At 37.1% G+C, this 288,358-nt stretch overlaps 7 protein-coding genes, 4 long non-coding RNA genes and 2 gene segments (V, D, J or C); 5 read left to right on the top strand and 8 right to left on the bottom strand.

Moving 5' to 3' along the window:
- alk (ALK receptor tyrosine kinase) overlaps positions 1-9,986 on the bottom strand; it is a 394,553-nt gene extending 384,567 nt beyond the window's left edge. The window contains exon 1 of the mRNA XM_084393327.1: positions 8,384-9,986. Within this exon, the coding sequence (XP_084249453.1) occupies positions 8,384-9,104 (721 nt within the window). The 5' untranslated portion in view covers positions 9,105-9,986. The remainder of the gene's footprint in view (positions 1-8,383) is intronic.
- Positions 9,987-69,785: 59,799 nt separating this feature from the next.
- Positions 69,786-83,045, top strand: slc39a9 (solute carrier family 39 member 9). The gene is made up of 7 exons (XM_084394363.1): positions 69,786-70,376; positions 71,949-72,057; positions 73,103-73,303; positions 73,378-73,446; positions 74,255-74,340; positions 75,680-75,814; positions 81,114-83,045. The coding sequence occupies exons 1-7, from the start codon at positions 70,281-70,283 to the stop codon at positions 81,345-81,347; spliced, it is 930 nt and encodes a 309-aa protein (XP_084250489.1). The 5' UTR covers positions 69,786-70,280; the 3' UTR covers positions 81,348-83,045.
- An 888-nt stretch (positions 83,046-83,933) lies between these two features.
- Positions 83,934-97,001, top strand: plekhd1 (pleckstrin homology domain containing, family D (with coiled-coil domains) member 1). The gene is made up of 14 exons (XM_084393435.1): positions 83,934-83,948; positions 86,554-86,713; positions 87,309-87,402; positions 87,874-87,963; positions 88,539-88,615; positions 88,771-88,862; positions 88,968-89,020; positions 89,186-89,280; positions 89,516-89,609; positions 91,307-91,497; positions 93,154-93,286; positions 93,701-93,845; positions 94,041-94,184; positions 96,049-97,001. The coding sequence occupies exons 2-14, from the start codon at positions 86,562-86,564 to the stop codon at positions 96,207-96,209; spliced, it is 1,521 nt and encodes a 506-aa protein (XP_084249561.1). The 5' UTR covers positions 83,934-83,948; positions 86,554-86,561; the 3' UTR covers positions 96,210-97,001.
- A 140-nt stretch (positions 97,002-97,141) lies between these two features.
- ccdc177 (coiled-coil domain containing 177) lies at positions 97,142-103,400 on the bottom strand. The gene is made up of 3 exons (XM_084394013.1): positions 103,118-103,400; positions 99,127-102,259; positions 97,142-97,897 (listed from the first exon to the last, which is right to left on the bottom strand). The coding sequence occupies exon 2, from the start codon at positions 102,251-102,253 to the stop codon at positions 99,755-99,757; it is 2,499 nt and encodes an 832-aa protein (XP_084250139.1). The 5' UTR covers positions 102,254-102,259; positions 103,118-103,400; the 3' UTR covers positions 97,142-97,897; positions 99,127-99,754.
- Positions 103,401-106,173: 2,773 nt separating this feature from the next.
- LOC311280973 lies at positions 106,174-108,218 on the top strand. The gene is made up of 6 exons (XR_014625755.1): positions 106,174-106,270; positions 106,662-106,713; positions 106,909-106,973; positions 107,079-107,138; positions 107,222-107,319; positions 107,518-108,218. It is a non-coding gene; the product is annotated as an uncharacterized lncRNA (long non-coding RNA).
- Positions 108,219-119,037: 10,819 nt separating this feature from the next.
- smoc1 (SPARC related modular calcium binding 1) lies at positions 119,038-173,802 on the top strand. 9 transcript variants are annotated; one of them, XM_084393566.1, is made up of 15 exons: positions 119,038-119,432; positions 131,435-131,600; positions 135,410-135,499; positions 139,468-139,580; positions 140,013-140,112; positions 142,321-142,371; positions 143,540-143,587; positions 146,640-146,696; positions 146,814-146,894; positions 155,314-155,506; positions 156,803-156,885; positions 160,176-160,281; positions 161,267-161,511; positions 162,707-162,740; positions 171,953-173,802. In XM_084393566.1, the coding sequence occupies exons 1-15, from the start codon at positions 119,328-119,330 to the stop codon at positions 171,990-171,992; spliced, it is 1,512 nt and encodes a 503-aa protein (XP_084249692.1). In that variant the 5' UTR covers positions 119,038-119,327; the 3' UTR covers positions 171,993-173,802. The 9 variants fall into 9 exon arrangements, with proteins under 9 accessions (XP_084249692.1, XP_084249689.1, XP_084249687.1 ...); XM_084393563.1 differs by having other exon boundaries at positions 119,070-119,432; positions 146,640-146,690; XM_084393561.1 differs by having other exon boundaries at positions 119,070-119,432; positions 146,607-146,690.
- A 6,570-nt stretch (positions 173,803-180,372) lies between these two features.
- slc2a1c (solute carrier family 2 member 1c) lies at positions 180,373-186,763 on the top strand. The gene is made up of 11 exons (XM_084394227.1): positions 180,373-180,473; positions 181,479-181,516; positions 181,683-181,781; positions 182,359-182,519; positions 183,328-183,568; positions 183,688-183,850; positions 183,977-184,161; positions 185,005-185,109; positions 185,619-185,720; positions 185,800-186,003; positions 186,091-186,763. Exons 2-11 carry the CDS (start codon positions 181,502-181,504, stop codon positions 186,268-186,270), a joined length of 1,455 nt encoding a protein of 484 aa, XP_084250353.1. The 5' UTR covers positions 180,373-180,473; positions 181,479-181,501; the 3' UTR covers positions 186,271-186,763.
- A 5,842-nt stretch (positions 186,764-192,605) lies between these two features.
- LOC311280854 (T-cell receptor beta-2 chain C region-like) lies at positions 192,606-211,996 on the bottom strand. The segment is given in 6 exons: positions 211,769-211,996; positions 211,360-211,681; positions 196,078-196,124; positions 194,392-194,739; positions 194,005-194,108; positions 192,606-193,576 (listed from the first exon to the last, which is right to left on the bottom strand).
- LOC311280856 (T-cell receptor beta-2 chain C region-like) lies at positions 197,208-202,188 on the bottom strand. The segment is given in 5 exons: positions 199,752-202,188; positions 198,212-198,565; positions 198,071-198,088; positions 197,831-197,934; positions 197,208-197,634 (listed from the first exon to the last, which is right to left on the bottom strand).
- A 6,737-nt stretch (positions 211,997-218,733) lies between the features above and the next one.
- LOC311280858 lies at positions 218,734-219,446 on the bottom strand. Its single transcript, XR_014625742.1, has 2 exons — positions 219,379-219,446; positions 218,734-219,250 (listed from the first exon to the last, which is right to left on the bottom strand). It is a non-coding gene; the product is annotated as an uncharacterized lncRNA (long non-coding RNA).
- A 2,374-nt stretch (positions 219,447-221,820) lies between these two features.
- On the bottom strand, positions 221,821-223,751 carry LOC311280469. Its single transcript, XR_014625684.1, has 3 exons — positions 223,596-223,751; positions 222,510-223,477; positions 221,821-222,412 (listed from the first exon to the last, which is right to left on the bottom strand). It is a non-coding gene; the product is annotated as an uncharacterized lncRNA (long non-coding RNA).
- Positions 223,752-227,723: 3,972 nt separating this feature from the next.
- Positions 227,724-230,147, bottom strand: LOC311281372. The gene is made up of 4 exons (XR_014625790.1): positions 230,063-230,147; positions 229,267-229,949; positions 228,183-229,150; positions 227,724-228,082 (listed from the first exon to the last, which is right to left on the bottom strand). It is a non-coding gene; the product is annotated as an uncharacterized lncRNA (long non-coding RNA).
- A 3,968-nt stretch (positions 230,148-234,115) lies between these two features.
- On the bottom strand, positions 234,116-236,680 carry LOC311280855 (uncharacterized protein). The gene is made up of 4 exons (XM_084393330.1): positions 236,625-236,680; positions 236,238-236,524; positions 234,786-234,849; positions 234,116-234,688 (listed from the first exon to the last, which is right to left on the bottom strand). The coding sequence occupies exons 1-4, from the start codon at positions 236,671-236,673 to the stop codon at positions 234,297-234,299; spliced, it is 792 nt and encodes a 263-aa protein (XP_084249456.1). The 5' UTR covers positions 236,674-236,680; the 3' UTR covers positions 234,116-234,296.
- Positions 236,681-288,358: the final 51,678 nt, after the last annotated feature.

The raw sequence follows: 288,358 nt of genomic DNA, 5'->3' as shown, positions 1-288,358 counted from the left end.
GTAGAATAAAACTTAATATTGAGTTTGTGTTAACCACAGACCTTATTTCAGGCAATCAACCAAAACCCATTTAAAAAAAACATTGATTTTGGGACAATGGAGCCAGATGAGCTATAATGCTAACTGCTATTTCCAGGTTTTGGTCTACAAAACATCATCCCTCAGGACTCTATATAGTGAAGAATAACCCCAGAAGTCCCATTGCCCATGCCTAAGCTATATACATTTTGCCATCAGTGGAGGCCATTTGCAGATGGCCCTTCCGAGTGAACCAGTGCACATTAGCATTGGAGATAGATGGTGGCAGGTTAAAAGGGCAGCTCATTAAGATGCATAGATTTTTATCTATCTGCATGGCTAGCTGAGCCAAACATTGAAGTCCTTAAAGATGGATCCTTTTAAATTGAAAGCACCTATAACTGAATTTTTACACAGGCCCAATGTTCCTCTTGGAAACAGAATGGGAATTTGGTCAGTAAAATAAATGTAATATCAGAAGAAAAAAACTGTTTCATCAGCTTACTAGGTGCAGTCATGCAAAATATCTGTTTGTTGTGGCTATTGTGAGTGTTTCTTCAAGTTGAGAGAACATATTCACACTTCAGTTGAGGGTTCACAAGTACTATGTGTGGAATCAAATGAGTGAAAATAGTATCTGAGGGCCTTAGTGATCATCTTACACTGTTAGCTCCAAATTACTTGGTTCAAGTAAAAAATAATAATAATAAAAAAAAAAAAGCACTATAGGCGCTGTGGTTTGGTATTCAACTTCCGTTGCCAGTCTTGGAAAGCGCCTGAGGCAGTCTGAGGTCCTCGCCAATGATTTAGCTATACACATTAGAAACTTTTGTTGTGGACAAACTTTTTTGCAATTAAAATTAAGAAAACATTTCACAATACGCCTACAGTGACCTTGACACTCAAATACTGCTCCACATACTTTGGACTTTAAGATCAGTTTTTGACCAGTGAAACAGTGAAACAATGCCCTTGGTTGTAAACAGGTGCACCTCCAGTTCATTGATTATAGAAAATACATCAACAATGAACCCCTGTGTCATTTGACACCTTATTGATTTTCCCATGAGTGTTTGATTGATACAAGCTTGAAAAGTCAAGAGGCAATTGATTCTCACTTACTTCAGTGCAGTATCCTATTATTAGAGGATGCCTAGATGCTCCACGCGTGTCGAGAACTTGATCTCAATCTGGTGAGACGGCACAAACGACACACAAACGCCTACAAAGTAAAGCCTTTGACTGCACTGGAATTCAACGCCTTCTGTTAAACCATAAACCAAAAGCGTCCTTGAATGCAACATCAGTTTTCAAGCAACCCTGAAGAACTTCAACCAAATCCGAAAACAACATATCCTTAAAGGTGAGCAAGGCTCCTGTGAGAACACTAACCATGCTTCAAAGCAAAGTCTGCATTAAATCTCTGTGTGGGGGAGCAGGTGAGCATGAAGACATTGAAATCTATGACTTTCAAGTATGTTATTTAGATGACAATAGATCCAATTTTGGAGCAGGTCTGGGTGAAAAATTTGAAACATCTTAAAAAACAAAGTCTTAAATATATAACCTACGGCTACAGACTTCTATGCATAGTGAATATGCTAATCTCCCCAAATTGCTGTTTTGCTGTAATCTGCATAATTAGCACTGTTAGCTCAATTGATGTTGACATTGAGGGAAATAAAAACACACTGACAAAAATTGCATTCTCCTGATTGTTTTCATCAAGGCACCATTTTCTCTGTAAGTCTTTCATATGCACAGATAATAGGCTTATGTGTCTCAAACAAATCCTGGAACGCATGTCCTAAGCCATTCATGATGCTCAATGCTCAAAAGTCAAGGCCGCCTCTGAAATACTGGTCAAAATAAGCCTGCCAATACAATAGGCTAAAAGCTGCTATTAACCAAAATGTGGTGATGAGCATTTAAATAATCCTAGCTGCTCCACGCTAGTCCTGTGTAGGGATGGGAATAGAAAATCGTTTCCAATTCTGGAATCGGACACTTAAGGTCAGGAATCGGATGCTTGTTTCGATTCTGCTTATCAATTCATGTGTGCGCATTTTAATGTGGTTTTAAATCATTCAAGCGCAAGAAGACACAAAATAGAACTCAATTCGGCACTCTCATAGTGCACGGATACTGAATTGAGTTCTCTTTCGTGCCTTCTTGCATCTTGAACGGACAATTAGAGATTTGCGAAAGTTCAGAATGAGAGGGTTTTGCAGCTTAGAGTGATTAAATTGCCTTTTTGAACTGGGATAGAAGTTTTAAGATGTCAACAAAGCCTTTTTGCAATTGGAGAATCAAAAGTATTCTATTTTATTCTATTTCTCAAGACAGATTAAAGCTTCTGTGAGTAATTTCTGCATCGTTAGCGGCACCAAAAGGTTTCCAAAAAGGTATTGCATTGCTCGGACAAACACCCCAATCTCAGACCATTGGATGACCTAATGTTTCTGTCTCTGGCTGCTCAAAGAAACAGAGCAATGTTGAAAGTGCCACAGAACCACAGTGTTTACACTCTCTAGGGAAATCAATCTGTGAGAATGGCTTACTTAAGATGTCTCTGCACATTAAACTGAAATTGGAGAAAGTATTCTACCCTCCAAAAAAATTACAGACATAAACATTGTTGAGAAAGATTAGAGAATCCTTTCCTGGCTGTGTTCTTTCCAGTTTCAGAGATAAACTGTTCCAAGCAGGTGGATTATTGATCTGCTCAACTCGGAGAGAGAAGCACGCTGGTTAAAAGAGGTTTACCGGTAGGGGGCTAAAAACAATCCAGAACACCCTGTATGAGAATTGAGGTGACAATAAACTGGCATTAAGAGACAGCAAGCTGCATAAAGGATTTTATGTTTTATTTTTTAACCTCCCGAAATGTTGCTATTTGTGTTCCACAGAATAATAAAGAGTCAGTTATTACATATAGGTTTGGAATGACATGAAGGTAAGTGACTGATGACAAAAAGTTTCGATTTTTGGATGAACTGTTCCTTTAAACGAAGTCTACAACAAACTAACATTATAAAACAGAAAAAGAGGTAACTTTGCAACTACATGTCAACTAACTCTCATTAGAACATTAGTAGACTGTTGGTAGACTGTAAGGTTAGGGTTCGGGTTTGTAGAATAAGTTAACGTTGCAAATTTGCTTATAGTCAGTATAATGTCTGTTGGGGGAGCATCAAAATAAAGTGTTAGCAGATATTAAGCTGGCAGTCCAGCCCGATCTCACGGGAAAACGTACAAATTCTACGAGGTGGCTTATTCGTACGAATTCATACAACCTGACTCGTACGAATTAGTACGATTTTTGCAAAATCGTACATATTTTACGAATTGGCCAATTTGTATGAATTCATACGAATGACCTACAAATCGTACAAATTCGTACGAGTGAGGTCATACGAATTAGTACGAATTAACCAACTTTTTATCATTCGTACGAATTGGTCGTGAGATAGCGTTGGGCAGTCTACTAATACTCTAATGAGGGTTAGTTGACATGTAGTTGAAAAGTTACTCATAGTTAGAATGTGGACCATCAAAATAAAGTGTTACCAAAAAGATCGTCTATTGTGCATATTGATCTATATTCCTACTACTACTATAAATATTACAACATAGGCTTATCGGAGTGCCTCTACCTACATTTTTGCAAAACTCAAAACAATTTACCTATACATACAATTCACTGCTAGCCTGGGTGCCAGCCCGAACCCCGCCCACAACATTTTTTGGTCGGGAAGTTCGGTCTGGACTCGATCCATTGAGGAGTAATTATGCTCGGCTCCTAGAAGGCCGAGCCAATCAAATTGCCAGGGCGGGCTTTAATCGATGATGGACAGATGGTCTGCGGTTACGTCACCAAAGAGCGCTTGATTTGAATTAGTTTACAACAAAGACGACTGCAGCTGGAGAATTGAGATTTCACGAGTTCACATTTACAAATAAGTCAGATAGAATAAATGCGTAGGCTATATGAGATGTCATGAGTTCACACAAATAAGTAAGACAGAATAAATGCGTATATGACGTGCTGTCCGAGAGGGCTGTGGGCTCGGTAGCCATACTCCCCCCGTGTTCCTGGTTGTGAGAGAACAAGACAAGAGTGAGGATTCGGGGTGGTGGAGGGACCGAGGGATGCTGAAAAACTGTCAAGGAGTGTTAGGTAAGTTGACAGAGTGAATATGCTTCCGCGGTAACGTTAGACATGGTATTGTTTGATGACAAGTTGATATTGGATTGATTATTTGTACGTGCTCCTCCCGAACTTTGTTTATGAAACATCATGTGTAGATTCCGCCATCGCGTCTGTTATAGAAGATATCGACAGCGCATTCATTTTAAAAGAGGAACAGAGAGCCGCGCCCGCGACATTTTGTTGGTTGAAAATATGAATGAAGGACATGCGTCATTTACTCCGTTGCTCTGATTGGTTGTAGGTCTATCCAATTGAGTGCAGAGGTTTTTTTTTTCCTAGTTCGGTTGAGACACGCCCCATAATCAAATCTCTATGGAGCGGTATCAGACTCACATTCTGACTAGAATATGAGTATGACGAAGTCAGGCTAATTCACTGCAGTTTCCAGCAGAAATCAACACTAGGAAGTAAAACACCAACAACTTTTATTCCTTTTCAGCACAATTACAGGGGCAGATTATCGATTAATCAAGACTTTTTCTGCACGTTTCCTTGAACTCAAAACACTTTTACTTTGCAACACATTATCATCTCCATTTTGAATGGCTTTTCTGGTGTAGTGAATTCACCATTTGCGATGCAGAGCGCAAAATCCTTTGAAACATGTCACGATAAAAAAGCTCAAAGACTTGTAGAAGCAAGCTAAAATGGCGTGGTTGCTTTAGCAATGTGTTTTTGTCTCATGCTTTCTTTTGTTAACACTATCGGGTATGTTTAGGGTTTAGTGTAGGTGTATGTTATTTTCAAACGCAAATGAGCATTAGCCTTTTAGCGCCACTCACCAGTCATTTCATTTCTGAACTCCCACAATATGTACAACAACTAATGTAATAAAACGTTGACAGATTTTCTATAAAACTGAACGTAGCAACAACAACAAAAATTCCTTTGAGGCTGTGTTGAAGTATTAGTATTTGTTCCATGCTATTCACATACCACAGAAAGCAAGCTGAGGACAAATGAAGAACATGGAATGGTGTGCTTGTGAAGAGGAAATTTTGATTGCAACGAAGAATGCTGAGAGCAGAAGAGGACAGACAATGTCACAAAGCACCAGGCCTGAGGAGAGAGAGAAATCATAATGACTTTTCTGACCATCAGATGAGAAAGTCTCAGTGGCCTCTGGGAGTCTTGAAGGGTTAGACCTGACCACTCAGCAAAAGACAACAAGCCTTTGATACTTCTATTACAGATTATGTGATGTTCGTGGATCATACTTCATCTGCTCAAGACTTTACAGTGAAAGATTCAAATGTTGTACACATACATGCGTGTATGTTTGGAAAGACACTGAATGCAATCTATGTTTTGACCTTTAATGTATGCATAACTTTAGAGTTTGTATTTTTACGAATCATCTAAGAAGAGGTCGGAGCTGAAATTGCTGGAATTTCTGAGAAGGCATCGCCACAGGTGACCAAGTTCAATACTCAGACTCTCATTTACAAGTAAATGACCTTTTTAATGGCAAATTTATTTATAAATGGAATCTAGATGGAACTAATGAAAGTCATTTGCACTCTTTCTATTGATGAACTGAATTATCTTTAAAGCTCAACAAGTATGACACCTTACTGAAACACTGCCGAAATGGTGTTTAAAAAAATCACACAGAATAAAATAGAATAGTTCACTGTGTCAAATAAATGATAAATAAATTGATTTCATTATTACTACGATAAAAACAACCTATGAATTCCATGTGCATCTGTAAAGTTTTAGTGTTTATCTAAACAAAAACAAACAAAAAAGAGTATAGAACCAGACTTCATGATTACTAACGACATCACGGAGTACTATGGCATGATGTGATTTTAAATTCATTTGGGCATTACATAGTATCCTCTTTATGATGGTTTATTCAATATTTAAACCTGAAAAATATCACAGAAAAAGCAAGTTTATGTGATTTTGGCATGACTATAGTTCTTGTAATTTCATAAATAACTCAAGAGGCACTCAAGTCTCTGCGGCTACCGCATCTTCGCTGTAATCAAAGTATGATTGGTTTAGAAGATTCCAGACTGACTATAAAATTATTTATCCATGCACCACTTCAAAGGCACATAAGGTAACTGTGATTATGCGGAAAACAGCAGAGCATGTAGGAAAATAAATGCCACCATGGTTTCGTCACGGTGACACAACCATCTATCAGCCCACCGTCACCAGATCAGCACGCTCCGCACACTCGTTCACTCTCTCAGGACTACTGATTCAACGCACCCGCACCTCCTCATCAACCTGCACGATATATACCACACACAACCTGCACACCATTGTCTGGTCTCGTCCAACCAGACTCATCTCTTGCTACAACTCCCGTTACCAGCCTGAGACTTACCTGCCTGACTACCCGTCTTCGGATGCCCGTCTTCTGTCGTCTGATCCCGAGCCGTTGTGTGTGTTCAACCACCTGCACCTGTGATCATCTTATTCCACCCAGCTAAGTCACAGTGCAACTGCTTGAACTTCACATTCACCCTTCCATCGACCAGCGTTAGTTCCCTGCATCCTATTAATAAACTTTGTGTATATGATCACCTGTCTGTTCTCTTCTGTTGTGTGACAGGTTTCATCGACCCGCTTCTTAAAAGGGACATCTTTGACAGAGAGGGTTGACGATGGATGCCATAGAATATTTATTGCGGTTTTGAATGAGCAAAGAATGAATCAGCCTTGAGTAGCATTATTCACTGATGAAGGGTTTCAGAGATCTTTCGAATCACAATATGTGGGCTGCTTGAATACTTGAATCCTACAGAAAAATCCCCAAAAATGAGGAAGCTTTCAAGGGAGATGAATGAGAGATGTGAAAAGAATGTGTCAGAATCAAAGACAAAAGACTGTGTGAACAGAGTGTGACATAGGCAATATTAGGTAACTATACTACCTAGCCTTACCAGAAGTGCTATTTACACTCATAAAGCAAACAGTATCAAAGCTGTGGGAGTCAGCAAAAAAAACATCATAAAGTAAAGCAACCTATCTCTTGAGGTCTATGCACTTCATAGTTTTGAGTGTCTCTGAGAACATCCTCTCGCGGATTATTTAGGGAAAGAGGTGCCATAAACTGATTTATCAAGAATAATACTTCAAACATCATTGCAAATGTTTAATCAGAAAAACGTTGCTAATGCCACATTATGAGTGAAAGCCTGCTGTAGTGTTTCCCCAGTGGTCACTCTACTTCGGTCAACACTGAGATTCTCAACACAAAATTCCAATGAGAAAACAGATCAACAGTTTCGGATTTTACAGGAGGGATGGGGCAAGCCATTAAATGGGTTTTGCATCTGTCAGCTTATGCGATTTTTACCCCTTGTGCGTGCAGTGATGCTCTGTAGTCTTTAATGGTGTTGCAGTGCCACCCTTGTGAACAGCCAATGAATTACCAAGACTGATAGCATTGCAACAATACAATGGGGGAAGTGACAAATCTCAGCATAACCAAATCACAGTGGAAAACTTTTTTGCTGTACACAAACTTTTATCACTGTTGTGTCCTATGGAGGAGATAATGTACAGCAAAATTATCGCAAAAATAAACCCCAACAGGGTGATCAAGATAAGTTTTATGTACTATGATGACATCATCAGGCTTATTACACAGCTAATCAGCATATTTATAAATACATTGATGTGAAATATTGAATTGAGCTGAAATTACAGCATTGCATGGGAAATGGTCATTATTGAGAGTTATCTGACTGCATATTAACCAAGAACTGTGTAAAAATGAATAGAACTGCTTACTATTACAAGAACTGAGCACAAGTAAGAAATTAACTGTGCATTAAAAAATAAAATAAAATAAATTATAAATTGTTGAGGGGCCCCCTGGACCTGTGGGCCCCAAAACAGTTTCCACCTTTAACCTTAGCGATAGCTCTGCATGTAATTGCACTGCAAATTAAACTCGATAACACTTAATTTGACAGTGTCCTTGTAACACATGCTATAACTATAAATTATCTATAATTGCATGCAACTAACTCTAAATCAAACCCCAAACCTAACCAACGTAGCATGTTAATTAGTATTACTAATTACTAGTAAAATGTTTAATTGCAATGAAACATGGACACCTTAACATAAAGTATAACCTTAAACTCTATAAACAAGGCAATCATCGCAAAGTTGAATTCTTACCACTTGAAGCGATGTGAATGAAGAGGCGGGCGTCCGAAGCTCTGATGGCAGCGGAGTACTTGTCCTCTTTCCCCGGGACCTGCACTTTCCGCTCGGGCATGAGTCGGACCCTGAGCCGGCCTCCCTCCGCCCCCAGCCACCACTCCAAAATCCGCGTTAGGTCCATTTCCAGGAACACAACCGGCGCGTCCTCGTACACATGCAGTCCTCCACATCCCGTTTTAACCATCTCTTCTCCCACCTCCACCACAACTTGATTGGACTTTCGACTGGCGCTGGTCAAACCTAAATTCAAAACTTTCGGCACGGGACGCTTCTGTCGATACGGGAGCTGTCCAGTGCTGGATCTGTTGAGGTTCATCCCGGCCAACTTTACATCAACCAAACTGGCGATGGTTTTTTGCAACGGAACGCAGCGCATGAGCAAGTTCGCGCGCACCGTGTAACATCCATTAAACGACAGACAGTCTCCGTTAAGCGGGCGCTTTATAAACAGAGCCAAGTAGTAACGTAACAGCGACGGGACGGCGAAATCCACCGAGAGCGTCTTCCTCTTGATCCGAGAGGTGGAGGTCTGGTTGGAGTCCTTTCTGTCGGTGGCGTTGATGAACGCGGACGTGGGAAAAGTAGTAAGTGCGTCCGCGGTTCTCTGAGAAGCGCACTGCAGCTCGGAAAGAAATGCCGCAGACCAAAGAAAAAAGTAGAGTATCCGTGCGATCATGATTTTAAGCTAAAAAGATCCAATTTTCTTTCGGGTTCTGCTTCACTCCGGCACCCGCACGCTCTCCAAATGGGGTGCTGAAACGGGAGACGAATGGAGAGCTATTCGAGTCTGCATGTCTTCTCCTTGTGCATCAAGATGTGCTTGCTTTTATCAAAGCTCTTGAGGTTGCTATTTAATTCCCGCATATTAAAGAAGAATAATCCACAAAATAATTAATTTTAGGGTCATTAAATCGCACAAAAAAAGATTCGCCTCTTGTGGAGCTTCTTGGTATGCCTAACAAGTTCTCCAGGGCTGCTCAAAGGCTCCTTGTATCTGCATGCAATACCTCAGAGTCGTTCTGTCAGCAATCCTTTTTTTTTTTTTTTTTTTTTTTTAGCAGTCGTATAATAACAGATCCTTACACATTTAACATGTCCACTTTTCGATAATACAACATATTTACACGACAAACTGCGCGCGTTGAAATCAAACACAATCCATGGAATACCGTGTTTCTGCCTATCATAAACACAAGTTTATTTTTATCATACTGTGACTAAGAATACTTTCCGCTTTTTGGACGTGGTCGATCTAAATCGAGCGGGTCTTACCTGCGCAGCCAGTCAAAACGAGGGAGCCTTTTCAGCGCGAGCTGCTCATTTGAGGCTGCAAATGCCGCGCGCGCGCGAGCCCACTGTGCGCGTGCCACCCCGGCGCTCCGAATTTTTTTTTTTTTTTTTTTTTTTTTTTTGGGTTGTGAAACTCACTTCTGCGTCTCTTTATGACGTCACCAGCAGCAGGTCGTTAGACGCGAATATGAGCCCCTTAAAACTACCGTGATTGGTGTCGACACTCCTCACGGCACTCGAAACTCATTGAAATGACCGAGATGGCACCTCCTTATGGCGGCATTGAGCCGTAATTAGTTTTTAATGAATATCTGTGTATGACGAGCGTCGCCTCCCAATAATTTAGCTACTCAGATAATCATTCACAGCCTCTGTAATTATGCCATTCCACGTCACGGAGCGATTGGATCGAGCGCTTAGATGCGTCAAAACGGAGACGCACTTTTTTATGTAGCTTTCAAAAAAAAAAAAAAGATACATCTGTTATAATCAATTAAAGCCTAGTAGTACTGTAGCTATATTAAACACACCATTGGATCAAACAGGCATAATTGGTTTCTTTACATTTAACGGATCTCTGATCTCTGAAACTGACAGTTTGTCAAAATCCTGAAAAACTTTGGTTAACTTATGTGAGAATTGGACAACAACAAAATATTAGACATTGCTGATGTTTGTCAGATAGATAGATAGATAGATAGATAGATAGATAGATAGATAGATAGATAGATAGATAGATAGATAGATAGATAGATAGATAGATAGATAGATAGATAGATAGATAGATAGATGGGATAATGTGGAACATCAAGCTTTGCAAAAACCAGCGGATTTCATGCAAGCTTAATGATGGCATTAAAGCAAAAGAGAGGCATACCAACTAAAAAAGTCTAAAAATGTATCGGTATTTCTCGATTAAAATTGGTTGGTTTTCAGATAATATAATTTGTAATAATCAAAATCTTTTTTCTTTTTTTCAACAGTTTCAACATATTGTGAGAAGTCAGACTTTCAGATTAAATATTGAAATAGAATCTAAAACACATGGATGAAAGGACATTTATAACTATGTACATAAACCACTAATCAATTAAGCATTATAAAAGCATTATCTGTCCACGTTATTAAAGAAAGTTATGAAATCATTATCACTTGTCTCGCGATTCTGTTTTCCTCCGCTAGATGGGAGTATGTCGCGCTTATATGTCTGATCTGTGTCATCGTGACGAGCTCATTAATGCTCTCATTGCACTGGGATTTAAACATCCTGCCAGACGGGTGTTATCATTCCCGGAAATAGAGTGACTAATTGCGCGCTATATTCTAATTGTTATGCTATGAAAGAGACAATCCGTTTAATGGTAAGGTTGTTTAATTAAGACTAGGTTACTGTCGAGCATTGCATTGCTAAAATCAGATCTGACGTGTTGGGACTTGCAACTTTATATAACCAGTGCATCACAATTATGCGATAAAGATAGTGTCATGTCAGAGTCTAAAGGATTTACAGTCTTGGGTTCAATTCAATTGGAAATATTTAACTTTGAGGATCATTAAAACCTTTTCAGTATCAATTATAATAACGCATTAAAGCCAATTAAAGAATGACATTTTATGAAACCGGAATTCATAAAAACAGGCAGGAATGATTTGTTCACAAATCAGATTCTGATCTAGGGTTAGGGTTGACTCACTGACTCAGCCTGGTCGCAAGGGTAATTAGTGAATTGCAGCCTGTTTTCCACACAAAGTTGAGTTTGTATGACTTTAGAAGAGTGTGTGAGTTGAACTACTTTTTGACACTTTTATGGTGATTCTGAATCCTCTTTGAAGCTCGAAAGATATATTCTTCAAAATGACTCCTGTGTTTCACAGAAGAATGCAAGTCTTGCAGTTTTAGAAGATAAGGGTCAGAGTGTACATTTTATTATATGGGTAACACTTTTGTTTTGATGGTCCACTTTATACATTCTTCTAAGTCATTTTGCAACTACATGTAACTTTGCAACTACTACTACACTAATACTGGTAATTGACTTGTAGTTGCAAAGTTACATATAGTTAGTAGACTGTCTAAAGAAATAAAGTCATAAATAATGCCATTGAAATAAAATGTAACCCTTAAATCAGTTTTGTGCTTGCTTACATCTAAACACTCATCAAACTGTTTTTTGAAAATAATTACCAATTATGAAAACACTATATATATTTAAAGTCCCCCTGTAGTCAATAATTGTATCCCTTAAATTACATAAAAAAAAAGCTTATTTTTAGTATACCATGAATATGCAAATTAGTCCCGCCTCCACTGACACCAGCTCAGAGATTCACTGGCAAACTTACTGAGGTAAACGCTGCTCGATGCTGTCGCTCGGACACATCAGACACATATCGGTGATTAATATGATTAGCCTTTTGCTTGACTATGTTATCAAACAGCTAATAATGTGTTGCTAATGTTACACACACCATGTTCCCGTTCGCCACCTCAGAGTCAGACAGCTGACAATCATCAGAAACGCTTTGAACAACTCAGAATGTCAGTGTAGAAAGGCATATAGTTCATCATAACATGACATCGTAATAGACCCACTATACTGCTAAATCTACCAGATTTTTCACATCAACAGAAAAATAGACCGGTATTACCTGGCATCTCTGGAGACTCTCCTACTGGTTTGCTGTTAATGATATGCTAAAGCCCACCGGCACGTTGACCTGATTGGTTACAAGTTTGTGACGTCAGAAACTTCAAACCGCGTTTTTGAGACCGGTGTTGACTTATGAATTTGCACATGGTTAGTCTTAAAGCATATTAAAAACACCACATAGACATAAACAACATTAAGAACTTGATTTTCACCACAGGGGGGGACTTTAAGAAAGTTGCTTAGAGGTCATGCAAGGACGTTTCCCAAACAATCACATAACAACATAAAATAGTTTAGGGATAAAATCTCTTACCACGCTCGCTTGCTCAAGTCTTCATGCGGCGAGAACAGACAAGTAGGCCTACAGCAGTTATAATTTAACATTGCAATGCGGGATACCAAATGATATTTCATTTCACCGTGTCCTATTGTATTTCAGTGTCTATGCGTCCATCTCACTGGTTCATTGATTTCCATTACTCATAATATGCCCATGCCTGTGATGTTTCTCCTAAGAGCTGACACTTACTCCTTGATTTAACACCTGTGTGTGCGCATATGAATATACGGGCAGTTTTTCAATCATTTGAAACGCATTACCAAGTTGAGGTACATGAGCTTTCCATAAGCATACCGAATGCTTTATGACCCTGCCTGGGGCTTCTCTGTCTCACACACACTCATTCACTTCCATGTTTTAGTATCCGTCTTACTGAAGCAGAGGAGCTGTTGAATCCGAGCTAAGCATCCGTGCTGTGCCAAGGAAACGCTCTCTTTTTGCACTACCCTCTCTGGACCTACATCCACGGAAAATAAAGTCGGGTTGTTTTATTCATATGTGGGGGCCAGTGATAACAGATAGTGTGTTGTAGAAGGGGGATGAATCGGCTTCGTTAATATTCAGCACATCTTTCACAGTAAATCTGAGCTTCTACGCTGTACTCCGAATGAATGTACAAGCCTTTGAAATTGATGGCGAATTTTCATTCCATGCAGTAATGAAAAGAACAGTGCACAGTGAATTCTTCAGTGTTCTCATTAATGGGCAAAAGAGGTGGAATAAAACGTGCAAATGGCAGAAACCGTCTTGCTGTTGCGATGGCCATATCTTCCGAACCCTCTGCAGCTGTTCAAAGAATTTAAAAGAGATTTTAAACAAAATAGTTCTTAATTATAAAAAAAAACATGAGCATAAAATCTCCAGAATGCCATAAATGAACATCTACAAGTCTACATGGAATATTAAAGACCCCTTAGAATATCTAAAGACCCCATGAAATCTAAATGAAAGTTTTGTGGCTCATAGCTTTAAAGGGATAGTTCATGGCAGTTCAGAACTATTTTATGTATTGGTGAGTTTGAGGCTAATTTGTATAAATCTGTGAAATCTCATTTGTATGTTTTTGTACAATCTATACTCCATACAATTCATACGAAATCACAATGTAAAATAGTTACTTTTTCCCGTGAGATCATCATTTACTCATGCTGTTCCAAACCTCTATGACTTTTAGTGTTTTTTTTTTTTTTTTTTTTTTTCATACAATGAAATTCAGTTCTAACTTAGCAATATTCTCTCCAAACTGTTGGTTTACCAGTACTGAGTTCTGAGAATCAGACTACTACGCAATGAGAATGTAAAGTGCACTTACACTTTCATTATGAATTATATTCTAATAATGCACACAAAACTTTTATGATACCTCTTAAGACTTTTTGGTTACTTCTATTTTAATGAAAAGAGCAAAGTTGCATTTCTTTCTGTGATCCAAAAAAAGAGAGAGAAGGTATGGATTCGTAACGACATTTTAAATTATTCCTTTAATTAACTGACTTACGGTGATTGTTGTTACTCAAAATTTGTATTTGCAAATGTAAGATGTGGGCGTGGTTTTAGCAGGAATTCTCCCAGAGTGCACTAGTGCTAAGATTTCTGTAACATTGCATTAGAAAGACTCCATTTGAATGAACAGGCTGTATCGCCTCAGAATAAAAGTGCCTTCAGGTGTATCGGTTTCCAGGAGCCTGCGTGCTCCTATGGTAAAAAGATTTGTTTTATCAATGGCTCCTCTTGCAGTCCCCAAAACTCAAGAGTATTGTAGAGTGTAGGTGTTGTGATAAATTGCAGCAAAATATGCACTTACAAAAGGCTCCCCCCTAGCGCTCTATCATATCTGGAGAAGCCATAAATCAGGCTAGTTGCCAGTGTTCCACTTACAGTGCGATCTAGGTTTACCCGTTCTGTCCACCTCTCCGCTGTAGCACCTGAGGATGTTTGATTACTACAAAGTAAAAAGTTCTCCATTTGAACCGCCCTGTTTCTTCTTCGGTCCACATGTGTTGGGGGGGGGGGGGATTGAAAAGCAGTCCGGTGCTGCTCATGTCATGCATTTTGCATTGGCTGTGGGACGGCTCGATGCATCCCTATTCCCAACACATGCCATTTTTTTCCTCTAATGTTTGATGAATAAAATGCAAACTACATTTAAAAAAAAAAAAAAAAGACAGGCCTTTTATAAAAACCACAGAGGGTGTATGAGCTGTCTTTCAATGACTTTGTGGTGACTGAGGAAAAATCACCTCTGTCAGACACGCAGAGTGTCAAAATTAATTCGGACATGACAAGGAAGCTGTTGGCTTGCGGGTGGTGGATTCATTTTCTCTCCCTTCATTTAACCTTCTAGAACCTGCTCAATCTGCCCTCTTTCTAAAAAGGCCTAAAGCAGAATCCTAGAGGATCGTTGCGCGGCGAAATTTTGCTAGTGAAATCCAGTCACTCCAATTGGAATCAGTGTGATCGGGAGCTTAGCATGAGGGCGAACAATTTCCCCAGGCAGATTTTGCTCATTTTCAAGATAGTCACGTGAATTCACCACGTTGACCAACAGATAGCTTCTTGTTTTGGAAGTGACTTGAGCTGTGCTTTATTTATCGCTATGCTATTGATAAGCTAAGGGGACGTTTACACGACAACGATATGCTTAAAACGGAGAAGTTTTCCCTTTGAGTTTTCCGTGTACAGACTACATCATTGTAAAAACGATCCCCATTCACACGGATCCGCATAAACGACTAAAAAGGCAAAAAAGGCCATTAGATGGCGATGAAACACTATAGACTGAAACGCATGTGCATGACGTCATCGTCTTCAGAGATTCGCATTTTGTGTTCTTTACATGGAGACCGTTTTCAAAAACTTGCACTTCGAAACCCATTTTTTTCAGGCACCCAAACCGCCGTTGTGGTGTAAATAAATGGCCAAAACTCATTAAAAGGTTTACGGTTTTAGTTGAAAACAGTGTCGTGTGACTACTCGCAGAGTTCATTTCTAACCAGCTCCAACACAACTTCCTGAAGTGTCTAGTACTCCTTGGTTAGCTGGTTTAGATGTGTTTAATTAGGATTGGACCTAAACTTTGCTGGAAGGCAGCCCTCCAGGACTGGGATTTAACAAAGCTGCAGTATAGCATTAGCGTGTTTTGCTAAGCTAACACACCATACACTTTGCACTTGACCACTTTTCTACTCGTCTGATGTATTTCTGTTGTTTGGGTTGCTGGCTGCGATGGTAAACGCTTAATGGTAAACGGGTTGGGGAATTTATTATATATTTATTTGGAAAAATGCAACTATTTCAACCCCATATGTAAGTGGCTGTGTATAGTGACTCTTGTACATGCAGCAATTGCCTCCTTAGGAATAAAAATGGGTTGTTTAAAATCCTGCCTCCATTGGCAGCTCACTAGGATTTGGTACACTCCAGCCATCAGTGAAACATATGGAAGAGCTGCACTGGTTGTTAAAGAAGAAGATGAGTTTCTCACTCCTGTGGTTTTACAAGCCGACGCTTCAGCAGCAAATATGGAATATGTACCAATTTCATTAAAATCAGTTATCATTTTTATCTCCTCCCAAAGAGCTTGAAGTGACGCGTCTGAGGAACAATGTCAGAGCTGTGAATTGACTTTGGAACATCGCCTTCCCTCCAGATGTGTAAGTCACAGAGCCCTGAAACCACAGTTCATCATTCATATGAAAGAAGAACTGCATATTAGCATATTCAGTTTAAGATTTGATGTGATATGCATGTGAAGTCAGGCAAGTTATTATAAACTGATTCGAGCATGAGAGAATTGGAGACAACTCTCGATTAAAATTCTATCCATTTTGGGCAAAAACGGGATTTCCTGTTTGAATAATGATTAGGTTATGACAGGGCACGTTTAGAAAGCAAAATATCATTTGGCTTTGTATCTTCAGGGCAGAGGATGTTTGTTCCAATATATTCATGAAATAGATTTAATCATGATCTTAGGGTTTGGTGAGTTTAATATTGTGATCAAGATGATAACAACAGGTATTACAAACAACAGCGGCGTCCAAACCTATTCAACTGATGTGATTTCAAATATTTTGGTTGGTTTTTGTTAAAGAAAATGTATGCATTGTTAGACACAGTAACCATGCTTCCTCACTGGTTGCAGTTCTGCTGTCAGGTTTAATGCCCAGTAGTTGCCGCCTGAACAGTAAATAGGCTTTGTTGACATGTAAATATGGGATTCTGATGTAAGAATCCAGAGATTTTGGAACAAGAGAAGAAGTTGTCAGTTATTTAATGCTAAGGTCATGTGTTTGATTTCCAGGGGAAGCATGAACTGGTCAATTGACCTGAATTCAATGTAAATCATATGGATAAATGCATAAATGTCTGGTCATTCATGCGGGGGAAGAAATGTGTGAAGAAGCCCTGGTAAGATACACACAGGATAAATAAGTAAATACTAAGGATGGGACAAATGACAATCACAAGCTTTTCATCGAATATATCACATCAAAATCAAAATTCTGTCATCGTTTACTCATCCTCATGTCATTACAACCCTGTGTGACTTTATTTGTTTTGCAGAGAATGAAATAATGTTAATATTTCAATGCTCCACTTTAGACATACTAACTAGAACAAACTTTGCAACATGTCAGCTAGTAGTAGACTGTCTGCTTAATATATGCTAACACTTTATTGATGTTCCCCAACAGACATACTGACTATATGTCAACTTAACCCTAAACCTAACCTAACAGTCTACTAATACCCTAATGAGAGTTAGTTGACATGTACTGTAGTTGCAAAGATACTCACTGATAGTAGAATGTCTAAAGTGTAACTGTAAATGGGGTTCATTGTTGTTTTGGACACCATTAACTTTCACTGTAAGGACAGTTCATCAATATATTGTTTGTGTAAGTAAGTCATACATATTTGATTTTTGTGTGAACTGTCCCTTTTAATGTAAAAATCTACCCAGGTTTAATGACACGTGACAAAACAAACCACACAACAGGGGGTCTCCACATAAACACCAGACCAGACTTTATAACATCTGAACCACTGGTGCCTCCATCGGTCACCTCAACAAATCAAAGCAGACCTGTTCTGATCCCACAGTTCCTGGCACAGCCCATTAGATGTCTGCACAGGCATGGAGAATGGGCCAGAGTGGAGAAACCTCAATTAGTTTCCTGTTGACCTCTGAACGCTGCGTGATGACCTTTCCTATGAGCCCAACAGAATTATGCCATGGCCGGATTTCAGAATGATGTGATCTCAAGCATCACTGGGCAATTCAATTTCTTATATGGATTACCAAGACAAATGCGAACGTGTGGGAATTCTCTCACCTGTGTTGTCGATGAAAGCCATGACCAATATACTGAAAGAAAGTCAAGCATGACTGTGTTAGAAGGAAGGCAAGCATTAGATGTCTGATTGTGACTGTGTGTGTGTGTGTGTGGCATTTGAGGAACGATGATCAAATGTTGTTAAGGATAACTAAGGAGCTTTGAAACAGCTGTCAAAAATGGTTCACGCATAAATGTACAAAATTGGTACATGCATAAACAAGTGTGACAATTTTTTTCAGGCACATTTAACCTTTTCGAATCATGCCCATGATTATTTTTGTGTGAGTGTTCACATAGCAAGTGCCAAAACCTTTACCAAGTTTCGTACCATTCTGATGAAGTAAAAAAAAAAAAAAAAGTGTCAAAAATGGCCGTGCCATTTATTGTTTGAATAAAAAAAATGACAATTTCAAACTTTTTATTTGTTCTGTTTCCATTTTAATTTTAGTAATTTTGTGTTTTGTCTTTTCACATTTTGTTGTTGTTGTTGCTTGTTTTTTTTATGCCAATATAGTTTTTATTCTTGCATTATTACTTTTTTTTTTTTCGCTGTAGTTATTTTAGTTCTTATTCAAGTTTAACTGAGAAATGTTTGGAAACAAGCTGAAATAAAATTTCAAAAGTTTTTAAGGTTGTTTGTATTTTATTGTATTTCAGTTTATGTCATTCAAGTGACAAAAATGACTTTTTATTTCATGGTTTTATATTCAGATAACGAATGAGCCCCTGAGCTGAGACTTTGTTGAAAGACTGTCCACAGATGGTGTTGTTATGGCATTTACCAGAAGGGGCTAGCAGGGCTACGCTAACAAGCTAACCCTTGACCACCGGGGTTTTGAAAGAAATTTTTTTTGTCTTGAATCCTAGAACACAAAAACAGAGCACACACACATACACACATAATTCCTGCACGATCTGCACTGTTCCTCATGCACAAAATTGTTTTGCAGTTTAAATTACACAGAACCACTGAAATTTATATGTAAATCTCATTTGGAAAATGCCAAGCCACTCATTTGTATGAATAAGCGCTGCTTTCTTTCTTCTTTCCCACTCAGGCTTTAAATCCATTTGTAGCTTCATGGCATCCTCATCCTCTGCTTCCTGATAAGCAATGGTATGAGGCTTTATGAGTTTACAAACGGACAGTAATACAGAACGCCAGTGTCTATGTCGTGCGTATGCGAGTTTGCTATTCAATATCTGTCTTATGTCGCAGTCCTCTGATCTCCAAATAGCAACAAGACCAAAGCTCTGCTAACAAGAGCCGCACAGTATGCAGCACTATCAATACAGCTGAGACGTCTGAAATGAAATGGCCTTTATTTCGTGACCTTGTTTCAGCTAGTGTTACCAGATGAGACCATGCTAAAAATAATCATGTTTTTCCACATCATACTCTGTTTCTCCACATGTTGTGATTTAACCAAACATGTTCCTCGATTAGCATACGTTGCTGGTCCTGGAACAACATTCAAATGAAACAATCACAGGCTTAACCCCAATACTGTGTCCTTAAGTGATAATCCTACATTTTGTCATTTTCTTTGTCTCTGTTTCTGTGCATTTATTCCTTTAATAACTAAATGCCTTAGTCGCATTTAGCAGTTACATTAGTTAGTACATCAAGCGCTGAGATTTGCTATATAATATACATCGCTTTCCATTGTGATATATGTGACCCTGGACCACAAAACCAGTCACATGGGTACACTTTTCGAAACTGAGATTTATACATCATATGAAATCTGGATAAATAAGCTTTCCATTGATGTGTGGTTTGTTAGGATAGGACAATATTTGGCCGAGATACAACTATTTGAAATTCTGGAATCTGAGGATGCAAAAAAATCAAACCATTGAGAAAATCTCCTTTAAAGTTGTCCATTTATGTTCACGATTGTGCTGCATTCACTCACAAAAATAAATGTTTTATATATTTACAGTAGGAAATGTACAAAATATCTTCATGGACCATGATCTTTACTTAATATCCTAATGATTTTTGGCATAAAAGAAAAATCAATAATTTTGACGCACACAATGTATTGTTGGCTATTGCCACAAATATACCCGTGCGACTTGTGACTGGTTTTGTGGTCCAGGGTCACATATGTGGTTTACGTTTATGTGGTTCCACGTAATCTCTACTCAAATACTTCATGTATGATGAACTTAACTGATTTGAGTAAACTTAAACATGTCAAAACAACTTGTTTCAATCAAGTTTAGCCTAACTGAAATAACATGTTTGTAACCACTGGCCATGAGTTAGTTTAAAGTAAGACATTTTTAGCCCTCAACTTAAGCACATGCTCCACAATGGTAACCCCCAAAACACCAACATAACAGAAACTCTTTTATTACCAGCATAATGGAACATTAAACATTAACAAGCCTCCCCATTTGATCATCTTGGTTAAAAATTCATAAATTATAACTTTATTTAAACATTACTTGCCCTACAGCACCGCACAAAGCATAATAGGAAGTGAAAATATAGTTTCAGTAATGCTATTTTGACACAAATAAATCATTCATGTAGTCTCAACTTGAATGGAGTGGTTAAACTATTTTAAGTAAACTGAACAAGTAGCAAAATAAATGTTTTGACCTACTTAATTGAAACATGTTATTTCAAAATGAAAACATTGAGTTAACACAAAACGTAACAGTTTCAAGTCAGTTTAACTCAATGCAACAACAAACCGAACAGAAATAAAAAATGAATTGTTAAAGTAAAGTGCTCAGTACCAAATGTGTAGTAGAATGGAATATCCATCCATTAGGGGCGCAGGGATGCTGGAGTCTCTAAGTGTTGAAGTAACATCAGTCTCTGTAAAGGAGAGGGTTAAACCAAGCTCAGTCATTGAGGAAACATGATGAAATGCGAAGCCAATTCAGACTCAGTCAATCACTGAATGAAACAAAATATTCTACAGGTTTGTATGCTTTTGCAATACAGAGCACCCACTATCTTTGATGCATTTCAATCCGTGCTAGCATTAGAGATAATGCATCTATTACATCAAACGAAACACTCACGGGTTGACCAAATGAAATAGAGCCCACGCACACACTCAGACGCAATCCGAAGACTCTTATGGGCATTAAGGGAAGATAAATGCGATGGGGGTAATACAGTGACTCAGATGGCAGTAATAGGTTAAGTTGCCTCAGCAGAGGAAGCAGTTTTGGCATTAAGGTTAGCTAATTGTCACCCTCCCCATTCCATCCACGTCTCTTCCCAAAAGCTTTTCTAATATTCAGGCTTGTGCACAATTCAGAATTGAATTGAGAATGACTCCTTAATTCCAATTCAATTCTTGAATTTGAATTGAATTTGAATTGATGTCAAAAACAGGATCTAGAATTACAATTCGAATTTGAATTAAAGGAAGCAGAATTGCAATTCAATAAAAATTCAAAGAAATTCATATACATATTTTAAGTGAATTGTTTAACAATGAAGCTTTACGTCAGATATGATTGCATTATAAATGATATTAGTTTGAACTACTTGTACAGATTACATTAAAAGGATATGTTTTCCCCCAGCGATGAATGTTAAAAGCAATGTAAAAAAAAAAAACGAATTAAACAACATTGAGGGGGTAATTTATTTCAAGAATTTGATCAATATCTATTTTAGAACAAAATGTATTTTTGAGGAAATTTTTTTTGAGGAGTAAATAGTTACGTGAAATGAAATTTCTGTTAATAAATTACAAAATTAATGTAATTGTATTTAGTTGTATTACTGAGGTAAAATGTTTAATTCAATTAGTTAATCAACTTAAAACGAAATTGCTTTGCATTGATAAAGTTATCCAAATAAAGTAATCCAAACCACATTTATAATGGGTAACTAATAACAGTAATAAGCAAAAACATTTCCAAAATAACCTTCCTAACACTGAATGCATGTGAGACTCAACACATTCTTTCTGTTGTGTGACTGAGTGGAATTTCTTTGAATTGCCATGAATTTAATTCCACTTCCTGTCATTCCAATTCAAATTCAATTCAATGTCCTGTGGGGCGGAGTAAATTCAATTCAAATTCAAATTCATGAATTGAATGGAGGCCAATTCTCAAATTCTGAATTTTGCACAAGCCTGCTAATATTCTTTTCGTATTCCTCCTCATAAAGAAGCTTGCGTTTTTCATTAATGAGCGTGTTCAGTGTTTCTCTGTTTCTTTCTTCCTCGGTCACTGTGCTGTGTGTTTCAAGGACTCCCAGGAGATTGGAGTGTGGGGGTTGCAGGGACAGGAAACGAATTGAAACAGCTGGACTATAGTTGTATTTTATGATTCCTTGCTGCAAAAAAAAAAAAAAAAAAAAAAAACATGCTAGCAAACCGAGACAAAATAATTAGGGTTAATTTAATGTTTTATTTTAGTGTAATTAATATTTTAATCACACTGACTTGTGAATTTTCTCAGCATCAGAGCAATTCAAGTTTGAAGTATTACTGTACATAACAGCGGCATGTGGAGGTGTTCTACGAAAAGGAAGCAAAGCCTTCACTGTGTGTTTATTAATTTGTTTAATCCAATACAAATTGATGGTTCAGTTTCACTTTATTGACACATTTTCCAGGTTAAAAAAACAAAACAAAAAAACATTAACAATGTATTTATTAAAACCAAGTACATCTTGGTTACACTTTTATTTCAGTGGTCAACTTTAGACTTTCTACTACTTTGCAGCTATATGTCAACTAACTCTAAGATAGTGTTAGACTGTTAGGTTATGGTTAGGGTTCGGGTTAGTAGAATAAGTTGTAGATGCAAAGTTACAGTCCGTAGAATGTCTGTTGGAGAGCATCAAAATAAAGAGTTAGCAGATATTAAGATATTAATACTCTGATGAGGGTTAGTCAACAAGTAGTCGCAAAGTTACTTACAGTTAGTTACACTAATGTCTAAAGTGGACAATCTAAATTATGCATTTTTAAGCATTTCTACGTTAATAAAAATAAGAATGCAGTAAAAAATTTCAGATACTATTTATGCATTTTATTTGTGAATCCACATTCATTTATTATTTTTAATCATCTTTTTTTTTTCTTCGGATAATCAGTCATCAATAGGGTTGGGTATCATTGGAATTGTAGCGATTCCGATTCTGATTGATTCGCAGTTTCATTTCCAATATGAAGTCAAATATTTAGATGTCAAACGTTTTTATTCTGTCTTTTTGCAAAACATTCTGTTGCAGCATGAGCAAAATACAGCATCCGAAAAATAACCAACTAATAAACTAAACTAATATAAATTTCGATCATTATTATAGACAAGAATACAGTCAGTAATACAATAAGAACAAATAAAAAAAATTGCAATAACACAAATGAATACAACTGAAAGTTCAGAAATTGAAATCAAATGTAAAATAACACTGAGTAGTTGTCTTTTTTATAAATAAAATATAGATTAATCCTTATTAAAGTTACAAAAGTCAAGTCAAGATCAGTGTGAGATGTTCTTTTTCTTTTGTTGATTAACAGTAATGACACAGACGGCAGCAGGTTTATTAGCCTGCTGTCCCTTTAAGAGCAAATGGAAGGATCCAATATACTGTAACATGCCTTTTCTTTCTCAACCGTATAAGTTCACTTAATGGTGGGATCAGTAGTTTTTGAAATATGCTGTTTGGATGTTAGTCGGTCCGACACAACAACAAACGTGTAGCCAATCAGCAGGGGACGTATGACGGTGGAGAGAACGAGCAAGAGGGAGATTTGAACTGAAGAAAGACTGCAGAAATAGAGCTGAGACAGTAAAAAAGAGAAAAGCTCTGAAGAAATCACTGGAAATAAAGGGATATGTCTGGGCAAGAGCTTTAGGACCCGTGTTAATATTAGAAAAGCTGTCCAGCGCAGAAGAGAGTTAAGCGGGAAGGCCCGAAAACAGACGCGGAGGTTGCTTTGATTCGGGTCCACATGTGAGTAACGCTGGGTTTCAGTGTCATTGTTTGTCTGGAGCTGCTCTGCTGTTGGCGACTAACAACCAACTCTTGTTTGTAATTACTATTGTGTACTGCACATTCATTTTTTGTGCTTCCTTGTCATACGTTCATCATTCTGCGCTTTATTTTTCGTGAATCATTATTCTGTTGCGCTTCTGTATAAACAGACATCCACTCTTGGATTGCGTGCGTAACGGAGGACAGCTAGTGTGAGTCGCACAGACGACTGCTAGTGAATGCAACTCGCTTGCAGGGGGATGGGGGTTCGAGACCATAGACAGTATATAAACTGGACACAGCGACCCCATTGGATTCAACGGAGAAAAGTGAAGTCAATTAGAAGCACTCACTTCCTGATGGCTGAGCGTACTGCGCAGACTCAAACTGAGCTTGACGACGTAGATGTGACGTGGGCAACCCGTCTGTCTTCTAGTAGCTATGCCAAGAGAAATCTGAATCATTCCCTTCCGAAACTTGCAGAGACGGAGAGCGTGAGTAGGAGGTGTCCATGAGCTAGGAGCAGGAGAAACTTTTGCTAAGTATTCTGATTAATTATTTTGTCAATTAGCCTCCACGTTCCCCCGATTGCCCACGAGCTTCTCCTTCTGTCCATACGGTAATCTTTCTACTGCGCGACAGAGAGTCGCGTGGTTATGACGCAATTGTTAGCCTATTTTTACAAAATCTGCTTCTACAGGGCCATACCGTAAGATACAAGGTAATGGAGCCTTTTTATACATTTTCGTGTTTCTTTAGAAATAAATAATGGACAAATGGAGTCTTTAAATGCCTCAGATGTAAAGTTATTCGCTGTCAAAGTGACGCCAAAATGAATGGGAGTCAATGGAATGCTAACAGCAGGTGATGGTCTGCTAATCAATGGCGGCGCCCAAGGAAGCTTCAATATTTTACGAAACATTGGCCCCCTGTTCGAGACCGACTCGGAGCAGGGCTGTTAGGATTGGAGTGTGAGTTTTGGAGGCGGAGCAATGAAGAAGGGGTGTGTTTGTTTGGGTTGATTTCAAATATCAACACTGGCCAACAGCATATTTCAAAAACGACTTACCCCACCTTTAAGACATAACCGACTGTGTTTATGAGGATATTTTTACATAATTGTGTGTGTTGTTGTCCGTTCAAGCTCAAGAAGACACGAAAGAGAAGTAAATTCAGTATCCGCATACCGAATTGAATTCTATTTTGCATCTTCTGGTTTAAAACCACTTTAAAATGCTCAAATGGGAATCGATAAGCGGAATTATCGGAAGTATCCGATTCCTGACCTCAAGCATCTGATTCCAGAATTGGAATCGTTTTCGATTTCCAACCCTCGTCATCAAAGCTCAGTAAACACTGCACGATGGCTACAGACGGAGATGTACCTTTAATTTCACCAAGATTAGTGCTCACTAAAAAACAGTTAGATCACAGAATGTTATTTACAGTCACTTAAAATGTAATTGAACTTGACAAAAGGTGGTGATATATAAAGGGGTGAGATTTCTGTATTATTTGTATTTGTATTATTTGCTTTGTTTCGTTTTTGTACCGGGGAATATTTTCTCATTCAATGTGAGAAGCACTGCCTCCCTTGCCTATTTGGAGAGAAAACCCTGGCACCGTCAAAGTTGTTGGAAAACAGCGGCATGCAATTGCCAATTTGGCATATGTGTATATATACCAACAATTAAGAAATATTATGCGAGTCGTTATATGTGAATGTGTCCTGCATGGATAACCCAAAAGTCTTGGACAGATTGAGAAACTCAACTGCAACATAGTGAAAGCCTTATCTTTTTGGGGGGGACTTTAATATTTTTTTAATATTGCTTTTATTTTGGATTTATGCTACTGTGAAGCATTTAATTTGATTAATCAATTAATTACATTAACATTGTTTAATTGACAGCCTTAAAAAAATGGACAGAACAGAGGCAGATAGCAGGATGAGAAACAAATGGCTGTTTTTCCTTTTCCCACCTACAATGCAAATCTTTTTTTCATAATGGGCAAACAGAAAGGAGGGACAAAAGAAAGATGAAGGCGAAGATGGGAGGGGATAATTTATTTCATTTCTTTTCACCTGCTGGAGCTGAGTCACCGTTGATGCTGTAATACTTCTGCCAGATATTCATTCCCCTCAGGCCATATCATAATCCCATTTCCTTCTGTCCTGGTACTTCATCTTTCTCAATGTAAGTCATATGGTTTTATTGCTGGGAGCACCCCTACTCTCCAGCCCACTCTCTCACTCTTAATGTGTTCCAACATTGTTTCTTTGGTGGTTGTTGTTTTCTAGCTTTCCCGAGATTTTAGACACATACAGTATTGTACAATGGGGAACAACTGTTGCTGAAGAACAACTAGGCTAGCCTAGCATAAATGAAAAATGATCTCGGTGGAAAAGCATGCGTGTTATCTAGCCAACATTTCATTTGAAATTAGGCTTTTTGTTCCTCATAGCGCACAGGAATGTTTTGCTTTCACCCTGAAATGTTTCGTTAAATAGATGTTAATGCGTCCTATTGGGTGAAGTACATTCATCACCATAAACTCCTCTAGATATAGAGAAGAACTGCCAACAACAGAAATGTCTGACAACCTGGAAAAAAGTTTTTATTTTTCCTCATTCATTCATTCATATGTCTACTTTTTGGTTCATTAAAGGATTCAGTCTTCAGTCTGAGAGCCTGCTTTGCTCTGATTGGTCAATCACACCCCAATCTTCAAGTCCTCCTGGGAAGTTTGTATATGGGAAGTCATGTTTATGACGTCCGGTGCGTTCAAGTCACTTTCGTCGGAGCAAGATGGCGGTGTACCTTCTCTTTATACAGTATATATCAGACCTTCATTGCAATGGTGTTCCCTGATGGCAGTGGCCTCATTCAGCAGGACAATCCACCCTGCCAAACTGCAAAAATTGTTTAGCAAAAAAAACCCGCTATCTGTCAAATCACATGACTGACAGGACAACAAGGCAGCTGTCTTGTTTCAGACACTGTCACGGTTTGACTGAAAAGAAAAGCAATCAGCCACATGTGTTTTCTGTGATTTACATGACATTATACAAGTAAATAGTTGATACAACAATAAAAGACATGCCATAAAAAAAAAGAAAAAAAAAAGGTATATCTGTGCTAATCCATAATAGGCTGTTCAGAAATCACAGGAACAATTTTGGTAACACTTTATTTCGATAGTCCACTTTAGGCATTCTACTGACTATAAGTAACTTTGCAGCTACAAGTAAACTTATTCTACTAATCCGAAACCTAACACCTAACCCTACCAGTCTACTGACAGTCTACTACAGCCTACTAATACTCTGAGAGGTAGTTGACATGTAGTTGCAAATTTACTTTTAGTTAGGAGAATGTCTACTTTATCAAAATAAAGTTGAACCAATTCTTATTCTTATATATATATATATATATATATATATATATGTAGACTTTTTGATCTTTGGAAACTTAATTCTGCCTTAGAATAAAAACAAAACAAAAAATTATATAATAAAAATGAATGAATAAAACTAAATAAATAAATAAAAATAATTCACATTGAGATATAGTCAGAATTGCGAGAAAAGTAAAATCAAGTAAAGTCATAAGCAAGCAATAAGGTGATTTGGCATCTTATAAAATGTGTATATATATATATATATATATATATATATATATATATATATATATATATATATATATATATATATATATATATATATATATATATATATATATATTATACACTGTATGTATGTATGCATGTACTGTAGTTGGCTACTAAGTGCCATAAACACATCAGAATATGTTTCAAGTAATAAATACCTCTAACCTCATAAATTGCTTGAAATGTGTTTACAATATTAACACTAGGCCTACCTTGTAAAAATATGTTGCTTCCCAGATGTTGCATAAATTCAGTCAATCAGATTGGAACTGCCGATTTGAGCCTGCTCTTTTGAGTGTTGTGGTAAATAAATATACATCAAACATCATTGAACAGACTGTGTGCATGACTGACAGTCTGAGACTGACATTTGAAGGACTACTGTACTGTGGAATAGACTTTGACATTCACAAGGGTTTAGCATTTCCATATGTGACCCTGGACCACAAAACCAGTCACGTGGGTCAATTTTATGAAATTGAGATTTATACATTTACATTTACATTTAGTCATTTAGCAGACGCTTTTGTCCAAAGTGACTTACAAATTAGGACTAAATTAAGCGAGTCATCGTGAAGAGGCAAAAAGTGCTCAAACTATGAAGTTCAGGCATTGTTCAGAGTAGCATGAGCCCGATAAGCGAGGATTAAAGGAAGGATTATTTTTTATATATATATATTTATTTTTTTATGAGGTTAAATGCTCACGGAAGAGATGGGTTTTCAGTTGTCTTTTGAATGTTGCCAGGGATTCTGCATTCCGGATGAGGGTGGGGAGAGCATTCCACCAGCATGGAACTGTGAATGAGAATGTTCTGGAAAGTGATTTTGTGGCTCTCTGTGATGGAACCACGAGCCGTCGCTCGTTGACTGATCGTAGGTTTCTGGTAGGGATGTAGACTTGTAGGAGTGAGTGAAAGTAGGAGGGAGCTGAGCCTGTGGTAGATCTGTAAGCAAGCGTCAATGCCTTGAACTTGATGCGAGCAGCGAGTGGTAGCCAGTGTAGAAAGATGAACAGAGGAGTGACGTGGGCCTTTGGGCTCGTTGAAGACAAGACGAGCTGCAGCATTCTGAATCATTTGTAGAGGTTTAGTTGCACATGATGGGAGTCCAGCCAGAAGAGCATTGCAATAGTCAAGCCTAGAAATGACCAGGGCCTGGACGAGAAGTTGTGTTGCATGCTCAGTGAGGAAAGGCTTGATTTTCCTGATGTTGTGCAGTGCAAACCTGCATGATTGAGCTGTCTTTGAAATGTGATCTGTGAAGGTCAGCTGGTCATCCAATATTACTCCAAGATTTCTGACCGACCTTTATGGGGTGATTGATTGATGAATCTAGCTGGATAGTGAAGTCGTGTTGTAGAGATGGATTGGCAGGGAGGACGAGAAGCTCAGTCTTTGCCAGGTTGAGCTGCAGGTGATGTTCCTTCATCCATGCCGAGATGTCCGCCAGACAGCTTGAGATCCGTGGAGCTACTGTGGGATCATCTTGAAATGAGAGGAAGAGCTGTGTGTCATCAGCATAGCAGTGGTAAAAGAAATCATGTGCCTGTATGATGTGTCCCAGTGATGTGGTGTAGATGGAGAAGAGGAGGGGTCCAAGAACTGAACCCTGAGGAACCCCTGTGGTCAGTAGATGTGCTTTGGATACCTTGCCTCTCCATGCAACCCTGAAGGACCTACCTGCGAGATAGGATTCAAACCAGTGGAGGGAAGTTCCTGTGATGCCCATGAGAGGGTGGACATAACGATCTGATGATTCACAGTGTCGAGGGCAGCAGACAGATCCAGGAGAATGAGAACTGAAGATTTGGAAGCAGCTTTTGCAATCCGTAGGGCTTCTGTGACCGACAGTAATGCAGTCTCAGTTGAATGCCCTTTCTTGAAGCCGGATTGGTTGACATCCAGATGGTTGTTCAGAGACAAGAAGGATGTTACTTGGTTGAAAACAGGTCGTTCAAGTGTTTTCGCAATGAATGGTAGGAGAGAGACAGGTCTGTAATTCTCTACAAATGATGTGTTTAGTGTTGGTTTTTTAAGCAGTGGAGCTACCCGAGCCTGCTTGAATGCCAGTATGGAGGGATGAGTTGATGATGTATGTTAGTGCTGGTAGAAGTGTGGGAGAGATGGCTCTCCCACATATGGCTCTCCCATTATACATCATCTGAAAGCTGAATAAATAAACTTTCCATTGATGTGTGGTTTGTTAGAATAGGACAATATTTGGCTGAGATACAACTATTGAAAATCTGGAATCTGAGGGTGTAAAAAAATCGAAACATTGAGAAAATCTCCTTTAAAGTTGTCCATTTATGTTTGCTATTTTGCTGCATTCACTCACAAAAATACATGTTTTATATATTTACGGTAGGACATTTACAAAATATCTTCATGGAACATGATCTTTACTTAATATCCTAATGATATTTGGCATAAAAGAAAAATCGATCATTTTGACCCACACAATGTATTGTTGGCTATTGCCACAAATATACCCGTGCGACTTGTGACTGATTTTGTGATCCAGGGTCACATATGGTAGGCTGTATATTTTGGCAAAGCACAACATGAAAATATCCTTAAAGTTTTAAAGTTCCTGACAAATGACCATTTTGTAGATACATTATGAATTGAATCAGTGATTAGACTGAATGATTTGCCAATAGCAATTAGCCTTTCAATCCCCTAAAGATCTTTTAAATTAGAGGACCAATTTGTCCAGCTGCCAATACAGAAATATTCTTCTTTTATTGAGATGAAATAAAACACCATGCCAAACAGTGAAATAAACATTATTGATTTTACATTGCGCTGAAAAAAATGTATGCAGATTTTAAAATATTGTGTGTTTATTTTGGAGCAAACCTTTTCTCCTATAGGGTCGAAATATAAGTGCATGTTTATAGTTAAAAGTGGCCAACTAAAATTGTGTTTTTGAATGGTTTATAATGAGATGAAGGACAGTAAGCACATTGATTTCATCATCATTAGAAAGACTTTTCAGCTGCATGTCCACAGGAAAATGATATTGCTCAGAGCAATGCTCGAAGCATCTACCATCAATTCTGTGTTATTCTTAAAAATAAAGAAACAAACAGATGCAATAATCCAATAAACAACAGAGAGAACATCCAATTAGCAACGTTGACGCAAGACAAAGAACAGAAGCTAACTGAGGGTATAAAAACACAGCGGTAATGAGGTTCAGGTGAGACTATAATCAATTAGACAATGAAACATTGAATGACCATGGCAACCAAGGAAACAGGAACTAAACACAATGGTACTGAACACTAGCAAAGACAAAAGAATATCAAAGTAAAAGTCCATGAACCCAGACTTGCCCTGCATCTCAATGTCCATATTCTCCATACTAAACAGTATGTGAGATTAAAGTAAGTGTGTCCCAAAGCATATGTTGAAAAGAGTATGCCAGAAGTCCATGGATGGTCTACTATTTCCGGTGGATTTTCGAAGTGTGGATCCGTGCTCACTATAACACCAAATATTGCCCACAACCCATTGCGACCGAAGGTAAGAGAGGTTTAGATAAAGGGGCTTGAGTGACTATAACCAACATTTAAGCTGGTAAGAAATATTTATGTTATGTTATCCATGTTATATTTCATCTGCAAGAACAACGTGAACTTTTATAAAGATCGGTATTGAGATGAACTTTTAATAATAATAATAATAATAATAATAATAATAATTCATTACATTTATATAGCGCTTTTCTAGGTACTCAAAGCGCTTTACATGGAAGAGGGAATCTCCTCAACCACCACCAATGTGCATTATCCACCTGGATAATGCGACGGCAGCCATATTGCGCCAGAATGCCCACCACACACCAGCTTACAGGTGGAGAGGAGACAGTGATGAAGCCAATCAGTGTATATGGGGATGATAAGGAGGCCATGATGGACAGAGGCCAAGGGGCAAATTTGGCCAGGATGCCGGGGTTGCACCCCTACTCTTTTTCGAAGGACATCCTGGGATTTTTAATGACCACAGAGAGTCAGGACCTCGGTTTAACATCTCATCCGAAGGACGAAATGTCCAATGCAGTTTGTGTGTGTTTGTGTGTGTGTTTTAAATGCATCGTTATGCATGAATATGAGAAGGGTTCTCCGCATGAAAGACCCGCGACTGCAGATCAACGAGCTGCTGCATTTCTTTCCGATACAGTAGGAAATTAAATGAAATGTGGAGGATTTTATCTGTCAGTTTACGTGATAGGATGCGAACTAAGCAAAAGAGAGCAATCGTTAAAGACGCAATATTATGTCCCAAAGCTTGTCTACTCTTCTGCTACACATTCAAAAGTATGTACTTTTTCTTCACAAAAAGAGTACATACTTTTAGGGCATATAAAGTAAGCGAACTGAGATGCAGCTACAGAGATTACATGACAACCCTACTTAAATATCCTAATTTACTAAGGCTTAATCTAAGCCCTCACTCTTAAAAATAAAGGTTCTTTATTGGTTGTTATCACTGGCTCCATGAATAACTTTTAACATTCATAGAACATTTACATTGCAAAAAAGTTTCTTTATAGTGGAAAAAGGTGTTCAGATTATTAAAATGTTATTTATGCAAATGGTTTAATGCAAAATGGTTCTTTTAAGAACTGTTCACTGAAAGGTTCTTTGGAGAACCAAAAATGGTTGTGCCATGGCATTGCTGTAAAAAATAAATAAAAAAACATCCTTTTGGAACCTTTATTTTTAAAAGTGAGCTGTGTGTGAATTAAGCCAGGCCTTAGTTTTCATTTTTATCTCCCTTCGTATTGTCACGGACTACATTTCCCATGATCCTCCCTGGCACCTGATGCACATGTCACTCATCAGCACTCCAGTCACAACACAATATACCCCCAGCACACACACACACATTCTTGTACATCTATCTATATGAGGACATTCATTGACACAATGCAATCTCTAGCTGCTTACCCTAACTTTACCCATCAACCTACTCTTAACCCAATTATAACCTTATCCCTAAAACCAAGTCTTGACCCTCAAACAGGCCTTTAAAGGGCTCTCAGAAAGTGAGGACCGGCCAAAATGTCCTCACTTTACTCTCTTTGTCCTCAGTCCAATGGTGTAAAACTCAAACTGGTCCTCACAAAGATAGTTGTACAAGTACACACGCACGCACGCACAGACACACAGACACACACACACAGATGAGATGAGGAGCACAGAGGGGATCACCAGGAGAATACACAGAGACATAGAGATGACAAGGTGTTGACACAGAGATGACTTGGTGTGGATATCCAAGATACAGTGTTCAGGAAAGTCTCAAGTATCTTGGGTCCATAGGTCAAGATGAGGCCAGACACAAGCTGTGTCTGTGTGTTTTGTTTTGTGTGTGTGTGTGTGCGTGCGTGCGTGTGTGTGTCTGTGTCTGTGTCTGTGTCTGTGTCTGTGTCTGTGTCTGTGTGTGTGTGTGTGTGTGTGTGTGTGTCACTCTCCACCTGTGACAGATAAGAATCAAGTTATCCTTCAGTTTGGTCACTCCACGATCTGTCCTCAAAGTCACTGCTGACCTGCACTGCCTTGATCCTGCTGACCATTGTGTTCTCCAGTTCTGACTCTCTCGTTCCTGTGGATATCCTGACACTTATTAGATCAAATTTAAGTTTATTCCTGTTTTTAATTTAAACAGTCTCAAATAACATTACAGCAGGAGCAAGTAAAAAAAAAGAAAGAAAGTGAGCGAAATCGGATGAGAATTAAGTTGATGAAACCCTAATGCTTTCCAAAAGACTTCAGTTGGTGATTGACCAGGGAATTTTCTCCTGGATGGTTGGAAATTGTCTATTAATGCTCAGAGTAACTTCTAGTTAGTAGAATGTCTGAAGTCGATCATCGAAAGTGTAACCAAAATCTAATTTGTGGTTTTTATGTTGAGAAATGTAAAAATATTGAAATTAAATAAATAAATGTATCCATATAAAATAACTCAGCAAAACCCTTAATTAAAGTGTCTCTTTATTCTTTTAATTTCAGCTTTGCTGCTTTCATAACATATCAGAAAGGAAATATGCACCAGCACTGCTTAATTGGTCTCTTTAACAGTGAAAGTTGCATGCTGGTACAGGCTAATGTCTGGTCTGGCCAATGTCTGCGAACATCAGAAGTGCGACGATAATAAGTCTGCAGTAATGAATCTGTTTCCACTCGCTTGTTCACTGCGTGCCTGTTGCTATTAGCCACGAGGCTTCAAGAATAGAGATACGTTCAACACTTCCTCTGAAACTGCACTAAGGACCTCCTGATCCACAATTTCTTCCACATCACTGCATTTCAAATACTATTTTTGTCAGAACAGAGTCCACATGGAGTTTCTAGTTACTTTTACTTGGGGAAAAGTGGTGGATCTCATGTCCTTTAGTATTTGTTTTGACTTTGTGTGCCAACAATTTGAAGGTTTAAAGAAAGACCGACTCTAGTTGGAGGCAGAACTTCCTTACAGGAGAGACACACACACACACACATGCTTCTCAGCACTGGGTTTCACTAAATGTGCCACTTGCTCAGAAGATGAAAAATGTGGCCTTGATTTCCGTCTGTCAAATTAGGCTCGGGCGAGAGAGGGCAGAAGTAGGAGAGATAGAGAGAGAGAGATAAAATGCTTATGTCATGCTAAAGCATGAAAGTGTCCAGTGAGTCAAGCAACTAGACAGGGTCAAGGCCATCATCTTGTTATTTTGTCAAAACGGGTAAAAAATTAAGAGACAGTAAGCAAGCGCACAACAGAGAAGCATCAATATGCAACAAGGTCACCAGAATGTATTTTATGAAAATGAATTTCCTAGCGTAGCACTCTCGACCATTCATTATGTTCTCCTTCACACTGTAAATCAGACACTCTGAGCCACTTTCTATTAAAATTCACAAAGACCTTGTTGCGTCTCGCACTGCAATCATTTTCAATCAATTCTCCAACCAAGTAATGTCTCTCTTAAGTAAACCATTAGAGCTGCGCAATTATAATATTTCTTTTAATTCTTAAATGTTGGTTGTCTTGAAATTGGTTAACTGCTTGAGAATAATGAATGCATTTCTAAATGTTTGTTTTATTTTAATATTGAAAGTGCATTTTCTGTTTGAGTGACTGGAAGCGTTAAGAATGATTATTTGCTATGCTGAAAATGAGAATTTATCCTACTTAAATGTTTGCTTTTGCCAAAGTTTGCAGAAAACCAGCTTGACCTATGACCCATAGCTGCCTCCCTATGAATGTTTCTAAAGAGGTAAGACAGCAAAGATCATGTATAAGCAAATGTTTATTGTAATTATTAGCTCAATTATCTATACTTTTGGTAGATACTTTTATCTAAAGCACCTACATTTTTATCAACGAATGCATTCAAAATGATGCTGTGAAGGTGACACTTTGGAATAGAATACTTTCAACAGTGGTCCAATTAGTGGTATTTCTGAGTGTTTAAAATACAAACCGCTCTAAGAACACTTAGTGAAAGCAATTCAATCTAAAAAGGATTGTAATGAGGTGACCGAGACAATTGGCTAAGAGTCTAAGTACTTTTGCCAGCATTCATCCTTGACTTCCATTCATGTTTCTTTTATAGGCCTTAATGACACAATGCTTCACATTGAACCAGGCACGGCGTTATGGGTGGGCCTGACGGGCCTAGGCCCACCCACTTTTCAACAGGCCCACCCAAAACTTTTCATCTTAAAAAAAAAGGTTTAATATATTCTAATTTTGTCAAGAACTATACAGATAATTTGTGCTAAAATAGTCTAAATGTTTAGTTTTAAAAACAATTTTAAAAAGCTGGTTATGTCTATTTTGATGTTTCTGCGCAAATTCAGCAGACAGTGGTTCGGGTTTGTTCCGATCAGAACTCGTGAGTGGAGAGCGCATTTCTGAATATTCAGCTCTGCTCGCTCATTCTGCAGGGCCGCTCGCTCAACCCAGATGTCCTGTTGCCTGGTTCGAAAATATGTGGAATAGGGCTGCCTCCGACTTAAATTTTTTAGTGGACTAGTCGTTGTTCATTTAAGCCATTCGTGGACAAATCGCCCCTGTATATTATTTTAATTATGCTACTTAAATAGGCTATATAGCCTACACAGGATAATGATAGTTTACGTCAAGCGCACGACCGCACGCTTGCTAGCCACAAAGAACCACATGAATGTGTCTAAAATAGCAAGGAGACATTTAATTATTTATTAATAAACTGGTGTTTTATGTGTCGCTGCAAAGATGAAGTTGTCGACGCTGACTCGCCATGAACGCGAGAAAAATGCACATTTCATATGGATTTCATAATCAGAGAGCCTATTTCTTTTGGTTTTTAATATTTTCGTTTAAAAGTAGACATTTCAAGCTTTCTATAATAGATAGCCTATATTTCTGAAATCTGTGAGGCACAAGCTGAGTTTCGGCGCCCTTCGGTTCACGTGCAATGCAAGTGATCATGCCGGCGCCTTATTACATTGTCTGCTCTATATTTTTCTTCTTATTAATTAAATACAGGCAATTGATTGGTAAAACATTGATCAAAATTAAGATACAATTTATACAAAACGAAAATCTTTTAAAAAGAGTCTTTCTACTAAACAAAACTCAATGAAGTGGTCAAAATCATGTCTTACATGTCATGTCTCCAGACATATTTGCGCATCTCATGATGTATCATATCTTTCTCGGCGACCAGCGCCGTTGCTAGGATGGCGCCAGCGCCTCTGCCTCGCGAGTGGATGATAGCCCTGAAGACAATGGTACCTTTAGTGGTAGTATACCTTTAGTTAAGTTATACCTCAAGACTCAAGAGTCTTCGTAGTGCACTACGAGACAACGCCAGGTTTGATGCGTAATGGAGATTACAAAGCGCTCTTCTTTGGTCAGAACCATGGAGAGCGATCGCGGATAGGTCCGTCCTATGCACCGATACTTTTTACAATGCAACAAAATATTTAAAGAGCATCAAGCTATTAAAATCTATATTATACGAACAGATAATTTAACAGTATATTAGTCAGTAATTTTTATTAGGTTAAACAGTGATTGGATAACGTTTTTACCGGTAATTTAAGGCCCACCCACAATTGGTCTGGCCCATCCAAAACTGAAATCCTGGCGCCGTGCCTGCATTGAACAATACATTTGTTGAAGTATTTATCAGACTTTGTTAATATTGGTTAGCCTAATACAAATGCAACTGATCATTGGTAGTTCAAGTTAGCTCAGGTCCATTAAACAATGTTAACACAACTTTGCATGTGACAAAAGAAGTATGTCCGAATTCACAGTATATATAAAAAAAGTAGGCAAAAAGTACCTGGATGGCCTACTTCCAGCGAGATTCTGAAGTGTGCATACGATGGACGCTTTACTATCCCATGAGGCCACGGGAGAGGATTTGTGCATGGCAGTGAAGTTGAATAAATCAGCTCCATATCAGATTCTAGTGATAAAGGGCTTAGTGTGTTCCATTTAAATACATTTCAGGAGTTCAGCCAGTAATGGGCATTGTAAGCAATGATGTACATCAGAGTGAAAGTTAGCAAGGGAAGGGCATACAAATTTGACTCAAACGCAGCCCAGGAGTTGAAGACCTAAATAAAGCAAACCACGTAAATGTAGACGAGAACTGACCAGAGACTGAACACGGTGTGTGTGTGTAATGTATGTAGGCTATATATATATATATGACTAAATGAGTGAATTAACAAGGGACAGGTGTACACAATAGGTATGGTAACAAATGAGAACACAAACTAGGGCTGCGTTCAGCCCCGACAAAACGCTCCACAACGTTTTTTAAACAGAAACGGTGATGCGTTGAACACACTGTTCTGATGACGCAAGAGTTGCAACTATGGCAGCTGAGAAGGCCATTCTTTGTGTTCTGTGTGAAGAATTTTCTGAGCCTGATGAAGTCGGTATAAATATGTGTTTAATACTACAAAATATGCCCGATGTCAGAGTTACTGCACTTGCCGCCCAGAACAAAAGAGAACATCCCAATCGAGTGAAGGGATTGCTGAAACTGAAATGGAAGCACACATCTTACCTAATTCAGACTAAAACACATCTATTTAGCCTCACATACTGACTTTATTTGTAGTTCATACTGTTTTAATACCCTGTATTTTCTTTCTCATTTTTAGGAAAAGCACTTAATTACCATTGTTTATTTCTATACCAAATGTCATACACTTGCAATGAAGCTAAAAATATAAACAACTACATCATTATGTTGATAGCCTATATTTTTACAATAAAACTTACGACAAACATGTCTTCTAATATCCTCAGTTGTTGCGTATACCGAGCTGCATCGAACACATTTGTAAATTACTTTCCTTGAACCCATTGTGCGAGTTCACTTTAATGCGAGTGCTTTATATACATGTTGCTGCTGATTGGACTGCAGTTCTGACACACCCACCAAACAAGAGAAAACGTATCTCAAACCCCGTTGCACACTGGTGCGCGCCGTTTCCAGGAAACATGACGTTCAACCCGGAAACCGTAGCAAAACGTTGTGCACCGTTTTGAACTTGAACAATTAAAGTTGTTCTAGGTGAACACAGGAACTAGGAACACAAAAACCATAAAACTAAATGAAAGTACAAAATAAGAGTCCCGACACAATATAAGCCTGACAAATGCATGCTTTAGAATCTGTCCTGCCTATAAGACCTGAATTAGCTGTCTCACGTGTGTTTGTTGGTCACCATTTTTCCAAGGAAGACATGTTACTGGGTCAACATATTTTGTTGATCCTGGAACAACATTTCTGTCTGAAAAATGTAGTCCTAACCCTATCCCTACCCCTAAACCTAAACCTACCCATAACTCATCCCTAAAATCAGAGGGAAATGATGGGGGAATAAGAATAATGGAGAAGCCCCTAAACTTGGTTGTAAGCCTAAACAACATAAACTGTAAACTTGTCCCTCAAATCTGATTGATTGATTGGAATCTTGTTCCAGGAACATGTACTTTATTGTTAGTTCATCTTAACTAGTTATCATACACACACATTTGTAAAGTGTTACACAAACAACATTTCATTCTATAGTCTCATTTCAATGATTTGTATCAATGTCTTTGAATTATTTTTCTTTGGGGGCTTTTCTCAGCAAAAAATATACAGTAATATATATGATCAATATTTGATTAAATTGTCTGTGTGTATCATCTTTTCTTTTTTTTTTTTTTTTATCTAACTGAAATAATAAAACTGGCTTAGCACAGAGGTGAACCTGCATTAGCTCATCACATTTCTCATCAGTTACATAGCATTAAAAATTAATCTGCAGTCTGCGATCTAAGCTGGTCAGAATTTGCCCCACTTCATCTGCTTGAGTGGAAAGAGAGGTTTTGTAAGAGAGCAAGAGAGATCATACCGATTCCGTGGTGTCTAGCATATAATTTATTGGTTTCATAGGACCTTTAATTTAATTATAACATTGTATTCAAATTGTGAGTTCCGGCTTCATTTACCCATTGTACAACAACTAAATGGAAGTCACAAAATGAAATGGAACAAATCACTGCTTTTGTCTCTCATTCATTTTTTTAATCTCAGTTGGAAAAGAGGCAGTTTGATTGGATGGTGCCATTTATTTTACATAAAAATCCTTTATTTTTTCATTATAGGCTAAGGATCTTACACTCTCAGAAAAAAAGGTACAAAAGCTGTCACTGTGGCGGTACCTTTTCAAAAGGTACACCTTTGTACCTAAAGAGTGCATTTAAGTCCCTCAAAGGTACATATTAGTACCAAACGTGTACATATTAGTACCTAAATGGTACATATTAGAACCCTTTTGAAGGGTACTGTCCCAGTGACAGCTTTTGTACCTTTTTTTCTGAGAGTGAACGGTGGAAAGGGCCAAATATGTCACAATACTTTATATTTAGGCCAGATAGAGCTGATTCCTTCATATGCCATGCACATTACTTCATGAGAAAAGAATAAAACGTAGGTTTCTATTCATGTTTCCCACACATTATGGGAAGACAGTAGTGTAAATACAGTGCTAATAAAGAGTTAAGAAAACTGGGTGTTTCACTTATGAAAACTGATCACTTTGAAGATGGAAAGATTAAATACAATTAATTATAATAACACTTTTGCTGTGTAATTGAATCTAGTATCATTTTACATTCTGTTTAATGTAGAATTTACGTGAGATACTTATAAAATATTTACTTTTAGCCCATGCTCTCCAGAATTGTAGATGACGTGGACTTAAGATCTGCGGCTTTAGTAAGGAGAGAAAAAAATTAGAATTGAACAACATCAACCGTTTCTTAAAGCCTTAAAACATTATACACAGGCTATTAATTACAAAACCTTTGAGTTTTTAAATCATAAAGATGTGTGCAATCTTAATGTAATGGAATTTAGCAGAAATATTTCCATCCATTTAGGCTTGATAAAGAAATGTAGTCCCTCTAGCATGTCTTTGTCCTTCCCTTTGGACTTGTAAAATTCCCTGACTTGCTCTTCCATTTCTGAAATTAGCAGCAAACATGTGCCAGGACATATTTTCCTTATGTTTTCAGGACACCTCTGCCCTTTAGGCACTGGGTGAGAGAACTGGTACCAAGCAGTGGTGTAGCGGAGGCCAGTTAGTAAGATCTGTGTCAGTAAACCTCACTCCCCTGGCCTCAAGAGATGGTTTAGGATGAAACGATTCACAAGAATGAATCAAACTTTCCAAAGATCTACATGAGAGAAAGGACCGTTTCTGAAAAATCGATTCAAACAAATGGAATCGGACCAAAGACATATCAAACAGTTCACTCTTATTACTATGAATGGGGGAAACTGCAATGCGCAGTATGGCAGAATATGTCTAAGAGCCAATCAACTATTGGTAAAGTCAGTTGGTTTCTTTTTGTAAACACTACTGTTTTATTTTTAGGGTATGGTTTATGTAGGGGGTTCATTATTTTTAAATGCAACACAGCAATTACAACCACTGATACAACCAGCGTAATAAAACATTATTTTGTATAAAACTGAACATGCTTTTAGTCTCACTCACTGGAGATTTCACTTTGAAGTGATAGTATACAATTTTGCAGAAATGTCACCACATTTATGGGACAGGTCATATCAGATTTCATTTGCTGAGATGTGAAATATTTTACTGAAATGTGAGTGTGGCAAGCAGGTTTTTTTTTATTTTTTATATATAAAATGTACTACAAATCACCTTTACAAGTGCGACCCATGCCATTATGTGGCTTCGCCCCTGGTACCAATCTACAACTAATCTTGGGAGTTTATTAACTTAGACAATTTGTAACTGATTACCTCTGATTTTTTGGAGTTCTGCTTTTTTTAGGGTTAACAGTGGCACTTTACTAAGTGGACCTCAAAGAGGAAAAGTAATAATCAAATTAAATTAAAACTTTTCATAACCCCTTCTTGAATCACATTATATTTGAATGTGTAACAGTACTGACTCCATGTTTGGATTTGTATTGATATTGTAACTCGGACACAGAGTTTAGTTTATATATGCAATTGCCTGAAGGTCGCTCTGATAAAAAAAAGTATCTGGTAAACAACATAAAATGTTAGCGGGCACCCTCTGAAATAACGCAAATCTATAGTCCCAGGGGAATTGAACTGACATTTTAAACACCACAGGAACAATAGTGGATATCAAACTCTACAATGAAATTGAACCTGTCTTTCACAAGAAGAGGTAACATGCCTAAAAGTGCAATTCAAACCTTATATTAAATTGTGTTTCCTGTGAAGATGCTTTGCTCTGATGGGCACGATATACTGCCAAGTTGCCTTCTTCTTTTTCACCGTGCTCTGAGGTGCCTTAACTGTAATTGATCTGCGCATTACCAAGTTGCTTGATCTCTCCGGCTTAGACGTTTCTGTTTCAACCTTCTGTTGATTTCCTCTATTACCAGAGAAAATTACACTACTGGCGCTGGACTTCGAGCAACACCATTGAGCACCAAGAAAAGCACAATAAATCTTTAAAAATAAATATAAAAAGAACACATCATCACATCAGTTCTACAATAAATAAAGTATTAGCTAATGCAATAATGTGAGTGTTTGAAGTGGATGGATGATGTGGCACAGTGAAATCTGGGATATGGTCCGAAAGCCCTTTGTTCATACCAAGAACTTTTCTGTCATACAATGTGAAAAGCACCTCATGTTTCCCATATTATGCTCTCTCTCAACCCCACCTTCTTATTAGCCTGACTACGTCAGACTTCGTACTTCCGCTCAATTTCAGTTCGCTTCTGTACTCAGTCTGAGATAGCGACCTATCTCCCCGTTTTCCTCCGGCCTCAAAACAGCCGGCCAATCAACGAACAGAGGGCGGGCTGAGAGCCGTGACGTAGACGCTGATTGTACCGTGGATGCGTAGATTTACTTCACATAATCTGCAAAAGTCGTTCACAGCCATGTTCACTCCGGTATTTCGCTCGATGGTTTTGTTTTCGCATCATACATGTGTTTACAGTGGAAGTTCGATGCGGCTGAGCCGGCGCATAACACACGTCATAACCAAACGTTATGTGATTGGCTTATGGGTAACCAATGATTTTAAACTTCAGACAAGCGACAAGTGCCCCGCTCTCAATAGGGGAGAGCGGGGCACAACCTAACGCTTTTTGACTTTCTCTGTATGTGTAAATCTACTTAGGGTTTAGAGTATTTTATTTATTTTTCCCACAGTAATTTCCCACGTCTAGTACAATTATGTGGTTTTGTTTTATTAATACAGTGTATGCTTTTTTCTTGATATACCCCGAAAAGAATGGAAGTGAAATGTGACAACATGCCCCATAGGTACATTGTAACATGACAGCTTAAAATGCTATCTGATCAAAAAAAAAAAATAAACAAGACAAACTAAAATATTTACTCAATAAAATACAATTATTAACCTTTTCATATAAAATAATGGCATTTTTTAATAATTAAAAATAAAATAATTTTTGAGTTTGACAACAAACACACCGGAAAACACAGCTAATTCCAAGTTCAAAACAAAATAATAATTAATCATTTCTGAACATTGACTCTTAGTCTTTATTCACCTTTTTCTCATGTTTCTCAATATAATTCATAAAAGTATAGAATGGAATAGCATAGTTCTAATAGAGGGACAACATGCACAAATTGAGTGTAAGCATCAGTTCTGGCAGGCCAGGGCTGCGTTCAGCCCCGACAAAACGTTGCACAACGTTTTTTAAACAGAAACGGTGATGCGTTGAACACACTGTTCTGATGATGCAAGAGTTGCAACTATGGCAGCTGAGAAGGCCATTCTTTGTGTTCTTTGTGAAGAATTTTCTGAGCCTGATGAAGTCGGTATAAATATGTGTTTAATACTACAAAATATGCCCGATGTCAGAGTTACTGCACTTGCCACCCAGAACAAAAGAGAACATCCCAATCGAGTGAAGGGATTTGTGGAAACTGAAATGGAAGCACACATCTTACCTAATTCAGACTAAAACACATCTATTTAGCCTCACATACTGACTTTATTTGTAGTTCATACTGTTTTAATACCCTGTATTTTCTTTCTCATTTTTAGGAAAACTTAATTACCATTGTTTATTTCTATACCAAATGTCATACACTTGCAATGAAGCTAAAAATATAAACAACTACATCATTATGTTGATATCCTATATTTTTACAATAAAACTTACGACAAGCATGTCTTCTAATATCCTCAGTTGTTGCGTATACCGAGCTGCATCGAACACATTTGTAAATTACTTTCCTTGAACCCATTGTGCGAGTTCACTTTAATACCGCGTGCTTTACATACATGTTGCTTCTGATTGGACTGCAGTTCTGACACACCCACCAAACAAGAGAAAACGTAACCCCGTTGCACACCGGTGCACGCCGTTTCCAGGAAACATGACGTTCAACCCGGAAACCGTAGCAAAACGTTGCGCACCGTTTTGAACTTGAACGTGCCCCCGGTAGTCAAGATGCTGCTAACGCTATTGGCCAATAACACGGTCTCATCAGCTGAGATGCATCAGCTGTTTTGCATCAGCGCATCAGCTGTTCAACTCCCCTCGCTGCTAATGGCTACGCTAAAAACAGGGCGCCCTTTTTAAGCAGATTCAGTTCGCTCCTAACTGCTTGATGCTAGCTTCTCTGCAGCCCGCCACCTCCCCAGCTCCTCCTTGTCGTGTATAACGTGGCATTGCTTTTCTGTCATCGTTGCTGCTCTGTTCATATGGGGGAATAGTCAGCTCTCCCAGTCCTAAACTGTGTGAGCGTTCCCTAATGCTGCTGCTGTCCCTGAACAGAGCCATACCGCCAAATTTAATTCAGAATTATCAACTTGAATTGCAATTTATTCAATAAAAATGTCCTAAATCATTTTTATTGTCATGTATGTTCTTGACTTAATGGACCTGACAGAACTGGGATTTAAACCCTGCTAGTGTCTTCTGCTAGTTAGCGAAGCATTAAAGAACCATCTCAACTGTTAAATAACATATTGGAGATTAAAATAATATCAGATTTGTCTAATTTAAAATTAACACCAAAAATAGAGATGAAAAATTAACACAAGTAAGAAATTAACTTTTGCAATGGTTAAATAAATGTTCAGTGATATATTCCAAAGATTTCCGAATTTTGGCGCAAATTTTTCTCTATATAGTGTTGATATGGCAACTAAGTTTCGTCATGCTAGCATGCGTGGAAGTATTTAATGCAAGGCTGTTACCACTAGCCCCGTGTTAGGTTGTGATTCGCTCTCCCCTACCCTGTATCAATGACATCCGTGTCTGTGCAAAAAGCACCTTCACTCAGGTAGCCTGATCTGGAACCATTCCAGCGGTAAATAAGAATGTGCTAAATTCAGCCGAACCTGCTTGACGTGCGAGAACAAACCTCTTGCGGAAGCTCAAACGTGCTGCGTAACACGAGGACTCTTATGGATTAGTTTTACGATCTCTTTATAAACTTTTTGAAGGATTAAATTGGTAGTTGCGTAGACTGTCAATGGAGGGACAGAAATCTCTCCGATTTTATTAAATAAGATCTTCTTGTTCCGAAGATGAACGAAAGACTTACGGGTTTGAAACGACATTAGGGTGAGTAATTAATGACAGTCCCTTTAAGACAATGTAAATTTGATCAATACATAAATCATAAAAAGCATGCAGCATGCAAACATTTTACGATTTGTCTATATTTAAAGTAGAGGGACACACCGAGTCGGCTTCAAAGGGGACACCATCTGCCTGAACCACATTAATGAATGTGACTGTTCCATCCTTAGATATGTGGGGGGAAGCATGTTGACTCTCACACATTTCACAGTTCAATCTCTAATTCTCCTATCACTATTTGATGTATTTTATAGGAAGTGACTCTCTCATGACCAGTGTTCAATGACAAACAGCTGAGCTGCGCATTCAATTGCCCATTCAGTAAGCGAGAGTGATATTCATACAAGCTTCATCTGCACTTGTTTTGTTTGAAGACATGTCATTAGTCATTGGTGCCAGCGGTCAAACGAAAGGCCAAATGAAAACATGATTAGATTGCTTTGCGTTTTCATTACCATGAGATCAATGGGTTTTGTCTTTGTCTTAGCTGCGCACTGCACTGACAGACTATAAAGGTTATTGGAAGTATATGACTGTTTGGTAGCTTTCTTCATTGGTTTGCTTTTTCAGAATATTTATTTTATCGGAGTAGCTGCTGTGGCAACTCATTTCAATTAGTTTGTCCTTCATAACTTTGTGTAAAAACATTTAATTACTCAATTTTGAAATTGGCTCAAACTCTATTTACATTTGCATTTATTCATTTAGCATACGCTTTTATCCAAAGTGACTTACAAATGAGAACAATAGAAGCAGTTAAACTAACAGTAGGACAACAATATGCTATGACCCTTCTCAGTTTAATCTAACGCAGTACATGTACATTACTGTATTTTTTGTATTTATTTTTTGAATAAATAGAATAGAAGAGAAAGTGTTAGTATTACTGGTGAAAGTGCTGCCGAAAAAGATGCGTCTTCAGCCGTTTCTTGAAAATGGCTACGGACTCAGCAGCTCTGGTTGAGTTTGGCAGATCATTCCACCAGGAATGTAATTCTCTATTACATTCATCTCTATTGAGATGACTTGGGGTGAGGTCAAACCGTTTATTTTACACACCATTAAGCCATGGTCAGATGTGTTCATTTTAAAAGGCAATGATCTGTAAATGCAGCCATAAGATTCAGCAAATGGTCGTAGTTGCTGAAACTGAACCAGTCATTCACATCGGTGTAACTATAGTGTACACTATGTCCACTAACTTTGGTGGCATTTCTGATCTTTGTCGATTTGAAGTGAGCTGAAGACAGTTAAATCTAGTTCAACTCAGGCACAGGCTGATAGGACCTTTTACATGCAATCTGCAAGCAATCACAACATTGCTGCATGACACAAGCTGATTGGCCTCTGCTGATCCTGCAGCCAATAAGATGCTTGCTCAACATTTAAATAGTCTGGTTCAGTGTTTCTGTAAGCTAGTACTAGTTAACTGAACCCCTCGACCTCCCCCAGCTCCACCTGTCTAGATCTGCTACAGGATTTATGTAGGTCTATTTATGCAGCGGCATATCTCACATGCTCTCTATTAGCACTAAGAAGTCCACTTGCTCTGCTGCAGATTGCAATTATTTGATCAAAATCCTTGCTATAGGGACTCGCAGGATATAGGTAGGGAAATGTCTCTAGCACCTCTGTTAAATTCTACGCCCTTGACTGTAGTATTTATTTATATAGCCTACTGTGGCCTACATCATTTTAAACATAATTTGTCAAAAGTATTGTTGATTTAGTTAGGTGCAAAATGCATTTAAGTGGAAACAAATTTAGTGCACCTTTAAGCAGCTTTTTGCAGCAGCTATGACTGAGCTGAACTACCTGTCAGCAGATCAATACTGCACGTCAGGGATGACGGAGCGTATATGGCTACTCTCAGAAATCTTGTGTTTTCCTATTACATAAAGTGACCTGTTGACAGCCATTACACGAACACGAGCGTATGGGAATCCCACTTGCCTGCAGCCGATGCATCCAAAACATCCATTCACGGACAGTCACACTCAACCTAACCCACTCTGACAGGGCCAAGGAGCTGCATGGCAGTAATGCACTGCTGCTGTCTCTAAATGAATCAATTTAACAGGACAAACCGAATGTGTGTTTCACGGGGAGATCATTAATTCTCTCTGACAGACAATCTCAGATAAAAACACTGCAGCTGCCAATATTTTCTTTCTAAGTGAGGTCAGGCGTTTGGGATTGATGTCACACTGCGTTGCATAAGGATGCCAGTGGTGATTTAAAAAAAAAATAATAATAATAATTTCTGCTAAGTTAACATGCCATTAACCTACCCTGGCTTAGCTGGTTTATCTGGTGGCCACCTTAAATTAACTTTTAAAACCTGGTTACCTCAGGCTTTCAGGACTTTTATGTGTGGTTTAGTTGGTCAACTAGCATGGTTACACTGGTCAATAGGCACAGCTCCAACTTGATTAAAAAATATATATAGTAAAAAAAATATTATATCAAATATTTGTGTACATAAAATAATAAAATAATTAATAAATAATAAATATAATAAAACAATTTAGTTTTATTTTGACAAGGAATATCGATCTGAAACAAGATATATATTTTTTTGAGATGTAACAAAAGTAGTGCTGATTTTTAAAATGCTGCATTGGAACTTTTTAGTTTTGGTGGAGGCAGATCTGTGAGATTGTTAAGAAAGAAAAAAGGTGGGGTTTAAGCGGACGAAATGATTGAAGTCAACCGTTAGAATATTGTTTCAAAGGAAGATTGAGTTATCCAGCCTGATCTCATGAAATGCATCTATGTAGCACGAATTGTGTTTATCGTGCAATTTATACGTGAAAATGAGTTTTTATGTGCATATGATACGCAGTTTTCGCGTGCATGCATATGATACACACTTTATTGCGTGTAATTCACACGTAACCCACACCACTAATCCTACCCAAGGGGTTTACAGTGCGTATCATAGAAACTCATTTTCGGTGCGTATCATATTAACGTAAAATCTCATTTCCACGTATAAATTGAACGATAAACACAATGCGTGCTATAGATACGTATTTAATGTCAGTTAAAACGTACAAAGTAAAAATAAAAATAAATAAAAAAACATATGCATGGACAAACCGTAATTTAGAAATTTTCAATGAAATTTTAATTTTAATTGACATGGTGGTAGTTAATGATCAAATGATGGAGGAAAAACACTTTATTTTGACGGTCCACTTGAGACAGTCTACTATAAGTAACTTTGCAACTACATGTCAACTAACTCCCATTAGAAAAAAGGTGGGGTTTAAGTGGACGAAATGATTGAAGTCAACCGTTAGAATATTGTTTCAAAGTAAGACTGAGTTATCCAGCCTGATCTCATGAAATGCATCTCTGTAGCATGCATTGTGTTTGTCGTGCAATTTATACGTGAAAATGAGTTTGATACGTATTAAATACGACATTAGAGCAGTGGTTCTCAACTCCAGTCCTCGTGACCCACTGCTCTGCACATTTTGTATGTCTCTCTTATCTGACACACTCAGTTCAGTTCATGGAGTCTCTCCTAATGAGCTGATGATCTGGTTCAGGTGTGTTAAATAAGGGAGACATACAAAATGTGCAGAGCAGTGGGTCACGAGGACTGGAGGACTGGGTTACTGCATTAGAGTATTAGTAGACTGCCTGCTAACACTTTATTTTGATGCTCCCCAACAGACGTTCTACTGACTATAAGTAACTTAGTTTGTAACTAGTCCACTAACCTAACAGCCTAACCATCTACTACAGTCTACTAATACTCTAATAAGAGTTATACAACCCCAAATCAGAAAAAGTTGGGACACTGTACAAATTGTGAGTAAAAAAAGAATGGAATAATTTACAAATCTCATAAACTTATATTTTATTCACAATAGAATATAGATAACATATCAAATGTTGAAAGTGAGACATTTTGAAATGTCATGCCAAATATTGGCTCAGTTTGGATTTCATGAGAACTACACATTCCAAAAAAGTTGGGACAGGTAACAATAAGAGGCCGGAAAAGTTAAAGCTGCATTCAGTAACTTCGGGATTTCTTCGCTGTATTCTCGCTTTTTGCTCGCAGGTTTCTCTCTAGAGCTCCCCCCAAAGCTTCGGAATAGATATTTGACTATTTGATATTTGACACTGTTGTAAAAACTCGTTGGCTATTCTCAGACACCAGAGGCTAGTAGATCAACGACATTAAAGCAGATGGGACATTCTTTAAAACGTCTTCTTCATTCGGGTTCGAACAGCGTGAGGGAGCGCAATAATGACAGCATTTTAGCAGATTTCTTTTGGCCGTAAAGCAATTGTTTACATCGCGAGACCTGATATCACGCGAGACTTCCTAACGAGGCGGCCCGCCGGCTCAAAGTTGCAAGTGCGCATTTTCCGCTCAGGGGCACCAGGGGGGTGTGAAATGACCACCATTCAACCCGAAATAAGTAATATAACCATTCCAATGACTCCGAAGCTGTTCAGTTAAGGTAAAAAAAGTTACTTAGTTCACCTTTAAATGTACATTTAAGGAACAGCTGGAGGACCAATTTGCAACTTATTAGGTCAACTGGCAACATGATTGGGTATAAAAAGAGCCTCTCAGCGTGGCAGTGTCTCTCAGAAGTCAAGATGGGCAGAGGATCACCAATTCCCCCAATGCTGCGGCGAAAAATAGTGGAGCAATATCAGAAAGGAGTTTCTCAGAGAAAAATTGCAAAGAGTTTGAAGTTATCATCATCTACAGTGCATAATATCATCCAAAGATTCAGAGAATCTGGAACCATCTCTGTGCGTAAGGGTCAAGGCCGGAAAACCATACTGGATGCCAGTGATCTTCGGGCCCTTAGACGGCACTGCATCACATACAGGAATGTAATGGAAATCACAACATGGGCTCAGGAATACTTCCAGAAAACATTGTCGGCGAACACAATCCACCGTGCCATTCGCTGTTGCCAGCTAAAACTCTATAGGTCAAAAAAGAAGCCATATCTAAACAGGATCCAGAAGCGCAGGTGTTTTCTCTGGGCCAAGGCTCATTAAAAATGGACTGTGCCAAAGTGGAAACCTGTTCTGTGGTCAGACGAATCAAAATTTGAAGTTCTTTTTGGAAAACTGGGACGCCATGTCATCCAGACTAAAGAGGACAAGGACAACCCAAGTTGTTATCAGCGCTCAGCTCAGAAGCCTGCATCTCTGATGGTATGGGGTTGCATGAGTGCGTGTGGCATGGGCAGCTTACACATCTGGAAAGGCACCATCAATGCTGAAAGGTATATCCAAGTTCTAGAACAACATATCCTCCCATCCAGACGTCGTCTCTTTCAGGGAAGACCTTGCATTTTCCAACATGACAATGCCAGACCATATACTGCATCAATTGCAATATCATGGCTGCGTAGAAGTATCCGGGTACTGAAATGGCCAGCCTGCAGTCCAGATCTTTCACCCATAGAAAACATTTGGTGCATCATAAAGAGGAAGATGCAACAAAGAAGACCTAAGACAGTTGAGTAACTAGAAGCCTATATTAGACAAGAATGGGACAACATTCCTATTCCTAAACTTGAGCAACTTGTCTCCTCAGTCCCCAGACGTTTGCAGACTGTTATAAAAAGAAGAGGGGATGCCACACAGTGGTAAACATGGCCTTGTCCCAACTTTTTTGATGCCATGAAATTTAAAATCAACTTATTTTTCCCTTAAAATGATACATTTTCTCAGTTTAAACATTTGAATAAAATATTGAAATTTGAAACTTCCACATCATTGCATTCTGTTTTCATTCACAATTTGTACAGTGTCCCAACTTTTTCTGAGTTGGGGTTGTAGTTGACATGAAAATTCGGCAGGTGGATTTGTAGTGGTTGGTTAGATGTCAAGGATAAAGTTAAAAATGTTAGATGTTCCTAGTCTCCTTTAGCTCCCAGATATAAATGACTAAATAAGTTAATTCAATAATGGAAAAACTTTGAAGAATTATTCAACAGCCCCAATTTGTATGGAAACGTGAACTTGCAGGAGTACTCGTTTCAAGTAGGTATCTGGTTATTAAAAATCTAGCATCAGAAAGACAGTTAGCATATAAAAAATGTACAAGCCGTTATATAGATGACGTTAGAAGACTTAAAAACTGAAGCCCAAGGCTGCTCGGGTATTTTTTTATTTTTTTGCAGACCTCAAATCACATCCTGAAAGTTCCTGGCAGCGGTTCTTTCAACTTCCTTCCGGTAAGTGTTCCTGTAATGGGCTATCAATGATTTTGTAATATTGTAGAAAAGCTGTTGAAACGTCTCCTCTGGCAGTTTCTGGATGACGCTTGCCAAGTATAACATTATTGTTTGTAAGTGCCCCTCAAGTGGGTACATGACAAACCCAGTGTGCGCAATTCTAACAGATGAGAAAATGACTAACACCCCAATCCTCAAATGCGTCAGCTCAAATATTAATTTACGCCCCTCAAAAGTGCAAGAGCAAGTATTATTTATGGCTAATGGGGCCGAATTGCATGATTTTCATTTGCCAGTGCCGTTAGGATCTGTGTTATTAGTCACAGGATGCATCTTCTAAAGGCAATATGGCAAATGATTTCCTTTAATATCACTCTAAGTTCTATGAATATCCCTTTGTTCTTTAAAGATGAATATGATCTCCACTGAGAACACTTATTCATTTATTATGTGTAAAGGTTCTTAACAGACTTTGTTGTGCGTCAACGGAAATTGTAAATGACATGCAACATAAGGTACATTACTACAAGGGTGGTAGTGCTCTAGAAAGTGTGGGGAGGAGCACAGAAACACTTATAAGCTTTTCTCATTAATAGCATTTTAATTATGTGACATGGCGTTTGCTGATTTGCCCATTGAGTGAAAGTTTAAAATAACTTTAAATGATATATTAAAGGTGCAGTAAGCCATTTCTGAGAAACATGTTGATATCTGAAATCAACCCAAATAAACACACCCCTCCCTTCATTGCTCTGCCCCCAAAATGCACAAACACACAATGCAAGAGTGGATGTCTCTTTATCATAGCTGAGGCGAAGAAAAATAATGTAGTCCTGCTGTAGCTAAAATAATGTGGCACCATTTAGTGCATCACATGATATCAAGTAAGCCTGTGATATTATAAGTGAATGTGGTGAAAGGATTCACTGGTTTTGTTGGTGCTTTCTTGAGTCAATACTATTAATTCAATTTATTTATTTATTTATTTTTCATAGCATTGCATTGTTTCTTATTGGTCTCAAATGATAGCAGGATAGCAGCATTTTGTTTTGCATTAGTAATACGGTACATTTGGAAACAAATTGAATCCTCTGAGGATTTATGAAGGTGATGTTTTATCACCATTTCCGTTGTTATCAAATACGCTCTGATTTTTGACTCTCACAATTTATGTCAGCTGGGCCTTCAATTTAAGATATTGTATAACTGAAAGAAAAGCTATTTGCGGAAATAAGTAGTTTTCTTGTTTTGCTCTTCTTAATGCACTCTCAAATCATTTACTCGAGCCCTACAGGACAAATTTTACAGTCTTCTCTAAACAACACCACATCAGCTTAAATTGTTCAGAGTGTATAAATCCACATCAAGTCTAGAGTGGTTACATCGGAAATCATTTATATGTTTGGTAAAAGCATACAAGGTTTTTCTGATAAGCTCAAGATGGGATATATATATATATATATATATATATATATACTGGTGATAGCTCTTAGGATTGGATAGTTGTTTTAAAATATTATATATTTGATATCCACATAAAACAGTACAATATAGTTGTACACATGACATATTACACCGTATCTTTATTTATTTAACAAGAACTAGGCCAAAATGGAGAAGCCATGTGTGACAAACTAAGTACACCCTTACTGATTCCATATGTTGCCAGTTAACATAAATCAATTGACAATGAACCACGTTTTAGATTTGCTTTATTTTTCTCTATTAATTCAATCAATCGTTTACATTTTCTTTACTGTGATCTTCAATGATTTGAAATAACTGGTTCGACAAATAACGTGATAATTTAGTATCACTCAACCTCCAAAATTTTTAATGTTTACAACTCTCATGCCCCTCCCCCACTATCAACTAATACCCTCCCATCGAGTTCGTGAGGGTCAGTGCGTGTGCACCAGATTTTCTGTGAACGCGCCCGTCTCATCAGCATCGATCAACACCATGGAGTACTCATAAAGTAAATGGTTGATAAAGCACAATTAGCCTACCTGTCGAGAAGAAATGTTGCAAGCTCTGACCTCCTAGCTCTTGAGGTTAACCGAGGAATTGGAATCTTTTCCGCCATCACTCTTCGTTACTGCGCGAACTTCAGGCGTGTGCATGTGATTGTAACGTGCGCGAGGGGGGAGTGGGATCTGTGGCGTGCGCACGACCTGTGATTGACAGTCAGATCTCACCCCTTTCACTTTCGGGTGAAACAATACACTTTTAGAAGCAAACACGGTGGCACCCTACACAAACACAAAACCACTGTCAGCATTTTCTTCATGTGCATTCAAACACTATTTCACGAAAATCAAATATAAAATACACATGATATTATGCACGTCATTCACATAGGCTACATCATTTTATAGAGACTTCGTAATGCCTGTCACGTGCATTGACATAACACCTTCGATCATCTCGAACTCTAACCACAAAATATACATCTTACATACACAGTAGTGATGTTACATTTGACACTAAAGTTTTCATGAAGTGGTTTTACAACATATTTGGTTCCTGAAATATTTGGTTCTAATGGGTGGAGCTACCATGAATATTCACAAGACCACAGCGTGGGCGGGGCTACCAATACAAGCGAGTGGAAGCGTGAGCGCCTCAGATCGCGGTTGGTCCTAAACTACTCCTATAGATCATCTAAAAGTAGTATGTTCTGATCATGAAGAGACTATCAGAGAAATCACTAAGTGTTACTTAACTCGCCTCTGATTGTGAAGTTCTGTGCCCATCTAAGGAGGATATATTTTTATTTATTTAGAAACACCACGAGGAACCTTTCCAGATTTGTTGAATTCATTCAAGGTTTTAAACATTTCCTTATCTATATTGACAGCCAAAATGACAAATTCAACAAAGATGGGTTGGTTTATTTATATGAATTGTGGTTGAGTCTCGTTATTCTTTTAAAACATCACCATGGCTAATTGGATGTTGAATGCTTCACAAACTATATGTAATGAACCAATTATTTATTGGCCAAAGCTATGTACAATAGTAAATTGCATAGAAATGGAGGTCAGAAAAGAAGTTTCTCAGGTGTGGTGTGTCATGGACATATAATTAAAAAGTATTGCCATTTAAAGAAGAGCATAGAAACCATTTTTATAATATAAAACAATATACATCTATCGGATGTAATATACAGAACTAATGAAATATTTGCTATATTATTCAAATATGTCTTTATAAATATACCTTTCTTTAATTTGTTGGTATACCCATGCCTACACCAGTGTGTTTTTGTGTTCACTTGTTTACAAAAAGATTACATAAGAATGATAACATTACTATAACTGATTAATGGTTAGTCATTATTATCAATTAATTTGACCAACGTTCTAAAGCATTGCTAGAGAAAACAACTGTTAATGCATCTGAAGCTTAACATTTATGATAACCTTTGATAAAGTAAAGTTTGTGTATCAAAAAGATTTTCAGTTGAGTCAGTGTAAAGCAACATTCAAAGCATGCAATATGCAACTCCAAGTTCTTCTTGTTGTCTTGAGCTATCAGCCTATAATTTAAAGGCTATTTGAATAATATGCAGACAACTTTGCATTTCTCTAAGCATTCAGAATAAAAACACAAGAATATATTTGTAAATATTTATTTAAACAGCAATCATGCACATTTAAAAAGCTTAATCTTAGTCATTCATGAGAAACGAACAGTTCTGTATCATAGAATGTCAAAAACAACTAATAATCATTTCTGTTCCACTGGCTTGTATTGGTCGCCCCGCCCACGCTATGGTCTCGTGAATATTCATGGTAGCTCCACCCATTGGAACCAAATATTTCTGCAGACTGTAGTGCGGTGACGTCACGTATTTGCGTCACGTATGTTTTACCACGCATGCGCAAAGTATTGCAAAGTATCAAGTGCCTGATTGATTTAGTTTACCACTAAACGTTAATTAATGCATTGACTATAAAACATGTACTAACATGTTTAAGGTTGCTGTTATTCATGCATGAATCATTATGACTCCTGTCGTAGTTAAGGATCGTTCAACATTGGTTCATGTTCATGTTGAAGTAACTATTAATTCAAGCATTAGTACATGATTATTCATGCCCTGTTATTGTATAGTGTTACCGGACATTTAGACCATGGTTCCTGCGGTGGAAACACACCGAGTACCACCCCAAAGTCCCTTGTTCCTGGGGAAAGTTCCTGCGGTGGAAACACGGCTTAAGTAGCCTTTGATCAATGATCAATCAAATGCCTTTGATTAACTGATCATCAGCAAGTGTGATCAACTCTATAAAAGCCAAAGTTTGGGCATTTTGCTGAGCATTCAGGTGTGTGTTAACACAATGCCAAGGAGGAAAGACATCAGCAATGATCTTACAGAAGCAATTGTTGCTGCCATCAATCTGGGGAGGGATATACGGCCATTTCCAAACAATTTTAAGTCCATCATTCTAAAGTGAGGAAGATTATTCACAAGTGGAAAACATTCAAGACAGTTGCCAATCATCCCAGGAGTGGATGTCCCTTGCTTAGAATGCTTAGAGAAATCGCAAAACACCCAAGAACTACACCTCAGACTCTACAGGCCTCAGTTAACATGTTAAATGTTAAAGTTCATGACAGTACAGTTAGTAAAACACTGGCATGTTTAGAAGGGTTGCCAGGAGAAAGCCTCTTCTCTCTAAAAAGAACATGTCAGCATGACTTAGATTTGCAAAGTTGCATCTTACACGTGATTTATTTAGGCCCTGTCCCAAATGGCACACTTCATTTGCACTTGCAGTCTTGTGGACTTACAAAAGATTTACAATTGCAGCAGATTTCTACCCGACATGCAGTCAAAGGCTCGGTCCCAGATGGAACCCTAAGCCCTCACAATCTTCCTCTGAGTCCTCACTTTCGTGTGCGGGCTCGGCAAAAGTTTGCATCGAGGGCGCATATCGGCCGCGAAGTGGGGCACACAAGTACCCCTCTGAGACCTAAAATGACAAATGGGACACCCCATAGTCTCGTAGACTTTATAGACATGCACACACAGCGGCCATTGTAAGTCCAGACCTGAAATGCACATGTGTCATTTTGGACAGGGCCAAATGTAACACAGGGTTAAATGTAACACGGACCTTTTACATAGTTAGTCAGGGTCAAGCAGGTTGTGTTTCCGCTTATTTTCTCTCGCTGCCAGAAGACGGTCTCCCGCTGATTTGTGGAAAGTTTTGATAAGATTTCGTGAAGATACTGGACAAAGAGTGTTTTGACACCATGCAAGTAAATTTTTTTCATCATATGTTTTTTTCGGTTTCTGAGTTGGGTGTGTACGTCACCAAATCTAGCTTTATATGACCTTAATCACTGTCTTGTTCGCTAAAACATAGCACCATTTTGAAACATATCTGTCACGGTTCATGAATTCACTGTTTCCTTCTTGTCTCGTGTACTTGTTGTTATGCGTGGGTGGGTGTGTGCGAGTGGGCGTTACCTCTCTACTCAGAGTATCAGCGATCCAGCTGATCTCACTTGCCTCATCAGCTGCAGTCAAAACCTATTAATACTCATCGCACTTTTCTCTCTTTGTCAGATCGTTGTTTGATGTCTCCAGTGTATGTGTAACCAGTCCCAGTCGGAGTTTCAGTTCGTGTCGGAGTTTCCTGTTCCATATTCTACTGGTATTCGTTCGTCACCTGGATTTCATCACTGTTTCATCATCACGTCACCTCATCACCGGATTGCTGACCATCTTGTCCCTGCGTCACCAGCCTGCCTGAGGATCTGTACTTCTTCATACTACAAATAAAGAGTTTTTCTTGCATCTTTGCTTCCGTTTCATTGATCGCGACAATATCAGCAACTCCTAGCAACTGTTAGCTAGGCTTAAAATATTTTTTTACACAGCGGGTTAGTTGTAGCACAGTGTTACAACTAAGCCGCCCAGTGTACAACGATAATGAAATGAAAACAGGGAGCCACACAACTTTTCACTTTTTTGCCACATTTAACTTTTGTTGTACTTTCACAAACAATGTTGGAATTTAAAGTTTTTTTCACATTTGTTTACTATGCATTGATCACTTGTTTATTTATCAAAAAGCCTGTTTTTCATGCAATAAACCCTTTAAAATGTGATTTTAAGCTCATTTTTATTATTATTACTGTTGTTATTATTAATAATAAGTTTGCATGCAGCTGTCACACACAAATTGTCAGGGTGTGGTGTAGGCTGAAGAAGGCGAAGAGGCAAAAAGGCTCCAATATAAACTTTTGCTCACAATGTCACACAAAAGGTACAGACGGGCAGAAGGGTAACACCAGCAAACGACGTAACTGTGACTAGACGTGACTCAGACGACAGGCAGACAAGTCCAAAACAAAACAGAACACAACTGTGACACAAATATAATTCAATTGCAATTACAATATTTTATTTATTGATTTATGTATTGCAAAACTGTGCAGCCCTTTCCTATCCATGATATTGATCCATAAGGATGATTGGATGAGGGATGGATGTATGGATATCTATCTATACAGATGCACAAACAATATCAAACTATACAGATAAAATAGTACTGAATTATGTGTGACCCCTCTGTCTGTTAAAATTAACCCTGCATTTGGGGTAAGTTGTAACATTTGCACTTCTGTTAAGTGCAACTGTATACGAAAATGGTAGGTCCTAGAAAAAAACTTTTTTTTTCAGAGCAGAGCAGATTTGTAGCAGAGATGTGTAATTTGCTTGTGTAAAAAAAAAGGATTAATCTAACTTAGTTTTTTTTTTTTTTTTTTTTTGAATTGAGCCAAAACCAAAATATGTTAGATTGTGCCCCGCTCTCCCCTATTTATGCCCATCTCTGATGATAGACACCTGAAAACCAAAGTTATACTGGCATCAAACCTGCAGTTACTGTATGTCTTGATTTGTCACATCACTTGAACATAATTGCAAATGCTGGAAAGGGAAGATTTTCAATGAATAATTTAGTTGTTTTATTCCTCACACAAAGCTATCACATATCTTCAGAAGACTTGGGAAATCCTATCGTTTTATTTTATTTTATTTTATTTTATTTTTATGGTGCCTTTTTTGTTTGCATTACATTATTTATTGATTTATTTATTTATTTGCACTGAAGAAATAAAATCAGGTTTTGGGTGACCTATTTATTTTACTGTATGCACTACAGTTACAGCATCCTGCCTTACAAACAATGGTTTGTAGCATCATTAATCAGTTCCTTAGTCCCTGACACAAGCACAGATTTCATAGCAGCATCTTTACTATCATTCAGATTTGGTGGTTTTCTTTTGTCTTTGTATCATAGCAACTGCAAAGCATGACTTTATATTGATTCCTTTGGTTTTCAACATATTTGTACTGTCAACATGTTTCCGAGAACTCAAAAAACAGTGTTTTATTTTTCCTGTAATTTCTGCAGAACATGCTATCTTCTCCAAAATTCAGTGTTTTGAGTATCTTGTGTCGAGAGAGAAACACTTCTAGGTGAAACCTGTTAGACTGCACCTAACTTTCTCTATCTGACTCCAAAATAATATTACAAAATCTCTCTTGGAAACACCTTAGGGTAAAGGTATACAGGCAACTCTTTAGCTCAACAGCTGTTGCTCAAGGTTATTACCTGAGGAGTGAAAACAACAAGGCCCTTTGATTAATCCTGGGAAATCGGATCAAATAAAGAACATTTTTGAATTGAGTGCCAAATGAATCACAATGCTGCTAAGTATCTCTGGAGGGAACTGAATATAACATTCTGATACCTAAATGGTCCAACAAGACACAAAAATCTATCAGCAACAAACAATGACAAGCATTTTCAGCCGATGGGCCCACAAGACAAGTTCAGTTATCACAGGAACGGTGGAGGAACGAGGGAGAGCAAGGGACGGGTTTGATGAAACTGTCTGCTCATTAAAGAGAACAGGCATTAATCACCAGTCAGCGGTAACCCACAGGTCCGGACGTGGTTGGGACTCAGCGAGGCGTGGAGGTGTCCAGGCTCTGATTAGGAAGACGCCGGATGACGGGAGCGCAGGGGGGTTGTTGAGAGGCCGCTTCATTAATTGCAAATTATTTACATGCCAAAGTTCTTATCAGAAAATTTCAAGAGACGGCACGATCTGGATGATTCCATCCGGAATGACGACACACAGCTCAAGAAGGATTGGACTCTTTCTCTCCACAAATTTATGGTTTCTTGTATGTGGCCGTTTTGCCCTTCAGAAAGATGTTGCGAGGTGTGTTTGTGTGGCAGATTAGTGTGTTTATGGAATTGTTGCTGAGGTGTTTTGAGTGCATTGCTATATGTTTGTGTGGTTGTTAGGGCATTCCTGTAGCTTAAACAGTAGAGCATGCTGCTTCCAAAGCTAATGGGACATGGGTTCAGTAATAATTCAATAATATGACAAAGATGAAATCCATCCTCCTGCCTGGTGTCAGCCGTGTGCCGGAATATCCCACCGCGTCTCAGATCAGCCAGATGAAGAAAGCCGACTCGCTCTGAGAGGGCTGTCATGAAATGAACTATGGCGGCATCCAAAGGCCTTGCAGTGACAGGGGCTTTGATGCAAACCTGAAGAGACATGTGTGCATTATGCAGTGTCATGAAAAGATAGGATTCTTTTTTTTTTTTTTTTTTTTAGATAGGATCATATACAAGGCACTCAGGAAAGTGGCTTGGTCAAGAAATCTTAACATTAAATCATTTTATCATCTCTCTGAATAGAAAGGCTAATGGGACAGACTAATAACACTTCCCCTTAAGATATATTATGTTTATAAATAATTAAATATATAGTTTTTTTTTTTTTTTTTGCAAAAGGACAAAGAAGAAATCTGACCAATTATGCATCTTTTTTTTATAATTTATCTAAAACAAAAGGAGATGTTTAAAATAATGTTCACGCTCCACTTTGCATACTAGTGTAAGGGATCCACTGGAGGCAAGTAGTAGAGAACCCAAGTGCAGTTTATTAAAACAAAACAAGATTAGACATGGACATGGACATGGACATGGACATGGACATGGACATGGACATGGACATGGACATGGACATGGACATGGACATGGACATGGACATGGACATGGACATGGCTTCCCAACAGTGGATACATGAAACAATACTAGACAAAGACACATGGCAAACATGAGTGCTTAAATACACAGACTAATTACAAGACAAGGGACACCTGTGAGCAATGATCAGACAATTAACCAATGACAAGACAAATGGCAAGATCACATGACAAAAAGGGGATCACATGACAGACATGAAGCATGACATGAGACATGAACCAAAACCAAATCATGACAACTAGCTTTAAAGTGCCCTTATTATGCCATTTTAAAGGCTCCTGATTTGGTTTTGGAGTCTACAACAGGTTTACATGCATCAAAAGTCAAAAAAGTGTTTACATTGCACATCACCACATTTTTCGATGTCGGAAGCTACACACCCATTACCATAACTGAACTTCAGCTCAGTGCGGAGGCTTTCTAAAGCTCAGCGATTGTACACACTGTGATATCAATCCGAGCGTGAGTCCGATGATGACTAGTTAGTTATTCAACCCAAACCTCCATCGCAAGGACGACTCGAGCAGGACGTTTCTCAGTGATACGCTACTCATTCTGAGGTACATTATGGCTGTAATTCCTTACCATCAGCATTAACAAGTGTATATTCATCAACAAACCCATGTGTATATTTTTTATTTATTGCAGTGCACATGCATTAATCAGCCCACAGCATGAGTTAGCCAGAAACGTTCACAATATGAAACACAAAACTAAGTATTTTAAACACCCGGTAGAAAATATATACAACAATAATTATTCATAGTTACAGGTTGTGATTCTGAGGAGCAAGCTGGTCATAATAATTTGGGTACTGACCCGTCTTTCAAAAGCAAGCGTTTTGCGAATCCCGCGTTGAACTCCAAGATTTTGAGAAGAATCAGAAGCTTTACATGTCGGTCAGATGTTCTCTTGGCCATTGAAAGCTGCGATGGAGTCCAGACCTTCTGCCGTCAGTGTGAAGGTCTGGCTATGCGAGACTACAGCGTATGTGACTCTCATTGAATGATTTACCAAACGTTCTCGTAACTTAACTTGAGCTATTAGGATCTGACTGTCTGGAATTACGTATGGTCGGTGGGGAAACTCCTAAAATCCCTTGAGGGAAAAATGAAATCCTAAGCAGTTAATCCTGTCAGCAGCATTCAGGATAAGCATATTAGGATTCATTTTGGCATAGTAGAATAGACACTGCACTCTGTTTCGTAATTCCATGACTAAAGTCCGGCTTACATGTATCATTTTGTGAGGCTTTGGTCTAATGGTGCCCGTTCGCTAGTTTCTGATAAAGGTAAATATTAGATAGGCCTATGTTCCGACAGAGGAAGGGGTCAAAGTTAGATTGATGTTCCATCCCTAGGATGGTAGATGTCAGTCTTACGGTGGACTGTGGAAATATTTCATGGGGGTTATAAATTATGAAGCCACTCAAAACAAAGCACAGGCAGACTCGATCTGTGGTGTGGAGCATTTCACATGGCAGTCAGATGGAAGCTGAGCGGAATTATAATTTCTCTACATCTGATATATTTGTTTTGTTAAACGCAGTATCTTATTACACCAACAACATTTTGGCAACCATATTTTTTTTATACACTCTAGGATTATTTGCACCTTAAGAATAATAATATTTACTTTTTTTTTTCTTTTTTTTTTTTTAAGAAATATGAGTTGTACTTCCTGTGCTCGAGTCTTATTCAGTTTTGTGTAATGTTAGGTTTTGAACTTAAGTTTAACAGTTTTGAAATAATGATTATGCGTAAGGAAATATGTACAACTCTTATGAAAACATCATAGCATTATTTCAAAAGACAACTAGCAGCGTAGAAAGTGTGATCAGTTCATTGGTTTTATAATTCAAGTTTTGAAAATGTACCACTTAATTGTACCAAAATAGTTCCAAAACTAAATAAAAATATTTCAATGCTTCTCGTAAAGAACTCAAAAAGTTTACGAGCGAACGCAAAGTTTCTCAGGGAAATGCAAAACATTTGTGAGAGAACGCAAAAGCACATGAATGTTCCTCCCATCTCATATGTTTTCCATCACCGTGTCCCTTTAGTGGGTTCAACAGTAACCCTTGTGAGAAAAAAACTTTAGCATAAAATTACTAATATATAATACAGCCTACATTTATACTTGTGCAAACTAAATGTATTATTTTCAGACACTTAATTGCATGTTGTTTATTTGCAATTAAATGAAATTGTACATTTATATTAAATAATTTCATAATTACTTTATTGACTTTGAAATATGCTGTTTTATTTTGACATTATTATGAAGTGCACTCTGAAAAGTTCAGTTCATGAACTTTTCAGTAATATTATACTATCTACAAGTACAGGTTTTAAAAAAATTATGAAGTCATAATCACAAAGTCTGTTTCTGAATGAATGTATTTTTAAGCAACAAAAGGATCGTCCCGTTATATAGTCCAGACATGAGGAAATTGAACAATTTTGTTGACATCTTTTTGCCTCTGGGGTTTTTGATGAAAGAGCAATACAAGTTTCTCTCAAGAAGGGCTTCTCTTCCTGGGATTGTGTGAAGGCTGGATCCCCAAGCCAAGAGCGTGGCCTGATCCTCACCAGCACTCATAAATGTTTGACTGATAGTCAGTCGATTTTTTTTTTTTTTTTATATATATATATATATATATATATATATAAATATTATATATATGTGTGTGTGTGTGTGTGTGTGTGTCATTGCCATAATGCACAAATTATTAACATCACACACAAAAAAATTCATGAAAAAATGCTGCATTCATTTATATTATAAATAAATATTTTATGTATAAATATTTTATGTATTTGGATAACACTGGTATCAATCTCAGACAGGCTTGTTAAAAAGTTTACCAGGTCATCTTAGGTAAATGGAAAACCTACTTAAAGAGGTTGTTCCACATTATTAAGCAAGTCATATTTCTCATGGAGAGGAAGAAAGATCTTTCTGAAGATGAAAAGCATGCAATGTCTTGCAAAAGGCATGAAAACAACAAATATTTTGCGAAAACTGAATAGAGATTATCAAACTGTCAACTGAGTGATTTAGAGCACAGAAGAGCTCAGTCAGATGAAGGCTTATTCAGGATGTTGAGCAGCGAACGGGTATTTGAAGCTGCTGGAGTCTCAAGAACCTCTCCATGCTGGCAGATGTACATAAAGTTGCATTTCAGCCACCCCTAACCAACGCTCACAAATAAAAATATATACACTCACTGGCCAGTTTATTAGGTACACCTTTAAACACGTTAAAGCAACACTATGGAACTTTTCCTCTGCGTTCCCCCTACAGGTTGGAAACGGAATTGTCCATTACCGCTGTCGTAAATCATTTAGCCTACCGCAGCCTGCTGTCGCATTGCACTGTTTATCCAGCATGATGTTTATCCAGCTTTGGAATGAATGATTTCCACAGACAAGGTAGAGTATGATACATGATTTTATGAAAGTATGATGTATTGCGACATCAGAAACAAAGAAAAACTAAATAATGACTATTGTAACGCTTGCCGTAAAACAAGTCAAATTTGTAGTTTTCTTATGTCTCATTAGAACTACAGAAACGCGACCCGATCTGGCAATCTTACATAATGTGGTAAAAGCAGATAAAAGACCGCAAAGCGGAGGCATAAGTGCCTTTCACCCTGTTACGACTTGATGAACCACTGAAACGATTTTGGAAACATTATTTTAAGGTAAAAAATGTTACATAGTGTTGCTTTAACACAAATATCTAATCAGCCAATCACATGTCAGCAACTCAGTGCATTTAGGCAGGTTCGAGCTAATAGAAAGACAACAGTAACTCAAATAAGCACTTGTTACAGCCGAGGTCTGCAGAAGAGCATTTCTGAACACAAAACACGTTCAGCCTTGAAGCAGAAGAGCAGCAGAAGACACACCGGTGACACTCCTGTCCGCTGAGAGCTGAAACTGAAGCTACGGTTCACACTTGCTCACCAACATTGGACAATAGAAGATTGAAAAAGATTTGCCTGCAGGTCTGATGAGTCTCTATTTCTGCCGCACCATTCTGATGGTCAGAATTTGACGTAAACAACATGAAAGCATGGATCCATCCTGGCTCGTCTCAATGGTTCAGGCTGATGCTGGTGGTGTAATGGTGGATATTTTCTTGGCACACTTTGTGCCCCTTACCAATTGAGCATCGTTTAAACACCACAGTCTACCTGAGTTCATGTCCATCCCTTTATGACCACAGTGTTCCCATCATCTGATGGCTACTTCCAGCAGGATAACACACAATGTCACAAAACTCAAATCATCTCAACTGGTTTCTTCCACAGTCCAGATCCACAATAGTGCTCCTTTGGGATGTGCTGGAACGGGATATTCGCATCATTGATGTGCGTGTGCAGGATGAAATCAAGAAAATATGGACCAAAATATCTGAGGAATGTTTCCAGCACCTTGTTGAATCTATGCCGCGAAGAATTATATATACATTAAAACTGCAACAATATAGCACTTTAATGTCCCAAAAGTTGAATAGTTGATTATTTTACTATGAAATTTTTGAATAATGAAAAAAAAAAAAAAAAAAAAAATAGTATAGAAATCGCTATATAAATTGAATGACTGTCCTAGCTGTGTAATATAATATAGTAGATTAGAATAGAATAGAATAGAATTATTATTGAATAGCCATACAATTTATGATATTACATTTAAATTACAGATATTTTGTGGATGTTTGTTTTAAAGCTTTAAAGTATATTTTATATATCCAAAGAAGATAGTTTTGGAGTTTTTATACACTGATTCTATTCTATTCTATTCTATGAAATAATTCTGTAAATATCTGAATATGGAAACCACAAAAATCCACAACATATATGTATTTTAAACATATATATTCTATGCACTGTAAATGCACTGTTTTTACTTGAATAAAAATAGATCTTAAGGTTTTTAGGTTTTAGGTTTTTCAATAACATTGCTCTGTTTGTTCCAGTGTCCCATCCAATGATGTGAGTTAGTGAACCATAATATTTCCGCCACTCTCATTATTTGTGCAATTTAGATTGGTGACATTAGACACTTCACCTTTAAATAAACTGTTGTACTCTACCCGTCATTTAATAAGTCAGCTTGTTGTGGCCTATGCGCTTTGCTTTGTCTATAATTCTCAATGTAATAAAATAGCTTATTGGAATAATCACATTGGCCAAAGCTGATTGGGTCACGAGTACACAATGCAGGCATCGCAGAAGAAGACATTCAATTATTTTTAGAGACGGTCTAAATTTGATTGCATTGGCTTTATATTCCACACACTACACGAAATAGCAGTAACCCTCAGAAGTAATTTAGCTGGAACTAACGAGAGAGAGAGGGAGGACGCTCCTCACTTCAGCTAAAACAGCTTTGATGAACGACCGCTGTCCCACAGCGCACGTTGTCATTAGCCTGACACCAGATAGAAGTTAAGTCTTAAGAAAATGGAAAATTGATTTACCTCTTGCTTTGGAGCAAATTCAGACCTCCTGCATAAACGTTGCAAGAGACACTGGCTGAAAGAGACTTTTTTTTCCTCTTCATCTTGCAGAAGGAATGACAATTTCAGCAGATGTTGTCTAGGTAACAAGTCAGCATGCATTCGCTATATGAAATGGAATATGAGCATCCAATTGAAGATTTGGGGAATAAGTTGAATCTCTACAGCCGAACAAATAATTTAGTAAAGTTCTGTGTCTTTTATAAGCTTATTGGGTTTGAGAAATAGGTGCTGGAAAAAAGAACACTAAAAGTTGAGTGCATTAATGTTAAAATAAGGATGATTGATTCCTGAAGACAAAGAGATATACTGCAGGTCTTTTGCCCCCCAATATTGCATGTGCACAAACTTACTGTATTGAAATAGTGGTAATATTCTCCTCTTTGAGAGACACTTCTCTAGTAGTAATAAACATTGGAGATCGGGACTTGTTGTCCCAACTCCAGTGAACATTTCTGAGGTTGAGATTGTGACTCAAGGAAAGCTATTAAACATTTCACATTTTCACAATTATTGCATGGGGAACACACATACGGCGAGGTACTCTGTTATAAGAATATCTTGTTTTGATATATGAAATATTTAAGAGAAAAAACAACAACAACAAAGTAATTGTTATGGAATCACAGACTCAAGACAGGTTTTTAGTGGAGAAACTGAGATATTTTATAACAGCAATGAACAATAGGAAATGCAGGTACAAATCAGAGTTATTGCAGCATAGGGATGATGGATGGATGCGTTTACTGTCTTTGCAGGTGATGAAGGAGATCGTGGACCAGGGATGTACACACCTCGTATATAACACTGGTGGTGAGTAGGTAATCTTCAAACGAAAACAACACTGGAGGCACGATGGAGATGGGAACACACAGGAGAATCACAGAGTAACATCAGAGCGTTGGAACACTGGTAAGTTTTCTCATAAACGAGTCCGGACCATGGAATCCGAAAACTGAAAAATGCAGACTTCGGAGAACTTTCCAAGGTACGAAGGCATCAAGTCCGAATACAAAAATAGCTTCACTTCCAGTCTCATGAGATATCTTCATCTGATCGATTTTTGAAATCAGTATAGTAGATGTATCCTTCCCTGCCTTTGATATCCCACAATCCTGTGCTTTCCATTCTGTAACAGTTCAGCTAAAGAATAAAGATGGCATCCGAAACCATGAAGGACACCCTTTTTAATCTTGCTTATTTATTCGGAAAAACTTATTAAATCCAAAATGATATCTAGCCTCCCATTCATTAACAACTATATAAATTCACCACACTTTCTAGTCAGCTTGCTTACGATTCTGGAATTTCTGGTAGGCTAAATATGACTTGAGAGGGCGTTCATGTCCAATTTTTAACTAGGAAACTCGTATTTATGATCATTTTGATAACACCTGAATATTATATTATATTATATATCAAAAATGTCTTATTTGGAAAATTTAAATACTGTCTAAAGTATAAAACAACATATCTGTATTACATATTAAACATATTTCATAGCTTTTCAGTAATTGTCAAGAATACTCAGACACAAGAAGTTGAATACACACAATGGTAAGTTTATTGACACTGCAGGAACCATGGTAAGCAGATGAGCAATGGCAGCGATATAATATAATACAATAATTATTCTCAAAATATTATAATTTTAGGACAGAATTTGTAAGAAATCATTGTAATTTACAACCGTTTTGAACGAGGTGTTTGTAATGTTCAAAACCAGAGAAAACGCTATGCAGTTGGGCATTTGGCTCAAATTCTTATTGTTTCTGGATTCAACTTCATATGACAACTAGTGTCCCTTTTACATTTGAAATATCATTTTAGTCCTTACGCTATTTGTTCTATTTCTGTTCCTGTGGCTCAAACAGTATGGCACTAGCAGTGTCAGTGTCATGTGATCAATCCCAGGGAATACATGAACTTGGAAGCATGAAATATCTTGAAGTCGTTTTGAATAAATTTGTCTGACAAATGTATAAATGTATAATGCCAAGCCTCTGAAAAGGGTTCAGGCAACAAGTGAGCGATTACCAAACAATACAACAGTTCCATCTAGTGTTTGGTTTCAAGGGCTAAAAGGAGAGCTCATTTCCAGTGGATAATGTTGCTGCATTTTATTTGTACATGTATGCATGCATGTGCAGTCTCTTTAATGTTTAATGCTCCAAGGTCAGAAAAGATAATCGATTTCTACTGGCAAAATAGGTCTGGTCTATGTCAAGGTGTGTTTTAACTAATTTAACGGTTTAGATGCTAAGGGCGGAATCAAACAATGTTCAAGGACTTGGTATATAATTAAAATTAATTTTTAAATAGTTAGTGTAGTTAGCATTCCCCAAGCTGGAGGTCAAATGCTAATCGCTGAATGAGGTCTACTTTCTCATTAGCTATATATAAAAAAAGCATAATTCATCTTTAAACAATGTTGCATACCATTTTCAGAATAAGCAACAGAAATTCAAATTAAATTATGTAACGTTTTGCATTCTACCATTGCAGTTTTATTTAGAGTAGTGGTGACTTCAAAATTACTCTGGAAAGACTAAGAGTTATGGCTTTCTTGGTATTCCAAGTTTATATTTTGTGGATGATTTAAAAAAAAAAAACGGTCATATCTTAATTGCGAAATTTATTATCCAAACAACGAGAAATTACATTGAAAATACAATAAATGAAGTAGTAATTGTGAGAACAAAAGGCACATAAAATAAAATTACTTTTAAATTAATTAAAATACCAAAACACATAATGTGTTTAATAAATTGTAACGGTGACAACAATAGTGTGCAAAACCTGCAATAAGGCTTTCAGAAGGCAATATCAGTGCCTGGAATAAGTAACATTTTTCATTTCTTTGTTGATTTTACATCATGCCAACAGTCATTGGCTCACATTCAAGCACTCTTCAATCAATATCCATTTTACATTTGCACTGCAGTGTTTGGCACTTTGGGCCTTTCAGCTTGAAGTCCAGGGCAGTCAGAAGCCTGTGAGCATTAGACATCAACCATCACTATATTGTGAAGGAGAAGAGGTCAATTGAAGTGATATTTAATGTTTTCAGACCCGTTCTCTTATGAACCCTTAAATGTTTCTATCACCATGCTGCAGCATCCAAGTGCTTGTTAAGAACAGATACCAAGCACATTTCTAGCTACTTATATTTATTTTCTGTCCTCGGATTTTAGTTTTGCTTTTAATTATTTAATTTGATGGTATTTGTTAGTGAGCTTTGTTCAGATTATAATGTTTAGATTATATATAAATACAAAAATATTTTCTAATATTAACACGGGTCCTGAAGCTCTTGCCTGATCATAACCCTTCTTTTTCCAGTGATTTTTCCACTCTCTCTCTCCTCCCCCATCATGAATGGACACGCCCCCTACTGCTGATTGGCTACAAGAGTGTCGGATCCACTTTGTTTATTCTATTTACACAGCCACTATACAAACACAATGTTTTTTTCAGCACAGAACAGACATCCTTTTTTAGAACCACTTTTTTAGACATCGTCCATTTTACTCGTCTGCTTTTTTAAATCAGCAAAGCAGTGCATTTTATCAGACACTGTATTAACCATGGTTTATTTTTGCAGTTTTTTTCCATGTCTTTATGTATTTAAAAAAAAAAAAAAAAAAAAAAAACAATGGGGGCTGCGTCCAAAATAGCATACTTTCTTGTACTTTCTTGTTATTTTGAATAAGTAATTACTTCACGACTGCAAGTGTGTGTGTGCATTATGGATGTAATCCGGACATACTATACATTCTAAATAATAAATTACATTACAAAAAAAATAATAATAATAATAATAATTGTTCCAGGGGTAAATTGCAATTTACAATAAATCAAATTAAATAGGATAAGTGCTTCATGTGTCTTTTGATTTCAAAATTGAGTATACTCTGTGTTCTGTTGTTAATAATTGATAATAATTGATGAATTCAGAAGGAACTGTATACTAAGTTACTCTTATTATTTTGCCTGAACGATATGGGGGAAATAGTACATGTAGAATGCTAGTAACGTTAGTTAGCATACAGTCTGGCTGCGTTTTTATGACGTTGTTGGCGTATTTTGGAGAGGGGTGGGGGCTTTTGTTTTGACAGCGATGTGTCCCGGAAGTGCTTCTCTCAGACTGCCAACATCACACACTCGGCTAGTTAGCGACCAGTGTGGCGATACTGCGGAAAAGGTGGCAAACTAGAAAAATGTTGCCTGTTTAGGAACCAGCCTGTCATCAACCGCGGCCTGAGATCAGAGAAGCAGACCATGACAAGCGTTAACAAATCTGTTCATTTATGTGGTTATTCGCAGACTGATTGTCATGATTTTAGCCCTTGCTAAGCGTGACGTGATTCTGTGTGATTAAAGTTGAGATAATCGATCAGGTCAATGTACTAAGAGCTCCAAAACCGCCTTTACAGCAGATCAACAGTGGATGTTCGTTTTTAATCGTGTGATTTGTAAAGGTAGATGCAAACAACTTATTAGCTAACCGGCTAATACACTGACTGGCACCAAACATCGACCGATTGCACAGGATTTGTTGTTAAACTCCTGGATCTTCAGCAGAAATGGATGACTTCAGCTCCATCAGTCTGCTGTCTCTGTCTATGCTAGTCGGTTGTTATGTGGCTGGAACGATTCCCTTGGCTGTTAACTTCTCTGAGGTGAGCTTGGACCCGAGTTGTCCACGTCTACAGTAACGTTAGTTTATTTAGGACAGGTGTGCTCAATATTCAGTGTGTGAGTGTTCGGGGTGTTTGGTTCTCTGCAGAAGAAGATGTTTAAAAATGCAGACATCTGTAATGTGCGGTGCTGAGGTTCTCAGAAACAGGTTTGAGATTTGCATTGATCTTCCAAGGGCAAACGGTCTTATAAGCTTGAATGTTATATCAACCTAAAGTTTATATTGTGTAGACACGAGCTGTTTAACCTGCCACCCACGCGTGTTTTGTCTTAAAATGCAGTTCAGGTTGACTTTCTGGACAAGTTAATTTATGGTTTTATGATCCACTAAAATGTGTTGTTTTAGTTGCTAATACAGATAACTAAAAAGCGGGAGGCTGATTAAAATGCTTATGTGAGTTTATACAGTATAAATAGCAGTAGAATGTGCTCATACACTGAAAATATTATGTTTTTTTTTTTTTTTTCATATAATAATTTGCTACTATTACTTTAATAGGTACACTACTATTTAGAAGGGGTCGTTCACCCCCCCAAAAAAAATTCTGTCATTTACTCACACGCATGTCGTTCCAAAACCTTAAGACTTTCGTTCATCTTTGGAACACAACTGGAGATTTTTTTTTTGATGAAATATGAGAGTTTTCTGTCCCTCCATTGACGGCTACGCAACTACACTTTGACGCTTCAAAAAGTTCATAAAGAGATCGTGAAAGTAGTCCATTTAAATTGAGCGGTTTAGTCCAAATTTTCTGAAGAGACACGATTGCTTTATATGATGAACAGTTTTAATGTAGTCTTTTAGTCACACAAACATTCATCAACGAACATAAACAGAAGCTCAAACGTGCTGAGTAACACCAGAATGAACCTCATTGGTTCTTGCTGAAGCTCAAACGTGATGCGTAACACGAGAATGAACCTCATTGGTTCTCGCACGTCAAGCGAACATGCTTGAGCTTCTGTTTACCACAACTGCTGTGAGCTGATGAATGATATGAATAAAAGTCTACATTCAATCTGTTCATCATATAAAGCGATCGAGTGTCTTCAGAAAATTTAGACTAAACCGCTCAATGCATATGTATTAGTTTTACAATCTCTTTATGAATTTTTTCTAAGCGTCAAAGTAGTTGCGTAACTGCCAATGGAGATAAACCAAAGTCTTATGTGTTTCGAGCGACATGAGGGAGAGTAATTAATGATAGAATTTACATTTTTGGGTGAACTATCCCTTAAATATTTTCTGATGCTGATAATCTCAAAATGGCTAAATATTAGGTAATTTATCAGCATGACCATTACATTGCTCTTTCACTATTGAGATATATGGTGATTATAGCCTTTTTTGGACCCAGATGAAGTTTAGGTTCAAATGAAGTTTATAATTCAGAAATGTGATTGTACCTGCATGCCTCTTCTGATGGATATATTTTCATGATGTCCAGGTTATTGACATGAAGATGACCAATGTTAACCTCACTTAAATACATAAAGTAGAGCCTGTTGGTTAGTCATGCTTACTGACTCTGCGATTCCTGTCCTCTCTCCAGGAGAAGCTGAAGCTGGTGACGGTGTTGGGAGCTGGGCTGTTGTGTGGCACTGCACTGGCTGTCATTATTCCAGAGGGAGTTCATGCCCTCTATGAGGAAATGCTGGAAGGTGACATTCAAGTTCACACTTCAGTTAATGCATTGATTCCTTTTCTTAAAAATGCAGAATGAATATATATATATATATATATCTCTCAACGTTTTGGGCTGAGTTCTCCATGCGTAAATCCTAAACTGATATCTAGAAGTGTATGCGTGGTAGACATGCCACTTTAGATTGTAAAGCTACTAGCTACTCATAATTTAGAGTAGTTAAAATATAGTCAAGCTAATTGTTTTTTTTATTGCTTCACTTTAAACTACTAACAAAAAGTTTCTGGCTATTTTGTAGTTATTTATATTATTAAATGCATGTGATTATATACATTCTAATTTAATTAGGCCTGTATTATTTCTGGCACAAAACGGCAAGGATTTTTGAATTAATTAATTTTAAAGGGACTATATGTAAGAATTTGGACAGCATGTACAGCAGCACACCTTCTCCGACTTGTAGGTTGTCAATGGAAGCCTGTAGACTCATTTTTATGTGAAGGAACATCAAGAATGTTGGTAGCCAGACAGTTGACTGTAGCCATTGACTGCCATAGTTGGAAAAAAAAAATATTTTTGGGTGAACTATCACTTTAAAATATTGTAGCATTTAGCTGCACCACTAATTCAGTTAAATATAAAAATATTACAGTTAAATCCGGTCTCTAGTTCATAAACGCCAGAGGAGAACTGGCCCCCGACTGAGCCTGGGTTCTCCCAAGGTTTTTTTTTTTTCTCCATTAGGTCACTTGATGGAGTTTTTCGGTTCCTTGCCACTGTTGCCTTTGGCTTGCTCAGTTGGGGATATTTTGGGGATATTTAATTTTATCAATCAATAAATTCCACTAGAAACAAACCTTGTTGTATTATTTTAATTTAATACTGTGAAGCTGCTTTGATACAATCTGTATTGTGAAAAGCGCTATACAAATATACTTGACTTGACTTGATTCGCCATAGCTGTGGTTAAGTTAGTAGTTCCCAAACTCCTCATGTGTCCTCATCACTGATGTTATGTATGAACGACTTCTAAAGCTGTACCGGTTCCTGTTTTGGTGTAGGTGGGCACCACCATGGCCATGGGCAGGTGGAAGCAGAGGTTTCTGATCCGAAGGTTGCAGAAGGAGTGGTGGGACCCAGCAGTGAACACAGCCACAGTCACGAGCAGCTCCACGCTTATATCGGCGTCTCTCTGGTGCTGGGCTTCGTCTTCATGCTGTTGGTGGATCAGATCGGCAGTGCTCACATGCACAACAGTGATGGTCCGTGTTGACAAATTATGATGGTTTACACTGATGGCATAATGTGTCTGAAACCGTTCTCTCCACACTTTTAGATCCAGAAGCAGCGAGGACTGCTAGCTCTAAAGTCACCACTACGCTTGGCTTGGTCGTCCATGCTGCAGGTAAAACTGATTGAAAAAACTGGTAATGATACATCTTTGATTGAGATATCCAAATATGTTCTATGTAGTGTGTTATTTTGGTAGCTTCAGATTGTAATTTTGTCATATTTGTAATGCTGTACACTACCGGTCAAAAGTTTGGGAAAATTATGTGTTTTTTTTTTCATGTTTTAAAAATAACTTATTTATTTGTATGTATATATACATAATTATTTGAATAGATGTTATGCACTTCAAGGCTGCGTTTATTTGATAAAAAAAAAAAAAAAGATATATTCTGAAACATATGATAGTTTATATTAAATAACTGTTTTCTGGGTTTATATGCCATAACTCCAGTCTTGAGTAATATCTAATATGCTGATTTGGTTCTCAGTTGTTTGCAAACAGATTGGTGCTCAATTATTAATAATGGTTCTTGTTAATATCGATGTTGAAATCAGTTTTGGCTGCTTAATAATAAAGGATAAAAATAAAAATAATTATTTCTTGAGCAACAAATCAGCATATTATATTGATTTCTGAAGGATCATGTGACACTGAAGTAATGATGCTGAAAATTCACTGGAAAAAAATATATATTTCAAAATATTTTACAATAGAAAACAACTTTTAAATTGTAATAATATTTCACAATATTTCATTTTTTACTGTATTTAATCAAATAAATGCAGCCTTGGTGAGCGTAAGAGACTTCTTTCAAAAGCATGAAAAAATCTTAATTATTCCAATCTTTTGACCTGGAGTGTATATTCTGTGTTCTGTTAAATCTGACCAATAATCATATTTGATTTATCTGTTGGTCCAGCTGATGGTGTTGCTCTCGGAGCGGCTGCATCCACGTCTCAGACCAGCGTCCAGCTCATTGTATTTGTGGCCATTATGTTGCATAAGGTACAGTCAACCTTAATGAATTAATGCACTTCTACTCCAGCTTGTGTATTACTCTAGTGTTCTGGGAATATAGTTATGATAACTTGTTGGCGCTGTTTCTCATTTGTATCGATTCGTTTAGAAAGGCCTGCTGAATGACTAAATGTAAATGTTAGCGCCTTTCCAATTGTGTTTCCAAATGAATTCTCCAAATATTTCAGAACGTAAACACAATATATTATAAATGAGTAAAAGCAAAATAGTATGACAGCCCAGTCTTCAGTGTCACATGATCCTTCAGAAATCATTCTAATATGCTGATTTGGTGCAAAAGAAACATTTATTCTTATTATTATTTATAATTCTTTGATAAATTGAAGTTTCAAAAGAACACTATATGTGGAATAGATTTTAATTTTTTTTTGACAATGTTAAAGACTTTACTGTCATATTGATCAATTTAAAGGGGTGGCTGATTATGATTTCACTTTTCTAGCTTTAGTTAGTGTGTAATGTTGCTGTTTGAGCATAAACAACATCTGCAAAGTTACAATGCTCAAAGTTCAAAGCAAAGGGAGATATTTGCTTTTAAAGAAATCGTTTTTTAAGCACTGCAACAAACGGCTGGTAGAGACTACACGACATTCCTCCCGGGTTAGTGACATCACTAACCCTACAATTTACATAAGCCCCGCCCCCGGAACACGATTTATAGATTATCAAGACAGAATATGCTAATCAATGACTAGAAGATAACTACACATAAGCTACATAAATTCATCAACTAACCATTCAGAAATGTTGTCTACATGTTGTCACTTCTTCTTGAGTCTCTCCATCTTTCTGACTTCAGTTTGAACATAAAAGGCTAAAAGTTAAAAAAAATTCAGTGCATGTCTGTGTGAGGTAAAAGGACATGAGCTCTTGAAGCTCCGCCCCCTGTGCTGGGAGCATCAGCTCATTTGCATTTAAAGGGACAGACACAGAAACGGTGCGTTTTTGCTCGCCCTCAACAAGTGACAATTTTAACATGCTGTATACAAATATCTGTGGGGTATTTTGAGCTTACACTTCACATACACACTCTGGGGAGATCAAAGACTTATTTTACATCTTGTGAAAAGCGTATTATACGACCCCTTTAAAGCATCCTTGCTGAGTAAACTTTCAACAACAACAAAAAATCGTATTGACTGGCTATAAATCAATACAGCTATATTTTACATGATTTTTATTTATTTTTATGAACTGTGTAGCCTTATGAATGTGTTTCTTATGCATTGAAAATGCAAAAAAAAAAAAAATGTATACTGATTTAAATTTAAGTCTGTTTTCTATTATGCTATTTATTGTATTTCAGGCTCCTGCTGCATTTGGACTCGTCTCTTTCCTCATGCATGCGGGTTTAGAAAGAAATCGTATCCGGAAACATCTATTAGTCTTTGCCTTGGCTGCCCCTGTTTTGGCCATGCTCACCTACGTTGGACTCAGTCAGGTATGTTCAAGTATTAAAAAAAAGCAGTATTTGTAAGTCTTGTTAGTGTCAATTTGATAAAGACAATATCTGCATAACATTTGAACTAGGTTAAAACAAAGACTTTAGATATACAAAGACAGTGCACCCATATTACTATAAATGGGAGAATATGGTGGAATAAGTCCTACATTCTAAATAAAAGAGCCAATCGCCAGTTAGTAAAGTCATTGGCCGTTTCTCAATATGCGTCCTTGTGTTCTCGTACTACGTCATTATCAACCATTGAAGTTCAATTCCTATACTCAAGAACGGGCAGACAAATCGAAAGAATCGAACTGTTGGAAATCCCAAAAGACACTACTCTAGTTCACCCAAAAATGAAAATTCTGTCATCATTTACTCGCCCTCATGTTGTTCCAAATCTGTATGAGTTTCTCTCTTCTGTTGAACACAAAAGAAGATATTTTGTTGGAATGTTGGTAATCAGACAGTTGACTGTAGCCATTTCTTCCTAATATGGAAGTCAATGGTAGGGCTGGGTATCGTTCAAAAAATTTCGATACCAATACCGATACCGATACCTTGATTTCGATACCGGTTCCTGATCGATACTTTTTTCGATACCAATTTTATGAAATCCATTTTAACAAGATTACATAACACATTACCTCAGAAAAACTTTGGTTTTATTTTTTCAGTTTGACTCATGCTCCTTAGTCAGTGCACAAAGGAACAAAAAAAGCACAAAGGAACAAAATATTCCTTATACATATACATAAGGTACAAAATATTTTTTTTTATAAAGTGCTCATGCTCACCAAAGCTGAATTTATTTCATCAAAAATACAGTAAAACTTGTAATATTGTGGAATAGTATTACAATTTAAAATCTTATTTGAATATACATAGTTCCCACAGGCCAATTAATGTCACGTGACCTCCCCGGAGACGCCATCTTTGAGGGCAAAAGCTGCTGTGTTTACAATGTTTTACCATACTGTCTATGAGTTTTACAAGCAAATTTCGAATATTTCTTTCTATTTATAAAGTTACGAAAATCATGAAGAGACAAAGTGACAGAGATTATAAAGAGACTCTATTAACACAAGACAGAGAGAGGTACAATGCGAAAATTTCAGTCATAAATGGTGTGGATCCGTATGCGCTAACGAAGGAAGCACTGAGCACTGATTATGCAGCTTTGCCTCAGATACAGTATTATCATGTGTATCATTATCTGGTATTGGCAATGGCTAGGAGTTTTAATACATGTGAGCAATTCCGAGCCTGGAAATATGTGCATGAATATGAATATACACGGTATGAAAATAAATAAAACTCGCGTGCAAATTAATTAATGTAATGCGGAACTACTTTATACGCGGGTTCTTTAGTGACATAATCTGAGATTGCCGTGCTGGAATGTGTGTGTGTGTGTGTGTGTGTGTGTGTGTGAGAGAGAGAGTGAGAGAGTCGCGGGCGCGATCGAACAGTGGAAACAATGTTGTTTTTGTATGTTTTTAATATCTCGTCATTTTGTTCATACAGGACATAATTCAAACTGCAAAGTGTTAACTTATATTTGTGTACACTCGCAATAAAAAACAACAAATTCTTGCGTGTTTTGAGGGAGTTTCTTTCCTGTTTATCCTCGCCAGCCATAACCTCCGTCGTTGTTCTGACAAAAGCTTAGTCTTCTTACATTCACGAAGTCTAATGACGGGTATACTGTAAAATCCAAATTTAACTGAACCTCCGACACGATTTAAACATCCATTGACCCAGCAGGAGATCACCATTTTCACTTTTTATCACGAAATTAACTCGCTTCAGCTGCTTCTACTATTGTTCTGCCCGCAGAAATGGCGCCGGGTCGGCAAATGCTAAAAAACTAAATGTAACTGAACCTCCGGCACGATTGGAACATCCATTGACCCAGCAGCAGATGACCATTTTTACTTTTTAATCACAAAATTTCCGTTTCAGCTTCTTCTCATGTTCTGCATTGTAAGAATGTTGTGTTCTGCCCTCAGAAATGGCGCCGGGTCGGCAAATGCCCGTATGTTGTGACGTCATGTGGGAACTATGTATATTTCAAAATGTAATTTATTCCTGTGTTGTCAAAGCTGAAATATGAAAACCAGTTTTTGGAAGGTCATTTTTGATCACTTTAATGCATGCTTACTGAAAAAAAATTCTGACCAACACGTTTTTGAACGGCAGTGTACATTCAGTAGGTCATTATTGCAATATAAACACAGTCAGAGTGATCAACAAGGTATCTCTTCATTTACCAGTCGAAGACGCAGCAACTTTCTGCTCTTATGTTTACTCCGTGCACTGTCAAGGGCTTCATCATATCTGTCGCGGTACCGTCTTTGCAGCCATTATTTTACCACAAATACTGCATCGCGCGCTGTTGGCATCGAGCCTGGAGAAATGTAGCCACACTTTTGATCGACTTTTCCACATATTTAGGGTATTGTGAGTGTGTGTGCTTGCGTGTCATTGAGTATGTGCGCGAGTTTGTGTGTGTGTGCTCGCGTCTCATGAGAATGTGCGTGGACAGTTTGTGTGCGCGCGCGCGTCTCATAAGAGTATGTGCGGGAGAGTTCCGCGCGTCTCGTGTGTGTAGAGTTTGCGTGTATGTGCGTGAGCGAATTTAGGCGTGTCGTTGTGCATTTCATATGTATTTGTTTGAGCACTGACGTTGACGAGTTAACCCCTTAGGTATCGAAATCTGGTACCATTCAAGTCATTTTTCGATACTCGATAGTATCGAGGCAATTCGGTCGGTACCTAAAAAGTATCGAACTCGGTACCCAGCCCTAGTCAATGGCTACCATCAACTGTCTGGTTACCAACATTCTTCATTTTCATTTTCATTTTTGGGTGAACTATCGCTTCAATTCAGATTTCTGTTGCAAGCTCGCAAATATGTGACGGCAAGTAAACATTTGTCATTTTGTTTTGCTTAATATTAAAGGGATAGTTCACTTTGAAATTAAATTTTGGTATGTTTTAGCTTACCTCAAGGGCATCCAAGATGTAGGTGTCTTTTTTTTCGCAGTAGTTTCAATTTTGATATTTTTAGGTCAAACCGTTCTTGTCTGTCAGTCATTTAATGCAGGTCTATGGTCACTGTCTCAAAGAGCATGCACAGAGTCCAAATTAAAACAATTCCCCGTCGTCCAAATTAAACAATTCCCCATCGTAAGTACACATTCGTTCCAATGAACTGCCGTAGACAAGGCGACATCTAGTGTATATATCTATGCACCAGTCTGCGTACACGTCAGATCAGATCACTTGGACGTGGCTGTGTATAAGAGGTAAAAACGATATAAATACTGTTCGTTTTCTCACACAAACCTCTCGTTTCGTGTCTTGTACTCGTTTCGTGTCTTGTACTTGCACATCAATGTGTACTTACGATGGGGAATTGTTTAATTTGGACTCTGTGCTTGTGTTTGAGACAGTGACCATAGACCTGCATTAAATGACTGGCAGACAAGAACGGTTTGACCTAAAAATATCAAAATTGAAACTACTGTGGAAAAAAAGACACCTACATCTTGGATGCCCTTGAGGTAAGCTAAAACATACCAAAATTTAATTTCAAAGTGAACTATCCCTTTAACAAAGTGATAAAGACCTGGAGTGTTTTAATTTGTCAATGTTGAGATTCTTTTCAATATGCCGAGCACAAGTAACATTAAACACACATACTCGTTTTCAGAAAACCATGCAGTAAAATAAAACAACATAAAATATGTAAATAGTGACTATAGTAATATGAAATAAATGTTTAATAGGTTATTTTTAATTACAATTTGCCTCTAAAACAATTCAGACTCTTATTTAAATATGTGCTGAATTGGCAAATGTTTTTGTTTTTTTTGTATTTGTGCTAACATTTTTGTTTTATGTCTACTAATTACCCCATAATGGCACAATAACTAATAAAACTTCAGATGCTTCACCAGGGTTACATAACAACCATGGAGGCCCACGCTATGTTTTTCAGACTCGCCGCAGGCATCCCACATCCCATCGCCATGGGAACAGCTGAGGTGGCAGAGTGGAGATTACTCACCTCTTGCTCCCCTGCTGTGAAACGCCCCATTTCTCTTTCTTTAGGCAGCCTGGAAATCACTGAGATGTAGTGCCATTTATACCGCTGGGACGCCAACGATCATCCCTGTAACAATCATGAATATTTAATGTTCACCAAAAAACGTTTCCACCTCTCTGACTGTGTCCTAGATTCACCCTTTATCTAAAGGCCCTGATGTGCTTCGGGCGAAATCGAAGAAAACAAACTGCTGTGACGTTGTTTCGGACAAAATCAGGCCAAAACAAAGTTCCAAACTTTGGCAAGCTGTTTCGAACTCCCAAAACAAACTCTAAACGAAGTTCGTTTTGGCCTGATTTTGTTGAAAATGACGTCACACCAGCTTCGCTTGAAGTATCTCAGTGCCTTTATAGTAGAAAATGAAGTTGTACAAAGAGTCAGTCACTCGTTTAATACAGTAAAGCTGCTTGATTTTAAGCAATCTATTGTATAAAGTGTAGGGATGCACGATATGTTGGCCACCATATTGGTATCGTCCTTTTTTAATGTTATCATTATCGGCCCAATAAGAAATTTTGGTTGATATATTAATGCCGATAAATAATGTTTGATGTTAATGAACTAACCCTTCAGTTGAGACATGATTGATATCACTTAAAAAAATAAAAGTACAACGTGCAAGTCTGTCAAATAGGCTACATAAAATCATAATGAGAACATTATAATTATGTGCTTGGGACCTGGTTTTTAATGGTTAGACTTTTGTTTTTGTAATCAGGCTCTCAAAAATTATATAAAAATGTAGATTTGGATTTATCTGCCGATATATCGGTTATCAGCTTTCAAATAAAATTGCCAACGAAAATTTTCGTATCTGTGCATCCCTAATAAAGTGCTATGTAAATAAACGTGACGTGACTTTACTAGAGTGCCGAATTGCAGAGCTCGTGCAAACATCCACGTTGCTATGATCATATGCATTTCTTATGCTTTATTTAAAAAAATGCTTGCTGTTTTCACAATTTGGTTGTTTATTTTGTTGTTGAGAGGAAAGCGTGCAGCGCATATTTCCATATTCATCTAAACGTCGCTCTCATCAGTGTGGGCGGCATCGGATGTTTGTTAACCGTGTTTTTGCTGGTCACCTATTTCAAACTTCGTTTTACCTCTAAGCAAAGATCAAAAAAGAGCTTCGCCGTGAGTATATCGGGGCCTTAACACTTTTCCTCTTCTTTTATCCAGAGCAGTAAAGAGGCGCTATCTGACGTCAACGCCACCGGTGTGGCCATGCTGTTCTCCGCCGGCACCTTCCTGTACGTGGCTACGGTGCACGTCCTCCCGGAAGTGGGCGGCATGGGCGGCCACAGCCACTCGCCCGGGGCCAGCGCGGGGAAAGGACTGAGCAAAGTGGAGGTTGGAGCTCTGGTTCTCGGCTGTCTGATACCTCTAGTGCTGTCCATCGGACACCAGCACTAGTGTTCTTCACTTCAAGCCACAGGTCGGAAAAGTGCGAATTGAACTCTGAACAGCTTTGGCCAAACGACACCCTCACAGAAGTGGTTTGAATCATGCCTCTGTCAGTTTATTCAAGTCGGTGGTTGGAGTGAGCGCAGGAACTTTGCAGTCGGGAATGGGATTTGAGGACATCGGGAATGGGCTGCCCTGCTGCTCCACAAAACACTGTGACTGACAGCTTACGATGACCATACACAAATAAAAGCGATCCAAGTGTCCAGCTCTTCATTTAATTTTTTCTTTCTTCAGTGGTGCTTGTTTAAAAGAATCTGTTGTGGTTGGGTAGTCATGTTTGCTTTAAATTTGCTATTCTTTTGGTTTTTTAAATGGTCTTTTAAATGATGGAGTGGCACAGTTGTGCTCATTTACAAAAATTAAAGTTTTGATACTTTACAAACATATTAAAATTCATTAGCCCAGAGTAATTATTTTAAGTTTATTTACCCTCTTTTTTGCACAAATCATAATAATGAGATAACAGCATTCCATTAATATGATTAATATGGGAACATACACTGGGCTACTTGGTTACTGCTAAATTTAAACTAGTTTCATCATGTATATGGTTATTCGACAAATATGAAATAAGGTTCTTTTTCAAATGTCCAAAGGTTTAGCGGATGGACACATTGTTCTGTTGAGTTCAGTGCATGTACAGCATTATTATTTGACTATTATTGGATCCTGATTGGTTGTTTAATCCTGGAAAAAGGATCTCATTGGTCAGTCAGATGTTTTGTACTGTGATGCTTGCTCAGAGCAGAGCCTGTGTACTGTAAATATGTATTCTCTGTATAAATGACAAAAAAAAAAAAAGCCCCTGTTTGACACCATGAGTAGTTTTTAGCCTCATTTTAGCTTCTGTAATCGGTGGGAGAGAAAGATCGTTTTTAAATTAATGACATTAAAGGTCCATTTTTGTTCTTTGTCTTAACCGAAGGGAATTTGAGGTCAGTTGGGAAGGTTATATGGTGGATTTCTGGTTTGGCAACCTGAAGGTTTTGCACTTGATGAAGAAGTGATCCTTGAGCTGGAACGCTGCTGTGTTCATCACCAAGCTATTTTTAAGGTTGCCTCTGAAGCTTGAATGGGAAAGCATTAAGAGGTTAACTGGGACTCCAGCAACATCCTGGTCCTGGTTTACAAAGTGTTGCATTCTTGCTCTGAAAAATGATGTCTATGTGAAAGCTGTGTTTTAATGCATTTAGCTCTCTAGCGCCCTCATCTTACTGTAGTGCAAAAGTGCAGCATCAATCTCAAATTGTGGAAGATATACAGACGAAAGAGACTTCACGCTGATTTGTCGAAAGGACTCCTCTGAAAGGGAAAATGCGAATCTTACAATGACCTCCTGCTTGAGACTTGGCACGGATATGTAATTTAACTGAATGTTGATTGGTTGGTTAGGTGAAATTTTGTGCCATATTGACTGATTCTTCTCCGACAGCTCAGCTGTTGCAGAGTCTGGGTAGAAAGGGTGATTGTATTGGAATAGAGATTTTACAATGAAGCGGAACATGATGAGTTCAGTTTTGGGGCTTTTATGTGATCATTCCACAAGAGGAGTATGCCTTATTTTTCTCGCAATTGTTTAACTTAAAAATGGTTGCAAAAGTCTTTGTTCATGATTTGAATAAACTTATTTTCTTTTTTAATGGATGCAAGTCGTACTACGTACCTTATTTTGCCTGTCTAAGAACAAATTTGTAATTGCATTGAGAAATATTTTCACTTTGTGAATTAATAAAGCAAATAAATGAGCGATGAGTAATCATTTAAAAACCAGTTTTGCAATTTAATTCTCATTTATTTGTATAGTGCTTTTCACACAGTTACTGTCCGGTAACAGGCACACATTACGGATTTTGACAGCAATCTGGGACATTTTTCAACATTTTTAATTTCACATTCAAGTTCAGAAATATATATTACTCCAGTTTTGATTAGACTAATCAATTAGCTGAAACAAAATAATGTAATATATGAGTAATATTACTCAAGTAGGAGTGTGATATGGCTCTATATCAGCACGTCTGTGATTAGGCCATAAGCATTATAAGTTATATAAAGAAGTTTGCGTGATAGGTAATAAACACAAGCAAACAATTCAGTCAAAAGTACAAAAGCAGCATTAGCTAGTACAGGATTTAAGTGAAAGGTTATGCCCCTTTTTAAGTTTTATCTCAAAATACTCCATTGATCATTTATTACACCATGTTGTAAATGGCCATTTTTGAGTGGAAGGGAAAACATGTTGTTTTCGTGCATGTGTCTTTAAATGCAAATGAGCTGCTGCTCCCCACCACACTTTCCAGAAGTGGGCGGAGCCTTTACAGCTCGTGCTTCAGATACTCTTCCAAAAACTAACAAAGCATCTGTTTGGTTTTGATTATATTCTCTATTGCGGTCACTCTCACGTGACATTGCAACTCTTCATCATCATGAAAGTTTATTATCTGCATGCGTTTTAAAGCCATATCAGTCTAAACTTCTGATATGTGGTTTTCTGAGAGCACACATCCGAAGCACACACAGAAAGCTGGCTGTCAGGGGATGCCTCCTGTGAGTATTAAACTAGTTCTCTTTATTGGGCTTAAACTGTCAAAGCACCAAAATTCACAAACACACAGTGGGTTATGTCTGTGAACGTAAACAGCAAGTATAAAAGTTGCATGTGAATGTTAGGTCTTTATTAAAATGAAAGCAGCGTAATTTACAGTACCTACTATGCTGTTAACATGAATCAAACAACAAAGAAAAACAGAAAATCACTCACTGCTCTTTACTGAATAACTTATACCTTTATTAAGGATACATTTCTTACTTGAATCCTGCTGTTAAATGCTTTGGCGAGGAGATAAACATGGCTGATGGTGTACACCTCACTGAGGGCGGAGTTTATGCTAATAAGGCAGAGTCGCTAATAAGTATGCTAATAAGTTGTGGGCGGGGCCTAATATTTGTGACATCACAAAAACTAGAATCTACAAAAAGAATCTAGAATCTCTTGTTCTGAGACACTGTTTATGATTTATGGGGATTAACAAAGAGGTGTGGGTGGATTTTTACCATTATGGGTGGTTGTGTACACACACTGGCGACACACAAACAACACATTTCCAAATAGGCTCCATGTCTACATATAAACCACGTATTTGAGGTCTAAACAACTACTTTCTAGCCTAAAAAAACTCCTAAAACTACATTTCTTGACAATAACAGAAGTATTTTTAAAATTATAGTGGGTTTGTTCTTCTGCCATTGACGCTCGCTGTGAGAAATGCAGCCAGTATAGATCCGGCAGAAACAAGCGGAGTGATACAAATTGTGAAACGTTTTCTGTGTGATAGGCTATTAGTATAAAACATAGACTTGGATGTTCAAGTAATTTCAACTTAAATTACATTATAAATACACTTTAAAAAAGTACATTTCTTAACTTAATTTGATGAGCTAAATCAATGTAAAAACATATGTTGTCAACATATTGATCATATATTTTTTTTTACAGAATATCAAATGGGTGGAAAAGGCTCTCAGCCAATCAGATTCAAGAACCAGAACTGTTGTATAATATAATATAATATAACCTAACATAACATAATGTAATATAATATAATAAAAGATAAAATCCAAACAGTGAAAAATAATGTGAAAATAATTTATATCAATTATTACACAAATTACAACTCAAGTATACAAGTCATGCCTGTGTTGTGGCATAATTCCCATACATAATAATATTATAAGCATCTGCTAAATGCATACTTGTAGTGTGAATTGACATACAACACAATATAACAAAGTACAATATCCCACATATGCCTGCTTTACAGTCAATGTGATTTTTGCTTTACAAATTGAAATGATTCTCCGTGGTAATCGACACCATCTTTGACTTACATTTTAACTTGCTTTAAACCAGGAACATTCCTTTAAGATGTACAGTACTATGCAAATAACAAGGGTTAAGCTGTAAACCTTTAGTCCATGTGTAAAGTCACAGATTAAGTGTTATTAAATATAAATCCACTGCATATTAAAGCTGTGTTAACTGTCTAGGATACATAATCCCTGATCCATTAGCAAACTACATGCTCATACACATATGTTCAGTGGTGGATAAGATGAAACGCTGTAAACATGGCAGATTTACGAGCATATAGATCCATAATGTGTTTGATAAAGTTGTTTGAAAAAGGAATACATCTGTATTCATAACACTTGCACACACCAAATGGCTCTTTAGCCGATTAATCTGTCTGTGAAATTGGACAGATTGCTCTATTATGTAAGAAGAACAATGTCTAAAATCTCCTTTCCCCACCTGTCTAAGGTTATTTATGGTAAATATAAGAAAATGTGTCCCTGTGGACTTTTAGAAAATAAACTTGTTAAAACATATGTTAAAAATATTAAAAATAGTTTACTTCTCTTTCTAGTTTGTCCACCTGTCCAACAATGGATATACATTAATCAGCATATTATAATTATTTTTGAAGGATCATGTGACACTGAAGACTGGAGTAATGATGATAATGAAAATTAAGCTTTGATCACAGAGAAAACAGTTCTTTTAAACTGGGATATTTCCCAATATTACTGTTTTTTTTTATGTTATTAATCAAATAAATGCAGCCTTGGTCAGAATAAGAGACTTTTGAACGGCAGTGTGGGTGTGTGCGCGCGTGTGTGTGTGTGTGTGTGTGTGTGTGTGTGTGTGTGTGTGTGTGTGTGTGTGTATATATATATACTTATGACGTTGGAACTTATATATATAGTATATATATAACTTATATATATATATATAAGTTCCAACGTCATAAGTGAGATAATCCATAAAGTAATAGCATTTCCCTTCAAAATACTGCATTGACGTCCTTCAGATTAAAAAAAAAAAAACACTCTTTCCTAAAGCCTCTTGGTCTAACCCTCTCATATCTATTCCTCCCTCCCTCTCTGATTCTATTTCCACACTGTCCAGTACCAGCTGATGTCACTGTATTGGCAGATACATCATTCCACGTCGCTGAATGACCGGAGGGATATCATCACAGACTTTGCCTGATTCAGTGCGTCTCTATTGGAAAGTGTACATGCCACCATTTTAACTTCATTGACTTTTTTTTTTTTACCACACCTCCTCATCTCCCTCTTCCTGTGAAAGAGTCAGCTATGTTCTCCTCGTCCAAGCCCTCCCTACTCTCACCCTGGACCTCCATGGAGCAAGCTGACTCGGACGCTTTGGATATCAGCACTAAAGTGCAACTGCATGGGGTTCTGTGGAAGAGACCTTTCGGCAGGCCCTCGGCCAAGTGGTCCCGCAGGTATGCATACAAAAATATCCCCAACATTTTTTATTTTATTAGAAGATCTTTTTAGTGATCTTATTTTCATTATGTTTTCCTTTCCCTGCACAGAGATACACATTTTGTTAATCAGTTTTTGTTGTTCTGGTCAATAACAAAGTACATGTTATTATGAAATATATAATGTTATAATGATGCAAATGAAGAAGCTACGGTATGACTGAAATATGTTTAGTGTGGTGCCTTGTTATAGTGCACTTTAAAAGCTTTGCAGCTTAGACGATATCGAGTAACCCATCATTATAGCTTAGCTGAGATGCTTTAAATGTGCCTTTAAAGCTGAGTAAGTCAGATCTATGAGGACGCTCTGTGCTGCCGGTGGCTTTTTGTACTGCGTACATTAGGACTTATAAAGATCAATTCCAGGAAAGATCAATTCCAGTAAAATTACTGTTATATTTACAGTCATTTATGAATTTGTGGAGGAAGCAATGGACAGTTTTCAACAAGTGCTTAAAGGAGGAAATGTGTTCATTATGTGTTGCGTTAGCTGCGAGGTGATCATTGAATTTCTTGTTGCTGTTAATCGTGAATGTTTGTGCTTTCATAACAGATTCTTCATCATCAAGGATAGTTTTCTGTTGTACTATGCTGAAAACGAGAAAAAAAGCTTTGAGACCAATAAATATTTCAACATTCACCCTAAGGTACACCAACATCGCACATTATTTTAGTACACTGTAAAAAATTATATGATTAGTAAGTCATAAGTAAGTTGTAAGTTATGACAACATATGTTTTTACATTGCTTTAACTAACCAACTTTAGTTAAACAAGATTCAACTCTTTTTTTTTTTTTTTACGTCAGTTTAATGTCATTTAAGTCTAGCAACATCCAAGTTGATTGTACTTAAAAATTTAGGGCAGCAACATTTTTTTTTATTTTTACTATGCATTTTAAACTAATTAAATATAAATTATTATAAATTGAATTATATAATCATATAATTGCAAAAGGGTTGTTGAATATCAGCACAGCTGTTGGATGATTGCTTGCTTTTAAAAGGTTTTCTAACCAAGATAACATACAGAGTAACTTCAGAAAAATATGTGTTCTAATATATTTCTTACTAAAAGCATGATATGTATAATTGTTTGAACCTTTTCCTCCATGTCAGGGGGTGATTCCATTGGGTGGATGCATTGTTGAGCCAAGAGAAGACCAAAGCATGCCGTTTGCCGTGGTCATCAACCACGAGGACTTCACTGTAAACGCATTTTCTTCTTTTGTATTTTGCATAATTACACTGACAGGGGCTGTTCTGTTTTTTTTTTTTCAGAACAGATCTAGCGTTTTATATATATATATATATATATATATATATATATATATATATATATATATATATATATATATATATATATATGAAGAGTTCAGATGCAAAAGCCTCTAAGTGCCTTCTGAAATTTTCTTCTAGAATGATCATTTTTATCAAGCTTATTTAAGTTCAATAATTTCACTTAAATGGCAATGAAAATTACCTATTAATTAAGTGAAATTACTGAACTTAAATATACAAGCTTGATAAAAATGATCATTCTAGAAGAAAATTTCAGATGGCACTTAGAGGCTTTTGCATCTGAACTCTTCATATATATATATGGGAAAAGTCACTCAGTCACATATGCTGCATTTTTGTATTTAGTCTTTAGCCATAAATCGCAAATCTATTTTGGTGATTTAATTTTTTTTTTACCGTGTAAGAAATAATCACTAATAAATAATATATAAATAAAATAATAAATAAATGTCTGTATGAAATTTCTCCTTACCCTGATACAGGGAAACATTGTCCTGGCTGCGGAGTCGGAGTCAGAGCAGAGTCAGTGGGTGGAGATGCTACAAGAGTCGGGGAAAGTGTGAGGGACTTCTAACATCTCTGTGGAAAGATAAATGATTATATCATTACCATCACTAAAAAAAAAAAAAAAAACTCAGGGCATTTGAGCCTTTAGATGCTATAGATTATGACTTTAGTGTTACTTTTTTATCATTATTATGTATTCTCTTAAAGCACTTGGAAGAATGCTCAGTTGGGTGAGGCTATGATCGAGAGTCTTGAAGCTCAGGGGTTACAGCTAGCTAAGGAAAAGCAGGCATACCTGGGTATGGCCACAACTTTCATATATTATTTTATTTTATTTTATTTTATTTTATTATGTCAAATTCACAATACAATCTATTAAGGGTGATGTATTGTCTTTTTATTAGATAAGCTCATGGAGGAGACTGAGGAACTGTGCTTGCAAAGAGAAGAGAAGGCGGTTAGCTCACTATTTATGATGATTTACACCCACAAATATTTAGTTCTACATTTTTTTTTTTTTTTTTTACTATATTATGCCATATGTTTGTACACAGATACGTTTAGATATGCAGTCAATCATGACTGATGGATAACTATGTCTGTGTGTGTCTGTGTTTTGTAGGAGCTGGAGAGACTGAATCAATTGCTGGAAGAAGAAAAGCAGAAGTTTGAAGAAGTGGTTCAAGAGCTGAAAGTAGAACAAGAGCAAATTAAAATGTAAGACACCCCACCACATTTACTATTATAAACAGTTTTTACAAACATATTAACATTTTCGTTTATCCTTCTGTCATTCTTGCATCCATCCATCCATCCATCCATCCAAATGTGCCCAGCCATAAAAATGGGTCTTGAGAGCAATCCAATTTTAGAATAGATAAGATATTAAATGAATATGTTTATATTATTATGTCATTTAACCTGAACATTTTCTACTTCTCTGTATTGGTAGAGATATGGATGGTACTTCTCAGTGTCTGAAAGGAGTGGAAAATGAGAAAGAGGAGCTTCATAATCTTACCACACTTCTGCAGAAGTCTTTAGAGGTATATCCAAAAATAAAATATAATTTTAAGAAGAAAAAAAAAGTCCATATAGAAGTTAAGGGACAATGTACTGTCAGACGACTCATTACAAAATCACCCATAGACTTATCAGAACTCAGATGTGGACCATAAAAAAATAAATGAAGTTTAAAAATAATTATTTTGTGAGAAGAATGAGACCGCAGAGTCATACGAAAGATATTTAACTAGCACATTTTACAATGTATTTCCGGCTTATGTTTATCCATGAGGTGCGTCAAGTCAAGTCACCTTCAATACAGATTGTTTCAAAGCATCTTGATAAACAGGAAAATAACAGAATTAATAATGCAAACAGAATTCAATTCTGTTGTAAAGCATCTCCAAAAAAAGACAATAGTGTGATTATTCAGCTGAAGTCAGTTCAGTGTAGATTCAGTTCAGTGAATAACTGTGTTAAAGATTACCATGTAACTTTTTTTTTTTTTGTTCAAAATGAACAACATCTAAATAACGAGTCAATACATCATAAACCCTCCTTACAAATCGTGTCTTTGTCTTACCCTGATTCACTAAGATAAGCCTATTATAAGTGTTTATATATTAGACTGGGCAGAATTATTTTCGTGGGAAATTGTTTATATACGTCACTCGCCCGTGTGTGTCTCATCATAATCATAAATAGAGAAAAGTTGTTCCGGCTACTTGATAGACTATTCCATCAATGGTCCACACTCCAGCCCAGTAGGTGGCGGGAATGCACCTATTATTTGTTTGCCAACGGCCATAAAATCCCAAAAGAAGAGGAAGAAGATAGGCGTGCATGGTGTGGTTAGTTGTCACAACGAGCAAGAAAGGTTGAGATGAAGCCACTAAATCTCCAACCTCCGGAGAATCACCCGTTTTAAACAAACACGGAGACGAGAGTCTGCTGGCAAAAAGAGAACGCGACAGAGCTTGTAATAAAACATGAATCAACATTAGCTTGGCTTTTCGGAGATGCGAGAACTGAGGGATTTAAAATGTTGTAAAAGCGATGCGGAGATGATTGTCTTTTTATTACTCAACAGGAGAGTAAGGTACTTTATTGAACAGATAAATTGCCATATGTAGCTCTCTAACAGAGTTCATTGTAAATCATTATCTATTGTGAAGGGTCATTTCATTATGGTTGTTGTAGCGATGTCAAGTGTTTATTAATGTGTAAAGCTACAGTAACGTTTTCATCTAAACTGGTTATATATCAGACCTAGTAGTGAATGAACAACAGCATCAAATGTTGCACTTACATGCTCATATGGCATCATCTTTGAATTCCCATGTGTTCACCGGTGCTGCAAACCACAGTCATGTAGAGCTAAAGCACAACCAAAACAATGTTCTTCTGCAAAATGCATGCAGTTCTGTTTTTTAACCGCTAGAGTACCAAAAGTCCTTTAAGTTAACCAATTTATTGCCTCAATTTAGCTATAAGCAACTCTACAGTATAGTGTCGTTATTCACTTTGAGCCAATTCAGTGTTCAGTAACAGTGTTGATGATACAAAATTTGTCAGTTATGAAATGAAGTCAAATCAGCTTTAAAGCAGCTCTGCAGAAAGCGGTCCCATACAATATATTCTCACCCAATAGTGTCAGTGCAGAGAAATCAATAATATTAATGCATTTTAAGTGCCCTGATAAGGTCCATAACAAACATCTGACTCTGTCTGAATTCAGGAGTTATCCCAAGAGAAAAAGCGCACCCTCGAGCTGCTGCGAGAAAGAGGACAGGATGTGGCCGGAACAGGAAGTGATCGTCGGGCCTCTTTAGACTCCCATAATCCTGAGGTGCAGCTTCAGGGAAACCTGTGGCAGATCGAGGAGCAGATGAGCAGTCTGCTGAAAGAGAAAGAACAGGCAGAAGACAGGTGAATAACACATTTTCAAAAGAGTCTTTCCATGTACAAAGATTTCCTATACCTTTAACAAAAAAACCAAACAAAAAAAGATTTATTTGGAATGAAGCAGTGTTTATGTGCAGAGCCATCGTTTGTCCAGAAAGTGCATTAGAATAAATGGAACGTTGAGATCCTGACAGTGGAAATGTACATTGATCCCTAAATGATCCAGTCTATCGATCAGATGTGAATGAAGCACACAAGACAGAGAGTGGATTGACTAGCGGATATGAGTGACCTCAAAAGCAGGATATAAATAAATGTGACTCTGCTGTATGGTCCATTACGCATGATACAACAATTTAATAAATAACAACCTGATAAGATATCATTGATTTTTTTTTTACTTAGTTAAAAAAAAAATTAAGTCGTATTTCTGTTTGCTGTTGCTAACTCTTAGAAAATGTCAGATTTAATAAATATATCATTGAATTTATACTACTACTGTTTGCTGCAATATATATACTGTTATGATTCCTGTCTTATGTCCCCCTTGTCTTGTGTGGACTTTCGTCATTTCCTGTCCTGTACCATGTTTTGTAGTCCCTTGTAGTGTTTCTTGTTTATCAGGCTCCCCGGGTGTTTCTGATTAGCCACGCCCCCTTGTTATCTTGTTTAGCTTGTTAGTCTCTGTATTTAAACCCTGTGTCTTGTTTCAGTGTTTGTGGGTTCTTGATTTTGTAATGTTGTTTGTTCTGTTCCTGAGTCCTGTTCCATAGTCTATGTCTGGCAAGTTCTGAGTCTGTTTAATTAAAGCTGCTGCATGTGGATCCTGCTTCGTCCTTTGATTCAATCTACAGCGTTACATATACATTGTATGTACGATTATATTTGTCAAAAGTTTGAAAACATTATAATTTGTTAAAAAGAAATTGAAGAAAGTATCTTCTGCTCACCAAAGCTGCATTTATTTAATCAAAATACAGTAAAACTGTAATATTGTGAAATATTACTTCAATCTGAAATAACTGTTTTCTTTTTTTTATATATTTTAAAAATGCAAAGTTTTTACAGTGATGCAAAGCTGCATTTCAGCATCATCTCCAGTCTTCACTGTCACATGATCCTTCAGAAACCATTCTAATAAGCTGATGTTTCTCAAGAAACCTTTAATATTATTATCAATGTTGAAAACTTCTTCATCTACTGTCTACTGTGAAGGGTAATTTCGTTATGGCTGTGGTAGTGCTGTGCTGGAATTTATTTTCAAGTGTTTATTAACGGGTAAAGCTACAGTAATATCTTCAGCTAGTCAGCTTGAGATTCTTTCCATCTAAACTGGTTATACTGTATCTCTTAAGCCTAGAAGTGAGTGTTTTATGAGCATTAGGATAATCTCTCTCTCTCTTTTTAGTTATGAGAAAGAACCATATTCATATGCACAGTCGCGCAGAGCCGAAGTACAACCAAAACAATGTTCCTCCGCAAAATGAAAATGCATGCAGTTTTGTTTTTTACCACTAAAAGTTCGATAGTGTCCCTTTAAATTTTGATAAATAAATATACAAAAGAATATGATCAATAATTTATTCAGCACTTTTACACAAACTACACGCCAATGCTGGCTTTTCTAGTCCCTAGTGTTGGTGTCAGTGAGACGAGCCTTGTTTCTGTCGCCCCCTGCAGGCTGAAGGAGAATGAGATGCGAGCCAAAGTTCTGCAGGAGGAGAGGGAGTTTTATTCTTCTCAAGCTCAAGCTCTCCAGCAGTCTCTCACACAGCTCACAGCAGACAAACAGCACACCGAGGAAGAGCTGAAGGTGAACACTAATGTGCCCTGAAATTGTGGAGCACTATATATATATATATATATATATAAATATAAAAAATAAAACTTGCTGTAAATTTGGATGTGTAACAATTCTTCTAATTATAATTACAACAAAAATTCTAATTATTATATTAAGGTTGCATTGGATCTAACAGTATACATAATTGTTCAATTACATACAGCATTGTGTGTCACATTACCTCTTCTCCATCTTTGGATCATCTGCTCATCTTTTCTCACTTCTAAGTGATATAAAAATCTATTGAAATTCTATAAACGCCCATGTCTGCTCCTTCCTTCATACCTTTCACATCTGAAATGTATTTCCCTTACACTCGTCTTCATAATATACATTATATGTTGTTTGTGTGTATTTGTCCTATTGTGTGTGTGTGCGCATCAGGCGGAGATGGAGTCTCGTGTGGAACTGGAGCGTAGGCTGAAATTGGCTGAGGAAGCCCTGCAAGATCTAGAACAGGGTCTAAATGCAATAGAACGTACCCGCGAGAGGGAGGAAAAAATGAAAGGAGATGTCAGCCATCTCCGCAGTGAGTACTTTCCATCAGTCGTGTTCTACAGCATGAACAAATTAAAGTCCCTTGAAAACTAATATAAAGTGTGAACCACTTTTGAAAGCCCTTTCAATCCAGAATTACTTGAATTATTTTGTTATTTCCAAATATCTTTTAGTAAACGTTACTAAACTGCATAATAACTTAGAGTTGTGTATATTGTTCTCCCAGAGTTCTTTGAGGAATGTATCTGTGCTGCGGAGATCGAGGCCAAGTTACCATCCATTATGAAGAACGCAGTCTATCTGCATAAAGCTGCTGCCCGGCGCATCAAAAGTTGCCGTGTCCAGAGACGGGCCTCCAGACAGCACTGGTGTAAGTGTTACACGTACAGTACGTGCATGCATGCACACATGATCACATTATCACCTAAGTAGTTCCATTAGCCTCAACTCTATATTGAGGTAACGTATGCATCTATTACCAGAAACAGCACTCCAACTGAGTAACACTATAAACCTGGTTCCATTGAAGGAGATTTATTTTGTACATTTTTAAACATCCTTTGCATAATAGATTGTTTACATTTTTTCAAAACATATAATGAATTGTTTTTATAAATTTTCTTAACATGTTAGCCAATATAACTTTTTTTTTGGTAAAGTGTTATTTTATATATTTTGGGATACAACTATGTCTTCAGAAAAGTAACAGGGTTGTCAGTTCTGCAGTTTACTTTTGCAACGGGTATAGCCAATGTAGCAAATCCAATAAAGAGTTGTGTGAAACTCGATATTTATTAAATGGAGAGCGAGAACACAAACACACAACAACGTTAACTGTTGCACTGTGCACTAATCAAAAACACTGGAACAAATCAGAACTCAGGCAAATGCAATGACGAAGAAAACCATGGCTATAAACTAAACAGCGGTGACGTTTTTACAAAGCCAAGTTCTGCCATAACAAACCGTTTAGTGGAACTTATGACCGTAGTTGGCTAACAACGCTTTTGGAAACAAGACAATGAAACCGTAACAACTTTAACTTCACTTTTTAATAGGATTTTGTCATTACGGTTTTATTATTATTGGAGTTTGGAATTAGTTAGGGAAAAAATAATGTGTTAACAGGGTTTACCAGATATACACTGTTCAAAAGTTTGAGGGGTTTAAAGTTTGTTTTTTTTTGGGGGGGGGGGGGGGGGGGAATAAATGCTGTTTTTTTTTCTTCTTACTATTCATCAAAGAATCCTGAAATATATTGAGTTTCCATCTTTTATGGGGACTTTACATAGACGTAATGATTTTTATACTGTACAAACTGTGTATTCTATCACCTAACACTAACCCATCACAGAAAACTTTCTGCATTTTTACATGTTCAAAAACCCATGCTGTTGGAGACCAAAAAATGACATTTTGTCCCCATTTACCTAAAGTACACACACACACATAGGCATACCAAGGCTGTACACTTGTATATGTGGTTTACGGGAACTCTGCATAATGCGTAATAGTTTTTATACTGTACAAACTGTCTTGCATTAAACCTACCCATCACAGAAAACCTTCTGCATTTTTTTTTTTTAAGCCATTTGGGGAAGTGTCCTCATAAACCATGTTTACATTGTAATACCCATGTCATAAACCATATATACAAGAACACACATTGTTACAGTTGTTTTTACACACAATATGTGACCCTGGACCACAAAACCAGTCACATGGGTAATTATTTTTGTGTATGTACATGTATATGATGTATATATCATATGAAAGCTGAATAAATAAGATTTCCATTGACGTGTAAGGATAGGACAATATTTGGCCGAGATACAACTATTTGAAAATCTGGAATCTGAGGGTGCAAAAAAATCGAAACATTGAGAAAATCGCCTTTAAATTTGTCCATTTATGTTTGCGATTGTGCAACATTCACTCACAAAAGTAAATGTTTCATATATTTACAGTAGGAAATGTACAAAATATCTTCATGGAACATGATCTTTACTTAATATCCTAATGATTTTTGGCCTAAAAGAAAAATCTATAATTTTGACCCATATAATGTATTGTTGGCTATTGCCAAAAATATACCCGTGCGACATGTGACTGGTTTTGTGATCCAGGGTCACATATGAGAGAAACTAATGCCATGTGGAGTGGCCAAAATTACAATGGAAGTAAATAGCCTCCACCTCCTCATCATTTGCTCCACCCTCTTTCCCTATGTGCAGTGAAGCACTCTCAATCTTTCGCCTCCTCTCGCGGTGACGCCGCCTCCACCAGTCTGGAAGAGCTGAGGGAAACCGCCCGGCGTCTCACTTCAGACAGCTGTTTGAGACGAAGAGTCTACAAGATCATCACCCGCCAGGACACCGTTCAGTCTGAGGACTAACACGATTCTGACAGACAGAACGGCCTGGGACGGAGGGGAAACTAACGCCCTAATCTCTGCAGGGCGACCTCTGGTGAAAGTTTAACAAGTTGGGTTGTCATAATTTGGAAATATGTGTCCTTCAATTGTAAATTTATTACACTGTAGGATAATAGAACTTTGAAATGTCAAATGTTAGCTTTTAGTGAAAAGAAAATAACTATAGTCCAACAACACATAGCTTCTATGAAAAATATGCCCTTCAAATTAAAATCTATTTTAAGCCTAATGAGTAATGGTGAGCTATGATGCACTTGTCAAAACTGTAACTGAGAAAAATGGCTTCAAGCTTCTTCTTTTTAAGCTTCTCTGATTTTTTTTTTCAGTGTATTTTTCAGTGACCTTGGTTCTAGAATTATTTTTTTTAAAGTAGAGCTTTAAGCCGAACCAAACAAACCAGCTACTAGGAAAGAACTACAATCCCATGAAGCATTGCTAATGCTGTAAATTAGACTTTTAGGACCTCGAAAACAAGATTGTAATCCTAATAAATAAACAAAACAAAGAAATATGTATGTATGTGTGTATATATCACGATTCTCCTATTGGTGGAGAGTTCATGGCAGAATCATGGGTAATGTAGTTTTCCCCCAGGAACTACAGTTAAACATGATTATTTTCAGAGAAAGTTGAAATAGCGCAGGCTGGCGGCTTCAACGAAAGCATATTCCATTGATTCACAACCTTGTAGCTTACTGTAATTTGTCTTTAAAGGTTAACAAGTTATCATTAAAAATCAATTCTTATATGGAGAAAATGAATGGCATTTTTTACTTCCGGAACCTGAATTTTGCACATAAAGTGAATTCATTTAACATTGTTATGTTCATATACATAAAACAACTAATATATCATACATTGTTTAGATTTTTTTTTTTTTTTTTAATACAGAATGTTATTTTCAAAACTGAATAATTGGTTCTCAGATAAAGTATCACCCTGCATGTTCCTTTTTAATAAGCGACACATTTCTTTGCAGTAGGCTATGGAATGAGAAATAAAACATCTGCTGCCAACGGGAAACATATTTTCATTTACATAATTAAAAAAATGGTACTGAGACAAAAATATAACACCTTGATAAGATATACTTTTAGATTTAAAATAATAATGCTACAATCATCTTCAAGTCATATTTACTACAGCAAAACTGATATTCAAAAAATGTCAGTGTGAACAAATCAAGATCTGTATTATATCTAGCTTGCTTTCCAGATAGCCCTAAAAAGCTCTGTTATGGCTCGAGTATGAATTACTCTCTTTTGGTTATCATCATTAAAACTGAGATAGTTATGACTTATTAGCTACAATAATTAGGAATAATTGATTACTTAGTTATGATCCAGCACCACTACTTTGCTTCCATTTAAAATCAAGCCTGTTATACAATAATCTATACAAATGAAATGGTTTCTTCTGGCTTTTTATGCTATTAAAAGTGTTGTTGGTGAGCCATCTGGATATGCTGGAAGTGAAATGGCTTCAGTGTTTATTAAACCTTCCAATTACATCATGCCTAGCTGAGTCACTGCCAGAGAGGGAATAAGGGTCCATAATTAAAGTGAAATGTATTTTGCGGTCTCCTGGAGGTTATTTTTCACTGAATCAGGTCGCAGATGTCATCATCATCATCTTCTCCTCTCCCAAACCTGCATCAGAAGAGACAAACCAGATAACAGTCAATTAACAGAAGCTTTCTTATATCACATAACTAATAATTAAGCTGTAACACTTGCTTGGATCACAGATTTGGCATTATTTTAACAGAAGACCTGTTTCTTTGTAAAATTCTGCATTCATATAGTTTACAGAATGGATTTAGAGGAGATATATAAATATAATTTTTATTTGATTTTTATATTTTTTTATATAACAATGATAGTGTTTTGCAATTATCATACAAATAAATGAAATAATTATCTAAAGAGCCTGTATACAGAGGCACTGAAAAAAATTGCTAGCCCTAGAATACAGTTTTTGTCCAGGTTGTTGATTGCTGTACAGAACAAGAAATCCTGTGACAGATGGCTGTCGTGACAAACATCACTGTGGGTTAAGCTCTCATAGGAATTGAAATGCCGACTGCAGTGCTTTTCTCACAGATATCGACGCGAGCTCTCCTCCAATCATTTCCTCTAGATACGTACCAGGATGACATGGCATTTTTTAGTCAAATGTTTTCTGACTAGCGCCCTGTTTCTCACAAGTTCCCAATGTCACATTCAAAAGTGTGAATATGCCTAATTAACGTTGGAATGCAAATACCTAGCTATTATGTAATATGAGCTTGCATGCAATATGCATATTGCTTCAGTGCACTTTCATTTACATCACACAAGCAAATTATTTTAATGTAATGATAGTGGACCATGCGTTAACCATCAATGTGCAGACAATGTTCAAAATAACAAACTATCCTGCAATATGTAGTATGCATCCTGTGCATAGTATGCAAATTTTCTGTATGACCTGCTCCCAAAATGTGCAGTATAAAACAAAGCATACTGCACAGAACACCATATCCCACAATGCAATGCTCTCCACTTTCTCTGTTTTAGTTATCATATTTATTCCCAAGATTATGATTGGATGGTCCTCACAAAATGTGATGAGATCAATAATGTACCCCCCTCAGAAATATTTGATACTGATTGGTCAATTGTGTTCAGCGATCAATTATTTCTGAATAATGACCATTGATGGAGTTCAGTGATTGTGTTTTTGTTCATCATGTCAGGATTTAAATGTCTGGATGACTGTGCATTATTCCCATACATGATGCCTACTGCTTCACTATTTTTTACAGTGTATACTAACATGCCATATATACAGTAGTAAAGACGAATGAAGCTCATGAGGAAAAAATGATTGAACACACCTGAAGGAATGCAGGGGATGACAGTGTGGAACTGCTGACCAAAGACTCCTGTGCTTCATCAGCAGATACGCTGTGCTGAGATCATTCTTTGTCATGTCCTGACTCCGCATTTCGCCAGAGTTTGGTTTACACACATCAAGTCATGGATCACCCTGCAATGGCCTTGAGTCTGCCTCAAAAGATTTACTCTGGGACTCTGGGAGAAGCATCCCCTCCCCCTTTTCTTTCTCTTCTTCTAAGAAATAAAGCCACCCTTAGAAAGAAGCCATCACTGTTGCCATAGTGCCAAACGTCTTTGTAAACAATGAACTCTTTATATACAGCTCTCAAAGCAACATGGCTGCCAAGTTACAAAAAAAACAATCATGCCCCGACATATGATCATCCACACATAAGCACAAAGTTCTTCGATTAACATTTAAAATATATAAATACAGAAAAATATTTCTTTAGATGACATGATGAAAATGATCCAGCATCAGGAATAATGAATCTTTAGGTAAAACACTTGAGGGCATGACCATCAGTTCTGTTGCTGTAGTTTGGTGATGAGGCTAGCATGTAGGCTCAAGCACAACTTATTTCTAGACAGATGTGCATGGAAAGAGCAAATAAGTTGCACAGTTGCTCACTTCTCAACTAAATTTGCATTTAACTGAGCCTCCAGGGCCATCTTGTCGAAGGTGCGCATGTTTGTCTCTTCGCGAACACGATCTCGCACATGGAAAGATGCGCGGGCCACGGATCGGGCACTTTCCAACACTGCACGTTTTTCTCGGAAAATCTGTTCACTTTTTTCCAGTTTGCGCTCAATGGACTGCAACAATTCTAGCCGGCGCTGTTTCTCCTCTTCCTCGACACGTTGACGGTTGAGCCTCTGAAGTCGTTCTTTTTCCTGCCTGCTTTGCCCCGCACGTTGGGCCTTCTCCCGCGCCCGCACTTCGGCCACTTGAGCGGCTTGTTGTGCTCGTCTTTCAGCTTCCCGGGCCTTTGCCTCCATCTGTTCCTTCTGCTGTTGCTCACGCAGCTCGGCGGCCCGTCTTGCTTTCTGGATCTGCTTCTCTTCTCGCTTAGCTTTCTCCTTTAGCTCTTGCCCACGTTTTTCTTGTATCTGCTCATAGTTCTCCAAAGACCTATTTAGCTTCTCGTCGGCTGTTCTCCGAGCTTCTTCTCGCTCATCTGCTTCACGGCGTGCAATCTCTTGGATAAGAGCCGCATGGCGCCTCTTCTCGGCACGGTTGAGTCCACGACGCTCCTCTTGTGCTTGGTGCTCTCGCTCCTGCCGCTTCAGCTCAGCAATAGTCAGTTTCTCCTTGAGGAGCAGCTTCTCTTGCTCAAGAACAGCAGCTCGGTCCTCCTCCAGAGCTTTGAGGTTCTGTTCTTGTAACGACTTCTTGTGTTTCTCCTCACGAGCAGCCTGTTGCAGTTTCTGCAATCGGCTGCGTTCTTGTTGCTCAGCCAATTCCCTCCAACGCTCCTCACTTTCCACTGCTTGGCGAAGTTTGGCATCTGCAGCCTCTCGCTCCTGCTGGTTAAGCCAGCGCTGCCGGGTAGAAACTTGCGACTGCCATGCTCGTTGGCACTGCTGCACGGCCCTCTGTTTCTCCCGCTCTTCACGTTCCCGTCGAAGCTCCTCTAGCCGCTTCTCACTGTCCCATTGCAGGTGTGCTACGTAGCGTGTCTGGCTCATTATGTCCTCCTCTTGGTACCTGGCAAGCATTAACGCAGCAATCTTTCGGTCACGTTCTGGAACAGCTTTAAGTCCTCTGCGTTTCACCTCCTTCACGATGCGCTCCACTTTTTGCATAGTCTGTGGAGAGTGGCTAAGGTCTCCCAAGCTTAAACTGCGACCCATCAGAGAGTTAAAGGTAGCTAAAGTGCGGGCGTGAGGGCTTGATGTCTTAGCCCAGTGATCTCTTGCCCCTTCCCAGCTATAGGAAGAGGAAGCAGATTCAGAGGAGGTACATGTAGTAGTTGTGGTGTTCGTTGTTGAAGCAGTCGAAGAACAAAACGCGTCACGCCTTCGTTGCAAAGACTCCAGCGAGTGGCTTCTGCATCTAACCTTTGATTTGGAGATGATGTGTCCATTATGCTGTGCAAATGTACTTGAGATGCCATTGGCAGGACTTTGGACAGAAGATTTTGACACTGTTGGGGCAAGTGAAGTTGATGTCCTTGGAAAAGAAGGAGGTTTTTGTATTGATCTGGGGAAGGTATTTGGAGCCTTTGTAGGAGTACTAAAAGTTTTTTTTGTGGCCTGACCTCCTGGAGCTGACTGAATTGATCGTTGGATTATTGAAGGTTTTGAACCTTGAGGTTTTCCCCCAGATTCTACTTCAAGGGACTTGGGCTTTTTTGCAGACGTTCCTTTAGCAGTAGTAGCAGAGTTCACTGGATTGGCTTTTGAGAACGGAGGAGAGCTGGATGTGGACACTGTAGTAACCAGTCCTGATCCCGCTGTCATGCTTTTAGGATTAGATGTTGCAGATTGTTTTTTGGGTGCACCGCTGCAGGTAGGTGCTATTTTGTGGGCTTGATTTGTTAAACTATGATTATTATTAGCATTTACAGTTTCCTGTGACTTCTCTGAAGCCAGCGGACCACCATTATTGTTGAGAGCTGCCTGCAGATTTCGCCTCTTCTCCTCTCTGATAATCCGCTCTCTCTCCTCTCTACAGTGTCGGAGTTTAGCATGTCTATCCCTCTCATATATTTCAAACATTCCTGTGGCGACACGCATGCTGCGGCCGGGTGCCTCACGGGCAAAATCAGACAGTGGACGAGCCAGAAGTTCCACAGGTTTCACTCCACAACGTGCACATGCCTCGAGAGAGCGAGGGCTTGTCAGGACATACCGACTGCCTTCTGCTACTGGCGAGTCAAAATTGTAAAGGTCCAGATGTAGTTTTTGCTCTTCTGGTTGATTGTTTTGCTGCTGGCATGGTTCTTGAGAGCTCGGTACAGGATCAGTACTGGGCTCTGTCTGTGGACTGGAATCCACACTAACATCTGTCTCTCTATTATCACCTGGCTCAGGTAGACATGGTGCTTCAGAGGCTGCAGCTGGGCTTTCAAACTGGGTCCCTCTGAATTTACTCTGGTCATCTGGTTCCAATGGATCCACCATGGTTCACTTTACCAAAAAAAAAAAAAAAACATAAGGCAAAAATAATGAATTTTACAGTGTTTCAATGACAGCACTGGATAACCCACACACATATTTTCTAGAGTGGAATCACAGGGATTATTATGTTCTGTCTAGAGATCAAGGCTTAAGAGTGCTATCTAAGGTTGAGGGACGCCATAAAGCTTGCACATGCATGCATATTTTTTACGCTCTGCTTCTGTATGTGATGACGGTTCCTGCCTCAGGGTAATTAAATAAGGTTACATGCATGCTGGGCAATATTAAAGAACTCGTGCAGCTATTTTTGGAGTCTGTGATTCAGATGTAATCATGCATGCATGTAAAACCATTTCAATATGCCTCATGTCTGCTCTTTCTATCTATCTATCTATCTATCTATCTATCTATCTATCTATCTATCTATCTATCTATCTATCTATCTGCATCTAAACCTCATTAACACAGTTACTCATTTATAAACAGAATGGTCACAATTTTGTTATTTTTAAATGTCATATTGCATATTTTTTATGCATGCAAATGATGTCTTGTTTCGTGCACTCCTTCACATTAGTGACACGATAAACCTCGATAAACAGCCTAGTTTTATAGGCCCTAAAAAGACAGATGTTGTTTGTACAGTAAAGAAACGCTGACTTTAAAAGAAGACATGGGCTACCAAGCACAAATACAAGCAGCATCTCTCTTCACAGAAGGTTTCCAGAGCAGATGCTTTGATTTTACATACAGTGTGCGGGCGCAATAATATCTGATTACATGAATGCGCAAGAAATCAAGAAATCCACAAGGACACAGCGAACGACGATATAGCAAACACATCACGATAATAAACGCCAGTCTTACCGTTATCAGGGCACACTCATTCAGAGGGCATCGGGAGGCTGATATGTCCTCTCCTCCTCATCAAATGTGTTTTTGTGGTCGGTTCTCGTCTCGTTCTTTCCTTCAGCAGTCAGTCAGTCTCCACCTGCTGTTTGACACTCGCATCCTTGGCCGTGAAGCATCTGTGCTCCGCCTCCGCGTGACTGCGCTCTAAAGATATCGCAAATATTCAGCCCTTTGTCCCCACGGTTTGACCCTATGAACGGAGAATGGGCGATTCTGCGATGCTGTCATGATGAATGTGCTAAAGGATGGCCAGGCGTTATTGTATTTACGCATATCAGTGTTGTTGCTGTTTCTTTAAATTCGGACTTGAAATGGATTTATAATATAGCCTATCATGTTTCTGCAACATAAATAGTAATGCTAATAATAATACTTTTTATTATTATTAGCCTATTATTATTATTATTAAAGAATTCACAGGAATTCAGTGGGTTATTTTGGAGAAAAGGGGAAGTCTGTTTTTCATGCTGTAATAAGTACATGTATACACTAGAGGGCGCACTATCCACAAATATAATGTGGCTCTGATGAAATCAGCGCTGCTGCACAAAAGTGGCCAAATATCCTTTGTCTTAACTATGAACAGCATCGGCATTGTTTTATTATTTAAAACCTGACGTATATTTTGTGAAATGTTTTGCTTTAAAGTTTAATGCTGCTTGGTTAAATAGTTTATCTAATGCAATAGCATTTTTACATTTCTAAGTATGTCTTAATTGTTTAAACAGTTGGACACTGTATAAGATATTTACAGGGAGTTTCTTACTTTTTCTCTTTCATGGGTATAAATATCTTGGTCATACTTTACAATAAGATTTAATTTTGTAACATTTGTTAAGGCATTAACTTAAAACTAACAATGAGCAATATATATTTACAACGTTTATTAACATCCAATCTCTTTAATAGATAGAGGATGAGAGTCAGTGTTGAGCAGATGACACACTAACACCTGCTGGTCTTAGAGCTGGGGAAAACTGAGAAATCAAACAGAGATGGATGAAGTGAAGAAGATTAGTTGCACAGCTTTGTCAAAACAAACGGCCAAGTGTTTAACCATATACTTGTAAGACTGCCAGTAAAAACAACTTTCCACTCATACGCTTTCATGCAATTCATGAATGTCCATTATGTTATATAGCCTTAATAGTGTTGCCGTTATGTAAAAAACAGAAACTGCAATGGTAATGCAATGGCCTTTTGTATGTGAGGATGCACATTGAATGTTGTTGACAACTAGTAATATGAAGAGCAAATACGGTTTCACTTTATTTTGATGGTCCCTTTAACACGTTCTGTTGACTATAAGTAACGCTGCACCTCCATGCTACATGTCTACTAACTGTCATTAAAGTGTTAGTTAAGTATTAGTAGACTGGTAGGGTTAGGGTTAGATTAAGTTGACATGAAGTTGCAAAATTACTTATAGTCAGTAGAGTGTCTGTTGGAGGAGCATCACAATAAAGTGTTTGCAGATATTAAGCAGAGAGTCTACTTATGCTCCAGGGAAAGTTAGTTGACATATAGTTGCAAAGTTACTTATAGTCAACAGCACGTTCAAAAGGGACCATCAAAATAAAGTGTTACCGGAAATACTGTAAACAAAGCACCTATAGCATCATGTTATAAGTGGCCAACAATCAAACAACTAATCTAAAAAAATTGTGACACTAAATTAATAGGCCTATGTAATTAGCATGGGTAGAAAATTTATATGGATAGGTTTGTTACTGAAAATTGTATAATACTTTATCTACTCATTAAACAGCATTATGGTAAAAATGGAACAGTGTGGAAACAGCTTTCTTATCTATACAGTGTTTTGCTTCGGGTGTTCGGCGCAAAATACCCGGAACAGCCGTTTTCCCCTCCATTTGGTCTAAACCACTGTTTGTGGTCATCAGTTTGAAACGTTGACTACAAACACAGAGGTTTACTCGATTTTTCGTTGCGTTGTTCTCTTTGTATTTACGATTCTTTGCCGCCTTTGGCTGCTGCCTACAACGCACTGAATCCTTCACTGGAAACACAAGGTAACTCACTCCCTCTAAACGTTTTGAATTCTGTCACCCGGGAACAATACAAGTCGACACTATTATGACTAAAAGTTTGCTAAGAAGTGTTTCCTTCAAAAGGAAACAGTATTTGACTGTTAACAGGGCAGTATTTGACTCTGGTAATGCTGGGGCCACACCACAAGATATCCGGGCCGATTTCTCCCTTTCCGACAATCGGAAAAGTGAAGTCCTGATTATCTGTGGTGTGAGGTGTGTTAAGAGTGACCGAACGTGCTCGGAAGAACGTCCGAGCCGCCCCGAATCGTAAATATTTAACATGTTGAATATTTACGATCTGAAATCCTGATGTGTGGGGGGAACCCTGACGACAAAGGCTCTGTTGATTGTCAGGTGGAACGAAACAATATCCAATCAGAAAGCGAGCTGACAGAAGAGATCTTACAAGATTTTAAATATCTTTTGGTGTGGCTTCAGCATAAGTGTGACCATAGCAGTCTTGTGGGAGTGCAACGTTCACGCCATGTAGTAATTACACTGTTAGACTTTTCTGTAATTTCTACAGTTATTTACTTTAAATCCCCCAGTATTATACTGCTATTTCTCTTTACAGTAAATAACTGTGATTCCAATTGCATCATGGGAATTTTCTGTGACGTCTAACACCACATACAGAGACTTACTGTATTTTTTTATTTTGCTGTATACTACTGTATTTGACGTAATAACTGCCTCTCTGGCTGGCACCATTCCACCGTGCTTTTTATTTCCTAATTTTTGCCTTACACCACGTGTCTACAACGCTATAATAGCCAGAGGCTGTCTATATTGGACACATTGAAGCGACCGGACCTTTAAATGCAAACCTGTTTATCCCTTGTAAGAACTAGCGCGAGCGCTTGGACTTGTATCGGACTACGTCTGAAATATAACGGCCGCGGCGCATCACTACACTATCTGGGATTTGTCGTGTCGCGTCAGACAGACATCCAGTGAAGGTAATGGGGTCTGTCTTTTGTTGGATCGCGACGTTCGTGTCTGGCCCGGGGAAGAGACGGAATTCACTTCACCGAGAGAGAGATCAGCAAGCAAGGTAAAAAAAAACATTCTGTGTATGTTGACCATAGACTGGCTGTTGACAGGATTGTGCCCAGTTTAACGTATGTTATAACGTTTACGTTAGCCTAACGTTACTCGTCGTCAACATGGCGGTAACGAACTTTACCATGGTAAACTGAGCTAACGTTTCATTTTACACACCTTGTTATATTATTGAATTGTCGAGTTAAAATATGCCAACGAGCAACGCGTTTACATTAACAATAAATGTGAATAAACTAATGTGAAATTCTGTTTATAGCCTAATGTTGGCCTACTGATGAGAACCTTTATAGTTTTAGCATTAGTTTGCAAACTATACCATATTATAGTTTTTTTTTTTTTTTTATGGAATTTAATATTTACTTCCATTTTTGTGTTTAAAGGCAACTGCAACAAAGCGCCAATTCGCGCCAGTGACTTAGCAAGATTCCAGAGGTAAGTTAGGCCAGCCCATTTGTGATATATTTTGAGATAAGTTTGCTGAAATGATTAGCATACGCTATGTGAAAATGGCTTTTAAACCACTGGTGCAGACTAGGTAGCTTACAATATCTTATAAAATCTCTATAAAATTGGCTAACTTTATATCAAATAAGTGACCTTTGCATTATGTCTAACTTTATTACACAGCAAATGAACCAATCAGAAGATGGACCATTTTCTTTGTTCAGTCTCACCAGATTAAATGTATCCAGGTAAGCACTGCAGTAAAACTCTCACTAGGCTAATTCATTCAGACCAAATCTAGCATTCTAAACAACTTAAGTTTATATTTTTGCATTATTTTTATATTTTATTAGCCAGAAGACTCTACCATTGCAGTTCCACCTGACTAGGAAGGTCCTAATATCAGCGCACAGGTGAGTTAACTACTGTAGGAAGGAGAACAATCATCACACAGTGATTTCTTGCATGTATCTTACTGTGTATTTGTCTCAAACAGGTACTCCTTCACTGCAGACAAGCTGAAATGGGCTAAAATCATCTATTTCAGTCGTTCTTTCTATGGATCTCAGCATTTTTGGACAGAATTTAGGATTTGTAAGTATTAAAATTTAATCTGGCATAATTTAATTGAGTTCTTTTGTATGCTATTTATTGACAAAAGCTGTTTACAAATGTATATTCTTAAGTTTTTGTGAAAATAATAATAAAAATTAACAAAAAAGGAGGTTAAAAATAATGTGACACTAATATTCTCTCTCTCTCTCTCTCTCTCTCTCTCTCTCTCTCATATAGTTTTGGAAGCGGGATCTCCTCTGAAGGACTGAGTACATTTGTGTTTGTGGGCACGCATGCAGACCAGGGAACACTCTGATGTTGTCAATCAAGTTCTGAACAGGAACCAATCTTTGGAGAAGTTCATTTATTCACAAAGGTGGACAAAAACATTGTGTTGGCTTTTTAAAGATTATTTTGATGATGACTTTTACTCCTATGCTGTAGAAAAGATGGAGTAGACAGTCAGACATTGATAATAATAAGAAATGTTTCTTGAGCATCAAAGAGACTTCTTTCAAAAACATTACGACACTTAAATACTTCTTTTGGCCACCAGTGTACATGAATCCAACACATTTTTGGAAATAAGTGAAATTATTTTTAAGGTGGGGTTATGTGTCTTGTATTGTGAAAAGAACTGTGTTTTGTCCTGTTTTGGACATTTCCTTTTTGAATGCTTAAAAATGTATTTATATTCTGCAGTTTTATGAATGTAATGGTTGATATTTCATTATAATACTTGTATAAGCTAAACAACCAATGACTCTACATTCATTTAGTCAAATGCTAATGTTTTGTTTATGGTTTTATGTATGTTTTCAAAAATGTTTGCAGTGAAGGACAGCACATAATGTGTTAATTTAACACGTTTACACATCTTTGTGCTAACCTCTCTGACATATTTACTTTGTTAAAATCATTAACACAATGAATGAGTTAAAATTAATGAGTTAAAAATTGTCTCTAAACTCACCCATTAATGTGTAAAAATTTCACACATCATTTCCAGCATTGGCATGTTTATTTTGTGATATATATGAAATGTTTTAAATAAAAAAATGGTATTTTGTGATAACTTTGTCTAATTGGTTTGTATGAAAGTAGTACTTATGTAGGATAAAAATAAAATTAATCATATATCAAAATGATCAAATCTAATTTATATTTAGTACAAATAAAAATAATTACAGTAGTGTACTGATTAGCTTCGTTTTTACAGTAATGCACTGTACTGATTAGCTTCGTTTTTACAGTAATGCACTGTATTACACAAAACTGAAATACGGTTTGGTACTGTAACTCTTAATTACAGTAACTTACTGGCAACAGTGTTGCCAGTAAGTTACTGTAAAAAACCCTTGAAAAGTCTAACAGTGTACTTAGGCTCAAGATTAATCCATTTGGAGCTGTTCACGCAATGCCACTTAAAGGTAAGCCTGCAACCTTAGCTGAAAAAAAAAGTATACGCCTGCTAACACTGCGGTACGCATGGAAGGAGACAAGAGGCTTTTTTTTAATGGATGTCAATGGAGAAGAGGCTTCACTACACTGAATAAACTGCTTTTGTGAGGTTTTCGGCACTTTTCATTCATTTCTATGGTTTCCGCAAACAGTGATTGACTGCTGCACAACTATGAACGAAATTAAATGACGTCAATGCTGTAATGTGATTGGTTATCAAGGCACACGTGATCCAAGTTGGCCATTACGCATTCTCCAATGGTGGAGCCACGGGCCCTCATATCTCCCAATAAGACCATCTCTGGTTCACGTCCTCAGACTGGGAATTATGGTTTTCTATGGCAACAAACTGAATTATTAATCCAGGACTGAATGTAGGCTAATTGTTAAATAACAATTTAACAGTGATAATAATGTAGCTATCATTAGCCTAAAGTTTGATAATAATGTAGCTATCATTAGCCTAAAGTTTAGCTAAAACTTCAGCCGGTAGGGTTGGCAAATAACCAATTGCCAAATAAATCTGAATTTTTGGGGTAAATGGCGATGTATGGTATAATCTGAGTATTTAATTATTATTTTTCTATTTGAATAAAAAAAAAAAACTGTATTTAATTTATTTATTTTTTATATTTAATATCCTGATCAATATTGTCCTACAAACAATGTTCATATTGAAGGTTATAAAAACAAACATAGTGTAACCTTGCTGTCTATCTGCAGTCTATCCAAAAAAGGGGTCAAATCACATTACATTCTAACATTGCAACATTACAATCTAAAAACAAAATAATGCTTTTTAAAGAAGTAGTTAAATTTACTAAACTTAAAATAAATAAAAACAAAGCTAATATCATAAAAATACACATGTAGGTTTGAAATTCTCTAGCACATTTATGTTCACCAACAACAACAAATATTCAACCACAAATATTTTAGCTAAATATATTTATAATTTAGTGCTAATGTATATTTTAGTCAGAATAATTGCGCTCCTATTCTATTGCGCTCCGTCTGTTCGGCGCGCATGCACGCGGCGGCGCTCGTTCACGGAAGTTTAGCTTGCAGAAAGCTCGCCCACTCATGACAGCAAACTGGACTTTCTAACATTTAAAGATGGAGAATATGTCCGTGAAATGTAAGTTATGCACTGAGGAAATTATTGGATGTCACTTCAGCTTATGGCTAAATATTATTAGAGGTATATTTGTTTCCACCAATTGCTGCACAAGTGAAGTTTACCTATGATGATGAAAGCACATTAGTGCCAGCCCTCCCGGAACCCATAGAGCTGGTAAGTCCCGCCCATCCGTAAAACCCAGGGGGGCAGCGTTTCATATTATTTTGAAGCTTCCCCCGGGCGCCGCCATTGGCTAGCGGACCCCCACCTGCTGTTAGCATCCCATTGACTCCCATTCATTTTGGCGTCACTTTGACAGCGAATAACTTTACATCTGAGGCGTTTAAAGACTCCATTTGTCCATTATTTATTTCTAAAGAAACACGACAATGTATAAAAGGCTCCATTACCTTGTATCTTACGTTATGGCCCCGTAGAAGCAATTTTTGTAAAAATAGGCTAACGATTGTGTCATAACCACGCGACTCTCTGTCGCACAGTAGGAAATTCACAGACAACATATGTTCACATTCATGGAAAAATTCAAACGGGACCAGAAAATAATTATTTTCTCACATTCACTTGCATTGACGATTTTTCAACCTAGAGGTCCAGCGGGGTTAGCGGAAGGGGCGGGACTTACCAGCTCTATAGAGAATGCATTGCAGTGCCTGCAGTTTGAAAAAAAAAAAATCTTTGAATGTAAATCTATGGGAACACTCTGGGCGATTTTCGGCCATAGTGAAATCGCCCAAAAAGAGGCGGTACTCCACAGACCGTGACTTGGCACTGATTGGACTATATCCAGAGGCAGAACAACAGTGAGTGACTGCTAGCTTAACTCTGTGGTTGAATGAGATTGTGATTGAAAAAGTCCCTTTCACACTTTGGTGGTGCGTCGCCCGATCGCCCTAATGAAGAAACTGCCGCTGAATTACGGTAATTACAACATGGCGTGAACGCACCTTTGGACGGCGACATTCCCAGTGCATAATGGGTGTCAACGTTTCCCTACCTCGTTCAAAAGGGAAGTCAACAGAATTTTTCTGTTTTCTTTAGTCAGGTAGCACCGATTAAAAAAAAAAAAAAAGTCACCTTTCAACTGTACAGGCAACAAAGTTTTACTGAAGGCCATATTTTGCCAGCAGATGATGTACCCCTTTAACTGAAAGAAACCCTGACAGACTGGTTATGAGATTTATCCAACAAATTATGTTTTATTAACAAAGTTCGGAGAGAACACGTTCAAATTGCCTATCCAATCAGTACAAAAGGAGGCATTTAAATATATACACAGCCGACTTATTTGTTAGTGTGAACTCATGAATTGCAAATCATTGCATTATCAGTTGTGCTAAATTAAATTTAAAAACAAACAGGATGCGTTTTAATTGGCATCCGGAGCCACTTTTCATGGAAAAGGATTAGATAACTGGAGGGGGAGTCTGTGGTGGTGACCCACTAAACTTTTGACCCAGTGTAAGAACAGTGCGAGTTTAATTGGCCCCGTCCATGGACTCCGTCAGAAAAGCTGTGAGACCGGGGTGACATCAAGGAACGTGCAGGATGCCTTGTCATTTGAGGGCATGAGATCTGGTGTGGGGGGGGTTATGGGAGATATAGCCATTGCACAGTTCACTGTTCACAATGGTATGTGCTGGGGGTCACAGAGAGGTGAGTTGCATGGTATAGTGATGAAAATGGTTGGGGTTAGCGGATTGAGACGTAGCATATGGAAAGGTTTCTATGCCTTAATCAAGACACAACAGGGTTTTTTTTTTTTTTTCATCTGGATTGCATTTCAGTTATGAGCACTATTAGCTGATTGAATGACAGCTTCATGAACCATGATGTCATGTCTAAATCACTGCTAACATATAGTGGAATATAGAAACTTGACAGTGTAATGGTGAGTTTTTGTAGAATCCTCATGTTTAAACTTTAATTACACACGGTGCTGTAATCAAAATCGAATTGTAATTAAAGATCCAGTAAGTGATTTCTGAGAAACGCTGTTGAAAGTGGATCGGACTGAGAAGCACAATACACTTGTAGCCAATCAGCAGTAAGGGGCGTGTCCTCTCATGATGGGGGAGGAGAGAGAGTGAGATTTGAAGAAAGACTGTAGAAAGAGAGATGGCTGAGAGACATTACAAAAGAGAAAAGCTCAGAGGAATATCACTGGAAAAAGAAGGGTTATGATCAGGCAAGAGCTTTAGGACCCGCGTTAATATTAGAAAAGCTTTACAGTGCTGGAGAGACCTAAGCGGAAGAGCTGAAAACGGATGTGAGGTTGTGTTGTTTCTGCTCCATACGTGAGTAACATTGGTTTTGCTGTTTCACAGAACCGAGATATACTGGTGTTGTAATGTTAGCTCTAGTAACAGCACAGTTTTTAATGTGTCATTGTTCGTCTGGAGCTGCTGTGCTGCTGGCGACTAACAACTATCTCTTGCTTGTATATACTCTACTGTCTACTGTATATTTGTCATATTTGCTTTATTTTTCTCGAAGCATTATTTTGCTTTGCTTCAGCTATGATAAAAGACATCAAATCGTGTTTGTTTGGGTTAATATCCGTGTTTCTCAGAAATCGCTTACTGCACCTTTAATTTTACTCAAAGTCAGATTATTGGATTTTAGAACTGGTGCATTGTGGTTGGATAAAAAGGTTTGGTCTATATATGAAATTGTACACAGAATGAGACATATCTCTTTTATTTGGCAAACATATGAATTCTAAATCGCTTACACACAATTTCTCAAACTGTGGCTCCTTTTCTCTGAACTCTACACAAAACCACAAATGCAAAACATCACACATCTCTTGCAAAAGCAAATACTTCATTCAAAATTATTATAACTCTTATAACTCTTCTTAAAATTGTGTTTTTGTATAAAAACTGTACAAGCAAACCATCAAATGATTAGCCATACACGTCAAACTACACACGAATGTGAAAAATATTGTATTTTGCTTGTTCATTGTGCAGTGGAGCGTACAGGAGTTTGTCACACATACATGTATATGCACAAATACACTGTAGCCTATATACAGTATATGTGCACAATTGATGAACTTTACAGTTATTGAACTGAACTGAATCAACACTGAAGTGACTTCAGCTGCATGACACCATTGGCTTGTTAGAGCTGCTTTACAGCAGAATTTGAATTTGTTACTGTGAAGCTGCTTTATAGAAATAAAGGTGATGACTTATGAATATTCAGTATATATTTACAAAATAAACATAAATGCAAGGGTGAAAATGTGTTTGTTTCTCAAAACATTAAGTTTTGATTTCTAAGTGATCAAATTAGGTATATTTACACTTTAAATATAAATGCAAGGGACAAAAATAATATATTTGTTTCTCAAAACATTGAGTTTTGATTTCTTAGTGAACAAATATGTATAGTGTTTTCACACATGATCATTGGGTGTAGGTATAATCGGAAAATGAGTGTGCTATTTGAATGACAGTGTTTACCAAATGAAACACAAGAGCTGTTAGTTTTAAATGATGTGTCTAATGTAGGGAACGGTGTTGAGCATTCTGCAAAAAGTTTGATTTACAATTGCAAACTGAGTGAAAAGCATATAATGTGTTTTACAGACTTGATCTGAAGATTAGGTACATGAGTGAATGGCCTCAAGTCACACTTTTAGTGTGTAAAAACTGTACTACATAAGAGCATGATATCTTTCCTCATATGTCTTTTTTTCTGGATTAAAAGTAACCAGCGAAGCCCAGCCGTCCACACAGTGAACTGGAAGCTTATTGGGATTTTTAAGAGTTTTGATTTATCTTGAATGGCCATGCTCCCATCATTTATGCTGTTAGGTAGGCCTTTATTTTGTCTAATTGCCCAAGCTCTAAAGTATTTATACTCTATGCCATTCAAAAGTTTCAAAATGTATTAGGTATAGGTATAGGAAGCAATACTTTGTGGGCCCCAAACATGCAGAATGGACTACATCCAGCCTTGCGACCCAGCGTCCACCTGGCAGGCCTGTCCTTGCGAAGACCGGGACCTCTGAATGCCCCCAGTTCACATTTCTTGCTTGGTTTTGCCAACAGCAAAGGCCACGCTTTGCTGACATTTTGACAACTCTGCGCTCTCGACCCCTTGCTCCTTCCCCCCCTCCTCCATCGGGCTGGCACAGAGGGAACGAAGCCCCCCTCTCCGGTGGGGTGAAGGTCCCTGGGACCAAGCTGTTAATTCAATCAGGAGGGTGGTATGCTCAATTAGGCACTCATAAGGGCCCAGGAAGGGTCTGGGGCCCCAGCAGCCCTACCCCTGAGAGCCATTAATTGTGGATGACAGTGTGTAAACACTCGGGTGAATAGGCGGTGCAGGTGTTGGACACACCACTCGTTGGACACTGTCTCAATGGTTCTTTTCACACCCCGCTTTCCTCTGAACATTCTCTATTTCTGTCTCAATCCCTCTTACGTACTTATTACTCAGTAATAAAAAGTACTTATTACTCAGTACTTAATTGTGTAGTCACACTGCAACAAGGACACCTTTAAATAAAACATAATGCCCCCCTGAGGAGAACAGCTCATAAATCATACTAAATTATATTTTTTGAAAATAAAAAAATGCAAGGTTTTCTATGAGGGGTAGGTTTAGGGTTAGGGGATATAGAATATACAGTTTGTACAGTATAAAAATCATCATGTCTAAGTATCGTCCCCATGAAAAAAATGGAAACCCAACATGTGTGTGTGTGTGTGTGTGTGTGTGTGTGTGTGTGTTGAGAGGTATCCTTTAAAGAACACCCCATTGAAGGTGTAAAAAGTCAGTGACTGGACTGAACTCTTTGGCCAGGCCTGGGATCATGTGACTCCTCAAGATACGGGAGCTTGTGAAAACTGCAGCCAGTACATGTAAAAGACATGGAATTCCACAAATGAAAGCCAGATGAGGGACTTTAAAGTGAAAGGGCTCCGCATCTGACCTAACATTCTCTTGTTTGAAGTCCTCTCTCCGTCCATCTATTTTCTTCATTCTTCCACGATCAGGTCAAAAAGGCACTTGTGAGAAATATGGACGAAGATGTATTAAGCAATCCTCAGATCTGAAATGTCTTGTTATACGAATCCCTAAACTCACAATGCTTTATCTTAAAGTATTAAGTGACGAGGAATAAATACACACACACACACACACACACACACACACACACACACACACGGTGCTGGGTAGGTTACTTACTAATTGTAGTCAATTACAGATTTCAAATTACATGACAAAAATTGTTGTTATTAATGTAATTCAATTACATTACACATTTTAGACTACTTTTAAATGAGTAAATTATTAATTTATTACATTTAAAATCTCAGGGGGTACTTAAATATATATAAAGTCAATATAAAGTAAATATTTTTTAATATTGTATATAGGTTCGGCTGACAAAAAAACATAAATAATTGTGAATCCCAGCATCACATGTAAATACAAAATGACGTGATTCTGTGCATTTTGAAAAAAAAAAAAAACGTCCAAAAAGTATAGTAATAAATGATGCAATTAATAATACATGAATAAATGACTCACAGAGAGCAGTGCCGTAGATTACTTACAAATTGTAGTCTGCTACTAATTCCAAATTACCGTAATCCTTTACAGCACATTTTATGTAATATAATCAGACTACTTTTTGATTACTTTTGACCATACATTAAATTTATCATATTGATATAAAAATACAAAGAGAAATAAAATGTATGTCTTTCTTTGTTATCAACAACATGAAGTGCATTTAACATTACATTAGGTCAGGGTTTCTCAGACTGGGGTTCGTGATGAAACTGCAGAGGGTTTATGAGTATAATGAAAATCTATCATACAATTTATGAATAATTTTTAAATAATAAGACAAAAAGCCTTATAAAGACACATCAATACATTATTAAATTACTGAGTAATAATTCATATAATTAATTAATGTGTTCGTCAGGAGTTGATTATATGCAATGTTGCAAAAAACACAACAAAATGATTTCTGTAAATCCAGAGGTCAAATGCTGTGTGACCTCTCAGTTTTCTGTGTGATTTTATCCACCTGACGAGCGGCTGATCTGTATGTGAAATTCCAAAACTGCAAGACTTTCTGAATGTGTATATTATGAATCATTTATTACTATTGTGTGAATATGTAATCATGTAATCAATAAAAAAAATTAACTGTAGTCTGATTACGAGAATTTTAAAATGTAATATAATCTAATTACAAGTACTTAATTTGGTAACACTTTATTTTACAGTGTCCTTGTTACATATGTTACATGGACTTACCATAGTAATAACAGTAAATTATGCATAATTACATGCAACTAACCCTCAACCAAATCCTAATCCTACCCTAACCCAATAGTAAGTACATGTAGTTGCTTAATATTACTCAGTACGTAAATATATCTGAGAACACAGACACATGTAGGAACGTACAGCCTCTAATGAGATCTCAGTTCTTTCTCCATTGAGATTACACTGAGACGAAATGGAGACTTCTGCTTCTTTCTCTCCTGAGTAAAAGAACACAGTGTGCAGTTTCAGGACAGATTTTGCAATCTTTTTCCGTATGAACTTCAATATGTCTCATTAAACTCATCCAATAATAAATTATCTTAGTCATAACTATATGCACATTAATTGGATAAACTAGTTTAAGGTTACTTTGTTGCAGTGTAATTGCCTTTAAAAATACTTTTTTAAATAAAAGAAAGGGCTTTTTGGAAACACTTTGATTTACAGTGTCCTCGTTACACGTTACATCTACTTACTATAGTAATAACAGTAAATCATGCATAATACATGCAAATAACCCTGAACCAAACCCTAATCCTAGTCCTATAAGTACATAGTTAATTTAGATTACTCCATACTTACTTGTACAATTACACTGTAACATGAAAACCTTCAAATAAAGTGTCAACTTTTTTTGTGATAATCAGCATTGCGCAATTATGCCACTGTCAACTGAGCTTTACTTGAACAGAACATGGAATATTCCCTTAATATACACTTACTGAATGTCAACATTTTGGTCACCTGTCTATTTTATCTCTCCAAATGAATTTTAGAAGAAACAACATAGAATTTCTCCTTGCCTCTCCAAAACCATGCATTTCTGGAAAAAAAAAGTGCACACAGTAAAACATTTCATGGATTAATTAGACATCTGGCGAGGATCCGTACATCTTGAAGAAGACAATTGCTGTCAAAGACATTAGCTGAAGGAATCTCTCAGGACTGAAACTTTAACTTCTCTGAAAGCTGGCGAAACCACAATAAAGCTCGGTCCAGATGTCTAATTATAAAAGCTGTAAATGGGTTTAACAGCAGTTAGAAGCACACAATTTAAAGTACAAAGGTATTAAGGACACTTAACATGAAGCGGGCCTGTCATGCTTATCTAAGACATCATAATAACATAAGAGACCTCTCCTCTGTACTGATGTGTTGATGAAAGCCACGAAATGTGCATAGCCTGGTAATAATTGCGTTGGAGTCGGCAGGGTGCCCGCTGGTTTGGGCTGGCTGCTCTTGTCTACAGACACCTGCTAATTTTCTGTCGGCTTTGCTTGCTATAAACAGACAGTGAACCGCCATTGAGGATCTGTGGAAAGGGTCGGTGTGATAATTGGGCAGCACAGACCTTTTCAGCTTGTTCGCCCTTTCCTTTCTCTCTGCCCCTTGTCAAACATTTGTTTCAAGTCCAGCCAAGTGACAACAGCCGTCTGTGTTGGTCAACGTTTCTCCAACAACAACCTTTTTTTTTCACACGCCAGAAAGCGTCTTTGTTTTGTATGAGGACATGGTTAAAGGAAAGTGGATACAGGACATAAAGTGATCTCGTTAACATTCCATTAGACACTCCTGTCCCCCCTCGCCTCCCCCAGGGGAGCTTCACACAGTCCCGGACACACAGACGCGGTGCGGGACACGGCATAACCGAGATCCCAGTGGAAACCTAACGGCAGATCGAGGTTCATCCCACATCCATGATAGGAGAACCACACGGAGGCAGACCTGAGCAGACCTGAGCCCTGCTTGCCTGAGCTTCGCCTCTCTTTCTCTCCTTTTCTCCTTAAAATGCAAATGAATAGGGTAGAATTGAACTTTTGAGAAGCTGGGAGAATGGTCCAAATTGTATCATATATTTTTATTATATATTTAATCATTTTTAAGTATCTATCTATCTATCTATCTATCTATCTATCTATCTATCTATCTATCTATCTATCTATCTATCTATCTATCTATCTATCTATCTATCTATCTATCTATCTATCTATCTATCTACTTATTTAACATTATTAAATCCAACATATTATCTAGATAGATGGATGTATGGATGGATGGGTGGATGTATGTATGTATGTATGGATGTATGTATGTATGGATGGATAGATAGAGACAGATTGATGAGCAAACTACGAGCAAACATACTAATCTATCTATCTATCTATCTATCTATCTATCTATCTATCTATCTAGATAATGTTTTATTTAATAATTTTACTCTTCCTCTCTTTCTCACACACTTACACACATCTTATAAGAATTAATAAATAAAAAAAGGTAAAATGGGATGACACAATTATGCTAGCTAATAATCATGTCTTGAACAAATAATTATTAAAAACAAATAGTAGTAGCCTAAGGCATCAAAAAATAGTTTTCTTATGATACAATAATACAAAACAAAATATCCATAGAATATCAATATTTTAAACATAAAATGGGCTTTTATATTTTAATTGGGAATATTTAAACAACTCGTCAAAGCCATTGCCTTCACTAAATGAAGTCGCATTTATTGAAATAAGTAGGCTAATAACCATAAGAAGAAGAAGAAGATTAAACATTTGTGACAACCTGCGTCAATCTCCTTATATAAAATAATAATAATATAAATTATGAAATATTACATATAAAATATTACGCTTTATCTTTTACGCTAATTAAACAACCATAAAAAAGAAATAAGTTGCGTAGGACAGTTGTGTCAAAGAAAGTCGTAGAGTGCGTCATTACTCTTGCTGTAACCAAGTGGACTGATGATTAATCCGCGGACTTTTGCACCCCCCACCCCGTCGAACTGCGCTGTCATTGGACGATCCCGCTGTCAATCACGCCAACCAATCCCACCTCCTGAGGTTTTAAACGCGTCCCAAAGTGTAGACAAACTGTTCAACCTGTAGCTCTGGAAAGGACAGTACATCCCACGCAGTGGAAAGAGTGTATCACTACGACTATCTTCATCTTGTCTGCGTTCTCTCTGGCACTATGAAAACGCACACATGTGAAGGAGAAACCCGCTGAGGACGAATTTATCTGGGAACAAACTTTTTGGAATTTCCTGCAACTTTGGGACCTTCGCCAATTCTTAAGTTAATCTTGTCCGTAGGCTGTCAGTTGTCTTAATACTTCAACGTCAGACAGAATGTATTTGCACAATCGGGTCCTTTTTGTGTTTTTGTATTCCCACGCGCTACTGATGATGAGGTGCCTGCCACCAGCCTCAGCGCAGAAGTCCAGTGGTCCTCGGGTAAGTCCGTGCGTAACGCCGCACATTTACGCATTTGTCATTCTGATAACTTAAGTGCGTCATTCAAAGTTGTCAATGTGACGCATAAAGTGTTTATACTGCATCGATGTCAATGCATTATGCTAAAAATAATGATGCAATTCTATATTCTGATGCAATGTTTCTATGTATGAACATTTCTACAATGCCGTTAAATCAAAGTGCCCCAAATATATTCCACTGCATCCTACTCAGAATATGGGTTTGACCATTCTTCTTACTTGTTAGTGATATACATAACTATGTAATAGAATGCACAATAAACCACTGAAAATGTCACAGCATCTTTTTGCAGTGACACTGAGTTAAAGAATATTGCATTGCATCCTGGATACCAGGGCAACTCATTCTCTGTCCTTATTATTAGTATGATACATATTAGTTATTGGAAGGATTAAACATTCTAGAATGCGTAATAACCCAACATCAGAGCATCTTTTGGTGATTCAGCTGAATAGTTGGGTTTTGCTTGCTGAGGCACATTGTCAGTGAGACTTGAGTACACCCATTGACCTTTTGTCATAAAGGTCTTTTGCTTCCTGTGCACCCCTCTGTGCCCATAGAAAAGAGGACCGTTGCCTTTCCAATGCAGCATTTCATACCATTTCAACAAAGACAACTGTGTGGAGTATTTCTTTCTGTGGCTGAATCAGTTTGCTGACAAAATATTGAATAGTTGAGCTATATGATGTCTCGCAAAAAAATGCAAATTCATCTGTCAGGATTTCTACAAGTCAGTAAGTTTGTGTCAAGGTGATGATCTATTGACCCCTAACATCCTTTTTGTTTTAATAGTAGTAAAGTAAAAAAAAAAAAAAAAGAGAGACAATTATAGGATCTTACATGCGTGATTAATAACACTATCCGGTCGAGGCATGAAAACTTGCCCCAGAAATCGAATTGCCGCAGCATTCTTTTATGTCCTCAAGTATTTGAGCAATTCAGACAGAAGAATGGTTTGTCAAGATTGCCGCAGAGCTGTTGTGGTAAATGTCCATTCAGTTGTGCACTGAGACCATTGAGATTGACCATTGAGAATGAAAGTGAGAACAAATCAGAAAGAAAGCAGAAGAGAGAAATTTGTGGATGCTGCTGAGGTATTGTAATACTTGTGGTTGGAGGAGGTGGTCGGTATAAAAATCGGATGCGCACGAACGCACACACAAACACACACACACCCTGAGTTTCCATGTTTTATGGGGTCAGTCCATAGACGTAATGATTTTTATACTATCATTCTATATGATTTATAAACTTGTTTCCTCTTGGGGTCCAAAAAATGTCCCCATAAAATAGGGTATTCCAGGAACACACACACACCTAAAAACACACCACATGTGTCTATCTCCAAAAGTGAACAGAGTAAAGATTCATTTCTTTAAAAAAAAATTGCTTTGCTGTGAAGATTCTAATAGTACAAAAACATCACATTTTTTGTCTTCAGGAAATATTTTCCGAACCAGTTAATCTGCATGGAACACGCTGGACCTCACTGAGATATAAATAGGTTTTAAAAGTGGATCAAAATAAATTCCTTGGGATCATCGGCTGTATCTAACTCACATCACAGACATTTATAGCCCTGCATAATTTAATTCTTAATTATGGACGAGAAACCGTTATGCGTGATTACTGAAAGACATTCAATTGTGGTGCTCGTTCTTGAGGGCTGTTTGGAAGAATTGAGAAGCATTAATCTTTTTCATTAATGACTTCTTTCCTTTTAATATTTTTGCCATTTTTCTATACTTATGCAGCCACTTTCTCATTTTTCTTGCCATTAACACCCACAGACTTTTATCTCTTGTGATATAATATCTGCTTACTTATTTTATTTTTGGCAAGAACTCTACAGACTGAAATGTACTGTAATAGTAGCCATACAGAGCGTGTGTGTGAGTGTGTGATTTGTTTTGCTCAACAGCAGAAAACAGTACAGAAATATCTCCACAGTGCTAAAACATCCGTCATCATCCTCATCTAATCATTACAGGAGGCCAGAAAGGTTGCGTTAAAAAAGCTATTAAAAAAATCTGGAGTTAAACGCTTCAAAAGTTATACTCCCTTCTGTGCCTCATTTGTAAAAGCTTATCTCTGAATGCTGTCAGCTCCAAGAACCCAAAGTTTCATGAGGGCTTATGGCTGCTCAACCGGGCTGGAAGACGTATTTGGGCCAATAACAGGATCAAGCTCTTTCCTGAAAGCCAATTGGGTGATTGGGTTTATATATAAAAAAAAAGAAAAAAGAAAGAAAGAAAGGAAGTGTCCCTTGACAGTAGAGGGATTTTAGGTTTCCTTTTCCACATTTAACATGAATTTAGCACACTTTTCCAGTCACAGTTATTCAGAGCTCTTTGACCGAGCCAATTCTGACATGCCGCAGACTTAGAAGATAATATTTTCTGAGGATTTAATTCTGTCAACATGCAGTGATGCGTCTGAGCACAGTGAATATACCGACTTTTCAGTAGGCATTGGTCCATTTTAAGATCTTTGGGTTTAAGTATAATTTCTTTCTACTAGCATCACCAAATGGAATTGCATAAATAACCATATGAAATAATCCAAGTTTCCCCAACACTCCCCTCATCTGCCATTGGCTGGATAAACAGATAGTCCTGCCCCCAATCTCACATGATTGGTTGAGCCAGCATTGCTGTGTTTTCATAGATACACCACAATGAATCAACCGTATAGAGTTCTCATGCATATAAGGCTGGATCAAGTTTTTTAGCATCAAACAAATTACGCACTTAATATGTTCCTGTGCAAAGGTTACTAGAACTTTCACTGTTATTTACTTGTTAACAGTCTGACAAACATGATCCTCGTGGTAGCTTGACATTTAAAAAGACAACTCAGAAAAACAGAGTACCTCAATAGGAAACACATTGTCAGTGTAGTTTAATGGTGAATTAAAACACATTATTAGGATTACAAACGGTGATGAATTTGACTTTAGCGTTGGGTTGACACGAACAGGGTAGTTTTATTCTTATTCTTGTCACAAAACACAATGTGGAAGGCCAAATAACCTTATTTAAACTTAATTAAAAGCTAAATGATACAGATACAAATTATGATACTGAATATACAAGCTACTGAACACATAACATATTACTACATACTGGTGTGATGCATTTTTCTAACAGTACACACAGACTAAACCCGCATTGTACTGCATGTTACAACAGTAACAACAGCTTTCAACAGAACACTCACGAATCGTACGAGACCTCTTTAGAGCACTTTAATATTCCCTTCCCTTTGAAGTATGGACTTAATAGAGTGTGAACTTTTTCCAACATGACAAAAACATAGTCTAATCTGTTTTCATTCAGTAGTTCCATTAAAAGATACAACATAAGCATTCCCACACATTTTTTCAGAAATAGCTATCCACACAAACAAATCATCATGGCATTCTGGTTAAGCTGCCCTGTAAAAACCTACCCTAACATAACAGTGATTGAAAAATGGACACATGGAGGAAAGCGGTGTATACAACATACCTGCTCGAGTACATCACTGAAACCTTGTAAAGTCATGTAAAGAACAAACACAGCGAGGCGAGTGCGAGTTTCATGCCAAGACAACATTCTCCCAACGCCGCAGATGAGCGCCAAGCCCCCCCCCCCAACCCTCCCCTCCCCTCCCCTTCCCTTCTCTTCTCTCCGCTGTTTTATTGAAGCGGCCCACATCACACCCAATGACCCAGTGATGCAGGTGTTAGTGTCGTGTGTGTTTGTGGGTGAGAGAGAGAGAGAGAGAGTTTATTTTGGGGGTTGTGTATATGTGAAGTTCTTATCTGAATGTATTTCGAAAGAGTGTTTGTTATGTGTGTGTTGCACGAGTATTAACCAGGCATCTAATAGTCTAGAAAAGAAGTCAGTCATCAGGTCATTGTTTACCTTATATAACTCATGATACACTGTACAGCATCAGCGGGCTTCGCTGTTCAACACTCTGTTGACAGTCTATAAATGTCCGCGCGGCTGAGATGATGCGGATGGGAAAGGAAAGCTTGCAGATTTCAATTCAAACAACTTGTAATGTCATAAAAATCGTGCCAGACTTACTATAATTTCTAGTGTTATGTCTAGTATAATTTCTAGTGTAAAATTACGAACCTGACTCTCAATCTCTTCCATTCCAGATCCTCAAGCTTAGTGATTCAGGTAGTCAGGAATAGTAGTTTAGCCTTCAGTATCCTCCTTTTTTTTTATTCTAAACTCTTGTAATATATTTTATATCCAATTCTTATTCTCAACTCTTATTCGTATGCATGCTATTTTTAATTCCTATGCATCTGTTGTAATTATTATGATTATTTTAATTCCTTCTAAGCACTTTGAATTACCATTGTTTATGAAATGTGCTATATAAATAAACTTGCTTTGCTTTGCCTTGCCTATAATTTGGCAGAGGCTATGTGCACTAAGAGTGTGTTCACACTTGGCATGTTTGGTTTGATTAAAACAAATCCTGATGCGATTGCCCTGTTAGTGCGGTTCATTTGAATAAGTGTGAACGCTGCCATCTGAACCCTGGTGCACCAAACAAGCGGATTGAGACCGTCATTTTGACAAAAAATATAAAATCAAGTCAAATGTATTTGTCTAACGCTTTTCACAATACATATCGTTTTGATGAAGCTTTACAGAAAGTCGTGCTTTTATGTCTATAATGCCTTTACCATAGAGCAAATTTTACGGCTAGGCAATATGACGATATACAGTATGACAATGATACAAGTTTATCAGGCACATGTCTGAGCATTTAAGGCAATTAGGAGATTTAAATATTGGTCCGAATTGTTCTAAGTGAGAGGAAGCAATTCTCAAAAAGTAATTGTCAAAATATAATGGGTTGTTGCAGGTAAAAATTCTGAAGAGTCTGATGCTCGGGCACATGCCTGAATGTTCAATAGTAATTGAGAGATTTGCATAAGTTTTTTTTCTTCAATGAAGATACAACCAGTTGTCGTTATGGAAAAATAGGCAGTTGTCTGATGTGAGTTTAACATTTTCCAAATTTAATTAGCAGTCATTAAAGCGACAATGTTGAGAAATATAGGATATGGCTGTCATTTAATTTCGGAACATCTCTGATTTCAGGCCGAATTACTATATTGTGAGGTTGTCCCTTACGATGGTTGAAATTATTGTATATCAAAGGTATTGGCAAAGATATTGAAGGATGAATTGTGAATGAAAAGTTAGAAAAATGCAAAAATAGAGGGGAATGGATGCATGAGAATTTAGCATGCAAAATGAAAGATTCCAAGTGTAGTCCAGTGGAATAATTCATGTGGTATTATTTAATAAATTGAGAGGTCAGATGTCAAGACCTCAATGTCTATTTCTTTTTCACAATGTGAGGGCAGAATAAAAAGCAAAAAAGCTGGTAGCACTGCATTTTAAGGTGACATATTAACATGTTACAGGCACTTACTATAGTAGTAAGTAACAGTAAATGATGCATTGCAAGCAATGCTAGGTAGCAACTAATTATATGTAATCTGAATTACGTAATCAGATTAAAAAATAAATGATTGTAATATGGCAGTAAATTATTCAGAATTCATTGAATCACGTTAAAATAAAGCATAACCAAAAATCCAAAACACTACAAGAGATCTTTCTACATAAGTTCTTGTGAAGTCAGTCACATTAAAAATTACCAAGCGATACATAAGAGCCTGAAAAATTATACACAACCAAGTACGTCAAAGTGTTGACTAATGATTATTTCTTGCACAACCTTTGAGTTCAACCCCTAGTGTGTGTGTGTGTGTGTGTGCATCATGTTTCCAGACTCAATTACACTAGGCAGACAGCAGAGTTGGACAAGGACTGGAGCAGACAGAGAGAGAGAGAGATAGTGTGAGCAAGACAGAACTAGATAGTCGAGTAAAGAGAGAGGAAATGTGTGTGTGAGGGATAGAGAACAAGTTGGGAGACAGAGTCAGGGGACAAAAGGCTGTTCTCCCTGTGTGGGCCAAAAGCAGCGCTGTGTGCTTGATATACAGTGAGCGACAGCTGGGATTTGGATAAGGAAGGTTTTCTGACAGAGAGAATGTGTTCTGGGTCAGTGCTATGGCATTTTGCTGTGGAGAGATAGCAGTGGCTATCAGCATTTAATGATACGGCTTTCTTTGAGAAAATACCAGAGATTACCAGCCTCCCAGAGGCTTCAATTACAGACCGATAAAAGTAGTGTCTCTTTAAATTCACCGGACAGCCATTAGTCATGACATAGCAGGCTTCATCAACTGAAAAGCATGTCACAAATTCGCCATATTGGCACGCTGAAGCGGTATCTTCTCTTTGTGTGATTGTTGTGTGTCTGAAATCTGGATTGGCATTTTGAAGAAATTTGTGGATCCCAAGGATGTAGACGGTTTACAAACCAAAAGTATTCTTTTTTTTCCCCAATGAATGATACAAATGTGAAAACAAAGAGGGGTTTATGGCTAATGCTAATTCATACTTTCTATGTGGTTTCAGCAGTGGTCAATCAATCAGTTTCCCATGATGACTTCATTGATGTGTTGTATGGTTAGCTATTAGAGTTCAGAACATACAAGACCCAGAACAAAACCAGAACCCCTAGAACTCACTCCAAGACTAGAAACCCCAAATCATAAACTGGGATTAACCAAGAACCAGATCCATCCTTGTTGGTCCAAGAACCATACTGTCCATTTTAATGAACCCAGACCCAGAGAGTGGAATTCATAGTGAATAATTAATAGTGGCCCTGCATGTTTACACCTGGTATTAAGATGCGTTTTGGTCGATAGAATCACACATAGACGAGGGAGACACATTCCCGTTTACTCTTCAATCCATCTCCACTTCTGTCCTGATTTCTAGGGGAGTCTCGATGGGCAGGTAAATGTATGTGTTTTTTCAGATCTTTTGATCTAATGGACAAAATAAGCTATTTACATATGAACGCGACCGGAGACGATGGAAAAACACACGGAGAGAAGCAGCAGCTTTCGTTTCTGCTCTGAAAGCCGCAAGACCATCCGAACGCTGTAAGTGTGTGTTAGAAATCAGGAATGGTGAGAGAACATTGTGCTTGGTTTGTGAGCTTGACTGACGTGACCTGCCAGAACTAATGCCACATGATTTTTTCTTCAAATACAATTCAATTCACATTTATTTGTACAGAGCAGCTTTAGTGATCTGTTATCAGAGGTGACTGTGTCGAAGTTATGTGTTAGGCAGATACAATGAGCTCTTTGAAGTAATTATTACAAGTTGTGAGCATCATGATTACAATATCCAAAAGTCCAGAGTTTTGTGATCTTGGTAAAATACACAGGAACTAAACCATTTAGGGCCTAATAGGTCAGTAGCAATACTTTGTAATCGATGCGTAACTTAATAGGTAACCAGTGTAGAAGATAACAAAATTGGTGTTATATGAGCATATTTTCTTGACCTGCTCTAGCAGCTGCATTTTGGACTAATTGTAGCTAATTGTAATATACAAAAATTGCTGTCAAAGGCAATTTGCCTCAATCTTATCTGAATTTAATAGAAGAACATTACTAGTCATCTAACATTTTATATCATAGTCCTTCCTTCCTTCCGTTTTTTTTTTTTTTTTTGTGGGTGATCAGACAGTCAGTGAGATTCGCCAGAAGAACGACTGTTCCTTAGCCAAGTTGTATCATTAGAGTGACAAAGTAGGAAGTTGAGGAAGCAGATTTACAGTTAGCCTGGATTTAATTAGTGATCAGAGAAGAGGGATTATGATTGCAGATCTCCTTCGCATGAAATCTGACAGTCGTTACTGAATAATGCAAAGCTGTTTTAGGAGGGGATTTGAAGTTTGCATAACCAGTTTCTAACACTCTGCTTTTCAATTTTCATGCATGCACTAAAAGTGAAAGTCATTTTTTTTCTCTATTATTACATAAACATTGGTCATTACATATTTAAGTGTAACCTTATAAGTTGAAAATATGCTAAATATTGTTTGAAATTGAGTTCTAATTTGAAACATAACTCTCCCTTATTTTCTGTACCTTTTTGTGAGATGCCAGCTACATTTGGCTAGGCCCGCTAATTTTGTAGCAGCCAATCAGAAGTCGGCTTTTGTTCATCATTTTTGTTGTTATTCTTCCTAAAGGTAATGAGTGCTTCACACATTATAGAGAGTAGCTCTGGCACTCCTTGTGAAAACCACACACACACACACACACATTGAGAGAGAGAATGCCTGCCAAGAATAAAAATCCATCTGTGCAATGAGATTTCTCTGGTGTCTCCAGCTCGTCCAGAAATCTCCACTTTATTGTGAGGAGTCCAGGCAAAAGTTAAGAGTATCCTTGTTCTCAAAATAGAGTTCTAAGAAGAAACATTAGTCACAAACCCCAAACTGAAAAACAAGAAATTTTTTGGAGATCACTTGTAATTAGAAAAATGTGCTTGACAAATTGTTCAATCAACAAGAGGATTGTTTTTAACGATTTACATATGAGTTTAGTAGTGTCAGAGTAGGATTTATGGATTGCTGACTACTGAACCGATATTTCACTCTATAGGAAAGATTTGTACTGATTGAGAAACCTTTGCAATGCAATAATGAATTACGTACAGTGGCCCCAAAAGGCATTTAGGCACCTGCGCCACAACTAAATACAGTTATAAATTTATGAATATCACTGCATTAGTTGCAAAAACAAGGAATTTACTAAAAGATATAAGCAATATACTGTATGTATGTTAGGTTATAAATGGTAAAACAGACAAAACTGTTTAGGTATTTGGTTGTCGGGTATTAGTGGAACATGTTTGGTGAACGTTAGTTGTGACAGAACTTTTAGTATCAGTTGTTTGTTGATGCCATTCGGTTTTGTTATCTAATGCAATGCATTAGAAATGTGTGACTTAAATGGTTAGTTCACCCAAAAATGAAAATTCTGTCATCATTTATGTCATAAATGACACCCTAATGTCATTTTAAAACCCGTACACCCCATCTTTTTGATCTGAGAGCTTTCTGTCCCTCCATTGACAGCACGCAACTTACACTTTCAAGCCCTAGAAAGGTAGTAAAGACATCATTAAAGTAATCCATGTTCCTCCAGTTTGAATAAAGTGGTAAACTGTGTTTTTTGCACAAACAAAGCGCTCGCATCACTTCATAAAATTGTGGTGGTTAAACCACTGGAGTCACATGGATTACTTTAATGATGTCTTTACAGAAAGCTCTCAGAGAAAGCTCTTTTTTCATTAATAAAATCTTCATTTGTGTTCCGAAGTTGAACCAAAGTCTTACGGGTTTGAAACGATTTGAGGGTGAGTAATTAACTCAACACTACTAACCCAACACTAAGTATCCCAAAATCTACAAATACTTTCTGGGGACGTTATTGTAAAATGTGAGAATGGCAGATGTTTATGTTGTGTAGGCTTCTGTGCTCCTCTGAGTTCTGTGCTTAACTAAACTCCTGCCCACACAAACTGACCGAATGTGTGTGATTCATTTCACTTCCAGTTATACACTTAAACAGTCTGTTATACTTAGGCTCATATTTTACAGATAAACACATTTTCACAGACTTAGTCATATATCAGTATGCTTTCAATACGAGGTGATGCATAAATATGTCCTCTGTTCCATGTCAGTTGTGTATGTTGTTAACTTGTGTGAGATACACACTAACATGTGTGATACACACTAATATGTGTGAGATAACGCTTTTGGACACTTAATTGCATGTTAATTGCAATAAAATGAAAAATGTCATGTCTTTAAATATATTTGTAATTACACATTTGTAATGAAGGTGCAATTTAGTACATTTAAAAATATATTAACTTTAAATGTAATATCTTTAAATGTAATATTTCACACTACAGTTAAAATTATGATCATGTACTTTACATGAGCTTTAGTATGTTAGTCAGAACTTCAAAATAAGTGTACTTCTTTAAAGCACAGCAAAAATATATGACTTTCAAGTTCTGTCAACTACCTTTTTAGTCGTTTTCATGTCGTTTTTAGAGTTCAAATGACTGGGAATTCTGTAAAATATCTTATTTTTTAGTTTCACAGACAAAAGAAAATCATGCCGGTTTGTAACAACATGAGTGTGAGAAATGATGACAGTATCTTAGACTATAAAGAAGTGCACTGTAGGTCGTACAACTGGGTATTGTGTTACGCCTTGTCATAATGTAACCATACAGAACACATCACTGAAATATGCATGTGGTCAAGATGAACATGGTAATCAAAGTTTTCTGAGGGAGACTACAACTGTTTGGCTTTGCCTGTTGCTTTCTTTTAGTTTTCTTCACAGAAAATGGACAAATAGACAAAATCACCATCTGGACGTGTATTGAGTTGTAAATCTCCTTTAAAGCAGCTTGCTTTGGATGCAGCATTTATAGTGCTACTTAGTCTGGGCAGCTTTCTCTAGGAATATTTTGGCCTGTCTTAAAAAACACTAAATATTTTCTTAGGCATTTATTTTTAATGTGGCTATTTTAGATTATTTACCCAAGTGAGAATTAAAAAATATACAGTGTGATATGGACATACAGTATTAATATATAAGCACCATTTAGTACAGTAAAATATGTACTAAAAGGAGCCAGATTTCATAATGGCATACTCTCAGCTGAAAAAAATAAATAGATAAATGTCTGGTCTGTCTGTCATAAAGCACTCAGACGGATTCACTCCATGTCTATATTAGTGACATAATTTGGCTCTATATGCTTAATTGCTCAACTCAAGAGATTCAGTCCTGAGCAAAATTTTGTTGTCTGTGGTGTACTGTATGTATGTGTGTATGTGTGTGTGATCAGAAACGGTCAGCTCTGTTTAGTCAGATGGGTCTGGTTAAAATGGAAAATGTGCCCTGTGTTTCTGGCAAAAGCTACCCTTTTTCCAGTAGAAGTTCTCCAGTTTGTGTACCTGATGTGCTGTGAGACCACTGTCACTGCATGATGGTGCACAATCTATAGCAAATTTGTCTTGTACTGCTGTAGGGAGGCCAGCATATATCTACACTGAGTTAAGCTGGCTTTTCTTTCTCTCTCCCTCTAAACTGTTCAGACTCTTCTGGCCCTCTCAAAGATTGGGGGAATATGAAATTGTGGAAATTCAAGAATGATGTATATTTGAGGTGGCCTGTTACATGATAAATGCAGCTAAGGAAAAAGAAGTTAGGACACTGGTTTAGAGGGAATAGGATGTTGTTGTTTTTTCCAATTGGAGTGAGAAGAAGAAAATTACTTTTTTTTAATCAACATTTCTTTTAATAAAGTCAGTATGACATCAGAAATTAACCCGTTTACTTCATAACGCACATTCCTGGTCTTTAATGTTCATGATTCACGAGTGTCCATTATTCCGGGGATATAAAAAATGCCTCCATTCTGATATGGAATATTATTTAAAAATGTTTACCTAATCAATCAGTTACTAAGAATAAAATTAAGTCCGTCCCACTTGTAAATACATCACATTTTGGATGTAGAGTGAGTAGAGTAGAACTTGACTTCAAGCAAAAAATCAGTCTATGGAGGCAACAAAGGGCATGTGAGAAAACTGAATTAGATAGATAGATAGATAGATAGATAGATAGATAGATAGATAGATAGATAGATAGATAGATAGATAGATAGATAGATAGATAGATAGATAGATAGATAGATAGGTCTTGGTAATTATAAGTCACAACAGAAATCTTTATAAGGCTATGTGATATTTCAGCTGAGCTATTTTAAGATTCATGATTCATGGCAATTGCACCAAATGATCCTTCTACTAAAACCTGTGAAACTCATTGAACTGTTTTAAAGCTCAGCAGCTCTGTTTAATTTATTGCACAATCATTAAAGTCTAGTCAGGGTATTCTGTCAAGTGCTCCATTGCTTATTATATTGTCATGCCCTCACTGCTCTTTATATTTGTACATGTGTGTGCAGTGGCTTATAGGGGAAAGAGAGAGCCCATGTTCCCCTGCGTGCTCCAGGGGTCACGGCAAGCCTGTGTGTGGGTCAGACGGACGCAGTTATGATACCAACTGTGACCTGGAGAGGGCGAAATGCAAGGACCGCACTCTCACCCTCGCCCACAGGGGCCGATGCAAAGGTCAGTGGACATCAGAAACTTTTGTGTGATCATTTCTGAAAACCATTGAGGCATTTTGAATTGCATGTGAGGATTGTATCGTGTCAGTTTCACTTTATTTTGATGGTCCCTTTAACACATTCTGTTGACTATAAGTAACGTTTCACCTACATGTCTACAAACTGTCATTAGAACGTTAGTAAAGTATTAGTAGACTGGTATAGGGTTAGAATAAGTTGACATGTACTTGCAAAATTATGTTTTTGGAATGTTTATCATCACAATAAAGATTTGGCAGATATTAAGCAGACTGTCTACTAATACTCTAATGAGAGCTAGGTGGCATGTAGTTGAAAAGTTACTTATAGTCAACAGAATATTCAAAAGGACCATCAAAATAAAGTGTTACCAAAACGTCTGTTAACATAGTTATGGTGTACATGCACAGCATCCGAATTTTTTAATATCTTTAAAGCAAGACTAATTTACTTTAAAATTGCATAAAATGTTTCCTGACTTGTTTTCAGAATAGATCTGTTGCGTATATATTGTGTTTTCCCCTGTGACCTAGTTTTCCAATGTTGTCTGATTAGTCATTTAGTTAACCTGTCGTCTCATTAGTCATCTCGTTAGTCCCTGTGTATTTATACCTTGTGTTCTCCCTCAGTCTTTGTCCGTTCTTGTCTATGTTTTACGTGGTTGTGTTCGGATTTGATCATTAAATACTATTAACTTGGACTATTCCTGTCATGCGCTTCATTCAACACACACGTTCCCTGACAGAAGAACGGACCAATACAGGTTAATTTTTTGGGGGGTATTCCCCTTTTCGTTTTTTCAATTTGGATCTGCTTGCTTGTCCAGCTGCTCTGCCTGGAGCAGGGAGAACATCCGCTGGAAGAACACACTCTGGACTTTATCCAGCTTGTGTGTCAGACACACTACCTGCACTACTTGCTCTGTGTATTTTATCACACCAGCCTGAGCGAGCTGTCCAAGGCATGCATTCCAGCGGACAGTCCAAGGGAAAACTTTGTCGCATCCGTGGAGTGGGTGCTGGTGAACAACAACTCCCTGTTCCCCTTCGGCCCGGCTGAGGACGACACCAGCCCCTCTCCACATCCAGAGACCAGCCATTCATCACCGACGACCAGCACGATGGAGATATGAGAGCCCACTACTACGACATTGGACTTCAGCCTGCTGTGACTGACAAGACCGAACCTGAAGAGAGGACGGAAGTAGTCGTCACCCCGGAGCCTGAACCACAAAGGTGTGTCTGACCAGGTGCGTGAGCCCACTACATCATGTGCTGCTGAGGGAGTGTTAATGGAGTTCAAGAGCTAGGAGGAAAGCCCCACCCACAACCTCACTGCGGTGGATGGGATCGCTATGGTTGCTGGAACATTTTTTTGGACCATTGGATATGTTTGAGGAGGTAATTCCCCTGTTCCTCCTTTCCCCGCTGGTTCTGTCCAGCCCTGTATCTTCTGTGATCCCTCCCAGACTCCCTCTCCTGCTTCCTCTAACTGCCTGTTCCTCAGCCTAGTTTTCCCATGTTGTCTGATTAGTCATTTAGTTAACCTGTCGTCTCATTAATTATCTGGTTAGTCCCTGTGTATTTATACCTTGTGTTCTCCCTCATTCTCTGTCCGTTCTCGTCTGTTCTCGTCCACCTCCTCTGGTACCCTTCAGCCCCTCTTCATCTCCTGCACTGAAGTGTGTGGATCTGCTTTGGTTCTTCAGGCCACTAGCTCCGCCTAAAACAGAGGATCCCCTGGCTCCGTCTCCAGCCGCTGAACCCAACACTCCACAGCAGCCTGTCGATGCATCATCTCCGCATTGGCTCCACCACAAACCTTCTGCCTTACGACTCCACCGGGCTCCCTCGTCCCACAGGCTCTGCCTTGGTCAGACGTCGTCCTGCCTGCCCCTTTGATTCCGCCTGGCTCCACCTTTCCCCCAACTACGCCTTCATCCTCAGTTCCACCGGCTCCACCTCAGTCTTCAGGTTTCTGTGTTCCACCTCGGATGCTTGTCGCTCCGGCTCCAGCTCTGTCTCCAGTTCCAGCAGTGTCTTGTGGGCTCTTCGGCATGTCAGCTCCACCTGGGTCTCTGTCTCCATTGGTGTCTCCATCGGCTGTTCCCAGGGTGGCTCCTGTCAAGCCTCCACCATGGCTCCTCCCGCCTTCTCGTCATGGTTGGTCTCTGGACCAACATCTGGCTCCTCCTGCTCTGGGCTCCCTCTTGGCTCCTCCCACCCTCCACTCCCCCTTGGACTTTTTTGTTGGACTCTGTTTTGTTTCACCCCTTCCTTTGCCCTCCTCCAAAGCATCCGCCCTCCTTCCTCAATTGGACTGTTCTGTACGACGCGAGGACGTGCCTTTTCAGGAGGGGGCGTACTGTTGCTTGTATATTGTGTTTTCCCCTGTGACCTAGTTTTCTCATGTTGTTTGATTAGTCATTTAGTTCACCTGTCGTCCCATAGATGTCTCGTATCCGTTCTCGTCTATGTTTTACGTGGTTGGTTCTCCTATGTTTGGATTTGATCATTAAATACTATTCCTGTCGTGCACTTCATTTAACACACACATTCCCTGACAATATCAGCTTAAATCTTACAAACTTTAGTGAGGTTTAAAAGCCGGAAAAAAATTGCAAATAGGGTAAGGAAAGCAAACTTAGCTATATTATCTGATAACAAGCTTTATTGTCATATGCATTTTGAAAAATTAAGCAGTGGTGCTCATGCGTAATGCCAGATTTAATATTCTTTACCACTAGATTACTGAACCCTAATAAGTATAACATGTCCACTCAAGGCTAATCAAGGTTATGAACTCAAGTGCAATTTAATATTAATAAACTTAAAAACTTAGACCAAAAACCTCACCAAATGCAGAGTTATATATAAAGATGAATCTAGACAAGAGGGCTATTATGATAGACTTTAGTCAGGGTAGACACCATATTGAATTTTATGTGGATGTAAATGAGGCTGTGAGTGATAGACTTTTACAGTCTTTACAATGGCATGTACCGTATATAGGTCCTAAATCACGTCATTTTCACAACTGACAACTTTCACATTTGTTTTATGATGTTCTTGTCTATTGAAAGTTTTTGGAAAGATACTTTATCAGCTGAACAATATGTTGTTAAACAACAGTACAATCAATTGAACACGCTGTAATTGTATCCCTCACAGCCTTGTTTTTTCATTCCTGTCAAAAATGTAATATGGTGCTACCCTGACTAAGGTCTCACAAGAAATCTAATCCTAAAACAAGAAAAACCTGTGCTTCATCCGAAGTTGCATACTGACTGAGTAGGTACCTGTACCACATGATTAAATGATTTCTTCAAAAAAGTCTCTATAGTATGAATGTGTTTAGTACTATGAAAATTTAAACTGGACGTATACATCTGCCATGTTGGCATTGTCATGTGAACCAAGGCATCAATTGTGATGCTAATCTGGCATTCATGACTCTTTTCCTGTGGCCTCATTGTATAGTAAAGTGTCCATCAAAAATTGCTGACTCCAGTTTTATGTTTTATACTACTCTTTTGGCATATTATTTGGAGAAGTAGGCATATTCAAACGCAGTGCTGAAAACTGGTAATAAAGGAAACAGGAAATTGACAGATGAACAATGAACAAGGCAACAGGAACTAGGAACAAGAACTTCAAAACAAAAGCACGAAGCAAAATAAAAGACCAAATTCAAAAACATGAAGCTAGAACAAAACTAAACATACATGACAGCAAGCTAGACTGTTCCTTGAGTATTTGTGTTAAGTAACAAATATGTAAATGTGTTTTTCAGGTATTTCAAGTAAAAACTGGGTGAGGATTGATCAACCTTTTCCTGCGCCCACACTGGTTTCAGAGGTCAAAGAGCTGACAGCTATGAAAGGTATGAGCAATGAGATGAAAACCTATGAACAGTTTCACCGTTTGTATCAAACCCACTATAGTGCAAACCCACTATAGTGCAAACCCACTATAATTTTACAAATAGTACTGTTGTTGTGTCACGGAATGTAGTTTTATACGTTTTTAGGCTAAACTGTAGTTATTTAAACTTCACATATGTGGTTTATAAATAAAGATAGCCCCTATCTTAAACGTTTCTTCAATGTTTTCAGAGATGTGAGCTCCAGGCTGACAGCGGCCGTTCAACGCTCATGTACCCGCCGAGAACAGCCTTACCTCGGCCAGTTCTTCTGTAATTTGCCACTGGCTCTAATGTCTCTATAGTGGTTAAACATGAGATATAATTTGTTTTTTGGGGTAAATCTACTGGGCAATCTTTGGTCTCATTAATCTATTATTTGTTCCAGAGCAAATAATTTTGGCTGAGAGCAAAATTTGTTTGTTGGCGACAAGAGACTGTCTTTATGGGTAAATCAGTAGCAAAGACTTTTGTGTTGAAAGGGTCTGAAACAAGGCTGTATACATGGACATTAGTTTTAATAACACCTTGTAAGACGCAACCAAATTGACCAGCGTTGTCATGTAAAATCCCCATAACATTTGAAAGGATACTAAGACAAAGATATCGCTTTCCTTAGCGTATTATGAATATGAGATTGACCTGAAAAATTAATGCTGTATCAGATGCAGGTAATCACACTCACTCATTCGATTTCTCTCTCTCATAATACTCCTCTCTACATAATCATTTTAGCATATAGCTTATATAGCTTTAAAGTAGTTACATGATACTTTTACGTATAATAGCTTTTAACTTAAGTGAAGCAACTTAGCATTCCTTCGTTACTAGTTCTAAAGTGGCGTTTTCAAATTAGTAATGGAGGCTTGGGCTCATGTATTAAACAATCAACTTCAGAATTGAATGGAAGGAAGTAGTTACACACAAGACACTATTTTTTTTTCAAGTCACCTCGTCGTTGTTGTTTTTATTTATTTACACACTTGTGTCGTCAAACTGTTGTATAAATGCAGGATCGCACTCCTACTCGTGTTGTGATGGGAGAAATGAAGCTTTTCAAAGCTTTGAATCAATTTAACCAATCGCTTCGCAAAATGTTTCACTGTTTCGAAGTGTTTGAAATGCCACAAGCTGGTGAGCCCTGCTGGTCAGGACAGTGTAAATGCAACAAAAACTCAGGCCAAACATGCATAAAAACACCTTTTACAAACCCATTGCAAATGCTTTATTGAAAGTAAAATCTATCAAATGCAATTAATTAATCATCTAATAAGATTAAATATCAAGTTTCTGTATATAATATATGTTCTTTTATCAAGTTTCAGGGCTTGTTTTTTGTTTTTTGTTTTTTGTTTTTTCTTGGATGACTACGCTGAACAGGCCAATAAGAGAGTATTAACTACTATTATTCCTTTTAATTATGCTAATGACTAATTAAAATGTTTACAAATGTATAAAAGTGATCAGAGATCAGGTAAAACCCATAGACACTTGTTCAGTGGTTCGCCGCTGGGCAGCGATCTCAGTGAATCCGCATGATTCATGGGTTCACGGGTTCACGGGTTACAGAGATCATCGCCCCCCAGTGGTGAACCATTGAATTTTGGAAATTTCGAAACAATTATGACATAAGAAGCCTCATTTACTGAAATCAGGTGACTTTGGCAGTTTGATACACACCCCAAACCACTGGTTCGAAACAAAAGATTCGTAAAAGTTTTGAAGCTTGCAGTGTTTTTACCTACTTTAAGCTAAACACATTTAAAACTTCTGTGGCAGCTTTGGCTTCACCTTCCTCACCATTTGTTTTCAAACTGGGTTGCAGTTTTGTCTTAGTTTCAAGTGTTGGCACCAAAAAGGTGGCTGATCTCAAATGAACACATCTGTGTGCGTGTCAGAGAGAATATACAGTCCCTGGAGCATTAGAGCAAACTACCAAGGGAACGCGTATGCCCACTGGTATGCATGTAAGTTTTTGCAGGCCGTGTTCACATACTGAAAGGCAGATTGACTGTCTTTAAGTCACGGTCAGCCTGCATCATAAGTTTCTTAGACTGGACCGTGTTAAACTGTCAGTTAAAGGTGCATGATCGGTGTCATCACTGTTTTTTAGGAAAACACTAATTGGTGTCTATTAACAAACTCTCTTTAGATGTTTCAAATTGTGTACTGCTAAATAGAAACTTTGGTTAAAGTACCGTTATTTACTCAGCGTAAAGTTCATATACCTTACAAAGAAAAAACATCTTTAGCAAACTGAAATAGGAAATTGAAATTAAAAAACAAATGGACAGCCATGGACAGCCAAGACAGCCATTTACCAACAATAACACAAAAAAACGCATATTTTGTCCCATAGAAATTTACATAAATTCACTGAATTGTAAATATATTATATACATAATTAAGGCTTGTTTTGTCCTGATTTTTTTAGACATGTTCCTGGATCAACATCTAATTCTAACCATATCCCTACCCCTGAACCAATCCCTACCCATAATTTATCCCTAAAATCAGAGGGAAATGATAGGTGAATAACACTGATGTAAAAGCACCGGACTCTATAAGCCTAAGCGTGACATAAACTGTAAATTTGTCCCTCAAATCTGATTGGTTGATTGGAATGTTATTCCAGGATCAACAAAGATGTTGATCCAGGAACATGTTGCACTCGGTGAAATCATGTTCTGCATGTTGTAAAAACTAAAAAGGTCAGATTAACAACTGATGTTTTGAGGTTTGGTTGTTCTGTATATATCAGTATAATTCAACTCTTGTGTTATCTGGAGCTGACTGCAGCCCACCTGTCTCTTCCAGTCGATCGGTCACAGACTTCACAGATACAACAGGTGTTTCTCATTTTTGCATCTAGGATGATTTAAGAGCATCTGCTCACAGGCATGCGTAGGGCAGATTTGCAGTTTGTCTTTGTGTGCTTGCTGAACTTACATCTGTCCGGGCTCATATCTTCACGCAAGGATGGCATGGTTTTTAGCCTCCTCATTTTTGGATGCAGTCCAGCACTGAGGTCCAACTTGTAAGTGTTGTTTATTTGACTAGGATGACTAAATACTCTCTGTATTCATACAAAGTGCCTACATGTTGGAACACGACACTCAGCTTCGCCATTTCAAAACCTCACATTTTCCTTGTTTAGATGACGTTTCAAGATTAAGAATCTTCATGATGCATTTCTTACCACAAGTGATGAGATTTCTTTAGATGGTTGTCTAATGAGATGTCTTTTCCAATAATCCTATCTTCAGATATCCGCCTGTTAGTTGTTCTCAGGATTTCCATGGTCATGGAAATATCCAGCTATTTTTAAATTGTGGTTTTTAAGCCAGGAAAACTCATGAACAATTAATATCTTTAAAGGTTATGGAAATGGAATTGATTTATTTATTTTTTATCGTGAATATATATTTTTGTAGTTGCCCAGGACTAAAATAGAATTGCTCTTTGTGATTGAAATTTCCCCAAAAAACATTTTTTAAAGGCTCTTTCCTAATAATCATATCTTCAAAAATGCGCCTGTTAATTGTTTTTAGGATTTCCATAGTCATGGAAACATCAAGCAATTTGAAATGGTGATTTCCAGGCCTGGAAAACCAGAAAATGAGTAATACCTTTGAGTAATACCTTTAAAGATCATGGAAATGTCATGGAAATGACTTGGTTCTAAAATATAATTGCTGTTTTTCAGTGAAATTTCTATTTATTTATTTTTAATCCCTATCCAGTAATCATAAACAACTGGAAACGTCATTTACTCAGCCTTATACGTTATTCAATTTGTTAATTTCCTAGATAATATTTTTTTATAAAATCCCTGCAGAATCAAACCCATTGTGGCACTAGCTTTATGTAAGTTTAGCTGCAGTTGTACGTCAAGTGTGTAATTAGGCATGTTTGTTTCTGTATTACAGAAGCAGGCCAGACGAAATGTCGGACTGAGAGGATTCAGGCTCTGGAACAAGCCAAGAGGCCACAGGAATCCATTTTTATCCCAGAATGCAATGACGACGGAACATTTGCCCAGGTCCGACAGAGTCCCGGGCCAGTGCACTTAATATGTTGCTTCTGACATCGACAAATCCTAAAGCCTAAACCTATCTAGTGGACAAATTTGCCTTCTAACATCTTCCCCAGCCTTGATAGGATTCCAAAAAAATTGCACTTCCCTGTGTTTCTCATCAGCACGGCTGCTTTGGGAATCTGAATGGAAAGTGTACATTAAATCGCATTTATAGACTCGCAGCCTCTATTTCACCTGCGCCTTTGCTTTGTTAAACAGCGATCATCCAGTCCGCCTAAGCTTTTAATGCCTCATCGTTTATGAGAGTCGTTTTTCACTCTGAATAATTGTATTCCCCCAGCGCAAGCGCCGGGACGTTTCGTGCGGGTCGTCCAGGAGATACAAGAGCAGTTACTGGAATTTCCTCTCACCTCTCTCTGTCTGTATCTCCTCCAGGTCCAGTGTCACACCCTCACAGGATACTGCTGGTGCGTGACCACAGATGGCAAGCCAGTCAGCGGTTCCTCTGTCCAGAACAAAACGCCAGTGTGTTCAGGTACTGTATGTATGCAGATGTTATCTCTAGACTGTTTGCTTGGATTATTGCTTTGTGTTTAGGTCGTGCTGAAAAGCAGAACCGCTAAACCATCAGGTGCCTCGGTCAAGAAGCTGCGCCTGTAGTCCATCACTTTCAAAGCCATTAGACTTTGTTTGATTTAAATTGTGCTCTTTGTTTTGATGGAGTCAGCGTGATGTTAAACTCTAGCCACCGCTCTGTTTAGTTTACTTCTACTGTGTTTGTGCATGGAACTGAGAGGTGATGGATAATATCCTGGAGGACTTGCGCCGACTCCGAAAGTTCATCCATTTTTCTTTTCTCTACTTTAAGGTTTCTACATTTCTGCTCTTCTCTCTTTCTGTCTCTATCCAAATTCACACTCCATCAATCTCTGTCTTCATCTGTTTCATTCTCTACAATTTTTCCGTCTTCTCCATCATTGCTTTCTCGTTCTCTTTTTCATTGTATAACTGCTTTCAGTGGACAGTTGGAATGAGGGAGCTTTTCTCTTCGTAAATAAATGGGAACACTTTGCTCAAATGGCTCTGATTGTTCTGTTGGAGATAAGACCACCGACTCCTGCCAGAACTGGATTACGTTAGGATTGGAGCACCTGGTTCTATTTTTTTCTTGTGTCTTGACATTTTATGGTTACATGCTATCTCACGCTTACCTAACCCTGATGTAAAATGTCTACTAGCTTTCTGGATGGTCCTTTCAACCGTTGTCAGTTCAGTTCATCTGTAGCACATTGCAGAGACACCTGTGAAACCTTTGGGATTTTTAGCTTGTTCAATATAATTCATTATTTTATTGTTATTATTATGATGGGATGGTACAAAAACATACTTTTTACCTAAGTTACTTTACTTAATGCTGTTACCATTTCTGCACCACTAGAATTGAAAAATGCAATTACCAAACAAGTTTCCAAACAGATTTCCCACAAAACCCAGACAGCAACATAGTGTCGGCCCAGATCCTGGCCACATCTGGTAAATTTGTTTTATTGTTTTAATGAATAGGAAGTCCCGCCCTCAAACTTATGGCATTGGTTGAGTCGGTAGGTGTGTTCGACTTCATGTTGCGCTGCGTAGACTGATCGATCGACTCCACGCCACTGTTACAAATGCAAGAGCTATTCGAGAGCAGACTCATTCTGCACAGCTTCTCCAGAGCGGCTGGAAAACTCTTTTCATGTAATATTAATGTTATATTGTGACATGTTTATCAAAATAAAACTGATCAAATATATAGATCTTATAAGAGGCTTATTTTGAACTTTATTCTTATATATGCACGTGGTGTATTGAAAGTACTGAAAGTACGTTTTCAACACTGCAAGCGTCCGGTCGGTTAAATCCAGCCGAAATCGAACACTCTGTGACAGGCTGTGATTAGCATAGCATAGCATGCTACCATACTACTATCTGAAAATTGCCTTCCCTACCTTTAACCAAATTTTTTTTTTTTAATTCCACTTCATAACAATGGAACCAGAAGTGCTTAAATGCTAACTCATTTCTAGGTTTTGGCCTAAAAAAATACGCCATCCCTGCAACCTTCTGTATAACCAAAGATTTGTTACTTTTTTTTTTTTTCATGACATTTGATTATTCAACTCACAATGTTTTTCATTTTGTTTACTCTAGATTTGATTAAATTGTTGAGGAAATGTTTATATTTTTTGGGATGAGAACTGGAAGGCACTTGCTAGATGCTGTTAGGTAATGATAACACTTTAGCTCACAACTCTTTAGCATTACATCATTTACTGTTTCACACACTAGTTTTTGAAATTAATAAACTGTTCACAGTGTAAACTGTGCTTCAGTGCATCAGTGATTAAAAGGCTTACTTATAGTTGTCTCTGCACATTTAGCCGGAATAGTGGAAAGTATTTCTGTCCAGTAATTGTTTAATACGTTTCTAGGTTTTCTTCCTGCTGCTTGTTGTCCTGCATAAGATCCTGTAATTGTATTACTGTTTCTTTTTAAAAGTAAAGGATTCACATTTAGGTGCCAACCAGTGATTTAATTTTTATTTATTTTTTGCAATAACGTCACACTCCGATGTATTCTCGTCTCAAACTTGGTTCACTGTTCTATATTTCATGAATGCTCAAAAGATGGACCAGTCCTGTCCCAGAAATGAGTGAATCCCATGAATCACCACTTAAGTTAAATGTCTTGCACACGTTTGCAGGAAACTTCCGTGAATTTATGGGAACTCATGCTGGGACAAGTGGATTGTCAGGTAGTAAATTTCATTCCAAATCGCCCTTTTGTTCAAAGTTCTCTTTCTCTCCAGCATTGAAATTTTTTGACTGTCTAATCTTGAACTTATGCATGCCTTTAATCCTGAGCATTTGCACGTACTTGGATCAATGTGATTGATGATTGTTTGTGCATACAGTAACTATCCTCTCCTCAATGTATTTTATCTGTTTCGTGTCACATTAAACTGTGTTTTATGTATGGATATTAAATCCTGGAGATCTATCTAGCTGCAGAATTTATTTTCAACACTAATCAAACACGACAGAACAATCCTCACACTGATGTCTACACAGGAGACTTCAATCATGAAAAACAAACTGTAGTGCCATTCCAATCAGAATTGCTCAAAACAATTGCTTAAAATCTGGTGCGTTAGAACAAGGTTGGGAATATATTCTGCAGGAAGGTTTGTCTATAGTACCATTGTCAATAACAGTAAATAATAATAATAATAATAATAATGGTTGTAATAATTGTAACAATGGATAAATAAAATATTTATCTGTGTGCGTGCACGTGTGTGTGTGTGTGTGTGTGTGTGTGTGTGTGTGTGTGTGTGTGTGTGTGTGTGTGTGTGTGTGTGTGTGTGTGTGTGTGTGTGTGTGTGTGTGAGAGTGTGTGTGGTTCAGATATTCCCCACGTTATGGGGACAAAATGTCCCCACAAAGATGGCAATAATCAATATCCTTGTCCTTGTCCTTGTCCATTAAACGTGTGTGTGTGTGTGTGTGTGTGTGTACCCATACGTGTGCGTTCGTGTGCGTGCGTGTGTGTGTGTGTTATTTCTTTTTCGTATCCATAGTGAATGAACGCACCCAACACCTGGAATAATTTAAGGGATTGGCATTACATGAAACTTAATTTGTAGATAATAACATTTCAACATATTTAGAAGTGTGTGTGTGTGTGTGTGTGTTCTTTGGACTTTTTTTTTTTCTTGAGCTGATCACTGTTTCTCCCATTTGTGTAAGTTAGGATGTTACAGCTGTCACTTACATTTTGTATTCTTTTGTATCTGACTTTCCAAAGTGCATGCTGTGTTCCTACAAGTGCAGGTTAAACATATTTAACCTGTTCTCCCAAAGTGAGGTGGTTACTGTACTGCATTTCAAAAGTTGAGTAAACATTCTGCTCTCTCTTTAAAGGGTCAGTAACCGATAAGCCACCGGGACCTCCGAGCTCCGGCAGAAAAGGTGAGTTGAGATTCGCAGAAATGTGAGTGTGTGCACTTATGTATGAGAGATATTGAAAACTAACAAATCAGAAGGACGCCATACTGCAACGCCACTAAACTTTCTATTTTGTGTCTCCTTTTATTTATTTATGTACGATTAAATGTGTATCAGCACATTTAAATAGATGTCAAATGTGCCTCATATTTCTCTGACATGCTCATTTGGCCTGACTCTTTCTGTCAAGCTTTTACTTCAGACTTCAGTTTCTCGAAGGACCGTAAAGGATGAAAACCTATTCCAGTTGTTCTGTTTAACAGCCAGTGTAAGACCTTAGCACACATCAAAGACTGGGCTCTGTTACAGCAATGAAATCTCAAACAGCTAATATAGATGTTAAGAGCAGCAATGGCAGGCACCTACTTTTCTGGGGCCCTAACTCAGGAAAGCCAGATTGTCATTTACGGGCCCCGAGGGTGGCGTATAGGGGTTTGAGAGTGCGTTTAGGTTTGAACCACTGGGGTGGGAGATGGTTGTGCTGGGAATGTGTGGTAGGGTTTGGGAATGGAGTTTGCCTCTGTTTTTTCAGATCTTGTTTCACCTCTTCTGCACTGGGCTGCACTCAAGACAAAGTGCATGTGCACCAGATGTTTATGTCACCAGCAGGTGGAAGGTGGTTGTGTGCCACTGTACGTGAGTCTTTTGCACTCAGCCCTGTAGAGATCACTGTTGGGTTCCAGAAGTATAAATGCCATTCACACTCTTGATAGCATAATTGACATTAACACTTTTTAAGAAAGACCTACAATGAGCTCTGATGTTGTTGAAAATAAAGAGTCTATTCATTGTTGTGTTTTAGGCTTTAAAGCTTAAAAATCACATGTAGTCAACTTGGTAGTTAGTTAACGGGTAGCCTCCGCTAGTCTGTAAAAGTCTAGTCTTAGCCTCAGATGCCACGCCAAAGCCAATTGAAGGCAAGCCTGCAAACTTAGGCTAAAAGGCAAGAGGTCTTTTTAATGGATGTCAATGGAGGAGAGGCTTCACTATGCTGAATAAACCACTTTTGTGATGAAATAGCTTATCATTTACTTATCATTTACTAATCTTCAACATGTTTGCTCTTAAACATCTGTTTTGGATTGATCTATTTTTAGAGTTTACACCAATAAAAATTCAGTTTTATAAAAGAAGTCATGGTCAATTGCGCGACAGGTATGATTCGGTTTTCGGCACTTCTCATTTATTTCTATGGTATCCGCAAACAGTGATTGACTGTCGCACAACTATGAACGAAATTAAATGACGTCAAGGATGTAATGTGATTGGTTATCAAGGCACATGTGATCCAAGTTGTATGTTACGCTTTCTCCAATGTTAGAGCCACAAACTCTCATATCTCCCAATAATAAGACCATGGTCACGCCTATGGACCATTGATAGTAAATTGGAAAACACTTCAGGAGTTTTGAAGTCGTCATCTGATTGGTTGAATTCTACAAGATTCCGGGAGACGTGTGTGACACGTTCTTTACCAGTCCACCTGGAAACAAATCCGTCATGATGCCAAACCCCCTCATGGAAGAAGAAAGAAGTCGTGTTTACAACTGTGACAATGAGAGCTTATAGGGATCAACTAAACACTGGATTTTAAACAATTTGGAGACTGATTGTTGCCATTGTTGCAGTGAATTTCACAACGTTCTTCAATGAATGATTTATGGGTTGCATGTCGGTCTGTTATTGTAGGAATATTGACTTTATATCTTTTTACCCCCTAAACATGACACTGAATCAAACGAATTGTGATTGGTTGCTCTACATGTCAGTCAGACGGCCTCTGGGCGGTCCTTGGCCAACGGAAGCTGCTATGGAGTCCAGACCTTCTGCTGTCAGTCTGAAGGTTTGGCTTCACGAGACCAGTAAAAATCTGACTGTGGATAACTTTTTTTAACAGGCTAGTGGAGGCTAGCTAGGGCACTCGTAAGCTAGCTACAAAGCTTGCTACATACATAACATTATTTAATCTGCACAGCATTAAATGGATAGTTCTACCAAAAATGAAAATTCTATCATTTTCTGCCTCTTATGGTGTTCCAAACCTGCAATTCGGGTTTTTTCCCCACAAAACAGAAGATATTTTGAAACATTTCTCAGTGTTTGAACCATCCTGTAAAGCCTAAAACACAGTAGTGATTTGCAATTCTAAATTTGTGATCTGCCTTTTGTTTTTCAATCTTCAATTTGAATCAAATGCTTAAAATCATCTCATTTTTATTTATTTTTTTATTGGTCACTGTTGCTCTCAATGACACATTCTCTGACTCAGATGTTTAAAGCTCTTAAAGACAACAGACAACAAAACTAATTGGCTTTTAACAATTTATAGTTCATTTTATTACTACTGCCATTATCTTTCTAAATGACCCTTGTTTATATAAAACTAAGACAGCGAATGATAAAATTCACTTTCAGAACATGTACTTATTTTGCAGAGGGGATCACTGATTTTAAATGCAAACATGATGGACAGGGAAAATTACAATGTCACTTTGGCTGTAATTCAGTTCAGTGAACTACATGTATTCTTTGAACTGGTTTTCGCTGCCACCTTATTGTGGCTTTAGCACTGTGGCTTTGGCCCCTCCACTGCCAGGGCCTACAATGATGTGAGCCACAAGGAAATCAGCCAGAATGCAATAGAACATAAGTGGGTAAGTACTGTAGGACGTTTGACATTTCTCAATTACAATGACACTTTTGACTGAGTGTGTTAAATGATCTACAATTGCTTGTTTATACACAATTGTATTACTATTTATCTAAACAGTATGCATATGAAAGCTAATTTACTGAGATGTGTGTGTCTGCTCTTGAGTGGATGAATACTCTTATTTATCTGTGTTTTCTGACTTGTATTTTCTCTCTTTGTACCCTCTATCCCTCACCCACTTTGTTTTCTGTGCTAATGGCCGGGCCATGTGCAAATCCCAATCATTCAACAGTTGTGGAGAGTAGATTGTATTAACCTCAATAATGGTAGTCTCTTTCCGTTTCTTTCTCACCCTCAATCCAGATGATGGCTCCAAGCCCACACCAACCATGGAGACGCATGTTGTCCCAGAAGGTGAGGGTAAGTTTCGACCACATGCAAATACAAGCAACATGAGCACGAGTCTTGCATTTATGTATTTGACTGATATCAATTTGTTTAAAACATCAATTTTGTTTTTGTTTTTTATCACCACAGAGATTACAGCTCCAACATTGTGGATTAAGCAGCTGGTGTACAAAGAGAACAAACAGAACAGTTCAAACAGTAGGAAGTCAGGTGAGAATCTATCCATCCATCCATCCATCCATCCATCCATCCATCCATTCATCGTCTGTCTGATATATTCTGCTCTATCAATTTCAGTTGTCTCACAATGGTTAATAGCTGATTTGATTTCTTAAAGATATAAATGGAAAGAAAATCCTGTTAGTCCATTTCCCTCTTAAAACAGTAATGACCAAAAACACACAATTTCAAGCAGAGCTTTGTGTTGACACACACAAGACTGATGGCCAGCCTACACAGCTAGAAATATTTCAAAGCATCGTCATTGCAGCGTCCAAGTTGGTACATTCAAGCGCCCTTGATTGTGCAACATTTCTGTTCCAGTTTTAGATTTAATATTCAGCATGTCCAGGGAGGAGAAACCCAACACCGCTAGAATTATGGCGCCCCTCTTTCTCTGTTTGTCTCAGCTCTCCTCTGTGTAATTTGTTTAGCTTTCTGTGTCTCCTTTACAATTTCCTTCAAATGAGTCGAGCACCCTCTGGGCATGCTCAGTCAACTCCGTCAAGTTCTGTGAGGTTTTTGGGCAGTGCGGTTGAGAGGTAGGGATCTGAATTTTTGTGGCACAGGAGGAGAGCAGACTGAATGAGGGTGTGTGTGTGTGTGTACTTGTACAACTATCTTTGTGAGGACCAGTTTTAGACCATTGGACTGAGGACAAAGAGAGCCCTTTAAAGGCCTGTTTGAGGGTCAAGACTTGGTTTTAGGGATAAGGTTATAATTGGGTTAAGGGTAGGTTTAGGGTTCGGGTTCGGGTTAGGCACTTAGTTGTGATGGGTAAGGTTAGGGTAAGTGACTAGAGATTGCATTGTGTCAATGAAAGTCCTCATAAAGATAGATGTACAAGAATGTGTGTGTGTGTGTGTGTCGTATACGTCAAATTGTGTATGCAGTTCCAGTGGCGTTCCCTTGTTTATTGCCTGGGTGGCCTATAATTGGTAAACATTGAAAAATAATCAATTTATTTCACCAGAGAATAACTGACAAAATTTTGACAAAAGATATTCTGTGCTGAAGGAAACACTTACCTTGAGCAGACACGTTGTATATCTAATCTGACACGTCTTTGGAACGCTTCAGAGTCTCCTCCTGTGACCAATTAGCATCTGTTGCACATCAACACTATTCAACCCGAGTAGCAGATCCACGGTCATCACAGGGGTGCTATTGGTGCAGAAGTGACGGAGTTGGCATCAGGCTCCACCGTTGCTGCTCATGGGAGTGTGTGGGATCTGGAGTAAATTGAAACACTGAGATGTTGTTTTTGCTGCTAAAGTAAATCTCGAAGAAAGCCAAGTTTCCATCTCTCAGTGCATTGTGGGTGGTACGCATCAGTTCGATCTTTCACACATCAGCTCGTGCAGTTATAACAGTGAACATGCTCATCTGAGGTGAGGTAAATTGTGTGTTTCTTTGGTAATTGTGGTTGTGGTCCCCATGAAACAGAACAAGCATAATTATCATTGTGTCCCCTAAGATTTGGGGGTAGTAGTAGCATTACAGGTTTGGACTAGCTACTGTATACAAAGCTCCCTATACTGGTTTGAGTGCAGGTATAGATATTCGGCAAAAAAAAAAGGATATATAGAGTTACCGTGATACCGCAAACTCTAGAATAGCCTTTTAACCATGGTGACTGTACCAGCAATTTTGTCCTTTGTGCCTTAAAACTTATAGGGTCGCAATTTCCATAGACATTTTGGGACCACCACATGGCCTCAAACTACTACTTCTAATCCTTATGTATTGCTATTGTTATTTTGAACCCGACACAGTGTGAATTAAAATACTTATTAATATCATTTGAATGAACTGAGTAAATTCTGATAGTCAATCAGTTTCAGTGCTATATCAACTAAAAAGGGGAAAACATTTAGACATTTCTTTTTAATGTTCTGCACCAACCTTTTTGTATTTTGAAATGTTTCAGGCATGACTGTTATGGGTATTATATTATATTATATTATATTTAGTGCTGGGAAACGATTAATCGCATCCAAAATAAAAGTTTGTGTTTACATAATATATGTGTGTGTACGGGGTATAATTATGTTGTATATATAAATACACACATATGCATGTATATATTTAAGGAATATGTGATTATTCATATATAAAATATTTATATATAATACAAATTATGTATACATATATAAACAGTTTATACATGCAAATATTTTTTTAAATATATATTTGCATATGTGTATTTATATATATACAAAATAATTATACACAGTACACACATATTATGTAAACACAAAATTTTGGAAAAGATTAATCGTGATTGATCGTTGCCCACCACTAATTATATTATATTATATTATATTATATTATATTATATTATATTATATTATATTATATTATATTATATTATATTATATTATATTATATTATATTATATTATATTATATTATATTATATTATATTATATTTAAATTACTTAAGTTACCTGTGTTTTTTAATGTGGCCCTCAATAATACATGATACCAATCCTATGATTTTATATGAGCAAACCAACCAAACAGAAAGAAGAGGAAAGACTAAATTATTTTTCTGTTCTTAATCTATTTCTATTCTTATTTTATTTACAGCTTATTAAAATGTGGGCATGCAATTGGCTGATATTTTAATGAATAACAAACATTTAAATATAAAATGTAATTGATTTTCTTTTGCGTTCTACAGAGTTAAAACCATTAAACCACTGTATGACAGAAGTTCTGTATCTTGTTAAATAAAGTCAGTAGTCATAAGTCATGGGAACACTAATGAGGAATAATCCCAATTTCTCAGAATGACCCAATATGGTAAGTCACTTTGGATAAGATATAACCAGGATGTGTCACATGCCCAGGAAGTTATTAAGCGATCATTGGCTCATTCTCTGTGAAAAACAATATATTGTGTTTCTCGATATACATCCAGTCACCAAACCTAGCACTGGCCACGTGAAGGAAATAAAAATGAAGAGGTTAGAGTACTTCTGAGGATGAGGACATGTTTGACATGATTGTCTATAAACCTTTCCATTTAGCATATTAAAGTTTGAGGAGAACATGGTGCCCACCCCTCCTCTTCTGGCCTATCATGCCCTCTTCTGTTACGTTATGAGCTCAGAATGCATAGATCCAAGACTGGAGTGATTACTTTCCCCACAGCTGAAAACAATTGCAGGGACGGCATATGAAGAAAGAGATAGAAAGAGAGAGTGCGATATACGCATCTAAAACAGAAAGGGAGAGAGAGAGAACACTTTGTTTAAAGGAGGCTGATAAGTCTGAGTTTCAAGCTATTTTGTTTGGCCTGATCTTGGCACGATGAAACACATGAGGCTCTGATTTTCAGCCGTTATAGTGAGGAAATCAGCAGAGTTTACCTACAACATACCGCGCATAAACTAATCAATACCAGCCTGTAAACACTGAGAGAGAACAACAGCAAAGCATTCTGGGAGCAATGAGGTCTCACCTCGGCTGTATCTCACTTATGTCTGTTTGTTTAAACAGAACTCATGCAACTCACTTCTTGGAATAAAAAGGGACAGAGTGCATAAAAATGACTGCACTCTGAAAAGAGAGGAGGGTCAGATCAAGTTTTACGTGCAGATCTTAAAAAAAAATGAATGCATAACGAAAATGTGACGCAAATAGGATTAAATGGGATCTGAGACTGTCCATCCTTTTCTGTCCTGTTTTATTGTATTTTGGCGAGAGAGAGAAAAAAAAAAATTCTTTTGGGAATCCCATCTGCTTGGCGCCAGTATACCCTCGCTACAATAAACAGTGCTAAATAATTTAGATATGAAGGAACCTTGGCGGGAAGCGCAGGAGTCATGGACTCTGCCGTGAACACTTGAATGTGGATTGTGAGCCCATCTCTGGAAAAGAGGACGTATTAATGCTCTCCCCCGTTCCTTGTCTTCACAGTCAGGTTCCACTTAAAACACCCCAAGCCTTGTTCCCGATCGTGCCAACGCTGTCAGAACTTACCAGAACTGTTTGTAATGAAGACAAAAGCAAAAACAGCAGGATTTGGTTACACTGAACGGGCTTGTAGCTCATGGTTTTCATTTGGAGGCTCAGACGAACACTCTGAGTGGGCAGTGCTGTTCTCAGTTTAATTCTCTCACACTCCAGATCTTGTCCTTCCTCTGTACCACCCCTCACCCTCCGGCCAGGAATTTTATACTTTGGTACAGATTCATTTGGGAACCATTTAGTGGTCCTCCTCTTCAAGTAAAACTAGATTAGTCATTGTTCTGTGCTGCTCGAGTTCGCAATGCATAATTCCGTAATCTCGTCCCATTATTTCTACAAACAGAACGTTGGTAACGTGTCATTTTTTGCGCTATGAGTGGGGCAAGAATGATGTTTCCAATCATATTTCCCACACCACCATAGCGCCCCATATGCATCTGCCATTGTTTGGTCAAACAGGTAATCCCGCCCCAAAATCATTTAGGGTATGTTTACACGACAACGATGTACTAAAAATGGAAAAGTTTTTCCTTTGTGTTTTTCGCGTACATGCGACAATGTTGTCAAACCGATCCCTGTTCACAAGGATCCGTGAAATCGACAAAAAACGCTGTGTTATTCTGTCAGGCCAGAAGTTGGTGATGTCACTTTGTAAAGAAACATTACTCGCCTATAGACATTTCACGAGTTCACATCTACATATAATTATTACGGTAAAGGTTATGTGTATTTGGCGTGCTGTCCGGGTGGAGGGCTCCGAGCTCGAAATTTCTGCCCGAACCCAGAGTACTCCCCCCGTTGGTAAGAGTAGATGGAACTAGAAGTGAGGAGATGGGGTGGAGGTGGGATGCTGATAAACTGTCAAGGAACAGAGGTGGTTCTGCTGTTATTTATCTTGTCCTGAGTTGATTACTGATTGATCTTCACTTGTGCTAATTGGGTTAATTATCTGCACCTGCTCCTCCCGAACCTTGTTAATAAAACATCATGTAATACACATGCGTATGATGTCACTGTTTTCACAAATTTGTGTTTTGTAGTTCACATGGAGACGATAACAGTATAGTTTTCAAAAACGTGCACTTTGAAACCCGTTTTAAAAAGCATGTGTTATCAGGCCCCCAAAACGCCGTTGTCTTGTAAATGAACGTCCAACACGCATAAAAAGTTTTCCGTTTTTAGTTGAAAATGGTTTCGTGTAAACGGCCCCTTAATTGTAGTTAAGCCACAAGTTCATATCACTCAAATACATGCATACATTTCAATAATTAATACGGACTGTTGAAAGAAGAAAAAATAACTGACACAATGCTCCATTTATTTTATTTTTCACTTCCTGTTTATGTGAAGATTGTTATTTCCAACCCAGGCTTATTAAAATGTGTGCCTATGGCGACATTTCTGCAAAATTATATTATGTTGTTTCTTGCACATTTCTTGAAGTTTGTGGGGCTAAAAGTGCATTCAGATGAATGTAAATCTGGCAATGTTTTATTACATTGGCTGTTGTATGTATCGCGGTAGTTCTGAAATTAAATGTCCAGCGAGTAATGCTAAAATGTTAATGCTCTATCGCATTGGAAAATAGCGTACCACCTACCCTAAACCTAACTGATAGCATTAACAAAAGCAAACTTGACATAAAAACACATTTGCTGAAGCAACCATGCGATTTTAGCTTGCAACCATGCTCTCCGCATCGCAAGTGCAGCGCTAAACCAGGTGTTTACTACGTTAGAAAAGCTATATAAAGCTGGTTAATTGATGCATAACATCAAAATGTATTTGGTAATACAGTTTTGAGATGATAACATAGCACTTGAATGCAAAAGGAATGCAAAAATGAAGGTAGAGGTACATATTTCTAATGAGCCTAGGTTGGTTATTTGATATGTTAAGAAAAATGAATGATAAACAAACAGTAGTCTGGGAACTTACAATGTAGTTTTATTAAAAGACAAAACATTTTTTAAACTTAAAAATGTTAAATAACCTCAGAAAAAGAAAGAAAAATCCATTTAATAATGGTATCGTTGTGTGCGTGTGTGTGTCCTTTGTGTTGAACCCATTTATTTTGGGATTTTAATGTCTAACTTGTGTGATTAATTAGTTACATTTTGAATCAGTTCACAACCTTACTTTTAACATTACAAGAATGAAGAAACTGAAACGAGGAAGAAGAAAGGAAAGACTTGAGAGAGTTTTGTATAGCTTATGCATCTGCCCAATCTAATGATTAACAGCTTGAGTGTCCCGGGCTGTCGCGCTGAGGAAAACAGCGGTTCTGATAACTGTTCTTGCGGCACGATATTCACTAAACATCTGATTAAAAATGACATCAATCAGGAGTGTTAAAAAGCTCTTCAGCACCCTGCTAGCTGGATTAGCCTCAACATCTGCTGCTATTATACTTGGCCCGATGCACTACAAGTGAGCAGCGTACTAAATGGATTTCAACATAAATAGAGTTTTATGAGACAAGGTGTTAAAACATTTAAAAGAACATCTCTCAAGTGTCCATTGTGTTAATAAATACATGAAAATTAAATCCTAATGGCTCAGAAAAGAATAGGGGCAAAGATGCCCCTTGGAAGTGTTTAAGTCAATTCTGCCTCAATTCATTTTAACACAATTTTGGTGAAAGTTATATTGTAGCTGATCTCAGTTAAATCAAATTTTTGATTAGACAATTTGCATTATAAATGGACATTTACAGCACAGATCTTTCAGGACTTGAATTGGTTCAACTCACAGATACACTGAATTCATATATTGAATGAAAACATTTGCAACAGTGTTAATTAATGACGTTAACCATGTAAAGCCGCCTCTTAAAATCTGTTCAAATTAAAGGTGCGGTAAGCGATTTCTGAGAAACGCTGTTGAAAGTGGATCAGACCGAGCAGCACAAGGCACTTGTAGCCAATCAGCAGTAGGGGGCGTGTCTTCTCATGATGGGGGAGGAGAGAGAGTGAGATTTGAAGAAAGACTGTAGAAAGAGAGATGGCTGAGAGACATTACAAAAGAGAAAAGGTCAGAGGAATTTCACTGGAAAAAGAAGGGTTATGATCAGGCAAAAGCTTTAGGACCCACGTTAATATTAGAAAAGCTTTCCAGCGCTGTTTGTTTGTTATCTTAATGTTATCTTTCACAAAGCATTATTTTGCTTCACTTCAGTTATGATAAAGAGACATCCAATCTTATATTGTGTGTTTGTGCATTTTGGGGGCGGAGCAATGAAGGGAGGGGTGTTTGTTTGGGTTGATTGCAAATATCAACAGTGTTTCTCAGAAATCACTTACTGCACCTTTAAGGGAACATATGGTGAAAAGATTGATACAGTGGATGCATGACTCAAACTTGTGTTGCAAATGTTATGCTACCTATAGAAAATCTGGCCTAATTATTTGCATTGGTAAAACTTTATTCCGATGGTCCACTTTAGACATTCTACTAACTATAATTAATTTAAAACTTTATTCCGATGGTCCACTTTAGACATTCTACTAACTACAATTAACTTTGCAACTACATGTCAACTACCAGTCTTTAGAGTATTGGTAGACTGTCTGCTTAATATCTGCTAACACTTTATTTTGATGCTCCCCAACAGACTATAAGTAACTTTGCGAGAACATGTCTACTTATTCTACTAACCCTATCCTAACAGTCTACTAATACTCTAATGAGAGTTAGTTGACATGTGGTTGCAAAGTTGTTACATCAGTTCTACTTCAGTTAGTAGAATGTCTGAAGTGGACTATCGAAATAAAGTGTAACCTTTACATTTTAAAGGCATGTACAAATCATTTCTATTTCAAATAAATGCGATTATTCAAACTTTCTCTTTTAAACTTTCAAACTGACACTGTATCACTGTTTCTGCACTGCGTAAAGCAGCAAAAGATGAGTTTTGAATGCATTTTTATATAAACGCAGCCTTCGTGAACATATGAATCTTCTTTCAAAAATTATAAAAACATACTGATCCCAATCTTTTTCCGTCTTTGTACAGGGTACAGGAAGAGGGAATAAAGTTATAGGGAGTTAGAGACCTAAAATGGAAGGTTAAAAAGAGGCTGCATAATTCTCTACAGTGTTCGCAAGCTAAACAAATGGAAGCACTTTTAACAACAAAGAACTGGAAGTTCTTCCACTTTGAACAGTGGTTTTAAAAAGACTGCTAAGAAGACAAAGACATTCAAACTGAAAAGCTGGAATTGCATTAAGGATACCGCCTTTCTGAGAACTTTGACTGTTGCCATGCCTCATGCTTTCCATGTGGTGTCCCTGTTTGTACATTGTACTAGCTCACTATATATAGACTGTTGTATTGCTTTATTGCCATTGTTGAAGAATATTAAACCATACCTGAAGTGCACTACCTGATATGAGAGATTTCTGTGTATTGAGTGTGTTTCTCATGGTTTTAGAGAAAGTTCCCTCTTGTGACCAGGAGAGGCAGACGGCCCAGGATGAGGCTCGGCAGAATCCGCGGGAAGCCATCTTCATCCCTGACTGCGGCCTGCAGGGACTCTACAAACCAGTCCAGTGCCACCAGTCTACTGGTTACTGCTGGTGTGTGCTGGTGGACACTGGGAGACCCATACCTGGGACTTCTGCAAGGTAAGACAGAAACAAACTGTCTTATGACAAATTATGCAAGTGTGTCATTATCTGTGCTGTAACCCCATTATTTATACGACGTGTCTCTGGATGAGCTTGCATGCTCTAAACATCTCAAAATGCTAACAGAATGGCGACCATCCAATGCGACTGATTAGTTTAGTTGTGGAATGTTATGACAATCGATTTTCTCTCCAAACCACAGTCTTTATTTTTCCATGAGCAAAGCTGTCAGTGCTGAATTTTGTTTAGAAAGCACTCAAATTGAAAGCGTGACACGTCCTGATGTGTTTCTACCCATTATGAGCTGTGATTTATTTTCCACTTTTGGAGATGTGTAAATTGCTCTCTTTTCTTTTTTTTTTTTTCTTTTTTTTTGCCGTGGAAACATTGAGAAGGTTTAGCCAACTGGTTCTTGTTGAACGAAATTCACAATATGAATTCAGGCATGGAGCCCATGCTGCCTCTGAACCATGCTGAGATGGCATGATCCTTTGGATAGATGTTCTGGATGTTTCCGTTAAATCCTAGATTTCTGCAGTGTCATGCATTCTTATGTCTGTCTTACTAAAAACCAGTCAACCAAATTGGATCAAACAATGAAATCAAATACTCAGGGTTTGTCATTTCTTCATGTGTTTGGATAGCTGTGTTAACTGAGACAGGACTTGTATGGCTGCATTTTTTTTGTCCCATCTCTGAATCTACAGTGAAGGCCAAACTCTGCATTCTCTACGAACAAGAAAATGCGTGATGTTTGTCCATGATAATTTGGTTGCCAAGTCCTTATTTTTGTTTTCCGAGATGTTGTAGGCACATAGCTAAGCGTTTGCTAGGAAGTTTTGGGTGGCTGCCTACTGTCCCAAGTCAAAAGACTCCATAAAAGCCATGATATATTCACTGCGAAGTTCTTTTTCATTCTACACTTAGGGGTAAGTTCAAAATACCTTTGCAGCATTACTGAGAACTGTAATTCAGCTCTCCAGTCCAGTCAAGTCATGTCGTGTTTATTTATATAACACTTTATGCAATTGATTGTTTTAAAGCAAGCAGCTTTACAGTAGTAAACATGAAAAATGTCAATGTCGCTTTCAATTAGAATTACAACTTCAAGTTCTACTCTAAAGCAGCTCTCCAGTGTGTTCACGGTTTCACTCTCAGATGTCTGACTTCGACAGACTGAACTGAAGAAATGTGGCTCCACATAAGGCTTGTGTGGCTTTGTACAGATACTGATAATAGAGGAGAAGATGTATAAACATTGTAAAAGTGCCTCATGTTTGTGTTCTCCATCAGGTATAAAAAACCAGAATGTGACAGTGCGGCTCGTTCTCGAGACTCGGAGATGGAAGATCCTTTTAGAGACAGAGATCTGACAGGTGAGCAGAACAGTTGACATGAGGTGCAAATTATCCCAATTTGCATACGTATACACTGTTCTATGTTGTTTTGTAGTATAAATAATGCCAGGTTCAGACTACACAATATTTTTGTCAGATTGTGTGATTTTGACCCCTAAATTATTGTCATGTTGTGGTCAAGAAGCATGTCCGACTACATGTTGCTTCCAAACCAATCATCGTTTGTCGATGTGCGTGATGTCTTCAAGAAAGCGGGACTAGTCAATGACTTCCCGGAAACAAGAGCATAAACAAACAATGGTTGTACTTTATCTTAAAGCTAATTCCAGAACTCACGCCTCTGCTATCGTTCACCAGCATTTATCTTTTTTAGTTGTTGTCCATCAAGGAAACATCATAAATGCTGGAATATTGTTGCTCTAGCTCCACAAACCTTTCCTCCATTGCTCTCTTTCTCTCTTTCGTTTCGCCATGTTTTAAAGCTGTGTATGGAAGAACTTCTGTGCTCCTATTGGTCAACGTCACAGATGTGATGTAACATGCTAGTCTTTCTGTCAGGACGTTGCGAAGCATTGCAGGTGCGGCGTCAGTTGTCATCCGCTTTGACACTAAACGATTGATTCTTGCATCCCAAAGCCCAGTGTTGTTTACGAATCACCACAACACCCTAAGTCAAATGGATCATGCCAAAAGTGGGCTGATATTGTGTAGTCTGAACCTGGTATAAATGTCATACACTAGATGGTAGAGTACACAGTGTGAAGTATAAGTGCATAATGTATATTATGTCATTTGGGACACAACTATGGACTATGGACAAACAAACTGTTTTCTGTGAGTGTATGCACACAGGCGCCGCCGCTGTGTATTGTGCATTTTTTGCATTGAAGCGTTTAACTTTATGTGGCTTGAAAAAATCTATATGCTTCATATAGAGAGCTATAATTATATTGATCACACATTCTCTGTACGTTTGCCCTGTTTTTCCAAGTACAAAACTTTAAATTCATTGATGCCACTGTTCATTCTTGAAGTCTACTAGAACAGACTCACAATACTGGCGAGTTGTCCATGACACGGCATGGCGTTTGCCGTCCGGTGTGCGACGGCTTAACTGTCTTCATTAGTACATTACATGTCACTCCTTTTGTTTATATGTAGGCTACATAATTTCTAAAATAGTTGGATAGTTCCTGACTGGTTATACAGTGTACCAGTCATTTGTTAGCTTTATTAGCTATTAGCTTTGAGGTCATTAATAAGCTATAAGATAGTGTACTCCTCAAAGTCTATTTTCTCTTCTGGGACAATGGATCGAAATTATAAATTATTTATTGATTATTTTCCCAATCAGATGCTCTATAGAATAAGAATATCCTCCCCATGCAACTAACTAGCAAGTAGCGGCTAATGGCTATGATCCAGCTAAAGCCTATTGCTTTTTTTGTTTTATGCGCAACAATGCCTGATATTGCTATGGAAGCTTGTTTCCGCCACAGAATAAAACAACTGAAAAGATAATTGCGACTTTTTTTTCACAATTGCGACTTTATATCTTAATATCAGAAGTCAGCTACTGTATAAAGTCGCAATTGCATGTTATGGAGTCAGAATTGAGAGATTTAAACCCATAATTCTGACTTTTTTTTCGAAATTCTGACTTTTTTTCTTGCAATTGTGAGTTTATATCTTACCATTCTGACTTCTTTTCTCAGAATTATTAGATAAACTCGAACTTTTGAGTTATGACCAATTCTAAGACTTTATTACAAGCAATTTTGAGTTTATATCAGGCAATTCTGACTTTATAACTCCCAATTACAAGTTTATATCACACAGTTGTGAGATAAAAAGTCGCAATTACCTTTAGTATTTTTGTATTCAGTGGCGGAAAGAAGCTTCCATATATTGCTGATATGTTTATTTAAATGATTTCATTGTATATTTTCATTCTCCTTGACTATGCTTACAATAAATAAGAGTATGGTTTTCTTTTGGTTCTTGCTAATAATGTTTGACAAATGATTGCAAGAACATGCAGTACCACATGTTAGCATTTAAAGGTGGTTTTCCCTAAAAATATTAGGCTTTCGCTCGTTCCAGTTCTTTCCCTTTCATTTAGAATTTCATTGTAACTCCTTTATAATTCCCCATCTGGTAAGTTTACAGAGTAAAACATGGCTCCTGACTGGGTAACAGATGTGTGGAGTAGTTTATGACGGCGTGGACCACTGGGGAGGACAGCAGCGGGGGGCCGAGAGGTGCTGTCAGTGCCCAGGGGGACTTCAGTCAAATTATTTTTATGTACTCTACTTGAGTGCAACCTGGCACCAGAGCAAAGAGTTTTGGTTTCATCCTTTCAACACAGGAATGGGGGGAAGAACTTTTGGATAGATGTACTATAACTATTTCCACAGGCCAAATTCCACTACAAGGCCTACCTGTGGCATCATCATACTAGTGCAAACAAACAAACAAACTCATGGCTGATCTACATCAGGGCTTCCCACAAGCTGGCGTTATGAAGTAGGCCTATACATCTGCCGAATATAGTATGGGAAGTTTGACAAGATGAGTCTGATTCCATATGTTCTAATTTAACACTTGGGCTGAGAAGCACTGAGCCGGCACGTCATCACACTTGTCCAAACCTTACAGATACTAATTGGAGTCACCTGGTACTGTAAGCCACAGGGCCCCACCTCCCAAACTGCCCTGAACCAGCTAAATTAGAGTGAGGATGGCACGAGAAAACCAAAATGAACCAAAGTGAAAATGTAAACTGAGATTATTTTATTACATTCTTCTGTTTTAAGTCACCGTTTAAGAGACACAATTAAGGCCGAAACATTGACTCAAGTAGTGCACGCCATTGCAGCCGAGCATCTGGGACAGTTAAAAAAAAAAGCGCTACCCAAGGTGTTCAGCAATGTGTCGTAAAAGTTAACTGGGCTGCGGTGGTCTGCGAAAGTGCCCTCGTCACCTTGTCGATCTAGCTTATTTGCTACTTTACATTTCACACGTGCACTCAAGCATTTGCAAATGCTAACATCTTTTGTTTGGCATATTTTATCTTTGAATTGCTATAAGATGTTAAGCCTGATTATCAGCGTTGACATTTATGTTAGAACAACCGTATTGCATGATTTCGTGTTGTATATTTCATTGGGACAGCTTAATACTTTCCTCTCTAACTGTGAGCGTAATTGAAAAGGACGTTTTAATGTTAAAAATACCTCTTTTGTGTTCTGCTGTAAGACAAAATGAGAATGCTTGTGGTTATGTGGGACTCTCTTTAAATGTTACAGGGTGTCCAGAGGGAAAGAAAGTGGAATTCATAACCAGCCTGTTGGATGCCCTTACTACTGACATGGTGCAAGCTATCAACTCACCAACCCCCTCTGGTGGCGGGAGGTAAGAACTTAATAAAGTAATGCGTTATTCATAAATGCATCAGCATTTTAGTTAAAATAAATAAATAGAATACAGAATACATTTGTATCGATTTGAAAATAAAACTGAATTGTTATTAGAATAAAGTCATAAAATTAGGAGAAAATATTATGAGAAAAGGCATAATTATCAGAAAATGCTTTTTCAAATAAAATATTGCTACTATAGTGTTATGTGTTTATTTGCAAAACTTGATGAATAAATTAAATTTTTAGATCAAAGTCGTAAGGATTTGAGAATCACACTTTAGATTAGGGTCCAATTCTCACTATTAACTAACTATTAACTACCACTTTTGCCTCAATAAACTCCTAATTCCTGCGTATTAATAGTTAGTAAGGTAGTTGTTAAGTTTAGGTATTGGGTGATTAATGGATGTAGAATATGGTCATGCAGAATAAGGCATTAATATGTGCTTTATAAGTTCTAATAAACAGCCAATATCCTAGTAATATGCATAAGCAACTAGATACTAGTGAGAAATGGTCCCTAAAATAAAGTGTTACCCTATATGAGTATACACAGTATATTTAGTAGTAGTTCTTACTTGTGCAAAACGTCCCACCACAATGGTGGAGTTGGCCTGACAAATTTCCCAGAACTTCCCACGTCTCTCTGATATTCTAGTGCCTAGTGGCCAAGGATGATATGAGTTCAGAGTCTGAACACAATGTAAATCAATCAGTTTTATCATGTTTTAATTGCAGTTCTTTAAAAGAGGTTCCATTAATGTCCACATAGGACAAACAGTTCTGGATAAGTTGTGTTGATTTTAGAGTTTTGTATATAGAATACAATTCAAATAGTAAAATTGAATCTGCCAAAGTGTGATGCAGTCTGTATCATTTCATTAGCTTCTGGTGAAAAAGTTTAAATTGTGTAAATATGACTATTATGTGAAGTAATATACAGTACACTCCTCCAACTGGGATTGTTTGTGCTCCAGGTTTGTTGAGCCTGACCCAAGCCACACACTGGAGGAACGGGTGGTTCAATGGTACTTTGCCCAGCTGGATAATAATGGCAGTTACGATATCAACAAGAAGGAGATGAAGCCCTTCAAGCGCTACGTGAAGAAGAAAGCCAAACCCAAACGATGCGCCCGCAAGTTCACCGACTACTGCGACCTTAACAAGGACAAGACCATCTCTCTTCAAGAACTCAAAGGATGCCTAGGAGTCAATAAAGAGGGTGTGCAGCTTTTCTGAACGCATTTATGATATAAAAACGGATGATAAAGTGCTAAAACCACATTTGGCGAGGTTATTACGGAAGTTACTTAATTTCCCCTGGTACTTCCTGTTTCACTGAATACACAATGAACTTCCTACCAATTTGAAAAGTTGGATTCATTTGTATTCTGATGACATTGAACATATTGTAGGCTATACAAAGTTATATGCCATAAACATGTCATCTCTGTATGTTTGCAACAAAAAAAAATGATTGAAAAATTATTAAAAAAGTAGACATTGAGCACGTCCCAGCCGGGTTCATCACTTATTGGGTCCCCTGGAAATATTTCCGTTGTGTTCTGTTCTATTTGCAGCGCGTTTCTGTATTTGGTTGTGTTGTGAGTATTTGGAGCACACATGTGTTGTAAAACTGATGAAGATGTTTTCTTAATTTGCATGTGTTTTCTTCAGTTGCAGCGCGTTGAGCTCTCTCGGCCACCGTAACTTTGTCAAACAACATATCTCACAATGGGACTTTATATCTTGCAATGTAATATTATATCCTGCAAATTGAGACTTAAAGGGATAGTTCACCCTCAAATGAAAACGATTCTGTCTTCACTTACTCACCGTCATGAGTAAGTGACTAAATGAGTAAGAAACTGTATGAGTTTCTTTCTTCTGCTGATTCCAAAAAACTGATCAGCAGAATTAGTTCAACTTTCTTTTTAGTTCAACAGAAGAAATAATCTTCAGTAAATGATGACAGAATTTACATTTTTGGGTGAACTAACCCTTTAATTTCGAATAATTTTGATATTATGTCAATGACTTTTTAACTCCAATTGTGACTTTAAGTCTCACAGTTGTGATTTTATATCTCACATGTGAGTTTATAGCTCACAATGCTGCTTTATTTTTTTACTTTTTATCACAATTTGAGTTCATGCTAAAACCCCAAAAAGAACATGGGAGTAAACAAGGCTCAGGAAAGACAACCGAAAAGCATTCTTTATAACTCTTCTTTAGTGACTGCATAACATGAGTCAAATACTGGCACATACAGAGACATCTTTGTAAGATTCAGTAGTTACTGACTACAGGAAAAATGGTGGAAACATTGATAGTAGAAACACTTGTCTGGGAAAACATGTTACTCAGATCTTTTTCTTCCATTGAACTTACATCTGTCTTTCTTGTTCTGTTTGCAGGTAGCACTACAAGCAGCAGCAGTCAGGGGACAAGGCAAGGGACAAATTTGTTCAGTAAGGCCTGACTAATTGCTTTCGCACTAACATTTGCCTCAGCAGCTGCAGAGAGCAGAACTTATAATATATTAACAAAATGAATAGATAGCAAGCAATGTAGTGAACAATATAAACCTTGGCTTTTTACGATGGAGACGGCATGAATGATGCATCTTTATGGCCACCCACATTGTGTCTGCGTTTGTGTGTGCATGTATTCTTTGTGAGCTGGATTACTTTAATCAAAGTTTTTCATGGTAGTCATGGTGCTGTATATAATTGAGTCAGAAGTGAACTATTCTCAGATAATAATCAGGGTCTAAAAAAGAGTAGATAAAAAGAAAGTGACATCATTACTTTGAGTAATTTGGTGGAAAATTCAGATTCAACTCCTAGAGACTGTTGAGCTGTCATCTCAGTGAGGAAAATATGAACCTTTGCTCATAGGCACTTTTTTTTAAGCCAAACTTTTAGTTGACAAGAAAGTGCAAATGAAAATCACAACAAAAACAACATGGAAACTGTTGTAAAAAACCTTAGAAATAACATTACAGTAAGTACACTATTGTATAACACTATTTTTGTGAATTCATGCTTTAGCTGTTTAATGTCTGTGTTGTTGGTTGTTGTTACGGAAAGAGCATATTCACAATAGCAATGTTTCCATCCACCTACTATTATGCGCTTTTTGGGATATCACATAAAAAAAAAAAAACATCTGGACAGAAATGGCAAGAAGCGCATAAATTCAAAAAATGTGCATAAAAAAATGTATATGCTCATTTGTTTCGTAAAAAAAAAAAAAAATCCGATAAGAAAACATGCACATAAACTACGATGGAAACACATTTACCGAATAAATCGATGCGGATCAAAACAATCACGTGACTTTGCGTGATGGGACGGCATAACTGGACTACCCAGACAGCAACAAAGTGTTGGTCCAGATCCGGCCCACATCTGGCACACGTGGAATCCACACGTACCAGATGTGGGCCGGATCTGGGCCGCTTTGCACAGCATCTGAAATGGTGTTTTGGTTGTTCTGATATGCTTGAGTAAAGTCTGTCATCAAAGTGTTAATTACCTTCCAGAACTGTATTACACGACTGCGTTCCCGAACAGCAGGCGTCTGCCTTGAAACGCAAGATAACACATTAATGGCGCTTTTCCACTACACAGTACCGGCTCGACTCGGCTTTGTTTGGTTTTCCACTGTGTAAAAGTTGTACCTGTACCTGCTTCCAGGTACTTTTTTTTCGTACCACCTCCGGCGAGGTTCTAAGCGAGCTGAGGCGATACTAAAATGTGACGTGAAAACACGGCAGACTGTTGATTGGTCAGAGAGAATCGTCACTTTTCACTTCGTCATCATTGCACGCGCCAGACGGAGTATCCTGAATAAAAAACAGCAAAAACAAAACCATCCAAAAACAGCATACACTCGATTTCCTCCATTGTCCTGTTTGTGTGGGTAGCGGGTGTGTCTCGCGCATAGACAGTAAAATAAAGGTCTCGCGTAGAAGATTAAGTCACGGCAGTTTCCTGCGGCGTCGCTATGACGACCAGGTACTATTGTGGAGGTACTATCTGCAATGGAAAACGGAGCGAAAAGCGAGCCGAGCCGAGTCGAGTCGAGTCGAGTCGAGCTGGTACAGGTAATGGAAAAGCGCCATTAGTGCACTTATATGCGAAAATTATTATATAGAGTGGCTTCTCCTACTTTTTCCACCGGACAGTGACGAATTAGAATGCTAATTAACCAGCTAACAAAGTGCTTCTGTTTAGCAATGTTCATTGTTCTGCTTCAGCTCATGCAGCTCAAGTGAGCCAAATTTCCAGCATTATTGACTATGTGCAAAGCAAATTAAATAAGATGTGCGCAATGGTGTTGTGAGGTCATGTACCAGCTAAATTGTGGTGAACAGCCCTTGGGTTGGAACTTGGAAGCAACTACTTAACCTCAGATAACTAGGCCGGATGGCGCGGTATCCCACAGTCCACCTGATCCTCCACTGATCGAGTTAAAATAATGCTACATCCCATCATTAACTGCACCAGAAGTTCTGCTATTCCATCACTGGCCGAGAGACTTGCTACTTATGTTACTTATTACAAGAAGACATCCCGTCTAATAGCTTTTGTTGGACAAAAGTTGCAGGTTTGGAGTTACTCTCTTCTCCTCAAACACATCATTTGTTCTGCTTCATAGATAAGCAATGACAAGTGCATTAGTAGGTCTGTAAAATGTTTCCATCCTCATAAATCTAGTAGGAGAATACGATTTCCAAAATAACCACCAGGAGTCACTGGGTTTTTTAACTCTTTTCCGTTTTACATAAAACTTTTTTTTTTTTTTATATATATATAGTGCTGTCATGAATATGGCTGTATATTACCAGGTTATGAGAAGGAAAGTGTGGTTTTGATATCAATCCTGATGTGCTTCTCCATATCGGCCTCCTCTGGTTTGCGGTTCTCTAAAGTGGAACTTAAGGGGAGAAATTATTTATCCAAATGCTATAATTCAGTGTGTCCAGACCCACCTGTTTCTCTTTGCTAAATTACAGCGTGAGGTTTAATTCATTGGGCTCCTGTGTGTAGACGCTCAGAAGTCATGCGCAGCTTTATAACTGGTTTGAATAAGACTTTGTGGCACCATTTACTTCACATTTGATTAGTGGTAGTCTTCAGTGATATTTTCTTTAGAGCCAGAGAAAAAAACACGCTTATTTGGAAGCATGACTGTTTATTTGAAATGATGGCAACTGTAATAGCTCTGAGACCGAGACTGTCTCACTTGTGTTTTTTTTTTTACCGTTTTGGAGACTGAGACACAGAGCAGAAAGCAGAGACGTTCTGTCTCATAGCACGATGACAAGTCGCTCTCTCGCTCCTTTGCGCTCACTGTCTGACTTTTGCCAGCCATAATGTTTTGCTTGTAGTTAGGTGTTTAGCGTTTGATGACAGGCTCGCTAGCCCACTAGCACCGTTTCTCGCTAGCTCGCTCTCCGACCAGTGGGATTCCCTTGTTATTAGTCGCATAGCTGCTGTTTACCCTGGCTTGTGGGTTCTGGTAGCCTAGCAGAGACCCAACAAGGACCCAGCGAGGGCTGAGCTCATGTGTTTACCCTGGCGCTGCCCACTTCAACCTAAAAACAGTGGCCGGGAACGAGCAGAAACTCAGGCCCAGTGGACCGTGACTAGCACTGCCAAGATAAACAGCTGCTTGGTTTGGAGAGCTGAGGGGGCTTCTCCTGCCCACAGCCAAAGAGTTTGCTTTTCGACACCCCCCCCCCTCTCTCGTGTACACACTCGAGGGTTGATGAATTGGGCCAAGTTTCTCCTAAAAGACAGTTTTATGTCTTGTCGCTTAAGTGTACTGGAAGTAAAATTGATGAGTCTGATGTAGTCGGGATTTGGGACCGTGCACTGCCAAAATATGGCAGTGATGAGAGCCAATGGACATTTCCTTCATCTGGCTGTGGCTGTTTGACAGTGAATGTATGACATTTATTTAGTTACAATATTAGTTGCTGCAATCCAGACACCAGAATTATCTCTTTAAAATGCTGCTGATGCTCCTTACTTCACTGTGAACCTGGATATATGGTTATAACCTGGGCCATTTGCAGGGTTTTATAAATACAGAGGTGCCAAAATGTAGGTTTTCTTAACCCTCTGGTGCTCCTCAAGTGGTGTTCAAAAATTACCTTTTTTTTTCAATGTAATGAATGTACTATATTTTATTTTGATAGTGTTTTTTTTTTATTGAAAAAAAAAAAAGATTTAGGGGATTTGTTTGGGACTAAATTATATTTATGTAGTTATAATCCATTTATTACCTGTTAACCATTTTTTGAGCATGACATTTCAAAATTCAACTGTTTTAAATCTCGAATGCTTTGGAGCACAGACTTAAGTTTGGACTCTTCAGATTATTGCTGAAGTAAAAAAAAAAAAAAAAAAAAAAAAAGTTAACTTAAAAAAACATTATAGCGGTTTAAGTTTATTATGAAAAATGCACAAAAATGTTTTCAGTTTTTATATGAGAAATATATTTTCCAAAACATGTTTTACTCTACACCTGTGAGAAAACCAAAGCCATAAATCTAAACAAGTCATGTTCCTATTTTAAAGTTGATATGTCAAAAAATGAGCTTTTAGTAAGATTTTGTTTGGGCGCAGTACCAAACGTTTCCACTGTGTGAAAATTGTTTCCCATTCATTTCCAATGTGGTACAAGTGTGACGCGCGTTTTCAGGGCCATTTAACCTTTTTGAATCAAGGTTGTGTGCGTGATCGTGTGCGTTCACATAGCAAGTGCCAAAACCTTTACCAAGTTTCATATCATTCCGATGAAGGAAACAATAAAATAAAAACTAGAATATAAAAATTTTCAGTCGAAACCAAAGAGCACCACAAATTAATTTACTGAAGGCTACCAGAAAACCTAGCTTATTAAATTAACTGACAATATGTGCTCATTCAATATTAATCGTATGTCTAATACGTTGAAAATGGCTCCTTGAATGTGTGTTGTGTTTGTCACCTTGACAATTATGAATTACATTACATGAATCACATTACAATTAACACATACACATTAATCGCAATCAAGTAGGACTGTATATTTTCAGTTCAAAATGGCAAAATTAGTTATTTAATTAATTAAACTGTTTACTAGTTTAAATCCCTGATTAATTCTGTCCGTCGTTTAACATGTCTTTCATAAAACAGCTGTCAAATATTAAATATTTAGTTTAGCTATACTTACATCTTATCCCATACTGTCAACTGAAGCTTCGCTCTGGAATTCGTGTTCAGCAGCCCACCTACATTTATTTGATTAGTAATCTTAAACATTGACATTGATGAGCACTATTAGCTTAGAACTATGACAGATTTATTCAAATATGCATTAAAGTTAAGTAAATGATAATAAATATGTAAAATAATGCCTATTGGGATTTATTGGATGGGAGGCGGTATACAAAGTTCTTTTATCAAGATGAAGTGTTGTTGAATATGCTTTTCACTATCAAACCATCTATCATACAGGCATTCTTTTCTTTGTATGTAAGAAACTCAGAACTAAATGCACTAATTATTAGTCTCTAATGCGCGGCTTAGCTTTTATGTTTCTGTTGGAAATTAAGAGGGCTGTTAAAACAGGGGTGGGCCATCCTTCCAGGCTAATTGTTTAAGGAGAAATATCACTATATGGGACTCACCTGCTCTGCACATTTCTACAGATTCTACCAGTGCATTGTAACACTTATTTTGGTACTTCCTCTCATTAATGCAGTTTATAGTGTTTTAGCAGCATATTTGAGATAGCATGCATGCCTCTTAACTGTTTTTGAGCTCTAAGTGCTAAAAATGGCCAGTTGCTCTTGGATGGACTAAAAGTAGATGTCAGACTGAAGGAGTTTTAGTGAGCTGGAAAATACGTCAGTTTGTTTGCTTTAATTTTGACAGCAGACGTGAGACTCAGCTCGCTCTCGACTCTTATTTCTTGCGTTAGAAAGAGACTTTGTTTGTACGTGCCATTAGCCTTGTGAAAAAGACGCGTCTGACGCAATCTGGCTGGAAGAATGTTGCAGACACACTGATTTGTTGCATCTTAGTCATTTGTGATAATTATGGATGACATCATGGTGATGTTTTCTATGGAGTATGCAAAAAAAAGGAAGCAGACTACTTGCTCACTTGGGAAATTTGGCGCTGTCTGGGAGTGAATCGCCCTCGCTTTTTTTATTATTATTCCTTTTCAGTAGCTTTTTGTATACAAGCACAAGTCTAGCTTGAGTTTATTGTATGTTCAGATTATATAGCATTTGCTTTTAAATTTCCTGTTTTTGCAGTGCCCAATATTTTTTTATAACTAGGGTTGTGATCCAGAAGGTCTGAGAGTATGTAAAAAAAAAAATCTGATTTTGATTTTAAGGACATTTTTTTGTTGACGAGTTCTAAACACTATTGGTATTGCATTGGGTTTCCACTTAATGCCCAATATAAAGTCTTCAAAGTCCTTAAGCAAGACAAGTTGAGAACCACTATATATTCTGTATCAACACCTGATTTTGCAGAATACTAGTGGTACCCCTCTAAATGTTGAACAGATCATGCACAATATACGTTTTGAATCAGCATCAGTGATACCTTGATGCACACCTTTTCTGCCACAAGGCAGTATCCTCCCCTTCCAGGTCTCCAATGTAAGGCCTATAATCAGAGATCAGCAGTCAGGTAAAGCAGCTCTCAGACACACTGGATCTGGTTTCCCCGGCCTTTATCAGATGAGGGGGACGGGGGTGAGCAGGGAGAGGCTTTGTGTCCTTAATGGCACAGTCATTTCATCACTTTACCGCTCTGAAAGAGTAGAGGCCAAAGTGGACCCTTTTTCTGGTGCCTGTTAATTACCGAAGGGAATTGGGCTTTTGAGAAGAATGAGTATGCAGACACTGAGAGCTAAAAGAATTCTCCACGCTAACAGACAAACAAGACATACTCTCAAATTCGCCTCAAAACCGCCCCCGCAACTATGTTTAATAGGTATGTTTGCTGTGGTATATTTATAATTCAGTATAACATGTTTCTGTCAGTGTTGGGAAACTATCTTAAAAATGTAGCTTATAAAACAGCAAGCTAAGTATAATTTAAATGGTTCAGCCACAGTTAAATAAACTCTTTTGAAAAAGTATCTATTCTACAAGCTAATAGCTAAAGACATTGAAGCTAAGGGGGTGATTCTAGCAATCAGGGTGAGAACAATGAGTGATCCTATAGCTAAGCTAGTCAATTCTGCAGGGACTCGAAATAGTTACAAAATAGTTTGTATTGATTAATTTACATGTGCGAACCAATTGACTAGAATGAATCAGACAAACTTTCCAGAGAAAGGACCGCATGTAGCGTGTAAAACCTCACTTCAGTTCACTTTAAAGCTATAGCGCAAGACTTTAAAAAGTAATGTAGGTATTCTTATGCTTCTGAAAAAGTGAAAAGTGCATTATGGAACTGTGGCCTCTCTATCACCATCAGTGGTTGAAAATACATCTGTGGTTTTTCATATGACAGGTCTGTCATTCTACTCCAAGACCCCGTGACATTAAATAGAAAGTCCAACAAGATGAAACATTTCTTGAAGTAAGTTTCATACGTCACACTATAATAGCCGGACCTTCTTTTCTTTACTTACTGTACAGACATGATGTAAGCATTCAAGGACAGATGACATAAATCTGTAATTTCCTGCCAAATCCAGCTCAAAATGTAAATCATTATTGTAGGCTTAACGTAGAGAATCGGGGTACACACAAAAAGCCAAACGTCCTCCGCTGTACACCTTTAAATTTAGCAGAGACACTTTTAGTCAGGTAATCCCAAGGTTGTGGTTTCAACTAAAGCTAAAAGTATGCTTTGGTTTTTCCGTTCGCTAGGGTATGTGTACAGTGCACGTGATGTAAATGTCATCATCAGCGTAAGTACGTGTATACTGCATGCATGCAGCCCTTTTTTCTTTTTTTTTCTTTTTTTTTTTCCGAATAAGTCTTGAATTGTTTTGCATTAATTAGGTGGTCTGCAAGGTGGCAACACTGGCAGGCCATGTTTTACAGTTGAAAAGGGATGGAGCTGTCTGTGTGTTACAATGCAGCAGCGCATTAGAACGGTGGTTAACTTACGTGTACAACAAGTTGTTTGAAACTTTTTGTACATCCAGTATAATCAAACATATCTTGTGGAGCGCTCTCGGAGTATGCATTTATTTGTAATATTAACTGTTGGAAATGGAGCGTAAAAGTGGAATTCAAAGATTTCTTATCCTGCTGCGCCCTCTATAGGCCATGATCAGCAGCTAGTCGACCTCAAGCTTACTGCATTAAAGTCAACTAGTCTGTGCAATCTCTAATTGGCAGTAGTACTTCCTGTACTTGCAGCAATAACAGCAGCAGCAACACATCTATTCCACCAAAACCAAATATATCAACATTGTCACATCCATTACCATGCCAGTCACTCCGAGAGTTGTCATGACAGAACTATAGTTTAACTGAGTAAATCTTTTTATCAGTCATAAGTTCTGGAAAGGCAATGCACTCGGCTGTATGCATACTGTACGCTACTGTAAGCATTCGTGTAAAAACTGAAGTATACTTTAGGCTTAAGTTTGTGCAAGTAATAAATTCAGCATAGGTGATAAAACAGGTCTGTTCCTTTTGGGTGTCCACCTGCATTTCCCCACCCCCAAATGCCTGCTGTTGACCTCACACATACACACACACACACACACACATCTGATGGACTCTCCAGGGCCCGGGACCCCCCTCCGCCTGTCAGTCCCTTCCCCCATGGGGTAGGGGAGGGGGTTCTTCACTGGAACTCTTGTACTCCCTTCTACAGCGGCCATCTGCAAGCAATCTGTCTGTGTTACCCATCTCCCAAGTTCCTCTCTGATTGATAGCCCCAAAAGGAGTCCTATGGCCCAAACTGTGGACACCAAATGTCCCTGTTCCCAATGCCATCATGATCCAATTACTCGCCACATCAGTCCGTTATGGTTTACTGTACCGTACATGGCGTGAACTAAATACCCTCTCTGTCGCATGTTGGGTTACTTTTTATACTGAGAAGCAGCAATTTGCATGAATCACCAATGATTTGTGGGCTAATGTCAAACGTCCCAGCCTCAAAGGCAAAATGGATAAGTGAGAGAATTTAAGACAAGGAGGTAGCAGTAGAGAAAGAATTGCACATCAGCCGCAGGGGAAGTGTCTGTTTCCCAATGACTTTGGAAAGAGAACAAACACGGCCTCTTATCCTTCCAACAACATAACGATTCTCGCGTAAGCACAACATAATTTGAAGGAAGCCAGTGCATCTTTGGAGCTGACATTGAACATATCATCTTGAATGCATTTGGTGCATCTGGAGATGTTCTGCTCGCAGACAAAGCCTACACATCCAACCATGTTGTTTGCCCCATATCTCTCTTCCTATTTGTCATGTGCGTGTGTGAGATCGCAGACAAGATCTAGGGTGCATGTATGTGCGCATATGTGAACGTGTGCATGCATGAGCGCAGATAATCTCAAGAATGCTGCCGTCTTGTCACGCTATGGCTGTGTTTTGGCGCATCTGCAGGCCAGCAAGCTGAGCGCAAACACCTCGCCGCTCACCTGTCTCACCACACTGTCTGTTTTCCAGTAGGTCGTCTGGTCTGAAGACAGAAAGTTCCAGAAGATGAGGCAGTAGCACGAAGCACAGTGGGAAGGCATCTGTTCACTGCTGGAAGAGTACAACGAAGGATTCTGAGAAATTATTAAGAGGTTCCTCAAGAAAAAAAATTATATCATGGAGCCAAAATATTTGCACTTTCTCCTCCCATTGTTAGGCATTTTATAATGTCATTTGTTTGTGTTGTAAACGTTTTATTAATATGACTTAAAGATTGGCAAAAACTTATGTCAGAGAACACAGACTGTAAGTGTTGAACAATTATCTGCTACCGTCCACATTTTCAGCACATCCACACTCACTGCTAATCCAGACAGTATTATGTAGTTGTTTTTGAATGTGTCATTTTTGAATGTCAATTCAAAAATAGAACAAAAAGCAAGCATTCCATTTTGAAACAAGCTTGTCTTTAAATGTCTTCTGTTTTCTGTTGTTTATGAAAATCTCCATTCAACCAATATGTTTGCTCCTTTGGTCACCTTGGCAACGGAACTAATGGAGCATTAGTGAAAAAGAAGTGGAGTGAATTATTTTCTGTCAACAAACATTAGCTACGGTCTCTCAGTCTTGCACCTCAGGACACTAGTAATGTACACCCAACCATCACCTGAGAATTAGCAGTAAATTCTACATGGTTTGTTCAGAAGTCAAAGGTCAAAAACACTATCACGCAAAATTAGTTGTGTAAATGTCACGAAACACTTAGCTTAGCTTTGCTTTCTTCAAATGGATTATTCAGTAAGTATGGTGTGTCTCACATACTGAACAACTGGTGTTGCTTTTTCACAATGTTTTATCATATCTTGAACATTACATACAACATTAGATAGTACCGGGTTTTCCAATTGCTATAGACTGATAAATGCACGCAACTGGCCTAGTTTAGGATCCATATTTATAATATCCTTTCATAAGAAATACTTGAGTGTAACATTTTTCCATATATCAGTTCTTGGCATACACTAACAGACAATACCCTAGGTAATACCATGTTTTTTTTTGTTGGTTTTTTTACATGTTCCATGGTATTCCTTGAAAAAATTACAATGTAATCATTCAGTACCACTGTATTTTTATTTTTTACCATGGTATTTCCACAGTTTTTTTTTTTTTTTCACATTTTCTTCTCTGGCTAGAAGAGGATTTTCTAAATCTGGAGGTTCATGTAGCTCTTACTATAAATGGAGTGTGTTCGAAAGCAATTTTTTTCTCAGCCAATGTAATCAGTTGTGTAGTAGTTATGTTGCAGCAACGAATACGAGAAAAGGGTAATTGATTAAATAAGAAATAAATAGATGTATTTACATTGACTCAAAATAACATTCTATGTCATCTTTTACTGGGCTTTGGAAATGATCATTTCTTGTCCATTCCAAAAGCGATACTTTCGACGTCTTGCAAGAAAACAATAAAAATAGAGATATATAAATATATTTACCCCTTATTTCTTTTCGATAACTTTCTACTTTAGGAAAGATGTGTTTGTTTTGTTTGTGTGCGTGCGTGCGTGCGTGTGTGTGTGTGTGTGTTACATGTACTTGGAAGCCATTACTTTGGCTTAAAAATTAAAATAGTCAAGTTGTAAATATTTACATATGTGCTTTTTTGGGCTTTTCTCCAATTCAATCTTAAAACATTGTTTAGCAAACTCTGAAACAATGTAAACATCAATTAGATTATATCTTAGAGTAAATAATTGTAAGTAGACTGTTTTGCTCTCATCATGTCTGTTTTTTATTTTGTTTTTTTTCGAAGTCTGTTCAACACAATGTAAAAAATGACAGCCAGTGACAATACACATTTAAAAAATTCTAACTGTGTCCATTTGTTGGTGTTTTTTTTTATTTATTTTTTTTTTTTTATCTGATAATGTACATCTTTTGCTTATTGGAGTTTAAATCATATATTACCTTGTGAAAAAGACATACACTTTAGCATACTTTTAAAATGAAGTACATTTAAATTATATTAACTTTATCATATAACACTACAGTCATGTTACTAATCAAGTACTTCACATGTGTTTTAATATGTTAGTCAACACATCATAATAAGAGTTGCACTTTATTTTACAGTACGTGTACTTACATGTACTTACCTTAGAGTAAGTTGTCATTTTTCACAAGGCTTTGTCCTAAACTTTAATTTGATGAAATTAACCTCTTATTTACTTTTAAATTATTTTAAAAAGCAATTTTTTATATAAGAATTTAAATCTTGTTTTTTTCTCTCTCTCTCTTTCATCAGTTCAGGATGTATTAACCAGAATTTTCAATGTCAAGTGTGTTTTAAGCAGGCCTGAAGGTTTAATGGTTCACATTCAGTCATCATTCTGAAACGGGGTATGTCAATAGTAGTCCTGGGAGAACTGAGTTTTTGAATAGAGAAGTAAACACACCCTTGTTCACAGCTGCCGCCCATTTTCTCTTTTACGCCCACCTGAAACGCAGGTCTGTGCGTCCCATGAAGTACTTCCAGACCTCAGCTGAGGCCTCGTCACAATTTAAATGTTTCAAATCGTTTGAGCTGTAATCACGGCCAATCAAACGAGGCAGCCAATCTGGAGAGAGGCAAAGATTACTGTTAATATCACAGATAGACAGAAGGTGCCTCAAAAGAAAGGTATTTAGAATGGGAATGGGCCTAAACCAGTCGCCCAACCACCGAATTGGCCTAAACCATCGCCATTCGAAGGTCCACTGCAAAGAAAAGGCCACATGTTCAGAATTGTACGGAATGGCGATGAAAGCGAGAAGTTCTATAAAAGAGGCAACTCCCTGTTCCCAGGTGCACAACTGATCAGATGTCTGCTGATATCGAACAAGGACAGATCCAAAGAGGATGTGAGATCATTGTTGAAATGCAGTAGAGCATTGAGGCACCAAAGTTTGATCTTCCCTTGGAAGCAGAAGCACACACACACAAGGAGATAAGTTCTTGAAGACGAGGGTGGTGTCAGAGGTGGGGTCAAGGATTTTGGTGATAGCGGGGGTGGAGAAATGAAATAAGGGTTGTAAAGCAGCTGGGATGCATGTGTCTAACACGGACACATGTGGCATTTGACTTTCAGTGTGAAGTTCAAAAGAATTTTCTAATGACGCAGCTGCTTAGGGATGTGTACATGAAAGAGTGTGTGTGTGTGTGGGTGCTTTGCGGAGGAGGATAATAGATTTCCATTGTTCTTAAGAAACCTATTGACTATTGAAACCAAAAAAAACATTGGAATTACTTAGAAATGCTGTTAATTAACTTCAGTCATACTTTATTCATTACAATATCAATTAAGTGTTCATTTATTACCATCGAGTTCACATAATGAAGGAAAAAAGTACATAATTATGTACTGAAAGTAGCCATTTAGAAGACAACTATCCATAGAATCCTACAGTACATTTATTACAGGTTATGGTCCCTTATGGAATCAAATCAGCAACCTTCAGATTACACCACTTTATACTTTAACGTATGACATTTTTTGGTTGTAAAACATATACACTACACTGATTTTTGTTATTTTTTTTATTTAAAAAATGGCTGTATATATCATTTCCTCTTAAATTATATTAAAATGACAATTTTAAATGTTTTTATATGTTGGTTTGACTTATTGATCATATAATTTTTTTTACAATGTGCCTTGTGAAGGGACAAAAATGACTTGATTTCATAGAATCATTTATGCAAGATGTTAGGTTTAAAACAATAGCCTAATAGCTTATAAGATTAGCCTATTTTTTTATTAAAACAAAGCATAACTTTAGACGTTCTACTATAAGTAACTTTGCAACATGTCAACTAACTCTCATTAGAGTATTAATAGACTGTTTGCTTATTATCTGCTAACTCTTTATTATGATGCTCCTCAGACATTCTGCTATACGTATCTTTGCAAATACATGCCAACTTATACTATACTGACCCAAACCTAACAGTCTACTAATATTCTAATGAGATTTAGTTGACATGTAGTTGTATTTATAGTTAGTAGAATGTTTAAAGTGGACGACTGAAATAAAGATTTAGAGACAAGGAACATTTAATAAAACCAACAACATTATTGAATTCTTTGCAAATATTTTAGGTGTATATTGAGTGTATATTATATGGGTTTGGACAAAATCCAGAATTTAAATCTCCTTTTAAATTAATGAATTAGAATCAAATTGGCCACAAGCCATAAGTTGAATTAGAATGACAGAAACACAAGAGGAACATTAGAATTGTATTAGTCCAGTGTTTTTTTTTTTTTGTTGGCTGATTATGCCTATTTAGTTGCAAAATGCATGTTATTTGAAGACTTTTTGGGTAAATTAGACCATCTGTTCTTTGAAAGAGTGTTCTTTCTTTCATAATAAGCTGAAAGTCTGATAGAAAAATAAAGTTAAAGAGGTTTCAGCAGTCTAGTGTGAGCTACGAAAACAGTTTTTTACTGTATTTCAATGGACTAAAGAAAAATAACCAGATTTGATTAAAAGAAATGGACCGGTATAATGCGTTTTATGCAATATTTTGAAGGAGTCAGTCCAAATGTTTTGATTCACTAGTGTGAAATAAGGATCTTACATAAGCAGTTCCACACATGTGCAAAACTCTGTAAGCCATTATAAAGCACATTAGAGCTCGTGGAGGGGAGTCATTTAGACAATGATGCACTTAATAGTTAAAGCAAAATACCTTGTGAAATTAGAAAGGGGCATGTTAGGTCTAGCAGTGTGAAACATTTGTGTGTAACACACTGCTGTCTGTCTGTCTGGAGCAGCACCTGCCTAACAGGCCATGCTCTCCAGGGTCAGGGGTCACCTGCCAGGAGGCCTAAGACTGAGGTCAAAGGTCATATCCCAGACAGGCGTGATGTGTGATTGAGAACACAGCTGGGCTAATCAGGGCAGGTGTCTGTCCTTTTTTATCCTTCATCTTGAGCTACGCATCCGAATGGAACAGTACTGCTTACTGTGTATGGATGGATGGATGGATGGATGGATGGATGGATGGATGGATGGATGGATGGATGGATGGATTCATCGCACTGGAAATGGAGTTCAAGTTAAACATTATTTGTATAAATTCATCTTGCACCTTTTGTGCTATAGACATGATACATGATATAATGAAAACTTATAAACAAACTTTTTTTTTTTCCTGGCGTCCGATAAAACAGGTGGAAAAGTCAGAGCTATACTGTAGCCTTGTGGTCAGGTGCAGCAGCAGCATCCATGACCTGAGTTCCAGTCCGGCGTCCCCATAAAATATATATATATATATATATTTATAAAATCTTATTTAGTTTTGGTGTACTAGAATAACTAAAAATAAAAATAAACAAAATGATCTGTTTGTGATGGAGAGCTAATTTAACACATTTAATACACGCTCGTTTGGGATTTACACTCTTTTGGATTCAGTTTTGGAACATCTGTATTTTATTATATTTTGGATTGGAAGAAACTTCTGATTGTCTCAAATTTTACTGCAATGGATAAACAATTTTATCAGCACTGCCAGTTTGTAAAAAAATGGAAAATGTTTTCTGCTGATGAATTTCAGTAATTTCTGTAGTTAAAAAAAAAGAAGAAAAAAAAAGGATTGTGTATAGGCCAGATGTTTTTGATCACATAATCCACTCTCATTGCAAATCACTAACTTTAGTCCAGCTTCATTCTAAATACAATGAGTAGTGCTACAAACTCTAAATTAAAGAATTTTTATTTACTTTATTTTTAGTTCTTATGTTGATGATCATAAACAAGAAAAGCTCATTTATGAAATGTACTTTATGGTTAAAGATGGAATTATTAAAATTGAATAACAGCAACTTTACTGTAGATCTGTGGCAGTATTTATAGAAGGGCAAGTCATTCTGTGTGAACGTAGGCCCCCTGTTGGGGGACAATTGAAAAAACATGCGTCCAATTTTACTTTTGGCCTCTGATAGGAGAATGAAAGTCAAAGTAACATTGAGTTAAAATATCCACTTTCTCAAAACGCCTTGAAATGAAATCAGTGAAGCAGTTAAATTAGAATTTTATTTCAAGCAATCTAAGCACAATGAAACAGGAGAGCAGCCGGATGACGTGGTTTCTGCGCTAACAGCAGTGAGTCACATGCTTCGCTGAGGTTTACCTGGAACTCAGCACCCCTGAGGGCACACAGAGGGCACTCTGACTTTATAGTGTTTTCACCCACTTTTATTGTCCTGCTGTTTCTGCCCACTTGTGATGTGGTCTGTGCGCAGGAATGCCTCTTCACCTCTCTTCATTATCCCACTGTGTTTGGCCTCCCCTTTTTATTCTCTTGGATTGGTTGCTCATAATTATGAAGTACCCTGGGAATTCTTCGCCTCCCAATTGGCTTCATTTCCTCAGTGCATATGAAGTGTACAGTAAATCATGATCTGAAGTCTTAATGAGTAGATAAATCTGGCTACAGATGAAGCAGCCCACATGTTCAACTCCAATTGGTTTGTTCTCTATATGGCAGGTTTTTTTTCACACTATAAGGATTCCTTGTCTCAGATTGAACACTTAAGTATAATTTAGGAAAAGATAAATGAGTGATGTGTAGGAGTCTAGATGGAGATATATTACTCATGCATTACAGCACATGGGGATTTTAACTTTTGCAAATGCAAATTTGAAACGTGTTTGGGGTGCTTCTGTTCTTTTATTATACAAGGAGTCTTGAATGTATGTTACTACTCATTATTAAGATTTACCTTTTTTTTTTTTATTTATCAAATAAATAATCTAAAACTGCAGGAGCGCACGGAGGCGGCATTCTCAAAGTCCATGTCCAGATGGCTATTTCACTATTTGACCCCTCAGAGTTAAATGTAGCCAAAGAACAGCCAGACAAGATATTAATGGGTTTCTGGCCAAAAAAAGCTGATGTATTGCATGTTATTGAGTCATGATGGATGTATATATTGAATCATGTATATATACTGTAGTTGTACCATCTGACATGGAAAGTGTAACCTGCCTTTCACTCTGCCACAAGGATCAGTTGGGGTCGTCTGGATGATGCCTTATAATGTTTACTGTTATTACCTGTTATGTCAATTCATAATATGGTTTCAGTTGTGCCACCCTGACATACAAGTTTTTCAGTTATCTCAACAGCTTTAAAACTACTGATATTTATCAAATTTGTTTATATGAAAGGTTTTAAACCTAAAATGATGCCATATAGTATTTCTAATTGTTTATTGTTAAGACACGATTTTAAATCGTTTCTTAGTCTGTTTATTTGTTCGGAAAGTTGCACCACCTGACATTTTGGGGGTTTAAGATAACAAAAAATGTAAAATGATTTTAATATTTTAATGTTTTAATAATAATGTATATATATTACTGATTAAAGTGGTATATGTCAAGAATTGATCAAATTTATCAAACAGGTAATGCAGAAGTTCATCTGCCTAGAACAGCAACAAATAAAAATTGAGAGATGAATCAAAATGAATGGGCACTGTTGACAGAACATATTGAATTTCAAACATTAATTTGGCAAAATTTTGTTTTGCACTTCAACAGTACAAAAATTGTCATTGTTCAACAGTGAAATGAAAACAACTTTGAAACATTTGCATACATTGCAAATGAAGCGGTTCAAACACTCACACATTAACTGAACTAAACCCTAAAGGTTGTGAATTGTTGCATGCTCATGTGAAATGCATGAGACCTATACGCACTCACTCATAGACGCACAATAATACTTATGCAATAATCATACAGCTCTGCTGACTGTGTTACAGTGGTTGAAGCAAAGTCTGACACTACAAAAAAAAAAATTCTACCTCAATATAGACAATACATAGACAACTAATATAGTTTGTCTGTCAATTACATATCAAACAATATTGCTGTGCATAAATACTGACTTTATTTATGCTGTAGTTGTTTTACGGATGTCATGAGGTTAGTTATATGTTGTGTGATGATGTTAGCTCATCTTTTTTACTTAATGGTTGTCACCATTATTGAGATTTTTGTCTATGTATGTTTTAGCAAACCTGATGTATTGATAAAACACCAGATGTGTAAATCAAATGTGTTTTGAGGCAAAATATATCTTATGCTGGCCTGGTCAAAAGGCCCAGAGCTCCATGAGCAGTGAAGGTTCATTGCTGCAATTCCATCAGACTCAGCTCAAATTCACCAGGCCGGTGTGACTTCATTGCGGCTCTCAGGGGTCCCAGAGACGGTGGTGTGAGTCTCGGTATGTGCAGGGGTGTGAGGGACGGCTCACCGTAGGTGGAAGGGGGAGGAAAAAGAGAAGGGTGTGGGGGGTTTCAGAGACAGTTTGGGATAGATGGATGCCATTCTGCAGAACGCCGGTCACCTGTGCTTCAGTGAGGTGTAATTTCATGGATGAAGTCAAGACATACACAAGAGGTGCCAGGGAACAGTGAGGACATTTTTGAGCCACTGTCAGCCATTTCTGAGCAGAGCTGTTGGCATCCGTAACCGATCCCGACTGTTACGCGCCGGTAAGCGATATGTTATTTTGTTATTGAAGAGAACTTGTCAGCACAAATACTTCATATACTTTTTTGGGGGGAATAAAAACATCAACTCTGTATGTTATAAAATGAAGTGATATTAGACATTTGAATAGTTGGAACTGCTAACTCCACAGTGCTTCTGATGCTCATGTTACACTGTGAAAAAAAACCTTATTAGAGTAGATTTTACAAGTCTTTCTACTTCAAAATTTCTTTTTTTATATAAGTTATACAAGATTCAACTTATTTTCTAAGTCAGTTTAATGTAATTTAAGTTGAAATTACTTCAACATCCAAGTTGACTGTACTTAATTTAAGGCAGCAACTTTTCTTACAGTGAATGCTTTACTTGCAGATTTGTGATATTTACTAGCCATTTTGATCGAAAATTGTTTCTACACACTTTTTTTTTCTATGCACACATCACATGATGGGTGTAAGTAGTCCACTTTAGGTAAGTTAACGGAACCCATGTGCAATTTATTTAATCCAAACATGAACAAAATAAACAAACGCTTGGCCAGACACATAAAACTCCCCAAATAGTGGTTACACGAACAAAGCTAGACAAGATACAATGGAAACATGAGGGCTATTTATACAACAAGACTAATGACTAACAAGAAACACCTGTGAGCAATAAAGACGATCGACCATTCAAAACATACGACAAGGGAAGCACAAGATATGATCACATGAGGGCAAGGAATCACATGACATGGAACCAGGAAGCATGACAGTGAGAATTACAAAATAAAAGACATGAGACATGAAAGTGATAACAAAACCCAAAACCAACCCTGACAATGGCAATGAATGAACTTAAAAATCATTCAATAAATATTGCATTATATTTCAGCTAAGCAACCACTTGAGCATCTTTAAATGTTGGACCATTTTCATTAGTAATTTGTTTTCACTTCATAATGCAATTCAAGAAACTCATGCAAAATTCAGTGTAAAAATACATTTTCACCCCCTTCATTTTAGGCGGTGAGATTCATTCAAGGCCGATGACTTTTAAGGAGGTTAGTGCATATCAGTAACTCATTCATTTCACCCTTTATAATAAACTGTAAGCAAGATTAGTTGTATTATACAGTCTATGTACCTGGATATATAGTTCGAGCACTACCAAGAATGCCTTGTATGTGTTTGCCCTGTTGAATCAATAAACCTCATCCTTGGCCTCAGAATCAGCTGACCGTCCCGCTGCTGACCTCCATCGTGGCAGCGGTGCTCGGCTCCCTCCAGATAGGATACCACACAGGCAACATCAATGCCCCTGCCCGAGTGAGTAGAGTTGACTTTGGGGGCCAGCCGCTGGTTAGCATGGTTTCTCAGTTTACATACAAACTTCTCAGGGCCCTCATAAAACACTGAATAAACTTTACCAAGACACAGAATATTTCTCTTCAGCCAGCGTTGGATTTGGATCGCTCCATATTTGCGCACAGGTAGCTATGATGTCTAGCTTGTGTTGATTTATCGTCTGTGTGTGGATATAGTCCAGTTCCCTCCGGTCGCTTTTTCATTATGAAAACATTGGGACTGGTCTCAAGATATTAGTCATGTCTTTCAAGCAGGTGAAATTCAGAGTAAAGTATTAAAATTACAGGCTGCTCTGAGTTTTGGTCAGTGTTAGCATTACGTATGCTGTTTGCTTGTTGATGTATTATGAAGTGTCTGAAATGAAAGTATTGACTATGCCAAATGTTTATACTTAGTGTGTTCATGCAACAGTTTTGCTGAATCAACAATGACTGTGGGACTTTACTGTGTATCATGCAAGTGTGTGTGTGAGAGCATGTAGCAAGTTGTGGTACATGTACTGTATCTTATTTACATCCTTTTGGTTTTCTTCATTGAGGTCATTGAGGAGTTTTTCAACTCAACATGGAGATCCAGACACAATCAGTCAATACCAGAGCACAGTCTCACATTCCTGTGGTCCCTCTCTGTTAGTATTAAGGACTTTGGAGCACTGCTTGGTTCACTTGGGGTCAAAGGTCTTGCTGACACTTTTGGGAGGTGAGAAAACTTGTGCTTCAAGAATAAATAAAAAAAGCCATTTGTGCCTGAATATTTATGTATGTAAGTGTATGTATGTATTTATTTGGATCAAATATTGCAGACATATAGCATTAGGGTTAGTAATGATAAACATCCATACATCCCATTCCATCCATCAGTGAAGAACCCATTGCATTTCTCTTTACAAACATCTTTCTGCTACCATTATGTTTAAAAATATAAAATTCACTTCATGACTCTACAATGTTCACAATTTGTACTTTTGGTTGAACTTTATTTTGATACTCCACTTCAGATATTGTACTAACTATAAGTAACTTTGCAACTGCCTGTCAACTAACTCTCATTTATTTGCAACTACATGTCAACTAACTCATTAGAGTATTAGTAGACTGTTGAGTTAGGGTTATTTAGTAGAATGAGTTGACATGTAATAAATATATAGTCAGTAGAATGTCTGTTTTGGGGAGCATCACAATAAAGTGTTAGCAGATATTAAGCATACAGTCTACTAATACTCTAATGAGAGTTAGTTGACACATGCCTGCAAAGGTACTTGCAGTTAGCAGAATGTATAAAGTGGACTATCAAAATAAAATTTTAAAAGTCATTTCTGTGAATTTTTGTTCCGTAACCCAAATGAAATTCAGAGTGTGAACACATGAAATAGCTAAGTGAGATAGCTACTGATAAAGATAAATTATATTATTGTTAAAGATCAAGTATATTATTAATTGGCCCACCCACAGTGGTAAAGTATGTGAATGCTATTTTGAAATAATTATATCAATACATTTCCTTGCAGGCGTAATGCAATTCTGATAGTGAATGCTTTATCGGTGGTGGGTGCCTGTCTGATGTTCATGAGCAAAGCCACAGCGTCATTTGAAGTGCTTATCGTGGGCCGGCTGATCTTTGGTTTGTTCTGCGGCCTGGTGATGAGTCTGAACCCGCTGTACATCCAGGGTGTCTCGCCCACAAACCTCCGCGGTGCCTTTGCAACGCTGAACCAGGTCTCCTTCGCCTCAGGCATTCTGCTGGGAATGGTGAGACACACCTGCTCCCATTCCGTTTCCAGCTTTGCCCTTAAAAGTTACGTGAATCGTAAATACAGGCCTGGATCTCATCAATGCATGCCTGATGGTTTGCTCTGTGTATATCTCAGGTGGTGGGCTTGGAAACGGTATTGGGTACAGAGAAATACTGGTCCCTGATGTTGTCTCTGTCCCTTATTCCTGCAACGCTCCAGTATATAATCCTTCCTTTTTGCCCTAAAAGCCCCCGCTACCTCTTCATCAACATGGGCAAAGAAAAAGAAGCAGAGGCGGGTGAGTTAGTGACAGTTCCGTTGGGACAGAATGTTGACTCATGACTCACTTAGAACAGAAGTAAACATGTTGAACCTAGTGTGAAGAGAAGTTTGATCCAGCATCCTCCTTTCTTTCTTTTGTCAGCCCTGAGAAAACTTCGGGGAAATCCAGAGATGGTGATGAAAGAAATGGAGGAGATGAGAGAGGAAGCAGCCCATAGTGAAACAGGAGTGACTGTGAGAGAATTCCTCAAGAAGCGGCGCTACAGACAGCCGATAATACTTGTGCTCATCATAAACCTGGGCAGCCAGTTATCTGGATTCAATGCGGTTGGTGTTCCAATTGAACAATCATTCCTTTGCCTGAATGTACATCACTGCAATATCTGATTTAAACATGATCATATTTCATTTTTCTAGGCAACACTTTGAGTTATGATTCATGATTTATTTAACTTTTTTTTTTTTATTCCTCTTTCCATATCTCCATGAATCTAATGGTGATGGCAAATTCAATAGATGGGGCTGAAAATATTTCAAGGCTTGAATTACACACTATTTTTGTATCTGATTTAGTTGACACTTTTTGAGTATTAGCAAAATTCCCTTGTACTTGAACATTTTTCTAGTCCTGTTACCCATTTTGTCCAATGTCACTAGAACAAGTGATGTATTCCATATTGTAGCCAATTCCGGTAACACTTTATTTTGATGGTCCCTTTTGAACATGCTGTTGACTATAAGTAACTTTGCAACTATATGTCAACTAACTTTCACTGGAGTATAAGTAGACTGTCTGCTTAATATCTTAAAACACTTTATTGTGACGCTCCTCTAACAGACACTCTACTGACTATAAGTAATTTTGCAACTACATGTCAACTTAATCTAACCCTAACCCTACCAGTCTATTAATACTTAACTTACACTCTAATGAGAGTTAGTAGACATGTAGGTGCAACGTTACTTATAGTCAACAGAATGTGTTAAAGGGACCATCAAAATAAAGTGAAACCCCAATTCCACTAAAGTTCTTTTCATCAAGAATCTAATCTCAAATTAGAACGAGCTGAATGTGCTTATAATGTTTTTTCACATGGATTCTCCAAAGGGTTTGCAAGCAAAGTAAAATTGCCCAGAATAACTATTCCTCATGTCTTACTTTTCTTCCAGATCATAAATTATTCTACAAAAATGTTTGCCCAGTCCAATTTTGATGAAGCCAAATATCTGACACTAGGGGTTGGGGCCGTCAATGTGGCATTCACCATAGTAGCAGTGAGTATTCCTTACATGATCTACAAATTCAGTCTGCTGTTATTGGTGATTACTGTAATTAGTTCAAATAATCCTTATTTTATTGTCAGCATTGTTTATCTTTTACTGGCTTATATAGTTTTAGCTGTTCATGTCAAGTCACATTTATTTATATAGTGCTTCATACAATATATATTAAAGCAGCTTCACATTAATAAACAGGAAAATAACAGTGTTAATGTTGTAAAATTCATCAGTTATGAAACAAAATCAATTTCAGCTTTAAAGCAGCTCTATCGAGGACAAGTGGAAATAAAGAGAATCAAACTAAAAGTCTTTGAAAATGAAACCAACACACTGACATAACATGACATTGAATATTAATTGTCTTTTAAATCATTTGATCACGAGATTGTTCATTACATGAAACCTGCTAGTCCTAGAAAAAGTTTATTTGGCCCTTTAAAAGACTTTAAAGGTGAAATATTTAAATAAAAGATTTGTAATATTTTTTTTCCCCTTCTGCAAAGTTCTTTTTGGTGGAGAGAGCGGGACGCAGGAAGTTGTTGCTTGCTGGATTTCTGTCACTAGCGCTCTGCAATCTATTTATGACCATCACATATTCCATAATGGTGAGATTCATTATGTTTCCAAACACCAGAGATGAATCAAAATTCTTGACTTTTACTCGTCTCTCTTCTCAATCCTCAGACCGTGGTTCCAGAGATTCGTAATATTCAGGTGCTGGTGGTTTTCTTCCTGATCTCAGCTTATGAAGTGGGGCCTGGGCCAATCTCTTGGTTCATTGCCGCTGAGCTTTTTGACCAGTCGGCTCGTCCCATTGCCATGGCCTTCACTAGTATGCTTAACTGGGGAGGGAAGTTTGTACTAGCACTGCTCTTTCCACCTCTCCTGGTATGTGCATCTCTTATTTTCAGCACACAAGATCTGTATTGCACATTTATATAATAGTTTACTTCAACAACTGAACCTTGTTTGCAGAAAATGTGTGGGGCGTACGTCTACCTCCTCTTCATGTGTATGGCCTTGCTCGCCTTCACCTACACCATGTTTCGTCTTCCTGAGACCAAGGGACGCACTTTTGATGACATTGCGGCTGAGTTTCGCGGGGCCGAAGGCATTCCACTACATGACAAGACCACATTTAACACTTTTACCTGATCACTTTAAGCTTTTGGGTTATCGGGACCAGTAAACAGTGATCAACTCAAATGCAACTGGTGTGTTTCTGCAACATATTGATATGGTATATCAAGGGTTCTGCGTAGAATATCTAATCAGGAGATGTTAACCAACAACATATTTTCTAAAACACTAAGACGTTTTAAGACAAAACATAAACTTTATACGTTTTTATCGCACTGTGAAATCTCAAAACTCTCTGGTTTGTGCACTCGTGCCAGACATCTACGTGGTAATCCAAGTTTACCAAACAATCTGACTGATGATATCGACGGGTATAATAGCAGCAAAACTACTTGATAAATATTTGTTAGGAAATCCCTGTAAACTGTTTTCGATTTATATGCATCCCCTGAGATATTTGCAATGTGTTTCACTGCAGTCCACAATTTTTTCCCATTTAAACGTTGACAGAACATGTGAATATGATTGTAAACATGAAATAAAAGATTGAGCATTTCAGCATTTTGTTCCAAATTACCGAGAAATGCTACACATTGTTTTAATTTACCTCTCTCATATTTGTCCTTTCTTTCTTTCTTTCTTTCTTTCTTTCTTTCTTTCTTTCTTTCTTTCTTTCTTTCTTTCTTTCTTTCTTTATTTCTTTCTTTCTTTCTTTCTTTCTTTCTTTCTTTGAACTTTCTTTAAATCGGAAACATCCAGAAACCCCACTAACTGAAAAGGTGAAGACATGACATTGTGGACATCTTGTGAACTCAAAGAAAGAAAGAAAAAAGCTCGCTCTCTTGTTGCATGTTGTCATAACAAGCTAATTACAAGATTACAAGAACAGAGAGAATTTCTCGTTAGCAGAACCCATTAAAAACAAATATTAGAACAAACACGGGCTTCACTGTAGAACAATGAAATGCACTCGAAAGAAGCCACAGAGTTTTACAGCTCAATTAAGTAGAGCTGTAAAATATAGCAGCATTTCTTAACAGTCCCTCATAGTCCAATAATGAGAAGCGTTTGAAACTGTCAGCTTTCGTGAGGAGATCCAGTCACTTAGTCATGTGAAGCATGTGCTTGTTATACCTAATCACTTTCCATGAAAATAAGCAGCAAACCGCCAGAGATATTTAATCTAATGTAAACTGCCAGTTAAACAACACTGATCAAAAAACTATGGGTCGCTCAGAGGCCAGACCTTTGAATTTTGGCTTGCACCTGAAATGTCAAGTATACTATATTCTTAAGATAAATAGCAAAAAATTTAAGCAAACAGATTACAAAAAGAAATGAATAAATCAAACAGATTGATGAGACTAGTATCTGGACACTCTCTGCTTGACAATCATCAATCGAACATGTTTTCTGCTTCAAATATTTTACTTGATGTTTTGTTTATTAAACTGTTCACAATCATTCTGTGTTCAGTCATTATTATAGCTGTGTGCTATTTGACTTTTCCCTACAAAATATTTTCCTTACAGCAGAACACACCTGTCATTTTAAATGAAAACAATAGGGGGAGCTCATGACCTATTGTATATTGTTGAACAGCAAATTTAGTGTCCCATTATAATAGATTCTTATCTACAACAGAGTCCAACATAATCTGGACAAATTTAATGTTGATACTTTGTGAATGGCGCATTTTCACAACACTTGTACTTTGGTACAAGCAAGTTTTAGATTTCTCATTGAGTCTGCTAAAAAACAGAGAACAGACTCAGTCGTGGTGATGTCACATCCTGTGTCTCTCCATTAAAGCATGTATGATTTCCTTCTATTTCTGGCATTTCTAGTCCAGCCAGAGAACTAACATGTTTATGCTAATAATCATTAAACTGATAATTCTGCAACATATTTCAGGTAGGATGTCATTAACTTCCTATATCATTGTTTTGGACTTAACTGAAAAAAAAAAAAAAAAAAATTGAACTAATTTATTAATATTTTTCAGAAGCCAATGATGTTACACAGACTCCAATATTATGGGCTTCACAGGGTAAATCTGCACAAATGAACTGCAGTCATACTAAGAGTGCTTCCTATTACTGCATGTACTGGTTCCGACAACGGCAGGGAGAGACAATGAGACTCATTGCGTTCACAATGACAAACAACAATCCAGACTTTGGTGAATTTTCTACAGATAAATACTCGGCTGATAAGACTGTAGCTGAACGTGGATCTTTCACAGTGAGCAAGCTGGAGCCTGACGACAGTGGTGTGTATTTCTGTGCAGTGAGTGAGCACAGTGACACAGACTTGCTCTGCTGCTGTACAAAAACCTATTACAAGATGACAAACGTCATAACTTCTTTAACTTCATAACATACCATAAAACGACACTGCAGTGTATAAACCACAAAGAACTGTATTATGTATGCGACCAGCCAACAAATAATGTGACTTTCTAGGAAAATAAATCTAAGTGCATACATACATTTGCTTTTATCCGAAGAGATTTATTAATGAGGAACATCACAAGCTATTTACACAGCAAGTTCATGAAACCAAGCTCAGTCCTGGAGGGCCACTGTCCTGCAGTTCAGCTCTAGTCCCAATTAAACACTCCAGAATCAGCTGTTCAAGCTCTTACTAGGCATTTTCACTTCCAGGCTGGTGTGTTGAGGCAAGTTGGAGCTGAACTCTCAGGACAGTGGCCCTCCAGGACCGAGTTTGGACACCCCTGTCATAAAGCAAGTCAATAAATCGATCAAAAAGAAATATGTAATTGAAAATCATCTATATGAAATAATAAGCACTAATGGTAATATGCAATTTGTGTAATACGTGACTAAAGGTCAATTTAGCAGAGTCTTTGCCTTCATACATTTGAGCTGCAATAAGACATGAATCCAGCAGATGGCACTAACATATAACATTACCAATATTATGGACTTGCGGCTCACAGAAATCAGATTGCTGTAACATCTCAGTTAGTTACAGGAAACATAGTGTCACGTGATTTTTTTTTTTTTTTTTTTTTTTTTTTTGTAACCTCATGGATCTAGTTCTATCCAGTCCTAATACTTATTCCTGTCCAGGCCACTGATATAGTTAACACCAGCCTTGTTTAGTGTTCAGTGTTAACTATCTATTATGGGTATAATCAAACATTATGATTATTGCTTACATGATGTTTAGACATCAACATTTTTTGTTATTTAGTTGTCATTATACTAAGGCTTCTATGTTCTGCTGAGAAGTAGTAGGCGTAGAGTAGAGGCTTCTGGCATGGGTTTTTTTTTCTTTCTTTTTTTCTGCAGACTGTACAAGAAAAAGCTTGTCACACCTAGTTGGAAAAGTTCATTGTAGCAAATTAGATGGCAGTTAACTACAAGTAATATTCAAGCAGTTAACTACAAATGATATGTTTGTGTAATCTTGCAATTACCATCTGTTCTCCACATTATTTGTGAAACTGAGTTCTGAAATAAATACAAAACCAATGGCTAAACAATGTTTAATTAATCTGAATTTTAGATATTTAATGGGATGAGGTAAAGGGGATGCATCAGAACATGTCATTGTTAAAGTTACTAATGCAACTATATATTACAGTGCAGCTTAATAATTGGTTTTGCAATATTCATGCATTTATCTCTGAATTACTTATCTCACTGAATTAATAACCACATATCTAAGTTTAGCAAAATACTGAGTTACTAATATCAAAAAAATAATAATTTAACAGAGCCAATCAAACACTACGCAATTTAAAATATAGAAAATGCACTGCTGTTATTGCTCAGACCTCATTAGATGGCTATTCTTTAATGTATACTAAGATGCCCTAAATTCAATCTTACTCTATTCACCTTGTTTTTTTTTTTGGTAGTGAGTAAGTGTGCAAGTAACACACTCAACTCCTTAATGAGTATTAAAAAAAAAAGTCACTCAAAGTGATTGTCACTTTGTATAGAAAAGGTACATACAAAGTGACTTACAGTATCGTACACTTTATACATGAACATCCCCCTTGACCAACCTGGGGTTCAGTATCATTCTCAAGTCAAGTGCTGACAGTCGATGGATTTCCCCTAGATCAACCTAGATCTTTATCCACTAAACTACAGCACCCAACCTCGCCTCTAGAGGCACACCGTGTTTATTTAAGCCTCAAGACTTTGCTAAGTTCAGCTCTTCATGATGCATTTGCATTTTGCCATCTTTTTTGTATCATTACAATGGCCTGCCACTATGTGTAAGCTGTTGATTTGCTGTTGAACCAGCTTTACAAATGTTTTAAATCTTAAATTACTCATTCCAATTCTTTTTATCTCAGGTATTCAGGTAAACCAAAACCCATTGGAGCTTATTCGTCAACCAGGTGTACCTCTTGAAGTCACCTGCTCCATCACAGGCAATGATAACCCAAACCTGTACTGGTACCGTTGGACCCCAACAGACGGTTTCAAGCTGATGTTCACTTCTTTGGGTAAAGGACAGGTGGATCCAGAAAGCGTGGGGGATTTTTCGTCTAACAGACCAGATTCTCTTCAGATACTGCTGGAGTCCAAGAGTGTAACCCAAGTTGGTTCTGCTGTTTGGTATTGTGCAGCCAGTCCCCACAGTATGACAGACTATAGTGAAAGCTGTACAAAAACTCTAACGCCCTGTATGTTTACACCTGGTATTAGAATGGTTTTGGTCGATCAGATCATATAGACATTGGAGACACATTCCCTTTTACACCTGGTGTTTCAATCCATCTCTTGTGTCCATTTTCAACCACTTCTGTCCTGATTTAATCAAGGGGAGTCAATGGTCGGGTAAATGTAAGGTTTTTTCATACTTTTGATCTAATGGATGAAATAAGCTCACTCAATTTACATATGAACGCTACCGGAGATGGAAAAACATACGGAGAGCATCAGCTTTAGTTTCTGCTCTGACATCCGCAAGACCAGCCGAACGCTGTGAGTGTGTGTTAGAAATCAGGAATGGTGAGAGAACATTTTGCTTGGTACGTTTGTTGTCTTCAAAATAAACTTGGGTCTCCAGCCGACAAAGCTGGCTAATTTACACATTAGGTCAGTAAGCGGAGAGTAGATGGTCTTTTGTGGCTGTTCGAACACATTCGACCACATGAGCGTTCACACTACGAAAGCAATCCGGTCGAATGCGTTTTCAACTACCTCTTGAAGTGGTCGAAAGTGGACAAGCTCAAAACGTTTCAGATCCTGTTTACACCTGTATTTAACGTCATCCACTTGTGATCTGAACGACCATCTTAATACCAGAAAACCACTTTTTGAGTTAATTTGAAGGTAATGTGAGGCCTTGTCTTAAACTGCTTGATTGAAAGAGGTCACACATCCCTATTTTTTTCTTTCAGCTTTATTATGATGCTCCACAACAGTCATCCTACTGACTATTAGTAAATTTGCAACTATGTCAACTTATTCTACTAACCCTAACCCTAAAGTACACTAACAGTCTACTAATACTCTAATGAGAGTTAGTTGACAAAGAGGTGACATATTCTTTCTTTCTTTTTTTATCATCTACAGTAAAATGTAACTCTTGTGTTGAGATTCACTTCACTGTTTTTATATTTGGGGTCCCAGAGACCCAAATTATTTCATTTTAACCGTATTAACTTATTTTCTCTTCAAATTCATTAAAAATGTTTCTCCAACCTAACTAAAACCCATTTGAATTATATCATTGAAGCATTAACCCTCTTAATGTAGGCTTAGACTTTACTGTAAAAATTACGGTAATCAAACCCAAATATGCAACTGGCAGCTGTGTACATCAATGAAAAAATCTAGCTTGTAAAAATATTACGCATTTTATTATGTATATAATTAATTGGAAATGTAATTTTTTTTACACATTTAAATAAAACTTTACTAAAAGACTTTCTAAATCACTGGTGTTTTCAAAAAAACATTTTAATGTGTTAGGCTTCATTTTACTCAGACTGAGCAAATGATTCATGATGCATGAGTTAAACATCATGTTCCAGAAAAACAATACAGATGTGTGGGTGTGTGGTGCAGACTGTTGATACAATACCCTGCAAACATGCTCCTCGAATGAATCAGCTCTGCACCAGTTTCCAACAGCTCTTCTCTTTTTGATTGGTTTAGTCTGCAGACGTGTATGAGCTTTGAGGCTTGTGTGCAGCAGCAGGTGTGTGAAAGATGCAGGACTGATCATGAACATCTCGAGAACGCTCTGACCACATCCTCCACAACACCTTCACACTGCTCGAGAAGAGCTGACACCACATCCTGCTTTCAACTCCAGCAACCTGATGCTTAAACTCATCTAGACACCATTCAAACTACAATCATTCATCTGAGGTGTATTCACACTCTCAAATAAGAGTAAAAAACAATCATATTTTTGGTAACACTTTATTTCGATGGCCCACTTTAGACATTTTACTAACTATAAGTAACTTTGCAAATACATGTCAACTTCCAGTCATTAGAGTATTAGTAGACTGTCTGCTTAATATCTGCTAACACTTTATTTTGATGCTCCTCAACACTGATTATGAGCAACTTTGCAACTACGTCATGTACTTATTCTACTAACCCGAACCCTAACACCCTCTAATGAGAGTTAGTTGACATGTAGTTGCAAAGTTACTTATAGTTATTAGACTGTCTAAAGTTGAGCATCGAAATAAAGTGTAACCATATTTTTTTTTTTTTGTTGTTGCTGTTATTTTCAGTTGCAGTCATTGTTCTCAGTACTTTTGATGTGCCTTGTTCCAGGAATTATAGAAAAAGCTTTAGAGCTCACATTATGAGAAATGTCGAGGGCACGAGTCATATAAAGTCTTATTTTCTTATTGCCGTGGAAGATTCTTACATAACTGAAATAACAACCCACACTTTCCAAAAGCACATATTTTCCACTGCACAAAACATATGCAAATATCCTCTGTTTCTCATAAAATCAAAGGTCTAAATGTTAAATACAGGATGTTTTAGTCATCGCAGAAAGTGGAGTCTAAAACTTCCATTACATTCTGCCTAATATGTTTCTCATTCTTAGTTGTTCATTCCTGATTAATGTTTCAGGCTAACTAGTCGCTTATGCATTCAACTATTGCGGTACATGTGCGTAACAAGCAAAAACGTGTCCAGGAAGGTATTTGTAAAAATGTATTATTCAAAATTAGAAAAATAAAATCATATGTGTGATTTGAAGTCATACAAAACTACATGAATCTAGTCAAATGTAAAATACACAGAAATCTTACACATTTCGTAAATAATAAAGAAAGACACTTCTGGCCTCTCAAGGAGAACGTTTGTGGACACGATCATGGTCAGTCCTCTGGTGATGGTTTCATCTTCACTGAAAACTGTAGGGAAATAAATTCATATTAACTTAAGGGATCATAACGTATCTGTCTTTCGTTTACACAACACAGTTGTCAACTAAAAACTAAAAACTTAACATGAGTTTTGGCCTTTCATTTACACGACAACAGGGTTTAGGGGGCCTGAAAATGCAAACTTTTGAAAACGTCTTTCAAAGTGCACGTTTTTGAAAACTATACCGTTATCATTTCTGTGTAAACTACAAAAATGCGAATTTGTGAAATCATGCACATTACATGTTCAGTCTATAAGCGCAGAGTTTTTCTTTGGTCTGACAGCAGAACACAGCGTTTGCGATCATTTTCGCGGATCCGTGTTGTCGTGTAAACGTACCCTAAGTCATATATATCTTTATGCTCTAAATACATATTTGATGTGTGAGATGTGCATTATGTTTATCAGGGATTACCTTGAGTTTCCACACTACACCAGACACGATCAGCGCATACAGCAGGCTCTTGCAGAGGAACACGATGTAGCCAAAGCAAAGCAGTTTCAATCCCTTTGGCTTCTCTAAAAGCACCAATACACAAACATGTCTGATATATCACTTGAAGTCAGGAATGCAATGACTGTCAAATTAGACAATTCAATATTGTCAATAATCTATGTTTGTCTCATACAGGCCTGAAAAAGATCTCACTGCAATCTCATTAGATAAAGCTATCAAACAAAGTGGCATCTGCGAAGAAATTATGCTAAATATTTCACAAAACCTTCCTTGCAATTTTGCAATTATATCCAAGCATTACAGTCTAATAATCTGTCTATATAGATTTGGTGCATTTTCACAAACCTTTTTGACCATTTATGGTGTTTGTGACATTGACATAATCTTCTCCGTTGTAGAATCGAACAGTACAGGTGAAATTACTGCTGGGATCCATCCAGTCGTTTTTAGAAACTTTCATTCTGCTGCTGATATGGTACAGTAATGTCCCATTTCCCTGTTGGGCTGTGGAGTCAGTTGACACACTGTCCTCTCTCTCTTTGCCGTTCACTTCCCAGGTCAAACTCACATGATCGGGATAAAAGCCCGTCGCCACACACACTAACGTTACATTTGAATCTGTCTCTTTCTGGGAACAGATTTCTCTTGGAGATGGTGGTAGGATCTTGACTTTAGGTAGAGTGATGTTTGTAGCTTGAGAAGGAGAGCGCAGTGTTAGGAAGTTTGATTATACTTTATTTTAAGGTGTCTGTTACAGTGTAATACATTTACTGAGTAATAATAATCAACTACATGTACCTATAGGGTTAGGATTTGGTTTTGGTTTAGGGTTCACTCTCAGAAAAAAAGGTACAAAAGCTGTCACTGTGGCGGTACCTTTACAAAAGGTACGCCTTTGTACCTAAAGAGTGCATATAAGTCCATCAAAGGTACATATTGGTACCAAACGTGTACATATTAGTACCTAAATGGTAAATATTAGTACCTAAATGGTACATATTAGAACCCTTTTGAAGGGTACTGTCCCAGTGACAGCTTTTGTACCTTTTTTTCTGAGAGTGTTAGTTGCATGTAATTGTGCACAGTTTATAGTAATTACTATAGCAGCTCCATGTAACGTGTAACAAGGACACTAAAATAAAGTGTTACCAGTATTAAAGTGTTATAAAGTGTTTATTATACAACAATTACTATGTTATTACTCCTGTCATTATTAAATGGCTCAATGAAATGCTTGATTTTAATTGATCATTCGCAGCATGGTCATTTCGGTAACACTTTATTTTACAGTGTCCTTGTTACATATGTTACATGTACTTACCATAGTAATAACAGTAAATTATGCATAATTACATGCAACTAACCCTCAACCAAATCCTAATCCTATCCTAACCCTAGTAAGTACATGTAGTTGCTTAATTATATAAATGTAACCATCATTTATTTTATTTTATTTTATTTTATTTTTTTGTACAATGATTTTTCATGGCAACACACTGATGCTACTTCCGTGTATTTTGTGATTTATGCTAATACAGTATGTGGATGAAATACTGTAACCGTCCCAAAGGAAAATGCACATAGCAATTTACGTAATCTAGCTGCTTTGTTTAAACATACATTTAAATGTTTAGATGATTTCATTTGTATACTGTTTTCAATAGTTGTATGCTTTTAACACCTGTAGTTTATTGTAAATCCTTTTATTTTTACATTTATGTAGATAGTTACAGTATTATTTCAGCGGAAATGTTCCCCAATTTACTCATTGAAAATAGATAGGAAATTAATATATTATTAATAATAAAAACACTGATCATTCTTAAGTTAATGATTAAATAAACATTTTAAATAAATAAAATAAAATCATTTCTAGTGGCCTATATGGTCCATGCTTCTTTTGCCAACCTATTTTTCAATTGCATGCCATGTACATTATGACCCATTTTACTGCATTTCACAAATCAAACAAGTGCATTTATTGATATGTCTGCTGAAGTACTATTTCAGAGTTTAAAAATTCAAACTTACCCAGAACCGTCAGTTTAGTCCCTTCTCCAAATTCTAGTTTCGCGTAGCTAGTACACGATGATTTATCTCGTTACCTAAACCTCAACAACTCAGCTAATAATGGGCAATGGTACACTGTTTTCGGGGCCCCTTTTCAGTTTGAGACCATGAAAGCCATAGTGGCCTCCCAGCTGTTACTCAGAGGCCTCATGTGAGCTAAAGGTATAGACTGAAATGTAGTTTGTCAACTAATTAAAACTAATGAAAATGTACAGTGGCTGGATGTATATAGGTGAATGTCACTGCATTGGATACAATATCAAACCAAATAACATCTGCAGGGAAATGATGCTAGAATTTTTTTTAGAAGTAACTTTGCTGTTCTTATCATTTTTGTATTTATTTTTTGCAATTAATTAAAAAGTTTTGGTGGATATGAAGTCAGTTGCACTCAAGTTCACACAGGTTCACACAGCAGAGTAACCACAGGTGTAGTTCATCATATTAACTGAGAACATGTTCTATTTATGTTTGACAGTCATTGTGTGGGATGTATAGGATGTACAGATTGAGGAAAAACCTTCATAAAGTGTTCGGGTGCAAGTCTGCGGCATTCATAAACTGAAAATATAGATTTTAAATCACATTTATTAAGTTGGAGTCTAAACTGGAAATAAATAATAATACAAATGTGCTATGTGCTTTTCATTACTTTCATTTTCATTCAGATGATTCTCCTTCAGATAATGAAGCTTAAAGAAGCTAGAACATGTTTCTTCAAGGTTGGAGTCGAAGTGGGATCACTAAAGGTTATGTATTGCTAATAACAATGTTTAATGCCCAGTAACAGTGTATTCACTATGGAGGTATTCTCATAGACCACATACTGTAGGCTACAGGATATAAACAACCACTTATATCTTTGTTACCATTGATTCAAAGTAGTTGGGAGATCAGTGTAGTAAGTCCTATAAAGGTTATTGACTACAGAGGGACTTTTCAAGGTATATACAATTTATTTGTGTTTCCTGGGAATCAAACCTATGACCTTGGCTTTACTAGTGCCATCTACTCTACCAGTTTGACTACAGCAAAACAATAAAATAAAAATGCAATGTGCCTATAAAATAAATGAGAATTTTCTTTGGGGATAATATCCATGCATCATAGATTTTATTTGTATTATGTATAGGCTATAATACAAATTAAAATAAAAACAAAATACATTAAATCTCAATGTGTAAAATAATGAATTACTTTTTACTTCTGTTAAGTCTATTTTTCTAGTATAGTAGTATGCTATTGCTATCAAATTATTACTAAATAGCAAGGAAACAAGCAAAACCAAAAAAAATATCAAAACAGTAACACAACTAGATTTTACGATTAATCTGATCTTAAGCAACTTCACACTTGATAAATATTCAGAAAAGAGCCGAAAGAGAGAAATAAAAACTAGAGAGGATCTTCAGTCATATATACAGCATCTCTTCTCCTGGATGAAGTAAATGGAGAGAGTTTTCTTGGGTAACTTCATCAAACCAGACATGATCAGTTCTTTCACTTTCTATGTGAACCCTGTAAAACAAATATCACATAAATATTAAGACATTCAGAGAAAAAATATATATATCTGTCTGTCTGTCAGTCTGTAGTAACAATTAGTAACAAATACACTTGTAACCAAACACAACAAGTTGCTTATGATGTTAACATCCTTCCAATTCTTATGTTTGAAATTATTAAAACTAAATACAAGTTTAATCAGCCTTACCTTTCTCCATACAAACACAAAGATGACAAGGCCATACAGTCCACTCTTAGCAATGACCACGCCATATGAGAGCTTACACCACTGTGATGAATTTACATAGTTCTCTGGAGATGAAGAGAACAAATTATAACATATTATATTTCTATATAGCATTACTGATCAACTTTTGACCTCTGACCCTAATTCCTAATATTCATCACTTGCACATAGTCATACAAATAGAAAAGAGTATATCCTTACCTCGGGTAAAACCACCCCCTGCAATTAGATGATAAATAATTAGAAGACCCAAATATTAAAATATGTAAACATATTGTATTCACAGTCAGCATTTTATTTTTATTTCCTTTTTTTATCTATATATATATCTCTATTGCATACCTTCAATTCCAAAGACCTTATTTTTATTGACAACTTCAAAATGTCCTGTTTCATTGTGGAACTTCAATTTGCATCTGAATTCGGTTTTTTCATTGCTCCATTCTTTTTTAGTGACTTTAAGTCTGCTGGATATGGAGAACAGTTTTGTTGATTCGTTTCGGGTGGCATAAGTGTCTGTCGCTACTCCTTTGTCTCTTTCTACGCCTGCAACCATCCATGTTATGCTGACATGGTCTGGGTAGAAGTCCGTGGCCAAACACACAAGAGTGACCGTCTTCTTACAGAGCTCCTTGTCAGAGGGTTTTATAATTGTGACATTTATGTCCCCTCGTTTACTGACGTTCATTTTAGGATCTGTAAAATAACATTATAAGCATATGACAGTCAGAAATGCATAATTGATTCATATTTACATTAACAATTTTGAATCTGAAGAACTATTCAGTTTTATGAAGTTAACTTTATTATTATAATTATTATATTTAAGGTGTCCTTGTACAGTGTAATTATACGCTAAGTACAGAGTTATAATAATTAGCTACATGTACTTACTATAGGATTAGGTTTTGGTTTAGGGTTAGTTGCATGTAATTATGCATAATCTATAGTTATTATTATAGAAACTACATGTAACGTGTAACAAGGACACTGTAAAATAAAGTGGGTTACACTTTATTTTATTTTAAGGTGTCATCGTTACAGTGAAATTATATATTTATCCTAAGTACTGAGTAATATTAAGCAACTACATGTACTTACTATAGGGTTAGGTTGAGGGTTAGTTGCATGTAATTATGCATCATTTACTATTATTACTATGGTACGTACATGTAACATATGTAACAAGGACACCATTAAAATAAAGTGTTACCATAAAGTGTTACCGGGAAGTGTCAACAGTGTAATTATGAATGTAATTACAGAAATATAAGTACTGAAATTATGTACAGATGTAATTGCATGCAGGATTTATAATAATATATGTAATGCAACCATGTATGTATAAGTGCATTGTATCAAATGATTAATTTAAATGATCAAAAATACAGTTAAAGACACTTAATATAAAGTGGGACCCAAAATTCGGCAAGAACATTAAGTAAAAAAAAAAAAAAGCACTTTTTGTGGCTAATGTTACCATATTACATTCTCAACTCCGTGTATTGTACTGCAAGGAAGCTAGTAAATAACAAGGTTGCATTTCTACAGTTTATGTGCTCAATTGCTTCTTCAACAGGAAAACCACAGACAACTTTACATGAAACTGATGTATCTGCACTCGCCAGCTCACAGTTATATGCAGCTCATATCTTACTTGATAGAGCATACAGAATAGCAACAGTAATACAGGTTTATAAGAAACACTGATTCATATAGTGCACAACAACAAGAGTTTCCATTGAACAGCTAGGTGCAACACTCAGATCTAGAGAAACTGTATATACATCATCTATATATCCAGTTGTTGGCACTGGCTACTCTGACAATGCAAAGCACTTCACAATTATCCCAAACGAACTCAAAAAATGTACTTTCTTACCTAGAACAGTGAGTTTGGTCCCCTGGCCAAAGTATGCAGGTCTGTTGTTCACACTGCTCAACAGCTACAGTAAAACTCTTCCTATCACTTTAACCTGACTGCATTCTATGCATTTATATAACACTCAATAAAGATTTTAAACACTGCTGTAGACCAATAACATTGATTTTCAATACGCAATAAATATATATCAAAACTTTTCAGAAAAACAACAAGCTTCCATATCACCAAATTAAACATTATGAAGGATTTGAGTTAGGCAAATAGCTTGTCTAAAGGCAGTTTATCATCTAAAACTGTGATTCTGGTGCCTCAGACTCAGCACTGCTTTTAGCACAGAATATTCTCAGAAGAAGAACAGTGACGACTTTCAACTCTTCTAATTCATATCAACACTCCTAATTCACTAATCTCATTACACTAATTATTTTAACCAACACATTCACAGAACACATTTATAAACTGATGGTAAAATACCAAGAGACAAGCAAACAAAAAGATATATTCTTACCTAAAACCGTAAGTTTGGTGCCTTTGCCAAAGTATGCAGGGCTGTTATAGTTCACACTGATTCTAAGCTGCAGTTAAAACCTCAGCTATAGAGATCATGCAACATCGACACTTTATCTAACTATATTCTTTTCTCCAGTTTTTCTAATTAACATCATCATTTTAGATATACTACTAAAATCATTTAAGTTATTAAAGATCAGAATGTTCAGTTTACTCACCTAGAACTGTAAGTTTTGTGCCATTGCCAAAGTATGCAGGATTGGTATTGGTCACACTGATTTTATGCTACTGTTAAAACCTCAGCTATAGAGATCATGCAACATCGACACTTTATCTAACTATATTCTTTTCTCCAGTTTTTCTAATTAACATCATCATTTTAGATATACTACTAAAATCATTTAAGTTCTTAAAGATCAGAATGTTCAGTTTACTCACCTAGAACTGTAAGTTTTGTGCCATTGCCAAAGTATGCAGGATTGGTATTGGTCACACTGATTTTATGCTACTGTTAAAACCTCAGCTATAGAGATCATGCAACATCGACACTTTATCTAACTATATTCTTTTCTCCAGTTTTTCTAATTAACATCATCATTTTAGATATACTACTAAAATCATTTAAGTTCTGAAAGATCAGAATGTTCAGTTTACTCACCTAGAACTGTAAGTTTTGTGCCATTGCCAAAGTATGCAGGATTGGCATTGTTCACACTGATTTTATGCTACTGTTAAAACCTCAGCTATGGTGTAGATTATGTGAACATTGCCACTTATCCCACTGTTTATTTATTTATTCTTAAAGATGAGTTAACTAGTCCAATTCTTCTAATTCACCATCATTTTAGATATCCTGATCAAAACCCTTTTAAATAGCAAAATACCCAATTTACTCACCTAGAACTGTTAGTTTAGTGCCACTGCCAAAGTATGCAGGACTGAGATTGTTCACAATGATTCCAAGCTACAGTTAAAACCTCAGCTACTGTATAGAGATCATGTGTACATTGACACTTATCCCACTATATCTAACTTCATTTTTAAAGACTATAGATGCATGTGAATACCAAAATTAGATATTATATTAGATTGTAAATATCACACATGATACTTAATTTACTCACCTAGAACTGTTAGTTTAGTGCCTTTGCCAAAGTATGCAGGGCTGCGATTGTTCACACTGATTCTAAGCTACAGTTAAAACTTCAACTTTAGTGCAGAGCATGTGAACATTGCCACTCATCCCAGTATCATCTAACTACATTTTTAAAGAACTGGAATAGGTTCTTCTCATTCATGAGGACAAATAACTTATTTGTATATCAGACGTTCTAGAAATCACACTTAATGCTCAAATTACTCACCTAAAACCGTAAGTTTAGTCCCACTGCCAAAGTATGCAGGATATCCAGAGTTCACACTGATTCTATGCAACAGTTAAAACCTAAGCTACAGTTATAAACAGTGCTACTTATCCCACTATGTCTAACCTAATTTTAAAGACATAATTAGATTCTCGAGAACTGCCAGTTCATTCAATACCAATTCATCAATATGGCAATTTGTAAATGAAATAGCATAGAATTATGTTTCTTACCCAGTACAGTTAACTTTGTTCCATTGCCGAAATAAGCCTGACCACCACCAGTGTCACAGCACACATGTGCACTAACAAATTTACCCAAGACACCAAATGCTAAAGCCCTAGCACCTGTTTTTACTAAAACGCCCTGCGAATATCATTACAATATATACTATAGAACAGATACTTACAGTAATTTACAATATAGTCATTTATACATTCGAGATATATAAAACAATGTCATTTTGAAAACTCTCAAAAAATAACATCCTTTTAGACCTTAACATCACATAGGCTGGATATGTTCCTAAATATGCTTGTAAGTTCATAAAGAAAGATTAAGCAAATTACTCACCTAGGACTGTAAGTTTAGTACCTTCGCCAAAGTGTGCTTCACCCATGTTCACACTGATTCTATGCAACTGTTAATACCTCAGATAGTCAAAATCATAAATTATGCTACTTACCTCAATACATCTAACTTCATTTTAAAGAAGGATTATCTCAAGATTACTGAGAAGTATTCCAAGTCAATTAATTCCAATTTAATATCATTTTAGACAACACATTACCTTCCATTTGACACAAGTCCATTGTGCTGTACTGTTTAGCATTGACATGTCAATGGCAATCAATGAAGTAGAATGAATTTTTTTTGAATATTCTTACCCAGAACAGTTAGCTTTGTTCCACTGCCGAAGTAAGCTTGATAACCACCAGTGTCACAGCACTCATGAGCACTAACAAATTTACACCAAGACACCAAACGCTAAAGCCCTAGCACCTGTTTTTACTAAAATGCCCTGTGAATATCATTACATATACTATAGAACAGATACTTATAGTAATTTACCATATAGTCATTTATACATTCGAGACATATAAAACAAAAGCTCTCAAAAAATAACATCCTTTTAGACCTTAACATCACATAGGCTGGATTTGTTACTAAATATGCTTTTAAGTTCATAAAGAAAGATTAAGCAAATTACTCACCTAGGACTGTAAGTTTAGTACCTTCGCCAAAGTGTGCTTCACTACCCATGTTCACACTGATTCTATGCAACTGTTAATACCTCAGATATTCAAAATCATAAATTACGCTACTTACCTCAATACATCTAACTTCATTTTAAAGAAGGATTATCTCAAGATGACTGAGAAGTATTCCAATTCAATTAATTCCAATTTAATATCAATTTTGATAACACATTACCTTCCATTTGACACAAGTCCATTATGCTTTACTGTTTAGCACTGACATGTCAATGGCAATCAATGAAGTAGAATGACATTTTTTTGAATATTCTTACCCAGAACAGTTAGCTTTGTTCCACTGCCGAAGTAAGCTGGATAACTACCAGAGTCACAGCACTCATGTGCACTAACAAATTCACTCAGGGCGGCAAATGCAAGTTCAGTTTTAACTTAAATGCCTCATGAATGCAACTCGACTACATCAATCAAATTTACTCCAATTACTTAGTGTGCTCATGTAAGTCATTTCATAAATATAATACACGAACAGCATAACTTAGGAGATTCATTGGATATCAAAGTCAGTAAATACCTAAACATCACATAGCTTAATTTCTGTAATATCTTGATAAGTTGTTACATATCACACAGAATACTGAAATTACTCACCTAGGACTGTAAGTTTAGTGCCATTACCAAAGTATGCAGGATCGCCAGTGTTCACACTGATACTAAGCTGCAGTTAAAACCTCAAGCTATCAAGACTTTGCCACTCGTATTATCCGAGATAATTATAAAAATAGATTTTTCTTACCTAACACAGTTAACTTTGTTCCATTGCCAAAGTAAGCCTGAGAAGCACCAGAGTCACAGTGCACATGTGCACTAACAAATTTACTCAAGACGCCAAAGCAAATGCTATGTCTATGTCATTCAAGCAATGTTATTTTGAAGATTCTGCATAGTGTACTGAATAAATAACATTTCTTTAGGCCTGAACATCAAGATACTTGACTTACCTAGAACTGTAAGTTTAGTGCCTTTTCCAAAGTATGCAGGGTCGGTGTATGATCACACTGATTCTATGCTACAGATGAAACCTCCTCAAGCTATTTCTTACATATTTAACTTTTTTTTTTTTTTCAGTAATTGGAGAACACCAACACTTCTCAGAATGATATAACAATTGACAATAAAATGTCTACGCATACTGTCTAAAACTAAAGAGTGTTCAGAAAATGCAACAAGCCTACTTTGTTTGTTGAGCTACAAGGCATTTCTAATATTTACAGTACAACATTTTTGCAAATGTCAGCTTTTAGTTTTATGTCTTACCAAGAACTGTTAACTTTGTTCCATTGCCGAAGAAAGCTTGTCGACCTCCACCAGAGTCACAGCACACATGTGCAATAATAAAATTACTCAAGACTTTGTGGACTTAAGTCTAATCATCGAGGCTTCAGAAATGCTGCTAAGCCATTATATCTACGCTGGGGAAGATGTTTTTTTACTAATTTGACCTATTTTACAAATGATAAAATTACACAATGTTTCTTGAAGCCTAATGTCATCAGAGACATTTTTCTTAGTTTTCTTGCAATGTTACAGCAAGCTATGCAAAATTATGTCAAAATATTTCTTACCTAGTACTGTGAGTTTGGTGCCATAACCAAAGTATGCAGGGTTGTAGTTGTTCACACTGATTCTACGCTACAGATAAAACCTCCACTACTCTTAATACCATCCACAAGCTGTCACTAATTCCACAATAAAGAGCAAATTAACAATGAAGAGTTGTGGGTCAGGAAGAACCCTCAAAATGCATTAACTCTGATATATAGTAGAATTGACCAATGTCTCCATACAAATGTAATCTGCAGTTTTGAATAGAAGCCTTACATTTGATTAAGCTCTATAATTTAAATAGTATAAGGTGTGTTTCTTACCCAGTACAGTTAACTTTGTTCCTTCACCAAAATAAGCCTGAGCAGTAGAAGACACAGCACACGTATGCACTAATAAAATGTCTAGGATATGTGCCAGGTCTGGACATTGATCAATAGACTTTTTTCCAAAAGAATTATCCTCAAACTTCAGTACCTACTAATACTAATCCAACAAATTCAGTCAAAAATGTCTCACCTGTTACTGTAAGTTTAGTTCCACTGCCAAAGTGTGCAGGACTGTACTGATTACACTGATGTCTAGCGACGGTAAAAAACTCCACTAAAGATTTTATGACTACATCCAACTGACACTGGCTTTAAGGAACGACTTAAACAATAGAACACGATTAATAAAAAATGATACAAACAAACTGTCTAACAATATTTAGCAAATCTTGGTCACAAACAAATTCAAGCAGTCATAAGACACAATGAAGACATTACTTTGGCAACTATTTGTGATGTTTTGATACTTTTTGCACATTACACTTAGTATTTCTGGAAGATTTAAAGTTATAATCATTGTTTTTCTTACCTAAAACAGTAAGTTTGGTGCCGTTTCCAAAATATGCTGGCTGGTTTGAGCACAGAGTATCAAGACCGTATCACTAACTTCTAACTTACGAAATCTTACTCCACTATATTATGCAATTCCCATTGGTAATTATATGTGTCCAAGGCATTATTTGCATTGTCTTTTACATGTACTTACCTAGAACAGTCAATCTTGTCCCTTCGCCAAAGATAGCGGGGCTGGATCCAAAGCACAGCATGCAGGCTCACTAAAATTACTTTGACTGCATAACCCTTACATTTACTAAACTTATATGTGGTTCTTTTTGATTGTATTGTGATATATTTGTGCTCCCTGTTTTCCTACATGACATATTTTATATTTTCAATCATGTTAGTTTAAATTAGCAACTTATAAGACAGTTGCACAGCATATTTGTAAAAGTTTCCAATTGAAGCTGAAGTAGAACGGTACTTACCAAGAACAGTTAATTTGGTGCCGCCACCAAAATAGGCTTGATAATTGGCACAGCATACGTATGTCATGTCAAAAACAGTCTTAAATTCAATCATACTGTATTTTACACAAATTGTCAACATAGACTTACCTGACAATCATCAGCCACTTATATATAACTGTCTAATATTCCCATGTAGGCCTACATATTAGCATAATTAAAAGTGTTTCTTACCAACAACTGTTAATTTTGTTCCATCTCCAAAGTGAGCTTGATAAGCATTGCACAGTGAGATGGTATGCACAAATTTACGACACAAACTATGTTATGAATAATTAAAGCGTTCTTGGATGGGCCTCTTCCCTACTGCTGTCATAGTTAAGTCATTATAAATATATGAAAGGACAATATTAGTCTATTGAACACTGGTCCGTAAGAGCATTTAAACAATTAAATCAAGCAAACTTACCTAAAACGGTCAGTTTTGTTCCATTTCCAAAGTATGCTTGTGAGCCAGTGGCACATTGTAAACGAGTGCTCCGAAATTTGCATTAGAATTCCTCTTTTTCCATGGTCATATAAACGTCCATTAATTCCATAACAGATATCTCCCAGAAGGCTGTTCAATGTAAAAGCATGTAAATCTGAAATATATATTTCAGGAAAAATATCAAATTATCCAATCAAGTCCAACCTCAAGAACATGTACATGTATTTACCGCCAATAAAATGTGATCAATTTCATAAAAATGTGGGAATCACTCAAAATAGTATTGCTCCTTCTGTCCTAGATATCTATTATATTTAATGTTGAAATCCAATAGAAATCTGTACAATGTTTGTATTCTCTGTCGCTGTCTAATTGACTGTACGTGGCGGGAGGTTTTTGTACAGCGGCTCTATGGGATTGTATCACCGTGGCCCCCTGTCCCCACGGTGCTAAAACATTATACAAAAACAAAATATTCTCTTGCTCTCTTTCCCCCCACTCTCCCCCCGTCCCCCATTTTATCTTTATTTCTCATCATTCTCTTGCACATGTTCTTTTTTTATGTCTATCTGTATAAAGTCTATGTTGCTATTTCTGTGATTACTGAGAATTTGGGCAGGTGCAGATTCCTCCACCTAAAAATGTCTCAATGACAGTTTGCCGACCCCTCCCACATCCTCATGTAACAATCATCAGAGTGTGGGAACAATACAAGAACTGGATCTGTTCAATGATGTGAGTCTGTAAGGCACTTCGCTAACACTTTACAATAACATTGTAAGAAGTGGTAACCTGCAACTGATACCTTAAAGAGCTACTTTTTTACTTTATTCAACTCATAAAAATCTATTTTGTTTGCATATATTAATTTAGGTTGATATAAAAAAAAAAAAAATTTGACTTGAGTTAAACCAGTGAATTTAGATGTTATTATTTTTTTGTTACCTTTTTTCCCCCTTTTTTTTCTTTTTTCTAATTGTTTAACATTAGTTGACTAAATTAGTTACAGTAGCATGAACTAAAAATGTAAATTTTATCAATCTTAATCTTAGTTGATGTTAATCTCAACTTTCACTTACAGTATTCATTACTAAAGTCATAAGTTTTCCTGAACTAACATGAAATAAAAATTAACTCCTGTATTTTTATACAAAGGGAGGGATAAAGGGAGGGATGGAGGGAGGGATGGAGGGATGGAGGGAGGGATGGATGGAGGGAAGGAGGGATGGATGGAGGAAAGAAGGGATGGAGGGAGGGAGGGAGGGAGGGAGGGAGGGAGGGGTGGATGGATGGATGGATGGATGGATGGATGGATGGATGGATGGATGGATGGATGGATGGATGGATGGATGAATGGATGAATGGATGGATGGATGGAGGGAGGGAGGGGTGGATGGATGGAGGGAGCGGTGGGTGGATGGATGGATGGATGGATGGATGGATGGATGGATGGATGGAGGGATGGAGGGAGGGAGGGAGGGGTGGAGGGGTGGAGGGGTGGATAGATAGATAGATAGATAGATAGATAGATAGATAGATAGATAGATAGATAGATAGATAGATAGATAGATAGATAGATAGATAGATAGATAGATAGATAGATACTGTGACAAATGTATTTCTCATTGTTAGTTCATGCTATTTAATGCATTAAATAAAGAGATTTTAAATATCTCAGTCTTTCTAAATATTACCTACAGCATCCTTTAAAAAATGACAAATATTGTATTTTATTGACTTTTTCTCTCAGTGGTAAGTAACAGAATTCTTACAGCTTAAAATAATATAATAAATAATGATTTCTTTATCCAATCTGGCAATATAAGAAACATACTAAACAAATGAGAAGCAAAGCAAGAGCAACATTTAAACATCTTTATTTCTGATGATTACATAATCAGAGATTACAGTGGCGAATGTGAAAATACATAAAGATGATCACGTCATCTGCTGCTGTGAAATACAGTATAAAAACAGTCCTAAAGTTACTCATATCATCCTGCAGAGGTCAGCATATGATCTTTAATCCAGACGATGATTCATTCATATTAAACTGTGCCCCTCTTCTGAAAGTTTGTGTTAATGGAAGAATAACACATGAAGAGCACACGGCTATATGGATTAAAAGACAAGAAATATTTAATGAATTATATATGCATCTGTTTTGTATGGGTTATGAATACATGTGCAGATCCAGAGATAAGACTGTAAATGATTTATCTAATGATTTCCAAAGCCAAGCTGTTGGGGGGCTTGTGTGATCAAGAGCTCCCCTATAGCCTAGACAAGTCACCTTCACTTTAACAACATGGATTGTTTAAAAGCAGCTTTACAGTGATAATAGGAAATTACCGTAACAGATTGTTTAGGCTTTACAACAGCTCTAGGATAAAGTTATTGTCCAGCTAAAGTTAGTTTTGATTGATTGATTCACTTCCGTTGCGAAGATCATATTAACTTAGGAGCCGCTAACACGACGCCGTTCTAATGGGAAAACCCTTAACACGCTCCAGCCGTCCATCCTCCCATCCGCACAAAACAGTGCCTGGTGTCTCGAGAACGCACTCCCTGAAATAGGTTTGAAGGTGCAAACGATTATCCGTTATCTCTGCGCAAACCTTAAAAATGCAAACCCGTGAAAACGCAGACGTCGCGCACAGCCACGTGAACCGGAATTATCCCGACAACATTTTATCTGTTCTGACTGAGGTAAAGGGAAGGAGGCCTTCACAGGGGAGAGACTGGTTGACACTTCAGGACTGCGTTGTCGTCGTGTCCAGGCGAAGGTCCTTCATCAGATCTGGATACGGCCTGGATCCAGCGGACTGCAGTAAACCTCGGGATAAACAGAGAGACTAATACCAGCGTAGACGCCATTCTTCTTATGATGTAACGAGTACATCAGGATTTATGGGAAGTGTTCCCGGTTCCGGCTGACCTGATCTATGCAGCCTAACATTGAATTATAGAAGTCTATAATGTGTTATGTGTATGCTAGGCCAAAGAGATGTGTTTTCAGTCTAGATTTGAACTGACAGAGTGTGTCTGTAGCCTATGACATTTTATCAATGAAATAGCAAAAAATCATTTTTATAAAATATATTAATTTGAAATAAGAAAAGAAAAAAGAAAAAACATTGAAAAATCTGTAAATATAATTGTGAACCCAAAAAGATACCATCTAATTGTATGAAGTTACTATGAATCTGAACAGCTTTCCGAGAGAATGAAAATTTAGTCCGTGGATAAGCACTGGGATTTTTTTTTATCGTTTGTCTGTGTGTGTATTAGGCTGTAGTGACAGGGAATTTTTTTGTTGTATTTCTGATGTTTCTATTTCTGTAGGTTACATTTTTTGCTCAAGTAGATGGCACCAAATTACCGTCTTTTTGAGCAATTAATTCTATTGAATCATTACTAATATATATATATATATATAAAACAGATTCATTCTGTTTATTGGAGCATTGAGCAACTCATAGGACACACTATTTTAATAGTATTTTAATGTTTTGTATTTTAATTACTTTCCAAAAGAGGAAAACAGAGAGATGAATTATAGCAGCCATGATATAAAGATGTCATCAAGATTCAATTTAATGCCAAATGTTATAAATGTACATTTTTTAACAATAAAAATATTTTTAACAATAGATTAAAGATAGGTAGGCCTACACTATGTACATTTAAAATTAAAAAAAAAAATTAATAATGAATACATCATCAAATCCTCTTCCGAAACGTGTTCATGTCTTACCCCGATTTACTATGGTAAGCCTATAGTATTTATATTTTAGACCTGACGGGATGATTTTCGCGGGAAAGGGTGCACACACGTCACTCGCCCCTGGTTGCTTCGTCATATCCGTAAACAATGAAAAGTTGCTCAAGGCTTGTATGGTGTCGTTCGATAGTTGTCACGAGCGAGAAAGCTTGACATGGAGCAACTAAATCATGCATGAACCTCCGAGGAATTGCCCGTTTTAAACAATAGAGAAAACGACAAGAGAACAGGATAAAACGAGGATCAACATTAGCTAGGCTTTTCGGAGATGGGAGAACTGAGGGATTTGAAATGTTGTAGCCTAAAAGCGATGCGGAGGCCGGAGATGATGCTGACTGTTTTTATAACTCAACAGGTGAGTAAGGTATTTTATTGAACAGATACATTGCCATATGTAGCTCTCTGACAGAGTTCATTGTAAAGCATTATCTATTGTACAGGTTCGCTTCATTATGGTTGTAGCGCTGTGCTGGAATTTATTAGCAAGAAGGAAGTGTGTTTATTAATGAGTGTAGCAACAGTAATGTATAGTCAGCTTGAGATCATTTCCATCTAAACTGGTTATATCTCTTAGTAGTGCATGTTTTATTTAATGTTTGTATAAAAAAATATATATATATATGATTATTATTATTATTTTTTTTTTTTTTATGAGAAAACCATATTCATCCGTACAGTAGAGCTGAAGCACAACTAAAACAAGTTATTCCGCAAAATGAATGCAGTTTTGTTTTTTAACCTCTAGAGGGCCAAAGGTTACGTGTACATTTACTGTAAGGTAGATAGATATTTGTTAATAACTGTGTGGACATTTAACACAATAAGCACTAAGCAGTGCAACAGACATGTATCATTCAATTTAGAGCTTTCTAATTTAACTTAAATTCATAATAAATATTTTATATTAGCACACATGCATATAGCCTAAGTAAAGATATGGTAATTTATATTATATTTATTTATGAGTATTTTATGCATTATTCCTCAAACTCCTCTGTTTGAAAGAGCTTAGCATAAATTTCAAAATGAAGTGACAAACAGGTTTGTGGGTATATTTTTATTTATAAGTATGCATGAATAAATTTAGTGCAGATATTAAAATTGACAACTACTTTTCAGGATTTACATTAACATTCAGTTTAACTAATATATTCACAATTTTCATGCAATATTAATAAATCTTTTTTGATTTTATATAATTATTATTCCCATTTGCCATATGATTAGTGAGATCAAAGATAGGATATCCCACACCAACCTTTATTATCATTTTTTTTTCTCTCTCTCTGATCACTGTGGCTCAGATTGGGGTTATTGTTCAGGTGCTTGGTTAAGTTAAGGTACTGTGTAATGCTAGAGGCACAGAAATAAATGCCTGAGTCCTCCTCTACTAGATCCTTGATCTCCAGCGAAGATTCTTTAATCTGGGGACGTTGCATTGTGTATTTGGTGTCTTTGAAAGGGGCAACTATTTCTACTGAATCTTTTCCCAGAGAAAAAGCAGCAAGGGACAGTTCACCTTGACTTCTCTGTCTGTACCAATACATATAATAAAAGCTGCCATCATCATGGTTACATTTGAGAATAACCGTTTGATTCCGTTGGGCAAACAGTTGAGTTTTACCAACTTGATCATTCTGAGTGATGGTTATCGCTGCTAATGACTCTGTGGAGTAGAAAACAATTGATTATATCAACTTGCATAACAACAATAATATTCCTACATAAATGTTTGACTACAGGATAAACTTACTAATAACTAGCAGGAAAATAAACCCCAAACACAGCAGTCCCATGACACAAAAGAAGAGAATCAACCCCTTGCTGTCTCTCACCCCTTCTAGATTTGACTGCACTAGTGAGTCTATGAACAAAAGGAACAGGAAATGACATATGAAAGCCTTGCATATGTGGTATACATGAAACTTTGTTACCTGATCTTACCTTTTTCATTATTTCCCTTTTTTCTAACCTATAATGATGTCTGATTAAGTCCTATTAAACTATAGTTTTTGACTTGAATTATTTGATTACCACTTACAAACAAAAGCACCAACTGGTAAAGATTAATATTATTAATATTAAGGATTATTAAGAGTAGATTTACCACTTTGCAAAATGGTGAAGCAATAGTTTCATGTCTTCAACCATCAACCTTTGAAAGTAATTACATATTCACACATCATTATTCTAACTGATATAGATGAATGTTTCATTTTTCCCCCCTGTTCTCGGCTCAGTGTTGGAGTTGTGGTTGTTGTTTAGCGGTGCAGCTGTAGTATGATACTGTGTGCTTGTGGCACAATAATAAAGAGCCGAGTCTTCAGTCTCTAGTTTCATAATCTCCAGTGTGGACGTCTTTATTTCAGGACGGGTTGCTTTATACTTAGAAGCTGTAAATGGTGCTTCATTCTCCACCATATTTTGGCCAGCAGAAAATATCAGTAAGGTCAAACCCACATCCACCTTTGTCTGCTTGTACCAGTACAATCTGTAGTGGTCGAGATTATCATGTTCACATGTTAATGTCACAGTAGAATTGCTGGCAAAGATGTCTGGCTGTTGACGGATCTCTCCATTGGATTTATCTGGAAAACAGGATTGTAGATAAAGATTAAGATGTCTGCTATCATGTTGTTGGTGACCCTTGTGAAAAAGAAGTGCACTTTGTTGTACTGAATGTGCACTTGTAGTGTACTTAAAATATTAAAAAGTATATATATATATTTTTTTAAATACTTCTAGATAATATACACTGAAAAAAATCGGTGTATTTACTTTGAAACAATTATCACTCAGACATTGTGAGTAAATTCTACAAATAATTGTAAAGAAACAGCAAGTAACATTTTAATTAAATATCACATTTTAAAGTGGCTAAACAATCAAATGTTACAAATATTTAAATACATTACAAGTTTCAAAAGAAATTACATTAAAATATTATTCAGTTCACCAATAATGCTTGTCAGTACACTGTAAACCATATTTCAGAAACAGTAAAAGCAATTGTGAAATGTACTTGCATACTAATTAAGAATGTAAAAAAGCACCCTAAAGTTCAACTAATTGCATTTAATATAAATTTAAACTATAAAACATTTTCATTTAATTTCAAATAACATGCAATTAATAATTGTTTGAAAACTTTAAATTCACTTCACAAAACTATATAAAATATATTATTTCTTTTAATGTTCTTTAAAAGTATGCTAAGGTGTACTACTTCAGAAGGAAATTTCTAAATATATAAAAAATCTAAATCCAATAGCCTTACAGACAGTCAGCAGTAACGTGAAAATAAGCCAGCTGAGCTCCATTCTGTCCCGTGAATGAATGAGTTGTTCTCAGTGGTGCTGTGACTTACTTCCTGTATAATTATGGGTCTGCAGTATGGCAGATGTTAATCTCCTGTGAAAAGAAAAGCACATGCGCCAACAACACATCTTCAGCGCTCATGAGCTACCCCCCAAGCTACTCATAATTTCTAGTAAAAAAAATAAATAAAAATTTTTTTATATATACATACATATTTAAAGTACAATACCCTGCCATTTTTCAGAGAAGTAGACTCCAAGTTTCTAAAAACGTGGCTAATAATAAATGTAGCTATTAAGAGGTAAAATCAATAAAGATCTCAGTGTATTGAACAGAGGGGATATATTTATGCTAAATTCTAATACATCCTGAGTTGAAAATATGATGAAAAGCAGCATTGTCCCCCTGAAGTCAATCATTTTATCCTTTAACACTCATCTTTGATCACCAAAATTACATATTTAAAAGTTTTTTTCCTGTGAAAGCAATGTTTCATGCCTTAAACTAGCTTGAATGTAACTCTACATCTATGCTTCATTTAGTATATGTGGAACTATGAATATGCAAATTAGCCCCCGCCTCCACTCACTAATCCTCCACACCTGATCCACTCTGTCAACTTTAGTAAACGCTGCACGATGGCAAGTAGAAATACTGGTTTAATTCAGCCAAATATGTTTGAACCAGAAACTGATCCAGAAGAAGTGGAAAAGTGAATTATACAGGCTCGAATACAAGTCGATAATGTATCAGAATGGTAATGCATTTTATGTATTGCTCTAAACAACATCAGACACATAACAGTAATTAATATGATTAGCCTTTTGCTTGACTATGTTATCAAACAGCTAATAATGTGTTGCTAATGTTACACACACCATGTTCCCGTTCGCCACCTCAGAGTCAGACAGCTGACAATCATCAGAAACGCTTTGAACAACTCAGAAAGTCAGTGGAGAAAAGCATTTAGTTCATCATAACATTGGAATATACATAATTAACACGCTATATTGCTAAATGTACCAGATTTTTCATATCAACAGAAAAATATACCTGGATGAACTGGCTTCTCTTGAGACTCCTGCAGCATAGTAATGATATGCTAAAGCCCGCCCCCCTCATGATGTGATTGGTTACAAGGTAGTTTGTGATGTAAGTAACACTGGCGATTTCAAACCACGTGTTTTTTTTTCGTTTGTTTTTTCACTGTAGTTTTAGGAGAAAATACTCGGCATGGAATGTCTTAAAGTATATTAGAAACGCCACATAGACGTAAACAACATTAAAAACTTGATAAGTAAATATTAATCTTCAAAAACAAAAGGGACTTCTAATTTAAAATGATGTTTTACATGAACCATTCAAAAGAACATTCACTAAACTGGCTTTCACGAGTTCACTGCCCATCCAGTCTTAAAAGAAATAAAGGTAACAAATTTGGCTCATCTTCCTTTAAAGGGAGCAGACTCAAACTCTGAGCTGATCTGCAGACTATGAAATTTGATAATATTAGGTAAATTGGAATAGAGGATTTGGGCTCGAAAAGGAATGTTAGAAGAATTGTCACTGGGTACTAGTGGCTGCTTATATGAGCTAGGGCTGTCACTTTACGTTCGAAAATCGATTGCACAATCGATCGGACCAACCGACACAAGTTTCGGAAATGAAAATAGGGAATCGATTTTAGCGTCCTTCTCTCGGAGCGCGTCCAGCTCGTCACGATACGTCCGCTAGTCACACAGCAACTGCAGGCTTTGACAAACACAGCAAATTATACTTCTGCATAATGTGTCTCTTTTTACTACAAAAATTCAGACAGTCTCATGCATACAGATACAGATTCGGGTCACGGTCTACAAGCGCCTACGTAGGCGAAATTTGTTTGACGTTTCTAACCGTAAACACAGCCATGTTGAAGACTGCAGTAATGCTTTTCATTGATGTTATGGCAGTCCACTCTGCTTATTGTTTTTCGAGAATGTTGCACTCCTGTTTGTCATTGTGCACAAAATTTTACGCTATTATAAATCATCAGAAATATTGCTGACTTGTGCGTCTCAAGCGCCCTCTTCACATTCGTCCTAATGCCTGTTAGTCAAAAATCGAATAGGATTTTTTCACAAAATTGACAGCCCTAATATGAGCTTATGATGATTGGCAGGACTGAAAGATCAGCCTCCTTCCAAACTTATGTTTAGAGCTTCACTACATGATTGACAACTCAAAGTAGCCTGTTACTCCAATGAAAATTTGGCGCAAAATGTCCTGTGTTAGCTTTTCTTTTCTTTAGTAGCTCCCCAACACCGCAGCCAATGGATTACAGAATTGTCCATGTCTTATAACCACAACGGCTTTCAACCAGGATATCCTCAGAGCAAAGTTTCTCCTAGACCAGGTGTCAATTATATATCAAGCTTCTTGTTAGAGTGTGCTCAGTTCTGGCTTCACTGTGTCTCGCAGCACAGTAATATGTGCCACTGTCCTCCTGTGCAGTGAGGTTCGAAACAATCAGGCTGAACAAGTTGTCCTCAGTTTTTAGAATGGCTTTAAAGTTCCGTGTCGCTTTTTCATACTCTTTTATAATATATTCTACAGGTTGTCCATAGTGGACTTGCCTGTACCAAAGCATAGTGTAACTACTCATGCTCACTCCTGCTGCCATGCTGCAGTCTATAGTCACTTCAGCTCCTGGTAGCGCTGATATGAAACGTGTCGACTGAAGCACGGTGTGAGCCGACGTCTGACCTACAGAAATACAAACATGTTAGATGACTAAATAACTCTGAACCGGCACTTATTTTAATGAATAATGTCATGCATAGTTGTCTAGCATGTGCTCAGCAAGTTGTTTGTCTTGAATACATAAAAAAAGTTGTCCATACTGTGTAAATATCCATATTGCAGATATGACACTCACTTTGACAGATAATAAGGAGCCATTTCAGTAGAAGTATTGGGATGCGGCTGTTCCTCATCTCTCAGTAGATTGAGCCAAGATCAAGTGGAAATGTAAGTTGCAAATAGTAACAGACTCTAAGAGGAGGGGCTGTGCTTTGTAGATCATGATTTGTGGCCATTGTTCAAAAAAAAATTTACAAAACTGAAAAAATAATTATGTTAGGAGAGACATAAATGAAAATCACAAGTAGGGGAAAGCGGGGCACAACGTAATACTTTTTGATTTTCTCAGTTTGTGTAAGTACACTTGCCGTTCAGAGTATGGTATCATGGGATCCCATAACTTTGCCTTTCTCATTTTGTTATCTTTACTTGTAAAAATACAGAATATTTAAATTCTGTTTGTGTGTGCAGCATTTACTGCATTGTACACTGTAAAAAATGTGTAACACTCCCAAATCAAAAATTTCAATTGACCGATAACATCTACATTTTTCAATTGGCCCAAGTGAAATTCTGTAAATTCAAAAATTAAATGTACAGATTTTCACTTGGGCCAATTGAAAAATTTAGATGTTATCAGTCAATTGAAATTTTTGATTTGGGAGTGTTACAAATTTTTTACAGTGTACATTTCATCAATCAAAAAATCTTATGTTAAGATGTTGTGAGAAATTGTGTAACATTGCAGAATAATTGTATACTACAAATCACCCAGAAGAATTCTCAATCTAATGCTTAAGACAAATGTGTGTACCATAGAAGCTTCACATATAATATTGAAAATATCTGAATTTCTTCATTGAATACTCATAAAATGTCATCTTAACTTCATCTAAGTTACAATTAAAGATATAGTCTGATTAAATTAATAACATGCATCTACTTTTCAGAATTGTATTGAAGACATTGAGTGATCATTGACCAGGTAGGCTGAAAAAAAGTATGCAAAACTCTGTGTTACGACTTCTCCAAAAGCTAACTGGATTAATTTTAGGAGATGAGACTATATTAAGGCATGCCTCATATAAGCCAAAAAATGCACAAGACTTTGTTCAGAAGAAAAAGGTGCACTTATAGGTATAGTGATAGTTTACAAGTCAAATACTTGTAGCACATTTTATAGATTATGAAAGTACATTTTGAAGAATACTCTGTTAACTACTAGTTTAGTAGTTTTATACTGCAAGTACTTTAAGTTTTCTTTAAGTGAACATAGCATCATGCTTATATTTTACTATTTATATTTTTGCACTTTAAGTATACTACTATGTTCCTATTAGGTATTCTTTTTTTTATACTTGAAATATACCTTTAACTGTACTTTAACTCTAGCCATTTTAAAAACATTTTATTCTAGCTTCAAAAAGTGTTTTTATCAACACTTGAATGTAAGTTTCATTAAAAAAGCAACATTTTAAACAAAAAGCTGGGAAAATCGCATGATCAAAATACAGATGGAGTCCATCAACACCCCCAACGCTTCACAGTCGTTAACCCTTCCTGGGTCGACATTTTATTCAGGGACGTTTTGATTAATATGCTGTTTAATGTTTAAGGATTGCGTTATTTTACATTTACGTAAGCAATCTTCTAGCCTATCACTTGTTGTTTCTTCTTCTTCACCTGTGCTTTGATCTGGAGATTCTGTACTATCACAGAAGTGTAATAGCACCCCCTACCATATAACAGTGAACTGATAGCCTGAAATTTCAGTCAATGGTGGGGAAAGAGTAAAGTAGATATGAAGAACATTACTATGTACACTACAAGTGGACTAGCCTACACAAAAATTCAGATACTTTTTTTCTTTATAAATCAATATTTTCAAACAATGTAAGTTTATAAGACCAATTGTAAAACTATGATAAAAAAAAAAGTATTGAATAGGCTACTCAATCAAAAGAGTAAACGCAACTACAAGCCAAGTATACTTAGAATACTTAATTACACTTAAGAATATCTCGGTCAAAAGATTGGGTACAAGTATAGGCCAAATATACTTAGACTTTTCTGTCAGTAAAGTCAAGTATACTTCAGTGCAATTTTAAGTATATTTCTGAGAAGTACATAAAAAGTAGACTAAAAGTATACTTTCTTATTTTTAGTTTAAAAGAAGTATACTAAAAGCACACTTGAATAAACTTCTTTTTCGTAAGGGTGGTTTAAAAAAAAAAAAAAAAAAAGGAAAATATGTGTTTTCCTGACTTTTAAGCCAATTGAGATGCAGTGGCATAACCTAAAGAAGACTGTTATATCAAGAAGACCCAAAAATATTGATAAGCTAAAACAGGTTTGTGAGGAGGGATGGTCCAAAATTAGTGAATAACAGTCTTGTAACGCAGTAATCTGCTGTATCCTCCACAATCTAGCACTCATCTGGCTTCAAGGTCAAAAACTGTGCCTTCAGATTGATGATTTAATTTCTTCAATAAATCGGACACTAAAATAACACAGAAGGCATGAGCATGTGCAAATAAACAGCACTAACAGCAGACACAATTCATTTCTTAGTGAATTTTCCATTGCTTACTTCTCACCTGAAAGGAAGCTCATTTAGTACTGGCAGTTAGTCAAGGTTTGTGTAACACACCTGATAGTGGTTCACCACTTACATCAGAATCAAATCTCAATCTTTTACAGTAACATAAAACTGAAAAAAACATATCTTAATATAGAGGTAGAGGGTTTTTCTGTTAGCAATAATTGATTTTGCAGCACTGTGTACTTGCAGCACAATAATAAAGAGCCGAGTCTGACGGAGTGAGTTCTGAGATGGTTAGAGATCCTATCGCTGTGTCCTGTCTAGTTTGTGTAAATCGCTCTGTGAATCCAGGCTCAGAGTTTGCGGGAGATCCTGAGTAACCGTAGCCGATTAGATCTAGAGACATGTTCTGTTGTCGATACCATAACATAACAACTAAGGTACTGTCATCATGCTTGCAGTTGATGTCTGCCTTGCCATTTTGATTGGCAATCAAATGTGGAGACTGTTCAAACTGTACACAATCTGCAGTCCCTGTGGAGAAAATATTAGTAAAGTTAGAAAAAACTTTTTTAGTTTTTAGAACTTTTTTCTGAAAAAAAATCAACATTCTGTCAAAATTGATTAAATAAATTGTGTATTATATTACTTTAAAAACATACTTAAAAATATGATGAGAAAAATGCCCAGCCTAAAAGCAACCCCATACATCTCTGAAGTACAGTGTTACAGAGAATGAAAGTGTTCTAGAGATACTTAGAGACATTAGAGAGAGAGGAAAGATTGTAATATCCTGTATTGTAACTGTCACTTCCCAGTTTTTTATAAACCCGTGTTACATCTCCCCCTGTTGGCCCACAGTTCTTTGTTTAAATGCTCATGTATTCCAATCATTTTCATGTGTTTAAGTCTATTATTATCTATAATTATGGCACAATATACTGTGTGTCTAATAACCCCACCCCTCAACAGAGGAATAAAACACATTGTGAATGATCACCAATGGCATCATTAAAATATAGTGCATGAATTAAGAGTCACTTTGGTAAATGTTGATAGCAGAATGACTTGACTATAATCTGTGACTATCTATTATTGTGATGGTTAAAAAGCATTGTTTCTCAACCAGGGGGCCTCAGTAAGTTTCCAAGGGGTCCCCAGGATGACATCAAATTGAAACTTATAAAGCTTAATATAAATTTAAAGCTACTGGAATCACAAAAATTAATCACTTCCAGTTTCTGTTCATGAAAAAGTTATTTTAAAATGAAAAATATTTTAGTTTGTATGAGGGTGGGCCTTCAAATATTGTGATGGACAATGGCTGTCTTCGAGTCAAAAGATTGAGAACCACTGGTTTAAGTAAGGGATAATTATCTCAAAATAACCCCCGACAGGATCATGAAGAGAACCACCGGCTGGATGTACATTATCCCGCTTATTACACGACTACTTGACACATAAGTAAATAATTAGACACAAAATATTGATCTGTGTTGAAATATTTGATTAGCTCTTCAAACGCAAAGCTTCTGCGGAGAGAGCAGTTGCAGCGCGGCAAGTTCAATCTAAACGGACATTTAAGAGATATGAGTCATTCATATCTCTTATTACACAGCATTTCTCCACATAAATAATTATGGGGATAAGAGATATTGATTTCAGATGAAACTGTTTTATAATCGTACCTGTTTGTATATCATAATCCAACAGTGTACAAAACATCAGTGACAAAATGGCAGCAGCTGCCATTGTATGAAACGAGAGAGCAAGTCCACGATACTGGATTAAATAACTGTCCACAAAATATTGATTCGACTGAGTTTTAATATTTTATTAGCTCACCAAACACACAACTTCCACGAAGAAAAAACGTTCCTATCAGGCTCATAGCACTGACTTCAGTGACTCGGATTAGCCTGCGTTATGACCAACGGATGACGCTATTGACCAATCAGAATCAAGTATTCCACAGAGCCGTGTAATAAAGTAAATTATACATAGCTCTGTGGAATACTTGATTCTGATTGGTCAATTGTGACATTCTGAGGTATGTTATTCCCCGATTCCAGTCGTCAAAAGCAACGCTGAACGACATACCGCCCATCCGTGCATGTCTTTCAAGTTTCTCGTATCACACGGTGGACTCGCTCTTGCTTGTGGTGAAAAGCTGTGTAATAAGTGGTATGACTACTTCATCCCTTTAAATGTTTATCTAGTTTGAAATTGTTCAGTTGTCTTGGCTAAAAGTTGCTTGCTAGCAACTGTTTTCTTTGCAGAAGCTTTGCGTTTAGTGAGCTAGTTAAATATAAAAAAAAAACATAATATATATATTGTCTCCAATTATTTACTTATGTCATGTGGGGAAATAGCCGTGTAATCCGTGGGATAATCAACATCCAGCCAGTTATTATCGCAGAATAAATCCCTTCAGGGTGATAAAAGATCCCTGATCATCATGAAGGGGTTTATTCTGCGATAATAACTGGCTGGATGTACATTATCGCTTCGTTGCATAACATATGTTTTGGTTTCCTGTGTGCTTGAGTTTTAGTTGAGCATTAGTTTTAGTCTGTGGCACTGTGCATACTGACAGCACAGTAATAAACAGCAGAGTCTGATAGACTGAGTTCAGAGATTTCCAGAGATCCATTAAATGTATTTGTTCTTTTCAATTTAAACCGCTCTCCAAATCCATCCTCTCTGGTTGGGTCACTTGTACCATAGCTGTAGCCGATTAGAGCCATTGCTGTATTCTTTTGTTGATACCATAGCATAGTTAGCATGCTACTGTCATTATGACTACACTCCATCTCGGTTTTGTCATTTTCGTTGGCAAATAAGGACGTCACCTTCTGTTGAACATTCACACATCTAGCCTTCCCTATGAAAAGAAAAGTCAGGCTTTAAGAAACATTCCGCTTCAAATTAACCAAATTCAACTTCAAACATCGATGTATTGATAAAACAATATTGATTCCTATCTCAAATGAATTCTTACCGATGTAAAAGAAGAAAAATATGCACAGTCCATATGCAGCTCTTAACATCCTTCTAAACTAGGGTTCCTAAAACTCATACAGCAAAAATAATGTGACAAGACTGAGTGTATGATTCTTTAGTAAAGATAGAAAGAGTGGTAAACCTATATATTAAAATAAACAGTAACATCTCCCCCTACTGACTGTATAACATCAATGAGACCTTGGTGTGAAGGTGTTATTGGTGGAAGGGAGGAGTATAACGTCATCAATACAAGTGTATATGTGAGTTTTCAGGCACTACTGACTTGTCTGTAAAGATATGGGTTCATTTATTTGTGGTTGAGGCAGGTGTGATTGCCTTTGCCATCCAAAGAGTTTTTTGTCATATAGTTTATTGTCTTTTATTCACTGTGTAAACTAGCAGCACACAGATACACAGCATCAATCCCCTCCTTAACATCCACAGTCAGGGTCCATTTCTTTGTCTCTGTACCCGACACGTTAAAGCCAGTTTCAAAACCCTTCTCATTAGAAGGAGAATTAAAATTGTTGCTTCCAACAAGCACTGGCCCTTCACCTTTTATATGCCTGTACCAGTATTTGTAGTCATAGTCTGTATCATTCTGGTAACAGTGCATTTCAACTGAAGAGCCTGGATGGCTGGATATGTACTTCGGCCATTGAGTGATCAGAACACTGTCACTGAAGTCAGCTGGAAATACAAAGATATGTTATCAAAATCAAGACATGTTCATTAAAAATCTACATTTGGTTAAAACCAAGGGAATCACTGTAAGTTAAAGTAATACCTTTAAGACAAAGCAAAGTGAATAGGAGAAGAAAAGACTCCATTTAGAGATGGTTTTCGTGATTTATTCTCTGATGTTCAGTTAATCATGTTCAGTGGATCTTTATTTAAGACACACCCCTTTGTTGCTTAGCCATTGGTGGAAAAAGGATGACACTATTCTTCTTTTCCAGAAGCTCTTGCCCTCATAGTCAGCTGTTTTCTGAACCAGAATCCTAGAATTGAACTTTCCGAGAGACTGAATACAAGTGCTCGACATAGACAGCAACTCGGCCAAAATAGTGCTTGATTCACACTGGACACCAGTGTAGTTTGACATTAGCATGTTGCAAAGATGATCCTGAAAAGATAATCCTGTAAAAACATAATATGAAGATAATTCTATAAAAGAGTGAGTCATTGAATCTTTCATTTAACTGAGTTGTACAACATTTTTATTTATTCAGGAATTAAACAAGTCACTGGCTAAATTGGAAATACTATTAGCATACTGTATACTCATACTATTTATCCCATATATTTATATCGCAGTCACAAAATGTGGTGTTTTTCCAGAAAATCAACATGGCTATGATTACCTGCGGCACAAGACCGTGAGTGTGTGTGTGTTTCCTGTAAGTTTAGTGGTTTGGTTTTTAGTCAGGCAGGTAATAAAGACTACAGCACTGTGCATACTGACAGCACAGTAATAAACAGCAGAGTCTGATAGACTGAGTTCAGAGATTTCCAGAGATCCATTAAATGTATTTGTTCTTTTCAATTTAAACCGCTCTCCAAATCCATCCTCTTTGGTTGGGTCACTTGTACCATAGCTGTAGCCGATTAGAGCCATTGCTGTATTCTTCTGTTGATACCATAGCATAGTTAGCATACTACTGTCATCATGACTACACTCCATCTCGGTTTTGTCATTTTCGTTGGCAAATAAGGATGTCACCTTCTGTTGAACATTCACACATCTAGCCTTCCCTATGAAAAGAAAAGTCAGGCTTTAAGAAACATTCTGCTTCAAATTAACCAAATTCAACTTCAAACATCGATGTATTGATAAAAAAAATATTGATTCCTATCTCAAATGAATTCTTACCCATGTAAAAGAAGAAAAATATGCACAGTCCATATGCAGCTCTTAACATCCTTCTAAACTAGGGTTCCTAAAACTCATACAGCAAAAATAATGTGACAAGACAGAGTGTATGAGACTTTAGTAAAGATAGAAAGAGTGGTAAACCTCTGTATTAAAATAAACAGTTACGTCTCCCCCTACTGACTGTATAACATCAATGAGACCTTGGTGTGAAGGTGTTATTGGTGGAAGGGAGGAGTATAACGTCATCAATACAAGTGTATATGTGAGTTTTCAGGCACTACTGACTTGTCTGTAAAGATATGGGTTCATTTATTTGTGGTTGAGGCAGGTGTGATTGCCTTTGCCATCCAAAGAGTTTTTTGTCATATAGTTTATTGTCTTTTATTCACTGTGTAAACTAGCAGCACACAGATACACAGCATCAATCCCCTCCTTAACATCCACAGTCAGGGTCCATTTCTTTTTCTCTGTGCCCGACACTCTAAAGCCAGTTTCAAAACCCTTCTCATTAGAAGGAGAATTAAAATTGTTGCTTCCAACAAGCACTGGCCCTTCACCTTTTATATGCATGTACCAGTATTTGTAGTTATAGTCTGTATCATTCTGGTAACAGTGCATTTCAACTGAAGAGCCTGGAAGGCTGGATATGTACTTCGGCCATTGAGTGATCAGAACACTGTCACTGAAGTCAACTGGAAATAAAAAGATATATTATCAAAATCAAGATATGTTGTTCATTACAAATCTACATTTGGTTAAAACCAAGTGAATCACTGTAAGTTAAAGTAATACCTTTAAGACAAAGCAAAGTGAATAGGAGAAGAAAAGACTCCATTTAGAGATGGTTTTCGTGAATTATTCTCTGATGTTCAGTTAACTACAGAGACAAACATTTGTGGATCTTTAAGACACACCCCTTTGTTGCTTAGCCATTGGTGGAAAAAGGATGACACTATTCTTCTTTTCCAGAAGCTCTTGCCCTCTTAGTCAGCTGTTTTCTGAACCAGAATCCTAGAATTGAACTTTCCGAGAGACTGAATACAAGTGCTCGACATAGACAGCAACTCGGCCAAAATAGTGCTTGATTCACACTGGACACCAGTGTAGTTTGACATTAGCATGTTGCAAAGATTATACTGAAAAGATAATCCTGTAAATAGATAATGTAAAGATAATACTGTAAAAGAGTGAGTCATTGAATCTTTTATTTAACTGAGTTGTACAACATTTTTATTTATTCTGGAATTAAACAAGTCACTGGCTAAATTGGAAATACTATTAGCATACTGTATACTCATACTATTTATCCCATATATTTATATCGCAGTCACAAAATGTGGTGTTTTTCCAGAAAATCAACATGGCTATGATTACCTGCGGCACAAGACCGTGTGTGTGTGTGTGTGTGTGTGTATTTCCTGTATGTTTAGTGGTTTGGTTTTTAGTCAGGCAGGTAATAAAGACTACAGCACTGTGCATACTGACAGCACAGTAATAAACAGCAGAGTCTGATAGACTGAGTTCAGAGATTTCCAGAGATCCATGCAGTGTATTTGTTCTTTTCAATTTAAACCGCTCTCCAAATCCATCCTCTCTGGTTGGGTCACTTGTACCATAGCTGTAGCCGATTAGAGCCATTGCTGTATTCTTCTGTTGATACCATAGCATAATTAGCATGCTACTGTCATTATGACTACACTCCATCTCGGTTTTGTCATTTTTTTGGGCAAATAAGGACGTCACCTTCTGTTGAACATTCACACATCTAGCCTTCCCTATGAAAAGAAAAGTCAGGCTTTAAGAAACATTCCGCTTCAAATTAACCAAATTCAACTTCAAACATCGATGTATTGATAAAAAAAAAATATTGATTCCTATCTCAAATGAATTCTTACCCATGTAAAAGAAGAAAAATATGCACAGTCCATATGCAGCTCTTAACATCCTTCTAAACTAGGGTTCCTAAAACTCATACAGCAAAAATAATGTGACAAGACAGAGTGTATGAGACTTTAGTAAAGATAGAAAGAGTGGTAAACCTCTGTATTAAAATAAACAGTTACGTCTCCCCCTACTGACTGTATAACATCAATGAGACCTTGGTGTGAAGGTGTTATTGGTGGAAGGGAGGAGTATAACGTCATCAATACAAGTGTATATGTGAGTTTTCAGGCACTACTGACTTGTCTGTAAAGATATGGGTTCATTTATTTGTGGTTGAGGCAGGTGTGATTGCCTTTGCCATCCAAAGAGTTTTTTGTCGTATAGTTTATTGTCTTTTATTCACTGTGTAAACTAGCAGCACACAGATACACAGCATCAATCCCCTCCTTAACATCCACAGTCAGGGTCCATTTCTTTGTCTCTGTGGCCGACACGTTAAAGCCAGTTTCAAAACCCTTCTCATTAGAAGGAGAATTAAAATTGTTGCTTCCAACAAGCACTGGCCCTTCACCTTTTACATGCATGTACCAGTATTTGTAGTTATATTCTGTATCATTCTGGTAACAGTGCATTTCAACTGAAGAGCCTGGAAGGCTGGATATGTACTTCGGCCATTGAGTGATCAGAACACTGTCACTGAAGTCAACTGGAAATAAAAAGATATATTATCAAAATCAAGATATGTTGTTCATTACAAATCTACATTTGGTTAAAACCAAGTGAATCACTGTAAGTTAAAGTAATACCTTTAAGACAAAGCAAAGTGAATAGGAGAAGAAAAGACTCCATTTAGAGATGGTTTTCGTGAATTATTCTCTGATGTTCAGTTAACTACAGAGACAAACATTTGTGGATCTTTAAGACACACCCCTTTGTTGCTTAGACATTGGTGGAAAAAGGATGACACTATTCTTCTTTTCCAGAAGCTCTTGCCCTCTTAGTCAGCTGTTTTCTGAACCAGAATCCTAGAATTGAACTTTCCGAGAGACTGAATACAAGTGCTCGACATAGACAGCAACTCGGCCAAAATAGTGCTTGATTCACACTGGACACCAGTGTAGTTTGACATTAGCATGTTGCAAAGATTATACTGAAAATATAATCCTGTAAATAGATAATGTAAAGATAATTCTGTAAAAGAGTGAGTCATTGAATCTTTCATTTAACTGAGTTGTACAACATTTTTATTTATTCAGGAATTAAACAAGTCACTTGCTAAATTGGAAATACTATTAGCATACTGTATACTCATACTATTTATCCCATATATTTATATCGCAGTCACAAAATGTGGTGTTTTTCCAGAAAATCAACATGGCTATGATTACCTGCGGCACAAGACCGTGTGTGTGTGTGTGTGTGTGTGTATTTCCTGTATGTTTAGTGGTTTGGTTTTTAGTCAGGCAGGTAATAAAGACTACAGCACTGTGCATACTGACAGCACAGTAATAAACAGCAGAGTCTGATAGACTGAGTTCAGAGATTTCCAGAGATCCATTCAGTGTATTTGTTCTTTTCAATTTAAACCGCTCTCCAAATCCATCCTCTTTGGTTGGGTCACTTGTACCATAGCTGTAGCCGATTAGAGCCATTGCTGTATTCTTCTGTTGGTACCATATCATATTTTGCATGTTACTGTCATCATGACTACACTCCATCTCGGTTTTGTCATTTTTTTTGGCAAATAAGGACGTCACCTTCTGTTGAACATTCACACATCTAGCCTTCCCTATGAAAAGAAAAGTCAGGCTTTAAGAAACATTCTGCTTCAAATTAACCAAATTCAACTTCAAACATCGATGTATTGATAAAAAAAATATTGATTCCTATCTCAAATGAATTCTTACCCATGTAAAAGAAGAAAAATATGCACAGTCCATATGCAGCTCTTAACATCCTTCTAAACTAGGGTTCCTAAAACTCATACAGCAAAAATAATGTGACAAGACAGAGTGTATGAGTCTTTAGTAAAGATAGAAAGAGTGGTAAACCTCTGTATTAAAATAAACAGTAACATCTCCCCCTACTGACTGTATAACATCAATGAGACCTTGGTGTGAAGGTGTTATTGGTGGAAGGGAGGAGTATAACGTCATCAATACAAGTGTATGTGAGTTTTCAGGCACTACTGACTTGTCTGTAAAGATATGGGTTCATTTATTTGTGGTTGAGGCAGGTGTGATTGCCTTTGCCATCCAAAGAGTTTTTTGTCATATAGTTTATTGTCTTTTATTCACTGTGTAAACTAGCAGCACACAGATACACAGCATCAATCCCCTCCTTAACATCCACAGTCAGGGTCCATTTCTTTGTCTCTGTACCCGACACTCTAAAGCCAGTTTCAAAACCCTTCTCATTAGAAGGAGAATTAAAATTGTTGCTTCCAACAAGCACTGGCCCTTCACCTTTTACATGCATGTACCAGTATTTGTAGTTATAGTCTGTATCATTCTGGTAACAGTGCATTTCAACTGAAGAGCCTGGAAGGCTGGATATGTACTTCGGCCATTGAGTGATCAGAACACTGTCACTGAAGTCAGCTGGAAATACAAAGATATATTATCAAAATCAAGATATGTTGTTCATTACAAATCTACATTTGGTTAAAACCAAGTGAATCACTGTAAGTTAAAGTAATACCTTTAAGACAAAGCAAAGTGAATAGGAGAAGAAAAGACTCCATTTAGAGATGGTTTTCGTGATTTATTCTCTGATGTTTAGTTAACTACAGAGACAAACATTTGTGGATCTTTAAGACACACCCCTTTGTTGCTTAGCCATTGGTGGAAAAAGGATGACACTATTCTTCTTTTCCAGAAGCTCTTGCCCTCTTAGTCAGCTGTTTTCTGACCCAGAATCCTAGAATTGAACTTTCCGAGAGACTGAATACAAGTGCTCGACATAGACAGCAACTCGGCCAAAATAGTGCTTGATTCACACTGGACACCAGTGTAGTTTGACATTAGCATGTTGCAAAGATTATACTGAAAATATAATCCTGTAAATAGATAATGTAAAGATAATACTGTAAAAGAGTGAGTCATTGAATCTTTCATTTAACTGAGTTGTACAAAATTTGTATTTATCCAGGAATTAAACAAGTCACTTGGAAATACTATTAGCATACTGTATACTCATACTATTTCTCCCATATATTTATATCGCAGTCACAAAATGTGGTGTTTTTCCAGAAAATCAACATGGCTATGATTACCTGTGGCACAAGACCGTGAGTGTGTGTGTGTTTCCTGTAAGTTTAGTGGTTTGGTTTTTAGTCAGGCAGGTAATAAAGACTACAGCACTGTGCATACTGACAGCACAGTAATAAACAGCAGAGTCTGATAGACTGAGTTCAGAGATTTCCAGAGATCCATTCAGTGTACCTGTTCTTTTCAATTTAAACCGCTCTCCAAATCCATCCTCTCTGGTTGGGTCACTTGTAGCACTAAAGCTTAATGCTATTAAGACCATGGCTGTATCCTTTTGCTGATACCATAACATATTTGGCTTGGTAATGTCATCATAAGTACACTTTATCTCTGCTATACTGTTCTTGCTGGCTAATATTGGTGTCAGGTTCTGCTGAACGTTCACACATCTCCCCTTCCCTGTGGGGAAAAAAAAGATTTAGATTTAGAGATTTTCTACTTCAAAGCAGAGGACAATAACAAACATGATAAAGAATTATAATTACTGATCATTTTGCTAACGAAGAACACCTTACCTATGTACAATAAGAAAAATATGCACAGTCCATATGCAGCTTCAGACATCCTTCTAAAACAGGATTAGGAAAAACTCATAAACACAGCAAAGATTAAGTGACGAGAGACAGTGTGTGAGACTTGACTAAAAGAGAGCGGGAAAAAACTCTACTGTAAATAAACAGTCACATCTCCCTCTACTGACTGTATCACAATGATGTAAAAGTGTTTTTGGGGGAGGAGGAGTATAACGTCATCAATACAAGTGTATATGAGAGTTCTCAGGCACTACTGACTTGTCTGTAAAGATATGGGTTCATTTATTTGTGGTTGAGGCAGGTGTGATTGCCTTTGCCATCCAAAGAGTTTTTTGTCGTATAGTTTATTGTCTTTTATTCACTGTGGTAACTAGCAGCACACAGATACACAGCATCAATCCCCTCCTTAACATCCACAGTCAGGGTCCATTTCTTTTTCTCTGTGCCCGACACTTTAAAGCCAGATTCAAAACCCTTCTCATTAGAAGGAGAGTTAACAATGTAGCTTCCAACAAGCACTGGCCCTTCACCTTTTATATGCCTGTACCAGTATTTGTAGTCATAGTTTGTGTCATTCTGGTAACAGTGCATTTCAACTGAAGAGCCTGGAAGGCTGGATATGTACTTCGGCCATTGAGTGATCAGAACACTGTCACTGAAGTCAGCTGGAAATACAAAGATATATTATCAAAATCAAGATATGTTGTTCATTAAAAATCTGCATTTGATCAAAAGCACAAACCTCACTCTGTTCATATTTTAAGTTATAGTTTAATACCTTTAAGACAAAGAAATGTGAATAGAAGTAGAAAGGAGTCCATTTAGAGATGCTATCCGTGAAATATGATGTCCTCTGATGTTCCGTTAATGACACAAAGACAAAAAAAAGAAAAAAACTATTGTTCTTTCTTTAAGACACACCCCTTTGTTTCTACTGTAAGTCATTGGTGGGGAAAAAATGACACTTGTTCTGTTCCATAACCTCTTGTCTATGCAGCTGCCTTCTGTAAAATGACTGATTTCAAATGAAGAAACAGCAGATACCAGTGGAGTTCAACATTAGCATGTTGCAAAGCTATGCTGTAATAAGAATAAAAAGAGCAGAGACACAAATATGGACTCTTAATATATGTATATATACATCTATGTATGTGTATAAATATAGACAGACAGACAGACAGACAGACAGACATACATACATATTACAATTTACAAAAGTTTGAAATTATTAAGGTATATTTTAATGTTTTTTTTTTTTTTTTTTTTGGCTGGGAATTTTACATAAAGTTATTAATGTCCTTTCTGCAGTTTTCCATCCATGAAACTGCAAGGCAATTTCTGGCAGTTGAGTTCATTTGCAATTTCGATTGGTTCATTTAAAAATATAAACTGTATATATTAGGGCTGCAACAACTATGTGGAATAACATTGTTTAAAATAATGGATTAAAATTCATTTTTAATTTAAAAAGATTTTTTTTTAATGTATCATTTTTATATTTTTTATCCAATTAATCGAAAACATAATCAACAGATTAAACAATTATCAAAATAATCGTTAGTTGCAGCCTGTCCCGGTCATAGAGAATTGAAACAGGAGATTGAACAAAATAGTACTTTGATAAGAGACTGGAATCCTCAGATAACAGATAACTTCAACTCGTCTAATATAGACGATGACCGACATCAAACTGAACCAAACAGATACAAATATTCTAGCATAATACTCTTACTGTTTCTCCCATATACAGTTTTTATACGGCACAAATAGTAAGAGTAGCGTGCTATTCCAAATTCAATTAAAGCTACTGTCTTTGAGTGAATCATTGAATTATTCACTCAACCAATTAGTTCATTCTTGAACGCCACTACTGAGTGTTGCTTGGAGATGGCCAGAGCAACTGAACATTGTGCTGTCGCTTTGATTGAAACGTTTTTCATTGACGGAGCAAGAACAAGTGAAGTAGCCATAACAATTGTGTCAAAAATGTAAGTGTTACAATAGATGTTGCAGCAGAGACGAAACAGGATCTAAGTACAGCAGTCTTTATTTACAAAGAAATTCAAATCTTCATCATACGGATTCTCAGGATCAGGAACAAGAACCAGATCGGGAACAGAACAGCCAACAAAATGCAACGTTAAGAACTGACAAGGAGCAAGACAGAACACAGGTTTTAAATAGACAGAACTGAAGAGCAAATTAACAAGACACACCTGAACTGAACTAACAATCAATCAAAAACTATAGAAACAAACAGGCGGGCGGGCGGGCGGGCGGGGGGGGGGGGGGGGGGGGGGGGGGTGGTGGAAGACAGAACTGAACTAATTGACAGATTAACCAACCACAGACAAGAACAGAAATCAAAACAAACTGACATCTTCACAGTAAGTGACTTCGTGTTTGTTGTAATGTTGTAAAAAAGCAATATCACTCGTGTTTTTTATCTGGAAATCCACAAGGCTGTGATTACCCAAGACTGCAAGAGTGTCTTCTGTGATATATTACTATTTACTAACTACTCCTAATGATATGTTGCATCCAATTTATGTATTTATTGTCTCAATTTTTCTCGACTGTCCACTATCTTGGCTCAGTTGTTTCACTGAGATTGTTGCAGTGCACTCTAGTATTGCGTTATCTTTGAAGGATACGCTACCTGATATGATAGCGCTTCATATTACAGCTCTATTTGTGTCTCCTATTAAACACTGAGAGAAAGCTCAATCATCTTTTTTAATGTAGAAATGAAACCCTGCAACACATCTTTTGAATAGAAACCCAAATGTATACTTTGTATGAATTCAGATGTTGTATTGTATTGTGTGAGTGTGAGTGTGTGTATTTCCTGTATGTTTAGTGGTTTGGTTTTTAGTCAGGCAGGTAATAAAGACTACACCACTGTGCATACTGACAGCACAGTAATAAACAGCAGAGTCTGATAGACTGAGTTCAGAGATTTCCAGAGATCCATTCAGTGTACCTGCTCTTTTAAATTTAAACCGCTCTCCAAATCCATCCTCATTGGTTGGGTCACTTGTAGCACCATAGCTTAACGCTATTAAGACCATGGCTGTATCCTTTTGCTGATACCAATACATGTATAACATGTTATTGTCATCATGACTACACTTTATCTCTGCTTTATTATTCTGGTTGGCTAATATTGGTGTCAGGTTCTGCTGAACTTTCACACATTTCCCCTTCCCTGTAAAAAAAAAAAAAAAAAAAATGTCTAAGCAAAAGACAATAACAAAGATGATTAAAGAAGAATAGTACTTGATCGTATTGCTGGCACACACACAAAAAAAAAAAACCATCTTACCAATATACAAGAAGAAAAATATGCACAAACTATAGAAAACTCTAAACATTCTTCTAAAGCAGGGTTAGAAAAACTCAAGCACACTTGCACTGGTCAAACCCAGCCAAAAAAATATGATGAGAGAGTGTGTGAGACTTTACTAAAGATAAGAGAGGAATCTTCTACATTTATAAAACAATGCACATCTCCCCCTACTGACTGTATCAAAGAGGTCTTATTGTGAAGGTGGTTTTTGGGGGAGGAGGAGTATAACGTCATCAATACACTTGTACTGTATATGAGAGTTCTCAGGCACTACTGACTTGTCTGTAAAGATATGGGTTCATTTATTTGTGGTTGAGGCAGGTGTGATTGCAGGTTGCCATCCAAAGAGTTTTTTGTCGTATAGTTTATTGTCTTTTATTCACTGTGTAAACTAGCAGCACACAGATACACAGCATCAATCCCCTCCTTAACATCCACAGTCAGGGTCCATTTCTTTTTCTCTGTGCCCGACACTTTAAAGGCAGTTTCAAAACCCTTCTCAAGAGAATCAGCAGTCCCGACGATGCTTCCAACAAGCACTGGCCCTTCACCTTTTATATGCCTGTACCAGTATTTGTAGTCATAGTCTGTGTCATTCTGGTAACAGTGCATTTCAACTGAAGAGCCTGGAAGGCTGGATATGTACTTCGGCCATTGAGTGATCAGAACACTGTCACTGAAGTCAGCTGGAAATACAATAATGGATCAGGTTTGTCATCCCATAAAAGTCTACATCAGAAAACCATACATATCTTACATTGATATAACAGTTTAATACCTTTGAGAAAAAGCAGTGACATGGATAGAAGAAGAAACATCGCCATTTAAATTTTCCTCTGCGATCTGTTCTCTGGTCCTCTGTTATACTATACACTACTTGACAAACTAGATATTTTTAAGCCACGCCCCTTTGTTACACCATGCTTGTGTTCAAATGGAATATAACTGGGTGAATCTAATATGAAATAAAAAAAAGATTAAAATAATTTCTTGTTGGACTTTTTTCCTCACGATTGCGGGTTTATATCTCGCAATACTGACTAGTTTTCTCAGAATTGTGAGACATAAACCCGTATGAGTCCAATTCTGATGGGGGAAAAAAGACTGACGTTTTTAACTTTATATCACACAATTCTAGGCAAGGCAAGTTTATTTATAGCATTTCATACACTATGACAATTCAAAGTGCTTTAAATAAAGGAATTAAAATAATCACAAAATTAAAAGCGAGGGAAATTAAAACAGTTCTAAAAGAAATGAAAGGAGATATATGATACAGTTCTAAAATTAATTAAAAGAGTAAAAAGTCAGAATTGCGAGTTTAGGCCTACATCTCGCAATTCTTCTCAGAATTGCATGATATAAACTTGCAGTTGTGAGTTATAAAGTCAGAATTGCGAGATATAAACTTTATAACTCACAATTGCAAGTTAATAATTGTGAGATGTAGGCCTAAACTCGCAATAGCGAGGATAAAAAGTCAGATATGTGAAATATTCACAATTGCCTTTTTTATTTTTATTCCATGGCAGAAACAAGCTTCCATACTTTTCTTCACAGTTTTTATGAGATTCACTCAATTATAGCTGCCAGTAATCAGCCTCTTTTAGAATTTCAGCTCTGCTATAAGCCTTTTTATCAGATTATAAACTATACAGTCATTTTAAAACCAAAATACCACAGATATGGCTCCATTTCCTGTTTTAATGCGTAGGTTTTTAGTCAGGCAAGTGATTGAGGATATAACACTGTGTCTTTTAGCAGCACAGTAATAGACAGCAGAATCTGAAAAACTCAAGTTGGAGATTAACAAAGCTCCAGTCACGGTGTTCTTCCTGGTCAGCTTGAATCTGTTTGGGAGTCCGGATTCATAGCTTGGCTCAGCCATATCATAGCCATAACCGATGAGGGCCAGCGATTTGCTGTCATGAAGTTGTTGATACCATAACATGACATCTAAGTTGTTATCGTCGTGAGTACAGGAGATCACTGCCTTCTCTTCTTGCTTTTTGACGAGAGACAAAGGCTGATCAAACCGAACACAGTCTGACAGACCTGTATGAAGAAAATGAAATTAAGTTATCTTTTTCTTAGAAAGTGAGTTTTTTTTAAAAGAGAATGAATTGTGTAAAATAATTCAAGAACATCATACGTGCATATAAGATGATAAAAATGGCTAGTCTATAAGCAACACGGCACATCCTTTTATCATGAAGCTGTGGAGAGAGTAAGATTTAGCAGCAAGTACACATTAGCAGCATCTCTACTGTAAGTTTATTGACTTGAATTACACCTCCCCCTACCGTCTGCTACACCCCAAAGCTCTGGAGGTATGGATAAGCAGATGTACAATACCACAGATTGTACACTTAGACAATATAGCAATGCTTATTAAAACAACAATATTTTTTAGAAATCTTCTTGGTGTATAAAATAAATAACAAAGAAAAATAAAATATTAAGTTTTGTGTCTTTTGAATTGAACCTTATTTCTAGTTAATATGTTAGAAAAAAGTGAGCATGATTGACTGATACTTAATCGTGTGTGCATCATTTTAATAAATGTGCACTTGTACTTCAAATTCTAAAAGTGTAGTTTTTAAAACACTGTACTTTTTAGATAATATAATATTAATTGAATAAAAGCCACTTAAGTGTACTTTAAAGTTGGCATGCAATTAAAAGGTTTTTGTGATTTTTAGTATGAATATGTTAGCCTTAAGGTTATCTATAAGCTAGTGTGCTCAAAACAATGACAAAATTCACATTTAGAAGATACAAGCGTTCAAAAATTTGTCTCCTTACTTCTGTCAAAATGGACCAACGATTTTGATGACAGCACTCTGCACTTCAGCTTCTCGTCAAATTTTCTGTCCAATCAAATGCCCCCTGGAATCTAAAGCGTCCCGCCCTCCTTAAATAGACGTTTAAGCTGCAGCTTAAATCGGTCAAATGGGTAAGATGGGTAACTACATGTCATCTTATTCTACAAACCCAAACCCTAACCTTACAGTAAAGTCTACTAATAGAGTTAGTTGACATGTTGTTGCAAAGTTATTATGGTTAGTAGAGTGTCTAAAGTGGAGCATCGAAATAAAGTGTAGTATAAAACGTTTCAATAGAAATTACATTTAAGTATGTTTTAGTTTACCATAAATGCTTGTTAGTGTTACACAGCAACAAATATTTCAAAGACAATATAATTATGAAATTATATATAAAGATGTCAGAAAAGCACTCTTAAATTCAACTAATTGTGTTTAATTTAAACTATAATACATTTTCATTCAATATCAATTAACATGCAATTAAGTGACTCAAAAAAATTATTCTATATATATATAGAAGATTTAACATCAACAGCCTTGAAGATCTGTGATGAACTGAGTGAATTATATATTGGATATTTGTTTTCATATAGCCACATACATAAATACTAATTATGAGATTATGAATGCTAAAATTAATTATGAAAAACCAATCATAATAGAATTAGCTACTTTACGGCTATGAATACGGTTCATTTGGGACTGCTCTGAGCCTCTGTGAGAAGGGGAGGCATTTTGTTGTACACCGCAGAGTCTTGTCGAACTGTGTCACTCACTGCACAGAAATACACTGCACTGTCTTCTGAGATAACACTGGAGAGCTGAAGTGTTGCTTGGGTTTTTGAGTCTCCATGAATAAGAAAGCGATCATAGCCCTTCTCGGAATTGAAATTTGTTTGGTAAAGGTACCCAAGAAGTTTGAAGGAATGTTCTTGTGTTGGTTGTTGGTACCAGTAAAGGTAGTTATAGTTGCTGTAAGTGTGGCTGCAGCTGATGTTCACAGACTCTCCCAGATGACTTATCATGACAGCAGGCTGAGTAACGGATGCACCCAGAGAAATGTCTAAACACATGTCGATGCCATCAAATGTCAAACGAATCAATATTTTTTTACTTCATTTGTATTTATAAAAATTATTCATTAAGAAGAGTGCAAAAGTTACCTGTGAACCAGAACAGCTCATAGAGGGAAATTAAGATAAGCATCATCATTCTTGCTTGGAATAAATGTCCGATTGTGATGCAGACTCTGAAACTAAAGCATTTAGGAAACACGTGACTTCTTCTCATCTGTGATTGGACATTCGTGGCTTAAGTCCCACCCTGTCAGTGAGATTCTCATAGGATTTAAGCTAAAATGTTTTACTTATTCTAAGGTCAAGATGTACTGTAGGTCAGTTACAAACTTAATGTGTACATATGGCGCACAGTAATATGCATGAATTCAAATGTTCAGACAGCTATCAAATTAAACCATTTCTGAGTAATATCTTTAATGCAATACTATTATTGCCATTTATTTAAATATAGATAGATTTACGGAGCCTTAAATTAATTTGCCGTTATTACAGTAAATATAAATACAATATGTAGAATGCAAAAAGTAGTTGTTTTCCTTCCATGACTCAATGGTTTTTGTCTTTTAAATTTTTTTTCAACTTTAGTCTGGTTGTTTTGATTTATTACATTCAAGATACGTGCACACTGAAACATTACACCAATTTTTATAGTGCCCTCTGTTTGTAAACTTTTTTTTATTGCCAGCTTTGCCATGAAAAAAAAAAAAGCCACCAGGTGTCTTTTTTTTTTCCAATTCATACAGGTGCAAAGTGTACAGTTGTACAGTTTTTTGTCAGTGGTTGTTATGAATTGTACGGCTGTGCGCACTAGCTGCACAGAAATACACTGCGCTGTCCTCAGATACAGATATGCTGGAGATGAGCAGGAATGCATTCTTTTTTGCATGTCCTGATACTGTAAATCTGGATTTGAATTTGTCCTCTGTAGAATTAGCTTCATAACTGAGCATTCCAATAAGTTCTAAAGAACCACTATTGATTTTCTGCTGATACCAGAACAGGTATGGATAGTTGTTGTCACCATGATGACAAGAAAGCTTTGCCTCTTTCTCCGCCGTCTGTAGAAGATGTTTGGGAGACTGCTGAATGACAAGAGAACAGACCACACACACTACAATAGGGTGAGGAGAGCTTACAGTGCGTATAAAATAAAGAACTTGGATTGCATTGCACTGGAAATGCTTACCTGTTAACCATAATGTAGTAATAATGGTAGCTCTGATCATGCTGATAACATTCAACCAAGCAACAAAGTAAAAAACATTAAATTCACAATGCAGTTTGACTCTCTGAACTGTTTCCTCTGCAGTCATAAATGTAACAACTATCTGATATCTTGAGGCTGAGACTTCAGAAAGCAACCACTAAAACGCTAGATGTTCGGTGTTTGCTTATTGGTCCAAGTCAAAAGAGCCCACCCACAAGTGTCTGATATTTTAGTCATTATAAAGCTGTGGCTCTTCCTCCAATGCAAGTAAGTGGGATTTTTCTCATCTTGCTTCATCTTCTGTATGCAATAATTCTGAGTTTGATCATTTAAGGAAAGTAATAGCACACCTCTATGCAAAAAGCTCCACAATTAGAGGCATTGTCATGTCTGTAGTACAAATGGCTCAGGATGAGTTAAACGCCTAATTTTTAATACTGAGAATATGTTCAAATTCAAGTGCATTACTTTTTTTTCTTTTTTTTTTTTTGAACAAATTTAGGTTTAACAAACAAGAACAGAAAAACGGAGAACAGAGCTCAGCACAATATAGGTCTGGACAGTATACATCTAGACGATATATACAGGACATATGACACAATACAAATAAAAATGATTAATCTATAGCGACGCCATTCAATATAGATGCAACAGTAGAGTTGGTAAAACGAAGATAGGGAGTCCAAATATTTAAGAAACGTCCTTTTGTGGAATGAAGAAGGCAGGTTAGGTATTCCAAAGGAAAGAGCTCCATGATGAGTTTATGCCAGGATGTTTTAGAAGGAGGTTTGTCGCTAATCCACGACAGGAAGATGTTCTTGCGTGCAGCATAGGTGAGAATATCATATAGTCTGCCTGAACCAGGACTGATTTTACTGTCTCTATATCCCAAGAGTAGCGAGACAGGATCACAGGTCAAAACAGTTCCAAAAATAGCGCTCATATCTTCCAGAACATCTTGCCAGTATGACTGAATTTTAGGACAGTACCAAACACAATGTGTATATGTGCCCAACGCAGTTTTGCATTTAAGACAATCAGGAGAGGTATGAGGATACATTCTATGTCTTTTGCTAGGAGATATTTGCAATCTGTGAATAATTTTAAACTGTAACAACCTGGCGCGATTACAGACAGATATCCGTTTTGTTTGATTACAGATGACATCCCATTTCTCCTTATCAATAGCTACACCCAATTCAGTTTGCCATGTTAGTGCTGCGTCTGAGACTGCCAGTATGACAGATGTCTGGTTAAGCACATGATAAAAAGAAGTGATCACCTTCTTAACTGGACATTTGAGTAGTAATTTTTCTATTAGAGATAAAGAGGCTTCAGAAGCAAATGTAGTTTTTTTGAATATAAAATCTCGCACTTGGAGATATCTAAAAAAATGAGAGCCAGGGAGGTTATATTTAGCCTGAATTTGTTCAAATGAGGATAAGGAGGATCCCACAAACAAATCACACATCTTTTTAATTCCTTGGCGTGTCCAGATATCATAACCTGTATCTGTCATGCCTGGTTCAAAGTCAGGGTTTCCTTGCACTGGGGAAAGCAAAGGAGTCAGTAAAGATCTTCCCTCCAACTTACGCACTGCAAACCATGCTTTAAAAGTATTAACAACTATAGGGTTGTTATTGCACAAAGTCCTTACAGACTTTATATTCTTACAGGATAAAAGACCGAGCAATGAGCAGTGAGTATGAAACTTTTCTAGACATAACCAGACAGAGGTGGCATCCTCCTTTACCCATTCGGCTACAAACCTCAAATGTGATGCCAGTTGATACAATCTGAAGTTAGGCACATCCACCCCCCCTTTTGACGTAGGTAACTGTAACTTGGAGAATTTAAGCCTGGGTTTTCTTTTATTCCAAATAAATTCACTCAACCAGCTGTTAAGTAGTTTCAGTACTTTGTTTGAAAGTAGTAAGGGGATCATCTGTAAGGGGTAGAGTAATCTAGGAAGAACGTTCATCTTAATAAGAGATACCCTACCAAGCAAAGATAAGGGAAGAGAGCACCACCTTTGTAAATCTCTTTTTATGACATCTAGTAGAGGAGTGTAGTTAGCCTTAAACATTTGGTGAAACATAGGGGTGATATGGATACCGAGATACACAAAACCAGACAGGGACCAACGAAATGGAAAAGGTACAAGGGAATTAGTCCTTCCTCTGAGAGCCCCCAGAGGCATCGCAAGAGATTTAGAAAAGTTTATTTTGTAACCCGAAAATATTCCAAATTGGCGAATTAGTTTGATGAGACGGGAAATAGTTGAGGCTGGTTCTGATATATATAATAAAATATCATCCGCGTATAGAGAAATTTTATGCTGAGTGTCGCCAGCGCTAATTCCTTTTATTGATAAATCTTGCCTGACGGCCGCGGCCAGGGGCTCAATCGCCAGGGCAAAGAAGGAGGGGCTGAGAGGACAGCCTTGGCGTGTCGAGCGGTAAAGTGAGAAATTTTTAGACCTACAGCCATTAGTGATAACTGAAGCTAAAGGGTTATTATACAGCAAACCAATCCACCTTATAAATGTCTCTCCTAAATTAAACTTATGTAAAATATGATGCAAATAAGGCCACTCAACACGGTCAAAGGCCTTTTCCGCATCAAGTGAAATGATTAGACTTTCGATATTCTGAATTTGACATATATTAATAATATTTAAGAGTCTTCTTACATTGTGGCTAGAACTTCTTCCCTTGATAAACCCCGTCTGGTTTTCCTTGACTATGACAGGCAAAACTTTTTCGAGTCGGAGCGCTAGTATCTTAGAAAGTAACTTAAGATCCTGGTTTAACAAAGCGATAGGCCTGTAATTAAAGTGCATTACTTTCTAAGTCTTTATGTATTAATTCAATTCTGTTTCAGTTCACAGAAAGAGGTCAATCCAGTTCTGTCTCTATATAAAGTATTATAGAGATGTAATATGCAAAATGTTTATGATATTGCTGGCAGAAGTTGGCTTCTAACACGGCTGGTCTTCAGATAGACATCCAACTTTACAATAAATTGGGTTCCACTTTATATTAGGTGTCTTTAACTAACATTTAAATTAATAATTTGATACAATGCACTTGTGTACATACATGTTTTTACATTGTATTATATTGCCTGCATGTAATTTCAGCTGTAATTAATTTCTGTAATTACTTCTATAATTCCAGTGTTGACCTTTACTTACATGTTAACCCATCCTTAAATCTAACCATACCACCAAACCTGTCCCTAACCTTACCCGTATGGCCGTATCCCACCTCAAAACTTCTCATCACATATCGAGAGCAATGCACAAGCCTGTGATGAAGGCCATTATGCTGCTGTTCTCCATTAAACCCCTCATTTAAACAGATGCATACTGAAACATCATATTTTCATTAGTGCCCTCTATTTGTAAATGTTATTATTACCAGTTTTGGCATGAAGATGCAAACAGGTGCAAAGTCAGTTTTTTGCCAGCGATTATAACACATTGTACGGCTGTGTATACTAGCTGCACAGAAATACACTGCGCTGTCCTCAACAGATCTGCTGGAGATGAGCAGGAATGCTTCTTTTGTAGCATGTCCTGATACTGTAAATCTGGATTTGAATTTGTCCTCTGTAGAAGGATTTTCAAATCTGAGCATTCCAATAAGTTCTAAAGAACCACTATTGATTTTCTGCTGATACCAGTACAGGATTGTGTAGCTGGAGTCACCATGATGACAAGAAAGATTTGTCTTCTTTTCCTCCACCGTCTGTAGAAGATGTTTGGGAGACTGCTGAATGACAAGAGAACAGACCACACACACTACAATAGGGTGAGGAGAGCTTACAGTGCGTATAAAATAAAGAACTTGGATTGCATTGCACTGGAAATGCTTACCTGTTAACCATAATGTAGTAATAATGGTAGCTCTGATCATGCTGATAACATTCAACCAAGCAACAAAGTAAAAAACATTAAATTCACAATGCAGTTTGACTCTCTAAATTGTTTCCTCTGCAGTCATAAATGTAACAACTATCAGATATCTTGAGGCCGAGACCTCAGAAAGCAACCACTAAAACGCTAGATGTTCGGTGTTTGCTTATTGGTCCAAGTCAAAAGAGCCCACCCACAAGTGTCTGATATTTTAGTCATTATACAGCTGTGGCTCTTCCTCCAATGCAAGTAAGTGGGATTTTTCTCATCTTGCTTCATCTTCTGTATGCAATAATTCTGAGTTTGATCATTTAAGGAAAGTAATAGCACACCTCTATATGCAAAAAGCTCCACAATTTGAGGCATTGTCATGTCTGTAGTACAAGCTGCACAGGATGAGTTAAACGCCTAATTTAATACTTAGAATATGCTCAAATTCAAGTATATTCTAAGTCTTTAATGTATTAATTCAATCGTGTTTCAGTTGACAAACAAATGTCAATCCAGTTCTGTCTCTATATAAAGTATTATAGAGATGTAATATGTGAAATGTTTATGATAATGCTGGCGGAAGTTGGCTTCTAACACGGCTGGTCTTCAGATAAACATCAAACTTTACAATAAATTTGGCCACACTTTATATTAGGTGTCTTTAACTACTATTAACTAACATTTAAATTAATCGGTTGATACAATGCACTTGTGTTCATACATGTTTTTACATTTACATTTGTACATGTATTATAAGTTCAGCTGTAATTAATTTCTGTAATTACTTCTATAATTCCAATATTGACCCTTCATTTACATGTTAACCCATCCTTAAACCTAACCATAACACCAAACCTGTCCCTAACCTTACCCATATCCCACCTCAAAACTTCTCATCACATATCAAGAGCAATGCACAAGCCTGTGATGAAGGCCATTATGCTGCTGTTCTCCATTAAACCCCTCATTTAAACAGATGCATACTGAAACATCATATTTTCATTAGTGCCCTCTATTTGTAAATGTTATTATTACCAGTTTTGGCTTGAAGATGCAAACAGGTGCAAAGTCAGTTTTTTGCCAGCGATTATAACACATTGTATGGCTGTGCACACTAGCTGCACAGAAATACACTGCGCTGTCCTCAGATACAGATATGCTGGAGATGAGCAGGAATGCATCTTTTGTAGCATGTCCTGATATTGTAAATCTGGATTTGAATTTGTCCTCTGTAGAAGCTGATCCAAAATTGAGCATTCCAATAAGTTCTAAAGAACCACTATTGATTTTCTGCTGATACCAGTACAGGTATGGATAGCTGGAGTCACCATGATGACAAGAAAGATTTGCCTCTTTCTCCTCCACCGTCTGTAGAAGATGTTTGGGAGACTGCTGAATGACAAGAGAACAGACCACACACACTACAATAGGGTGAGGAGAGCTTACAGTGCGTATAAAATAAAGAACTTGGATTGCATTACACTGGCAATGCTTACCTGTTAACCATAATGTAGTAATAATGGTAGCTCTGATCATGCTGATAACATTCAACCAAGCAATAGAAGAAATAAATTCACAGTGTAATGGTTGCTTCTCTAAATTGTTTCCTCTGCAGTCATAAATGTAACAACTATCTGATATCTTGAGGCTGAGACTGTTTTTACTTCAGAAATCAACCACTAAAACGCTAGATGTTCAGTGTTTGCTTATTGGTCCAAGTCAAAAGAGCCCACCCACAAGTGATCTTTTAGTCATTATACAGCTGTGGATCCTCCTTCAGTGCAATTAAATGGATCTTCCTTCATCTTCTATAGATATGTTCTGTATCTATAGATATGTAGATTATGTGAAATGTTTATGATTAATGCAGGCAGGGGTTGGCTGCTAACACGGCTGGTCTTCAGATAAACATCAAACCTTATGATAAATTATAGTTAGCGACTACTTGCACTTAGTGTAAATAGTTATTTATGCTATTTATACTTAGTGCAAATAGTGGCTGATACTGTTTGCTCTTAAGTTTACTGTAGTATATTATAAAACAGTATCCAAAAATAACAACATATTCCATGTTAATGATTATATTTATTAAACTCATTAATGGATGCTGCTTTATTGGGACATTACTTGTCCCTGTCCTCACAGCCCCCTACACCATAACCGTTAAACACTTTATTTCCACTATTAAATATCCCTTAGGTGCTTTATTTCCATTTTTCAAATATTTTCTTAATTTTTATTTAAAATTGAAGTCTCTCAGAGATGATATGCAATGGGAAAAGGGAGAAGAATGAGTTTGGGAAAAGGCGACCTCTGCCAACTAGACGGGCTATTTGCACTTGATACCGTGCTGATGACCTGGGTCTGTGGTGGAGTAGTGAGTTTGATGTGATTAAACTCGAGGTTCTGTGAGGTGAGGACTGGATCGACTCCATCCCTAGAGCTTACGAACAAATGGGTTTTTGTGGTGCAGACTGATGGGGCAGTGAACCTGAGGTTACCCCATGAGTCAGTCCTACAGCTCCTGGTGTCTGATTTTAGGGAAAAATCAGGTCCATCGGAGACATCCAATAGATTTCTTAGGCGCGCTGAAAGAACACCACAGACAGTGAAATCACCATGGGAAAATCTCAGAGTAGAATGGAGTTGTGAAAAATATGATACAGAAGTTTATCTATTTTATAACTGTATCATATATCTCTTTTAATTTCTTTTACAACTGTTTTAATTTTCCTTGCTTTTATTTTGTGATTATTTTAATTATTTTCTGTAAAGCAATTTGAATTTAGCCTGGTTCTACCAGACTCTCGTACATTTCATTTGTACAGAGAGTCTGGCCTCGCTCCATTGAGAAACGTTTACTTCCTTGAAGGCGGGTTCTCTGTTAAAGTTCAAAACTATTGGATCTGCCCAGAGTCACTCAGGATCTGCCATAACCAATCGCTAACGTGTGGTCGTCCGAATGATCAGAGGATTATGTTTAGAATAAGATGTCTGTCTTTTATAAAGTTTATAAAGCGACGAGAATACTTTTTGTGCAAAAAAAAAAAAAAAAGACTTTATTCCACTATTCATTTCCTTCTCTCTGTTCCTCGAGTCTTGATAAAACAGCGCGTCTGTGTGTTTTGTACGTCACACGTAGGCTCACTATTGGCCGACGCTAGTCATGTGTGTGATCACATCAACGTCATCGTTCTCAGCCACTCCCTCTATTCGCTGATTGGTCCTACAAAAAATTTGGTTCTGGAAACCTAAGAATATACAGCAGTCCCAGACGTAGTACTGAAGGAAAATGAAATTGAGCGGAAGTACGTAGGAGGGCGGAGCCAGGCTAATTTGAATTGCCATGAACCATGATGTATGTAATGTGCTATATAAATAAACTTGCCTTGCCTTGATAGACACTCCATAAATTATCATGTTTTTTGAACAGTGATGAAAATGGATTAAAAATGACCAGCATTTGTATGCATTCTTTCTTTCTTAATGTGTTGCCTTTTTTCCTACATTTGATGGCAGGAAAGTACGAGAAGAAAGAGATGGAACTGGACTGGAACATGTCCCAGTTTGGTCTTGAACCTCGATCCCAATGACCAAAACTGTTGATCGTATGTTGAGAGCAATGCACAAGCCTGTGATGAAGGCCATTATGCTGCTGTTCTCCATTTAAACAGATGCATACTGAAACATCATATTTTCATTGGTGCCCTCTATTTGTAAATGTTATTATTACCAGTTTTGGCATGAAGATGCAAACAGGTGCAAAGTCAGTTTTTTGCCAGCGATTATAACACATTGTACGGCTGTGCGCACTAGCTGCACAGAAATACACTGCGCTGTCCTCAACAGATATGTTGGAGATGAGCAGGAATGCATCTTTTGTAGCTTGTCCTGATACTGTAAATCTGGATTTGAATTTGTCCTCTGTAGAAGCTGATCCAAAATTGAGCATTCCAATAAGTTCTAAAGAACCACTATTGCTTTTCTGCTGATACCAGAACAGGATTATATAGTTGTTGTCACCATGATGACAAGAAAGATTTGCCTTTTTCTCCTCCACCGTCTGTAGAAGATGTTTGGGAGACTGCTGAATGACAAGAGAACAGACCACACACACTACAATAGGGTGAGGAGAGCTTACAGTGCGTATAAAATAAAGAACTTAGACTGCATTACACTGGAAATGCTTACCTGTTAACCATAATGTAGTAATAATGGTTGCTCTGATCATGCTGATAACATTCAACCAAGCAATAGAAGAAATAAATTCACAGTGTAATGGTTGCTTCTCTAAATTGTTTCCTCTGTAGTCATAAATGTAACAACTATCTGATATCTTGAGGCTGAGACTGTTTTTACTTCAGAAATCAACCACTAAAACGCTAGATGTTCTGTGTTTGCTTATTGGTCCAAGTCAAAAGAGCCCACCCACAAGTGTCTGATATTTTAGTCATTATAAAGCTGTGGCTCTTCCTCCAATGCAAGTAAGTGGGATTTTTCTCATCTTGCTTCATCTTCTGTATGCAATAATTCTGAGTTTAATCATTTAAGGAAAGTAATAGCACACCTCTATGCAAAAAGCTCCACAATTTGAGGCATTGTCATGTCTGTAGTACAAATGGCTCAGGATGAGTTAAACGCCTAATTTTTAATACTGAGAATATGCTCAAATTCAAGTGCATTACTTTCTAAGTCTTTATGTATTAATTCAATTCTGTTTCAGTTCACAGACAAAGGTCAATCCAGTTCTGTCTCTATATAAAGTATTATAGAGATGTAATATGCAAAATGTTTATGATAATGCTGGCGGAAGTTGGCTTCTAACACGGCTGGTCTTCAGATAAACATCCAACTTTACAATAAATTGGGTTCCACTTAATATTAGGTGTCTTTAACTAACATTTAAATTAATAATTTGATACAATGCACTTGTGTACATACATGTTTTTACATTGTATTATATTGCCTGCATATAATTTCAGCTGTAATTAATTTCTGTAATTACTTCTATAATTCCAGTGTTGACCTTTACTTACATGTTAACCCATCCTTAAACCTAACCATACCACCAAACCTGTCCCTAACCTTACCCGTATGGCCGTATCCCACCTCAAAACTTCTCATCACAGTTCAAGAGCAATGCACAAGCCTGTGATGAAGGCCAATATGCTGCTGATCTCCATTAAACCCCTCATTTAAACAGATGCATACTGAGACATCATATTTTCATTAGTGCCCTCTATTTGTAAATGTTATTATTACCAGTTTTGGCATGAAGATGCAAACAGGTGCAAAGTCAGTTTTTTGCCAGCGATTATAACACATTGTACGGCTGTGTATACTAGCTGCACAGAAATACACTGCGCTGTCCTCAGCAGATCTGCTGGAGATGAGCAGGAATGCTTCTTTTGTAGCATGTCCTGATATTGTAAATCTGGATTTGAATTTATCCTCTGTAGAAGCTGATCCATAGGTGAGCATTCCAATAAGTTCTAAAGAACCACTATTGATTTTCTGCTGATACCAGTACAGGAATGTGTAGCTGGTGTCACCATGATGACAAGAAAGATTTGTCTTATTTTCCTCCACCGTCTGTAGAAGATGTTTGGGAGACTGCTGAATGACAAGAGAACAGACCACACACACTACAATAGGGTGAGGAGAGCTTGCAGTGCGTATAAAATAAAGAACTTGGATTGCATTGCACTGGAAATGCTTACCTGTTAGCCATAATGTAGTAATAATGGTTAAAATGGTAGCTCTGATCATGCTGATAACATTCAACCAAGAAACAAAGTAAAAAATATTAAATTCACAATGCAGTTTTCCTCTCTGAAATGTTTCCTCTGCAGTCATAAATGTAACAACTATCAGATATCTTGAGGCCGAGACCTCAGAAAGCAACCACTAAAACGCTAGATGTTCGGTGTTTGCTTATTGGTCCAAGTCAAAAGAGCCCACCCACAAGTGTCTGATATTTTAGTCATTATAAAGCTGTGGCTCTTCCTCCAATGCAAGTAAGTGGGATTTTTCTCATTTTGCTTCATCTTCTGTATGCAATAATTCTGAGTTTGATCATTTAAAGAAAGTAATAGCACACCTCTATATGCAAAAAGTTCCACAATTTGAGGCATTGTCATGTCTGTAGTACAAGCTGCACAGGATGAGTTAAACGCCTAATTTAATACTTAGAATATGCTCAAATTCAAGTATATTCTAAGTCTTTAATGTATTAATTCAATTGTGTTTCAGTTCACAGACAAAGGTCAATCCAGTTCTGTCTCTATATAAAGTATTATAGAGATGTAAACTATGTGAAATGTTTATGATTAATGCTGGCAGAAGTTGGCTTCTAACACGGCTGGTCTTCAGATAAACATCAAACTTTACAATAAATTTGGTCCCACTTTATATTAGGTGTCTTTAACTACTATTAACTAACATTTAAATTAATCGGTTGATACAATGCACTTGTGTTCATACATGTTTTTACATTTACATTTGTACATGTATTGTAAGTTCAGCTGTAATTAATTTCTGTAATTACTTCTATAATTCCAATATTGACCCTTCATTTACATGTTAACCCATCCTTAAACCTAACCATAACACCAAACCTGTCCCTAACCTTACCCGTATCCCACCTCAAAACTTCTCATCACATATCGAGAGCAATGCACAAGCCTGTGATGAAGGCCATTATGCTGCTGTTCTCCATTAAACCCCTCATTTAAACAGATGCATACTGAAACATCATATTTTCATTAGTGCCCTCTGTTTGTAAATGTTATTATTACCAGTTTTGGCATGAAGATGCAAACAGGTGCAAAGTCAGTTTTTTGCCAGCGATTATAACACATTGTACGGCTGTGTATACTAGCTGCACAGAAATACACTGCGCTGTCCTCAGATACAGATATGCTGGAGATGAGCAGGAATGCATCTTTTGTAGCTTGTCCTGATATTGTAAATCTGGATTTGAATTTGTCCTCTGTAGAAGCTGATCCATAGAGCATTCCAATAAGTTCTAAAGAACCACTATTGATTTTCTGCTGATACCAGTACAGGTATGGATAGCTGTTGTCACCATGATGACAAGAAAGATTTGCCTCTTTCTCCTCCACCGTCTGTAGAAGATGTTTGGGAGACTGCTGAATGACAAGAGAACAGACCACACACACTACAATAGGGTGAGGAGAGCTTACAGTGCGTATAAAATAAAGAACTTGGATTGCATTACACTGGAAATGCTTACCTGTTAACCATAATGTAGTAATAATGGTAGCTCTGATCATGCTGATAACATTCAACCAAGCAATAGAAGAAATAAATTCACAGTGTAATGGTTGCTTCTCTAAATTGTTTCCTCTGCAGTCATAAATGTAACAACTATCTGATATATTGAGGCCGAGACTTCAGAAATCAACCACTAAAACGCTAGATGTTCGGTGTTTGCTTATTGGTCCAAGTCAAAAGAGCCCACCCACAAGTGATCTTTTAGTCATTATATAGCTGTGGATCCTCCTTCAGTGCAATTAAATGGATCTTCCTTCATCTTCTATAGATATGTTCTGTATCTATAGATATGTAGATTATGTGAAATGTTTATGATTAATGCAGGCAGGGGTTGGCTGCTAACACGGCTGGTCTTCAGATAAACATCAAACCTTATGATAAATTATAGTTAGTGGCTACTTGCACAAGTAAAAATAGCTGTATTTTCTTTGCACTAAGTGTAAATAGTTATTTATGCTATTTATACTTAGTGCAAATAGTGGCTGATACTGTTTGCTCCTAAGTTTATTATAGTATATTATAAAACAGTATGCAATAAAAACAACATATTCCATGTTCATGATTATATTTATCAAACTCATTAATGGATGCTGCTTTATTGGGACATTACTTGTCCCTGTCCTCACAGCCCTCTACACCATAACCGTTAAACACTTTATTTCCACTATTAAATATCCCTTAGGTGCTTTATTTCCATTTTTCAAATATTTTCTTAATTTTTATTTAAAATCAAAGTCTCTCAGAGATGATATGTAATGGGAAAAAGGAGAAGAATGAGTTCGGAAAAGGCGACCTCTGCCAACTAGGCGGGCTATTTGCACTTGATACCGTGCTGATGACCTGGGTCTGTGGTGGAGTAGTGAGTTTGATGTGATTAAACTCGAGGTTCTGTGAGGTGAGGACTGGATCGACTCCATCCCTAGAGCTTACGAACAAATGGGTTTCTGTGGTGCGGACTGGATCAACTCCTAGAGCTTACGAACAAATGGGTTTTTGTGGTGCGGACTGGTGGGAAAGTGAACCCGAGGTTACCCCGTGAGTCAGTCCAGCTCCTGCTGTCCGATTTTAGGGAAAAATCGGGTCTATTGGAGACATCCAATAGATTTCTTAGGCGCACTGAAAGAACACCACAGACAGTGAAATCACCATGGGAAAATCTCAGAGTAAAACTGGGAGTTGTGAAAAATATGATACACCGGTGTTTTGCCAGATGAGAAGTTTATCTATGTGTCATCTTTTTATTCTCTTAATTTCTTTTACAACTGTTTTAATTTTCCTTGCTTTTATTTTGTGATTATTTTAATTATTTTCTGTAAAGCACTTTGAATTGCCATGGTGTATGAAATGTGCTATATAAATAAACTTGCCTTGCCTTGATAGACACTCCATAAATTATAATATGTTTTTTGAACAGTGATGAAAATGGATTAAAAATGACCAGCATATGTATGCATTCTTTCTTTCTTAATGTGTTGCCTTTTTTCCTACATTTGATGGCAGGAAAGTACGAGAAGAAAGAGATGGAACTGGACTGGAACATGTCCCAGTTTGGTCTTGAACCTCGATCCCAATGACCAAAACTGTTGATCGTATGTTGAGAGCAATGCCCAATACTGTGATGAAGGCCATTATGCTGCTGTTCTCCATTAAACCCCTCATTTAAACAGATGCATACTGAAACATCATATTTTCATTAGTGCCCTCTATTTGTAAATGTTATTATTACCAGTTTTTGCTTGAAGATGCAAACAGGTGCAAAGTCAGTTTTTTGCCAGCGATTATAACACATTGTACGGCTGTGTATACTAGCTGCACAGAAATACACTGCGCTGTCCTCATCAGATATGCTGGAGATGAGCAGGAATGCTTCTTTTGTAGCATGTCCTGATACTGTAAATCTGGATTTGAATTTGTCCTCTGCAGAAGCTGATCCGTAGGTGAGCATTCCAATAAGTTCTAAAGAACCATTATTGATTTTCTGCTGATACCAGTACAGGTATTGATAGTTGGTGTCACCGTGATGACAAGAAAGATTTGCCTCTTTCTCCGCCGTCTGTAGAAGATGTTTGGGAGACTGCTGAATGACAAGAGAACAGACCACACACACTACAATAGGGTGAGGAGAGCTTACAGTGCGTATAAAATAAAGAACTTGGATTGCATTGCACTGGAAATGCTTACCTGTTAACCATAATGTAGTAATAATGGTTAAAATGGTAGCTCTGATCATGCTGATAACATTCAACCAAGCAACAAAGTAAAAAAACATTAAATTCACAATGCAGTTTTCCTCTCTGAACTGTTTCCTCTGCAGTCATAAATGTAACAACTATCAGATATCTTGAGGCCGAGACCTCAGAAAGCAACCACTAAAATGCTAGATGTTCGGTGTTTGCTTATTGGTCCAAGTCAAAAGAGCCCACCCACAAGTGTCTGATATTTTAGTCATTATAAAGCTGTGGCTCTTCCTCCAATGCAAGTAAGTGGGATTTTTCTCATCTTGCTTCATCTTCTGTATGCAATAATTCTGAGTTTGATCATTTAAGGAAAGTAATAGCACACCTCTATATGCAAAAAGTTCCACAATTTGAGGCATTGTCATGTCTGTAGTACAAGCTGTACAGGATGAGTTAAACGCCTAATTTAATACTTAGAATATGCTCAAATTCAAGTATATTCTAAGTCTTTAATGTATTAATTCAATCGTGTTTCAGTTCACAGACAAATGTCAATCCAGTTCTGTCTCTATATAAAGTATTATAGAGATGTAATATGTGGAATGTTTATGATTAATGCTGGCAGAAGTTGGCTTCTAACACGGCTGGTCTTCAGATAAACATCAAACTTTACAATAAATTTGGTCCCACTTTATATTAGGTGTCTTTAACTACTATTAACTAACATTTAAATTAATCGGTTGATACAATGCACTTGTGTACATCCTAGTTTTTACATTTACATTTGTACATGTATTATAAGTTCAGCTGTAATTAATTTCTGTAATTACTTCTATAATTCCAATATTGACCCTTCATTTACATGTTAACCCATCCTTAAACCTAACCATAACACCAAACCTGTCCCTAACCTTACCCATATCCCACCTCAAAACTTCTCATCACATATCGAGAGCAATGCACAAGCCTGTGATGAAGGCCATTATGCTGCTGTTCTCCATTAAACCCCTCATTTAAACAGATGCATACTGAAACATCATATTTTCATTAGTGCCCTCTATTTGTAAATGTTATTATTACCAGTTTTGGCTTGAAGATGCAAACAGGTGCAAAGTCAGTTTTTTGCCAGTGATTATAACACATTGTACGGCTGTGCACACTAGCTGCACAGAAATACACTGCGCTGTCCTCAGATACAGATCTGCTGGAGATGAGCAGGAATGCTTCTTTTGTAGCTTGTCCTGATACTGTAAATCTGGATTTGAATTTGTCCTCTGTAGAAGCTGATCCATAGTTGAGCATTCCAATAAGTTCTAAAGAACCACTATTGCTTTTCTGCTGATACCAATACAGGAATGTGTAGCTGGTGTCACCATGATGACAAGAAAGATTTGCCTCTTTCTCCTCCGCCGTCTGTAGAAGATGTTTGGGAGACTGCTGAATGACAGGAGAACAGACCACACACACTACAATAGGGTGAGGAGAGCTTACAGTGCGTATAAAATAAAGAACTTAGACTGCATTACACTGGAAATGCTTACCTGTTAACCATAATGTAGTAATAATGGTTGCTCTGATCATGCTGATAACATTCGACCAAGCAATAGAAGAAATAAATTCACAGTGTAATGGTTGCTTCTCTAAATTGTTTCCTCTGCAGTCATAAATGTAACAACTATCTGATATCTTGAGGCTGAGACTGTTTTTACTTCAGAAATCAACCACTAAAACGCTAGATGTTCGGTGTTTGCTTATTGGTCCAAGTCAAAAGAGTCCACCCACAAGTGATCTTTTAGTCATTATACAGGTGTGGATCCTCCTTCAGTGCAAGTAAATGGATCTTCCTTCATTTTCTATATGCAAATATTATATATGTGCTGTATCTATAGAGATGTAGAGTATGTGGAATGTTTATGATTAATGTAGGAGTTGGCTGGTCTTCAGATAAACATCTAACTTTTTCCAATAAATTTTAGGCAGCAGCTTACACTAAGTAAAAATAGCTGTATTTTCTTTGCACTAAGTGTAAATAGTTATTAGATGATATTTATACTTAGTACAAATAGTGACTGATACTGTTTGCTCATCAAACAGTATGCAATAATAACACACATTCTGTGTTAATGATTATGTTTATTAAACTCATAAACAGATGCTGCTTTATTGGGACATTATTTGTCAACGGCAACACTTGATCCATTAAAACTAACGCTTTATCTTCTATTCTATATCTGTTATCTTTAAAAAAAAAAAAATGAAAAAAAAAAAAACAGTACACGTACTGCGTTAGATTAAAATGGGAAGGGTCATAACATATAACATATTCTGGCATATTGTTGTCATATTGTTAGTTTAACTGCTTCTATTGTTCTCATTTGTAAGTCGCAAAAGCGTCTGCTAAATGAATTAATGTAAATGTAAATGTCCCTGTCCCTACACCATAGCCATTAAACACTTTATTTCCACTGTGACATATCCCTTAGGTGCTTTATTTCCATTTTTCAAATATTTTCTTAATTATTTAAAATCAAAGTCTCTCAGAGATGATATGTGATGGGGAAAGGGAGCATTTGAACTTGAGTTGGTCGCTTCAAAAGTTAACACCACTGCTCTGGTTATCAGCAGGATTTCTTTTGTAATTTCGTCTGCTGCAAAGTTTGTGTAATTACCTGTGTGTAAATACAAGGCTGGCTAATTGCACTTGATAGACACTCCATAAATGATAATATGGTTTTTGAACAGTGATGAAAATGGATTTAAAAATGACCAGCATATGTATGCATTCTTTCTTTCTTAGTTTATTGCCTATTTGCCTTCATTTGATGCCAGGAAAGTATGAGAAGAAAGAGATGGAACTGGACTGGAACATGTCCCAGTTTGGTCTTGAACCTCGATCCCAATTACCCAAACCGCACATTGTATGTTGAGAGCAATGCACAATACTGTGATGAAGGCCATTATGCTGCTGTTCTCCATTAAACCCCTCATTTAAACAGATGCATACTGAAACGTCATATTTTCATTAGTGCCCTCTATTTGTGAATGTTATTATTACCAGTTTTGGCATGAAGATGCAAACAGGTGCAAAGTCAGTTTTTTGCCAGCGATTATAACACATTGTATGGCTGTGCGCACTAGCTGCACAGAAATACACTGCGCTGTCCTCAGATACAGATATGCTGGAGATGAGCAGGAATGCTTCTTTTGTAGCATGTCCTGATATTGTAAATCTGGATTTGAATTTGTCCTCTGTAGAAGGATTTTCAAATCTGAGCATTCCAATAAGTTCTAAAGAACCACTATTGATTTTCTGCTGATACCAGAACAGGTATGTGTAGCTGGTGTCACCATGATGACAAGAAAGATTTGCCTCTTTCTCCTCCACCATCTGTAGAAGATGTTTGGGAGACTGCTGAATGACAGGAGAACAGACCACACACACTACAATAGGGTGAGGAGAGCTTACAGTGCGTATAAAATAAAGAACTTGGATTGCATTACACTGGAAATGCTTACCTGTTAACCATAATGTAGTAATAATGGTAGCTCTGATCATGCTGATAACATTCAACCAAGAAACAAAGTAAAAAAATATTAAATTCACAATGCAGTTTTCCTCTCTGAACTGTTTCCTCTGCAGTCATAAATGTAACAACTATCAGATATCTTGAGGCCGAGACCTCAGAAAGCAACCACTAAAATGCTAGATGTTCGGTGTTTGCTTATTGGTCCAAGTCAAAAGAGCCCACCCACAAGTGTCTGATATTTTAGTCATTATAAAGCTGTGGCTCTTCCTCCAATGCAAGTGGGATTTTTTTCATCTTGCTTCATCTTCTGTATGCAATAATTCTGAGTTTGATCATTTAAGGAAAGTAATAGCACACCTCTATGCAAAAAGCTCCACAATTAGAAGTATTGTCATGTCTGTAGTACAAGCTGTACAGAATGAGTTAAACGCCTAATTTTAATACTTAGAATATGCTCAAATTAAATTGTATTGTAAGTCTTTAATGTATTAATTCAATCGTGTTTCAGTTCATAGACAAATGTCAATCCAGTTCTGTCTCTAAAGTATTATAGAGATGTAAACTATGTGAAATGTTTATGATTAATACTGGCGGAAGTTGGCTTCTAACACGACTGGTCTTCAGATAAACATCAAACTTTACAATAAATTTGGTCCCACTTTATATTAGGTGTCTTTAACTACTATTAACTAACATTTAAATTAATCGGTTGATACAATGCACTTGTGTTCATACATGTTTTTACATTTACATTTGTACATGTATTGTAAGTTCAGCTGTAATTAATTTCTGTAATTACTTCTATAATTCCAATATTGACCCTTCATTTACATGTTAACCCATCCTTAAACCTAACCATACCACCGAACCTGTCCCTAACCTTACCCGTATCCCACCTCAAAACTTCTCATCACATATCGAGAGCAATGCACAAGCCTGTGATGAAGGCCATTATGCTGCTGTTCTCCATTAAACCCCTCATTTAAACAGATGCATACTGAAACATCATATTTTCATTAGTGCCCTCTATTTGTAAATGTTATTATTACCAGTTTTGGCATGAAGATGCAAACAGGTGCAAAGTCAGTTTTTTGCCAGCGATTATAACACATTGTACGGCTGTGTATACTAGCTGCACAGAAATACACTGCGCTGTCCTCAGATACAGATATGCTGGAGATGAGCAGGAATGCATCTTTTGTAGCTTGTCCTGATATTGTAAATCTGGATTTGAATTTATCCTCTGCAGAAGCTGATCCATAGTTGAGCATTCCAATAAGTTCTAAAGAACCACTATTGATTTTCTGCTGATACCAGTACAGGATTGGATAGCTGTTGTCACCGTGATGACAAGAAAGATTTGCCTCTTTCTCCTCCCCCGTCTGTAGAAGATGTTTGGGAGACTGCTGAATGACAAGAGAACAGACCACACACACTACAATAGGGTGAGGAGAGCTTACAGTGCGTATAAAATAAAGAACTTAGACTGCATTACACTGGAAATGCTTACCTGTTAACCATAATGTAGTAATAATGGTTGCTCTGATCATGCTGATAACATTCAACCAAGCAATAGAAGAAATAAATTCACAGTGTAATGGTTGCTTCTCTAAATTGTTTCCTCTGCAGTCATAAATGTAACAACTATCTGATATCTTGAGGCTGAGACTGTTTTTACTTCAGAAATCAACCACTAAAACGCTAGATGTTCAGTGTTTGCTTATTGGTCCAAGTCAAAAGAGCCCACCCACAAGTGATCTTTTAGTCATTATACAGCTGTGGATCCTCCTTCAGTGCAATTAAATGGATCTTCCTTCATCTTTTATAGATATGTTCTGTATCTATAGATATGTAGATTATGTGAAATGTTTATGATTAATGCAGGCAGGGGTTGGCTGCTAACACGGCTGGTCTTCAGATAAACATCAAACCTTATGATAAATTATAGTTAGCGACTACTTGCACTTAGTGTAAATAGTTATTTATGCTATTTATACTTAGTGCAAATACACTGTAAAAAATTAAACCGTGATTTTTACGGTAAAAAACCGGCAGCTGTGGTTGCCAGAACTTTTACCGTCAAAAATACGGTAGCAACGTTATTGGTTTTACAGACTTAACTTAAAATTTACAGTAATAAACCGTATTTTATTATCTGATATAATGTGAATTTACCATCCTATTGAACTATTAATATCTGTTTTGTACCATTGTAATACATTGATAACCACCAATCACAGCAGTGATGAGAGTCACATGATCAATCAAAGCTCATCACAAGCAGCTCTTCCACAAGAAAGTTAATATTAATTTATAAAAGCTGCATAGTGTCATTCACACAAACATTAAACACCATCATGGTAACACATGAAATTTAAAAAATGCAATAAACATTAATTTACAACATTAAATGTAACATAAAACCCTAATGTACATAACTGATTAGAAAAAAATGAAAAAAAAAAAAACTATGAAGAAACAGTTATTTCAACAAAAATACATCAAATGTGAAGTGTCACACAGGGAATTGTGGGAGTGCCAATTTACGTTTTTTCACTGTAAATTATACAATGAGTTGTTCTTTTTCACTTTCAAAAACTGTAAATTTAACGGTATTTTACAGCAAAATTACATTAAATGTACCGTTAGATCTATCACAGTTATTTACCGTATATAGTACGGAAACTTTCTGTTAACCAATTAACAGTTTTTCACCGTAGCATTTTTACAGTCTTTTACCGTTAAAATTACGATCATTTTTTACAGTGTAGTGGCTGATACTGTTTGCTCTTAAGTTTACTGTAGTATATTATAAAACAGTATCCAATAATAACAACATATTCCATGTTAATGATTATATTTATTAAACTCATTAATGGATGCTGCTTTATTGGGACATTACTTGTCCCTGTCCTCACAGCCCTCTACACCATAACCGTTAAACACTTTATTTCCACTATTAAATATCCCTTAGGTGCTTTATTTCCATTTTTCAAATATTTTCTTAATTTTTATTTAAAATTGAAGTCTCTCAGAGATGATATGCAATGGGAAAAGGGAGAAGAATGAGTTTGGGAAAAGGCGACCTCTGCCAACTAGACGGGCTATTTGCACTTGATACCGTGCTGATGACCTGGGTCTGTGGTGGAGTAGTGAGTTTGATGTGATTAAACTCGAGGTTCTGTGAGGTGAGGACTGGATCGACTCCATCCCTAGAGCTTACGAACAAATGGGTTTTTGTGGTGCAGACTGATGGGGCAGTGAACCTGAGGTTACCCCGTGAGTCAGTCCTACAGCTCCTCCTGTCCGAATTTAGGGAAAAATCAGGTCCATCGGAGACATCCAATAGATTTCTTAGGCGCGCTGAAAGAACACCACAGACAGTGAAATCACCATGGGAAAATCTCAGAGTAGAATGGAGTTGTGAAAAATATGATACAGAAGTTTATCTATTTTATAACTGTATCATATATCTCTTTTAATTTCTTTTACAACTGTTTTAATTTTCCTTGCTTTTATTTTGTGATTATTTTAATTATTTTCTGTAAAGCAATTTGAATTTAGCCTGGTTCTACCAGACTCTCGTACATTTCATTTGTACAGAGAGTCTGGCCTCGCTCCATTGAGAAACGTTTACTTCCTTGAAGGCGGGTTCTCTGTTAAAGTTCAAAACTATTGGATCTGCCCAGAGTCACTCAGGATCTGCCATAACCAATCGCTAACGTGTGGTCGTCCGAATGATCAGAGGATTATGTTTAGAATAAGATGTCTGTCTTTTATAAAGTTTATAAAGCGACGAGAATACTTTTTGTGCGAAAAAAAAAAAAAAAGACTTTATTCCACTATTCATTTCCTTCTCTCTGTTCCTCGAGTCTTGATAAAACAGCGCGTCTGTGTGTTTTGTACGTCACACGTAGGCTCACTATTGGCCGACGCTAGTCATGTGTGTGATCACATCAACGTCATCGTTCTCAGCCACTCCCTCTATTCGCTGATTGGTCCTACAAAAAATTTGGTTCTGGAAACCTAAGAATATACAGCAGTCCCAGACGTAGTACTGAAGGAAAATGAAATTGAGCGGAAGTACGTAGGAGGGCGGAGCCAGGCTAATTTGAATTGCCATGATGTATGTAATGTGCTATATAAATAAACTTGCCTTGCCTTGATAGACACTCCATAAATTATCATGTTTTTTGAACAGTGATGAAAATGGATTAAAAATGACCAGCATATGTATGCATTCTTTCTTTCTTAATGTGTTGCCTTTTTTCCTACATTTGATGGCAGGAAAGTACGAGAAGAAAGAGATGGAACTGGACTGGAACATGTCCCAGTTTGGTCTTGAACCTCGATCCCAATGACCAAAACTGTTGATCGTATGTTGAGAGCAATGCCCAATACTGTGATGAAGGCCATTATGCTGCTGTTCTCCATTAAACCCCTCATTTAAACAGATGCATACTGAAACATCATATTTTCATTAGTGCCCTCTATTTGTTAATGTTATTATTACCAGTTTTGGCTTGAAGATGCAAACAGGTGCAAAGTCAGTTTTTTGCCAGCGATTATAACACATTGTACGGCTGTGTATACTAGCTGCACAGAAATACACTGCGCTGTCCTCATCAGATATGCTGGAGATGAGCAGGAATGCTTCTTTTGTAGCATGTCCTGATATTGTAAATCTGGATTTGAATTTGTCCTCTGTAGAATTTGATCCATATCTGAGCATTCCAATAAGTTCTAAAGAACCACTATTGCTTTTCTGCTGATACCAGAACAGGTATGTGTAGCTGGAGTCACCATGATGACAAGAAAGATTTGCCTCTTTCTCCTCCACCGTCTGTAGAAGATGTTTGGGAGACTGCTGAATGACAAGAGAACAGACCACACACACTACAATAGGGTGAGGAGAGCTTACAGTGCGTATAAAATAAAGAACTTGGACTGCATTGCACTGGAAATGCTTACCTGTTAACCATAATGTAGTAATAATGGTAGCTCTGATCATGCTGATAACATTCAACCAAGCAACAAAGTAAAAAACATTAAATTCACAATGCAGTTTTCCTCTCTGAACTGTTTCCTCTGCAGTCATAAATGTAACAACTATCAGATATCTTGAGGCCGAGACCTCAGAAAGCAACCACTAAAACGCTAGATGTTCGGTGTTTGCTTATTGGTCCAAGTCAAAAGAGCCCACCCACAAGTGTCTGATATTTTAGTCATTATAAAGCTGTGGCTCTTCCTCCAATGCAAGTAAGTGGGATTTTTCTCATCTTGCTTCATCTTCTGTATGCAATAATTCTGAGTTTGATCATTTAAGGAAAGTAATAGCACACCTCTATATGCAAAAAGTTCCACAATTTGATGCATTGTCATGTCTGTAGTACAAGCTGTACAGGATGAGTTAAACGCCTAATTTAATACTGAGAATATGCTCAAATTCAAGTATATTCTAAGTCTTTAATGTATTAATTCAATCGTGTTTCAGTTCACAGACAAATGTCAATCCAGTTCTGTCTCTATATAAAGTATTATAGAGATGTAAACTATGTGAAATGTTTATGATTAATACTGGCGGAAGTTGGCTTCTAACACGGCTGGTCTTCAGATAAACATCAAACTTTACAATAAATTTGGTCCCACTTTATATTAGGTGTCTTTAACTACTATTAACTAACATTTAAATTAATCGGTTGATACAATGCACTTGTGTTCATACATGTTTTTACATTTACATTTGTACATGTATTATAAGTTCAGCTGTAATTAATTGCTGTAATTACTTCTATAATTCCAATATTGACCCTTCATTTACATGTTAACCCTTCATTTACATGTTAACCCATCCTTAAATCTAACCATACCACCAAACCTGTCCCTAACCTTACCCGTATCCCACCTCAAAACTTCTCATCACATATCGAGAGCAATGCACAAGCCTGTGATGAAGGCCATTATGCTGCTGTTCTCCATTAAACCCCTCATTTAAACAGATGCATACTGAAACGTCATATTTTCATTAGTGCCCTCTATTTGTAAATGTTATTATTACCAGTTTTGGCATGAAGATGCAAACAGGTGCAAAGTCAGTTTTTTGCCAGTGATTATAACACATTGTACGGCTGTGCACACTAGCTGCACAGAAATACACTGCGCTGTCCTCAGATACAGATATGCTGGAGATGAGCAGGAATGCTTCTTTTGTAGCATGTCCTGATATTGTAAATCTGGATTTGAATTTGTCCTCTGTAGAAGCTGATCCAAAATTGAGCATTCCAATAAGTTCTAAAGAACCACTATTGCTTTTCTGCTGATACCAGAACAGGTATGGATAGCTGTTGTCACCATGATGACAAGAAAGATTTGCCTCTTTCTCCTCCACCGTCTGTAGATGTTTGGGAGACTGCTGAATGACAGGAGAACAGACCACACACACTACAATAGGGTGAGGAGAGCATAGCACTGCATTTACATTAAATAATTTAGACTGCATTGCAGTGGGAATCCTTACCTGTCAACCAGAAAAGAGTGATTATAGTTAAAATGATTGCTTTGATCATGCTGATAACATTCAACCAAGCAACAGAAGAATACAATCACAGTGCCTCTCTAAATATACGATTCGTCCGCAGTCATAAGAGTACAGCTATCTCGTATCTTGAGGCCGAGACTGTTGTTCACCTCATTTGACTGCGCTGTCAGTCCAGGTGCATGTGTGTCATGTGATGGGGGGAGGGTTTTTTGAGTGCAGTCTCGTATAAACTTGAAGCACTGTGCATCACTCACTGCACAGAGATACACAGCGCTGTGCTCAGCTTTCACAGACGGCACCAGCAGATTCGCCTCTTTCTCTGCATCTCCGGTTATCGTGAAACCCTTTCTGTCAACCAAAGGTTGTTTGAAGGAAATGAGGCCAAGATGCTCGAGACTTTGCCCGTTTGTCTGCTGGTACCAGAAGATTTTGTCATAGCTTTTGTCATTGTGTCTGCAGGTGATGTTCATGCTTTCTCCAATGACTAAGAAAAGGTTGATAGGTGTCTGTGTGATTTTTAAAGCCATAGACAGCCCTGTAAGGACAGTAGAGAGACAGTTAGACAGGTTAAACTGCAGTGACGCGATAGATAATATTCACAAGTAGTATCACACGCCTCACCAATACAACACTGAAGAAGGAAACATTTGACTGGAAATTCACTCATGTTGAATTCTGGTTTAAATGTGAACTCATGAGTGAGCTAGCCTGGTTTAATGGATACGCTGGTGGAGCCTGTTTATGCGGTTCACATCTGTGTGTTTTTACATCATCTGCCCCCTGGTGGATATATGGACCTTGAGACCCAGTGGATGTGACTACACAGAAATGGTCTGTCAAAAAATGTGCATTGAGAATTATTCACTGGAGTGTAACAGCTAGGTCCAGCTTTGTAACCTTTTACATTTGACATGTTAAAAATAAATATTGGTCACAACACATATAGGGTACAACGGGGCTAAAGGCACATGCTAAGAAAAATGTTGCAAAAAAAAAAAGGGGGTTTTATTGAACATTTATTATGATAAATATTTATTTTAATAAATAAAATAATTCATTTTTGTTCAGTAAATATACTATCATTAAAATATGTTCATTTCAAAAATACAGAAACAAAATTATTTAAAAAAGTAAAGATTCTGAAAGCATTGGATGAGATCCCATAATGATTTAATATATATTTACAGTAATAATATATATTTAATAAAGCAATAAATATATTTTACTCTATGATATTATTAATATCATATTTTTAAATACGATGGTTTCATTATTAAGGTGGATACCCAACTTAATATATGATATTTACCATCCGAATCTAACCATGTCATGTCAACAAATGGAAAAGTCAGCGGGCTGGTCATTATCATGTTAATTATTGTGCCTTTCACCCCAACAGCAGAGGCGTCTTTTACCCTGAATACCACACTTTTACATGTTTTTCCGTTATTGAAGAACTGTTGCTTTAATTACCTTGAACAACACTGAAAAACATTAAGATCGTAGTCTCAAAATATAGACAATAATTTTATCGATTCTCATTTGCAACATAAAGACACTGATTATTCAATCCAATTAGCGCAGAATCAACTTTGCGTTGATGTCCGCAATCGCGTCAAGGATCAGCCAAATTTCCACGTGCATCAAAAGTGCTGAGCTGAATTTTTGTGCCATCTAATGGTTTGCCAGTCCAATGCGCCTTTTACCCCGGTGCGCTTTCAGCCCTGTTGTACCCTAACCTCTTAACATAAAGAACGAGTGACACTGTGATGTAATGTCTAGGAGATTCATGATAAGGTTTTTGTACAGAAGTGCAGGAAACCCACAGCACCGTGTTCTCTTGCAGCACAGTAATAGATGGCACTGTCATTTAAGGAAAGGCTATTCAGTGTCAAATCGCTGTTACTTGCACCATTTCCTGATAGCTTGATTTTCTCCTTGAAAACTGGTTCTGCGTTGACATTTGTTCTGTAAAGATACCCCATGAGCTGCATTTCTCCATTAAGAGGCTGCTTGTACCAGAGGATGACATTGAAGCTTGAACTGTTGTGAGAACAGTGAAGACTCACTGATTCTGTGTTGGTTTTGGGCAGTAGGTCAGAAGGGGTCTGTGTGATAATAGAGTTCTCGGAGAAGCCTGTTAAGAGAAAGAAGCATTTACAGTAACAATACTGTTCATTAATGAACGATAAATCTGATGTAACTCCAGATCCGGATAAATACTGTTTAAATACATTGCATTACCTGTAAAAAAGAGCAACAAGATAGCAGTGTTAATCAGATGTCTAATCATGTTGTACCTAAAGACAAATGATGAAATAGCACAAACCAACCCATTCTTAAACCTTTTTGTTTTTTTCATGTCAGAAAGGAAGCCATCGTAACTTTATCAGTAAGAAAACTGTTTCTGCCCTCTGGTGTGCGAAATATGCTATCAAACAAAACAAGTGTTTTGGTTACACTTTATTTTAAGGTGTCCTTGTTACAGTGTAACTATGAAATTATGTACAGAGTTATATTAATTAACATGTACTTACTATAGGGTTAGATGCATGTAAATTTGCATTTACTGTTATAACGACTGTAAGTATATATGTACAATATGTAACAATGTCATTGTAAAATAGTGTTACCTTTCTTCTGTTAGTCTTGCACTTTATTTTACAGTCCTGTTTCGCATTATCACATACTATGTACTTGTTGTAGTAATGACACTAAGTAATAACTAGGTACTAACCCTGAACCCCTAAACCTTATATTAACTCAAGTTACCTTGCATGACTGAGTACTTTTGTGGGTAAGGACACTCTAAGTACACGTAAGTGCACATACTGTCAAATAAACCCTGTTTTCTAACAGTAAAATAAACCAATTGAAAAGGAAAGTTTAACACTTCAAATGCTGGTTTGACAGATTTTGCCTAGACGATAACAATGGAAAAGGGCCAGATTTACTAAACAGGGTAAATTAGCATGAGAGCACAATCCCATAAAAGCACCGATGGGATGGAAAGTTCTGCACGGGATCTATTGACGACGAACACGTTAAAGAACACAGACACAGCCGGATCATTTCCAGAGTGACCAGCACAATCTACCAAGAGCAGCGCAAATTAGCGTCTGGTTTAAGACTTGCTGTTTTATGGCTGGTAAATAATGGTGCAAATACCAGTAAATCTACTTTTGCAAACCTTAATAAATCACTTTGATTCCTTTAAATACTGTGAAAGGTCTTAATAAAGGCCTTAATAAATATGAAAGGTCAGCTGCAAAAATAATGTGGATGTGTGTGTTAATGTGTTCATGGTGGTTACTAGGTCATTTAATAGTGCATATGTGACCCTGGACTACAAAACCAGTCACATGGGTCAATTTTTTTGAAATTGAGATGTATACATCATCTGAAAGCTGAATAAATAAGCTTTCCATTTCCAATATTTGGCCGAGATACAACTATTTGAAAATCTGGAATCTGAGGGTGCAAAAAAATCAAATCATTGAAAAAAATCTCCTTTAAAGTTGTGCATTTCTGTTCGCGATTGTGCCGCATTCACTCACAAAAATAAATGTTTTATATATTTACAATAGGAAATTTACTAAATATCTTCATGGAACATGATCTTTACTTAATATCCTAATGATTTTTGGCATAAAAGATAAATCGATAATTTTGACCTATACAATGTATTGTTGGCTAAATACTCGTGCGACTTGTGACTGGTTTTGTGATCCAGGGTCACATATTATAATTCTATCTATAGACAGACATCTTTAATAGGTTAATCACATCTGAGCACTAAACAAAACAATATGTTGCTTTTCAAAAACCTAGTTATGGTGATTCTGAGCTGGGAGAAATAAAATGTTTATTTTATCATGTATCATGTACCAAATCCTGTGACAGCTGTGCAGACCTGTGTCATGCGATTATTAAATGTGGGTTTTTGTTTAATGGAAAGGGAGGAAACACCACTGTGGTAATACGCAGCACAGTAGTATACGGCACTGTCTTCAGCTGTTCTCAGCTGGATGAGATGAAGTGTGGAGTGTGTTTTACCGTGACCGCTCACATTAAAATGCTTCTCAAATGGTTTCTCAACAGTTCTTTGCTCAAAGTACATATAACCAATGAGTTTCAGCTCCGTGTCTGACTGTGAACGCTGGTACCACAGTAAAGTGTCATAGTCAGTTATTTGATGACGGCAGGTCATTTCAGCCGGTCTTTCAGGACTCCAAAAAATGTCAGGAGGAGTTTGATCAACCTTACTAGAAAACACAATACCTGTGAAGCCATGAAGACAAATGCTTCACTTTCAGCGTAAACAGTGTAAAATTAACACACATATTTAAAGATAACAGTAAAGTTCAGTAGGATATAAATGTAAAGGACCAAACATCTTATAGTATTACCTATTAAACAAATCACGGTGGTTGAAGAAACAAGAGATCCTGTCATGTTGTATGTATGTCAAAGACCAGATATGAGTGCACATAAAAGTAAGGAGGAGATTCAGCATGTGACATTTTAAAGTGGATTATTCCATACTGCAGTGGGTGATGGGTAATGTGCACCTCCTACAAACAACGTCTGTCACAGCGCTCTGTCCATAAAGAGCAGTGAACATAAAAGCATTAAATTGGTGCTCCTCATTAGTGAAGTTTGAATTTGCTCCAAACATAGTGACATAAGTGTATAATCATGTGTAATAATGCATAATGTAGTATAATTTAGTGATATTTCATCACTGAATTTCAGGCTCAGAGTACCTTCTCACGACAATGATGTATTAAAAACGGAAAAGGTTTTACTTTTGTGTTTTGTGCGCACAGACAACAATGTCAAAATGATCCCCGTTCACACGGATCCGTGAAAACGACAAAAAAAAACGCTGTATTCTGCTGTCAGGCCAGTAGATGGCGATGTCACTTTGTAAAGAAACAAGCCTAGGTTAGCACGTTCACAAATTTGCCTTTTTGTAGTTTACACAGAGACGTTGTCGTTTTCAAAAACGCATGTTTTCAAAGGTTTGCATTTTCAGGCCCCTAAAACACTTGTTGTGTAAATGAAAGGGCAAAGTGCATAATTAAAAAAAAAAAAAATTTAGTTGAAACCGTAGTGTGTACGGCCCTATCAGTTTGAAGTGCATATCAGGCTGCAACTTGCTTGACACTTGTTATATGTTAATATTTTTATATTAATACATATTTTTATTTTTATTTATATAATAAAAAATATTTAGAATGTGTGTGAAATGTTTCCTGATATTTAACTTAATACAACTACTGACATTATGAAGCAGCCTAGCAACCCCTGATTTAGATTTTTTTTATAATTTAATTAATCAGAATATTTATTTTGATTAAATAATTTGATATAATTTTAACAAATTTAGTTGTATTACTTTAATTCAGGTCATTTAATTTTTAAAATGTTTTTTCCACATATTATATAATGTTGTTCAGTGAGTGAGAAATAATTAACACTTAACAGTTAACACTTTATTTGGATGGTCCACTTTAGACATTCTACTAACTATAAGTAACTTTGCAACTATGTCAACTAAATCTCATTGACTGTCTGCTTAATATCTGCTAACTCTTTATTTTGATGCGCCCAGACAGACATTCTACTCACTATAAGTAACTTTGCAACTACATGTCAACTTATTCTACTAACCCTATCCTAACAGTCTACCAATACTCTAATGAGACTTTAGTTGATATGTAGTTGCAAAGTCATTGTTGGTAGAATATCCTAAGTAAACCATCGAAATGAAATGAAACCTATTTTAAAAATAAACTCATTTTAATAGTAAATAGTAAATTGTTTAATTCATTTTTTAAATCTAATATTCAGGGCTTTCACTAATAGGGTGAAAGGTGGGAACGATTCAAGATGAAGCCCACAAACCTTCCAGTAGGACTGAAGAAGGATCCAATAAAATCCCACAAATTATGAAACGATGAAGTAGTTGATAACCAGCTTACTCAAGATACCTATATGAATTCTGAATTCAAGACACCTATTGACTCCCATAAAAAGACAATCGTCATTATTTATCTTATCGTTTAGAATCTCCAATGAACCTCCTGCTCAGACACTCCAGTAATAAGCACAAGGATATGTTGTGAGATGTGTAGTGATGAGCAGAAGAGTGTGAGCCGAGCTGGTCTGTGCAGGTGTTGTAAACCCAGAGGAAGGTAATTGTAAAGAGGGCTGAACTCCTGCAGCACTGTGTGATACTGGCAGCGCAGTAATACATGCCCGTGACTTGGGCTTGTTTGCTGCATTTTATATGAAGTGAAGCATTGTTTTCACCATCACCTGATACATTAAAGGCATTTGTAAATGGATCCTCAGTCTTTGGTGTTTTATAGTACATATAAGCCACAAGTTTCAGTTGTGTGTCTCCACCAGAGCGCTGATACCATAATATGGTGTCGTAGCTCTTGATGGAATGACTGCATGTCAGTTCAACCCGACTGTCAGGATAACTCAACACTGAAGCTGGAGACTGATCCACGTCTTTACACACAGCCGGGACTGTACAGAGAGAAACACTCGATCGTTACAGAAAAGTTTCAAAATCAATTCATGTATTATTCTTTTTTTTCTTACATTTTCAAATTGAAACCTGAAACTAAAAACTGATATAAATATGACACCTGTTAGCAAAAGCGCTGTCACAATTTGGATGGAGAGGCGAGACATCATGTTGAGTCCTCGACTGCACTGAGATGCACTGAGCTCATTTCTTGTAGACAGGAAATGACATCACAAACCACCACACAGACGGCTGCCATCATTTAGGGTTTTTTCTTTTTGTTCACATTATATAGGTGTCGCTGTCTACAATGAACTTGCATTAAAAATAATTGTTAGATACAGTGTATTTTATGCCAAAAATCATTAGGATATTAAGTAAAGATCATGTTCCATGAAGATAGTTTGTACATTTCCTACCGTAAATATATCAAACATTTATTTTTGTGAGTGAATGCAACACAATCGCGAACATAAATGGACAACTTTAAAGGAGATTTTCTCAATGTTTCGATTTTTTTTTTTTTTTTTCACCATCAGATTCCAGATTTTAAAATAGTTGTATCTCGACCAAGTTAAGTATTGTCATATCCTAACAAAACATACATCAATGGAAAGCTTATTTATTCAGCTTTCAGATGATGTGTACATCTCAATTTCACAAAATGTATCGATGTGACTGGTTTTGTCGTCCAGGGTCACATATACACAATAAATGCATTGTATCAAATGATTTGTTTATTCCATTTTAGCTTATTGTGTTCAGTGATGTTTTCTAGAACTTGCTTGCGTGGTTTCATGCAGGTGTACCATGATGCGTTGAAGATAAGAGAACAGTTTTTGTCATGGAAGAGAGGATTTTTGTGACATTGTGCATACGACGCTGCACAGAAATACTCTGCACTGTCCTTGTCTGGTCTTGCTTCAAGAATCTTTAAAGTAACGTTTTTTTCTCCATTTCCACTTAAACTGAAATAACCCTTATACGATTCCTCAAATTCTTTTATGTTGCTATATCGTGCATAACCGATGAGTTTCAGGCTAGAATCTCCATGTGACCTCTTATACCACAGTATTGTGTCATAGTTAGTAATTTTATGTCTGCAGGTCAGCTCTACAGACTCCTTGGGTTCACACAGCACATCTGAAGGGGACTGATGCACCTTCTCACAGATCAGGCAACCTGACAAGCCAATCAAATATTGTTAGGCACAAATACTCATGCAGTTTGATGTCATTGTAGCCTTTATATAATAATCTGCAATTGTATTTATAATTTCAGTAAAATCAATATACCTGTAAACCAGCTCAGGAAGATGATGATTTTAAATACAAATCTAATCATGTTGGATGATGCTCATGCCATGGAAGACTACTGAGGTCTTCAGTAAAGCAGCAGGACTAGACACAGGAAGTGATGTCATGTTGAAATGAATAGGCAGGACTATTTTTCTCATTAGAATAAAAAGTATAACGCATGAATCAAATCAACCAGTTTCAAGATGAAACATTATTGGTTAGGATAAATAAAAAAAGATATGTTTGTATTAACTACTGTTCTTCTGAAACATTTGAATGACCTGATTGAGTCAGAAAAGTCTTAATTCATTCAAATCAATATTTATACAAATCAATATTTTTAAATGTATTGCAAAATGTTCATATTTAGTACAAATATATAAGTAGTTTGAGTGTGGCTTAACTGCACCATTTGCAAATTCATCAGAAAACGATGTTGTTGTTGCTGAGCTATTTGCAAATTCCGCTTCTGCCACCGTGACTCTGATTGGTGACAACTCTCTCCGGGTCAGCGGCAGCGCCAACGCAGATTTGAAGTTGCGATATGATTTTGTCAGAGGTTTAACAGACAGATGAATTGGAAGATCTCGTGGGGGTTTGAATCGAGATCACAGTCTTTTAAAGATAAATCGTGCATCTCTACTGTCTTATCGCTCTCTCAGCATATGAGAAGTGCGAGAGCTTTTCAGTCTCGCGCCGCTTCCACGCGTCCACTTGGAACATTACGACACTCAACACTCATAGATAACAACACATTTCATTCTGTTGGAATGAAAGTGGCCGACTTCTGTCAACCTCGTCTATAAGCAAGGAAAAAAAAAAAGCGATTTAATTCTGTAATAAAAAAAAATATTTTAAAATCGTAAAGAAATCGCGATAGCTAGGTGAATCGATTTTTTTTCTCCCAGCCCTACTGAATAGTAATTGTCTTTTAATCCCTAACTGAGCAAGCCAAAGGCGACGAAGAACCAAAACTCTATCAGGTGACAGTATAGCGGAGGAAAAAACCTTGGTAGAAACCAGACTCAGTCAGGGCCTTAAAGGAACTTTTATAAAGGCCAATTTATACAGGTCAACGCTGACAGTCACCAGATTACAGCACGACTCTTCTCTGAACACATATCAGTGAAAACAAGCTCAAACAGAAGCCAACAGAACACAGGGGTAATCAGTATTATGTGCTTGAACTGTTACTGAAAGATGCACAAAAGATGATGGGCTTTTTGTAGGGCTTATGGGGGCCGTGGAGCACTGTGTGCACTTGCTGCACAGAAATACACTGCGCTTTCATTCAGCATGAGCTCTGAGATTGTCAGGTTCACAGAACTCTTGGCATCTCCCTTCAGATCATATTTTTTGTCTGCTGCATTCTCCAGATTGGGGGTCGAATGAAAGGAATATCCAATAATGTGCATGTTTTGCCCACGCTGGTAGTACCACAGTATGGTGTTGTAGCTGGAGATACTGTGGGAACAGGAGAGAGTTCAGGACGCTCCAGAACTCACAATGACTGCAGCAGGCTTTTGATCAACACCGCTCAACGAATGGCCTAATAAACAGATGGAAATAAAATCACAATTTTACTGCATTGTGCATTGAAGAAAAAGACTTCACCAAGAGTACACAGAAAGTTGTGTCCAAAAAGAAGCATTTAAATTCACTTACCAAAATGCCAACAGAGCAAATATGAGAATAGAACTGGATTTCTCATCATTATCAAGTTCTTACAGGGTTCTTAGAACCACAGGCTACTTATAGGTTATCAAAACTTATATAGAGAGAAAAAATACTTAGGCCTATAAGTTATCAAAACAGCGTAGCTTTTTTTTATCCGTCTTACTCCATGTGTTGCAAATTCATCTGCATTTGAATCTGAACCTCTTTCACAGGTCGGATGTTCCTCCTCTTGAGTGGATGTGTTGTGAAACAGCGCCACCTGTTGAAAGACGGCATAACACTGTTCATCAAGCCAAGGCTTTGAATGTTTGTTCAGTGCTTTATAGTTTGTTTGCTGGATTATAGAGTTTGGGTAGTTATGACATCCTTTTGTATATTTATTTTTGAAGATTTATTCTTCACTGTGAATCACTTGACATCAAAAGCAAAGCTTCAGAAACTGAATTGTTTGATATAAAACAGGCAGTCTGAAATGAATACCACAGAAGCAGGTGTGGATTCAGACAGTAGTTTTAATTTTTTTTAATCACAGAATCAAAGAGATGTTTTTGTAATGAACTGCAGGGATCTGAAACACTGTGTAATATGCAGCACAGAAATACACTGCACTGTCATTAGGTGAGAGACTCATAATGGTCAAAGATCCATTGCTATTTCCATTCCCAGACATCTCTATTTTGTTTGTGAAATCTGTTTCTTTTGTTGGTGTTGTTGAGAATAAATATCCCATCAGTGTGAACCCTTGGTCCTGGCTTTGTCTGTACCAGTTGATTTGATTGTAACTGGGCACACTGTGTAAACACTGCAGTCTCGCGGTTCCTTCTGGTCTCCTGATCACGTCAGGTGGAGACTGTTTGACTTCATAACTATGAGAAAAGCCTGTAAACAAAGAAAAAAATCTGATAAAAAAATAAAATGAAGTGTTTTACTACAAGGATCTGGTTAACAATACAATCTTACCAGAGAGACTGATTAGTGTAACAGTAATTATGCTGAAAACTCTCATGTTGATATTCAGTTGTGGAGAGATGACTCTAAACAGTCATGAGTGATTGTTTCTCTGACACTGTAATCTCATGAAGCCTTCAGAAGGTCTGGACTCCATCACTGCTTTCATTGGCCGAGGGCCGCTCAGAGGCCGTCTGACTGACATGTAGAGCAACCAATCACAGTTCGTTTTGTCCAGCGTCATGTTTAGGTGTATAAGAAATGTAAAGCCGTTGTCCCTACAATAACAGACCGGTGTGTAAAACTCTTGAATGTCTTTTAAAGAGTCTATGCCGTGAATTTTACATACTTGACATATTTTGAAAATCCAGCACTCATTTTCACAGTTGTAAATACTGCTTTTTTCCCCATGAGGGGGTTTGGTGTCTCACGTGGTGTGTCACTACTGTTTTTCACCTAATGTATAGTAAGGAAGTATGCTATTTTCACCTAATATATAGTAAGGAAGTATGCTATTTTCGATGCAGCCCGTGACTGCAGTATGATATATGACCTCATTGCACTCCCATAAAAACAAATGATAAATATGTCTTTATTTTAAATATGTCTAGTATAGTCTCCTACTGGTTTTGATAATGCAACAGTGGTATTTTTTAACTGTTGGAATGTTGCACAAAAGTTTTTTTTATTCATAAACTAACAATTAAGTCAAAACAATGCAATATAGTGATTCGATATTTTGATTGTACCAGTAAAAATTAGCACACTTTTGAAGGTCACATGGATGAAGTGGATGAAATGGATGAACAGTGCTTATACCTTTTTGTGAACCATAATTTTGTCCATTTGTAATAAAATAAAATAATATTATTACACATTATATATTATATATGATATATATTACTTAAATTAAACAAACTAAATATTACTGAAATTAAATTAAGCATAATTTGACTGTAAAGATGTATATAAATCATTTTCACAGAATAAAAAAAGTATTTGTCTTTAACTCTAGATTTTCATAGTTTTTAAAATGTAATTTGCTATTTTTTCTAATGGGCTTTCATATGGTACTGAACATTTGTCAAGGTACAGTAGACAAGTAGACAAAAAAAATCTATACATAAAATGTATCTAAAATGCTGAAGGTTTGGTAAAAGGCTCCCCATGCTGTTTTAATGTGGCCTGCATATAACAAAAACAATTATTTTTTTTATTTTATTTTAAATCACTTCCTCGAATGTACTGTAAATTGTCAATAGTTTAACAGAAGGCCCTTCTACAGTTTTGGTTTGTGGTAATAAATAACAGATGGTTTTTGTATGAAGACTGAATGATCTCTAACACTGTGCTTTACTGGCAGCACAATAATACATTACAGAAGTCCCAGATACATTCAGCTTGAATTCAAGAGTTGAGTCTTTTGCACCGTCTCCTGTAATATTGAACTGATTTGTGTATTTACTTTCAGTGGTTGGATTTGTGTAACGTACATATCCAATGAGATTTAGTGCAGTATCACCCTTCATCTGCTCATACCATAATATCGTGTCATAGCTTGATATAGTGTGAGAACAGGAGAGTGTAACCCGTTCATGAGTTTTAACCAGCAGATCTTTCTGTGTTTGATTAACTTTGTCACTCAGTGATTCCCCTGTTTGAAAGAGACAGAAAAGTGCATTAAAAACAATGAGGAAGTCTAGAGCCATATGAAAATACATAAATGAATGATTCTGTACCTGAGATCAAGAATGGCAGTGCTGTGAAATAAATGAAACACACTGTAAATGTCATGTTGAAGCTTCAGTGCTGGAGCTCTCAGTGATGCACAGAGTAAAACACACATTACACACTCTCTCAGTGTTCTCTGAGAAACAGAAACCTGTCCCACTTCCTCTGATAAATATGTCTTTATATCAGGTTGAAAGGAGACTCCTACTGGTCTTGATAGTAATACAACAGTGTTTTTTTTAATAGCTGGAATGTTGCACTAAAGTTTTTTATTCATGTGTACTAACAATTAGGTAAAAATAATGCAATATAGTGATTAGATATTTCGATTGTACCAGTAAAAATTAGCACACTTTTGAAAGTCACATGAATGAAGCCAAACAGTTTATTTTTTATTTATTTTATTTTATTTTATTTTACTTTTCATTAGAACATCTAATCAGTTGTTTAAATCAAACAAGTTTATGTAATGTTTGGATTAGATATGTGAATTAAAATGGCTTTGATGTTTAATTTGTAAAAGCAGTGTCCAACAGTGCTTAATTTAGAATTTTATATATTATTACAATAATAATACTGGTGAAATCACACCTTTATACCTGACTTACATTCAATTTAACTGATAACTGATGAACTTTAATTTCACTGTAAAATGTATATTCTCACAAAATGTTTTTTAAAAAATATTGAAATAGTGTTAAAATAAATCTTTCACTCTAGATTTTCAGGTAACACTTTATAATAACTGCACGCTATTAATCATTAGTTAAGCATTAGTAAACAGTTAATTCATCATTTATAAAGCATTAATAGACATTAATAAGCAGTTTATAAATACAGCTATAAATGCTTTATTATTGATTTATAAGCATATCTATAATGTGTTTAATAATTGTATTTTCATACTTTATTAATGATCAATTTATGATTTCTAAATGAAGTATTGCATTATTTACAAACCAGTTATTTAGGAGTTGTCAGTGATTCATAAGATCACTTAGAAAGTGTAAGTAAATGATTAACAAACTGTTTAAATACATATTATTTTTCAGACATATAGTAATATTTACTTAGTGTGTTAATAAATGGTTTATTAACATGTATTTTTACTGTAATTCATGGTTAATTCAGGTAGTTATAAAGCATTTAGTAGTGGTCAGTTAACTATTTTTGTGAGCTCATCTAAAGTGAGGACTAGTTATGCCTTGCAAAGCATTTATAAAGGAGATTTAAAGGCTGTTAAATATGTTTATGTTCTGTATCACTGTGTTGTGTTTGTTTCCTTTTTCTGTTTAGAAGATTATTGAGCCTTTAAATCTCCTTTATAAATGCTTTATAAGACATAACCAGTCCTCACTTTAGATGAGCTCACAAAAATAGTGAACTGACCACTACTAAATGCTTTATAACTACCTGAATCTACTACATTTACTTACACTTTCTAACTGATCTTATTAATCAATGACAAACACCTAGTTTGTAAATTATGGTAAATAATGTAACTGGTTTGTAAATAATGCAATACTTCATTTAGAAATGATAAATTGTTCATTAATAAAGTATGAAAATACAATTATTAAACACATTATAGATATGCTTATAAATCAAGAATAAAGCATTTATAGCTGTATTTATCAACTTCTTATTAATGTCTATTATATAAATAACTGTTTACTAATGCTTAACTAATGATTAATATAGCATGCAGTTATTATAAAGTGTTACTGAGTTTCAGTTTTAAAAATGTTGATTTGCTATTTTTCTAATGGGCTTTTAAATTGCAGTACTGAACATTTGTGAGGGTATAACAAAAATAATTTATACATAAAATGTATCTTAAAATGCTGAAGGTTTGGCAAAACATTCCCCATTTAATGTGGCCTGCATATAACCAAAATAAAACAAAATTATATTTGGTATGTTTTTTTATTCACCCCCCTGAAATGTATAAAATTGTCAATAGTTTAACAGAAGGCCCTTCTACAGTTTTGGTTTGTGGTAATAAATAACAGATGGTTTTTGTATGAAGACTGAATGATCTCTAACACTGTGCTTTACTGGCAGCACAATAATACATTACAGAAGTCCCAGATACATTCAGCTTGAATTCAAGAGTTGAGTCTTTTGCACCGTCTCCTGTAATATTGAACTGATTTGTGTATTTACTTTCAATGGTTGGATTTGTGTAACGTACATATCCAATGAGATTTAGAGCAGTATCACCCTTCATCTGCTCATACCATAATATCATGTTATAGCTTGATATAGTGTGAGAGCAGGAGAGTGTAACCGGTTCATGAGTTTTAACCAGCAGATCTTTCTGTGTTTGATTAACTTTGTCACTCAGTGATTCCCCTGTTTGAAAGAGACAGAAAAGTGCATTGGAAGTTAGTGTGAGTCTAAGTTTAAAGCCATATGAAAATACATAAATGAATGATTCTGTACCTGAGATCAGGAATGGCAGTGCTGTGAAATAAATGAAACACACTGTAAATGTCATGTTGAAGCTTCAGTGCTGGAGCTCTCAGTGATGCACAGAGTAAAACACACATTACACACTCTCTCAGTGTTCTCTGAGAAACAGAAACCTGTCCCACTTCCTCTGATAAATATGTATTTATATCAGGTTGAAAGGAGACTCCTACTGGTCTTGATAGTAATTGCACCAATGAGGTACATACGGCCATGTTAAATATTTAGATCTTTTATTGAAGTTTATTATTAGGTTTAAGGGTTGAAAATATTTGCTTTTATTTGCACACAAATGCAATGTCTATTATGCAACATGTGTTTTGTACTGTAATCATATACAGTGAGATCACTACATGCTTGATAAAAGTATTCAATAAACCAGGATTCAGACAATATTTTAATATATCATTACAAAAAGTCTGACAGAACCCTCTAAATGCACACAATAAGATGGTCGGTATGCAACAGCAAGGTTCCTGGACTAGGTGGGAGAACACAGAGCAGCGAAAGATCACCTGGGCAGAGTTGTGGAGCTCTGAACTACTGCGCATCAAGTTCCTCATCAGTTTGGTGTATGATTTTATACCTAGCCCATCCAACCTACACGCTGGGGCTTGGTAGGCTCACCAGCATGCCAACTGTGCCAAAGGAGTGGAGCAAACTGGAGCATATCCTCAGCTGCTGTCCAAAGGCTTTAGGGGATGGGCGGTATCACTGGCGACATGACTAGGTCCTCAGGACTCTGGCAGATACAATCACCACGCTGGGGAGAAGCTGGGGAGAAGGCACATCAGCAGCCACGCTCACCAGGTGGGCTCCTCGCCAATGCAAGAGACTGGCATCTTCAAGTGGACCTGGGAAGGCAGCTCAAGTTCCCGAATCACATTACGGCCACTTCACTCCGCCCGGACGTGGTGATAACATCGGAGTCGACCAGGCAGGTGGTCATAGTAGAGCTCACTGTCCCCTGGGAAGACAGATTGGAGGAGGCAAATGAGCGCAAGAGAGCCAATTATGCGAAGCTGGAGGAGGAGTGCAGGAGCGACGGCTGGAAAGCACGCAGTGAGCCAGTGGAGGTCGGTTGCTGGGGCTTTGCTGGACAGTTGTTGCTCTGAACTCTCAAACTCCTTGGAGTTAAAGGACAACTGTGCAGGCGAGCCATGAAGAACATCTCTGAGGCTGCCGAAAAAGCCTCACGATGGCTGTGGATCCGGAGGGGGGATCCATGGAGTAGCACGCCACTTGGACACAGGCCGGGGACTGATCACCCCGGGCAGGGTTGCCCGGGCGAGGGTGTCTGTTGATTAAAGACTCGAAACACCTGTTGACCCCGGGCTCATCACTGATGACGTGTCCAAGTAGCACCAGAAGGTGTATGTTAGAACAATACTCTCTTTTTACGCGTCGCGCCGCGCTACGGGGGGGAGAACACTATGTAAACATGAATCCATGTCTGCGTTTGTGATCGTAGAAACGACGACAACGAGTATGAAAACGTACTTGCAGGCTGTGAGTCAGAAGCAGCAGAATGTACTTGCAAAAAAGGAATTGCCCCACTTTCTAGAATCAGCCTTTGTGCACAGCCGGCCTTGTAACGTTACTCTCCCAGGTTCAGGAAACAGTCCTACGAAAAATGCGTAGCACACAGTCGAATATTTTGGTTGTACTGTTCTGGAACAGTGTTGTAAATAAAGCTTAACCACTGTTTTCTAATTGTGTCCTCTTTTGGATGGTCATTCTTCCGGCAGATGACCCCACCCTGCCCTTTGAACCATGTCCCAACCAACCCGATGAGCTCCAGCAGCACTTTACCCTTAAACGAAGAGTGTTCCGCAGATTACTCTTCCTTTGCCAAGCTACCACCAGGATCCTCGGCTCCCCTTCCGCATATAAACAAGGGAAATCGTGCCATCGTCCTCGACGTCCTCCTGCAAATTGGTCCAGGCAGCGCGATAAAAACCCGCTCCTCTCCGCACCGCAGCTATCTCGCCCTCCGAACCCCAACTCAACCGCTTCAATCCAGTCAAGTGGCAGCAGCACGAACATCCATTTCCCCACAATGACAAACAGAAATCCAGCTCTACACTCTTTTACTCGATTCGCAAACTGCCGAATTTATCCGTCTCCCCTCTCCTCACGCTCCCAGTCGCCCTTCCAAGCGATTTTCCCGATGATTTCGTAATGATTTCATGCCTAAGCGGTACTTAAACTAACAATCATATTGACCTGGGCTGTTGTGTTCTGTCTTACAGGTTGTATTTCCACAGCACGAAGGTAATTAAGATCTACGGTTTCATGAATGAACTGTTTGTTTTTAAATCTCCTGGTCAACTGGCATTTGTTATGGGTAATGTTGGTCAAACTGCACTTTTCGTTCAATGGACTTCCTTTTAAATGCATGTAAGCTTATGCGAAAAAGTTTCACATTTGAACTACGAAATCGCAGTTCAATGACGTGTGACGAGTAGAAGATCGATACATCAAGGCGTGACCTCTTGGCTTGCTGTAAAGTCAAGTAGATTGTATATATTTTACATTTTGATTGTATTACCGTTTATGTTGAATTCATGTTTATAAAAAAGACTCTTCAGAGAGTGACGTCATAAATTTCGGACGCTCAAAGTTTAGTGACCATGGTTTAAGTGTATACTGTTTATATTTGCCTATGTAAAAATGAGTTTTCTTCTTACAAAAAAACTTGATCTCTGAAAATGATCTCTAATTCAAACTAATATGCTTGTTCTATTCTGCTAGTTAAGATCTTCCCAACTATATAAATAACACAAAACTATCTGTTGAATGATGCTTTTACAAATCACATTTTCAAGTAAAGTGTTCATTTTTCATTCCATGAAAAAGGAGCATTCCTAATATGTCATTAAATTTAAAAGCTGTTGTTATTAATTGGTCATATTCCTCATATTCACTGTAAAAGTAAGATTCTAAGCCTTAAATGACACCCCCTTTCTGGCTTGCCAAACAGATGGCCATGATTTATTTTAGATAAAGATGGTGCACTCATATTACTTATGAATGGTAGAAATTGCAAAGGCAATAAGTTGGAATAAGTTGGAAAATGTTCATCGTGAAGGCAAATCACTCCGGGCTCTCTTGACATTTATTCATTCGCGATTTCCCAATTGGTTTGGTCATCATATGCTTCTGTACAAATCCGTTAATTGTTATGGCTGCCTTTCGACAGATCTCTAAAAATTGTTCGTTCATGACATACACTCGCCTATAGGAATTAAAATCACAACTGAGATCTATTTAAAGAGATAGTTCACCTAAAAATGAAAATTAGCCCATGATTTTGTCACCCTGAAGCCACATCCTTGCTGTATATGACATTCTTCCTTCAGACGTATAATATCTGAGTTATATTAAAAAATGTCCTGGCTCTTCCAAGCAATAGAGTGACTGGGCACTATTTTGTGCACTAAGTCCATACAAGTGCATTATATCCATCATAAATGTGTCCCAAATGGTTCCAGGGCTTAATAAAGTTCTTCTGAAGTGAAGCGATGCGTTGGTGTAAGAAAAATATCCATATTTAAAACTTCATCGACTAAAATAACTAGCTTCCGGCAGACGGCCGTACACAAGTCGACTTACGCCAAAAGAGTAACACTTGACGATGTATGACGTAGGATGTAGGTGACGCCTCTCGTGGTTCAAACAAACAGGGCTGGGCAGCCGTGTTCGTCATTACGTTGTGCATCAAGTTCAAGGGTTAAGGCCATTGCACACTGAGTCCGAAATTCGCATCCGAAATGTTCGCACGTAAAAAAAAAATTCGACCTCACGTTATGTCAATCACGCTTGCACACTGTCTACGAAACTTTCGTCCGTAAAAAAAATAAATCGGATCGGGTTTGATTTTCTTCGTTTTTCGCATCCACAGCCAGTATTTTGAGAGGTTTTTTGACAATTCAGAGCCACCGTACAAGCGAACGACAAAATCCAGAATGGCACCTGACAAGTTGATACACTTCGTCTCGCAGCACAAAATACTGTATGAAAAACAAAACGCGGATTACAAAGACACTGAATAAAATATAACCTGTATATAGCTGTTCTGTCTGCCCAGCGCTTCCGCCGGCCGTGTGTGTGTGTCCATACCTTAGACATACTGCCAGTCTCTGTTCAGGATCGATTGGTTCACGGAAATTGGTGGTCTTCTTTTTAATATGTGGCTCCAGTTTCGCTAGCAAAGCATTAAACTGTACCACTGACATTCTGAGGTAAATTTTGAATCGCTCAGGATAATTTCGCAACTCCTTGATAAGGAGGTGAATCTCCTTCCTCTCGGCACAATCTCAGGATTGGATGGACCCAATATTTCCTCTTTCTTTTTCTCTTTTTTAAAGGGACTGTGTGTAGGAATTTCTCCCATCTAGTGGTGAAAATGTATTTTGCATTCAAACGAATAATGCTCTCCAGCGCCTCACTTTTTCAAATGCGCGTTGCATCTACGGTAGCCGTTATGTACTAAAAAGCTATGACAGGATGTCTTATAATAGCACTTCGATTTTTTCTTCGGGTGAACAGGTTTGTTATTTAAAACAAACTGAAACTTGAAACAACGAAAAAAAGAATGTTACAGTATGAATTACTGACTGTGAAAAACATTAACTATGGTAATTAGTAGTAATGCCTTCTTTAAAGGTGCAGTGTGTGATTTTTAGCGGCATCTAATGGTGAGATTTGCGAATTGCAACCGGTCAATAATTCGCGGCCTTTCCTTGAAATTTCAAACTTGAATGAGAGGCTACGGTGGCCGACGTAGGAAGCCGCGTCTTTTTCTGCTGCTTCTCATTCAAGTTAGTGATGAAACGCGCTCTGTAGCGCTGCCTGTTCGCTGTCGGCTACGGTAGAAACATGACGTCACGATATGTCCCCCTTCATAGAAGGGGGTGGCCGCGGTTATGTACATATGAATGACTCATTCTAAGGTAATAAAAACATAACGGTTCATTAAGTAAGGTCTTTATACACCACTGAAAACATAGTTATGGATCTTATATTGCATTTCTGTCAATAGATCCTCAGAAATATCACACATTGCACCTTTAATCGTTATATTTTTTGAAGTACGTGCATTGTTAGATATCATCATCATCAGAGCCTTCTCTAACGTTACTTTACTCAATAGCTGCTATTCATCAAAGAGCCTGTTTAACTTTTAACTATAAATGTTCTACTGTCTATATAATAAAGTACACAACCAAACAATGAAAAAAAAGCTTGTAATTAAGACCGTAACATTGACTTACCTGTCGAGAAGAAAGCAGGCAACTTCAGCATCTCTTTTGAAAGCTTTCTACTGCATTAGCTATCCCGACATTAACCCTTGTTTTTGTAATCTCCGGTCACGTTTCCTTTTACGGTCTATTTTGGACTTTTCGACGACGAGGACTCATCCTGTGACTCAGCATATGTATGAATGAACGGTGTATAAATAACCGTGCAGTGCAGCCTTTTAAACTTGCCGCGGCAGTGACAAGCGCCTCTCACTGCTCTGCTCCTCCGCTTCTGCTGGCTTCAGTCACGTGACGCTGGCTCTGAACGAAACGCGTTGTGGAAACGTGTTGGCCTAGTACTTTTTGTCCCTCTCTGCTATTATAGTTTTTCAAGATGGCGGAACTACATGGAAGCCTCCGTGGACCTACCCGTCCCATGTATATAAAGATAATAAATTCTTCGTTTACGAGGATTAGTCTGATCATTGGCATAGGTATTTGTACACCATTGAGGGCATATTTATTAATAAAAATATTGATTTTAGATAATAAAATACCTAAAAAGCTACACATAGTCCCTTTAAGAAGAAAGAGGGCAACAAAATCATCCTCACTGCTTGACGAATCCATTTTGTATTTTTTGCGGGTTTTTTCCGCAAAGGTTTAATAAATATGCATCGGACTCAGTGTGCAAGGTTTCTGTGCATTACGAATTTTAAGGCTGACGAACACAAAAAAATGCATACGAGCATTTCGGATTCAGTGTGCAATGGCCTTTACTCTTTTGGCGTAAATCGATGCATACGGCCGTCTGCCGGAAGCTAGTTATTTTAGTCGATAAAGTTTTAAATATGGATATTTTTCTTACACCAACGCATCGCTTCTCTTTAGAAGGCCTTTATTAACCCCTCTGAGCCGTTTGGGACGCTTTTATGATGGATATGATGCACTTGTATGTATTTCAAAAAATAGTGCCCATTCACTCCCATTATTTAGCTTGGAAGAGCATTTTTTTATATAACTCTGATTGTATTCGTCTGAAGGAAGAATGTCATATACACCTAGGATGGCTTCAGGGTGAGTAAATCATGGGCTAATTTTCATTTTTGGGTGAACTATCCCTTTAATATCTCAATTGTTTCTCTGACACAGCAATTACATTGTTTCTCAGATTTTCAATATTAACATTTCTCATCACCACATTCTCATAAGACTTAATTATCTGAGCTTTGCTAATTTTATTACTCAGACATACTTTTGATTACATACAGTAATAGTATTATTTTTATTCTCAAGGAATGTTTAGAGAATCATCTGAGACGATGTTGACACCATATGAAGAATTGAGAGTTGAGACTATTACCTGATCTTTCTTTACGCTAAAAAATATTCAAATACTTTCACAATTATTTATCAACAAGATATATATAATATGTAATATTTAATATGTTATTGTGAAGCGTCCTTGAGCTTGGGAAAGGCACTATATAAATTAAACGTTTTATTAAATACGACATCATGTATTGAGATTTCAATAACTTTAATATCCGAGTCAGAATCATTTTTTATGAAATCACAGAATTCTTGGTGAACTTTTGTTTTCAACCAAATCTAATGTTTAATTACAATGTACATCCATCTATCCATCCATCTATGCATGGGCTAGTTTCAAAATAGCATTTTGTGTATCCTAAATGCACACAGTTAAAAGTTTTGGTTTGTGGTAATAAATAACAGATGGTTTTTGTATGAAGACTGAATGATCTCTAACACTGTGCTTTACTGGCAGCACAATAATACATAACAGAAGTCCCAGATACATTCAGCTTGAATTCAAGAGTTGAGTCTTTTGTACCGTCTCCTGTAATCGTGAACTGATTTGTGTATTTACTTTCAATGGTTGGATCTGATAAATATACATATCCAATGAGATTTACTGCAGTATCACCCTTCATCTGCTCATACCATAATATCACATAATAGTCTGGTATAGTGTGAGAGCAGGAGAGTGTAACCGGTTCATGAGTTTTAACCAGCAGATCTTTCTGTGTTTGATTAACTTTGTCACTCAGTGATTCCCCTGTTTGAAAGAGACAGAAAAGTGCATTAAAAACAATGAGGAAGTCTAGAGCCATATGAAAATACATAAATGAATGATTCAGTACCTGAGATCAAGAATGGCAGTGCTGTGAAATAAATGAAACACACTGTAAATGTCATGTTGAAGCTTCAGTGCTGGAGCTCTCAGTGATGCACAGAGTAAAACACACATTACACACTCTCTCAGTGTTCTCTGAGAAACAGAAACCTGTCCCACTTCCTCTGATAAATATGTCTTTATATCAGGTTGAAAGGAGACTCCTACTGGTCTTGATAGTAATACAACAGTGTTTTTTAACAGCTGGAATGTTGCACTAAAGTTTTTTATTCATGTGTACTAACAATTAGGTAAAAATAATGCAATATAGTGATTAGATATTTCGATTGTACCAGTAAAAATTAGCACACTTTTGAAAGTCACATGAATGAAGCCAAACAGTTTATTTATTTATTTTTCATTAGAACATCTAATCCGTTGTTTAAATCAAACAAGTTTATGTAATGTTTGGATTAGATATGTGAATTAAAATGGTTTTGATGTTTAATTTGTAAAAACAGTGTCCAACAGTGCTTAATTTAGAATTGTGTATATTATTACAATAATAATACTGGTGAAATCACACCTTTATACCTGACTTACATTCAATTTAACTGATAACTGATGAACTTTAATTTCACTGTAAAATGTATTTAAATCATTCTCACAAAATATTTTTAAAAAAAAATTGAAATAGTTTGTTTCTTTCACACTAGATTTTCAGTTTTAAAAATGTTGATTTGCTATTTTTCTAATGGGATTTTAAATTGCAGTAATGAACATTTGTGAGGGTATAACAAAAAAGTATTTATACATAAAATGTATCTTAAAATGCTGAAGGTTTGGCAAAACATTCCCCATTTAATGTGGCCTGCATATAACCAAAATAAAACAAAATTATATTTGGTACGTTTTTTTATTCACCCCCCTGAAATGTATAAAATTGTCAATAGTTTAACGGAAGGCCCTTCTACAGTTTTGGTTTGTGGTAATAAATAACAGATGGTTTTTGTATGAAGACTGAATGATCTCTAACACTGTGCTTTACTGGCAGCACAATAATACATTACAGAAGTCCCAGATACATTCAGCTTGAATTCAAGAGTTGAGTCTTTTGCACCGTCTCCTGTAATCGTGAACTGATTTGTGTATTTATTTTCAATGGTTGGATTCTGGTCATTTATATATCCAATGAGATTTAGTGCAGTATCACCCTTCATCTGCTCATACCATAATATCACATAATAGTTTGATATAGTGTGAGAGCAGGAGAGTGTAACCGGTTCATGAGTTTTAACCAGCAGATCTTTCTGTGTTTGATTAACTTTGTCACTCAGTGATTCCCCTGTTTGAAAGAGACAGAAAAGTGCATTAAAAACAATGAGGAAGTCTAGAGCCATATGAAAATACATAAATGAATGATTCTGTACCTGAGATCAAGAATGGCAGTGCTGTGAAATAAATGAAACACACTGTAAATGTCATGTTGAAGCTTCAGTGCTGGAGCTCTCAGTGATGCACAGAGTAAAACACACATTACACACTCTCTCAGTGTTCTCTGAGAAACAGAAACCTGTCCCACTTCCTCTGATAAATATGTCTTTATATCAGGTTGAAAGGAGACTCCTACTGGTCTTGATAGTAATTACACCAAATATGTTTTCAAAGAGCAGTACAACTGATCAAAGTTTTAAAGCAACACTAAGGAACATTTTTTACCTTAAAATAATGTTTCCAAAATCGTATCAGTGGTTCATCAAGTCGTAACAGGGTGAACTTCGGCACTTCTGGATTCGCTTTGCAGCCCTATATCTGTTATAACCACACCATGCAAGTTTGCCAAACCAGGTCGCGTTTCTGTAGTTCTAATGAGACATACAGTAAGAAAACTACAAATTTGACTTGCTTTACGTCAAGCATTACAATAGTCATTATTTAGTTTTCTTTCGTTTCTGATGTCGCAATACATCATACTTTCATGAAATCATTCAACATAATCTACCTTGTCAGTGGACATCGTTAATTCCAAAGCCGGTGCTGGATAAACAGCGAGTGTGCTTGCGACGGTAGGCTGCGGGCGGCGAAATTATTTACGACAGCGGTAATGGACAATTCCGCTTCAAACCCTGTAGGGCGACCGAAGAGGAAAAGTTCCTTAGTGTCGGTTTAATGAAATAGACTTTCAGCATTTTATTTAAGGCCCGATCAATTTTTGCTTTTATGGTCCATTCCAACCTTTAAAGAGTTACTTCACCGCTGGCAACATGCGCTTTCAATAAAACTATTACATATTACATTAAAGGGATACTTCACCGATTAGCATTAAGCTTTGTATCAGTAGAAACCCGGTAGTATTTTTGAATGACCGTGCTTCCCTCCCTCATGTCCCCCTGAGACGAGAGATTTCTGTATTGTGTGTCTGGAAAAAAAAACTCACATGACGCAAAAATCATCATTTTGCGTCAATCTGAGGCTTTTTTGTCCAGAGGCGAGAGACTACAGCCAGTAGGAGGAGCTCGTTCTGCATGTTTTCAACCCGCCCATAGGGGGATCTCATGATAAAACGCCGTCTTTTCAGTTTCGAGTCAGCTAGTAGCCTAGTTGTATCATTTCTCCCGATACTGCCCTCTGTAACCGGTAGGCGTGGCTTGGGAGTGGCCTCGTAAGGCAGCGAAGCAAGTGCATTCTGGGAGTTGTTGTCTTTCATCTACATGAGCCAAAAATACATTTTCTGGCTTTTCTCAGTCTAGAAGGCACCAACTTCTAAAATAATTTCACATTTCTACTAGATAAATGACCCAATTTAAATACACATTCTTCTTTCCAGCGGTGAAATATCCCTTTAAGTCTGACAAATCCTCTCACTGAAAACTGTTATGGTTGAGTCTCTATGTACCACAGGAACAGGTGTAAATGAACACTTTCTTGTTGGTTTATCTGTTAATCACAGAGTCAAAGAGATGTTTTTGTAATGAACTGCAGGGATCTGAAACACTGTGTAATATGCAGCACAGAAATACACTGCGCTGTCATTAGATGAGAGACTTTTAATGGTCAAAGATCCATCACTATTCCCATCCCCAGACATCTCTATTTTATCTTTGAAATCACTTTCTTCGTATGGTTGTTTTCCAAGCAAATATCCCATTAATATGAACTGGTGATCCTGGTTTTGTCTGTAAAAGTTGATTCGATTGTGAGTGGTCACACTGTGTTGACACCGGATCTTTGCAGATTCTCGTTGTCTCTGAATCACATCAGGTGGAGACTGGTCGACTTTGTTACTATGAGAAAATCCTGTGAAATTAAGAGTCACATATTCACAAAACAGAAAAGAGAAAAGGTTGAATGAATGTACAAGAATGCATACAGGGCTTACCTGAGAAACTGATCAGTGTAACAGTAATTATGATCACATTTATCATGTTGACACTCAGTACTGAAGAGAATCTAATCTGAAAACAGTGCAGCAACAGCGATAAAAAACCAGCACCACCTCAATATGACTGATATTCTGTGGATGTGTGCACAAATATGAAGAAAGTGTAACTCTGCTTTGGGCCTATAGCTGATTAGCAAGACACGCTAGCCCCTGCTGGTAGATGTTGTAATTACCTTGAGGGAAAATAAATTTTTCTCCATTGACAGCCATTTTAATTAAGCGTTTTATCATAGATTATTTATCAGTGCCCAATTTATGGAGAGCTTATTTGGGTGAAATAGATTTATACGAAGTGCCTTTGAGATAACTTGTTATGCTAATGAATAGTTATCTCCATGTATATAGACCTCCTTGAATTTAAAAATGCAACGTGTGTCATCATATGACAAACATAGTGAGGTCATGTGACTACAATGTAGAATAATACAGTCAAAAATGTTTATTGACGGTATTGAGTCACATTATAAGTCACAAGGATGGGCAGAGAAGTAGTTTGTTATGAAGAACACACAGGTTTAGTGGTTTGTAGCAGGTGAACGAACGGTGTCAGCTGTTTTAGTGCACACTACAGATATTCTGATGTGATAAAGATGGTTTTTGCGCTGGGTTGTGGGGATTTAACACACTGTGAGTTCGTGCTGCACAGTAATAGACTGCGCTGTCGACTGACGTCAGATTGTGGATTGTTAGTGTGGCAAGACTTCTGCCATCTCCATCCAAGACGATTTTGTTTTTAAACTCCTCTTCTGGATTTTTAAAATTATTGTTGAGGTAACCAAGAAAAATGAATCCCCTGTCCTCAGATTGTTTATACCAGAGAATGAGTTCAAAGTCCTGGTCAGAATGTGAGCAAGTGAGAACAGCAGATCCTGTGGGGATTCTCATCAGGTCTGGAGGAGACTGAGACACTCTCTGACTTTGAACAAGACCTAAACAGAAAGAAATGGGGAATGGTACATGGTATTTTCAGAACATTCATTTCTTTCTATTAAAGAACATGCTTTGGGCAATCTTACCTGTCAACAGGACAACGAATATGACAAACATTATCATGATGATATTCTGCACATACAGTAGTCAGTGTATGATGGAAAGCAGCTCAACACTTACTGACAACACTGAGACAAAATAAAAGTCATGACAAGTGACAGGAAGTGACGTGTTTTTACTCCAGGAATAAAAGCCACAACTGAGATCTATTTAATATCTCAATTGTTTCTCCGACACAGCAATAAAATTTTCAATTTTAACATTTCTCATCATCTCATTCTCACAAGACTAAATTATCTGAGCTTTGCTAATTGTATTACTCAGACAAACCTTTGATTACACACAGTAATAGTATTATTTTTATTCTCAAGGAATGTTAGGAGAATCATCTGAGACGATGTCTATACCTTATGAGGAACTGAGAGTTGAGACTATTACCTGATCTTTCTTTACGCTAAAAAATATTCACATATTTTTAAAATATGACATTACACATTGAGGTTTCAACAAATTTAATATCCGAGTCAGAATCATTTATTGTAAAACCACATCATTCTTGGTGTATTTTTGTATTCAACCAAATCTATAAGACATGAGATATTTAATTACAATATCCATCCATCCATCTATGGCTTGTTTCATAATTAGCACTTTATGTAAATGCACACAGTTAAAAGTTTT

Source organism: Rutilus rutilus, assembly GCF_951802725.1.
Source record: "Rutilus rutilus genome assembly, chromosome: 21".
Lineage (NCBI taxonomy): Eukaryota > Metazoa > Chordata > Actinopteri > Cypriniformes > Leuciscidae > Rutilus > Rutilus rutilus.
This window is presented reverse-complemented; position numbering and strand designations above follow the sequence as displayed.

Coding starts and splice junctions, on each gene's coding strand:
- slc39a9 (XM_084394363.1), top strand. CDS start 70,281: ATGGATGACTTCAGCTCCATCAGTCTGCTGTCTCTGTCTATGCTAGTC. Junction 73,304..73,377: donor TCACATGCACAACAGTGATG/GTCCGTGTTGAC, acceptor CCACACTTTTAG/ATCCAGAAGCAGCGAGGACT. Junction 74,341..75,679: donor TGGCCATTATGTTGCATAAG/GTACAGTCAACC, acceptor ATTGTATTTCAG/GCTCCTGCTGCATTTGGACT.
- plekhd1 (XM_084393435.1), top strand. CDS start 86,562: ATGTTCTCCTCGTCCAAGCCCTCCCTACTCTCACCCTGGACCTCCATG. Junction 93,846..94,040: donor AGATGTCAGCCATCTCCGCA/GTGAGTACTTTC, acceptor TTGTTCTCCCAG/AGTTCTTTGAGGAATGTATC. Junction 94,185..96,048: donor GGCCTCCAGACAGCACTGGT/GTAAGTGTTACA, acceptor CCCTATGTGCAG/TGAAGCACTCTCAATCTTTC.
- ccdc177 (XM_084394013.1), bottom strand. CDS start 102,253: ATGGTGGATCCATTGGAACCAGATGACCAGAGTAAATTCAGAGGGACC.
- smoc1 (XM_084393558.1), top strand. CDS start 119,328: ATGTATTTGCACAATCGGGTCCTTTTTGTGTTTTTGTATTCCCACGCG. Junction 143,588..146,606: donor TCCGAGCTCCGGCAGAAAAG/GTGAGTTGAGAT, acceptor CAATAATGGTAG/TCTCTTTCCGTTTCTTTCTC. Junction 160,282..161,266: donor ACCCCCTCTGGTGGCGGGAG/GTAAGAACTTAA, acceptor TTTGTGCTCCAG/GTTTGTTGAGCCTGACCCAA.
- slc2a1c (XM_084394227.1), top strand. Junction 183,851..183,976: donor AGAAAAAGAAGCAGAGGCGG/GTGAGTTAGTGA, acceptor TTCTTTTGTCAG/CCCTGAGAAAACTTCGGGGA. Junction 185,721..185,799: donor CCATCACATATTCCATAATG/GTGAGATTCATT, acceptor CTCAATCCTCAG/ACCGTGGTTCCAGAGATTCG.
- LOC311280855 (XM_084393330.1), bottom strand. CDS start 236,673: ATGATGATGCTTATCTTAATTTCCCTCTATGAGCTGTTCTGGTTCACA. Junction 236,525..236,624: donor TGAGCTGTTCTGGTTCACAG/GTAACTTTTGCA, acceptor ACATGTGTTTAG/ACATTTCTCTGGGTGCATCC. Junction 234,850..236,237: donor GTGCAGTGTATTTCTGTGCA/GTGAGTGACACA, acceptor CTCTCTCCACAG/CTTCATGATAAAAGGATGTG.